Source organism: Diprion similis, chromosome 8 (genome assembly GCF_021155765.1).
Source record: "Diprion similis isolate iyDipSimi1 chromosome 8, iyDipSimi1.1, whole genome shotgun sequence".
NCBI lineage: Eukaryota > Metazoa > Arthropoda > Insecta > Hymenoptera > Diprionidae > Diprion > Diprion similis.
Genome location: NC_060112.1, coordinates 22306892 through 22595249, shown reverse-complemented (window position 1 = coordinate 22595249; position 288358 = coordinate 22306892). Strand labels below are relative to the sequence as shown.

General features: G+C 40.9%; 4 protein-coding genes across 10 annotated transcripts; 2 read left to right on the top strand and 2 right to left on the bottom strand.

Moving 5' to 3' along the window:
- Positions 1-66606: 66606 nt before the first annotated feature.
- Positions 66607-238556, top strand: LOC124409571 (agrin-like). Of its 2 annotated transcripts, XM_046887276.1 has the most exons (28): positions 66607-67116; positions 67150-68145; positions 80309-80344; positions 114018-114050; positions 161619-161828; positions 213899-214135; positions 220912-221127; positions 221236-221477; positions 222356-222542; positions 224965-225062; positions 227075-227189; positions 227869-228105; positions 228312-228605; positions 229043-229192; positions 229309-229569; positions 229726-229872; positions 230012-230248; positions 232635-232829; positions 232920-233093; positions 233874-234213; positions 234281-234508; positions 234568-235193; positions 235262-235673; positions 235751-236004; positions 236673-236769; positions 237015-237125; positions 237515-237689; positions 237781-238556. In XM_046887276.1, exons 1-28 carry the CDS (start codon positions 66984-66986, stop codon positions 238036-238038), a joined length of 6699 nt encoding a protein of 2232 aa, XP_046743232.1. In that variant the 5' UTR covers positions 66607-66983; the 3' UTR covers positions 238039-238556. The 2 variants fall into 2 exon arrangements, with proteins under 2 accessions (XP_046743232.1, XP_046743233.1); XM_046887277.1 differs by lacking the exons at positions 227869-228105; positions 228312-228605.
- Positions 238557-242689: 4133 nt separating this feature from the next.
- LOC124409583 (actin-binding Rho-activating protein) lies at positions 242690-246310 on the bottom strand. 2 transcript variants are annotated; one of them, XM_046887297.1, is made up of 4 exons: positions 246154-246310; positions 243888-244018; positions 243380-243629; positions 242690-243293 (listed from the first exon to the last, which is right to left on the bottom strand). In XM_046887297.1, the coding sequence occupies exons 1-4, from the start codon at positions 246169-246171 to the stop codon at positions 243171-243173; spliced, it is 522 nt and encodes a 173-aa protein (XP_046743253.1). In that variant the 5' UTR covers positions 246172-246310; the 3' UTR covers positions 242690-243170. The 2 variants fall into 2 exon arrangements, with proteins under 2 accessions (XP_046743253.1, XP_046743254.1); XM_046887298.1 differs by lacking the exon at positions 246154-246310 and adding an exon at positions 244504-244615.
- Positions 246311-257535: 11225 nt separating this feature from the next.
- LOC124409576 (elongation factor 1-alpha) lies at positions 257536-261218 on the top strand. Of its 2 annotated transcripts, none has more exons than XM_046887284.1 (3): positions 257536-257733; positions 258608-259971; positions 260662-261218. In XM_046887284.1, exons 2-3 carry the CDS (start codon positions 258655-258657, stop codon positions 260728-260730), a joined length of 1386 nt encoding a protein of 461 aa, XP_046743240.1. In that variant the 5' UTR covers positions 257536-257733; positions 258608-258654; the 3' UTR covers positions 260731-261218. The 2 variants fall into 2 exon arrangements, with proteins under 2 accessions (XP_046743240.1, XP_046743239.1); XM_046887283.1 differs by having other exon boundaries at positions 258602-259971.
- A 1737-nt stretch (positions 261219-262955) lies between these two features.
- LOC124409578 (hairy/enhancer-of-split related with YRPW motif protein 1) lies at positions 262956-286649 on the bottom strand. Of its 4 annotated transcripts, XM_046887288.1 has the most exons (5): positions 286524-286643; positions 273571-273700; positions 264590-264773; positions 263879-264115; positions 262956-263787 (listed from the first exon to the last, which is right to left on the bottom strand). In XM_046887288.1, exons 1-5 carry the CDS (start codon positions 286586-286588, stop codon positions 263237-263239), a joined length of 1167 nt encoding a protein of 388 aa, XP_046743244.1. In that variant the 5' UTR covers positions 286589-286643; the 3' UTR covers positions 262956-263236. The 4 variants fall into 4 exon arrangements, with proteins under 4 accessions (XP_046743244.1, XP_046743246.1, XP_046743245.1 ...); XM_046887290.1 differs by lacking the exon at positions 273571-273700 and having other exon boundaries at positions 286524-286649; XM_046887289.1 differs by lacking the exons at positions 273571-273700; positions 286524-286643 and adding an exon at positions 265408-265621.
- Between the last annotated feature and the right edge of the window lie 1709 nt (positions 286650-288358).

Here is a 288358-nt window from a genome sequence, read left to right as displayed (position 1 = left end):
CGATAAAATGTTTGTTCAGGTTTTAGTGAAACATTTGGTGGAACAGATGGACCGAGGACACACTGCAGCATGAAAAGAAAGTTTGAAATCAAACTAATCATTCCAATTCATCAACGTTTCAGTGATTATATATTTTTATTGATTTTTACCTTATCATACTTCGATTGATTCTTCGTTATTCCGAAGAATATTTCCGTCATGCAAGTTCGTAGGGATTACTAGCTTTCAAATTTATGATTTCTCGTTGAGTGAATGGTTCCTTTTGAAAAACGCTTGAAAATTTCTGTTATAATTGAAACATCCCATGCAGGAACCGATCCGTTCTTTGGCTCTTCGGTACGATCCTCTTTCTTCGTGACACAATAATTCGTCGGAGGTCGAGTTTCCGATAAAATTTACCTCGGGTCAACGTAATTCGAGCGGGAAGTTTTTGTAGCATATAAGTGCGCTCTCGAAAGCCTTAGTGTAGGTAAACATTATCCCAAACCGTGAAATATGGGCTGTCGGTAAAAAGCGTTAGCTGCTGGGGTGAGAAATAAGACAATAGAATTGGAATAAGTATAGAGAAGAAGAAAAGCCGGAATATCGTAGCTTCGCCCCACCTCAAGCACCTTGCAACATTATCTGACAATTTCCAAGACGTGTTTCTCCTCTGCCCATGGTGGTGGTGGGATTCAAGGGAAAGGCAAAGGAAAAGGGAAAGGGAAAGGGAAAGGGAAAGGGAAAGGGAAAGGGAAAGGGAAAGGGAAAGGGAAAGGGCCGCAGGGCAGAAGGCGAAGGTTCGCGAGACAGAGGAAACCGGGCGCGAAGTAACTTTCAACTGCGGAGGATATCCTCTACGATTATTAGTTGGACAAGTAGTTTTGGGGGCGTGCAGGGGCTCGTAGGTTAAAGTGAAGCTTGATTAGGCGTAACTTGTCCCCGTCCAAACGCGGCGAACTTATACCGTATTAAACTGTGCTTAAGTCAAGTGTATCTTGGGTGCCTCGTCGCTGCTTTTACCAAGTAGTTACCCCACAGGAATTAGCGCCGCTTAATTATTGCCCGGCAAAATACGCGCGACTGAATCTCATAAAGAAAAAAAGAAGATATATATACTCGTACTCATTTTCGCATCTTTGTCATTCTGACTATCTAGAAGCAGAATTTCACGTTAAATAACTCGTCTCAACGTTTTATGTTTCATTTCAATTGGCAGGGTGAAATACTGTAACCAAGCATCATGGATCGTTCGAAAATGGAGTATCTAAACGTAGTCGAGCTGTCCGAATCGTGACTCTCTGAAACCCGAGTGATTGGAGTATCAAATTTTCACCGTGGATGCGGATAGATAGCGATCGAAAATGTCCCGTGATATTTCGAAACCTGTCAATGCAAAAGCTCCGGTGCAGTGGCTCGAATATTTCGATTCCAAGTATCGACACAATCTCTGTTCGTGCATTATCAGCGGTACGGAATGTCTTCTTTGGTCTTCCCGCGATTTCTTTTCGTCTCATTCTCTAATCATACTATTTGAAAAATATTGTACGTATTCCGATTAGTCTGGACCAGAATATGAACCGATCCCACATAATACTCGTACACGCATATATATATATATCTATAATCGGATTGTGAAAAGCGTAAAAGGAGTAAGAAGACGGCACGAAGAAGTATGAGAATAGAAAGAAGAAGAAGAAGAAGAAGAAGAAGAAGAGCTTTGGAATTTGATATCGCGTGCAGGAAAATAGAGTAGAAAAATTCCATCTGCTCAGCCGACGAGGCAGCTGGACGGGTGTATTCGGTTAGAGTTGGGTTGGGTTAGGCTGGGTTTTACGCTGATCGAACACGCCCGACGCGACGGCCGGATCTCTACTCAATACGGTCAACCAGCTCTGGTCCAGCTACAAAAACACCTCAAAGAGATTTTCGCACTGCTCGAAACCGCGCGTGGAGAAAGAACGTGGGAAAATCTACGCTCGCGCAGATTTTCCTGATCTCGAAGACTGAAAATTAAGATTATATCACAATCGAATGTACGCGTCATCCGTCTGCCCGTTCCACGTGTCTAAACATGTCTCAGGCCTGCCCTGCAATCACAGGAGATTCCGACGACGGTAAAATCGAAAAGAAAATTTCATCCTTTTATGATCATACGTGTTGCCAAAACTTTTCATCCCACGTTCCGTGCGGTTTTTTTTTTTTGTTTTTTGTATACAAATTTTTTATTCCACTTTGAGTTTTACTTTGTCACGTGAATACGTATATATTTATTTCCTTTTTCTGCCGCAGGTGTCTTTTTTTTCTTTCTCTTTTGTTAGACGGAAAGTAACTAAGGATAGAAAAATGTACGACGAGTTTGGCAAGTGGATCGATTTCAACGCTTCGTGCATGCTTCGCGATATACATATTCGTCGATCGGTGTGGACAGGAGATGGGAAAAAAATAAATAAATAAAAAAATAAATAAAGGACGTGTATCTCGGTGCGAAATCAGCAGCTTTTGCGAGCAGCTGGTCACTGAAGCGTAACATGAAATTATCCCCGGATAACCGTGGCTGAATCGTCAATTTTATCGAGTGTAGTGTTACCACCAGTGAATTCTTCCCGCCATCTCAACCGTGCTGATCAATTTATACCCCCCTTTAATCCTGATCGCAATATTATCCCGTTAGGAAATCAGGATTCCCTCGCACACTTGACGTTCTATTTCGCACAATTGATGCGATTGCGAATTTTGTGGACTTCTAACGACGATATCTGAAAATCGTGAGAAAGCGATCGGCTTTCATTGGCAGTAAAATGTGGGCGTCGATATAACGAGGTGGGAAGAAGAAGACGAAGAGGAAGGAGGAGGAGAGCATGGCCTCCTTAATTGGCAGTGTATATACATGATACTGAATTACGTATTGCGCAAGGATCCGGTGCACGTCTGTAAGGATCGGGTAAAAATAGGAAATCGCCATGGTGGACGTACGTATAGTCGCAGAAATAAAATTAATGAGGCCATTAGATGCACTGGGTTGATTTTAATCACGGGTTGCCGGATCCCCGGTAATCGAGAATCGCGGTTCGTCCCTCCGACGTCGCTTAGGATATACCGGCTCGAAGACCGGCTGGGTTTCACTGATAACGGACTTAGGGTAAGCCTTCCTACAACCGCTAGCCGCTGTTCGAATTCAACCGTCATTATATATATCGGCGTTATCGGTACGCAGATACACGCGGTATAACTACCGGGTATAATTACATATATTGCATATAATATATATATAGTTATATATAGTGCGTACACGTCCAGGCGACTTATAGTCAATTAGGATCGTCTCTTCTTAATTGAAATTCCCAAGTATTACGAATTACACCTTCAATTATTACACGTAATATAATGGGTTGTCTTCTACGGTCGATCCGGAAACGCCTCGTTCCTTAGCTATACTCGAAATTTACTTGGCAATGAATAGAGAATGTTTTTCATAGGCCGAATAGAAAAATATTTTTTAAACTTCGCCTTAAAGTGGAGAATAGAATTCATTCGAATGGAAGAATTTTGATCGTAATAGTAAATAATTTCATCGAATTTAAGTACAGCAATTTTGTGCAGTGATATGCCAAGATAAAATGAAATCGCATATAGCATGGTATAAAATGATTTTCTGCAACTATAGATAAAATTTTGAAGTGTGAATAACTTTGCAGATTATTTAAGAATCTCGGTCAATTATGACTTCTTTAATATCTCAAAATCAGTGCTGACTAGTGAATTGTTCAATCTAGGTACATGGTATATATTATGAGTGAAAGGTTTTGCAGATCTACGAGAATGGAGAGAGCTGGAAGATCTGTCTCGACGATGCAGATGGAAGATAAGATGAATGAGGAGAGAAGGTTGTGCGTGAGATTCTCACTGTGATGGGATTTACGGGAGAAGTGATAAATATTAAAATAACAATTCCAATTCTACTTCCGCCTAACCTCGGGTCCATGGCATAAGGGTTGCGAAGGGGGTGGCAGGAAAAAGGGGAACGGAATTTACGCGGTAATCATCTTACGTACTTAATCTACTTCTTAGCATATTGCTACCCGAAGCAAGGAAGCGTTCTGCACAAGGCAGTTTTCGGGAAAAGGAGGGAAGGTGCAGAAGGGATTAAAGAGAATAGGTGAAGGTATCGAAGGGCCGACGAAGGGCGAATCTTAATACCGATCCTCGACCGATTCCTGCATCGACGCGACACGCGAGTCGACGAACCTATTCGACGATGATCCCGAAACCCTCCGTCGAAGGTTGAGTTTAAGGTGAAAATCTGCGTCGCAATCGAGTGCAGGAAAACCTCAAAGTTCTCTCCTCCGCGTCACCTGCAGACCGCATTTTGGTATCGGTTTGAATAAGTGAAAAGAAGCTACGGTGAGAGAGTCGCGTGTAAACGGGGAGGATCTAGCCGGTCCCAACGTCACCGGAAATTGGATATCGACATCCGGTTTCTCGCCGTCCGATGATCGGCTCGACTTAATCCTCGAATGCCATTCGCTCCTCCAGGTTTCCCGACTTCCCGAGATTTCACTCGGACGAACGATCGCCCCGTCGGTTTGAGGATATTGTAGAATATAGATGATATAGTACTTATAGATATGCGTGTGCTGATTGATCTCAATAAACCGGAGCCTATAGACCTTCAGAAATTGATTTTAGTTGAAATGGAAATTTCTACGCTCGTACGTTCCGACCGGGAAACTCGAGAACGCGTGTTGTAACAACGCCGCAACAACAACAAGAACAAGAACAAGGACCCAACTGGTAGATGCCGCCATGATGTATGTGTGCAAAACTAACTTATGTTGGCACGCGCTTCTAACAATGCGTCTCTTGAAGTTTCTACCAGGATTCGCTTGTTGTCTCGTCTCTCTCTTCCTCTCTTACTTGTTCTTTCTCTTCTTGTACACATCTTTATATCTGAATGTACTCTCGTTCGTCATACCGATGCAGATGGAAAATAAACTCGAGTCGGAATTCATTCACTGTGCATTGTAATGAGGTACTTGTATCGACGACGATATAATTATAGGTTGTCTGCACTGATCACAGATATTAGAAAGTGCCGAATTTTCTATTGTAACAGAAAAATTGGCAATATTTTTTCGAGCAATCGTATTGTCAGAATTTATCGAATATCTTGTAATTGTTGGTCGTGCATTGTTTGATCCATCACCAAAAGTTTTGGAAGCTTATTGATTTCTACTGAATAATTATTTGCGAATCGATGTTTTTTAGCAGTGTCGCAGAGTTCCTCTGCAGTCTCTGTGTTTCGATCTATTCCAACTGTATGGAGAATATCAATAAGCAATTAATTGTTGATGAGGAATGAATACTGAGTCATTGAATCAGGGACGTCTTCACATAAAATTTATATACTGCACGCTAATAGCTTCTCCTAGAAGTTTCATGTATTTGTACTATCATCGATAAATTTTCACTATATAGACTCTAAAATTGTAAAGGATGTATAATACTACATGAAAAAAATTAGACCGTTTGATTTGAAAATTTTTTATTCAACAAATTTGCAACAAAATACGGTGATACTCTAATTTCGTAACTACTTCACAACTTGAACCAAATAGTTTTCGAATTGTACAAAAGAAACACTCAAATCATACTCAACAAACTCAAAAGCGTTCAAAAAGTGTTTCTTCACTCAAATAAAGGCATTTTGAGTAAATATTTTCATTTTAAAGTAATCGGATTAATTGGTTCTTTCGGTATCGAATCATTTGCCGCACAATACTGTAAGAAAATTGAAAAAAACCATATCCAAAATAGAAAATGCGATTCACTTTCACCCCTGCAATGACAAGCCAAATTTCGTCGTCGGTTGCAGGGAAGGGAATGAAACCGACGGCGAGCCAAGCGGCGTCAAAGGCTAATTGCGACGCCCTGGCGACCCGCAACAAACGCTGCAGAGAAACAAGCCGATATTACACCGCGGGACATTCGCGTCGGCTTCAGATGAGAGGGACGGAGGCTGCGGCGGAGTTCGTCGCTGATGGACCTCCTGCAGCCGAACGGATTACGCGATTCTGTTTACCGACGCGTGGTCGAGGACCCAAAGGGTGGTTTTCGGCGCGTCGTGTTACATGCACCCCGATATTTTTGTCACTGGTTAATTTACGCTATCAATGCGGCGGCTCGAAATTCCTCTTGACGATTTTCATCGGCGTCCAGGTACTGAAAACCACGATGCTGAAGTTAGTGATGTTGCGGTAATGATTGGCGTTTCGGAAAATCGTTATTTTGCAATTACAGAAATGTCCGAAATTCATTAAATCGTCTTGATATCAATCATCCCACGATATTAACCACGTGACATTCTTTTCCCATGATCAAGAACTGTTTTGCGGGGTGCGAAGTTCTGTGAAGGGTTCGAGCCTAGGAAAAACGTCGGTAAGTGTCGGTAACAGGAATCTCTAAGTAGAACCGGTATTGTATTACTACTTGTATTCATATTTTGAAATCTTAGCTACTACAAAGTGTATATAAACTTGCAAAATAGTCATTTCTACCCAAAATATTTCGTTACGTTAAGGTTACTGGCTTCAGCCTCAGGAAAAATCAAGTATCGGATATAAATCCTACCTGAATCGTATTACAAGCATTTTCCCCGAGTGACGTCACCACTCGACAATCTCAAGGGGAAGTTTGAGGCAGTTTTTCACCTGCACTGTGAAACATCTGCATAACGCAGTTACGCGAAATATACTTTCTTTATATTCTTTATACTGCCTATTATACTTGCAACGTGTTTGTTACCCGGTTTACGTCTTCAGGCGGTAACGTGGCGAGCTTTTGTCACGAAAGTTACGCAGGGGCGGTTAATTTGGCTTCGTAAAGTGCAAGCGAGAGTACATACATAAGCGAGGACGTGTCGATTCTGTAGAAAAGTCAGTATTCACTGTTATGTAATTGCGAGGCGTGTGTGGAAATCTGTTTGTTCTTTTTCTTTCTATTGTCTCTTTTGGCTCTTTGGTCCTCATATACGACAAGCTAATTGGATTGAGAACGACGGAAAGAGTTTTGTCGTTTCAAAATGTCAGGTACATTGTCTCTTCACATGACGCCGTGATTTGACTTTTCCTGCCTGTGACGAGGATTATAATCAGCGAAAACATAAGCGAGCTCAAGAGTTGGGTTATACCCACTTAAACACAGGGAATAAAAAGAAAGTGTTTGCAATGCACGCCGGGTGAAAAGTCTCATGAAAATCTAATTACTTCTCGTGTGTAAACGTTTAGAATAGAGATCCTTCTCCCTTTGTAAACATGTCATGTAAACGTCACAGCGTTAGATACGATGAGAGTAGCGTGCACGCGATAGTCAGCCATTTTGGAATTCCACGGCATCGCAAATCGCAATATCGAGGGATACGATGTTGTGACACGCCGGTTGAATGGACAGATCGCCACTTTGCGAAGCGCCAATTTTTCCGCGAGGGTGTTTGAAACTTAAAAAAAAAAAAAAAAAAAAAAAAACAGGAAAAACAGGTTCGACGCGTCAACGTGCCTCTGTATCGTCATGCTGCACGCTCACGAGGATCGAATATTCCGCGGATAATCGATGTTTTCTTCCGCATTGTTGGCGCTCTTGTTGTCCTGTCGGCGTACGCCGTCGTCATTATTATCAGCGCATACGACCGTGAAATTAAAAATTCTTCGATCAGCACCTCGTCCCCCTCAGCCGTGACGTGTGTTGTAACTTGTACGCGTTTTTTTTTGGTATCGCCAATAAGCCGTGTGTGGCCGTCGATCAGCTGCTGACAGTAATTATTATAAACTTGTTGAAGAGAATTTTCCAAAATTTGTACCAGTGCGATATTGTCAAGTCATCGTTATCGAAATTTCCTTCTTTCTTCCATGATCGCTCTGTATTAAATCCTGAATAAGCGTTCTTTTTTCCTTCAATTTACGGCGTAACGTATGATAGAAAGATAGAACGCAATATATTTCCATGTTTTCTCAAATCACGAAATATTTTCAACACCCATAGTGTTGTGGGTTTTAGAACTTCATTCGGAAAAAAATTTGGACGTAGGTAATGACCGTAATTTGGTCCTGGTAACCATATTTCAGGATTAACATACATCCGGCTGAAAATTATTTTGACGCAACCAAAAAGTTTAGTAGATTATGTAGTGCGCAGAAAACAAAATTTTTTAGTTACTTTTTAGCAAAGGTTTTGGCATCACTATCTCATAGATTCTGTTGCGAAATTATTTTGTAAATGTCTAGATTTAGTACTGTGAGAAAATTAATATTTCCTTAAATTGATTAAATTAAAATCGAGATTTTGTATTTACAAGTATTTTTTATTCAATTTAATTCTTTTTTGTTCTTTTGCGATTTAAAAACGATGATTTCATTAATTTTGGTATGCACAACAAAATATCGCGTTCACGTGAGAAAATTTTCTACAAAGAAATGCGTCTGTGAAATTTTTTTTTCTTAAGAAGCAATAAATTTTCTCTGAAGGTATACTTTAGAATTCTAAGCCTGTTTACAATTTATCACACGTTCTCTACAGTTCGTTTCTTTTCAGAAATGAAAACCTAAAGGTTCCAGGTACATATAACTAAAAAGAGAAATTTCGCGGCTCCTGACCAGCGTATCGAGTCAACGTAATTCGACACCCTTCCAACAAATTTTGCGTGAATCGACGTGTGCGCATATGTGCCGTGCGAAAAGCGTCGCCGCCGAAGTTTCGCTCTTCGCCTCAGCTCAAAGGACGGGTATAAAAGTGGAAATTTCTACTCTACCTCAGAAAACCTACAGGAAGCGGGGAGACAATTCTACCGAATTCCGGGGGCGCGCTTGGGGCTTGGTAAAGTGGAGGTGGGGGGCTGAGACGGGATGGTATGTGGGGCAAATTGCATTGTCGCCAAGCCCCGAACTAACCGACACCTAATACGAGTCGCGTACTATATATATACACGTGTACAAGTACGTTTCGTTAAGGTGGAAGGGTGGCTTTGGGGTGGATTCCCACCGAGTTTCGTTCCTTAAAATTGCAAACACGTGTATACCTAGATGACGCCCGCTCCCTGTAGGTGGGTACCTACGATGAGGGGAAAAACGTCCTCCACCTACGCGAAAAGCGTCGGCAGAAACACGAGGGTGGAAAACTTCGTACACAAAGCGGGCGAATGCCGGTTTCGCAAAACTCTCCTTTGACGGTCCGACACACGTAGGTATATATAGGCATGTAGATATGTTCGCGGGAAATACTCACCCCCCCCCCCCCTCCCCCTCGCCGACATCCCTCGGATCAACCCCCGGATGCCGATGGCAGACACCGCGCATTTTCTTTTCGACGATGGAAAAGAGCGCGAGGCTCGCCAGCTTCGCCAAATGCGCAATCCATTTATATCCTCGCCCTCGGATCGTACGTGGATCCGAGTACCTTATACGCTCCTTTGAATTCACCCTGTACCTTGGATATGTTATGTGTGTACTAGGCGTCCTATACGAGACACTCGACGAACTTTGGGTTGAAAGCTCACGTGGCGGCTTCGTGGACGATGTCTGAAACGCGAGACTCAATCGTGTATACCCAAGTTGCCGAAGGTTTTCATCATTCATCATTCACACTTAGAGTCCTGCAGGATTCGTTTTATACTTCCAATTCCACGTATCGTTGAACCGTGTTTGAATTTTTATTACGTTCCGTTTTCCTGTATCGCGAAAGTAAGATCGTTCCGTAAATACTTTGATAATTCTTCAAGTTCTCATTTCTGGTGATACGTGTATAAACTAGGATTGAAAGTAAAAATTTGAAGAAATCTTTAGATGGTTGAAAAGTTTGACCGAATTTTATCCTCTACTTGTGTTTTATATGACATTATGATTGGATCGTCTAATTCTAACACCTCGAAATATCGTAGCGACAATGCGTTACTACCCCATATATCGGTCTTCCTTCTTCATCGATCCTAAAAGAGAGACATTTGACAGGTGTCAGTATCGGTTAACTCCATTCGCCGTTTGATATATCTATGCCAGCAGCCCTGCGTTCCTGAAACCCTGCCTTATCGCCGTATTCGGAAGGGTGTCACCGAGAGACGGCGAGATCGAAGCTGAGACGTTTCTTAGCGCAAAAGAGAAGGAAGAGGGAAAAAAAGGAATAAATAAAAATACCCCGCACGGCGTAAGGGAGACGCCCTAGTCAAGGATCGTCCTGGATCGATTTCGTATTCTCGTTGCCGCGAGAACGGGTTCTTACGAAGGTTCTCAAGCCCGACAGCATTGCGTGAATTTACCGAACCTCGATACGATTTCGCCATCGAAAGCGCGTATATCGTAAAAACCGAAAAATTTACCCCCCCAAGAGCTTCCCGGATTCAGAGTTCGTCCTCGATCATCGTCGTTGAAAATCAGACGAAACGACGATCCTCGATTCCCCAACCCGGGTGTAAATTGATCAGGCAAACCTGACGTCCCAGCAGGCTCTGATAAGATTGAAATCAGGTATTTCCGAGCAGGGCATGCCTGATCTGGCCCTGAGCAGGCTCAGCTCGGGCAAACTCCACTACGACGCACCTGATCCGACCAGGACTAAACAGGCCTCATGGAAGTCCTTGGCGTTCTCGTGACAAGCGTTTGTAATTACTTGTAATAAAGAGTGTTTATCTACCTGCTAAATCATCTGAAATATCAATTCGCAGTTTAATATTTTTGTAGATCCCTGCCAAGACAAACTCTCGATGAATCCCTGATCCAGTTTTGATGAACGTCCGATCAGGATTTAAACGTTACATTTCTGGTCAGGCCCTGATCAGGTAGCCCGATGTGTGTCTGATCATCGCCTTATCTGAGCCTGGTGAATATTTCTATTCGGGAAAGTAGGATCAGCTGGTAGTAGAAATCGAGGGGTTGATACTGGAACGTGCCCTAAGGGCAGCATCGCGGCTCTTCATCCTCGACACACTCCTTCGCTCAGGACATCTGCGGCCTCGGTGGCTGTTTCGACGCGATAATATGCTAACGAGTTACATCAGCGATGTTAATTAATGCCCGCGCACTGCCAATCGGCCGTCGATCACTCACGCGATGAAATTTCCAACCCGATGTGATTATGTGTACCTACAGAACCCTCGAACTTCCCAACTCTCGCGACTGTGGATCTTGGGGACTAACACACTTCCGGTATCGTTTTGTCGAAGAAGCGTGAATCGGGGGCTGGAAGGATGCATTATTTTATTACCGATTCTTGCTAAGCTTTGATGATCCAACGAATTCACGTATTCCTTAGATCTGTACGAAAAGTTGTCGCGATTTCAAGAGGGAAAAACGTGTTATAAAATTGTAAAATTTAACGATTTTTTCTTTCGAATCACTTAGAAATAATTAAAAAATCGATAGATTCGTTTGATTTTTGCTATTTTAAGATGGATCGTTAGGTCGAGACAACTTTTTTTTATTACGTTTTTATCGGTAAATATTCGATTTTTCAACGCCGCACTGACATTGATTCCGAATGAAAAACAGCAATGTCTACATAAGTTGACGGTTGAAAAGGAAAAACAATTTGTTTCCGTGAATTTGTGAAAAATAGTTTTCCCAACTAAAAAAAAACCATCGTGAAGTGGAGTACTAAATTTCAGTAAATACTTTTTTCCTTGGAATTTTTTTTCCAGAAAAATAGTCTTAATAAATTTCACAAATTACTGACTTCCTATAATATCGTAAACAAATTAACGGAAGTATTGAATTTCGACTTACCAACATCCTTACAACCAAAATCTTCAAAGTCAGACAGAAAATATCGTGCATAAATCCGTCCGGCTGTAATTCCGAACAACTTAAGAGCTAGGAGTGAAACCCCGCAAGCTGAGCAGTAAATTTCCGTTTTCTGAAAGGGATAAAAAAGCTCAAATAAGTACTAAAAATTGTCAAGAAGAAATTCCTCATATGGGGGAAAAGCTGCCACAGGGAGTATGTGACGCCGTCATGGTATTACGATCGTGTATACCATGAGACCGCATGCACGTACCTACATACGGGATGCAGATATGCATAATGCATGGGGAAAGATGAGGGACGCCGCGTCCTCGTTGAAACTCGAGACTTTCCCCAAGTTCGAATTTACCGTATGATTGGGGAGGAAGGATCCGCAGAATTCCTACCGGGGGCCGATACACACACGTCGAGCAGAGAGTCGAGGCAAACCCGAACAATTTGCTGTAATAATCCGGTAACTGATAGCATTAGCAATGGAGCGTGGCTGATCCGCAGCGAAGCGAGTGAAGAGCAGCGCGAGTTTGCGAATATATTCCATGGTTAATGCGCGATTCGGTTAATTCCCGTTCTATGCATCGGCATGCCTCGCCACCCCTTCCTTTCTTCTTCGTTCTTCGTTTCGTCGTTCCTCCAGATCCCTTCGATTCACCTTTGCGGGGAAACTTGGACAAGATTTTCCTTTTTTTTATCTTTGAATATTTAATAAAGTTAGTTTAGATCTCCTGTCATTTTTTATTGCCTTTCTCGTCCTATCTGTAATTGATCTATGATATTTGAATGATCGTGTAAATCTTGATTTATAATTTTATAATCTCATGTCTTTGACAATTTTTGTAATCTCTCACACACTTAAATTATTATAGTCCGCTATAGTATCTCTTGTGCACTAATTTCAAATCGTCTTAAGTTATTTTTTGAGTCTGTACCTTGCATCTTGCTCCTTTTATACTTTGGTGTGTCCATTCTGGTATAATAAAACAAGTTCTCTCTCTCTCTCTTTCTCTTGCTCTCTCTGTCCCTCTCTCATAGTTAGCTCATTTTCTTCACCCATCCCAAGCATTGCATTGGTTGTCAGATTTCACTTTCATTTTTAATTTTTTCTTACTTAATTTTACTCTATCTGTTTTTTTTTTTTTAACTTTAATTACCTCTCATTGTATACCCTCCACTGTAATCTACTTTAATTTCTTCTCCTTTTTTTTTTTCATTCTACGTATTTTATTCTATTTTTGATGAGTATATGTGGACATATAAACAAAATAAACTTCTATCTATCCATCTATCCATCTCTTTTTTATTTACTTTATACTCTAAAATAAAGGGGGTGAACATAACTGCGATCTTGAAAAATGTGGGAAAGCACTGCAGAAGTTTTTCTTTCAAACACTGAAATTTACAATATCTGTCTCAGCGATTTTCGCGTTAATGTTTGAGACGCAAAGTGTGCAGGGTACTTACTTACAATTAGAATCTTGCATTGGCCAAGAATTTCCTCAAAAAGTTCTACAACTTGCAAAGGGTATTTTGAAGCTGAAGTTCGAACAAATGCACGGCATGGATGAAATAAATTTGTCCGATTATATACAAAGAAATAGGATCATGGAGGAACCGATCACGCTTACGTCGCTTTTAGCGGAGCGGCATCAACGCTGACAACTTTATTTATAGTCGATTCTCGGTTGCATAAATGCGACGTTTGCGTGTCACATGGAATTTATATTGTTAAGGGGGGTGGGTGGTGGAGTCAGGCTGTCAAATTGTAACGTTTTTATACAGGAAACATATTAAAGAACAATCGTTGGACGAAAAATTTCCGGGTTATCTCTGCGTCTCGGCTGATCGCCGTCTGCTTTAACTTTGATGAATAGCATTAGACTGAACTCTGTTTGACAACGTCCAACTTTTCTGGGTGTTATCTTTACAGTCTCAACGTAGTAGCCATAATGCTATGCATCTGAAGTCGTTTTCGCATTTTTACTTCATCTTAAATTTCCTGGTTGAAAATTATGTTCCCGTTTTTCTGCAGATTGCATCGCGTGACACGATGGATCGTCGATAATTGTTTCGGTTTCGTATTTCCTCCATTCATGTGGTCGGAGTGATAATGGATTCGCGTTATCGGTCATCCATTTATCATAACTTATTACACGGAAAAAAGGAACAGTACGTTACAAGGAAATGATTTTATTTATGTGGGACAAAATTGCGAAATAATCGTCGATCCATTAGCTGACGGCAATATTATACTCTTATATATATATAGGTATATATAGGCTGTAGATAAACACTCACACTCACGGAGAGACGTCATTCGATAAATTCAACAATTTCCGCCTTTCACCTCTCGCCTCACCAATTTCGAGTTAATAATTCTGCGATAAAGTGTCCGACGCACTGAGACGGCAAATTACATTTCACATCGAATATCAAGATCATGCCTTTACGGAGAAATGCGAATCCCGCGAAAGATGATTTGTCCAAGATTTTTGGGGGTTGTGATTCTTGCAACGGGTCGATTATTTTATCAATCCAATTTTTAACTGCCTCAATAAAACGGCCAGAATAAACGCACTTCCTGACAGCCGACTCAGGATTATCCTAATTCATCTGCAGTAGGTCGAAATACTTGTCGTAATATCGAAATTGTTCCCTGGTTCGAATAAGCCTGTTTACTACTAATCGACTCAGCGAATGGATCAATAAATGAACGTGTACGATAAATAGTTATTTCAGATTACATCGTACAAAACAATTCGATCGTGAAAGCCCATAAGCTCTCCCAAATTTTTTTCCTTCTCACATACGTTTGACGATATAATCCTACTCTTATAATTATATATTAATGTACGTACTTGTTATAAATAATTACGATGTATCACCGCTTACACCCTGCAATAAAGAAGCCTCGAACTTAATGTATCTAATAGCGGTAAAATATTTTATTGGAAATCAGAATTAGAAGAATGAATGAATAATCCGATTGCGATTATCCAAAAACCTGAATACATTTTTTGTCGTTTTCTATATATCGCTTAATACTCACATAATGTATATCTACTTATAACTTACGATTCAGTGGACGGAAAACGACGAGTCGCGAGAGAAAAACGAAACCGTGAATCCTATTCAATTCTTGCTTGACAAGCTCTTTATTTCACGTACACTCGATTGTCCACGTATTCCGTCGAAGTTTGTTGAGCCTATTTTTTTCCCGCGTCATGTTTTTGTTGCGAGAGAAACGTCGATAACCAGCCGCAGTGTTGTGTAGATAAGAGAGACGTTGTAACGATTTTCGAGTATATCTAAGCGTTTCGGTTTCTCATTTGCGTGCGGCACACAGGTTTATGTATAACTATCTAAAAACTTTCCCTCGAAACGAGAAAAAAAACCACCAAATTCAGGCAAGACAAAATAGGTATAATAAGAGACAAATTTCTCTCATTTTCTTTTCTTATGCAGTGTAATTCTTCATTGAAATTGTTCTACGATTTCAGCTCAAAATTATTATTCTATAATTTTATAATGTTTAAAACGTTGAAGTGCGTTTTTCTCCTGCATTAAAAATTTGCAAGAGTGTCCTGTGAATCCCTAAATCCAGAATGCTCGATCGAGTTACGTGCGTTTTATAGGAAGAGACACATTCAGCTTCAATTCCCGTGGCGAAGTGTCGCCTATTTTGTGCAAAGGATCGGTGGTCGATCGATGTGTCGATTTCAACACAAGAAATTTTCACCCTGCAGGCAATCGGTATGTCATGATTATCTTTTTTCCAGAGATGTGACCTTTCGCATGTTTTCCGCTCGTTCGGATTTCTGTAGCCTCACAACTGGCGCTGAAAGGAAACTCTACAGTGAATATGATTCAGTCTGTGAGTTTCTTTTCGATGGGTTGAACATTTTTTTTACAATATCGTGACAAATTTTGACACTGATTTTTGTTTATTATGCACATTCCGTTTTGTCGAATGTTACGTAAGAATGACTTTTACCCCCTCTTCCCCCTGCCGAGATAAGGTCATGTATAGTTTTTTTAAACCCCTCCTCTCTCTTGTAACCCTTAAATAACTAAAAAAATATTGCCTGATATAAATAAATGTAAACGCAGGCGAATTAGTCATTCGTTAAATTGCACGTGTTGTACAATTTCCAGGATACGAAATCTGATAAGTTTCTGCGATACTTGTCACGTAGGAATCAAGCACTATTCATAAGATTAATACGAAAGAAATTATAGGAGAAAAAGAGAAAGAAAGAGGAAAGAAAAATCTGAGAATCTCGAACATCTCAAACATTCCAAGTCCGCGCCTCTAATTACCGCGGCGAACAAACGCTCGCATTCTCACTAGTCGTAAGCCGTGAGGGGATCATCGACTCACGCACGGTGCTTGCAAGCTCCTCTTTGCACAGGTAGGCATGCCACCGACGTAAGCGGGGCTAAAGAAACAGCACCTGACGCGTGCGCGAGAGCCGGCACCCCTCTGGGGCGACGAAGACGGACTATCGCATGTGGCGGGGGTGGAGGGGGTGGGGGACGCTCGACGGTTGAACCCCGACGACCGAGGTTCAGTTTGCCGGCTGTCCCGTCGCGAGCGAGCGAGCAGCTTCACTCGGTGCGACCGGCACGCGTCGCGTCCTTTGAATCGTAAATCGGTATCAGGATAAAAATTTTCCCGATTTCCCAAAAATTCGAGGGTGGAAAACGGGAGCGGATAGATCGGTGGGACTTCCTTTAGGGAAAGAGACTCCCCGGGAAGACGGAGTGACCGTCGCATTCGAAGGGTTAAACCGGACCGAACCACCCCTGATCGACGCAGTCATTCGCCGGGGGTGTAGATAGTGGAAACGGGGCGATAACGGCCCGGGGATCGAGTGGAAATGAGCGAATATAAGCACCCTCGAGACCCGTAAATTTCCCAATCCCGTTCCAAAGTGTCGTTCAGATCCGAAGCGTACTTTTTTCTCAGTTACCAGGATGGAAAATAGCCGGGGTCAAATCGGCGGATAGACGTCCACCCGATTTTCGGCAGAAAATTCACCCCGTCTTAACGAGGGTGGATGGTGAAGTTTGTGCGCGTGTCAGGAGCGTGCAGCTCGCCAAGTTGTAATTGTCGCGGTAATGTTGGTTTGTTGGTTCTAATCTGCGGGTGCTCTCCACCCCCGTCACCCCCTCCCGTCCTTTATCCCTTTCCCCCACCCCCACCTCGTTAGGGGAGTCGAATATTAGTAGAAAAGACGCCATGTGTGCGCCGGGAATAATAATTCACTCTATAATCGCGGTGGTGCGGATGAGAGTTGACGGAAAGTGTGATGTAATGAGAAACGAAATTCAGTGATAATAAAGGGAGGGAAGTCGTACGTATAATTGTAAAAACGTATATCGTATCATCGTTGTGGTGTGGCGAATTTATTTACGCCTTCTTTGCATGCGGTGATAATCAAGTGGTGATCATTGCCATTTCATTGTTCCACTCTTGTGACCCGGATTTAAGCAATTACCTGACGGATTGGCTTGGCAGGCTGAAAAAGGATGTTTACACTCGGGGGATACGACGACGCTTGGAGGTCGTTTCGCACGTTGAGCCGCTCTACTTCCTGCGTATGGATAGGTAAATATTGCACGTCACTCGTTCATCAAGTTTTACTGGGACATAATCGATCAACTGCAACGAGTCATGTGTAAATGTCATGCAATTTCATTCCACTACGTTGCAACGCTCGTAAAAGCACGGGTTACGACCGGTTTCTGACTCCGGTTTAACACGGTGTTACCCTGATCGCGAATATTCACACGCTCATGCATCACGGAGATCAGATCTTGCTAGCTAAACTCTCTCATCTCTGGTTACGCTGCGTTTTTCGTACCAAAACGTCTGGAGGGAGGTTCCGATCTGCGATGAGCTTGCGGGGTGAAAAGCGGTTCGTGGTCCCAAGATCAGAACTTGTGTTCACGACTTTTTCACCCCAATCGCTCACGGCGTTTGGCCGTTTCGTATATACCCTGCCGACCTCGGCTGGTTCTCGATGCAATATCGCGCCTCGGCACGCGATCCGCGATCGACGATTCTGATATCATTATAAAAGCCGAGATTGTGTGCCGACCGAGGGTCGGACGGTAAATTATCCATGAATTATTGCTCGGTGATGAATGGCGCCGAAAATCACCCGGAGATCGTAGGTTTCGTTCGGTGCAGTCGGCTTTGGTAACGACGAAACTTCGAATCGTAGGTCAAGACGTTGCGGTGGTTAGAATTTGTATTTGTATCGAAGAAAGCTGTAATCATAAGGTCCTGGGGAGTCAATAAAAACTTGGTAAATTATCCGGAAGCGAACTTGAGGCTACACGTCACATATTAAGTTGGTATCGATAAGGTGACGACGTATTTTTAGAAAAAATCGTTATTCTGCATTTTTATAAGAAGGTACGAAACCGTGTAATAAAGTAGAACAAAAATGAAAAATGAAAAACTCTACCATCTTTAGAATCATTGTCAAGTTAAAAATTAACGTTTCGTTTTCAATCGATCATCACATCAACGTTACCAACTTTAACCCCATTGAAAACTGTTCAGTTTCTATCGAAACTTGAGGAACATGTCGAGACTCGAAATTTGAAAAATTTCGCAATTCGCTGGAGAAACTTTTGTCGATTAAAGCCATTCGGATCTTACAATTAGATTCAACGGGCGGCACTCACTTCTACACAACCCCTGCATCGGGGTGAAAATCAGTTCTTGACTTGATTTCAGCTTCATCTCAGCAAATAAGGACAGACTAAATTTCCCTCAGCAATGGGGGTGGGTTAGAGTCTGGCGGAAGGAGATGAGGTTTCTCGAGAAACTTGGAAAAGGGACCGACTGGTCGGCTGCTGCACGGTGGCAGTCGAACCTGATCGTAGAATCCCGACGAAATTCTCCTCCGCGCTTTTCTACGTTTTCTTATCCGTTCCGACTTTCCTATTTTCCGTTTCGCGTGTAGCTATTACGTGTTTGTACACCAGCACATGTTGTTCGGGTAAATATTTGTACGGACAATTATTTGGCTATTCCTTGCGGCCGAGGGCTAACTTCACGCTGTTTAGTTTAGTGTGCGTTTATGCTGTACTTTGAGCAGATGCACGTGAACTGAGAAAAAATATCTACCTACTCAAAAAATAACCTCGCTAGAAACGTTTCTTTGAAAATTTCTTCGTCGAAAAATTGAATTTTGCATTTAAATTGCCATTGATTTCATGAAAGATACAACTCAATTCTTCCTAAACTCATTTAGTTTACTGTAAAATCTTTCGATATCTCGCTGTGAAGGTTTGTTTTAATATTTAAGGTACCCGGTTCTCGTTCGATACTTTCAAATTTAATAAACAAAAATATTTCAAGCCCTCGATGAAGAAGTTTGAGGAAAGTTTTCAAGAACAAAATAAAACTTACAGTAACGTTAGCGTAAGATAAAAAAAAAAAAAACACATGCATTTTTAAACGTTAGGCATATATGACATTGAAAAAGTTGAGTTTTCAAAATACAAGAACCTTAATTTCCTTTATTACGCTCAATTACCGAACTTCAGAGCCTCATTGTTAGTATTACCGAGTAATTTTTGATCGGCACATAGAGAATCGCAATCACTCGCACGGCTGATTGTGATTGAAATAGTTGTAATATTTCGCGGACTGATAAATAATTGTGCAGATGAATGCAGAGAAGCCTGGCAGGCTTATTTCCCGTGCAAAATTGCGGAACGAGACGCATTGTATTGTCAGTTGGACACAGCAGGTACCGTAATTGCACAGGCGAAACTGCACTCGGGACAATTAATTCTCTTTCGATTTCGCGTTACAGGCTATACAGGAAAGATAAGTGCAAAGAGGCTCTGTGACGTGAAGCTGCAGGCTTGCACTTGTCCTCATTATCGAGTCGTTATTTCAATCAGAGCTTTGAAATTGCTTAATATGCCACTTCGTCAGTAATTTTCAATACCTAGGTGAAATTCTGCGCAGGGCTGAAGTGCTGTAACCCAATTAATTTGAGTGCACTTTCACCTGATTATCCACACAATATTTCAACAAATTGCATCATATAGGTATGCACGTGAAAACAAAAGTTGAGCTTAACAGGATATTAAACGAAACGCGAAATTGGCGAGTGTCTTTATAAATGAATAATTTTAATATAAACAATTTTTTATAACTGAGACTTTTTTAGACTGATTTTTCGTTCACGATGTTGTAGCTATATAAAGACCAGAACCGTGATTGAATAACTTTTTTCAAACGTTCGGCGAAAGTTTTCTAGGATCCCAAAAACGGAACGAAGCTTTTGAAAATTGGATGAAAAGAATGAATATCCTTCGCGTGAACAATAAATTTCTCGAATATCATCGTTGGATACGAATCGTCTCCTTTGTCCAATTTAGTCGGCTTCCACGATTTGGAGAACGACGTTTTGAAGATTCTCGGAAAAAATAGCGGTTCTTTGGCGTGCGGGATGAACTAAAGAAGCAGCGCGTTCCGAAAGTATACCAATTTCCGTTTATCTCCGTCCTTTTCTCTCTTTTTGTCTCAGCTTTCTTGCCTTTTCTTCCAAGCCGCTATCAAATTTCGTTGTAGGTAAAATGATGGAAAACGAGGCGGGGCCGATTGAACTCGGGTGTAAAACTTTCGCGGGAACGAGGCATCGATAATTTTCGTTGAAGACGCGGTCTGCTACCCTGATAGATAATTAATTAACTCGAGTTTGAAGAAGAGAAGAACAGAAAGAAGCCGAGTTCAGCTGGCTGAAGCTGGAAGGATAAGGTTGCTGCTTGGTTGGTCGGATGGGTTGGCTGCAACAAAACTTGCTCGCGAATAACCAAAGTTAACATTTGCAAACCACCAGGTGGGTCCATCATTTTCGGTTCATGAATTTGAATCCACTATTCCGCTTTCATTGATGTACATTAGGGTGCTTGAGAAAAAAATTATTCGTTGAAAAAAGAGATCAGTTGATTTTTCACTTTTATTTCATACAGATTGAATTATTCAACGGCTGCGAAAGCAATTTTCTATGTAATAATTAATACTATTCGAGATCGAAATTCTGCAATTCTGCACTTTCTATTCGCGGTTATATAACAATCATTCGACTAATAAGAGTCGGTAAAACTTGGAGGATACTAGCGCGATCACTACTGTCAGCATGTCTTCCTCTCTCCATTGTCTGCCTCTCCATTCGATTCAACTGGATTCGAGTTTTCTCTTTTTGCTCTCCTGTTTTTCCCCGCTCATTCTGAGATTCGCGGATTCAACTGCACAACCTGCACATAGTTGAGAACGAGGACTCGAGGCGAGGAAATATTTTAATTATCGGAAGTACCTCGAGTCGTTGCGCGTCTTTTTTATTTCGTTAGAAACGGAACGCTGAAGGGGATGTTTCCACAAATAATTCTCACGCCTATATTTCCTCAGGCAAAAGGCTGCCGCACCCCATAAAATTGATCGGTGCAATTTGAAAAATCCAATCCCGTAGGAACAACGTGACCATCGCTCTTCCCTACTAAACGCATCCAACCGCATTTCGTGACTCCGGGTAAACGTGAATGAACATTGCTTAATGCGACTGGCTCTCAATTCTCGTTCCGGAAGAGAAACTCACCCCGAGATGGACTCGGGCGGACGAAAACCGGAGGCGACTATTCTGCGAGTTCGTGGCCTCTGCTGTTCGTTTTAATTAACTCGGATGATTCACTCCTCGAATTATACCTACGCGTTATACCTTATGATATTCCCCTGCCTCGAAACCATGTGTAGGTACGTATATTTGTATATGTATATACTTGAACCTTCGCGAACAAAACTTTCGCCCATTCGGCGAGCCGTGGGAGCGGCGTTAAATTATATAATCCCAGTCGCGATGTCGTCTATCGTCCGGAAATTGTATTCTTGTATTTATTATTTTATTTCTTTCTTTTTTCTCACGTTTTTTACATGCAACTATAAATGGTTTAATTTCTACGAAGGACTGAAATTCGATTAGATTGAATAACGTATGTAACGTTAATTTAACGAGCGAGTTAACGACGAGCTCTTCTCGCTTTTTGACGAAACGCGATTGTGCGATCTTATATGCTTTTGTAATACCTATTAGTTTTCATAATTACTTTATCTTGCTATATATTGTGGGATAAATCTTTCCACGGATCTTCTTTGAACGAAATTCACTCTCAATTTTGAGACATTGCATTATTTCGTATGAATATCGTCTCTTGACTACATAAATGTTAAATAGAGAAATGGTTTGAACAAATTTTGCTTTGAATTAGTACGTGGATTCTATTGTATTACATTTTTTTGACCGATTACTTTATGAGTGCGAATTGCGACGATGACAGAATTTGAAGAAAGAAGACTACTTTGCACGCGAAATTAACCGAATGACAATTTTTTCAAGCGAAGTGATCCTCTCGTTCTTCGTAAGTTTTTCGGATGGTTTTCCACATTCATTGTCTGATTTTAATTGTATGAACATATATATGTATATTAAAGCTTGGAATATATCAATAAAGTGGGGAATCCCAAAAAGTGTGTTCATGTATAACGAAAGAAATTTATCGACGTTGTTATTCGTAAAAAACAATTGTATAATACACATATCAAATTTTATTTGCTATCGTTTTTTCGTTTGTTCTTTTTTTTTTCTTTTCTTCCTTTCATTTCTTTCATATCTATATTTTTTATGGCACTTTACCTCACGTTGACGTTTACTTGGAGTTAAAAAGAAGTTCCGTATTTTTTATTTATTTTTTTTTGTTACAATCGTAATTCGCTTCGCTTTACATATTATTGATAATATATTTTGAAAGTTTTTCAATGTTCCTTTTTCTTTTTTTTTTATTATCAATTACCGTTTCAGTCGACGATAGCGGTTTCATTCCGTAACTGCTGTGTTTAAATCTCGTCTGTTTTGTTTCTTCTGTTTTATCCTTTTATCGTACAATATTTATATTCCGAATAAAACTCGTATTACTTGGGGCAAAATCGATTCGAAACTGAAAGTTGGAGCGGTGATAATTCGGGTTCTAATTTTAATTACAGGCGACCGGCCCTTGAGGTCCGCTTGATTCAATGTCCAGGGTCTACAAGTTTGAAATAACTGTGCGTAACGAGGAGAGAATGCCGAGACCTTCTACAGGAGTTGTTCGGCCCTTGAGACGACGGGGTATCTGTCCGATGCTAATTGCTCCACTCGGGGCGAAAAAGCCCCTCGTATAATTCCTGGCCGTTCCTGCGGCGGCGGCGAAGGTCAGACGATCCGCATCGAGGCGAGTAAAAGATTCATGAAATAAGTGCTGCTGGAGGGCTGGAGGGCTAGAGGGCCGAAGGGCGAAAGCGGGGCTTATAGGAGTCGGGAGGGCACCGAGACTCGCCACCGAGGAATCTTGAAAGCTTATTTACCCGCGAGCTTTTTTTTCATTTCTCTCTTTCTTTCTTTCTTTCTTTCTTTTACACCCCCTCTTCCGGCTTTTCCACCCCTCGCAACCAGCCGGGAAAAAAGCTTTTTCATTCCGCTGTACGGTGGAATTCTCGATTTTCAGAGGGGCGGGGGTGGAGGGGAATATGCCACACGCAGAGATAACCACTCGGGCAGCATGTCGACGATACGCTCGTGTGTCGGGTATATTATTCACACATACGTACCTACACACACGCGGTGTCGTCGATTAATTTTATTGACAATCGGCACGGAGTGACGAACTGTTGTTCGTACAGGCATGTGTATAGTCGGCTGCACGCGGCGCCGAGCCTTCTAGTGATGCTCGGAATCAAGGGCTGCCAATTTTCATTAGATATCTGACCAACGGGCGACTGCACTGCTGGATATTGAGCCAAATTGCTAATCGATTGACAAATATGTCGACGGGACTTCATCGTTAATCATTCCAAAAATGAAACTGAGCTTGCGGTATTTAAGGATGAATCGACTCCGGATAGTTTGTGAATCGAAATTTCAACGGAGGAGGGAAGAGAAACTTTTTGGAAAATTCTCCGTCGTCGAAATTTTCGTTTTTCTGACTATTATGGAGAGCTACATGTACTCACATGAATAAAACAACATTCTTACTGTCCGAAGAAAGGTAATTTGAGCAAACTCCAATTACACGAGCTACAAATACATCAATAATCTGAGTCAACGCTTTATTCAAGTTGAAATATTAAGTTTTTAATTCTAATGTTTTTCCAGATTAACTTTTCTCCCAGATAAAAATCCCACAGATTTTCTATACATATAAATAAATATACCTATGCAATTGCTAGAGAATTTTTTTTTTCTTCCAACAGTTTTCTCTCATCTTCGTACAGCTTGCGATGAATTTATGTTTCTCTTTATTCGAATCTGCGATTTTTTTCGTCTCCTTTTTTCTTTTCATTTAATTTTATCTTCTTTTACGTATATGAAAAAGGAAAAACCTTGCACATCAGTGTATACGAAACGGTGGCGTTTCTCTGCGACGCCGGCGCGCTTTTCAATTAGCAATTAAAATCTGCAGCCGTATTCAACCCCTAATTCATGGGTGGACACGTGCCGTCTAAAGCACCCTCGCCTCGCCCCTTTCCTTCTCTATACATGCATGTACGTATACACAGGATATTTTCTGCACATCGTGTATGTGGCGTGTCGGTGGGGATCTCTGTGTCAACACCGCAGAGTTTGTTGTTGGCTGACCCTACGGTATTTGCACTACTTAGACGGTGGCAAACAAGGGACTCCAGATCATATCTATACCGCTGAGAGAGTCTGCGCCGATCTTTCTCTTTCTCTTTCTCTCTCTCTCTCTCTCTCTCTCTCTTCATTCACTCCACTTTCGTTCTTTTCCTCATCCCTTAGCCCGTTCGTTTCCACCACTCTTATATGGCATGAGCTCTGCACTGAGGTTGCTTAGTTTTCTTCGGATAACCTCTCCTTGTTCAATCGACTGTCGTGTCTGTACATTTGGAATTTTATTGTAAGGATTATTTGAATTCTGCCGGTTATTTCCGGTCGGGTGGTATAAAACTCACCCTCCTCATATCGCGAATTTCGTTCATAAGGGTTGTGAATGAATATCGGACCGCGTGATGCAGGAATCGTGTTTGACGATGTACGAAAATATGGAAAGTGTCCATTTCATGCTGGGGAGAAATGAAAATGAAAACAAAAGAAAAGTTAAAACAAAAAAAAAAGAAATACGTTAAAATGGTGATATTGAAAAGTAAAAGAGAAAATTCTCTCGTATTTCAGGCAACGAGGTGCTTCGATTATTTTCAAAACGTTGAAACATTTCGCGTAACGTAACGAGCGTGTGTGCTATTTATATCACGGGGTGCATAAATTATATATTATACTTATATACCTATAGATATATTACATACTTTGTGTAACACACGCAAGTGCTTGCACGAATCTATCCATCTTGGCTCTTTTACGATTCCACGTCATTCTCTCTCCCCGCGGGCTTACTTTTACGATTATTGAAGTGGTCATATTGTTTTTTCCACCCCCCCCCCCCCCCCCCCCCTCCACTTCACCCCTCTATTCGCTTTGTTCCGCAGCGTTGAAACCTTTAATCATCCGTTCTCTTTTGCAACTTTGAAAGCAACGTCGTTGAATCGGGTCGCGCGTAAGAAAATAAAATTTGCGTAATTAGGCGGTCGTTGGTTTTCAATAACACGTCCACACGGGAATTCGAGAAATTCAAGATGTCCTGAGAAGGAAAGTATGAAAACAGACGTCACGGTTCGTTTAGAAAGTTAATTAACTCATCCAATTATCATTCTACGCGAAAGGCGGCTGGTACGACTTTACGGAATATATACATTGTCTTTGACGCTTATGGAACGAAGTTGAGAGAACAGCAGATTCGAAGGAAGACAATGTTTCGGGGACGAGTGACGGAGGTGCGTGTTGGAAGAATTTTGATGAGTAAATAAATAAAATGAATTAATTTTATCGTTCGTTATAGCTCTGGCTTGTCGTTGAAACAACGATATTTAATTATTTATTTATAAATAAAACAGCGGTCGATTTTCAACGGAAAGATCTAGTTAATTTTTTACTTTTTTAAAAACCACGGTGTATTAATTATTGCATAGAATGAAAATTGAAATCCTGCGGGATTTGGAAAAACGGATTTCAACTTTCCAAATTAAATAACGTCACCTTTAGTAATATATATATAGATCGCCCTGAGATCTCTCGGTTCCTCAGCCTAGCTCTGGGAACTGGAACCATTCCACTTTTTACCGCAGCAGCACGAGAGTCTGATTAAAGAACGGTGCGGATGCACGTGGCTCCGGGGCTCGCAGCGGCTGCAGAGACTCTGTGCAGTCTTCTGAAATATGGCGAAATCGTGATCAGGGTGCAATGCGGCTCGGCGACGAGGACAACGCGCTGCGGTAAACCTGCGGCGATCTTTGACTTTAGGGAAAATCGAATTTCTCGGGGAAATCCAGAGCGTATTTCAACCCCCATGCGATGGTAATTTCCCGCACGTGCGAGATGCGTGCAGTAGAGTCAGAATCGACCTTCTGCCAATGGGGGATGGCGGAAAAATCTGTGCACGGAAATTCACCTCTCGATTACCAACCAACCGATCCGCTCGACGAATTTGGTGCGTTCGAAATTATCCCTGATGCCGCCGCTGAATGTATTCAGAAACTCATTAGCCTTTGCAAGAGGGCTGGGTTTGTGTTTGTTTTATCCGTTTTTTCACCCTCGATACCGTATCGGCAAGCCTTTAATATTTATATTTTGAATACTTTGTTCAATATTTGAACAACGAATCAATTATGGTTTGATTAATCTTTGGAGAAATTAGTGTAGTGGGTTTGTTGATGTTTCAGAATAAACGGGGGTGTTTTTGCAGTAATGATTGTTGAGGACTTTATTTAAGTGATTTATACGATATTTCATGGTCGACGTTTCACGATAGGCAATTCTTCACCTCTGTATCGTTACCAAATTATTTATTATCGGCAGGATTATATGCTCGTACGATTTCTCAACTCAAGTCAAGGGCTATTTGTCTCCTGAGACGATGCGCCTTATTGTTGGTGATAATGGAGAACTAGGCTTGGCCCATTTGTCTTGAGAAATGAAATTAATGCGCGCCATTATAGGGCTGATGCCAAATTCGTTGTACGCCGGCTCAAGAATCGGCTTCGAATCTTGTTTCTGTATAATATGCGTAATTGCGTGTTCGTGCGACGGAAATGCCGAGTTTACGGTTTTACATCCGTTGCCTCAAGGTTGGAGATGGTTTGTTCAAAATTAACCTGAATGCAAGGGGGCAGTTTGAGCAGGCTTTATAATGAGTGTGGAACTAATCGAAACGGCTTCGCGACATTTGATCGATTAGTCAAGGCCCTTGGCGTTACTAAATTCGAATTCATTTCAAGTACCAGCCGTCACGATAATTGTAAAGAAAAATTGAACTGGAAGGAGGAAAATTTTTGATTTTAAATAATTAAAACCGATTTCTTAGTAGGGGATGGTGGGGCAAAGTGGATTCCTTAAGAAAATAATGCCTAAAATCAGAATAAAATGTTTAGTTTTTATATGAACAATTATGTTCAATTATTATCTAGCTTTCTTGGTAAAAAGTGATTTTTTTTTTACGTTGACCAGTTGAGAGTAAAGCACAACTTCAAACGCTTCGCGTTACGAGATGTAAAATTACTCGAGTAAATGATTTCCGAAAAATTTATATTTAATAAAAAGTTCAGGTGATTAATTTTATCCCTTGTTATTTGGAAAATTTAAGGAGACCCACTTTGCCTCCCAATTTTTTTTGAGATATCAAAAATTTTAAGATGTCCACTTTGCCCGCCCTGCCCTACCTGTAACACTCGGAATAAAAATGTTGAACTTGTGACTAAATATGTTTGAAACAAAAGTGTATCATTTGATAACACATTTGATTGTTATTCGTTGCATCGACGAATGATATTGGAAAGTACAAAAAGAAAAACTGCTCTCACCACGTATCCGAGAAAGTAAAGGAATCCCAATTTCCGTGATATTTGACTGGTGGGGTAAGATCATGGGGTGAATGCGGCAAATAAACCGCGTCTGTGGGATTGAAATATTTCAAAGTTTTGGCCCGATCAATCCCCCGCAGTCTTTCATCCCCTTCTTGTTTCTTCCGGGGCGTCATGCGTCAGTACGTCGTCTTCTCTTTCATTCTCTGTACCCGTTATCCGTCTGACGTCGTTTTCACCTCCACCATCGTTTGGCGGAGAGCCTCGTTGAGCAAACCATGACAAAGCAGTTAAGAAAGAAAGTTGACATTGATACCCGTCGTCGTCCCTGAGCTGCGAGAGACTCACTGTCACATCGGCTAGAAATTCACCCCCAACCCCCGGTTACAAATCCGCGCAAGGATCGTTGCTAGTAGATAATAAACTATTTACCTCAGTCCGACGGTTGTTATTTGATCTCAGGCCGCTGTCACCGAAGTGATAACAGCCTCGTTACCCCGCGCCTCGTCGATACGTCCGCCCCAATTGCCAACAACCCTCGTCGCCCAGGGTGGTTTTTTTTCTTCCTTTTTTTTTTCTTCTTTCTTCCTTCCTTCTTTTCCTGAAATCGCAACTGGCGAGAGAAATTATTCAAGCTTATCCTGCCGCATTTACTTTTGCTGAAAATAAGTGATTCGGTGTGAAGTATCTCTGATTTTTTTTTTTTTTTTTTTTTTCAAGGGTAAAGCAAAATCGACGCGGCAAATGAAATGCAGATGAAATTCTGGTTGCACGCGCACTCGTGTTTCGTGATTGAAACGAATCGGAAACTATTCGTGATCGAGGTTTCTTTTTTACCTTACATGCCTGTGACTTTATTTTATTGCAGTTGATACGGTCGAGGCTCTTTGAGTACCCGCTAAAAACGAAAAATAACCCTCCCCCCTCACCCCTTTCCTCCTGTATCAACCTCTTGATGTCCACACTCCACCGCTGAAACTCATCGTAATATCCTGTTTTGATATCAGGCTTACTATTTTTCGTAACAATTTTCCACGCACACATTTTCCATCGATTTCTTATCCTAATCACCTCACATCAAGCAAAGAATACGTTATGCGTTTTAGCTGACGGGAATCGGAAGAAAATAAGCAATAGAAGAATCCATGAGAGACGGGAAAATAAAACGTCACAATTTTGTACGACGAACCGTCGGTTTTTTCCTTTTTTACATATCTGTCTTCACCGTTCGGCAATGGCGTATGAATTTTCTACAGAGGCAGAATGTCAGATCAGTAAAGCTACAGCACCACTCAAATTAATCATCAAAGGTTAATTATACCGGGAAGAAGAAGCCTGAAATGGGAACTCGCAGGTCCAATGATCTCTCTTTCTATCTCTCTCTCTCGTACTGAAATCTCATACTCCAAGTGTGTAGTTTTAAAAAAATTTCATACCGAAGTCAATCCACGTTTTGACTTTCAACAGCAGAAATCTATTTCTTTACTATTACTCGTCTATCGAACTTTGAAGCAATAGAGTGGCGAAAGTATTTGTAAGTTTGTGGCTGAATTATTCTTTCACTTCGTGGCGAGATATCGATGCGTCGTCGAAAAATGTATTCCTTGAGTCGTATGCATACCATACCTATCTGTATATTTTAAACTGAGAACCTGAGTGAACGATTCAACTTTGGAAAAGGAAGCTGCGAGTATACGGCCTGCGAATTTTATAGCCAACGTTTTATTCACGCGGTCTTACTTCTCTTTGAAAAAACAAGAACAGACCGAACTCTTCGACAGGCTATCGAAGAGTTATACGCGAGTTTATCTCACGGTTTATTTTTACTGCTGCACACTGCAGCTTGGTTAACTGGAGAGATTTGAACGACCTTTCAAAAAGCATTTACGTTCCTTACAGCTCGAGTTAGATGACAAACATTGGCGTCAGTTTCCTGCGAAAAATCTTATAATCATTCAAAAATAAAATTCATTCTCAGGTTGACGTTGGGTACGTGGATCAATTTTTAACCGACGTGATTTAGAGGATGAATAAACAGATTCTAAGGATTTTGGTCTAGATCGATGCGATTGTTTCTAATTTAGAACTCAATGGATTTTTATTAAAATTTCTCGAGTCATTTCGCAGTCATTTGAGATAAAGGAAATTTTTTTTAGTTCGATAGTGAGTCGAAAAAGCTTAAACCGCGATTCAGAAAATATTTGGATATCATATTAAACCGTACAAGATGACGAAATTTTGAACGAATCTATGAGAATTACATTTTTTAAAAAGCGAAAACGATATTGTATAGAATTTAAAAATGTTAAAAGTCGAAGTAAAAGGTTAGAAATGTCAGACCATAGAATCCCAAATTACATAATCGTCAGAATTCCTCTCGATGACGTAGAATCGTATTCAGATCCTCAATTTTGCTGGTCCATCTTTCGACCCTTCTATACTTAGTCTTTCTATATTTCAACCTACTAGATTTTGAACTTTCCGTACTTGAACCTCCGACATTTCTGAAATTTACAAATAAAATTTTGGCGTCCATAAAAATTCGATATTTCGATCCATCCCCGAATCATCAATCCTAGTTTTTCCCCTACCCAAATATTGCTGCTAGTTTTTTTCCACACCTCCTCGTTCGTCCCTTCTTCTCGTCTGAAAACCCCTAATTTTTATCGCTACGCGAAACCGCGGGTCATTCGTGCTCGTACCGCGAGCCTCAAAATCCGGGGAGATTTTAGGGGCGTAAAATCAAGAGGGCATGTTGCCCGACTTCGCGTTTTTAGGGGAGGCTCGTAAAGCGGGCGAAAGGTGTCGTCGACCTTTCGGCCTTACAACGACTCCGACGCTTTCGGGCCCGCGTCAAACTCGCGTACATCCCTCCACCCTTCGGCCGGCTCTCGTCGGCTATTTCATGTCGAGATAGGCGGGCAGCCGCGGGTTCTTAGCCGGGCTGCACTCACCGAAAGACCCTTCGCCCTGTAGGGGTTGACCAGCCCTGCTCGGCCAGGCGTGTATCCATGGACCAAGGGTCGACACAGGGTGCGGGTATCCCTCGAGACTTCCACCCTTCGCCCCGCGCCGCTGAAGTAACGTTTTCTCTCCTCATGGCTGCGATGTTTTTTTTCTTTCTTCTTCTTCTTTATCTTTTTTTTTTTCGTTTTTACTATGTATATATATGTATATTTGTTTTTTTTATTCCCCTTTCTGTACTTCATACTTTTCGTTCTTTTCGATCTTTCCCTTTTTTCTTACCGCTCTTCGGTCAGTGTATATGTATAACGAGAGACTCCGCAGCGAATTCGAAATTTTTTTTACCGAGTTATTTTATTATGTTATGTAGACCCTGAAAGGGCAAGTTTTTTGGCTTTTCGTTGATTGTTTTCAGCTTTTTTGGATTTCCCTTTTTTTCTGCGTTATAGTTTGTATTTGCGCAGTTATATTCACAATTTTCGAAAGTGCGGAAAATCTCTTGTACCTACCAAATTTCATAATAAACAGAATAGAGGAAAGCGAGAATGCATCATAAATAAGGCAAAGAATTTAATTCTCACATTTATTCTGACTAATATATTTATCGACTTTCTATATTTTCAAATTGTTCAAGAAACAGATCCATCGCGTTTTTGACAATTCGGACATTGCGATCTTTCTATTTTCCGATCTTCATACGTTTTCACCCCCTTCCGACGAACATCCTGCGAGTAGTACAATGACGGAGCTTATACTCACTGCCTGTAAAACAAGTAGTAGAAGTCATCGTAAGGTCAGCCAAAACGAAGGACCCCCGTATTTCCTCCTCACATTCTCAATTAATTTCGTTCTACACATCGCCTTCTTATTTTCTTTTTCCCTTCTCTTTCTATATTCACCTAATCATCCATGAATCAGAGATATTACATGTATCCTCGGGGTGCGTGAAAACGAATCGTCAGGTATCAGGCGACTAATTTCTCATATTCTCTTAATTGGTGCGTATAATCCTGCCGGTTGTTTCTGTTGGCGTGTGTTTAACAGGGGGAGGGAGGGAGGAGGGGGGAGGGGGGGGGGGGAGGATCAACACCTCTCGAAGAAGAAATTTCGTCCGTTCAGAGGCAGTGAGAAGTTCATCTTTCCTAATTCTATTAGCGTCTTGTGGCGGCACGCAAGGGTCGGCCACACCCTCGGACTGCAATGGTGCGGCTGCCGGTCGGCGGCTTCTAATTTTCTATACAAGAGATAATAGAGGAGGAGGAGGAGCCGAGGAAGAAAGGGGATGGAGAGGATAAGGTATAAGGTATAAGGTAACGTTTTATCGCGTGGGGAGGGACGCCTGCCTTTCAGGTGTATCCAGGTTACGGACACGGGATCCGGGTTCTTTCCTCTCACACACATGCCTGCATCCACATTCTTCGACAATTCCCGTGTCGCGGACGGTGCCGCACGCAGACATCCGCGTTTCGAAGCGTTACGGGTGAGGTGGGTGGTGGAACGGAAAGCGAACGGAAGGCTCTGCCGCGTTATTATAGGAAAGCCGTTATTAAGACTTCACTTTACGACCGACCCTCTCTTCTTCCACCACATACATGTTATACCTGTAGGAGAACGTGCCTGTCTATCAAACGAATTATTGAACCCCACACCGAGAGTGCATCGCTCTCTCTCCCTCTCTCTCTCTCTCTCTCTCTCTCTCTCTCTATCTCTGTCTCTCGGTTGGGGTGTATTAACGATTCTGCGGCTAAAAATAGGCAGCCCCCTTGCCCGACTTCATTCAATTCTCGTAAAAAAATCTCGCTCCTGGACTACGTGTCACAGGGCGGTGACCTTAATATGATTAATTATTACGGCAAGTAGATTTCCAAAAGGTACTATGAGACACGGAGATGAAAGGAATCTCCTGCTCTCTGTTCTCGGGGCTCTTTCATTTTTATCTATATTCAACTATTCGGAGTATCTTCAAATCAATTTCTCCTCATTCGACATACGACAATCATTATTTCATAAGCTCTTGGCTGCAAGTGGCGTGTGTATATATATTAGACTGTATCAAAAAATTGACTATTTTTTTTTTTTAATGGTATACTGAATATATTATTCAAGATGACGAAAAAGAAATACCATAAAAATTTCAGATTTTAATATTGATATTTAGAGGTGCCTCATCGCGATTTTCTATTTTCCATAAGAATAACATGGCAAAAATGGTTCTTGCTCCTTGCGATTTTTATAACTAGACAACGACGCGTCGTACAGAAAATTCATAAATGTGTTTTTGTAGGAAATTGAACGTTCTACAAAAAAGGTCTGTTGTCATTTTACGATAAATCTACTCCTTCAAAAGTTATTTGAGGTCAAACATCAACAAAGGACCACAAATAACTTTTGAAGGAGTAGATTTATCGTAAAATGACAACAGACCTTTTTTGTAGAACGTTCAATTTCCTACAAAAACGCATTTATGAATTTTCTGTACGACGCGTCGTTATCTAGTTATAAAAATCGCAAGGAGCAAGAACCATTTTTGCCATGTTATTCTTATGGAAAATAGAAAATCGCGATGAGGCACCTCTAAATATCAATATTAAAATCTGAAATTTTTATGGTATTTCTTTTTCGTCATCTTGAATAATATTTTCAGTATACCATTAAAAACAAAATAGTCAATTTTTTGATACAGTCTAATATATATACATATATATACACATGTACTTATATTGATCCTTGGTTTGTAATTCCCAACTTTTGCCTCAAAAGTTGGGAAAAGTAAACCCCTGCATCTCTCTCTCTCTCTCTCTCTCTCTCTCTCTCTCTCTCTCTGTTCACCGTATCTCGTCAAGCTGTATAAGCCCAAGCTATACTTCCTTCCTGTAGGAGAGAAATTCAAGTACCCAGCCACGTGGCGCCCAACTTGTATATTAGTTAATATGAGTCCACCTTCTCTCTTTCACCTCTCGCTTTCTCTTTTTCCGTATTTCATTTCACCTTCTCGTTATTATTATACGCAGTGTTTTATACACGTCTGTAAATTGCCCGCCAAACTTCCAGGAAAACTCAGGTTTTTCCAACCGTCGATCGATCGTAACGTTTTTCTCTCAAACGCTTTGAAAATTTTTAATTATAGCTCTTAATTTTAACGTTCAATTTTTTTGCACCTCATTTAATCTACTTTTCAATCTAACGGCGGCGTGGCAACTTTTTTCGTAACATTTTCAGACAGATCGACGTCGCCTCCCTGAATCTTTGTGTGAAATCATTCAACTGCTACCGCTTCTGCTGCTGCTACAGTTATATTGCGAGAAGAAACCTTAATAATCCGCCATGTCCGCAGGGGTGATAATGTAAATTCTTTTTCATTATATTATAAATAAATAAAAAAAATAAATACATATTAATTTCAGTCTACTGCTCATCCCAGATGATTTTTGCTTCTTTGAATATTGATTGGACGATTTCACGCGGTTACGTGCTTTTCATGCATGTGCAATACATATACACATACATGTGTGTGTGTGTGTGTGTGTGTGTGTGTAAATCGTCGAAGCTGCTCGGCACATCCTCGAATATATTTGAAATTGTGTATAAGGGATATCTCGTATTTGGCCACGTTTATTTAATCAAACATTGATTTATGATTTGTAAGACAAGTATAAACAACCTGTGCAGCAAATAAATCTATACATGTATATACGGGCAATTTGAAACGGAACGAAACTCGCCGGCGGGTCGTTGGTTTGATTAAGGGAAATGATATTCATATACACTTGGTATACACATACATATATGATAATGAACTCGGTTACTGGCGGTTTGCCTAATTCCATGTTTTTCTTAACCCCTGCAGTCAGGGCAGTGCTTGTGTTCCATGATTAAAACCACGCGAACCGCAACCCCCCCCCCCCCTCCCAAGCAAGTATGCGATATTTCCGCTGCTTTGGGATTTAACATCACTCGACGTGGGTAGGCTTACACGCGCCTTCTGCGAACGTGTAGGTACGTCACACGTCGTGTTTGCATAGGTATATAAATTTTACACGAGTATGTGCATGTCCTGAATGTACGTGTAGGTATACCCAGGACACACGTATTATACCGGTTGAAGATATTTTCCATCTTGAACGAGAGGATTAAATTCCACGGCATTGCCTGCTAAACTTCTTAAGGTTCTCGAAAACCCCTCTTCGTTCGTCATACGAGTTTGTATCCCACCACTCCTGCTGCTTCACGTCCCGCAAATCTTTCGCGGATTGCTTACCGTTTCGAAAAAATTACTCCAATAGCGAACATACCGTTCACGAAAATATATTTGCATTTCCTCTTCGCATACGTTTCTCGTGTAATATCGCGTATCGGTTTAACGTTACACGATCGAATTTCTCATTTCAATATCGCAAGGTTGTACCTCGGATTTTCTTTCGGTCAATCGCACGATTTTGCTTGAGAAATTTGCACGAAATTTGCTTGAGAATTTTGTAACGATTGATCAGGCGTTAATTTATTTCGAAAAAGAGAAAAAAATTACGTTTAGTTTTTATCTGAAAAAAATTGATGCGGTTTAGCTGTAGCATGGATTAGAAGATTTAATGCTATCTCAACTCATCAGCTAAGATCAATTCTATCGCAATTTTTTTACCAAGTTTCAAGCATGAAGGCTATTACGAAGATTTTTAATCATACAGGTTTATACACTGAGCTGGAAAGAGAAAAAATAATGACCACGAATATGATGAAAGCAAAATACTATGAGCAACGGAATTCTTCTTCTCGACTTCTATTTCCCAGGCTCACATTGCGAAGTCTACAGTGAAAAATATATCGCTGTGTCACTCCATTTCGCTTCTAGTTTACCGTGGAAATTCTCGTGCATATTTTCGCCACACATTCATAAAGATACACGATGTTCTCATGGAACCGCGAGGGAATAAAAATAGATCAAGGATAACATATATTATGAGATTAGGTTGGGAAATATGTATCTGAGGAAAATATTCATTTGCTTGTAGTTTTCAGATAATTCTATTGAAATGGAATATATCGTTATATCTAACAACGGTTTTGTCATATTAATTCAGTATTAATTTATTACTACACAAACGTAGAATTATCGCAAGAGTTAAAGAAAAAAGAAATTCAGTACTAAAATGAAATTAATCGTAGAAGATATTAGAACTCGTTTGATATTTTCTTAATTTTCATTTACATTTTCTACCCCTTTGAATATTTTTTATTACATGATAAAAAATGATCGTCAAGTGAAATTTTACCTTTAAACGGGCTTAGAGACAGGCCTTATTCTTAGCAATCACCCGTCTGCAGGTGCGCGCCTTGAGGTAAGAGCCCGATAAACTTGTGGAAATATTACATATTCCCAGCGGGGAGGTTTCGGTCGGAAAATTGTATTCAAACTACAATTTCTCGCAACGTGGCTGCTCGACGTCTTGAGCGAATGTCCCGATGCCTGTGGCATCGACGCCGAAGCTCTTCGCCGACTTGCCCCGCTGCAGCATCGAGGAGGGGGATGAAAACGACGCCGCCACCACCGTCGCTGTTGCCGGAGGGGGTGAGATTTTTCTCCCTCGAAAGCATTGCGACGTGCTGTATGCATACATACTCGTTGTTATATGTGTAACCGGTTGACGTACGACAACAAAGTTGCCACAGCTTATCGAGCGATCACTCGCGTTATAAAACTAACTTTCGAAGTCGGTTGTTCAGCCCCGAATTTTTCCCTAACGGAAGAGTTCAGAGACGTCGTTCACAGTCTAAAGCTAGCACGTGTGACATCTTCAGGAGCAGTCATATCCACGTGGAATTCATGCCGCGATAAACTCGGTTGAAATTGCAGCCAAGTTTAGGGGATGATAATAATTTCAGCGAAGGTTTTTGAGTCTTGCTCGAGAAGCGTATGTTTTTAGGGTTTGGATTTTTATTCAGGGGTAGGATTCGTACAGCCTCGAGAGTTTATAAGCGTAGAACAACTCAAAGGAGTCTCATTGTCAGTCTGTGTCTATCTTAGATCTCTTCAAAGTTGAATCTGAGAGCGTTTCGCGACCTCGTAAAGCCGCCCTGACCGCCCTCCAGACGTTTTTTTTTCCCTTCTTTCTTTCTTTCTCTTACCCTATTTAATTCAAACGCCTACGCGATATTTTTACCCCTCAGTCTCTTCACTGCTTCCTGCACAAACGATCCTTCCATTTCCCGGCTTTATAACATCTCATCTTGTTTCGGGAAGTAAATGTCACGCGTATACACCTTAAGTAAAGGGAAGGGTAATACAAAACACTTTCGAGACACAGCGGTGTGTGCGTGTAGAATGAGTGCGAGAGAGAGAGAGAGAGAGAGAGAGAGAGAGAGAGAGAGGCGCGATGCGAGAATAAGGGTAGCTTACCGCTACCCAAGGTAAATAAAACCTGTGTTTACTATGAAGGGTGTTTACGACAGGCACTGCCTGGGTCCGCCCGGGTATGTAAAGTAATTTTTTTTCTATATTCCCGCATTCTTTTTTCATTCCCAACCACTCTTCTTTTTCCTTATTCTCCTCCTTTTTTCTCCAACCTTGCATACTCGTATAATTTAAGGCTCTTCAGATCTTTTCCCACTGATACACTACACGCAATTTTCTTCAACCGAGCTCGGTCTGGTGGCTCCGCCTGCAAGATACTTTTTTACTTTTACAACGCGCACCGGCGCAGTCTCATACCGGTTGTACCTTCTGGCTATAAACATATGATTGTGTGTTTGGGTGTGTGGGTGTAATTACGTTATATTTTTCTTATCTTCCAGGGAATGATGAAATATTTTTTACACATTTTATATAGATATAGGAGCGTTGTTATGGTGTACATGAAACGGTGGAACCATTTAAGGGTCGAATTTACCTATTTTGATGATTTACCCAAGTTTTAGCTCTCCGGTCGGGGCTTTAATGTGTGTGTGTATATATATATGTATAAATATGTAAATTGGTGAATGAAAGGAGGCAATTTTCTTTTTCTGCAAATAGAATTCTCAACGTGTCGAATCGAAGCGTCGATATCTCCGTTTGAATATCTTTTTACCGAGCTGAAAGTGGCTGGGAAATGCTTGGAGCGACGTCGTGACGAGAGGGTGTAAGAAATGCTGAATTTCACGTTTCAAATCGACGCTCGAAGACGCTGGGCGTGTCACCCTCTCTAGTCACAACATCTATCGACGATATAAATGTCAGAGAGCGCGCGACGCCACGCCACGCCGTATGGCCGAAGACGTCGCGACGCTTCGCGTTTTCCTAGTTTCGAAAAGGGGGATGGAAAAACGTAATCCTGTAGAAAATAGAAAAGGATGGAACGGCGAACGAGGAGACAAAGATCAAGCGACAGAGAATCTAAATGGAGATGTCTTGTATGCACTGAGTTTCTGTGCCAGTTGCAGCACTGAAGCCTTCGTCGTCTCTAGAATGCTGAGACGATCAACCCGAGCTAGCGACGACCAAAGCTAAGAGACAGAAGTCACTAAAAGGAAATTCTGTCCGATCTTTTTCCATCCGGGTGGAAAACACGAGACTATCTATCTATTTATCTATCTATCTATCTATCTATTCAGCCCCGTTTATTTATCTCGGCTTCCCTCCTTTTCACCTTTCCAGGGTGTCCAGTATTCATGGAAATTATGAAATCAGGAAATTCTCAGGGGGAATTTGATATCCCCTGGAAAAGACCTGGAAATTTCAGTGAAGTTCATGACGTATTTGGAACGTATTAATTCTCATCCTAGTTTCATAAAAATTTAGCCAGAAGACTCTTTGAGCCAGAAGCTGGGAAGAAAGGATTTTTCCACAAGATGATGTGATTCTCTACGCCTTTATTACTGTAATTTCAAAGGATCTTTCGCTTCCCTCAATCATCCTCAGATTTAACATCGTAGAAAAATAGATTTGCATAAAGTCGAGTGGTAACTCGGAGTAAAATATCTCCACTCGACTCCAGGTTACATCGATTTGATCATCCATCGACCCGATAATGGTTTCACTTCTCTTTGAATCCAAGTGGATGAAACTTAGCTAAGCACGTACTTAGATCCTAAATCAATCCGAGCAATATTGAGGGTATTGTTGTATACTCGAGTGCTGGTGAAGGTTGTGGCATATTCTTGCAGCTTGCAATTAGGAGGGACTTGGAGGTATGGAATCCCGGGGTAATACTCTTGAAGAGGAGGTCGTTAAGGTGACAAGATTCCTAGAGGCTGTAGCAGGAACACTGCGTCTTATCCTCTGTCTAAGTAAAGGAGAGGCCCGGTAAACACTAGACGCCGGAGACAATGCGCCTAGAGACGTTGACGTATTTGTTCCGCAACAGGGTCATTGTCTCGGTGCTACTGTGTTCATTGTTCCGGCCAAAAGGCAACGGCACCCAAGTTCTCCAGGAGGATCTGGGAAGGAGGAGAAAGAGGCAACGGTGGTGGAGGTTCTGTTACGAATTATCATAAAGTTCAATGATTCAGGGTTACTCAGTGTTTCGCGTAAAACTGCAGCCGTGCGGCATCGATTGCGTGACCGAGGATTGCATTATCGCGAAATCGCGGAAATTGATATGTCATGCGAGTATAAAATTGATCACCTCCCTCCCCTTCCCCTTCCTTCCATTTTCCCAACGGGCTCGTTTCCCTCCCTCGTTTATGCTGCTGGTTCTGCTATTGCTGTTGCTTTTGTTGCAATGTTGGCTTTCTATATTTAGATTTTCGCGAGCAAAGTGTCAGGTACAAATTGCTGTTTGTTCCTTGTACATTATACATACCGTGTGTGCACGTAATACGTGCCTATATAGATGAAGTATGTATACGTATATATGTATAAAACAAATTTGTTGACCAGTATGGCGTGAAAATGTCGATTATGCTTTCGAGTACCGTAACGTCTGGTGGAGGTTTTGACATATATATATACGGTACAAGTTTCATACCGTTTGACCATGAAAAACTACGTTTCCTTAAATGCATTTCCAATATCGTAATTCCATCTCGATGAATTTTCACGTGTCTGCAGTGAATATGTAAGTAATTCCGACGCATAAAATCAACGACCTTTGCACCAGCGAAAGTAGGCACCTTGTACTACTAGTATTTTTTTTCTCCAATCGCTTTCTCGTCTTCTCGGAGTACCTTCACGTACCACTAAAACACTACGAATAAGCGAGTTGCGGGTAGGCGAGCCAGAAAAGCCTTGTAAGATTGCCCCCCGAGTTCCACAACGCCAGGAAAACTCAACGTCGTCGTCAAACCCAGTGAGAGAGAGAGAGAGGAGCAGAACAAGGAGGGAAAACTAGGCCGCCCGGGTTAAAAGCCAAGACGCAGCTGCTGAGCCGCGTCACTCCGACTTGAACTTTGACGATGGCCAAGGGGCGAAAGCGGGGAAAACATTGTTGACACAATTTCTGAGACATATTGCATAAGTTCTGGAACTAGGGATGGAAGAAGGACGGCGGGGGGGGGGGGGGGTGTATTTTGTCTCTCCTCGCAGTGCATGGTCATTGCCGACGGTATAATCAATTCTCATTATATTGTTCTTGCCCTCACAATACGATCACATACATCAAGACATCCGCAAAGGGGATGGAGTAAAAAAAAAGAGAGATAATAAAGAACGCGGGGGTGTGAGACGGAGATAAAGACACACTGGAAGGGGCGTTGGGAGGTTGGGGAGGGGGAGGGGGTGGCTAGCTTAATGAGGCGCGAGCGGGTCGCGTGTCGGGTGAAGACGGGGGTGAGGAAGTGTATTTAAGTGGGGCTTGTCGGGGTTTCAGGTCGGTTGCAGTGTTCCGGAGGTTGATGTATACAGAGATAAATAGCACGAGAGAAGGACCGTGACTCGAATGGCGGGAAAGGTGCGAAAGGATAGCCGGATGGATGTGAGGCGTGACAAGGACGAGGAGGACGAGGAGGGGGTGGAGGGGGTGGAGGGGGTGGAGGGGGTGGAGGGGGTGGAGGGGGTGGAGGGGGTGGAGGTAGGCGCGAATTTGCTCGGCTAGGCAAACGGGGTTGACGGTTTCTCTCCATCCGTCGCAGTCGGTGAATTGAAGGAGCATCAAAATTTCGGAAGACTTCTCATCTCGTCGAGACTCGTCTTCTCCAAGAGGAAGGTGTTTGCCTCCGTCCCTAACTTCCGCCGTTTAATTGCAATTACGATAGGGTTTGTCGTCAGGTTACAGCAGCGTCTTTTCTCGAGTCTTCTACCTCGTCTTCCTTCCGATTTCATTCAAAGTCCGGAACCTTTCTGGTTATTAATAGAAACCGATTTCCGATTCCGCACGTGCCTTGAACCCCCGCTGCTGCGCTGCTGCTTCGAGTATTGTTATCGCGTTTTAACGGTCGCTGAATACCCGAAAACTACGTTGCGAAAACTGGTATCTGAATGCCGGGCAATAAGAAGACCCGGATGGGTAGGCAGGCCTATTTTCAACTCCGCGAAGAAAGAAAATCTTGAGTGATTCATCTCCAGTCGTAATTCAGTCGCCAGGTCAGGTACGCCTCCGGCTTCGTTTTCCGCTTTCGCGAACTGCTGAGGGACGGGTGGGGCGATGGGGGGAGGGGGGAGGGGGGAGAAGGCACGTGGTGCAATTGTACAAAGTAAGCAGGTGCCAGTACCAAATCCCACCATGCAATTTACATGTACAACACACCGATGGAGCTTGGGATTCTACGTGACGACGACGACGACGACGACGACGAAGTTCCGATAACGAACTCTCGATGTCTGTCTGCACCGAAAGATTTACTGCCTTTCAAAATTAGATTCCTGTAGTAAGATTGGATTTGCATCCTTACTGTCGTGAAGACGGAATCGAAGCATGACTGTTACGTGGTAGTAGGGATGGTTTTTTTCTCGCTCTTTGGTAAGGAAGAGTAACGGATCTTTTAATCGAACGTCGTTGGAGTTCAACGTAGTCTCTGTGCTGAAAAATTTACGATTCAACCTCGTGCATTTTTGGAATAGAGTAAAGCTTTAATTTTTTGAATTACCCAGGACCGAGACTAGTTTGTATAATCAAAAGTTCGGATAACCGGAAAGCAATTTTTATCTTACGGGATAATAATGTTGATAATAAAATCGATAAATCAGTCTAATTAAACATCTAAATACATATCAAACCTCTTTTCAAACATCGATCGCTTATTTTATTACTTTGATTTTATACACAGTCGTCAATTTTCAATTGACGAATCGCTGCAACACATTTTTTTGCGATCAAAACTGTATATGTTTCGTGATAACAAAATATCGTTGGAATCAACGTTCCTATAAATCAAATCATGCTTCGTATAATTGAGGTTTCGGATGACAAAGGTTCCACTGTACGTATATCGACGATTCGTTCAGCAATACTTGGCAGCTTTTTAGTCACCGGGGTTATACGTTATGCAACCAAAGTTTCAGCTCCACCGTGCGGTTATAACACGAACGAGTGAAGATTACGTGCGGATTGTTGCGTTCAACGCCCCTTTCGGTACGGATAAAAGTAAGAATAACAATGACAGCAAAGCTCAGCGTTGTAGAGCCGGGTTTTCATATTTCGGAATAAACAAACGCGAGGTAGAAAGAAACCAACACGCGAACACAGTGTGGCTCCAGCAGCCACAGAAGAGTCTGGGAATCGTTGAATCTTGGCACAGTTCCTGAATACAGCACTTGGCTCGGGTGAAACGCGTCGCTGCTGCTGTTGCTGCTGCTGCTTTAGTTCCTGCACCCCCTCCCCCTCCCCTAACCCCGCCACCAAATCTCTATATATGAACACCCTGCAACTTGGAAGAATACGAAAGTTACGTGCCCCCGCATCGGCACGACACTGACGCGGCGAGGGTGAATTTCTCGAGTCAAAAAGAAGAGAGGAGAGGAGAGAAGAGGAGAGAAGACGAAAGGTGAAGTGAGCCTGACCTTACGTTACACGGTTTGGCTCCCTGAAATCAACCCTCGGTGTCTAGACTCTCATCTCGGTAACGAACCGCCGAGGGTGGGTCGGGACTTGGAGGAAGGGGGGTGTTTCTGTTTCTTTTTTTTTTGTTTTTTTGTCAAAAAAGTTACGTCGCTGGAAAATGAATGCGAGGATTCACGCCCTTCCAATTTCCCCGTTTCACTTGACGTTCCTCTTGAGGCCAGGGTCCAGACTCGGACCGATCTGTCTGGAACGATTCGGAATGAGAAGTTTGCCGGTTCTTGCGACTGCGGGTAACGAGTTTTTATTTCCGTTTTTTATACCTTCGAGGAAGTAAAATTCAATAACTTTTAACTAGTGGAGAACTTGAAAACCTCGCAGATCATGAACTAACTGCACGGGCAGTTCCTCGGCTGAACGCAACGTGGGGGGGAAAAGAAGTGCGAGAAGGAACTAATAACGACGAGTTCTCTCTACTAGCCGTGAAGAACGTTTTTATTTCATTTTTCTGAGGAGTGAAAAAGGAGGGTGAATAGACAGAAAGAGAGAAGGAAGCTCCTGATCGCAAAGGGTGTCCATCTAACAATAAGTAATTGTTGTTTGGTGATTTGAACGAAAAGTTTCTGTTCGATCGTTCGTAATTCCGGAATAATAATACTTACTTGGGTATATATTTGAAAGCAATATAAGCAAGAGGCGAGATGAAGAAAGCGGTATGAATTCTGCACATTTCGCGTTACGCGTATCAATGATTATAGATTTTTTTTTTCCCTTCAGAGTGAAATTTCTCAACGTTTCGATTCGCATGCGAGCAGGTTTTGAGTATAAAGGATCTGGGGGGGAGGAGGAAAGCGGTGCAGCTAACGAACGAGACTCAAAGTGAATTGATACTTTTCCCTCCTCTCTATCGCTAGGGATTTTCCCGGCTTTTCCCGCCCTCGTCATCCCCCTGTGCGCTGGCGTTTCTTCGTGCGTACGTGGGAGTCCTTTCATTTTTATGTTTACTTTTATTTTTATTTCCACGCCCATGCCATGCTGGGGACTCGGCCGAATTTCGTAAACGCGGATATTCACGTCCACATCCACATCCACATCCACGTTCGCGGCCTACGTTCGAGAGTAGGTGGAAGGATTGCGCCCGAATGTCCTCCTAATATAATCCTCTAGATATGACATTCCTAATCCAATTCCAGAGACGGAAGCCGCCGCTTTTGCCAAGGGACGACGACGACTCCTATAGGCACTCGAGATTGAATGGAACCGATATGTGAGGAGCCGTGTGTGTAAGGCCAATCGTTGGGGAAAATCGGATCGATTCAATTCTATTCCGGCCTTGATTCGTTTGCTTCGTTACCGTCGACGTCCCGCCGCCTCTTTCTCCGTCATCTTCAGGGTGCCGTTTAGTCCGATCGGCGTGTCTCTGTGGCCTCACTTTCCGGCTCGATTTTCCGGGCCGAGCCCTTGATTCTCACAACCCCCGTGTGTAGAAATATCCATTCTTACAGCGTCGTGCCGAGGCTTGCGAGGAGAAAGAGAGACGACGAGGCTTAATGAAGTGCGGCATCCATCTTACTCCATGAGCTAGAACGTTTCGCCTCGACGAAAACTCATTGGCGTAGGGTAACTTGCGATCGTTCGATCACCCGGAGATTTTTCCCCGATATTACCATTTTCACCTTATAACCGAGCTTTCGAAAAAAATCATCGCGCTCGCCAAACCGACGATGAAAGCTTTGATGCAGCGGGTGAAAAAGCTCCGCTTTATTACTTACTTTCCGTCTATTTGCTGCTCTAGCCGTAACTGCGAATGTCACAAGACTGTCTGAAAGCCACGATTTTATTCTCAATCCTTTTTCACTTCTATTTTGTACGTAACTATATATTATATTGTTTTATCAACGGTTTAAAAACTTCTTTATCTCGGTTTTCTATAAGGGAAGATGAAAGCTCACCTCGTCCGGTAAAGTGAATCGGAGCGAGGAAATCCTTCCGACAATCGATTCCATCTTTGAAATCCTTTCTATATGCTGCACAGCCACAGAGCTAAATGGACCCGGATTGTATCTCGCCTGAGTGTTATTATTTTTCACTTTAATCCCGTCGAGTGGTTGTCTTCGAATCATAAATTTCGTGCAATTTATTTTTTGTCATTTGGATTCTTTTTTTTTTGTTTTTTCTATCTTTGCGAACCAAGCGAATTCCGTTCCTGTCGCTTAAAATTTTACGCACGCTTCGACGAAGGGATCGTTGATTTCTTCAATGAATATTCGGCGCTAGCGATGACGAGATATTTATTCATCCACTTTGAAGCCCGACATCAAAGCTCAAAGCCCTCGACTATGTCGCACATTCTGTGCGTTAACCACCCGTGGGGCGGTCGCATTATTATTCACAAACGAGTTTTTCGCACCAAACCATGAATCAAACTGCTAGTGTAATACCTTTATAATTTTTATTCCTCTCACTATCTTTGTTTTCTCTTTTTTCAATTTAACTTATTTTATTTTAAGTTATTTTTCTGCCTGCCTCAACCCACTATCACACTACATACTGTAATTTACTTGAATTTCTTCTCTTTAATTTTGTCTCCTGATTTCATTTACTTTACTTCAGTTATTTTCTGTGTACCTACTTGCTTTCTCTGTCTTTGTTTTTGTTCTTTCTGCATCCTGTATTAACTTGCTGTCTTCGTGAAATTGTCCTATATCGCTATGGACGTAATTAAAATCTCTCTCTCTCTCTCTCTCTCTCTCTCTTTCCTTTTCCGTGTCAAAGAAAACCGCTATCACCCTCACCCTTCGACCCCTTCTTTCCACCGTGGTGGAGCAACAAAATATTCAATAATTTGCCGCAGTGATAAGATCTACGCCAATGGTTTTCCCACCCTGGGTAGAATTGGGCGGGTAAAGGGGCGCCGGTTTGCCTGTAAGTGACAGCTGCGCTCGCTGGGTTATCGATGGTCTCGTCTTCACACGTCCTTAATTCGGAACTAAGCAGGCTCGCCCAGCTGGTTTTCATTTCATGCCAAAAATATTATCCTCTGTATCCTTTATTCTCTTGCCTATCTTTCATCATTCTTTCATTAATTTCTTCCTTATTTATTTATTCATTCATTCGCTTATATGTATATGTCAATTTATTTCTCGCAACCATTGGGATAGTTATGATTTAATCTCAGTCCCAAAATCCAGCCGGCATGACTCACGATCCTGTCAAATATCCTCAAGCCGTGCTAATTTATCGGATTTGGAGCGGCCTCGATAACGCAGCGCTAGTTTAATCCTTCGTAATGATTCGGTTCAACGGCTTTTGGAAAAGATCAGTTTGGTACATGGTGTATACATTTTCCTTTGAGGAAGTAGCAGCATTTCGGCTTCGCATAAATTTCGATGCCATCGATGGGACTTGCTTTCAATGTCATGATTCCAGCGTCAAAGCGACTAATATCGCGAAAATAAAATTCTCCACGTGATCTCGATTCGTTCAAAGATGGTCGGAGGGTAAATACGGAGGCAGAAATCTTCTTGGTACCAGCTTTAATCCTGGCTCTGGACTGGATAATAACCATCGCAGACACGTTTATTATACAAGGGTAAACGGAGAGCGGGAATCCTTGGAGGCGCATCCTTACTTGTCGCGAGGACCTTCGAGGGAAGAGAGTAAGAAGGGAAGTGGGAAGGGGAACTCTGGGTGTAAGATGAGGTAAATATAATTCTTGCGTAAACTAGAGAGGCGAGCAAGACCAAACAAACGAAAGTTTCCTCGGTGTTTCTCGACTGCTTCCTCGTCTCGTCCTCCCGCAGGTATTCCGTTCGGGAGTTTCTGGATCCTTCGCATTTCTGTCTATCTCCATCTTTCTTGGTCTGGCTTTCAAAGTATCACGCCTCAACTCACTATATCTCCGAGAGTTCTCGTCACGACAAGATTAACTTTCCTCTGCGGACGATATAAATGAAAGTACGAAGTTTTCGCAGAACGTCTTCGGAATAACACAGCATGGCTAAGGATAATCGAGGAATCCACCCAGATTCGATATCTCTTACGATTCTTTGTTACGCAATCGTGTTTGCATTGACAGTATTCGAAATGTGGCCTAATCGCTCAGTTTCACTGAAAATTCCCTGCACAGAGATGATTTATCTCAACAAATGATTCTCCGATCGAATATTAAGTCGAATACAATTTTTAGGGTACGAAGGGGGATGTAAAAAAAAATGTTATTTTTGGTCCAAAATTCTAAATCTTAGAATAAATCATAAATCTGCGTTAAGATGGCAGGCATGGTTTTTTTTAATGGAAACATAACTTCTTTTTCTACAAAAAAATTTATCATATCGAAACTAACAACTTTTTTATGAAATTTTTTCCGACAAAATCCGCATTTTTTAAGTTATGTATCCATTTAAAAAAATATGTCTGCAATCTTAACGCCGCCGTTTTGAATTTTGGATCAAAAACAATTTTTTTTTTATACATCCCTCTTCGAATCCTAAAAGTCTTATTAGAATGACCGAGATAAATCAGGTAAACTCTGATCATTTGAAATTTTCAATATTTATATCGAATCGTAATTTTAATTCTGATCAAATCGAACTTGTAATATTTATATTGAATCCTAATTTTAACTAGAAATTGTTAAAAACTCGTTTTTTCGGTACCACGTGAAATGGGCAGGTTTTTCCTCTTCGGTTCCTTTGAGAATCAAACGTGACAAAACGTCGCCTCGCTCCAACCCCTCCGACGATATGCAACCCTTCGCCGTCGCCAACTCGACGTCGAGCACGACGGGCTTCTCCGTCCTGCAACGGCGTCGCGGCGCTAACTAGCAAGGCCGTGAGTCGAGGCGAAGCTTCCAATTAAAATCGTGTCGACGTCAAGCCAGGGTTGCCTGTCTGAATTCACGGAGGCCTTCGTCAACGCTCTGAAGCTGCTGCTGCTGGGTGCGGGATCGCGGCTTCTTATAACAAGTCGAGCGTGATCCTTATAGAGCGCATCGCACCCTCGGCTAGGGTGGAAAAACCGAGTGGAAGAATTAGGAACAACCCTCGGTATTTTTTTGGCCCTACGTTCCAGCTTCCTTATTTTATTTTTCGCGTTTATTCGCTATGCATTCGTTGCTGAGTTTCCAACTTCTTTCAGAAATTTTTCAAGATCGAGTTTTTTAGTAACCGCAAAATTTCTAAACGCGAATTGAAGAGCTTCCCAAAGAGGAATGAATAAAAAATACAACCAACTTTCGCAAAACTTGTACGTAGGTAATGAATATGATGACCGGACAGGTTGAACGAGAAAGCCGGAGAAATCGTAAAGCGCTAGGAACCGTGAAGAATTTTAATTCAAATTACTTAGGTAATTAGCGTAAACCGGCGCAGGCTGGCCACCCTGCAGAACTGCACTCACACGTGGATATGATATACGTGCGGTACACAAACAGGACTTCGTGCCAACCACCGTTGACTTTAATCCGATTTTAGTTCATCTACGCAGCCATGCAGGCCAAGCTTTACAGTCACAGAGAGAAATAGAGAGACAGAGATAAAGATAAAGATAGAGATAGAACGGAGAGAGCCGAGGAAAGCCAAGTGCCATTTATCCCGTTTGACCAATCTCGTCACATCCTCGGTACGGAACACACTGCATATCACCTACTCGCCGTTTTAATTGCCAAGATTAAATTAGATTTTACTCATTGAAATTCAACGACGTACGACCGCTAATATACATATTATACAGAGAGAGGTGAGAGAGAGGTGAGAGAGAGAAATGAAAGCGTTTCTTGCCTCTCGGGATATATTCATGTCTGATTTTGAGTTGTCGTTCCGCAGAAGCTGCTGTGACTTTACCGAAATGTTATTAATTAACGTGAAACATCGACGGACTCGCGGGAATTGACAATATAAACGTTTTACCTACTTATTTATAATAAATTTATAGTTTTTCTGAGAAGGGCCCCCTTCAGGGCCGAAACGTCAATTTTCATTTGGCTTTTCTTGTGACCTTTGACACCAAGAATCTCACACACTGACAATATAATTGTTGTTTAGGGAGGAAAAGTAATAATCATTTCCTCATTTTTATTTCTCTCTTTCTTTTTTTCCCTTCATTTCCTTCCTTCCTTTTCTCCTTCCTTCCTCCTTCATCATTTATATCGTACAATAATTACTCATTTCGGCGACACGGTGCAACCGTTTCTTAATGGCTTTCCACCGAGGGTATTGTCCGCTGTATAAACGAGCTGCACAGAACCCCGTCAAAGATAGAGAACGAGAGATTGAAATGTCAATTTTTACCGCGGAATTAACGCCGCGTTTTATACGCAGACAAAATCAATTGTGTACCGTAAAACGATGACGTGACGGGTTTTTTCATAAATAAAATATCTCATGGAACCGGGTTTGGGGGGGGGGGGGGGGTGGTGGTTATATTATAGTCTATACAAACACATAGAGAGGGTTGGAAATTACGTTGTGTAGGTACTCGTGACGTCTCTCGGTCTGCCGGGAGTGAGAGATTGTTTGTTTATTCGTCAACCCTCTTACGTACCAGGAGACTTCCTTTGACGTTTTCAAATTCGTCAACCCCCTTACACCGCCATTGTCAGCCTCGACCGACCGGAAAATCTTTGTCAAAAAGAGGGACGATTTTATTGATCTCACGTGCGGATTTACTGGCAGACACTCTCGTTGTCAGTAAGTACCGGAAGACGAAGCAACGTTATTTTAATTGATGCGAATCTGCATCTCTTCTAATTATTTCATTGAAGGTTTAAGCTTAGAGTGAAATTAATCAATTCTGTGGGTAAGATTAAGAAACGATGAGGATTGCAGCGGGTTTGAATAATATGTATATACGTTAGGGTGGCGCAAAAAACCAACTTTTTTTTTTTTTTTCTTGAGTCTCGTTTGACAAAATGTTAGTTTTTGATGTTTTAAGATCCCACTTCAAAGGACAGTTCAAAAAAAATTTTTTAAGAGGTCACTCCACATTTTTTAAGACGTCAGAAATTGTCAAAAATCGATTTTTTTTTTTTTTTAATTTTTTCTTGTTACGGTGTAATTTTATAGACGATAAAAAAACAAGTTTCCGAAAGTTTCAGTTCAAAATTTGAAATTTGAAAGATCGCTCATAATTTTTTTTCAATTTTTTGGTGGATTTCACTAGATCTTTACGAGCGACCTTTGATTATTCATATTAAAATTTCATACATTTATTTTCTTCTATTCAGTAAGAAAGAATGGATAACAATACACCACGACATGAATTAAGAATCAAACAAAATACTGAAAATATAATTTTTTAATTTAATTTTTTGACGATTTTTGACATTTAAAAAAATTTTGAGCGACCTCTTAAAATTTTTTTTTGAGCTGTCCTTTGGAGTCGGCTCTTAAAACATCAAAAACTAGCATTTTGTCACACGAGACTCAAGAAAAAAAAAAAAAAAAAGGTCGGTTTTTTTGCGCCACCCTAATGTATATACGTATATGTATGTGCATGGATTTTCAAAGAATTTCAAGTCAACGAGAAGAGTATTTTGGAATTCCATTTTACAAAGTGATCGTTCGTTTTCCGAAGACAGAAAAAAAAGGCAAAAAAAGGTAAAAGGCATCCCTTGGGACAGCGTTTCCATTACACACGATCGTCGCGTCACGCGTATGTTCGTGTCTCTCTTTTCATTATTATTCGTACAGAATAAGTTTCGAATTTTGATAGCAAAAACATCGAATAAAAAAAAAAAAAAAAAAGATTCGTACAATTTTACGGGAATGCAGGAAGGACAACTTCCGCAGCTTTCACCTCTTCCCGCAAAGTGCCGCTGACGTAATTGCGGCGCGGTAGTCAGGTATTGTGCAAATTGTCGAATAACTGGGTATCGGCCGAGCCGTTAATTGTTGCGTAATGCGTATTCCATCATCGCGGTTATGCTGCGTGCTCTTAACGCAGGATTTATCCTTGAGGATAACGATTCAAGTTTCGTCCGCAGCGTTGCTTATGCTCTTCGAAATTACAATCGGAAAATCCGGTCTTCCAATCGCATCGCCACGCTCGAAGGGTCTCTTCGAATCCAGCCAGCCATTCGATAGCTTTAGTCAATTAGCGCGGGGCTAATCACGCTACCCTAATTGACTCATACGTTATAATTAGATGTTCAATCGGGCGTCGCCGCCGAGTGGACGAGTGTCAAACACACGTGTTGGATCCAAAGTCCATGGGAATGAGGGATCAGAATGAGAGGAGGAGGAGGCAGAGGATGGAGGATAACGTTTGCGCGAGAGGTCCTTTGTGGTTATAGCGAATGGCCGAAGAGGAACGATTCGAAATCCTCTTTAGAAGAGAATTTCGAGGCTCGTAGATTTTCGGTTGTCGTTTCTCGCTTTGATTTCATGGCTCCAGGGGTCGCTCTTTCAGAATATCAAAGAACCGCCCCTCGCACCCTCGTGTCGACTCGTTTTGTAATTTCACAAACCTGAAACGGATTGCGGGAGTTTCTGGAATTGCAAAAATGTCTCGACGTTGCAAAAAGATACAATTACTTTTTATCATCATACGTAGAGAAACAGGGAACTTCAAACGCTTTGTTATGTTTATTATGCAGCCCGTTTCTGTCCCTGGATCGAAAAAGGTCGGAACCAAATTTTTACTCAGAAGTAGGTATCCTTTTTTATCCTCAGGAATTGCATAAAATATTCATCGAGACGGAGAGACACGTCGCCTAGTATTTTAAAGGAGGGACTGAATCGACTTTGTGTCACAATTTCTAAACAGTATTTCAAAATATTTTTATCGAAATAGGTATTTCAAAAGTCACAATTGAAGCACGTAGAAATTCATATTGAATTGTCGTGTGTTAATTCGTTGAATTTCGGTACTTCGAAACAAAAGAAAAGCAAATTCCCTGGCTATACAATAATTTGAAAATTTCGAATGAAAGGAGAGCGAAAATCGCTTGCATCGACCATCATGGCTGTCGAGTAAAATGGAATTTGTCACCGTCCATCGACCTGCGCGAGAATTTAAGCGCTGACGATGAGCCGGAGAGAATGATCGTTGGAAACAATGCGAAGTACTACCGGGTATCCAAGGGTCGAAGAACTCGACGAAGCCGAACCCATTAGGAAAGCGAAAAGGAGAAAAAGAGAGAGAGAGAGAGTAGCTACGTCTTGGACGACGGGTGGTGAAAAATGTCCCTTTATCGCGTGCTCAAAAATCCGGTGTCGCTGTGTATCCGATAGCCCTTATCGGCATAAAACGAAAGTGATTAGCGCGGTCGGAGGGCGATTCGAGGAAAAATCGGAATGCCGAGTGACGCAGAGTTCTCTCCGCACGTGGCCTTTTCCTCCGAGGGTGCGTGTTTCGCCGAGCGGTTGTAGCTTCTTATCGCAAAACACCCGCCGCGAGATTCCGATCGGATCGGTGAATATTTAGCATCTTTGATGGGTTCGGGTTAATTCGACACGACGACGATGCCTTGTTCAACATCTCTCGTGTCGTGCGCGCCTCTCCATCCCTCGCCGATCCCGGCCGGCGCCGCGGCGCGGCGTCCCGACGCCCTTCTCCTTCAACCTCCAGGATCAACGGGGCGCCGCTTCCTTCCCGTATAATATACCGACCCCACCTATGAGTAATGCCCTCCGGGCAGGCGAGTCCCGAGTCCTGCTGGGCCAAGGGTGTGGCGCACAGAATCAGGCACCGACCCCTTCCACCCCCCTCCCCCCATCCCCCATCCCCCTTCCTCACGACGATCGATTTCGACTATTTCTACCCCGAAACGACGACCCTGTAGTCTTCAATTTTAACGACACCCGGTACACGATGTCGTACGTTACGCGTATGGCCGAGGTCTTCGAATAAAAATTGGCATCCTTTAAGGGGACCTGAAAGTGAAATTCTAGTCCTTTTTTTTTTTTTTTTTTCCCTTTTGATTATGGATTTTGATAAGAAATGATGTCCCAAATCGACAAATAATTCCGGCAAAATGCTCGCTATTTTCGAAATTGATGTTTTTGGACCAAGTGGAATGACGCTAAATCCATGCGTGAAGTTGTTTGAAAAAATCGACGAAAAACCAGTAAAAGGTCGTTTTTCGTAACAGGAAGCTTTTCAATTTCATGTTTTATGACTTCTATTGTCCTGAGATATAGATCTAGAATTATACACGAGTGAGACGAGAAAGTCAAACAAAATTTATTGTAATGGGATTTGTATTTTCATATAAATTTCCATTCTTCTTCTTTCAAAAATATCAATTTCAAAAATAGCGAAGTTTTTGACGGAATTATTTTTTGACATGGGACATCGTTTCTTATCAAAAATCATGCAGAACAAAAAAAAAAAGTTCAAGTTTTCCTACAAATGTATCGTTTTACAGTAACGCGGTACAAACTTTTAATCTTATAAATCCGTAAACAGCGGTCACCATATCTCCTACCGATTTCAGCATATTTCCGTTTGTATAAAGGCCGATATTTTATCCGAACATAACGCGAAACATGAGACGTTATGTTTGAAGTCACGTGTCGAATAATTTTCGTCCATTTATCATTTTCACCAGAATTCTATCAGTCGAAAAAGCGAACAACTGCAGTTGAAAGTGCAGTAAAGCCACCATAATAGCCAAGGATAGTCGTTCCCAATCATAATCATAAACGAAAGTTCTTGTACTTTTATCAGAAAAGATTCACCGATCATTCGCTGATAGTTAATTAACCCAATGAGATTGCCTCAGCTGTAGTAGCGTCATAGATTCTTTGTTGCGACGATTTGACAAAAGGCATTCGTTCCCGTATAACATAAAATATAAAGAATCCAGGCCGCCCTCTTTGAAACGAACCAACACGTGTGTTTGTCTGTATGTGTGTGACGCGAAGCTTGTAAACCAGAGTAAACGAGTCGCACGAACAGGTCGCATTGTCGGTTTACACGTACCGGTGGTGCCGAGGGGTTATCAAACGGACTTCCACCCTCCGAAATGCAAAGCCGGTGCTAGTGGTGGTGGTGGTAGTGGTGGTGGTGCAATGGAATGGCTAAAAAGTTTATTAAAGCCTAGGTGCACAGCGAACCGGGGTAAAAAAAAACCGACAATATATCAGCCAGATATGCGTGTCTGGTCGAATCACCGTTTCGCCACCCCCCCAGCCTCGGCACGTCCGACTTTCCACCCTCGGCTAAGCTTCGAACCCTCGAATTCTACCCGTTGCACCGGAGCAACTGATATAGTCTAATGTCCAGCCTTATCCTCACTGAGAGGAATTTCTGTGTTAGCAAGTACCTGTTACGGTACAGTCCTTAACTGTTTCCATTATTTACGTCATAACCGACAAAGTGTAAATTTATGGATGTATGGTTCTGGGTGCTAAATGAAAATTGGGTGTGTTAATGCGAGTAGAAAATTTAGCTCATGTACGGTTGGGAAAAAAAATGACCCAGCAGGTCCATTTAAGATTTTTGGGTTGATTTAACCATTTTTTAATGTTTTATTGGGTGAATGAAAAAACAGTAAACATGGCAGCAAATTAAATGTCGATATGATAACTTAAATGGTAAAAATGAAAATATTTGTGCCACATTCAGTGACAGAAATGTAACAAATAATACAAATATGTTTGGTTAGATTTCTGTAACAGTGTTTTAAACTATTTATTATGTTTATGCTTGTAACTATACTTGCAAATAATTTCATCTCATTTTCAGTGAAAGAATAAATTGACGTTAAGGTTTCAAGATTCGAGTCTACAATAACCGGAAAATTTATAGTATTGACAGTAATAATTATTATAACAGAGTAAAAACATTTACTTTTACCACATTTTCGTGTATTTAATCCCATATGATGTAATTTAAACCGTTACATATTGCAACGATAGATATATTTTATAAAAATTTTCTAGTAACTGTATAAAAAAATGAGATTTCACTGAGGGTATAATTAACCCCTTATGCGCTGCTACGATGAAAACTATCGGAAAAAGTACCGAAAGTTAATTATCTGCACAGTTCGAATTGTCGGTGCAGTAAATTTTCTCCCCGATATCGATATAACCAAGCGTTTTTCAACCGGGGGTTGGCGTTCTCCATTTGCGAAGGGATGTGCTGCCCCCTTATCAATTATATGTGCTCCTTCCCTCCCTCTCTCTCTCTCCATGGGAATCAGTTCGATCTATGGCGCAGACAAGAGAGGAGCAGAGTTTCATATGCAATTTATCGTTGGAAGGGGGATGGGTTCATGGTTTATAGGTATAATGTACATGGCCACCCATCATATATTCACCCTTCCACTCACACCAACGCTCACGCATGAATCGCTGGGACGGAGGGGGCGGAAAATGAGGTTGTATTGGGCGCGCGGGATCAGAGCGATCTTATCCTTTTCCCAACGTGACTTCCGGCTCGGGAGAGCCGCGTTTCCGGTCGCGGTTCCCTCGTTTCCGGTCCGTGTCTACAGAATCGGGCGCGCGGGTCGTCCGCAGATTGTAAGAACCTTGACAATCTACTGTCTACGTCAAATATCCTTTTGAGTGCTTTACTTCTTCGTTTTATCTTTCTTCTTCTTCTTCTTTGAGTCAATGCGTTTATACCTGCACTAATATAATATTCTCAAATATGAAGAGGAATGAAATATCGTTTCATCCAGCCTTTGAGATTTTTTTATTTTTTTTTTTTTTTACAGACATAATGATGACTCGCTTACGTGCGTGTATTCGAATTTCAGCTTTTGAAACGGTTCAAAGTTTTTATTTATTACCGCCTGACGCCTGATATTTTGCAAAGTTTTATACAACTGCCTGCGGATCCTGAGAGCCTGTCATTGGCAGGATAAAATTTGATCCTGCTGCCTGATACAACTTTTTCGAACAACTGTTTTTCTCCGGATACTTCTCAGCCGTTTTTCTGTCCCGCGCAATTTCCCCTCAAGTATGCAATAAGAACGAGTGTACAATTTACATATTTGTGTTTCTATATTTTCATCGGTACCTACGTTGCGGACTATATATTTCACGCTTATTTTTATTTTTATTCTTTCTAGTATACAAACTTTTCCATTTCAGGGTCGATTCTTTCTGCACGATAATTCCAAAGCGCACATTTCCCAATTCATACGAAATGTCACGCATTCCATTCCGCCGGTTTAAGGGGCATCAAAGAATTTTTCCCGCCGCGGGGCAAATATTGTGAATTTAAAGAATGCGATATTCTCCAACTTCCACGGGTTGAAATTCATCTGAGGTGCGATTCTTGGCAAGGGTTTAAGGAAGTTAAAAAATTGGTACAACTTTTATTCGAAACATTAAATCGATAAAATATCACGTCGGCAACACGTTCAGGTGCCGTGTAATGAGCAAAGGGAGAGTGAAATGGTACACCTACAGCGATTGTCGAGGCATTCTTTTCCCCCTTTTATTCGCATTCTGTCTCTCTCCCTCTCTCTCTCCCTCACTATTCCGCAACAATTATCGTTCCTTACTTGACTCTGGTGGAATGCCGAAGCCACCGCGGTCCTTCGAGTGACATGAAAGGTCTCTTCTCCAGCTCCCGGTGGAAAACGAGGCAAGGATCGAGCTGCAATGGGCTCGTTTTATGAATCAGCGTAAACGCAAGAAAATGACAATGAGACGCTTTGGACCCGTGCAATAACTCGGGCTTAAGTACTTTCTCGGGTTATTCGCGGTCCCTCTTTACTTTTCGCCTTTCTTTTTTTTCCTACTTTCCTCAACTCGTCGAGGACACCGTTTACCTCCTCGTCGTCTTCGGGGCGAAATTACATTCCCGATGTGACTCTCGGTGACTCGGAACGACGGGAAATCCGTTTTCATCTTCCCGCATTATCGTCTAAGACTTCCGTTAATTCGATACTAATTACGATACGCCGCACGTTTCTGTCACGCCCAATCCCTCCGTTTCGAACCGTTTCGCTTCTCCGGCTCCGGTTCTGTTTCGCTTTCACTCTCTCCTCTCCTCTCCTCTCATCGCATCTTTTCTACCCCCGACCCCGTCGCTTTGAAAGAGCCTTCCTCCCTCCCTCTCTCTCTCTCTCTCTCTCTTCGATCTAGCGCCGCGTAGTCGGCAGGCCTTGAAGCAAGAGAATTTGACGACTCAGCTTCGGAACTTATCTCGATCATGGTGTAACACCGCCTCGCTGAAGTGCGCTGATCTAACCGAGGCGAACTTCCCCTTATCTCATCCCCTGCTCCAGGCCTGGCACTCTTCAACCTCTGTACCTTATATTACCCAGACCATTTCTATCCAGCCTAGCTCGCTCTTTCATCAATAAAACATTCACCACTCGAGTGGGCGCTGGGACGAACCGTTCGCTAAATGCCTCAACACGAACGTCTCGGCTTCCCATGGCCTAACTGAGATAAGGGAAAAGACACCAGGCAATGCCATACCATGACGTCTCTCTGGCGATGAAACGATGTTGCAGACGCGACTAAAATCTCATACGAAACAGCTTATCTATTTCATAAACAGCTGAAGGTAATTTTTGAGTCCTTATACAGAAGTCCTTTGAGTCCATTAAGAATCAGCTCCGTTCTCTTATCCTCCAAGGGCGGTTGAAACGCAAATTTACTCAAAAGTACCCATTTTTGTTACACTTATATCGCGACGTATAATTACCCTGCCGGCGATAGGGGCAGAAACTAGTTTCAAGTTTTGCATTTAGATCTGAGGAAACCTGACAGTCACAGACGACTTCGCCTCCAGGAATGAGCAGAATGGCTGGTCCATGCACGGCAGAAGAGGGCGCGTCGCGACGCCACCTTCTCTAAGCGAAAAGGACTCCCAGCCTTCCCGGGACTCGGGACTCGGGACTCGGGACTCGGGACTCGGGAGTGGAAGGCAGCAAAGATAGCCTTATCCCGCTCGTGGAATACATTACGGTTATCTCGCGAATGGGACCATTTTACTTCGTGCGTCTCGCCCCGCCTCCCTCTCTCTCGCTCTCTCTCTCTCTTTCTCTTCCTTGCTTCCAAGAGGAGAGCTGCGAGGGCCTTTTACACTCGGCGATTACATTTTGTCTTTTATATTTTTCCGAGGGGTTGCTCGTGGCTTGAAAATTCTGCACCTAATAGCGCGTCTACGAGGAGAACGGAAGTGCTGCACCTCTTTAAGGTGTTCCGTGCACCCTTTTGTCCTTTTCTTAGCCGATATTTCTTTTTGTGTAAAGAGGGTAATTTAGGGAATAATCTCTTCATCCCCTCCCCGTCTTTCCACTCCTAGTCTACGTCTGATTCTACCGCTCCTTGTCGTTTCGCCGATTTCGCTTTTTCACTCCTTACCACCTCAATCGGCGAAACTGCAGGGAGCGAATCCTGCGGGCGAGAGAAAAATGCGACGTCGCCAGGCGAAATCCTCTCGCTGTATCTCTTCTAATCCCATCAAGACTTAGACAGCTTGGAATCAGGGCGAATTTCGTGGAATTAGGTGGAGGGGATCATCCGCCGTCCAAGCATAACGCTTCAGTTTTTTTCTTTCAACCACCCATTTTGCCTCACCAACTTTCTGTACGTAGTTATAATACATATATATACAGTTTGCACTCAGACCTGTCTATGTATCCTTTTAACACCATCCGAAAATCAAATTGGACAGGGCGATAAATCCAAGTTCGGAAAGAAGCTCAACAATTTGGTCATCATTTATTTTTTATTCTTCAAACTAGGCACAAAAAAAATTGTCCACAGTTTATTAAACGTTCTTCCAAATTACAAAAATCATCCAGTCTTCGCTCGAATCAAATTACGCAGCCAGCTCTCGACAAACCCTTTAAACAGCACGATGATGTCGATGAGCATCGAGCCGTTAAGAATCGAAGAAAGCGCAGGTCACCCTTCATCCTTAGGCTTTTGTGAAACTTGGAACAAGTTTAATTACAAGGACTGCTTTGTCTTTAGCCAAACCCAACACAGCATTTGATCAAGGGGGTAAATTTGTGCGAAGCTAATTAAAATCAGTTCACAAATACAGCTATATCTACTATAGGTATGTCTATACACATATATATGTATGTATATATACATTTTTGACGTACAGCAGTGACTGTAATTGTCCAGAATTAGCGTTTTTTTCTCAGTATACTCCGCAGTCAAGTCCTTATACAATTCGGCGTCCTCCCCACCTGCAGTGGAGTAAAAAGTAAGTCGCGATAGTTATTCTTCCGCCAGTATTTACCTTAATTTGACTGCAGAGTTAAAGTTAATTGTTTACCTTCGGTACCTATAATTATGGCGGTGTTTCAGGGGGATTTGATCGCCGTAAGAATCTGCCGTAGGTACTCCATTGCTCATGCATACGTATAACGTCATTTCGTATTATACACACATATTCAATCAACTTTACTACGGATTGTACACACAACCGTTCATTTATCTTCTTCAATTTTTCCTTTCGTTTTAATTTCGACTAAACCAACTTCGATTAGTGCCGGCCTGTCGCCTTGCTTACTCTGTTTGCCCTTCTTTCATCCCCGGGCGAAAACAAGGCTTGGAAAAAGGAAAGAACAAAAATAAATAAATAACTAACAGAAAAAAAAGAATAAAATAAAAAAACAAGAAATGAAAACAACCCGGGCAGGCAGTCACGCCGCAGCAGCGAAGGGCATAAACCATACCATAAACGTAACACATTCCTAGCGTGATTTTCGTATCGTCTTGTTAATCAATTTACACCATCACCCCCCTTTCGACCTACCCTAAAGCTTTGTTACAAATGATTCGGTTAGAAGGGCTACGAAGAAAGGGCGTAGCCCTTGTTTCTCTGCACTTTGATGCTCTGAAAGCCCTCGCACGCCTCCAACTTTTGGGGGAAGAAGCCACGCGGACTTTATAATAATTATACGTATAACGGTAGGTAACGAAATCGAAAAATTTTTACTACCATGAAATGAATAAAGCTCACTTGCACTCACTGTTTTTTGGATACGATACACTATGTGAGTTGGATTCTTGTTTTTTACATTTATTCATCCAAGTTTGGTTTTCCCTTTTTTCTTTTTTTCTTTGCCACCAAAGTATAGACCGTATGCTTACGGGGTAGGGCAAAGGATAAAACGAGGGCTGATATTGTAATCGCAGCGATTAATGCGCATGCACATACGTGCGAAAAGAGAGACAGAGAGAGAGAGAGAGTCTTTTGCCCGCATATGGCTCACGTGATTTTGCACAAACGATGTTGATGTTCAGTCAATTTCGCCCTGAACGATCTGTGGGCGGTTAAACGTTAAATTTAGCGTGGAAACGCGTTAAGGGGATGCTTTAATCGATATCAACGTAGACTGACAGATTTACGAATATCTAAGTGCACAGATTTCGAATGCGGAAAAAGGCGTAACGGTCGAATTCGAGATGCGGTTCGGAATAAAATCACACCAAAAAGTTCTTGTTTTACACGAAAATAAAGAAATGGCTTGAAAGCAGAAATTCTTGGCATGTTTTTGTGCGGGATTGCACGGCAAATTAGACTGTTATGCCCTTTTTTAATAACTTTATGATCTCAATTTTGCAACAAAATGTTTAAAATGTTCCATCCAGATCAACCTCAATTTCGTTTATCATATCTTTAAGGGGTTACATGGATTTTGAAGAGCAAAAAAAAAAAAAAAAAAAACCAAATATATTCTGTTAGGAGATGAATATAGCTTCGTGATTAAACGAAAGATTTGAAGAAAAAAAATTGAAATTAGAATTTTTGGCAGAATCGCATCAAAAAAAGAACAATTTTTGGTAAAATCTACACCATGTATTACCTCGAAAAGTAAGTTGTGTTCAAATAAAAAAAAAAATCCTTCGTTCGGTCAAGAGAAAATATGTTGTTTTCTTTTTTCAAAACCCGTGTAGCATCTTAAGGGGCGACGACGTGACCGTGCATGAATTCTCCTCACACGTGAAATTTGAAAAAGGGAAAATAGCAAACGATAATTGCGTTGTTAACGCGGCGTAAGCAGGAAGCCGAAAAATTTATGCAATCACGTGGACGAGGGGCGGGAGGATGCGGGGATTCGTTTTATACAGAGAGGCATATCACCCGAGCGTTTCTCCTGCATCCCTCGCCGACATTAGAAACCCCTTAACGTTTCCCAGCTGGCAAATAATTTCCCCTTAGGACCGACGAAGAGGGGATGAGGGTGAAACTGCACCTCGGTATTGTCCGTGTTTTTGGGTTTATTAGAAGAGAGGGGGCGGCGTGACGAAGCCTTGAAAAGTTTTCGGGACCTACGCCGAGTCGAATCACACCCTTGGGTGTCATGGGGGCGACGCTGGACACAGAAGCCCCATATCCGCAGGGTGGGACTAACTACTCGAGGCACAGAATCCTTTTTAGCTCGGAATTCTGCCCGCAGATATCGTACAACGACGTTTCGTCGACCGCATGAAGTTCCTCTCTTTTACGCACAGAACGATAATAGCAGGGCCAAAGTATCGAGAATTCAACGATTCGGAATTCCGAGGTGTAAAGGTTGAAAGTATTTTTGAAAAAAAAAAGTGATTTGCAGTAGAAAAGCCGAAATTAAGTAGATCTGTATTCTGGATTTTTATTTACTTTTTGAGTAAATGGAAAACGACTTTATTTCGAAAAAAAAATAAAATTTGTGAGACAAATTCAGTTAACGAAATATTTGCAACCGTTATGTAGATTCAGGGATGAAATAGGATGACAAGTTTCTTTGCTGCTCCTTATTCTGGCTTGCTGTATTACGTTAAGCTCGTTTTAAACCTGTTACTTTCAGCTGGCAGAGATTGATCCTCGCCATGTTCTCTCTCGGCGAAATTTGTGCGGAAAGAGAGTTTTCTCGATCAGTTTGTAAATATATTTTTTTCTTCCTTTCCACCACATCATTTCGATACTGATGCGCAGACGCGTCGATACGTCTCAAGGGAATTAACTGTTGCGGTGAGTTAACTTTGACAAATGGTGAGGAAATACGCGGGCTTCCTCAAAAGTGGATAGTGGGTGTAATAATTTTTTGGCAATGGGTACGAACATTCAAAAATCACCGGCGGTAACTACGCTGTAATACTATGAGAATTTTTCCGAACAAAAACCGAAAAAATTGTTCATTTTACTAAATATCGCGGTCAACGTCAAAAAAGGTTTGTTTGTTCTTTGGAATAGATTTGGTTTTACTTGATAATACAAAGTATTGTTCTGACCACCTTTTTCTCGAATAAAATAACATTTGAATTAAAAAAATCCTTTTTCTATATCCACTCTGCTGTTGTATAATATATGCATGGTAGGGTGGCGCAAAAAAACCGACTACTTTTTTTTTTTTGAGTCTCGTGTGACAAAATCTTAGTTTTTGATGTTTCAAGAGCCCACTCCAAAGGACATTTCAAACAAATTTTTTTAAGAGGTCACTCCACATTTTTAAAAACGTCAGATGTCGTAAAAAATCTATATTTATTTTTTTAAATTTGTTTTTTCGTTACGGTATAATTTTATAGACAAAAAAGAAAAAAAGTTTCCGAAAGTTTCAGTTGAAAATTTGAATTTTGAAAGGTCACTCGTGATTTTTTTTTCAATTTTTTGATGCATTTCTTTAGATCTTTTCGAGCGACCTTTTAATATTCATATTAAAATTTCATAAATTTTTTTTCTTTAATTTAATGAGAAAGAATCGATAACGATACACCACGAGATGAACTAAAAATCAAACAAAATACTGAAAATATAATTTTTTTAATTTAATTTTTTGACGAATTTTTATATTTTAAAAAATTTGGAGCGACCTCTTAAAATTTTTTTTTTGAGCTGTCCTTTGGAGTGGGCTCTTAAAATATCAAAAAATAACATTTGGTCACACGAGACTCAAAAAAAAAAAAAAAAAAAAAAAATTGTCGGTTTTTTTGCGCCACCCTAATGTATATAGATTTATATATAAAATCATTGAAAAAACTGGCGAATTTTTCGCTCCAACACGCATGATAAAATATTTCACGTGCACAGTGGCAACGGCGAAATTCCTTCGCCGAGATTTGCAGCGAAGCTGGAAAGTGAATTGACTGAGGTTCGTTACCGCGTCGCTGACAATCAGTCTAATGCAGACTCCGCCAGACCATCCCCTTCAATATATCGCTCCATCCCTCGGAGGGCCGTGATTCACGGGAGTTAAAAGCAGCGATTCGAGCTCCCTTTGCGGGTCGAGGGTTGGTGTATTCCAGCCATCGGTTTGCTCCGTTGACGCGTATGGGTGTACGTATGTGGGGCTTGATGGGCTAACCGGAAGCAGGCGAGATACTGATTTTTCCCGCGATCCGTTTCCGCGTTTGTAAATCCCTTGCAGTGGAATAATGTGCGTAGGTGTAATGTATACATGTATGCAGTTTCACCATGATTGCAAACAACGGTGTTGAAGCGTGCTGGGAAAGCTGGGAAAAGCGGCGCATAGAGATGACGTTGGACGTTTGCATTTGCCATTCAAAGGTGCGGTAAAAAATGGAAGAGACGCGGGGTGAGGCGGATAAAAGATAGAAAAAAATCCCGACCCGATGCATTTGCATACCGCCGCGTGGCACGGAAAAACATAAATAATTCAAAACTTTTTATGCAACTGAGCTTGCAGGTGCAGAGATATAAACGCCCGGTTTCGCGGTGCTTCGCCACGCGCCAAATCGTCAAATAAACGGGTTCAAATGGGAATATAAATACCAGTGAAAAAGACAAAGAGAACGCGATAAAATAAAACTGAGAAAACTTGCTGCTATGAAATTTTTATCGAGATGTGAGGTTCGTTTTTATCCACCTTTAATCCTATCCGTATTTATAATAAAGATGCATCTGATTTCAAGATCTTTATTTCGAAACGTTTGTTTGAAACCGTTTTTTTTTTTTTCTTTCATTTTTTTCAACTGTACTTGAAGAATCGGTTAAATTTACGAAACAGAAATAATTACGATAGAATTTAAATCGTAGAGTTTTTGGTAATATTTTAACAATAACATTTTTCTTTTCTTCCATGTTTCACATTCTCTATTCTCTAACATAAGTTGCGACATTGTTAATTTTGAGGGTGAAAAATTTAAGAGTGAAATAAATGTCCGGTGAATCTTCGACATTTTATACACTTGTTTACTTTCCTCGACCAAAGTACCTCAGACCTTTTCTACGCTGTGTTTATATATATATGTATTATATAACTATAAAGCGTACTTTACCATTAAATCAAAACTTCTGCGCTGTACGGGACGATATATACTTGATCTAAAAGAAAAACGAGGACCGTAATCCGTGGTAAGAAATTGAAAGAGGGAAGAAACAGCGGGAAAAAAAACCTGATACAAAAAATTAAAAGAAAGAAAAAATAAAAAAAAAACAAAAAAAAAAAAGAAACCACGCGAAAAGGAACGTGGAGACCTTATAGGAGAAGCGGGAAAAGGAGAAAATAAACTTTTACTCCCTCGGGGTGAGCGGTAGTATAGCAAGCAGATAACTTGAAATGGCCCGTCATTCCTGGTCTGCAGAGTATTTGTACATATATATGTATACATACATACATACATAAATATCTGTATCTATATCTATACGTTTGCATATCACTGTATTACGAGGCTTTACACAGGCATGTAATATTAATTAGAACGAGAAATTAATAGCTGGGTGGGTGGGGTGTTGCTGCAGAAATTTCTCGGTGAATCGCCCCGGACAAAGTAGAGCATTCTTGTGTATACATAAGCCGAGTACATAACTAAAACTACGTACACGGATAGCAGACGTAGGGATCTCAGTTCAGTTTGAGATCGCGGAGATCGAGGGGGGTCAGAAATTCAGCCCCCCACCCCCTCGCCCGTCGTTAATGTAGTACCATCCGCAAAACCCTCAAATAACTTCGAAAGTTTCGACAACGGTTCATTAAATGAAATAGTTACGCGATACTCGTCGAATATAACGGGGCTTCTTATTTCACCTTCGATTGTGTTGGAGAGAATGTTATTATACGAACGGGTTATACATTTATTATAATATTCCCGATAACAACAACCGCGTTTTGCATACGCGATAAGAAAGTCGCAACGCTAATTTGCTATTTAAAATCGGGAAATGACTGCGTCTTATAGTCTTATTTTTCACAGTTTTTGACGTTGATTTTTTTTGTAACAGGTGAACCACAGAATGAGAGAAAGAGAGAAAAAAAAGAGAGAAAAAAAAAACAGTATTGTACAACGAAATTAAAGCAGCATTTTCCATCTCTGGAAAATTTATTTCGTTTTTATTTTTCTCCTTCTTCTTCTTCTTCTTCTTCTTCTTCTTTTTCTTACTCGCCATAATTTTCCGTAAAAATGTAGAGTGCAGATTTTTCAGGAGGTGGTAGGTACGCTTTGCAATAACTCGTTCGGGCGTAAAGTCGTAAAACGAGTAAAGTTCAATGGCGCGTACATACGAGAGCGTATCTTATTGTGGATTTTCTTCCGTCGGTTCTTTTCACCGATTATTTTTCTTTATGCTTGACTTTTTTCTTTTTTTCTCTTTTTTTTTCTGCTTCCCTTTTTCACAATATTTCACCAGCCCTCATTCTTCGACCATTTCGTCTTGGATTATAGCGATAATCACCGATTTCGTGCGTTTCTCTTCTCTTTTTTCTCGGGGATTTTCAGTTTTCCTCTCTCCGCAAGCTCCCTCGTGATGCGTGCGTCGTTCTTCGATCCCTTTATAATTAACGCCAACTTCTCGCTATTCATATTTCAACTCTTGTATTTTTTTTTTTTCTCTGCCCTCTCTTCCTTCTTCTTCTACTCTCCTCTTCCCCAGACTGGTTTGCATAAAGCGCGCTATCCACCCCTTTAATATACGCAAATGAAGTTACACCCCGGAACTAATGATATTTGCATGCAGAACAACCTTCTCCTTCGATCTACCCCCGCCTTTAGGTGTTAAATTTATTACTTTGGTTAGCCCGTTGAAAATTTTAAAAGCCACCAACTTATACGACATTTATTGCATCCTCTTCAAATTTCTTAGCTTTTAATTTTTCTAATTTCACAGTTTTAGTTTTTTACTTTTTGAAACTTCAGTTTCGATAGTAATTTAACTTGCGGCTCAATTTCCATATACAATCCTTCTAATGTAATCCCGATAATTGTTACCTCGAGGACGAAACGCGAAGAGGATTTCGTCCCGATGGTTTCGATTGGCAGGATACCCGCTAGCCATCCACAAACTCCGTTTATACTAATGGTAATTAAGTATCTGGATCAGGTTAACCCCGTGGATCCCGAGGGATTGGAGATCTTGCTACACGTCGAAGGTGAATAGGAGCCGGGAATAATTACCTCCGTTCTTCGCGAGGAGCTGTGTTACACTCATGCAGATGTGCCGGTTGTCATATTCGTTAAATAATACCCACGCCAATGAGGACTTAGTCCAAAGCCTGCTCGAATGGTGCACGAAGGGTAATTGATCCTCATCCCAGTTCAAGCAGCTGGGACATTCGAAATCATTATACCGCCGGATCGCGTGTCGCGAATGTAATCGAGCTGAAGACGAGAGCGAAATCGTTATCCGATACATATGCGTTTTCACTTCATATCGGAGCTCACGAATGATCTTCTAGAATTTTATTTAATATTAGAATGTATCGGTTCTCGATTACTAAATTGACTAAATAATAAATATCGTTTAGTTGTCGATAAAACGAAAATAACTTATTCATCGATACGATGTAAGGTATCAGCTTCCGAAGATGGATGAATCCAAGACGGTGGTGTTGATGATCCATAAGGTGTAGATGGATTTCACGGTCAAGATTTGGAATCCCATGATCCTCGTGTGAGATGTCTGTCAAGTTTTTTTTCCAAATTGGCAGACTAGTGGGTATACGGTTAAAAAAACTTCGCTACTATTCTTGCGATTGACAATCCAGCCATCAATTTAAGTATAAATCGGTGACAAGTGGCGTTCGGTCGAATTTTGAAACGCGTGTCTTTTCTCACAAGCATGTGAGGTACGACATATTATTGTACTTAACGGCGTTTTTCTCTGTTTCTTTTTTCCAGACTGGTCTTGCCCGCGCTAATTGCGCCCTTCTAACAAACCTAACCTGCACGAAGCTCGCGCCGCTAACCTGCACAAGCTAACGACTAACAACTAACAACTAACCAACCAACAAACCAACAAACCAACCAACCCAAGGTGCGGGCCGGCAGTTTGTAATTCGTGAGTGTACAAAGGACGCCCGCATATGTTGGTCTCATCATTTCAAGTCTGTACACCAGAAGAAGAGAGCCAAGGGTGATAAAAACTGCCGCAGTGCAGGTGTAAGGAGAAGGGAAAGAAGAAGAGGAAGTAAGAACGTAAGAACTGCCTCGAAGAAGTGCAATTAACAAGAAAAAGAGACTAATCAATGATCAGCAACGATGCAAATCGTTAATAAAAATGAGACGAAACAACGGACTGAAATTGGACCTAACCGAAAACACGCCGGGTGGTGGTAGTAACAACCCCTTGTCGAGATTACCGAACCTCGTCGAGCATGCCGAGAGTTGCGGTGGTAGCAGCCACGTGAACGGTGGCGTAGGAGGAGGAGGAGGAGGAGGAGGAGGAGGAGGAGGTCTAGGTACCGGAGAAAACTTGAACAGCAAATTGCCGAACGTTGTCGAGGGCTCGATGGACTATGGAAGCGAGAGGCGGTCATCTCGTTACTTCGAGTACGAGGGGGTGGAGAGTGGCGGGGCCTACGGGTGCAGGACGCTGGACCGGAAGTCGGCGGCCCTTGAGCGAGAGGAGAACGGGCCCCGGTACGATCGGCGGGCCTATCAGGAGTCGGACCTAGACGCCCCCTACGAGGCGAAGTACCTTCAAGGACGACGGTACTCGCGAGAGCTCGGGGAACCCGAGTACGAGTACGAGGCCCGGTACGCCGAGGAGACGCTCAAGCTCGAGAAAAAGGAACGGGGCCCGGCGACCTCGAAGGGCTACGAGTCTGGTGTCCGGACCCACGACTCGTCCTACGAGCTCGGGACGGCTGGGGTCGACATCGACCCCAGGAAGTACGACCCGAAGTTCCACCCCTCCAACAAAGCCTATGGGACCCTTCCTCGGTACGAGACAGGACCCAAAGGATACGACCTGGCCGAGAAGGCTGGGTTCCAAGCCGCGGCCTACGACCCAAAATACGACATCGCGCAGCAGACCTACACCCAGAGGTTCGAGGGGCCCAAGGGATACGAGCAGACCCTTAAACTCGGTGAGGGAAGCGGCAGGGACGCGAGAGCTGGACACCGGGACTCCGATCAGGCCAATTTGGAGAAGGCGAACGGGTACAGGAAGAGCAATTTTGAGGCGTATGGGGTCTACTCGGACCCCGAAGACGATCACGGGTTTCTTGCCGATAAGAAATTGCCGCAGTACACGTATAAGGGTGTCGTTGTCAATGTCAGCGGCGAGTCTAGCGTCGTTGAGCAGAAGAGGACGCCCAAGAGCGGACAGACCGAGGCTCGACAGAGTGCCTGGTGCAGACCAACGATTCTTCTGCTTCTTCTCGTTCTCCTTGTTGTCGTTTTCGTCCTCGTTGCTGGAATTCTACTTTACTTTAACTGTGAGTAATACCTAGATGTATAGCCTGTGTTGTGTATTTTTTGCTGCTGCTATTCGTTGATAGAAGTTGATACAGTTTGAGACATACATCTTTTGAAGCACACGGTACCTCGAATTATCGCTGTATGACTGTTTGCATGAGCTTTAAGGTTTTTTCGTTTTTATCGTGTATATCTACTTACTTTCATCATCGTTTTACGACTTTGGCAAAAACTTTGTTTTCTCCCAATAGTTTTCTGTTGTGTTTTTTTTTTACATTCTTATTCCGTAATACCAAAATCGGTTAAAATTTTTGGCGAAAATTCTAAAAGGTGTGTTTCAACCGCTTAAGTACCTCTGCGATTTCTTGAGTCCGAAATTTTTTTTATCGTAAAATCTATTTTCATCACTCTTCATCCTACTTTAGACACCTCGCAGCGTCGAAACTGCGGCAATCGTACCATCGCGAATATTACTTTTATTTTTATTTGTTCCTGTTTTTGCTCCACATTTCTCTTCTCTTATTCTTTTTCTTTTGTTCCCTTCCTTTTTTCGACGCATTGAGATTTCTCCGCCAGAATTTTTCTTTCTCTCTCCCTGCGTATGTGTGTGTGTATGTACACATGGTTGTATATACATATAATATGTATACATATATACTGGGTTTACGCCTACGTGCCGAGACTGTCAATTCGGCGTATAAAACCACACACGGTAAAGTTATATCATCGCTAACGTATCTTCCCTACGTGTTTTCCCCGGGCACAGAGCGCGATTCGGGACGGTTAGCTGTCCGCTACGGTTAGACCCTAAAATAATTAATGGCAGTCCTGCGGCGCGGTTATGGCTTCCCGGTACCGGATCGCTAATAGTCTAACTCTCGTGCCTCCATATTTATGCATGTCCTTCATTGTCAGAAGTCGCAATTAAGTACAGATATCGGTCATCCCTTATATATATATAGAGAGAGAGAAAGAGAAAGAGAGATATGTTTAACACCGTGCAGCCATCCCTTCAACCCTGTAAGTAATCCCTACCTCCTTATTATTATGTTCCCTTTCCGCGTTTGAAAAAGCGTATTATAATATCTTGGTAACAAATTGGAAAAAAAGCAGAAGGAAAAGCAGGAGGTATTGTTTATCCTGGAAATAAATTTCCATCCGTAACCTACAGGTACTCGAATTTCACCCCCGCACACCCGAGTACCGACCAAAATAAATTCATCGCATTTTCATGACTTGAAACATGAAAGTAAGAAAACGTGGAGATTCCAAACGCCCGAGGGATGGCGTAAGCCTTGACCCTTTGAGAACCCGAGGGAACTTCTCGGTCAAATGTTGAAACCTTGATGTTCTTAGAATTGTTTGTCTTGTGTGTCTGATGCCTTTGAGAAACGAGAGAACGTCTCCTGTTTCCGAAACCGAACGGTCGATCTAGATTTACTCCATTTCTGGTGAAATTTTTTTACACCAATAATCTTTTTTAGACTTATGTTACAATGCGCTTATAGTTTTTTTAATATATAAAATAATGAGTTTTCAACCAAAAAATTCGTATAATCGACGAAACTTTATTTCCGCCTTATATTATCCTGGACGGGGCGGGGGGGGGGGGGGGGGGGGGAATTTATTGTAAAAGTTGTCGCGCGTGTGCAGGGTATAATGATAATAATAGTAATAATAATAACAATAATAATAAAGGTGCGTGTAACTTTTTCTATAAATTTTTCTACATTTTTCTGCAGAAACATTTTGAAAAGGGGTATTTTAAAGATTACGAATTTCCCCTAGGTCTTTGAAAATTTTCTTTCAAACTTGAACGTCGCGATTCTTTACTTTACTTGACTTTACTTGACTTTACGTTTCCCCCCGGGCGCGGAGCGTCTGGCGCATGTTAAAAAGCGCGTTCACGTCATTTCCCGGCTTATTCGAATGGAAAAACTATGAGGCAACCTGGAAGCCGGGTGGGTCGTAAAAAAATTTTACTGGGACCTGAATTTTGAGCGATTCAATCGCCCCGTTTCGCTTCGAAACAGATTTACAGGATGAAAAGTATATATTTATTATGTTTATACATGGGTATACATATGTGGGCAAGTAGAGAAAAAGCACCGAAAGTGTTATGCCAAAGTGAAAGAAGAAGTGTAATTCGAATTTGCTTTCATTTTTCTCAGTCATGTTAAGCATATTATTCCGAAATTTTGAAACACCGGATGTATGGGAGGGGGAGGGGGAGGGCAGAACGGGATACTTGAGGAAATATTTAGTTGTCTAGGAGTCAAATACGCTAAATATTATTTTTTTTTAAATTGTAATCAAAGAAAATAAAAATGATTTTCAGATATCAGGGAAAAGGAATTTCTTTGAAAATTTAAAAAAAAATCAAAATAATGCTCAATATTGTTTATGGAAATCATTCTTGGATATTTAAGAAACATTTTGAAGAATAAAATTTGTTTATAAAATTTTAAGGGTATCCCATTTTGCCCCCCTATCCTCGTTTTGCCAACCCCTCCTCTACTGATCGGGGAAATTGTGATGATTTATAACAGCGCATTACACTGAGTATCAGATCTCTGCTGCTGTATAATATTGCGTCGCATGTACGAAATTTTTATTGCACGGATAAAATCCTCATTTCAGGATCAATTTCATCTCGTGCATTTCGTTGGAGCGGAGGATAATCATAAGAAAAGAATAGGCGAACGATCGTAAGGCACACTCGGTATCCGAATACAAATGCTCGGCACGTGACACGCACTCACTCACTCACTCACTCACTCACTCACTCATTCACTCACTCTCGAAGCTTTTTCTTACACGGGTCGCGACTTGCGTGGCCCTGCGTCCCTTATGATCGTATATACATACGTACGTGTAGGATGGCTAGGAGATGAACGAGGAAAGAAATAAGATGAAAAGGAAAAGGGGGCAAGGACGAAGGAACGAACATACTGCCCGTACTTGTTCTTCATTTTATCGCTTACGAGAAACGAACAGGAGATTTAGAAGCGTCTTGGGCTTGTTAGTCCACCAGAGTCCCAAAGAATATAAAGTGTCTGATTTCAAGATCCCCGACGGCCGGTGCTCCGGTATAAACCACGTACATAAATACAAAGAGACTGAATTTTGATGAATGCCTTCAGTCCTGATTTGAAATTCGAACTTTGATTTTTTTTTTTGCCTAATTCTGTTTCTTGTTTTTTTTTTTTTTTCTCTTTCTTTTCCTTTCTCTTTTCTTCTTCTCCTCCATTATTACCCTTGCTTTGACGTTACATCGTATTGTCATTTCGTAGCTTTACTTTCTCTCGCTGCTCCTATTACGGTCGGTGGTTATTTATCGTCCGCCCGTTTGATCCCTTTTTCCCCATTCCGCCAAAAAACCTCCGACGTTTTGGGCACGTGTTGGTGTCGATCGAAATTTGATTAGAAATTATGTTTTCTGCCGCACAGAGTTTAGTTCAAAAGCCAATAATTCGCGCTAGGAAGCTTTTTAACTCTTTGCAGTAACAACGTTTGACGTAGGAAACGGTGGAAAAATTTGCAATCGTAAAAATTAAACATTATATAGATTGAATTTTTGTTTAAATTTAATATAAGAATATGTATAAGAGCTGACGTGAATTTGTTGGTATTTTTTATTTCAACGAGAACCCATCTATTGCCCAATTTGGAAAAAAAATTATTGTGATGCAAGAAATTCCGAATTTGTCGTGAAAAAAAGGAATAATAATAATATGAAATTGAGAGAAAAACGGAGTGCAAGCGATGAAAAACGACTTTTTGTACTGTAACACCAAATTCACACGGATTCTCGACCTGAAAATTACGGGAAAATTTTCAAAACTTTTATTTTTCACTAAGAATATATCTAGATCGGTTTCATTATGAAGTTGATAAAAAAAAATTGAATGTGCCAAAAAAATTGGACACAAATCGATCCATAATGGAACCGGTCTAGAAATGTTCTAAGCGAAACACAAAAGTCTTGACAATTTTTCGGGAATTTTCATACGAATGAAAAAATTTTTAAGTCGATCCGAAAATTTGTAAATGCTAAAAAAAAAAAAAAATGAAAAAAAAATCGACCCATCATGGGCCCGGTCTCGAAATATTTGGAATAGAAAAACGTTACGAGAAAATTTTTCGTAAATATTAAAAAAGTTCCTTTTCAAAATCGCTTTATACATTTACAAATAACTGATCAATTGAATAAAAAATCTGAAAAAATATCAGAGTTGGTAAAATCGCAAAAAAAATTTTGACTCAATCGAAAATAATGAAATTTTGAAAAAATCAAAAACAGCAAAGGCTAGACGTTGGTTGTGTTCGTTATCGTAAAGATGGTGGACGTCGAACGGGGGTTAGAAAACATCCGATGACAATGACTGCGGAACGACGTTGAAATGTCTGAAACGCGTCAATTGCGCGGCACTCGAAGGCTGCAGGCCGCAATTGCAGCATTCGGTAGTCACTAGTCAGCCAGGCAGGCGGTGGTTGAGCGAGCAGCGGAATGGGCTGCAGAGAAATACATGCAGATATTTCAGTGGCGATATAGAGTGGAGCACTTGATTCAACAATGGTGGAATATATAGAGGAAGGGTGCAGAGTGAGCACGAGTATATGTGAATGTATATACATATAGTATAGTATATATAGTATATACAGCTAGCGACCGCGAGGCTGGGGATGGAACGAGAGGCGAGGGGCTGGAACCTCGGAACCCTGTTGAGCATTCCGAGTGGCTGCATTTGCCGAGGGTGGACAGCATTTGAGCGATTCAGTTTATTTTCGGGTCAAGTTTTCGCCTGACCGCCCGCAATCAGCCCCGGCATTGTCCGACGACAATACATTTACCGTATCCTACCCTCTGCCTTCTCTTCACGTCACCGGGCTTAATGGCACAGGAATTTCCACCCTGATCTAGCAGCGCCAGGATTTTGCATCTGGATTTCCTGAAATTCGATTTCGTATCACAACCCGACGCGACGTCACCATCCCACCGCCTGGCTGTTATACGAACAAACTGCACATTTCACTCGATTATTTAACCAAACGCCAGAAACTAACCTTGTAGTAAATGATTATAGGTATATAACCTCTATGTCTCTATTTGTCTATGGGTAGAATTCAAATTCTTGTTTTTCTTTTGATTAGCTTACTCAATTCAAAAGCTCAGTCTTCTTCCGGAAAGATAATAAAATTTACTTTGTTGTTCACTGTCATATGGATTAAAATTTTCAAATTACGTAACACATATGTTCAGAGTAGGTAAAAGAAGAAAATGCAATTTGGTACATAAAACATGTTCTTTAAATTAGCACGGGCCACTCTATCATCCAAATTTAGAGGGGGAAACATCAGAACCACTTGCCAATATCCAAATTGGCATCCCTGCCCGAAATAGAAACAAACAAACAAACAAAAAAAATAAAATAAAATAAGCAATAACGATAAATAAATAAAGAATAAAAAATCTCCAACTTCGCGAGAGAAAAGGCGATAGAGGAAATAAATCGCGACGGCTAAAACGACGCAAGGGAGACTCGGCATCGGGACGTCACAGAGGCCATGGTTGTTTATGGTGTCTACGTGACGGGTTTATCGTTCCCAAACCGAAACTGAAATGCCTCGAGGGCCGGCGAAGCCGTTACTCGTTCGGTACAATAAGCCATCGGTATAACCCATGCATATGCACATATACATAATATACATACATATACATGCATGCACATGCGGAGTCAGTTTAGCGGGTGGTTACAACGGCTGGTAGCAAAACGTATTATGTCTTTACATAGCATCAAGTGAGAATCCGCGACTTACTTAGGCCATGCAGAGTATTAGTTTCGAGTGAGCGGTTTCACCGCGATCGTAAAATCCTTGTACAAGGTATTACTTTCAGCGATACGCTGACGCAATTGCTTGCGAATATTCCACATTAGACGCTTCGCGCTTTGTTGCTGGAATGCCAACCTCGAGTGGGTGTCGAAATCTAATTTTTTAAGAACTGCAATTAAAAAGAGCTTTGATAATTCGATATTTTCATCCTTCTACCGTTTGGATGTTCTACTTGTTCGAGCCAGAGAAAGGGGAGATACAGGGGAGTGAGAATGTCAATCTACAACCACCGCCACCCAGCAACCTCGTCCAAGATTAATGTTAACTCCACTCCGGAGTTAATAAGTCTAACATCGATAAATCCCGGTTACCTACCCGGTGCTCTATAGCTTTCGATGGGGCTTTTTCCTCCCTCGATTCTCGGCCAATTTCGCAGCTCGTCTTTCCTCTCGCTCTTCGCCGCTGTTTCTTTGCCGTAAAAGGAGAAAAAGACACGCGAGCGATAATGGCTAGTCGAAATAATTCAAAATTTGTAAAAAAAAGAAAAAGAAAAAAATAGTCTGATGAGTTTCCGCCCTTGGTGATGGGGAATTTTCTCTTCCTTTTGCTCGGGAGCAAATTTTTTATCGTTCAACTTTACACGTGTTATAGTTCGCCCATCAACCCAGGATTCCCTGGGTCCTAGGTGAAGATAGGAAGACGCTGTAACGAACTTTCCGCACTACGAGCAGGATCCCGTTTAATAATGTGATCTCGAGCATCCCTAATCCCTGATCTCTAATCCGGCAGATTTTTCCACAGAACCGGACAGCTTTCGGCTAAGTTTTCACATTTTTTTGACAAACTTTTAACAAGAAACCAAAGCCAATCGCGTTTTCGTATACGATACTTTTTCTCCTTGAGTATGCAGCTTTCAAAGCTCGATTGATCCGATCATTTCGCGTTAAAGAATGAAAAATGACGGAAAATATTTTGATCGAGGAAAATCTGGACGTTGCATAATTCCCGTGACAAACTATCGCTCATTTCAACCGCCCTCAGATCGCGTCATTCAAGTTTTCCCCAATTACACTCTTGTCCTTGGGCTTGAAATTTCCGCCCCTTTGACAATTCGATCTCTAATTTGCGAGCGCGAAAATTGAAGAGGGTCGGTACTGCGCAGAGTGGCGGTGAATATCCGCAGGCGTCACTTCCGCACGCAACGCAAAGACAGCGGGTGATCGGGGGTGGCGGATATTCGCGATCCCGCGTTTAATATGATCGGGGTAACCCTAATCCCAATGGATTCCGGCGAGTCTGCGGCCTTTGAACACGAGGACATGCCGCTCCGGTTTCTCCGGAGGCTGGAGGCAGGGCGCGCTCATAAAGGCAGAGACGCGGACGTGTCTTACATGCAAAGTCATCTTGTAGGCTTCGCCTTGCCGAGGCTGTGCCCCGTCCCAAGTTCCTCTCATTGCACCCCTTCTCACACCCCGCAACCCTTCCTATATCATCAATATGCCTGGTCCCGAAATTCGCGAGCTGCGTGGACCGATCCAAGGATTCAAATTTTTTTTAGGAAGGACGATCTTCCACGTAACCCGAAACGCTCATACATTTGCCCAGAATCTCTCTCCTGACGCAAACAAATTTTCCAGAGAATGCCACTTTGGATAAACGAAAATTATTTTTTTTTCATTTCAATTCATCTTAACGCATTTGCGGGAAATATGCGGCCATTTCGATTCTTTAATCGATTATTCCCTTGTGACATAATGTTCTAATAATCTAGTAGGATTTTCTTACGCACTTCAAATTTCTGTCAGATTTTTGCCCCGATATTTCTATTTGTCATGGTGTAACAGTAGGACTGTGATTTCATAATTTCTTCGTTATAAAACTCCAGTCGTAATTCGAAAGCTGCTTATTTTTACTCTCCATGAGACTTTTCCCTATTAACGGATAATGTATCGAGTCACCGATTCGACGCCATCGTTATATATATATATATATATATACTGTCACCGCGTACGTGTATACGTTTGAATACAATTCCTATATTATACGCATAATTATACGACGGTTAGAGAAAATTTCACAGGCAATTGCTTCCTCGGAATGCGAAACTCTGTTTACGCAACGGTTTTCGAATATCCCGCTTCGCTTCTCGACCTTTGAACACCCCTGGAGCACGAACGCGCGGTGAGCTTACAATTAGCGCGATAACGCCAACGGCACCCCTTCTCCTCCCCCTCCTTGTCTGCAATTGGTTTGGATGAATTATTATTACGCTAGGCTAATAACGCAGTTTCACCAGAATACGAAATTACTTGAGGATAAGTCGGTTCTGCTCTCTGCATGTATCTGTATACACTTGTGTGTCACGTATAGTGCATGCCATAGACGCCCTTTCAAATTAGCTGTGCACAGAGACAATAGTTGGACCGTTTTTCTCACTTTCTATCGTTTCTTTATTCTTTCCTCGAATAAGAATAGAACGTGCTGCAATATCGTCACTCCGTTTATGGCGGTACTACTCAGCAGTGGTGAGACTCCGCGTTTGGTCAGACGTAGCGGAATAAGTGGAGGGAGATTTTTTATATCACGAGGTTGTATTTGATTTTTATACCGCGTACAAATGATATCGATAATACTTGAAACAAAGATAATAAATGTAAGGGTTACTGATCGGATCGATCATTGAATGTTATCAATCAGTCAATTTGTCGATAACATTCCTCTCGTCGAAATAAATGAAACAAATCAAATCATTTTGAATTCTTAAACTTCAGGAGATAATTGTATTAATTTGTTTTCCTTAAATTAAAAAAAAATCGAATAAATCATGTTAATTGAGTCGTAGCCAGACATAAATCGATTGTATAAATACTCGAAGTGCGAGAATCTCGCGGTGAAATAATCGAGACATACCTATTGATTTCCAAAATACAAACCTCCTCAACGGTGAAAAAGGTTTTACGGATCACAAGGCGTCCTGACAGCGTGACAATAAAATTTTTTTCTCGATTCCGAGGGTTATTTGTTACCGATATCGGTCTATATTGTGTAATGCCGGGTGACATCGGGGACACGAACAGGCGAAAAGCGATCGTGCCGAATAGAAGAGAGGAAGAGGAGAGGAAACTGCCCCCAATCCGGAGGTTCGCCTTGCGTTCGCCCAAATTTATTATTTCTCCGGTGGGCTGCGTGCGCGGAAACTACCGGCGAAAGGTTGCGATTGATTCCGGTAATATTTCAGGGAAACTTTGCACCAGCCGTCGGAAAAATTGGGGAAACTTTGCCGCTCCGATTCGGTTCGATTCGGCTCGGCTCGCGCTTTTGACCCCAACTTCATTCCCTTCTTTCTTCCTCCTCCTTCCACGATGATCCTGCCGGCTAGGCTATCGGGATTCGGTGAAACGTGTTTCGGGACACCGGCTCGCCACACGGTTAAAGAACGGACAAAGTTTATTGCACGGACGCGCCGAGTGCCAGCTGATAAATATACGCTCTTCGCGGTCCGATAGAAACTGTATGGATTACACCTAATTCCCTTTATTGGCCGGGAGACCCGATCCATCCGTCCGGGGTGCCGAGAGACCGGAAACCTCGAAATAGTCCAGAGGCAGCTTAAAGAGTTTCCGCACTCTCGCTCAACAACGTCCTGAGATTCTCAAGAATAAAAAAAAAATCGTTGATCAGTTTTAATGAGAACAAGTCGACATTCATGTCTCATGAATTTTGGGGATTTTCTTGTGAGTGAATCCAATTTAAAACTCACTCTGCCGGAGTCGAAAGCTCCTCTCCCATGATAAGAACGAATCATACGCGCTGGATTTTTTTTTTTTTTCGTTTTCACAATAATTTTACAATTGTCGTTATACTTTCTGTGTGCGTGTGTGTGTTTTTTTTTCTGTTATCGCCATTTTTAGCACTTTTTATTTTCATTGTAAAGTTGCATTGATTTTGTTGATTAAAAAATACCATCAATATCCTGATATCAAAAAATAATGTACAGATGATTATTGGAAATGCTTCGACAAACGTTCAGATATCGTAATATAAAAATTGTTGCAGGATATTAATTTTTTCTTTCGAAACAAAATTCTAACCCTAGCTCAAAAATTTAGTCGAATTTTATTGATCGAACGACATTTTTGACGAGCGTTATTTTTTGTTCTCATCGTTTTCAAGGCAAGAAATTCACGCCCTATTGAACGAATTCTTTCGTTGGTCGTGAGTGTAAAAAAAGTAATTGAAAGCAGCTCGCAGCTGTCATTCGGATTTAATCACCGAGCGGCGGGTATTATGCGTTATTATAATTCTTGAGAAAATCCGATACATTCAAAACTCGTGCCACCAAAATCCTGGGCTCGCAGCCGCGTCGAAACTGGCATCACCTGTTCACCGCGTGTGTGTCAAACCGGCGATCCCGGCGGAAGTATTGGTGGGATATTGGAATGGTCGGTATAACTTGCGCGGGAGCAGGGCTGCATACATATCGTCAGATTCGGCGTTTCCGTCGAGCGAGTGGCCAGAATTACCCCCAGATTCCAGGTCGCGACCTTCTTCCTTCCGATTCCACCCCGGCGCACGCGTTTCCGCCACGTGTACAGGAATATTTCTCCCCAGCGCGTATCGGGCAAAGTTTTAATCACGTTCAGGGCGTCATTTCTCCCCCCCCCCCCCCCCCCCACTCCCCCGCTCAACGAAATATCAATCCGTAGGTACCCACATGAAACAACCCCTGGAGGTCCTGCCGAAATTCGAAGCAAGACAATTAATCCCCTCGAAGGCACGGGTCGCGTTTTAATTAGTAGCAATTTCCGGCGGGTGATCACGGCTCTCGAACTGCAGACTGCACCGCAGCCCAAATCTCAAAGTTTCAAGTTTCCGCAAGTTCTGACCGACGCGACGGCACGTAGGTATATACAAGAGTGCTGGATAGGCGTGTGCATGAATAATATATATGGACATGAACTTTGCGCCGTTTCGCCGAGCACCGCAGAGAGACGGAAATGTCCATTAACGAGGCCAGCAGAGGCCTCGGAGTTTTGCTCCGTGGGTCAAACAGCTGCCGGTAAGGCAGGGACTACTTTGTTCGGGGGAAATGACGGGCGAACACACCTGCGACCGGACGTGACGAAGAATTATTAACACCGACCGTCGTCGTGCCGAACTTTTTGCGAGTCGCAAGCTCGACTTTCGCCAAATCTGACGATTGCACCGCGATTATCCGGCCTCAAGACGATTGGCTTTTATATAAATAAGGACATTTTAGCAACATAAGAGCGCAAATTGGCTGAATATATAAATTTCAAGCCGTTGATTGGATGAATTCTCATTACACCTTGCACGCCGCACGTGCTTTTGCGATATTTCATTATACCCGCCCATGTTTCGCTGCTTATAACGGCTTATCTCGCGCAATTACAACGTCTGCAGACCGTTCATAATTCTGGTAGCTCGACATGCCCGACAGCTGGACTGAAAACACCGCGGAAAGAAGGTCGCAGCCTCAAATAACGATGGAAATCAAAGTAGTCACGCCAGTTTTCATCGTCAACGAAAGCCCGAGTCCTTGCTTTGCCTGCAGGCTACAGGCTACGCGAAATAAATACTCTCGCTACTGAGTACAGATTACAGTGATATAAGTTTAACCGATTATAACTGGATCGCAATGTTTCTTATACTTTAACACGAGGCAAAATGAACTTATATTACGTTATATATCTAACGATTGCATTTACTCAAGGGCTGCACACGCATGCAAATTTATATTTATTTTTATATGGTACGATTAGTTTCAGCTTGACTTAACAGCGACAGTTGCAATTCTACTCGCAAAGTATAAAACGATGTAATACAGATGCACCAAAATTGCCAGACATTATGCACGACGGTAATAACGATAATAACAATAACAATAAGAATAATAATAGTGTTCCTTTCAATAAAGATGAGCACAATTAAAGCTGATAAAACAGAAGCGAATGAAGTTAAACTCAAGTTAAAGTAGAAGGATGGAAATTGATTATCGGGTCGTGCGAGAGCTGATATTGTATATATATATAACTTTGGTGCTGGCCATGCTGCATTCATGCTACTGCAGATGCTTAAATACATGTTCATTGTTCATATGCAATGTAAATATATAATACGATGCGTACATGCAACTGCGCAATATTGTTCGCTAGGGTAATAATTTGGTGGTGAGAATCCTGCTACGTTACATTCTGCTCGCAAATGCATTATAATAATCCAGCCTTGTACATAATTCATTGTACTTATACGTATGCACATCTACATGTGCATATAATAACTGCAGTGGTAACTAATTTCACTAATACTAACAATTTTCTATTTCAGACATGTCATATAAGCCCCAGCATCCCGTTATCGAGGGTAAGTTTAAACAAATTAATTTTTTTTTTTTTAAATCCTGCTTGTTTACTTAATTTATTCGGATTTAGTAAAATAAAATTTAATATCGTATACGGTTTTATTCTCACTTGTACGTACAATTTTTAACCACGTGTATGTACATCGAAGCTGTAAAATTAACGATCCGCATGAATAATAACCATTATAACGAACACGTATCAATTTCTGATTGGGCCAGAATAATATTACATTCTCTGCATTCGTTTCTCACATTTCGCTTGTTAAATTATAAAACCTCTGAATCTCAATTTATCATATTAAATTTAACGATCGCATTGATTTCGTAGTTGTGTGCAGTGCTATGATAACTCTACTACATATATATATGTATATAATTACCGACTATAAGCGGAGTGGTAATTATTATCAATGGTGGAAAATGGAACGAGTGAACAAAAAGGGCGCGACACAACAATAATAATTACGATTGCGTATCGCAAATTTTATTACCCGCCATCTTTCGATTTTGGCGTGCAAGTAGTCCCATGCAAGTACTGATTGCCAATTTATTCCCAGTCATAAATCCGAAGATCGGGGGTTGGTGCAGGTTTATAGGTGGTGCGTATAAGGACCGGCGTAAAGCCTGTCCCTTCGCTGTATAACGTTGAGGAACGATCATCGACGATGGTAGAAAAAACTACCCCATGAAATTGGACAAATTTACATCGAACCAGTAAAGTATAATCAGCCCCGATAAATGGGGATTTTTTCTCCCACGGTGTAATGATTTGTAGAGGGTTGAAGCAGCTGGTCAACGAAACGCAGCGCGAAGTCTTATTTCAAGTTCCATTTTACTGATCAACGATTTTAAAAAGCACCCTGAACTTCGAACGAAATACCAATTGAAATCAGAAAATAAACGAGAGAAAAGTGGAAAAGGATTTAGGACAGAGTTTATAAGTAAGTACGTAGTATTTCAAGTCGCAAGCTACTCGGCGCTTTTGCAGCTTTAAAGTGCGAGCTTTGGTCAAATTTTCAACAACGCTTAAGCCGTGCTTTAGCGAGTTGATCTGCGTGAAATAATGTAGCTGGCGCAGAACCGCGAGTCGAATTGCCGCAAAGGTAGGTATTCGAAAGCTGGCTCGAACATTCGGCGCCCCTCATTCGCCACAGGCAAATATATTACATCTATATATACAATATACATACACTGTACGTAAGTTGTGTGAGTTTGGTTACATATTCTGTAGCAGCGCGATGCGAAAAAAGGTATGCCGAGAGTTTTGCCAAAAATATTTTACGCCGGTATTATACGAGATATAGGGGGTGGAAAGTAACTATAAATCGCGAAGTGGATATAATACGCATACGGACACCAACGGAACTCTCGATGGTGGAAGGTGGACGATATCGAGAAAAAAAAAGAAGACATCTGCACGTGAAAAAAATTGAATAATAAAAATTCGAGCATAAATTACAATAAAATAATTATCGCCTGTATAATATAAAGAGCTTTTTATTTTTGAAAGCGAAATGCAATAATTATGAAATGTTTAGTACGATTGAATGAATAGTTGTAATCGTAGAGGTTCGTTCGAGTTCTGTAAATAATAAGACGAAGGAAGAATCTGTTTGAAATTTTATAATTCAGTTTTTATTTTTCACCATCCCGTAAGACGGATCGAGAGTTTATAATCTGCACCCTTCACGAGGGACAAGCCAGAGACGCGCCGAGGGATTCCTACTGTCCGGAATAATACAATAATGCAAATTACTTGGCAATGTTAAGCTTCTAAAACCACGGAGTACCTGCCTGACTAATAATATAACCCACCTATACCTATAACACGGAAAACGGGGGATTCGCGAAGTTCGGTTCGTTGGGATGATAAAATCCCCGCCGTTAGTTGAAAAAATTAATTAAGCAAAGTAAGAAAATAATAATTGGCAGTCGGAAATACGGAGGGTTGAGAGATAGAGAGAAGGAGGGGGAAGAAAAAGAAAAAGGAAAAACGTGAACAAAACCACCCTCAACCCTTCGCTCACACAATTCGCGATACGTATCCACCTCGCGGTAGCGAAAAAAAAAAGAAACTGAGAAAAAAAATGGAGATGAAATAGAACCTTCGCGTGAAATAACGTTTTTTGAATCTAGCCTGTACTTCTGTACAAAATAAACGATTTTTTTTTCACCCCGGCAATTGTATAACGCTCGCTAGCTAGACGACTCTGCACAGCTTTCTATGTCGAGGGATCTACGTGGGTGTAGTGCCGAGATATTATATATATATTTGAAAACGTACGACGTGGCGGTTTGTGCAACACGCGCATGGAGAAAATTTTTCTTTTCAAATGCATATGCGGCAGCCGGAATATACGTTGGTACCATATAACGTAAGGTCGAAAGTATATTATTATACATTAAAATCATAATGAGTATGTTAGGGTGTTTCAAAACTAAATAATTTGTTGAAAAAAAAAAGTTTGTTTAGGTTAAAAGAAATGTTATGTTAAAATATGAGCGTTCCGCTTTACGTAGAATATCGGGTTTCCGTTGATTTTTCCCTCTTATACATTTTTTTTCAATTTATGAAGTATCGTAAGTAAAATTTTCTTTTCATTGCTTATACATACTTGTAACGTCAGGTCTCCAGTTGATGTTTGAGAAGTCTATCCGACGACTTTTTCATTATTAATTCAATCTCATAAAATAGTTATAATTCAATATTATATGAACTTTTAATTTAGAAAAGTATGATTCCCGGATTATATATTGTTGTGTTATGGATCTTGGTTTTTGGGTTGAATACGAATATCAGGAATCAAATAATAATCGAAAAATTGTGGAAAAAGTGAAGTTCGATAATTTTCAACCTTCTCTTCTAATTATAAAACCTTTTGTCAAATTTTTGATATCTCTCGATGTCTCGAGTTTCCGTTTGCACATATGTATAAAAATTATCACCACGTCGACGTATCGCTAACTATTTTGTGACGTTTGTACGAATAAGCTATAACTGGGGCTGCGGAAAAACGCGCGCAAACAATTCTTCTTCAACGAAGAAAAGTAAAAAAAGAAGAAGAAATTAATTACTTTCCGTCGCTTACTCTGGATGTTAGCTAGCGATGAACGCCGGCCGCAACGCGATCACGTGACTTGCATTTAACGTGCAGATCCGGCCGTTTTCCCCCGTGGGAGAATCGCGGAAATTACGGGTCAAAAAAACTATGAGATGCATAATCGGAGCGTGAGATGACTGTGCGGCTAATTCACGCTCCCCACTGGGGTTTCGTTGAGTGCTCGCCTCTTGTCGCCTGCACCCCAAATGCAGGGGTTGTTTCTCCTTGTCGTTCTCATCTTGAAACAGGCTCACCACCCCTCACTCTTTACTCTTAATATATGTACCTATATCCTAGATGGGCCAAGACAATTTGTCACGGGCTTTCTGCTCTCATTGTTCAAGGTATACGCAGAACCGGAGCGCCATAATGTCCCTTCTTACCCGGGAATATCCGTATTCTCACCCCCAAGCAAATACATTCTTGTCTATTTGTCGGCTCTCTGAACCCCGAGGGATAAAACACTCGGATACATGTAGAATCGGCATTGATGAAGATCGATATGTAACGGATCAGAGAGGCGATTCGTTCATCCACGGATCGGCATATAAATTCATCCTCGTCGGTACTTTAAGTATATAAGACTTTTGTGGCGAACAGATACGTTTTTCTTGTACCGTCGAAACTCGTTAATCGATTGATGTCTCGACCCAATTCTTATGCCACATTCTTGTTTTATAAAGATATCTTGCCGTTACCGCTGCTGCCGTATTAGGAATTCAAATTCAAGCTCTCACCGCACGAACACACTCGAACGCACCCGAATACACCCGAACACACCCGAATACATCCGAATACATCCGAATACACCCGAATATACCCGAATACACCCGAATACTTCCGAATATACCCGAATACATCCGAATACACCCGAATACATCCGAATACACTCGAGTACAACCAAACTCACACGAACACACCTGACACACACATACGCACACACTTGGGGTCAGGTCAATTCTAGGGAAAACCCATAGAATTCTGAGAGACTGATAAAATTCTTAGGACACCCCTGGAATTCCGGGTAAAACCTATAGAATTTTGAAAAAGACGATACATCCATACCTATATATATACATATGTATATATCTCAGTCGCGTTTCGAGAATGTGAAAACGTTAAACACGCGGGACGACTGCGAGGTAATAGTTCCGCGACCCGGGCTCAGAGCTAAGAAATTGCTTCGAAGGCGCTGAAGCCAAACCCCCGTATAAGGATGGGATCCCACCTCCCGTCTAGGAGGGAAAAAAGTACAAGAGAGGAGAAACGGGGTAAAACGAGGAACGGTAAACCACTACTTCCAGAATTTATGGGAAGTCAGGAACTCGCGACGGTATCCTGTAAGCAGGCTCCTTTGCCATGCGCTCTGCCAGTGAGGGAATCGGCAAGTCGGATTTCTGTGCAGTGAAAAGCCGAGAGAACTGGGAACTAAGAAAAGTGTGAATAAAGAATAAATATGAAGGCGGTTTTTTTTGTTTTTTTTTCAAACAAAACATCACTGCCTTTGAGCTTTGACTGCAGCAGCATGTTTCGCTTTCTTATTTTTCGCAATCTTGCAGTTTATCAAGCGCTAATTCAGACTGCAGTTGTGACAAGTATTTTTCAATTGTCGTTTTAGCTACGTCTTGGTTTCCAAGAAATTATAGGTAGAATTATAACCAAACAGAGATTAAGAATTGTGAGAATTTAATCCTTGAAGAGACTCCAGTAAGTCTTGACTCTCCGATTCTACGGAATAATTTTGTTTTATTTGACTTGTATAAGAAATACTGTCTTCAACTCGAAGAGACCACTTATTATTACTATTATCATTATTTCTACAAAGTAAAATATGTAATTTTATCAAATTGAAAAGAGTTTCACTATTGATTTGACTTACTAAAATATCTCGTGAAAACGATTCCAAAGTAATATATTTAGAGATTATAACATGTTAAACGAAATACTTATTATATTACAGAATCAGTAGAGCTCTAATCCTTTTAAAGATATAAGAGTTGACTATCGTTTTTTAGAAAGAAAATGTTATTTCTTCTCGTCAAATAAAGTTGAATTGTTAATTCTTAGATAATGAAAGAACCACGATCGATGAAGATTCACGACATTAATAATCCATGATATCAAAAATTCTAATCTGTAGTGATCTACCCTTGCTCGAAACAGGCCTTGACATAGTTTCAAAACACTCTGCACGAATACACGTTACACTCGAGTATTATATTCTACTCGCGTACAATATATACAGATATACATATACATACACAACCGACCAACAGAATGTCGCTACGAAGAATTTTTATGCTCGTCGCAAGAAAGCATCGAGAGAGAGAGTGATAGAGCGAGAGAGTCAGTGGACGGGGGTGGGGGAGGGGGTGAGAGGAGTTTTAGCCGGAGTTTCGAGGTTGGGGGTTTTAGGGTGGCCCGACCATCAGTCAACGTCCGTTTTCGCGTGAAGGTTGGGAGTCGCCTTGGCACGGGTTTTCCTCATTAAAGTCGTCCTCATCCCCTTGCGAAAGCTCTTCCAGCTGATAACCCGGCTTCGCTTCGCATTGCGTTGCGTTGCGTTGCGTTGCGTTGGTCCTGATTGTGAGACCGCGAATATACGCGACTTTGTCGAGTCTCTTGTATATACATATAGGTGTCATGTATGAGTGCAGCCATCGAGGTCGGTATCTACTTTTGTTCTGTTTGCGGCCCGGCTGGCAGACGCGCGACGTTGACGTCGTAAACTTGGCGAAGGGATGGGATTGCGGGGGATGGTGAGGATGGGGGTGGGGGTTGGCAGGGCGGGTGTGTGTATAACAATTCCGCCGCGCGTTATACGAGCACGATAAAGAGGAATAAATAACGTAATAAAAACGCCACGCCTAGAGGTAGATCAGAGACGGATAACCGGCGAAAATGAGATTGTCATCGGTTGCCCTCGGGGCAACGCACCGTCCTGAGCCGCCCCTGGATAATCGCGACTCACCTTTATAAGTGTGAATTTAACTCCGAACCTGACGCAAATAATATGCAGGGAAGACGGGGAGGGAAGCGGTAGAATGATAATGAATGCCCGTGCGGTGAAGGGTTGGAATGTCGAGTTTTCAGAGAGTCGAAAATCCGTTTCATTTATTACTTCGATCTGCAGAATGTCCGGATTTTCATAAGATCACTTTAAAATGCTGGGGAAAGACTTAGGAGGCGTAGAATTATGAGGATTCTGTGATTCGGCTTTTTGTTTACTTTATCTTTTACCTTAACTTCTGAATTTTTTTTATACTTTTAGACTCTCTACGAATTTCTGTGTTTTGCATTTCTCTATTATTATGTAGGTTCTGTATATTTTGACTTTTTACAGTACATACTTTGATATTTGTACATCATGACTTTTCTAAGCTACGTTTTTCTGTATGTATTTAAAAATTGGATCGATTTGATTTTCTTCTCTTTAAAAATTCGACATTTTCATCCCTTCACCGGGTGGCAATTTTTATTTTTGACGATTTTTTTTCTACAAGCGCATTTATACCCCGATGCAATATCAAAAAAAATCTCGTCGGTACTTCATATCTTCGGGTCAGGATATATCACGTCCAAATATCCAACGAATCCGCTCCCTCGAAGCGGCAAATTTTTTACCCCCACAGACCGATTGCAGCCTTCCCTCGTTGACACGAACCACGAATTCCTAGAGCTCTGAGGAAAATAAGGACACTACCGAAGAGGGAAATGACCGGCAGTTTCCTCGCGGGTGAAGAAGAATGGGACGAGCTTTCGCGTTGGCAAAAAACACGCCTCGGATTCCAGCTTCACACATCAGGCTTCTTTTTTGCCGGTGGTAGACGATGGGCGGTTCTCGAGGGCAGGAAACGCGGTTCACGACCGCACCGTGAGGGCGGCGGTCGGAGTAAAATTTTCCCCAAAATATCTGAAACTTCTATTTTCCGAGCCCCAAAGCGCCAAAAAAGCAAACCGACAATTAAAGCTCGAAGAGAGAAAAAGATTCTCGTAGCTGCTGCAAGCAGTCAATTATTCTCTGCAGTAAAGCCGTTTTGCTGACCGAAACCGGGCGACCGAAACGTCGCGGTTCCGGATTCGAAACGGTCAGCGATTCATTCCCAACGGTGTATAATTCGTCGAAGGGTTTCGGGACCGGCGGGTGAACAGGCGACACGACGAACCTTCGGGAGCAAAGACTCCAGGCAAATGGCAACGCCAGACGCCGCTCCTGCAGGGTCCGAGGGTGAATTGCTGGACCACCGCCTAAGTGGAACCTATCAAGCACTAAGTAGCGGAATAGCGTTTTGGTCAGCTCGAACCCGCGGTTCGATTCGCCATTACCATCCACCCGATTCCCTTCGGACTTCAAAAGCATTAACCGCAGAGCTTACACCCGGCGAAATTTCGCGGAGAAACTGCGGCTTTCGATTCTTCCTGGACGTATATATGTATATATGCATACATGTATGTCTACAGATTAGAGTGTTTCAGAAAAAAATGAGAAATCAACTGAGCGCGATCCTCCACGTAACGTAGAACGCTCATCTTATGACAGAACCTTTTTCTTTTTAACCTAAGCAAACTTTTTTTTAACATATTATTTTTTTCTGAAACACCTTTAAAAAAAAGAAGTTTTTTTTTGCTTTCATCCCCTAAAAAACTAGTGTTTGATAGAAAAAAGATCGTCTCAAAAGATAAGCTCTATAGCCCAAGTCTAACAAATCGCTATTTTAATTTTATTTCCCATTCGCTTGACATTAGAAAATTTCACTTCTCGTTAACAGTTGAAATATTCGTAAACTATTCAATATTTTTTAATTTCGTAATACGTTACGGTCATCTGCATGAATTTACAAAATATTGAATAATTAAAGAGTATTTAAAATTTTAACGAAAAGTCAAGTTTCCACGAGTTAAACGAATGGGAAATAAAAATTAAAATATCGACTCGATAGACTCGAGCTAGAGAGCCTGATCTTTCTGGGTAGATCTTTTTTCTATCAAACTCCAACATTTCAGGGCGTAAAACCGGAACAAAAGAACAATTTTATTTTGAACCACCCGTTATAAGTAAATTGTATATACTCCATATATTGGTCAAGAAATTATACTCAAAAACTCGCGTCGTTAATTATCCAAGTGTAAAATTGCGCAGTTGGTTAAAAAAATATTTTTCCAATTCTTCAGAGAACGATCCATCGGTTATGGGTGCAGAAATAAGCGGTAAATCTGCTTAGATTAAACTCGAAACGTCGAACGAAAACGCTGCTGCATTCGAGTTTTACAATAGAAAGCAGCATTGACCTGAAAATAAAAATAGAAGATGGGACATAAAATTCATTCGTTCGAAGGTAAAAATCACCTCTTCACGCGAAGTGCTTTAAGGAAATATAAAGGTTGGCATATAAATTTACCGTTTAACGCGTTCCTTAACAGTCAATCAACTTCGTCTCCAGCCAAGCAATTATCATTTTTCAAATTGAGGAAATTTTCATATCATTAAATTACTACGATTATTACCGAAGCAATGATTTTCTTACCATCGAAATATCTAAAATTGACTCCTTCTCAGGCTTCCTATTCTCTCGCAATTTGATCGATAATAGAAACGAATATGATCATATCAATTCTAACAAACCCAAATTAGGGAAAATAGCCATTCGTCAAAAATGAATTGAACAAGCACCAGGCAAAGTATTAATACGTCCGAAAACCGATTATTTTTGCAATGTCTACAATTAAATGACGTTAAAAAAATTGTCACGTGTGATTGCATGTGTGTAATAATACTTGACTCGTGGGCGGACTGGATTTTTACTTAATTCCATTTTAACCACCTACAGCAAAAGTGTGAACGTACCGTTTGTTCGATACGCTTACATACATATATTTTTCCATTCTTCACGCAAGCTGAGCTTAAACGCACTTACTTTCATGAATTGCGTCACACGCCAAGGGACCCCCGAGAGAATTTATTCACATTGCATTCGCAACCACGCAGCGGTTGTTGAAGTTTATTTTTAAAACTTTGTTTCCTTTCCTTCTGTATAATAACGCGCGTGGTTAGCCGAGTAGTCTTGTATATATATATATATATATATGTACGTATAATAGGTGAATAATTTCACACCTTTCGACCCGTGAGTCGCAGGTAATTCGTTCCTTCCTCAACCGGCACCTGTATACCAACCTTTCGCGCCCGAATAACTTTTTCACCCTGGCATTGAACGATGAGAAGAAAATTCGCAATGGCAGATACTCCGAGAGGAAGGAGGTGGCTGATAGTTTAAAAAAACTTGGCTTCTTAATTTAGTTTCGAATCTCTTTTACCACTCGCGTAAATTTTGATCGAATGATTTTCAATTTTTACACAAATTTTCCATTTTTTTTTTTTTTTTGCAAACCAAGATGGAAGTGGGCAAGCTTTTGGCTTTTTAGGTCGAAGTGAAATTTAAAGAAAAATCGGGGATTCGATAGAGAGCCAAGGTCTCTTCATAGAAAAGGTAGAAGGACGTGAACAGACTGGTGACCGACTATAATAGTCTTATTTCGACTTTACTCGAGTCGTTACAAACAAGGTTCTTCGAGTTCATTTCAACTGTACCGCCGAGTATATTACCACCTACGTATGTTTTGTCTTGTGGAACAGGAGTAACCGAATAAGGGAACAGAATTCTCTGGTTCGAATAACAGGGTACATATTTCGATTACGAGGATAAAACGGTGATGTACCAAAAACAAACAACAATTTGACCGGAAACTCGCAGGAAGGGACAGAAATTGGGGAATTGATAGGGCGCGGGTAGTTTGGCAGTCGAGTCGAGGAACTTTTCCCGAGTTACCTATACATATGTATACATATATATAAATATATATACACATACACACACCTATACATAAGCTACAACCCGTTCAGCGGGAAGAAAGCTCGCCGGTGAGGAATGGACTAATATAAGATACTTCGCTCTGAAATCTGTGCGAACATGTATGTATAAGAATTTACGACGGTTTTTGCGATTCGTGAATTTTAATACGAATTATAATAATAATAACAATACACCACGACATGAATTGAAAATCAAACAAAATACTGAAAACATAATTTTTTTAATTTAATTTTTTGCGATTTTCGACATTTTTTAAAATTTGGAGCGACCTTTGGAGTCAGCTATTAAGACATCAAAAACTAACATTTTGTCACACGAGACTCAAAAAAAAAAAAAAAAAAAAAAAAAATAGTCGGTTTTTTTTTTTTTTTGCGCCACCCTAATATACATATATGTATGAATAAATGTCTATATACATAACTAACTCTCCACACGCGTGGATGGATAAATGCCTATATTCAGGCGGGAGAGATTAGCCGGGTATAATTTTGGCATGACCGAGATTACGACCGGAAGAGAAGATCCCGATGTGCAGGATGACGGGCAGTGGGGTGGCGGGGTGGCGGTGAGGGATGAAGACGCGAGGCGAGCCGGCGAGGGGGAGGCGCCGAAGAAACAGTGACTAAGGTCGAACCCCCGTTCAAATAGCCCTTCGAATAAATCTCGGCCCGGGTCTCCGAGGGGCCATGTCTCAGTCACACTACTTGACTACCGGAGCCGGGTTCAGCCGCCCCTTTTCCGCCCCCTAACGCCCCTCTACATCCTACTTCTAACTCACCTTCCACATTTCTCGCCCAGCTCCGCCGACCCTGCCGCGTTAACTTAACGCGAGTTTAATCCACTAATTTAAACTTCAACTTGCGCCTGACAAAGCGGTTCGATGTTTCTTGCGATTTAGAAGATGAGAGAGAGAAAAATAAAGAGAGAGAGAGAGAGCGATAGGGTGAACGAGGAGGGGGAGGGGGTGCTACGGCCTCTTTCGTCTTTGTCGAAATGTCCGCTCTTCACACTTTTCACCGTATTATTGCTGTACACTTTTTACTCATGGTATTACGTGTTATGGTGTTTGAGATTAAGAATGACAAATGAAAAATAAACGTTTATTTTTTTTTTTTTTTTTTTGCCCCGATTAATCGAGTATAACCGATTATTTTTCTTCACGATCGGTATTTGTTCTTTAATGCCATGAACGATGCAATATTGTATTAATTTATGTGTTTAGAGGAGTAGTTATTATCATTGTTTTACTTACTAAGTACCTTTTTGATATAATTTTTGATAGATAAATGAATATTTTTATCAGAAATTGAAAAATATTTTTAATGAAACCGTAAATTTACAAAATTTTTGCTTCAAATGCACCGTTTCAAGAAAATAGAAGGAATTGATTGGTCGATTAATTTTTACCGATTCAATCGAGTCATGTTTGATTACTTTTTTAGACTGGATTAATCGATGTGTCGATTATTTTTAGCTTACTTAGTGGCCATCGGTTTAAGCCCTTTTAATCTTGCTAAAAACATTCTTCTTGATTTTCTTTTTAAACAATTTGATTTCATTTATGCATGTATTTGTTTAATAATTTATCTGACGCGTGAACGAGAAAATTTCCATCTACTTGATAAAAATCTATTTCAATCCAATAAATTTTTGTTTCAAGCGAGCAAATTTCCTCTAGCCTGTTTATATTCAAGTTATAAATTTTCCATCACGGTGTTAGGTTAAAAAGTTGGAATTTTGTACAAAATTATGACAAATTTTAGATTTTTTCTATATAATTAACGGTTTACAGATTCATCACTCATTAATTTCGACGGACTAAAATCAATATCTTCGAATATATGTATGTACGTGTAATAATACAAATTCCAAACTGAGCCTGCACCTAAACTTCTATCTATCAGAGTGTCTCGTAAGTCGCAGATAGCAAGTCTGCAGTTGTGCTGTGCATGCAGAATGAGGAAAGCGATGTAGAATAACCGAAACTACTCCAACACACATATTGACGAGACTATTCATGCGACAAAACAAGATATTTAACCTGCATTCAGGGTACATATTTTTCTTTTTCTCCGATCACCCGATAATTTAAAAATCGAGAGTTTCTAAGGTCGTTGATAAATCTGAATCTGAACTAAAAATCAGAAATTTTGAATCACCGGAAATTATTGGATCCTTTATTCTGAATATCTGAATTTCAAGTTAAAACGCATAATCAGTTGTTCTCAGAAACTTCTGGCCACAAATTTTCAACCAGATCAATATCACATTTTGAGTTTGCATTCCTGTTGAGATCCTACAACATTTAGGGTTTTGTACCCTAAAAATGGACGAAGAGTCAGCTTTGTTTGGTCGCAAGATAATCTTGGGAAAATTCACTTGCATACTTAATTAATTAGTATGCTAGGTTTGCATGCTCAAAACCGCTGCTATATATAAGACATCTCACCCTAAACCGACCTGTGACCCTCACCATCAACGATTTTTTCTTATTTTTAAGTATACCGTAGAGTGTAAAAAAGAAAACCGTAAACCCTTAACAGCGTTTTAGATTTTTTGAACTACGAGTTTGATTTTTACTGCTCCCGAAAATGCGGAAACCCAATTTTCGAATGAATAGCCGCAATCCATCGCCTCCAAATTTTTACTATCCACCCTTCACGGGGCACACGTCACACATTGGTAAACGTCAACTCGTAAAACATTATGACGACGATACCCTGAAATATAGTAGCCCGACATCATTCGCTTTTCATCCCTTATTACACGGGTCAATGCCAAGCTGAATGAAAATGCTTGCAGTCGGCAAGGTTTTCGGGGAAGATGTGAGAAGAGCATCCGCGAGTTTTCATCCCCCGCGCAGGATTTTACTCCCCCGGGGAAAGAAAACGGGGTTGACGGGTCATCGGGGGTCGAGACGTTAAGGTTGGCGAGGGGCTAAGGAGGGAAGGAGAGGGTCGCGGCTGACCACAGCCGACAAAAACAGGGTGTCGCGACAGAGTGCTCAACTCGGACAAAGGCGCCCCCGGAACGCTTCGTAGACAAAAGGTTAATCTTCGTTTTTTTCCCGGGATTTAGCGCGTCGCCCCTTCCGAATAAGGGGCGCTTTTGCTCCCCTCGGCTGCGCCTCCCTTGGCAATTCGGAATTCAAACAGCCGAGGAATTCCGAAGTTGCGAACTTCAAGAAAGTATGCAGCGACTTTTTTCAACCCCTCCAGGTACAACGAATTTATAGAGATCATTTGTTACTACTTTTTCTTTGATTTTCAGGAACGGGGTTAGTTTGCCAAATTCAGATTCTTATTCGATTGATTTCGTGTACGAGGCGGCCGGGTAACATTGAGTATTTAAAAATACGTACCTCAAAAAAATTAGAGCGTACTAGAATTTTATAAACAGGAGCTTAGATGTCGATAATCATCATTCATTTCAAGTCGCTTAGGAATTGCTGAAAGTTTCCACGCCGACTTAACCAGGGTTAAACCCCGACCATCTCAAAATCATTTCATGTTTTTTTTTAACATCCTACTTGGTAAAAAACGTGACCGGATTTTTTTTTTTAATTTTTTTATTAAACTATTTATTTTTTATAAATATTTGAAATCGATTGCGAATGCCCATTTTTAAAAAGCTGAAAAAATTCTCAAAAATCCAGTGAATGACACAAAACACCCCCCGTTAAGGAAAACGTGGGCCGAATTTTTTTTCTATTTCTTTTTATCACCCAATTCGGAATTTAGAAATTTTTAAACCCAAAATTATCTTTACTAACTAGAGTGGCGCATCGTCGAATTGGTGGAACTGAACATTTGCAAGTAAATTGGCCCTCTTTGACGCTTGCGATTTGATCGTGTGTTAATTTTGGGTTCAAAAATTTCAAAATTCCGAATTAGGTGATGACAAAAAAAAAAGAAAAAAATTCGCCCCACGTTTTCCTCAAGGAGAATTTTTTCAGATTTTCAAAAATGGGCATTCGAAATCGATTTCAAATACTTATAAAAAATAAAGGGTTTATTAAACAAAATTGAAAAAAAATCAAGTCAAGTTTTTTACCAAATAGAATCGTAGAAAAAAATATGAAATGTTTTTCAGGTGGTCCGGGTTTAACACTGGTCGAGTTGGCGTGGAATACCCCATGTGTAAGGTGTGGGTAGGTAGGCAGGTATACAAGAGCCAGAAAACTGGAAGCTGCAGGAAGCCCGGAACCTCCGGAACCTCCGGAGCCAGAAGCCGCTGCGTTCACTCTGGGGCTAAGACTTAACGCTCGGTTAAACTTAACTGACGGATTAAAAGCGGCGCGCTTCGATGCTGCCGCGGGAGGACTTTTATAACGCGATTAAATAGATTTTATATTATACCCTAAGTGGCCCGTGGATCCGCGCGCTTCCCGAAACGCCGGAAGTTAATTAATACGAAATTATAGCCACCCCCGATCGGCCTCTCGTTTCACAGTCAAATTCCACCCCTTCGAACGTCTGGAAAATCAACTATAATTGGAGGTTTACGAATGCCACCGTGAAGTTTGAATTGTTACTACCTTAAATCTCGAATTAGGCCAGGAAAAAATCGAAAGGTAATACGTTTAAGTAAATATTACGAGCGGTAAATAAGCCTGAAGGGTAGTATTTTTTTATACGAATCCGGAAACTGGATCTGAGGATAATTCGATGGCGCTAAATCGAATGGTGATAACAATTTTGCAATCAACCACCGATATTATTAAAAAAAAAGGATTTAACCGCTTAATTTAGAACTTGATAACTTAATCAAAAAATATGTCAAACAAAAGTTACTGGAGACAAAAAAAAAAAATTTAAGCAAATATCCTATTTTCATCTTCATATCTTCAAAAATAAGGGAGAAAAAGGTGAATGAAAATTTATTTTTGGTTGTTACGAAAGATATGTGTGTATCGTATGTAGACGAACTTAATGTTTTTTTGATTATTTAAAACTTTGAGATTTTCGACCTCCTTCTCCCCATTTGAAAGGTTTTTAGTTTTTTTCGTTTCTTATTTTTGAAGATACGAAGATGACTGTATGAACTTATTCACGTTTTTTTGGTCCCCAAGAACTTTTGTTTGATATAGTTTTTGATGAAGATACTAGTTTCCGAATTGAACGGTTTAACTCAGGGGTTGATTGCAAAATTGACATCATCATTCCATTCAGCGTCATCGAATTACACTTGCATCACAGTTTCCGGGTTCATACCAAAAAGTACCGCCTCTCAGGCTTATTTACTGTTTTAGAATATGCAGGATCAGAATTCGATAAACTTGTTTTCGGATTCTTGAACGAAAAGAGAATCTGTTTACTCCAGATCTGAAAAAAATACCGCAATGCTGCGATGTTTTTTCCTCTCGATATATAGTATCGAGTGGTTTCTTCTCTTCTTACTCTCGTTCATTCAGAATATACTATTTTTCACAGGCATAATTTATTACACAGGCGAATGCGAAGAATTTGTTTTGAAAATAATTTACCACGTGGATTAAAAAATTCTGTGTTTTCATAAAGCTACTGCAATTGTTCTTCCTAAATGACAAAGCGTGTTATAATAATCGATATCGTACCCGTTAGCAGTTTATTGTGTATTAAATTACCTCTGCTCGATATCGCGTAGTAATTGAGAAATTCTCAAGATTCTTGAAACTCTCAAGATTCCATTTTATCCACCCACAGTGCCGGCTTGGTGTCGTAATTCCTGTCCAAGAACACCTGTTTTCTCTAAACTTGTATTCTCTCTCTACATTTCATCCCGAACATCCTTCAAAAACACGACACCATCTAACGACATGTCGATACGAACACCATTTGGCCGAGAAGGTGGGCATGCAGTAGACGAGGGATGGAATTTTACAACATCCTTGTTCTCTTCCGGTTCTCCTCATCTTCTTCAACTTTGTATTATATGTGTGTATACCTACTCTGAGCGTTGAATGCATAATGTCTATTGTGCCGGGTATAAATTTCGTTCCACAATGCTGCACTGCACCGGGGTTTTAGTCCCCTGCACATATCAGGCTCAACGTATTATTAACATACGCAAGAAGCCCGGGTGCCATCTATTATAAAGTCTAATACAAGGTGCTTAAAGCTGGGTAAATAGCCCGACGGTCTCTGCGCTAGAGAGCGAACCTCTTCCTCCACGGTGTCGCCAAAACTATGCAATGTTAAGGGGATGCTGTAGTCAGTCCTTACCGACTGAGTTGAACGTCTTCTATTTTCACTGTTATCAAAAGAAATCGGTCGTGAAGTAAGAAAGGGTATAACAGCCGGATTCTACACGAGATTATGAACAAAAACGCATCAATGCATTTCCGTTTTAGGCGCTAAAGTGCAGAAACAGTGTGAAAAGTAAAGAACCGCGATCATAGTTTCGTATCTTTATTTTTCCTTAAACTCAAAATCTTATTTTGTTGAACCTTCTCCCGCGTGCAGCTGCGAGTATCTCGCACCGGTTAAAAATTCACCCTAAATTTCGAAGATGTGACCGTGAATAAAAAAGTTTTATCAAAAACGATATAAAGAAATTAAACAATCAAAATCCAGGCGTAAAACGTTACTTAATTAAACTTATCTCGGTTCCGTTTGCCACCTGCCTTCAATAACCTTTGATCACTCTGAGTGACGTACATAAAAAATAGCCTTTTCGAAGGATGTTTTATCACGGCGGAGGTGAGAAAAACGATTCGACCTACAGTAGCGAGCGACTGCATGCTGCGTGGACAAGAGAGTTTCGAAAGAGCAGCAATACGCGGTCCTTGAACTACTACGTTCTTCATTATCTTTTGTCAGAGGCACCGCCTTTGGTTTAGTTATACGATCCTGATGCCTCCTCGCTCGCGGCTTATCTGCCGCCGGACGACAATAAAGATACAGGAGCCAATTTGGCCGCCGGAATAAAGGAGGGGAAACCAATTCGAGGGGCCAATTAGTATAGGAAAAGTCTTTAGGTGTACTGCGGCCGTCCGTCTGGCCGTCGAGGGGGTTGGACACCCTGGTTTTTTCCACTTATTTCACGTCCCCGGGGAACTGAGACGGGATAGGAGGAAGAGGGGGGGGAATTTTTTCGGCTCCTTATACCCAACGTGGATCAGGAAGACCGCCTCGCCAGAGTAATGGCCAAAGTTGAAAACTACGTGTGTATAGTTATACCGCACGCGGGGTGTTGCAAAGCGTTTAAAAGATAAAACTCAACTTTTCCCATTAATACCCCGCACCCGGAGTGGTTAGCTACACTTACTCGACCGCATCTCCTTCCCTTCCCTTCCCTTTCCCTCCCTTCGATGCTTCCATCCTTCCATCCCCAGGCTGTGAGGATACAAACGAACTCGATTGCCACCCTACTCTCGAAACCTCGGATACCCCGACCTCTGTACTCTCACCTTTTTCTAACTAACAATCCACACTAATCTATTAAAAAGTTTTCAAACCGACGAATTCGACGCGCTCTCGCTGCAAATCTCCTGTCTTTAACACTCGTTAAAATCTTACGCTTGGATTCTTACCTTCCGCAAGAATCGTGGCTTTGAAAATAAACCGAAAGTTAAGGAAAGTAAAAAATTTTTAGGAGTTTTGTTCACGTTAGTGATGGTGATTACCGATTGAACGTTATCTTTGATATGATATATCAAAATCTTTCATTTTTTATCCGATATTAGGGTTTTTGGGGTTATTTATTAACGACAGAGATCTTCAGAAGTTATCGTAAAATATATTTCACGATTGATCGTTAAAAATACTATCATTTTTCAAATGATCCTCGTACAATTTGTGGGAATCTCGTTAGCGTGAAAAATTGTCTCCGCAGATATATTAAAATTTGATCAAAAACACCAAAGTTTAATCACCTTGAAAATTCTCATTAAGAAACCTTGTCTCAAATTATTTATATCTCATAGTTACATTCGATTCTGTGTACGGAAGTTACGTTAACGTTTAATCGACACATTGAAAAATCATCACCATTTCGAAACCTGAGACTGACTTTGAATCACCTGAGTTCCCAAAATATGAACACGTTTTCCTTAATTATATTCAACGGAAAATTCCAAACAGTTCGAAGGTTGTCAAACAACAATTTTCTCCAAAAATCAATCGTGCCATATATTTAACCCTCATACGAACTTGAACCTCGTTCCAAATTTCGATCCAAAAAAGTTGTTAACGTAAAATCCTAAAACTACTCAAATTTCCAGAGAAGCAAACATATAGACGAGTAAGAATTTTCTAAATTAATCTCCGTCAATTCCTCTCCTTTAATCGACGTTCGATTTTCCGAGGACAAGCTGTCAAAGAAAAAAATGAAAAACGTTGATATTTTATCGTATTTCCAAGTCAATATTTGTGTGCAGAAGAGTGTAGAATTGAGCTGAGAAAATTATGCATAATTTCTGAAACCTTTATGTTTGTCATTCGTCTGCTATTTGCTGACCGAGTACCTGCGTAATTTCTACCCTGAATAGGGAAGGCTCGGTGAACAGAGTTGGTCAATTTTCCGTTTACGAACACTGCGCAGTCTCGACTGGATGACTAGTCGTCACGCACTCGCACACACATTCGTTATAAGTACACTGCACGTTATACCTGCAAGTTAAAATTACCCGCGTCGTTCAAGCCTCGCCTGGAGTAGAAAAGCAGTAATTTTTTGTAAACGTAGCCTTATCGAAAGCCGGTCGAAATTACATGTAAGTATACTCGGCGAATCACGGCTCGCCAATTCTAGGGCTTTGAGGGAAAGAAAACTGGCGCGAATATCAGCGGCACAGAATCGTTGCGCCGTTACAGTTTCCGCTGATTTTTTATTTCTTTTCTTTTCTTTTTAAAAAATTTTTTTTTTCTTCTTCTTCTCTTCACCTTAAGTATTATTATACGTATAGTATCTATATCGTACGGTATGTGAAGTGGAGAAAAGAATTGCGCAAAACTCGGACGCGGTTATTACATTGCAAATAGTGCGAGGCAAGGCACTGCATGCAGGCGTATATTATTAATATGTCGTATTTTATTGTCATACCTGCATACGAGAGCGCACGTATAAAATATTGTGCGTGTATAATGTATAATATATATATATATATATATATATATATATATGGGACGCCTTATACCTACCCGTCACTTTTACACGGGCTATTTCAAGATCGTAAATTACAATTATACCCTGTGTATATAAATTTATTATGCAACGATATAAAAAGTTTATTGCTATCGGTTAAATACGCCCAGGATTATAGCCTGCGCGTTATATAACATAATGTATTTCGTCCACGGTGTTTTACTCCTCGTGTTATTGCACTATAGCCACTGCTAATTGCCATCGCCAGCTTCATACGTTGCAGTTTAATGGTATCCATATTATATATATCCTCATTAGCCTGCAACGTCTCGGTTTCTTTGATTCAGGACTTGAATATTGACTCATCGGTCGCGTTTGTGTCGAAAAATCGCTCTTCGACGATCGAGGAATTCTTTCGATAGAATAAAAAGAAAAACAACAAAAAAGTAGAAGATATTTGACGATAATTAAAACGGTAGTTCAGGAAAACGTCAGGTTCGCTAAAAAAAAATTTTACCATCGATGGTAAAGTTTTCTTTTTCATTAATAATAGTAAAGAAAAAAAAAGAAGAGTTAAAAAAAAGTTAACAATGGTCGAATGGTTTTGAATTTTTGTTTTGGGCTGAAGGATTATTTTTAGACCTATACTTATAGGATAATACGAAAGTGAATCAGAGAGGAATTTTTCCTTTTTTCCAGTATTTTCTCCGGTGCCTTTTCTCTCGCCCATTGTGCGGTCGGGATTCGTAAATTTTGTTTTTCGGGATCCTCGCCATTGATCGGAATTATAAAGTGCGGTATGCGCCCAGCAGCTGGTGGCCCTTGAATATCCACAGGCCATAAACTTTTCCACGGAAAAAGGGAAAAGCCACTTGAATATCGCTGCAGAGCAAGGGCCTCGTTCATTTACCGGAACGTTCAATTGTCCGCTCATTTGAAAACCATTAATTAGGCAGCGGGGGCTCGAGGCGCTGAGTTGGGCCAGAATCCAGAATCTCGACGTCGAAACGGCGAAGAATTCTTGGCCTTGTTTAATAATACATTATACCGCCTTTCGCGGTTTGGCGAGCGATGTGATTTACTCGAAAGTCGAATTTTATGTGGGTATGTATAAAAGTTGAAAAAAAAAAAGAAATTACACCAGACATCCGCGTCTAATTAATTAGTTCATCCAATATTCTGACGACTGGAAGTGGCGAGAATTTATTCACGATGATAAGAAAACCTGCAGATAGATTATGGTTTTCTATTGCATTTAATGCTTGAGCTTTCACACTATTTATAGCGTGTAAAGCTGGAAGTAAATTGGCCAGCAGATTCAATCGGGAATAAATTTCTACAGGAAATTCATTTCCTCGATATCGCGACCGAAGCCACGCTTGAAATTTACTCTTTATTCACGCCAATCAATTTCTGTATTTTTCAACGAATATATTCTTGGTTTTATCGATGCGCGAATCAATAGTTCCTATCTAACGGAGACGAACGTGCTCGGTTATAAATTTACACGAATTGAATAATTCGAGGTATTCGTAATACGTAGAACCTCACAAAACCGTCCCGATGTAAATGAAAATTCAATTGCATGTACGTCAGAAATATATTTCACGAAGTTAGTGAAAGTGCGATCAGACCTGTGACGATAAAAATACGTTGCAAAACTTTCAACAAAATAAAATTCGCCAATTCGAACAATTCGTTTATATTAATGCCGTGAAAAATAGACACGATTCGTAAAATCGCAGTGATTCCTCCAGGAATAAATCATCTCCAGCTAATTGAAATGCACGACGAACATTATCCAACTATCAATTTGTCAAGAGTCTATCATCTGACTCGCTACACGGTATCCGAGGAGAATGAATAATTTACTGTTCTCCAATATTACCAACACATGTGCAGCAGCGGCTGCAAAATGAATCGTGAATAAATTCATGGGGTTCTAAAAACACGCGTCTTTCACGTGACCCAGAATCGGATAGACATAAGGGAGTAAATTTGTTCTTACTTTTCGCCTCCCTACACCACACCCCCGCAATAACGAGCAATGCAAATCGGGATTTATAAGTAGGTGTGTTATATATATATAATCTTATTGGCATTTTCCTCATTTAATCTTCCTCTCGTAATTATAATACAATGCTAATGAAAGAGGAATAATCGGGGATATTTATAGCGAATTTAATACGTTTTCCCTCGCGAATTAAGAAAACCAGAATATATGACGGAAACTCGTTAAAGCTTACATAGAATGAAAAAATATCAATTTCTCTTCTCGAGTATTGTATGAGTTACGGCTGTTTTGAAAAATTCATGGCTGCGGATTTTTGCTGCTTACTCCTCGTCGAAAACTATATTTTACGTAACTAGTTAACAAGCGGTAGATAATTCAAACCAATTAGCTCTTGTAACATTTGAGGTAAAAAAAAATTCACTCTTACATTCTACGCAATAGTACTCAGTTTTCACTAAACAATAATCGAATAATAATCTCTGCAAAATAGTTTACGCATAATATAATAAAATTACTAGGTATATGCATAATGTAATATGTGGATTATTATACATGGTATACGCTCTTTCTAATCCTCTAAGATTATTTTTCTGCAAGAATATCGTCGATATTCCTCGACGGAGAACCTCTTCCGGATTCCGTCGGCATAATACCTTCACAGCGTCGACGCTCACTGTGCATGGCAGGCTTGCGACGAGCGTACTCGATCGTCCGCGATATTCAAATGAACCAATATCGCCTGTTTTCTTTTCTAAATTAATTTCATCTTATATTCCTCAACCCCCACCCCCTAACCCCTGCAGTCTAGTACGTCAGCTCGCTTTATTCGATCCCGCGAGGAGCGAAGAGCATCAGCTACTTTGCGGGCGATATTAAAAAAATAATCTTAAGCTTCTCATCTGCGTGGTCTTTACGTAGTTTAATATGTACATGTAAATGCATTATGTGTATATATAGGTACGAGTAATTTTATAGGGAAGCAAACACAGCAGTTGGCCTTTTCCGCGAATAATAATTACATACAAACGTTTGAAAAAATCTCCTCGTAATTCGATAGGATTGTTTGAGAAAAAAAAAAAAAAAAAACTTCGAGAATGTCAGATTACAACATACTAAAACCGAACACCGATTTATTTCATTAAATTCAAACTTCAAGCGCCGTGCTGGAGCACAAAAGTTGAAGTAAAAAAGTGCAGTTGGACATTTATTATGTACCTCTCGTATTAATAAGCTCTTGTTTGCTCTTCTTATTGAGCTTTTTGCGCCACGATTCTTCAGCGAGTAAATACCGCAGTCCATAAAACGTATCCGGAATCCTCATATAGACGAGGCGTAACAATTCCGTCGACGATCATTGGCCAGCTAATCTAGACTGCGGTGGGAAGGAAGACTGAGAACCACGGCCCTGCAAATATTTTGCGCGTATATCGCAATTTGGAAAGTGCAAACAACCCTTCCGGAATCGAGCTCGGTGCAATAGGTGCCTACGAATGTGTGTGTGTGTGTGTGTGTGTGTGTGCTCCTTGGTAAAACAGACTCTGTAATACACGGCAGAAACGACGACGACTGCTACTCCCCCGTAGGTATAATGTTAGTTCTCGAGTGACTCCATTATTGCGAATACGAGTGTGTCTTCCGCTCTATCTCTATATGCGCATTATCACGCCCTGTCTGGCAAAACGAAGCTTCAACATTCTATGGCGATGTCTGACGCAGTGACGCCGTGTTAAACCTGATAGAATTGCCAAGCAATTTTCTTTTCAAACGTGTCACTGATGTTAAGGGATCTTGTTAAGGGGTGTTTCACCCTTTCGCGATTCTTTTCTGAGATGACTGACGTCGGGGATAATTTGCAAAACCTGCAACGATTGTACGGCTGAATTAGGAGATACGTAACTTGAATCGTTTTATCTTCACTTCAAAGCTTTTGATATAGAATAGTTCGATGTATTGATAGATTGTAATCATTTTTCCTCAGCGTCTTAGCTCAAAAATTTTCATGTCCTTGCCTTGTCACAGTGTATTATTAATTCTGACTTTAGATTTGTGACTAGCGACTACAAGAACCCCTGAGTAACAAGTTTAGACCAGAATCATCAAATTTTTATCGAGTTTGTCGATTTTACACCCGTTATATTGGATCCGCCGCCTTGGATTTTGAAATTATCAAATTCTGACTTAAGATTCGTGATCAGCGACCCCCAAAACCTTAACTGGTTTATCGATATGACGTTTTTCGACACTTTTAACCGCACGATAACTTCGAAACCGTTTTTAAGATTTTTATGAAATTTGTTAGACTTATGCTGTTCTGATTACACGTCATTTTAGCCGGAATTAGAGCGATTCACCTCCGAGCAAAACTCTGCGAGCTGTGAATTAAGGAAGTGCTATAATTCGTTAAATTCCAGTCATGATTTTAAAGAATTTTCACACGTTTTTAAATTCCAAAGAAAAGTCTGTAATATTTTCCAGCCCTAAAATCGTTGCTTATTGCGAATCTCCGGTATCAATATATACCAGCTATTCCAATTGAATACAAAAATCGCTCGGGAGAGGGTGAACTTCACCTCCCTTAATAAATTTTTTCAGTTTTTCAGCAATTCTACCTCCCAAAATATAAATTATTTATATGGAATCGCGAGCGTTTCGCAAGCTAGTCGTATAATTATGCGGGGATTTAAGACGAGGACCTTTGGCGTCGTCTTTGAAGCTTTAGCACAGTTTACTACAGAAACCCCTCGCTCTTTCGCGGTGGCTGGGCGTTCCACATTCAAATGATAATTTCAACGTGGAGGACTTTATAATTTAGAGTTAGAGTACAGGGGCGGAAAGGAAAGGAAAGGAAAGGAAAGGAAAGGGGGGCGTGAGGTGAGGCAAGAATGAAGAGGGGGGGGGGGGGGGGGGGAGGTCTAAACTCACCGTTGCGATTAGGGGGCTGAATTACTGTTCTGATTTTTATTTCTTCTTCGTCTATATTATACACCACGCCTTTTCACTCCGAAACGAGCTTTCGCTCCGCTCCTTCGCCGCTCATTACCCTTCAACCCTCTCTAATAGTAAGAGAGGGAGGAGAGAGAGAGAGAGAGATAGAGAGAGAGATAGAGAAAGAAAAAGAGAATTTTTCTTTTCTTCTCTTTACCTTTTCATTTCTCTCATCAACCCTTCGAACTCGACCCTAATTCACTGCTCGATTAGACGCGTGATCAAACTGTTGACAGCTTTATAGAAATCAGCAAAGAAATTATGAAATCGTGCGTAGGTCGTTTCAAATTATCTACAGCGATATACGTAATAGTAATAATTTTCACAGTGAAAATGTGCATTTTCTTTTTTATCTAATCCACCACCACCACCACACATTAAATTCTCCTCCTGTACAATATGGGTGAATCAGTACATTTCTGTACCCTCAAACCATCACACCAGTAAATCCACCCATTTCTTTCTCATACATCATGCATGCAGGTACGTCGGGACCAATTTTTTTAATTGTCGACTCGCAGCGATCAACGCCCCTTAAATTATGCACGAAATTTTACTGCGACGATCGCGTTTTCACGTCAATCAAACCCCGGACGATATCCATTGTGCTTATAACTCTGCATGCGCGTATGAATTTCTACGTTCGTCGCATTGTTTTACCCTTCGAGGCGTGTCGGAATGCAGGGCATCAAAGTACACCCTCTGCATGATGCACCCGGACAAACAATATCACCCACACACTTACCCTGTAATTCCGATCCACTCAAACGGCAACGCTCCGATCACTCTTGCCAATTACGTAGTGCCACGAATACTGCTGTAACAAACCGACGAATAATCCCTGTGTAATTGCAATCCTGTGTTTTTGCTTGTCAAGTATTTCCGGTAAAGCCAAAATCCATTGTAAAGTGAAGAAACGAACTTCACGTTGGGTTGAAATGTTTGTTTTGTTTTTTCGGAATAAGTTGCATAATTTTTTTGCGTGCCTGTCAATTTTTGATACTGTAGTGGTTTCGGGTTATATTTGTATATATTTATACGTATGAGAGGTTTTCGAAACTCGGATTTCGTGGGTTTTGATAATGTTATTATCGCTAAATTGGAATGTAAAGAGATGTGAAAATTCATTATGATTGAAAAATAAATAAATAAATAAGTAAACTCCTCGCTATACACCATTGGCGAATTCGGTTTGGCAAAGTACCTTTATGCCGATAGTAACATCCGCAAGGTTGAAGTTAGTCAGGTTAAAGTGACGAAGCCGTGAAAGAAGAATCATTATTTCGCACTTTTTGAACATCTTTTAAGAAGTTTAAGTTATCTAAACATAATTGTGTTTCACATCTTAAAATCCCAAACTTACAAAATGACTATGTATTTCGAAAAATGCATCGTTAGTTTTGACCTGATAATTAAAATCCGATCACGAAAGTTTAACATGTAACAGTAGACATGTAACGCATATACAGATTATAGATACATAAAAATTTTCATCAACATTCCAATTCCCGGAAACCCTGAAATACGTGCAATTTATTTTCATGAAATTAATTTACATACGTCGCAAAACTTTTTATCAAAACGATATCACACATACGGTGTTAAACCGACGTGTGTGGTGAAATTTGTAAAATTTTCCGGGTCACGTTTTCCCAACTTGTGTCAACCAACACACACGTTTCTGGTTAAATATGCCCAGTATATCTATATCTATAGGTATATTATACAATTTGAAAAATACGTGCCACAAATACAACCGTCTGAATAGAGAAATTTAAATGTGCATAATCGAAGAACCGGAGAGAAAAAAAATACAGAAAAAATCGATCACAGACTCAGGCAGTTGATAAATATTGTTTCAAAAAGTAAACTCGCCCATTTTGCCCCCCTTTTTCTGACCCAGTAGTCATCATAGATAAAAGATGTAATATCAGAGCTTTCGTATGTCACAAAATAAATAATCAGCTGCCTGTTTATTTGCTTCACAAGCTGATGTGCTTATTCTATTTATTCTGTAATACCCAGTTATTTCCAATATTAATTCCCGGTTAATTATCATCGCCGATCGGATAATAATTGGAGAATGAACTATAAAGCGAAATGGAACGCGGCCAGTGAAATCGAGGCTGCAGGCCATCGACTCTCCTTCTTCTTCGTCGACGATTATACGATCGGATGCGGCAGTTGCAGCCTATGCAGATGTCCTCCACGCTCGGGAAATCGAACTGCAGGGGTCTAATGTTCCCCAACCGCGTCATTACCGTTATACTCGACGTGCATGAATATTGGAAAAGTTGCATCTCTCGACTCCGCAACAGCGCAAAATGCAACGGCCTGGCTTTCCACCCAGCCTGCAGTCTGCACACTCGTTTGTCGACTCAATTCATTTGGTTTCAATGCACCATCCACCTTTCAATTCTACATTTCCATAGATTGTTTCACATACCCGCCAGTTTTCCAGAAACATTTACTATCTACCTACGTGGTGTAGATGCATGGATATTCTGCTCTATCAAACTTTTAACAGAGTTTAAGTAGGGCGACAACTAGGTAAATCGTAATAAGAAAAGTAGTCAAGTACAACAAGTAGCAAGACACCGAAGACACATTTTCAATCTATTTGGCCATTTAAATGTATCCAATTTTACAATCTGCATTTTTATTTTTTCACTTTAATTCAACAAAGTCTAGTCAGATTTTTTCTAAAACTATAAATAAAAATACAACAATTTAAAAAAGTTTACAACAGTTAAAAGTGAAAAGCTATCTAAGAAAATGTAATCTATACATTGAAAACGTGGCACGACAGCTTGATAAAATCCGTCGTTAAAAATATTTACCTCTTTTTTTACCTACAATCTATGAAACCTGCTTCGACTACAATAAAGAAAAGTAAAAAACTGTTATTGTTTAAAGAAAAGACTAGTCACTAAAAAATTTTCAAATTAAATTCCAAACTCAATATTTATGCATACAAAAGGCGTGTTTCATTAATGCTACGGAATAAACGGATGAATAAACATTTAAAATTTTCAGGTATTCAATTTTTCTATACATAGAAAATAATTTTCTAAAAAAAAAAAAAAAAACATCAACAGTTATTAGGACCAAATTCGTCTATTAATTTTAAACCCAGTTTCGTTATTTTTTTATTTTCAACATATTTTTCGCTGAACTGTACACCTAAGACTGATTAGTTGAAGCAAAAATAGAATTTGAAAAGAAAAACAAAAAAAAAAAAAAAAAAGAACAGTTTCAGCTTATTCAAGTTTTTAGTTGCAGAAACTTGTAATCTTTTTTAATTCTCGTCTTAAATTATTATTATCGATCCGCGAGACAAGATTTAACTTGATTTATCCCAGACTTAACCAGGGTAATTTTCTTACTTGTATGTAAGGGGTGGGTATAAGAAATCGGGCCTTAGACAGGAAAATAAGAAAGGTTTGAATAGCCGACATCGAGAGCGTTAAATCACAGCGAGTCGAACGCAGGATTTCTGTTCTTTCGGTTGCGTGCTCCGCAATTCGGGTCGTGCCGAAGGTTTGTATATATGGATGAATGTTTCTCTGTGTGTCATTGTGTGTGTGTATATTGGAAATGGCGGTGAACCTCGGGGGTTGGGGTGAGTCGATAAAAGAATTACTAACGTCATTCCGAGTGGAAACCCCGCCGTTTCTGGACCCGGGACAATAGCCTAAGGAGAATAATCGTACTAGAGATAATAATCATGATGCCAAGCCTGCAAGGTATGAATATATGTATATCATCGTCGAGGGGGTGGAGGAGGGGTACAAATTCTCTTTCTCGACAGGTGAGAATTACGTTGGAATAAAAGCCGCCGTCCTTCAACCAACCCCTTCACTTCTCTCTGCACCCTCTTAAAATCCCTTACACGCCAAGCCACGTGATATGCAGGCTGCAATGGCTGCACAGTAACGAGAATTTTTAATGTATGACCGGCTTTCGCGCAATCCTTACTTAGTTTTCTTTTCCACCACCCTTATCCGAAATACGATTTTTATTCAAACTGCATATCTATAACGCCCCGCCCCGAATGACGAACGAAAGATCTTCCATATTATTCTCCCGATGCAGATGCTGCAACGACTTCCAGATTCATCCGCACATCTCGTCACCTCCGCAGCGCTCGTTTCCGTCTCCTAAGGGGGTCGTAAAGCAGCAACCCGCTTCCGGAATATTTCAGTCGATCTCGATACAAAGGATTTCTCGACTTTTACCGATTTTCATATAATCATCATCTGTATTCAGACTGCATCTATACACCTTCGAATATGAAATACTCGCTCGATTTCGCACGGAATTGAACGAATATCTTGTTTCTCGGTGTGTGTATGTGTGTGTGTGTGTGTGTTCGTGTGATACATATATATGCATACTTACATCTCAGTGAACTGTTAAATTCGTTTGAAAATCAGAAGAAGAAAAAGAGAAATAAAAAATTCTACCTCAGGAATTTTCGCAACGGATAAAATAAATGAATTTTTATACCTTGTGAACTCGAAACTCGCCCCCCCCCCCCCTATCCCCCCCCCTCCCCCCCCGAAAGTCTTCGAAAAGTCTTAAAGTCACGTAGGTATATCAATTTTCGGTGAAACCCGTTTTCCTTCTTATACCTATAGACTTTGTTTTCTTTCTTCTTGCTTTTTCCCTCTCTTTACTTTATTACGCAAGGCAATTTCACGAGGTATTCTCTTCTGCGATATCTTGTACCTACCAACGTGAAATACCTACGCAATACGTACGTATAAAGATAATGTACATAATATACACGTGCACATTATATTATATATATATATATGTGTGTATAACGGTATAAAACGCATGAGTGCCTAAAAGTATTTTATTTCAAATGAATATTGTAAGACTGTGAAATTTCCTTTTTATACAATACACAGCCTGCAGGATATAGAGAGACGCGGGTGGCTGGCGTTGCTCATAAATTTCTGTTTCATCTCAACTCCATGTATACATATATATATATATATATATATATACACACACACACTGTTATTATATATAAGGCAGAAAATCTTTAATCGCATATTTTCCAACTTCTCAGGGAAAAGTTGCGCGTGTTGTGTTTCTTTTTTTTTTCTTTCTTTTTTTAAATAAACGGAAAGGATTAAATAAAAAAAAAAAAAAATAGAAAAAAAGAAGGAAAATTCACGGGAGGTATAAGGAAAGCAGTCGCGACGTCCATCAAAGCGCCAATAACTTTGTCGGGTTGAGCTGCGAGTCCCGCAATGAAACGCGTGTATCGCCGCGCGATGAAATCGTCCGAATCGCAAGCTACAGGGCTATAAAGCGTTTGAATGCTTATAGCTTTTCATGCCGTTCGCAAGGCCGTTTAGTTCGGTCAGCCATCGTAAACTGAACACTTTTCTACACGGTCTCGCACGGAAGGCGTTCATCTTCTGTACATGTATCCACGTACATCTCTACGACAACCTTGCGATCTGAGTCCTCGTCCCTTTAGATTTTCATACCCTTCTAGTCGAGCTGACTAAAAAAAGCGCCGGTAGTTCAGCCGCGAACTGTTTTCCCGTTTTCTTTTTCTTCTTCTTCTTTTTTTTTTTTTTCATAAACCATTTTTAAAACGGACGAAGTAAATTCAAAACATTAGAATCAGGTCAAAGAAACAAATAGATTTTATTATTTTGACCGTTGTACAATCGTAAAAACTCTTTTTAAGTTTTTGATATTTTTGCTAATTTCGTATGATTTGAATTTGTGCAGAATCACTTTTGTTTGTTTCATACACGATTTCAAGAACATTTGCAGATATTTTTAATGATTTCTTGAACTATTCAGTTTTTTTTTTCATAAGTTTTTATTCAGATTATGCGTCCTATTCATCATCCTCGGTCTGCATTATAACTATTAATTATAAAGTTTCAATAACCGAAGTATCTCAAGCGTCTCTTCAGCGTCTCAAAGAAGATTAGAAAAGAGACTGATTTTCAAAAGCTATGAGGGTACGAAGGCAACTTGGTATGAGAAGGCGTTCATTCGTTTCGAGACATTTATAAGGGAGGGAGAAAAAAATCATTCAGGCATCTGTTCGAGTAGATAGACGTGACGTTTTTCGTTCGTTCGTTCGGTGTAGGTTCGCGGTCTCGAATAAAATCATACCTACAGTTGGAAAAAGCGTATTCGATGCCGATTCTTTCTCTACCTCGGCGTATAAAATTTCACCTCATACCGCCACGCAGGAAGACCGCGAACAAAAGAGCTCGCAAAGCTCGGAATAAAATTTATTCTCCGCATGGATCGCGTATATGTATAGTATAGTATATAGGCAGGGGGTGAAGTGACTCGAACCCCTTTTGGCTTTGGAAACCCGCGGCGATCTTCGAGCTGGACAAGTCACCGTCCCTTTGTCCGATAAAAATTTAATCTCGCGATCGCGGACTTTCGGTCATATCCGTTATGCCAAAACCCTCGCAAATTACGGAACGTAGAACGGCATTCGCCTTTTCCATTCTGCCGCATGCGAGCGGCTTGCTGCATTATAGGTGCCGTGTAAAATAAAAGAGCGCATAAAATCCGGAGATATTTCGACGCCCCGATATTTCAGCCTCTGTAACAAACTTCAACGGTTTGCTGGTAATGACGGGGAAAATTTCAAAAAATTTCCACCGCACGTAGGTACCTTTGACGAATTATATTTTTTTTTCTTTTCAACTCGTTCTTCACCCTCCTCCAGGTTTTCCCGAAAGCACAGTGGCCAGCTTCTTCTTCTTCTTCTTCTTCTTCTTCTTTTCCAAAGTGCATTAGAGCCGCTGCTGCTGCTGTTCTTCAACGGCAAGTGTTTGGAAAAAGGAGGAAGAGAAGGAGGAGAAAGAATTCACGCGAGACTTGGAATTTCCGGCTTTTAACACTTTAACCGCAACACACGGTGGTCCGCCATTTAATATCTTGTCCTTACGACAGCTAGCCACGATGTTCTTTTTCCACCGTTTCAACTCTTTGCGCTTAGAGCGCTCTTTGACCTAGTCTCTATATCTGTTTTAAAGAACAAAGTTACGGAATCGCCATTTCCTTTTTTTTTCTCTTTCTCAAAAGATCTCTACAAGAAGAAAAATCGTGGATTTCAGGTAATAGAGATAATTGAAATGATTACTAGAATATTTTTTCCAACTGCGTATTATATTCGTATTTTTCATCCTCCGATCAACACGTTTCGAAAAAAGTAATTATTGTTGTGATAAAACATACTACGAATCGAAACACGATCACCCTGTAAATCCTGGTTTTCTCTCTAAATTGCAAAATTGAAATCGAAACAATTGCTGAACAGGTATAAAAAAATCCGCGTGCAATGGGGGCAAAGAAATATTGCAGTGATCCGATTTTTTTTTTCGCTTTTTTCCGCACCCCGCGTCTTCCGGAAAGATAAATTACCGGAGAACAGCAGCATCCGTTGAAATTGACTGGCGATAAGACGGCGCGCGGTCCTCGCGATAAATGAAGGGAAAGAGTTTAGTCGGACATGGATATGCGTGCGAGTTGGAATAAAACATGGCCGAAAGCTCTCGGCGATCACGCGGCCTTATCTCGAGCTGAAAACCGTCGCGAGGACCAGGCACCTTCGTATTTTATAGCTCGCCTCGCCTCACATCCCCGCTTGCGAATTTAGCGAGAGTGGCAGCCGGGGACGATGTGTCTCTTCTTGACGCCCCCGAACCCCTTGGGTCGAACCCTTTCCACAAAGGATGTGAGCTAAATCCCCCCATTTATCCTACCTTCCCGCGACTCGCACCGTTTTGGGACTCCTTGCGCCTCTCGTCTGGACCCCCATAAACGCGATGCCGCTCATCAACTTCCGGTGGAACTGCCGGTTCGGTTCAATCGAGGGCCGAGGAAAAGAGGCTGGAATCGGCAATGAAAATTATGAAACAAAAAGTGGACTTGGAACGGTTGATTGGATGGAATTAATCGTTCGACTCGATGCTTTGTAAAAAAATATTCCTTTCGTGTGGATTGAAAAATTCGAAACCTACGAATGTCGATGAAATAATCGTCCCGACTAGATCGTGCGATATATTATTTTACACAGGATTATATTCACCCATACATTTGTCTGATTTTACTACATTTTTGACTCTGTGTTTGCGGGTAAATTAATGTTAATTTGTATAAAAGAATTGATATTTTTCAAAAGCTTGTGAAATTAAACTCAACGAATGAAAAATCTCTCGAGACCGTCCAGTCATAATTACGGATGATTGAAATTGAAAATTGTGAAAAAAAACGATATTACTGGGAAAAAAGATTTGAATAGCTATGTCAGTCGTGAAAAATTTGCTCGGGGAAAATCCTGAAATACGAATCTCTTTCAATGTGTCAATGAATCGAACATTTCATTTCCATTTGCAGATTCGCCGCGTTCGGTCCGATGCAGCTCATGGATTTTATATGGATTTTATAAATTATTAACTCTGCATGCAACTTCCCATATAAAAATTTTGGTTTACTCTTACATGGTTTCATCGAACGATTATAAACTCTGCAACCAACAACCATATTGCAAAAGCCCAAAAATCATACTCGTTTGTACACACGTGACACGTTTATTTCACGTTTCAAATTTCACTAGATCAACAAATTACTTGATTACGAAGAGGCGAGATAGGATCGAGGGAAGAAAGCGATAAACTTTTGAGCCGGAATTGAGTGTATTATGAGAAACGGCGATACGCTAACGAGGACAGTGATCAAAGCCTCGGGACCAGATGCTTCGCAGCAGTCTAATCTGCAAGTCGGCGTCAAGTATCGCGACTACGAGGTGCGAAAATCCGGGTGAATAGAGTGGAAATTCTAATCAATCATTGAGCAAAACTCACCCCCGCATCTGCTGTTTGCGTATCTATGTATACCTATATTTACGCTTTACTTTGAGGAACGCAGGCCAACTTTTGAATTCAGTGTGATCAAAGTTTTGACGCTGCGGCGATCCGAGATAAACTTGAGCCACGGGTATGGATTATAAGTATATGTATACATTATACGGGGTGGTCTTTTTTTAATCGCTTTAAGCGAATACCTCGAAAACTAAAAGAGATACGAGAAAGAGTTTGATACAAAAGCTGGAGAATTTCGAAGTGGGTTTATTTGTGAATTGCGCTATTTTCGAAGTTTTTTTTATTACTTCGTGATATTAAAATAAAAACACATATTTTGAATATGATTGCCGTTATTCTCGCATGATATAAATGAAGTTGTGGATATTTTTCCTCGGCATTGAGTGTAGAATGACGCTATTCGTAGTTTTTTTTTTTTTTACGTGAGTAATGCGTAAGTGTGATTATTAGTAGAGTTATGTGAAATTTTACTGGGTCGGTAAAGACTGACTTTAGTATCCCCTTAGACTGCGTGAAACTGAAATGCATCCCGCATAACGTTCAATGAATACGTCTAATACTATTCGGTGCATTGCAAAGACTCGAGGGGTAACATTTTACCCCTTCGATGATAGAACCTTGCCGATAATTTCTATTTCCTACATACATATATACAACCAAATTCAGAAATTTTTGTCGATGTGGCGAACGAATTTCGTGAATATAGGTATATGCTATCTATTCTAATAAAAATTCTTTTCTCTTGCTTGTTCTAGGTAAGGATCTAAATTTCGCCAGTAACAGCGTGGGTGAGTTGAAAACTTCTAACACATTTCTAACGATACAAAATCGCAGCCTCTCGTTGAACGCGGAATATCTCAACCCCTGTGTGTAATCTGCAGAAGAATTGAGAATACAAAAAACTGCTTGAAATCTGTCGTTGCCAAATTCGCGGTCTAAAATTGAAGAATCCTTTATCACTAGTTCCGAATACACGCGTTCAACGATGCGCTGCACATTCCTCTGCTTGAGGTCCATGTTTTTACTGCATGTATTATAACTCCTTGTTCGAACTAATTCCGCGAGTGGAAAAATCTGGCATACCAATTCCGAGTAGTTCGGGGGGTAGTTTCGGTGCCCTTTTGGAGATTCAAAATGGAGCCCGAAGGGGGATGTTCGGGTGGGCAAAGGGGGAGATAAGGGCGGCAAATTGCCGGCAATCTGGTTGATTAGCTTCCTCGGGAGTAATCCGACGTGATCCGATGCGACTCCAAAAGACAACGACCTGGCACGAAGGCGGGGCGGGGATGAGGGTGAGGGTGAGGATGAGGAGGAGGTCGAAGTCTGCAGGGTCGGCGGTTTCGGGCCCAGGGAAAACCAAAGTATCACGGAAAATGACTGGACGGGACTTTCTTTCTTGAGCTGGTTATTGTTGTACTTTGGTTCGTAAGACTCGGAGAGATTAACTCAGCTCGTTGAGAAATGAGAGTGGGAGAAAATTCTTTGCTTGCTTGTTAGGAAGAGAGAAAAATCCGGTTGAAATATATCGAGTAATAACGTTATTTGCGGTACTGTCGCAAACTTACGTAAGATATCGAAAATTTGAGAAAAGCTTTTATGATTAGAATATTCAAAATAATTGAACTTTGGTGTTTATTAATTTACTCCGATTAATACTGTTTCAGAACTCATTCGTATATCAAATTATATTTTCGCTCGTGATTTATCCACTGATTTTCCGATTTTAGAATGGTTACGAACCGTCAGTTCATCTGTTAATTAGCATCAGCTAACGACATTCACTGCATAGAAAATACTACCGGGAATAGTTTAGTCGTGGCAGAATCGATTATATGACTTTCGGAGTTCGAAGCGACAGTCAGGATGAATCCTAGAGCAGACTTAAGGAACGAATCGGAAAATTTCGACTCTCGTTTTAATTTCCCTTAAAAAAAACCGACGGGAGGTGAAATTTCAGCGTGGGCTGCGAGGAAATATAATAAATTCGGCAATACTGTAGATTAATAAACCGCGACCCCGTGATTTGAATGAAAAATATTCTCCCCTTGCGTATAAATTATATCGTATATGTACAACGGAGAAGGGAATAATCGACGGAGAAAAGAGGGGGAGTGAGAAAGAAAAAGGAAAACGAAAAAACACAGACAAGCAACTTGGGGAAGCTAATTGCAATATAAAATGAGCATTTTTTTTACCGCCACGAATTATTAGGTGAACAGCAGGAGAGCAGGAGAAGGATAACTTGGTAATACGAAGTGAAAGAGCATATATATATATATAACATTATACGTGTTAACGCGGTTATATTGCTTTTTGAAAAAAATTACAGATCGCGTTATATTGTTTTTCTTTATTTTTTATTAATAAACGCTAACAAGTTCGAAGCCTAATTTTAATATCCTCAAAAGGGTGCAAATATTTTTCATTTCATTCGTTTTTTTTACCTCCTCGGTTAAAGTCTCGGGTTGTCGGGAATTCGGCGGCAAATTGCTTCCGAGAGGAAACAAAGCCGCGTTGTCGCTTATATGTGTGTACTTGGGGAAGTTGAGAACACCTGCTTGCCAAGTCTAACGTTTCCTCTAACTCCGAGAATGCTACAGTCATCTCGGCTTACGCAGTATACCGAGAAGGTATCCGGTGACTATTACAGAGCTAAACTAGCCTGCAGGATAAAACGAGAAATTCTCTTGCAAAATGCAGACAATTCGCAGACAGAAGAAATGTAATCCGTTCGTTACTGACTCAACGACGAGGAAACGATCCACGGAGGAGAAATTTAGAATAAGCTAAAGACTCACGGTTCGTCTGTAATACCCGCAATGTTTCCAAAGATAACTATCGCGTACACTATATGTATATTATGTAACAAGCGAACAACGGTACGCAAAAGCTTTAAGTTCGCTTGCGCTATTCTCGCAGCAAGTATCTGCTGTTTACATTATTTTCCACTCTACTCGCACATACACAACTCCTTGGGAAAAAGCAATGCATTTAAATGATTTCATGATAATAGGGGCTGCTTTTCCAATTTACATTGGAGAAAAGCGAAGACCTCCCCCGAGGAGGAGGCGTGCAGCCAGCTCGTCAGCTCGCTAAAAGCTCGTTGTCCGGGATCAACGCTGCCTCGATTCATAAGTTGAATAACAAACCACCCCTCCCAGCTTCCCACCCCCTTTAAAGCCGGTCCATCCGTCCATTTAAACGGCGAACGTAAGCGACCCTTGTTTCGAATGCAAGCGCGCATCCTTTCTTTGTATTCGTACTGCCGTGTCGCGTCGAGCGTGTGCAGGGAGGGTGTTTTCTTCTCGCTGAAGAGAGCTTTAGAAAGCGAGGGATGAGTTTTACTTTTACTTTTTACCCAGCGCCGAGCGTAGCGACGAGTTGCAGTTTTCCAAATTTTTTATCTCCCCTTGCTATTCTACTTTTCGATTTTTTTTTCTCGTACCTACACACGAGCCCGTGCTTTTCTTCTATCGGTTACTTCTCTTCCTCATTCTCTCACGTCGAGCTATTTTTCGAATTCGTCTTTTTCGCTGCAGGGGAGGAGAAAAAAGGGGGAGAGAATGGAGGACGCGAAAATTGTAACAAGCCATTTCTCTCACCCTACACGACGAACTTATCGCGCCCTGGGGTGCAACAAAACTATTGCATCGATGCGTTCATCAACCAGAGTCGCGATCAATCGAATTTCGGCATTGACTCGAGATCCTCGTTTTTCTGCAGGATAAAATACCGGGTTGAATTTCACATTTTTCAACGCTGCAATAGCTTCGTAAAACAAAATCGCCTGTTTTTCATAATCGATAGATTTCTATTCTTGCAAATGCGCATCTAAAATTGCGGTTTTAAGTATACAGGCGTTACCATCAATTGTAGAAAAGTTATTCACCCCCCAAATTTCAAATTTTTCAATGTGACACTAAAGGCTGAGAGAAAGATATGATAATTCGTTTTCATTGTTGAATAAAACGGCCTAACAAAAGGGGTCTTCTATACACATAAGTGCCACCGATCTCTACTTCATTGTCAAAGGTCGAATTCACCGAGATTCCCACACGCTGTTCACTGCCTCGCTTTTCAGCCTTGCCTTTTTCCACAAGCTTTTATCCGTTCTATCGGTCGCTTCATACAGTCGTCAATGACGGCGGAAACCCGGTTGATAGGTCGAGTTGTCGCAGGTTTCCTCCTATTTATACTCGCAAAATTGCAAATTTATTTTTCGCTTCAATTGGATTTATTGAAGGCTTTCTTTATTTTATTATTATTACTATCATTATTATTATTTTGTTTGCGTGTGTCTTTTCTTTCAAATTAGTTATACATTCTACTAGAAACATGACTACACACACACACACACACACACACACATATTCTATAAAATACTCTGTTCATTATTCAATTTGACCGATTTGAAAAATTGAAAATCGAGTAAAAGAGGGAAACTCGAAAGGCGAACTCCTCACCTCGAAAAGGAACTGAAACACCCCTTAAGAAAAGGATAAACGGGAAATAGGTGAAGAGATGAAAGGGTCCAAAAAGGCGTATAATAAAGTATTTTTCGGATCGCATATAAGCCTCTCCGAGCTTCGGACTCCCCGGGTTGTTTAAATTGATTCGTGTCTTGTAAGCCGGATACATACCTACGTATATATGACGACCGTTCCGGTGGTCCCCTAAAATTTTCACTTATCTTCTTCCTCTCGGTAAGAAATCGAACTGTACTCCGGGCGACATCATTCCGAGGCAGTCTTATCAAAATAGGTAAGTATGTGATATCGGTTGGCCAGATTTAGGACCTCTTCAGATAAGGCTCTGGTCCCCTAAGTCCTGGATTTCATCCTCGTATATCCCTCATGGCCAGCTCACGCGAACAAACCGGGTGACCACAAGTATTACGGGTCTGGACTGTAGCTCGAATGCTCCATTTTATTCCTCTTGAAATTTCACCCATATTGGTTGAGAGGAACAAGATAATTTAATCCTTCGCAGACTCTTTCAGAGTAGATCGACAATTTATTTATTTATTTATTTATTTATTTACTTATTTTTGCTAAAGCTTAGTCTCACTTGAGCTGAAAGTCTTGTACTTTGGAAGGATTACTTGTTCCTTGTTCTAGGAAGAAGAATAATAATATCGCCCAAACTTGAAACAGTCTAATAATAATCCAACTCTAGAGAAATTCCATGGCTATACGCTTATAATAGTATATTTGCCTCGTCCGGGCGTATTTTTTCTTATATTGTTATTAATGACAGCGCGTATAGTAGGTGATAATAAATTGTCCGGGTTTAGGAAGCGGCGATGATATATCAGTATAGTAAAACCGCGTCAACCATCAACGCCCAGAAGACCGTGTTCGGCGTGTGCTTATATGTAGGATACACTATATACGGATAGATGTGACGCCGCTGAGCCCTTCTCAATCTTCTCATTTCTCTGACGGACCAGCCGCCGAGGACGAAGCTGCCCTTTTTATTGCAGTGGAAAAGCTCCACCCTTGAAGCCTATAAAGAAACTTCTCGCTAAAATTAAGGCGCGTCATCTCTTTTCGTCCCTTTTTTTCCGCAGGTACCTCCCTATTATCGTGCAAACAAAATGGTCAACGTCACGTCACGTCACGTCCTACGAATTGACGGAATTTAGGTAGAAAATTCTCGGATCCATTTACCCGAAGTGAGCAGGGTTGCTTATACGCGGGATTTACGACGCCCAAAGGACACGCGTTTTATTGGCCAATACTTCACATCGAGGTCCTCGAAGGATGCGGTCTACTGGCTTTTAAGGTCCTTTAAAACGCGCGTTGGTACCAATAAAATTAAAGCACACTTCACGGCGGTGTTTTCGACGTCCTTTTTCTTCGGAGGAGCAGCTGCGGAATCAAATCGAAAATAAAGCTTCTTACACGCGACTTTTCTTCTCACCACAAAAAGTGGCCTACAGCTTACCTCGGTGGAAATTTTCCGTAATTTTCATTCTCGACTCATCGGTCACCTTGGTTCGAAAAGCGGGAAAAATTCCGCGGAATGAAAGAATGAAAGCGGCGATGTAGCCGACCATCGGCCTGCTACGTCCTGGGAATTTTAGGGGTTTTCAATCCTGTCACCCACCCCTTTAAGACCCAGCTCTGTTCCCGGATTTCGTGCAGACCCAGGAATCCTTCGTTCGAGTCATGAATAAGGTAGTAAATATATTTCACCGATCCCGCCAGCGATGCTGGATGGACCTCGGTCAAATTCCTGGAACATCCGTTTACGGGGGTGCATGAAACGCCCTTTTATAGTCGCACTTCTTCCCGTTGTCGGGCTCCTCGGAAATGTTTCGATTATTCGCCCGCAGATTTATACCCGCAACTGATCCAGCTCCGGCTTTAAATTGAACGGAGACTCGAGGCCATTCGGTTTGACATCTGCAATGTGGTGGCTCATTTGGTAGGTACTTGGCAAAAGCCGCTTTCGAGCCAGCGATTACGGGATATCAATCTCACCGGATCCCGGATCTCCCGAGAGTCCTGTTCTCCGATGTTACCGCAGGAGGAGAATCATCTTCCGCAGCACATGTAACCCTGTTGAGGACTTAACTCGTGCAATTCCGTGGCCTCAAGAGCTTCCGCTGCACTCGGTTTATCCGTTTTCTCCGAACCCATGCAGCTACCTCCGTATCACCTACTCGGTTTCCTTTTACCTCCTCGATTCCATGCACCGATGCCCCTTCGTTTCTCAAACTCATCGTCAGTCTTTTCTTCGCTCCTTTATCCCCTTGCTTTTATAACTCCGATTCCAGAAACCGTATATCAACGCTGCAGAATGACTGAATCAAGCTTCCGTTGATGAAAAATACCGAAAGACAACATTCTACCGAGTGAGGAGATTTTATAACCGAAAATATCATGAATCGAAAGGGGCTGATCCGGTTTTTGCAACCCCATAAGTTAAAACCAGATAATAATTCAGATCTTAATTAATCTCTAATCATTTTCCAGCTCTCCAGGTGATCCCTGAGGTATTTCTTTCAATTTTCTGTGATTCCATTCAATCCGGAAACCACTGGAAACCGCCTTTTACACTCGGAAATCATTTACCTCAAATCATCAGAGTTAACATTATAAATTGATGAAAATCACTGAGAATCAATACACGAATGAATTGGAATTCCACCGTCAGTTTATCCCATTTCTAAATTTTTCTGCATCCAGCACATGAATTTCTGCATTTGAGGCATAATGGCAGTAACTACGTGTCAATTTTTGCCCACATTGTCTACACTCTCCCGTCTTTATATCGCGGCTGTACTGCACCCTTTTGCCGCTAAGTACAGTGACAAAGGGCAAACTTTCCATTGTTGTGCATACCTATATATATATATATATATATATATATATATATATATCCACATTTATATACTATACATAAGCCACCGAGTTGCAGAAGGTTGTATACAATAGTTTTTGCCCGACTGGAAAGATGCCGCTGATGTCGGCGCATTGTCTGTTGATTGATGAGCCTCACGCCAACCCCTATAAGGGGGTAAAAAGCTGAAAAACAAAAAGAAAAAAAAGAATAAGAATACCAAAAAAAACTCAAACTTTAGACACTAATGAGGAAGTTTGAAATTCATCCGCGCGACTATAATGCTGTACGAGACTAAATTAGTCGCGATAAATCTCGATCCGAAATCGCTGATCGCTGCAATGTGCACTGAATTCAACCGATATAGGTATATCATTCGCGTGGTTTGCGGAGCGATCGATCAATTACACCAAGTGATCTCACCGATACCGAACTGCTATATCTATCCTGCACGATAGGATGTAGCAGCCACATCGATATTGCATATTGCCACGAAATAACGGCATCGCAGCTTAAAATTGAACCGTGTAAAAATAGAGAGAAAGAGAAAGAGAGAGAGAGTGAGGAGGAGACGAGCTTTCGCCCAACTCTGTGACTCTGCAGGTGTTCATATATATACCCATCGAACTATTCTTCCTGTATCTCGTTCCAGCTGCGTCACGAGTACATTATTAATACTTGAAAGTTGAAGAGCTCGTAAAAGTTTACCGATCAATCCGATGATCAGGTAAAGGTCGACGCCATCGCACGTCAGTCGGATCACAGGAACTTTTCGTAATTACGAAACCGCGTACAATAACGGCGAACGCCCCAAGGCATTCAAGTTTTGGCGATAAAAATTTCCACGAAACTTCAGGAAGTATGTACTCTCATATTATATACATATATTTATATATATATATATTAGGGTGGCGCAAAAAAGTCAACTATTTTTTTTTTTAGTCTCGTGTGATAAAATGTTAGTTTTTGATGTTTTAATAGCCCACCCCAAAGTACAGCTCAAAAAAAAAATTTTTAAGAGGTCACTCCAAATTTTTTTAAATGTCAAATAAATTTCATGTCGTGGTGTATTGTTATAAATTCTTTCTCACTAAATTAAAAAAAAAATTTTATGAAATTTTAACATGAATATCAAAAGGTCGCTCGAAAAAATCTAAAGAAATCCACCAAAAAATTGAAAAAAAATTATGAGCAACCTTTCAAAATTCAAATTTTGAACCGAAACTTTCAGGATTTTTTTTTTTTTTTTTTTTTTTTCCCATAAAATTATACCGTAACGAGAAAAAAAATTGAAGAAAAATCGATTTTTGACGTTTTAAAAAATGTGGAGCGACTTCTTAAAATTTCTTTTTTTTGAACTGTCCTTTGGAGTGGGATCTTAAAAAATCAAAAACAAATATTTTGTCACACGAGACTAAAAAAAAAAAAAAAAAATAGTCGGTTTTTTTGCGCCACCCTAATATTGTATATAATATTTAATGTAATATAATATAATATGCAAGTGCATAGTGGTGGGTTTTTCGCTAGTACCTGAACAAAGAAACGATAGCGAGATTATTATTTAAAAAAAAAGAGAGAATAAAACACGTATTATATATACCCTGTGCATATATTTATGTTCACCTTTTGCAACACGGGCGATATTTTTCGCCGACGGAGCAGCAGCAGCAACAGCAGCAGCAGCAGCAGGTTCGTTCCCGTGATCAGTCAAAACCTGGGAGGGGATGGGAAGGGATGTAATTTCTGGAGCACGGCTTTATGAAACCACAAAAACCGCGGAAACCATGAAACCAGCCATCGCATCGTCAGTCCGTCGGTTCGTGGCGCCGTGTGAACCTTGCCCGTAGTAAAATGGCTATATATATAGGGACCGATGTGATCCGATGTCTATAACCACGGTGAAATTTTAGTGGGCAAGTTTTAACTGTCCTTTTATGACCCTTCGACGATCAACGTTCACTCCCGGCTTGCCGACAGCTTCCCGCATGCTTTTGGCTGGTTGACTTAATTGAAAAGGGCTCGAACTTCGTCTTCTTCTTCTTCTTCTTCTTCATCTTCTTCTTCGTCTTTTTCCTGCGCTTTGTTGATCCCTTTTCATCGAGAGGTTCGGCGAAATTTCATCCTCATACATCTCTCGATATACTAGAAAAACCACGAACGAAACAACTTTCGTAGTTGGCAACTTTCGAGCTTCTCAACCTCTCGCTTGCCGTTTACCAACGACGATCAGTCACCCCGGTTTTTTACTCTCTCGTTTCACCCTTCCTGCAGATGTGAATAACGATCGCGGTAAACTTTCCGACTCTATTGTCGCCTAGACACAGCATCGGTGACGGTAAAAGCGGAGGAAAAAGTTACGCTCAAGTCTTGACTCTTCAAGATGGACTGAAAAATCGACTTGGATTTCGACCGAGTTCTCAGACATTATACCTACACGATAACGAACCACCGGCCTCGAAATCCGACGGCGAAATGCAAAGCTCCTTCCTCTTGTGTTTCGTGTTTATGTTAAGCGTTGGCAGCAGTAAACTGCAACGATAGTTTGCCTTACAAGTTCGTATCAGTTTCCACAGCAGCGTGCAGATCTCGTGCCAAGTTGACGCTCTATTACACCTCCAGCTTCCACACATATGGAGTACCTAGTACTACTTGACTCTCGAGACGCTATTAACAATTTGCCAAATCTAATATGGGCACAGAATCATCTGCCTCAGTCACTTCGCTCGACGAAGTCACTTGCCATTCGCACTCAAGGAGTACAGATCTGTTAATTAGAGATCGAGTTGCACTGATTTTCTTCAGCGACTGCCGGCGATTGTCACTCGTTTATTTGATTTGATTTTGGGATTTGTAAATTGAGACGTAAATATCTCATTCACACGGATCTCGATCCCGATTTCTGCCCTTCATACAATGTATTGTATTGTATTCAAAAAACTTGCTGTTTAAAACGTGTTATTTAAGAATAAAACAAATGCAACAACTATAAGAACTATGAAACCTTAAAGTAGAATCAATGGAGGGTATTCCAGAATTTATTCAGATTTTTTTCTTTTCAAATACGTGAGATTTAAACGGTAGGATCAAAAGGACCCATATGAGCCAGGATGCTATAGAAAAACATATGATCCGTGCATGCATGGTTAACCCTTAGAGGACCGGCATACGCCATTGGTCGTGAGGTCATTGACCTGCCAACATTTGACTTTAATTTGGTCCAATGTTTCCGCTACTTTAGAGATCACTTTTCTATAGAAAAAAAGGTCTCTATGAGAGGTCCTCACGGTTATATGAATACACTTCGACCGCCGCAAAAAAAATTGTCTCTCTTCGTTCAAGTCGCTAAAAAATTTCCCAACGAGTTGTTCAATTCGCGCGGTAGTTCGGAGAGAAAATTCGAAGCCCTGCACTTCGACTCTATTACAGAGAGAGGAACAAGCTATCTGCGAATGGTAGGCTGGTACTCGTCGTCGTCGTCGTCGTCGTCGTCGTCGTTGCTGTTAATTAAGGGCTCTGTTCGTAATTGGCCTCACATTTGACGACCGGGTGTTGAAGCGTCGCCGGCGCTACTGCAACCTGCAACCTGCAACCTGCAAGCTGCAAGCTGCAAGCTGCAAGCTGCATTCGGCTGGATCGGGGCGCAAAGGGTACTAGACATACAGCGCTGAATACGAACAATGAGCAATCATATGTAGCTGGTATATTCCTGCAGGATTTCGCTCAACGTTGTTGCTACACTCTCTGCATCAAAATTTAATTACCTACCTCGGGTGCATTTCGGTTGCGTTGTTGCAGCCTGTAAGCAGAATGGCGCAGACACGTTTCTACAACGACTTTCACCTACGGAGTCTGCACCGTCGTTGTTTCAACCGATTTTCAGAATCCCCAGGACAACGAAAGTGTTGCAACCCTTTTGAATGCAAAACCTCAATAACCCGTATCTCGTACTAAAACCAAAAACTCTTCAAAATTCCTCGTGTCGACCGAGCTCGACCCGCTCCGACTGTACAGTGACTTATTAAACACGTGCACTGGATCTGGTCGCGTTAACTTTGACGGTTAAACTTTTCTTATCCAGGGTAAGAATCTCCTCGCGGCAGGCCTGCAGGATGCCGCGGTATACGTATGTACGTATCCGGTTTATCCGTAGCTACAGCTACTCCGGGATAAAATTTAGTTTTCAATTTAGCAGTTCACCCTCCTCTCGGTGTCCGGAATCTGGGTGGGGGGGGGGGGGGGGAGGAACGGGGGTTGAATTTAAAGTAGTTACTGGCCAGGTACATCGTACACTCTCACCCTAGAGTGCATGTGGAATAATGCCCGCGAATGTGTGGAGTCTGTGCGAATTCTCGTCCGTGTATCCACGTTCCGCCCTGCTATACATACAATGCGGATACGGCTCGGCTGCATCAAAGTTCCGCCGCCGCGCGATCGGATTTGCATGAAACAAGTACCGCGGCTGAATAAAAGCAAAATCCGACCGACAAAAGTTTCCCTATATAGAAGGGACCATACATGCACCCCGCAGCCTTCTTCCCCCGGAGAACAAGAGACCGGCTATATGTCGGTATAATATGCATATTTCGGGACACATCCACGCAACTGGTCGAGAACCATTTTTCTCACGGGAAATAAATTCCTCCTGTACAATTGACGAACAGTCGGTGGTGGGAGATGAATTTTCTACGCCAAAATTCGACCAGCGTTAAGCCTTGAGTATCTCAAAATCATTTCACGTTTTTTTATAACATTCTACTCGGTAACAAAACGCGACCTGAATTTTTTTCAAATTTTTTTTACTAAGACCGTTTATTTTTTATAAATATTTGAAGTCGAAAATTTGAAAAAAATTCAGGTCACGTTTTTTACCGAGTAGGATGTTACAAAAAAAATAACGTGAAATGATTTTGAGATGGTCGGGGTTTAACACTGGTCGAGTTGGCGTGGAATACTCTATATGTATTTATAATAATAGAGTGAATTATTTTCCTCCAAATTAATGGGTAATTAATGGTTACTCAATTATTTGTATTAACTAAATTAAATAATTTATAATTCATCCATCTCTACGTTTTCTGCAATTCATTCAATAAGTATTAGTCCCATGCATAAATAATTTCAATTAAATAACACAAAGCAAAATTAGACGACGCTGTAATTCCTTGACTCAAAATCGTATCTTCTTCGTTTGCGTTATCTCGAGGTGTATTATTTCCACGATTTCACTTCGACACTTCAAGTCTCCGATGCGTCAGCGATCAGGGACGATGGAAAAGAAATCATAACAACTACACAGGGAGCGAAATAACGAGAGGAATGAATAATAAGAAATACGTACCTACGAAGTGATCGTTCAAGGGGTTCGGAGGAGGGCAGATATCGCTTCCACCCTTTGGGGGAATTATAGGGCGGCTCGAGTCCGCGTTCAAGCCGGGAATTTCGATGACGCAGTGTCATCGAGAATCAGCTCCGCGAAGTCCTCCATCGGGATATATCCCGGGTGGAAATGATTATCTTCTGCAACGCCATCACAAAACGCTACAGCGAGGCAACCCGTTGAGAGGGTGCATATTATAATTGCAGTCTGCAGACATCGGGGGGATGCTGTACAGGAGGGACGCGCGGAGAAGAGATCATCGTCAGGGTTCTTGTCTTCTACCGTCGAAGAGGCCCACTCGACCGACTCCCGGGTCGCCGCCGCGACGCGATGCGGCATGCAAATATTTACAGAGCTTCCCTAGCTTTTCCCCTGCAACTTGCAACGGAGACAAAAAGCCCAGCCTGCCCCTATTCAGAGACCCGATTGCAGCTAGTCATGTTCGTTCGTTGCGATCCGGGGAAATTTTAGCAATTTTTTTTAAAAAAAGGGGGGGGAGATTGAAAAGCCGCGATTTTCAACGGTGGAATTACGTGCTCGAATTATACGTTACAATGTTCATTGAAATATAATAAGATGAAAAAATCAGGTGTATTATTGATTATATTTTTCATTGATTTATATACGACGTTAGTAGTTTGAAAGCCAAATAATTACGATTTACCTTTATTAAAATTAAAAACTTACAATTAGATTAAGTGGTGATAAAATCGAGGCGCCGACAACCGGGCTCTGACGTTATGAGAACATTTTCCAATTGCCGCATGCAGCTCGATTATTTTCATGGGCTGACAAATTCATCCCCATTTCTCGACTCGTGCATCCACCGAAAGCCTCGAGCGACGCAGAGCTGGATAAATGTATTTTATATACACAGTTACGTGTAGATGGATGGGATAGGAAATTGTGGAGGGAATTAAACAAGCCACTGTGGCAGTTGGACAAAGCGGAATTAACGTGTGGAAACGATCCGGACAAACCTTTGAACTGTAGATCTCTCCCGCCATGCTTATATTGCATTGTGTTTGCAGTGGGGGAAGGTGTTTTTTTTTTTTTTTTATTTATTTGCTTTCTTTTTTTGTTTTCATCGTTACGATACCCGTGCGATTAACTTGGAAAAGTGTTTTCACGGCGATTTTGAATTTTTTACTCAGAGGACAAATTGTCATTTTCTATTCACCGTTCCTTCCATTTACATTAGACAAAATGATAGGTAATCGTGAATAAATACTTGAAGTAATTAAGGTAAAGATAAAACTGACGTTGTAAAGAATAAAAGTAAGTTTAACTGAAATATAAAATGAAATAGATGAAGAAGAATAAGACTAAAGGGACAGAGGGAGAGAGAGAGGAAGAGAAAGAGGGAGAATAAAAAGAAGAAACGAAGGCAAAAGTTTGCCCCCGCTTAATTCGCAAGGGACAAAGGGACTCGGGGGTTGAAGTGGGAAGTTCGCGCTTGTAACACGTACTCGTACCGTGTATGTACAATGTACATACGTACATACGTACATACGTGCGCGCGTGAATAGTCTGATACTAAAATTTAATTTAATTTTGCGAAATTTGCTCTGTAGCATAATAAAATTCGCATTAGCTGGCGAGTCTGCTGCGAGTCGTATAACGCCACAAAGGTTAAGTAGATTATGTCCACTAACGGTCGAACGCTCTGTGAACTATATTACGTACATACTTCTCTGAAAAATGAATCTACTTACGTCCAGGGGTTGCATCAGCATCGCCCCTTTCGCAACAATGTCGCATAGAATATAACGAATAACGGTGGAAATCAAACCCGTAGAAGCACCTAGAAAATCAAAAACGATCGTCTCACACTTGTTCAAAATATCAAAGTAGTTTTTTTTCGTAACGATATCCGTGCAAAGCGGGGGTGAAAATGGTTTCTGACTTTGTCGGAGAATTGCTGATAATTGAGAATGAAGTGATCGACGTGAAACAATGAATATAGTTAAAACCGCAAAGTTTTTTTATTCATAAAACTAAGAAGAAACGAATGAAATCATTGTATTTTGTCAGCAGTTTATTCCGCGATATGTTCTGCAAAATTTTATTTAAAAATCCTGCTGTGGATTATTCACAGCCGGTTTTTCATTCGGATTATCATTACCGGAAATAATCTGTAACGTGATATATTATCGGCATGGGAGCTACGATTATTTATTTACAGGATATCGGAGTTACCGGGGTGAAAAAAGGATGAGTCTCCTCGTGAGTAGGTATTGGAACATGAAAAATGGATTCTTACCGAGGGGTGGGTGGGTGGCAGTTGGGTTTCGAGTCAATAAACGGGTGGCAATTAAATGTGAGAATCGCGGGTAATTCGATATACCCTTCGTATTACAAGATCTATACAACTCTTGCATAAAACATAATACAGCTATAATGTAGACCGTATTCATGAAACCCCCTCGGGGAGATACCGGGGTTATTGAACTGTCCCGGTATCACCGACAGTTTGTTCGCCATAAATGACGCTTTATGTACTCGGTTCTCTCGCAGGGAATACACTGAAATGATATATATAGGTGCAGGGTGGGTAGGCAGGAAGATACACTTCCGTTAAATAATTCTCTGCATAAACGATGAGACTCGATAAATAATATTTTCGTGGTCAATTCGTTGGGCGAATAACGATCCTTCGAGGCTTGTTGCTAATGAATGGAGAAAATCAGCGAGGAGGGAGCTGGAGGATAATAAACGACGACGAGAGGGAAAGTTGTATTAGACTGTGAAAAGTTGCGCAGGATTTCAATTTATTATTCGACGTTGACGGGTGATTAAAACCATTTCGATGTCAGTTTTATCTGCACGTTCCAATTTCACAGGACGAAGTCTGCAAGCAAACCCTGGCGAGATCAGCCTCCCGAGGAATTTCTTTTTTTATTATTATTATTATTATTATTATTTTCTCTTTTTTTCATCTCCCTTCGTTTTCTCTCTCTTTATCCAAGTACTCCGGGGGCGTCACTCGAATAATCCAGTCTCTCTGATTCCCCGACGAATTGAGGAGTACAAAGGACCTGTCAAATAAATCCTCGAATTAACATCGCGTTCTGATGAGGAAGGAAAACATCCCCGGAGGATATTATGTGCCGCGTAGGTTGAACCTCGGCGACGAGTGAATCCTGGATCCGAGCGCGGACATTCGTCGTAATGACATCCGCATACATTTCTTCTTTTTCGGTTTTTTTCTTTGTACTTTATAATTGAGGCCCCGCAGAACGGATCCTACTGGAAAACCCCTGTTCCCACAGGATCCCGGATTCAACGAGCGAGGAGATTGCGCGGGAATATGTTTCTCGGTAAGGGGTAGAGGAAGGACCTTACCTTCGGGGTATTCAAAGCTGACTGGCTCGCTTTAATGAGGATAATTTCGGGCGCGAGCTCGTAAAATGGTAATAACAAAAGTGTTAGCCAAGGACCCCGAGCTTTTTCCCTCTTCCCTCTTCCCTTACCTACTTGCTTCTTGATCCTTTATTTTTTCCTGCATAACAACGTCGTGCAGAGTTAGACGTTAAATTTTACCGTCTCGACTTTATAAGTCATCCTCGTCGCTCCTCGTCCTTCCTGCGCTATTTTATATACAGCAAATAGACACGGCAGGTGGTAAATGCACGCTCGCCGTTCGGTTATTACATTTAAGCTGACCCATTTCCTTCCCTAAGTTATTAGCCAACGGCCCCGGTGTTTATATCCGGGTATACGTATGACGCTGGGGCTAACTTATTATATCTATACTTGCATTCACCTCGGCTCTATCTCGAGCGGTGCTGCTGCAATGCACAGCAACTTCTCGTCGGCGTATTGCACAAAGGAAGGCGTCGGCTTTATACGTTAATGGAAAATAAAAGCAGCCAAACTGCAAAGGACACATTCTACGGAGCTCTCAAAGAACGTTACACTACCCTAGCTTCGAAGGCCTTTGAGACTTTACCTCGCTTCTGTTGAAATTTTCACGCTATAGGCCGCAACTTTTCACGGTGGCTGGAATATTCGCGGCTGGTACCTAAGCGAAAAGTTGTTCCGTTGACCGATTTTTTTTTCTTTTACTTCTTCTTCTTTTCTATCCTTATCGCTCTGGGAGAATCATCGCTACGTTTGTTTCCACTTTTGTTAAAGAATTTTTGCGGTGGATTTACCTGTCTGTGAAATTTAATAGAGAAAAAAAAAAAAAAAAAATCATAGACAAAATCGTACGTCATTCAGGATTTGTGTACAAGGACGTTTTGGTACGTACATAAAATGGAAAATGGTTGACATCTTTTTTAGCGGACTGCAGCAAAATATCGTTATTATATGGCGTTTCAATTTTGGTCGAACAATAGCCAAGGTACGGCAAAGAATGTTTCTGTACACTTTCATCCGTCTTCATTTCGGTTTCCCGTTTTCTTCAATCTCTCCTCCTTCTCCCTCCGTCTCACTTTCTTTGATATTCTTTTATTCCACTCCTTATCAACTGCTCAGGGGCCGTCGGGCGAGGCGTAAGCTGTTCCCTGCCAAGAAAGATTAGAAGCCAGCCCTCGGCGCGTTTAACAATTGAAGAGAAATTGTAAAGCACGCAGTCCGCGTCGTCGTCGTCGCCGTCGTCGCCGTCGCTCGTTCTTCTCCTTCTAAAGTCTTGAAATCACAAGTTTACGATAATTCCGTGAAATGGGAAAATTCGCGCCTTATCGCCTCCGCGCTGCTGCTGCTGCAGCCTTGTTCCCCAATCCAGACGTATAATCTGCATCACCCTTCAACCCCCCGCCACACCCCTTATCGGGGATAAAGAAGTCGTCGCGTCATCGCTTATAATCCACCCCCTCCTCGCGAAACCGATCACTCTATGCCGAGTCCGATTAAATATCGCTACCATAAAGCAATTAATATTCTCACGAGCAATAAAAATGTCCGCCTTACGTACCCGTGTACCTACCAATAAGCAATCGCTTTCCAAACCTCAGATTATTACGAGCGTCTACCAACGGCTGCATTTCCAGCAACCCCGATACAAAGTCGGCCAATTAATATCACTTAAAACTCGCCCCACTCCTCCGCCCACTTATTACAATTTAGTAGCCCCGCACCCTCGCTTATAAATACGAAACCAGACGGGGCAGCTTCTGCGAATTGGCCCTGCTACAAACGAGCTTTTGGCTCGCACGGTTCTGCACAATGACACACCGGCCATTACCCACCCGCATTGCCACTTACCTCTCGACCTGATCGTAACCGCGAAGTTTCCCACCTGCAGTTTAAGCCACGCTCTGATAATTATGACGCACGAGGCCCAACAGCGGTCTTACAACAGGCAGCCCCTTTGTTCCCGTCAAAATTAACCCCGCTTCACTCGGGGATGTTGGGGATTTTCATCAATCGACAAACAACCCCGTATAAACAGACTCCATTTTGGCAAAAATTTCCGCTGAATAACGATGCTTAAAACAAATCATTATTAATCGTTTCTGTATAGACGAAGTTGGGCTCCTTCGATTCCAAGAACAAAAATTTCTCCCTGCATTTTTTACTTGGGAAAGTGCACAGCCCAAACCAAAGTCTAGGCTAGACCGAGTCGTCGAGTTTCGAAGGTGAAAGCGGAAGGGTGTCTTTCACCCTAGGGTTTTAATATCTTAGCTTCTGCGTATGATAATTGTAAACGCCTCGGGGCTGCTGATGATGCTCAGGAGCGGCGTGCCGACAGTGGATGAGTAGAATAAAATGTAGAGAAACTTGTGAGCCTCGGTATGCATTCCGCAACTCCTTCCGTCGGCTGCTGTTTGCGAAAAGGAGGCGATGGTGGATGTACTAAGGTGAGGTAAAGGCGGGCGGGGGTCGAGGAGGCACACTCTCCTGGAATTACTACGAATGAAGTCCTCAATCTTAATAAACTTCAACCACCCCCTCTCCCCCGTCACCCTGGTTGGTGCACCCTTTCCTTCCCAGTTTAACCTACCCCTTGGTGGCTTGCCTTAGCCGGGTGATCCGGAAACCCGACGGCAGACGACGACGACGACGACGACGACGTTAAACGTCAGAAGAGAAGGGGTGAGGGTGAGCGTCCTCCTTCGGCCCTTGAAAGACCCCACAAAATCGCACGTCGACTCCTCACGACTTGGCGAGACTTCGTTTATAGTATACGTATATCTTGTGGTGGATCTATCGATGTTGATGAAGGCAGCCGAGCGTCGAGAACCAATTCACAGGGACGTAATCCGGTGCATGAGTACCGAGGCACATTCGGCCGGACATCGCACCTCGTCAGATTAGTAATCCTCTCTTCGAGTTACTGGAATAGAGATAGCGATGCAGTTAATTCCATGTTCCGTAAATCGATTTGTATATGGTGGCAAGTTTGTACGAGGAAAGATGTAGCGAACATCTCCTTAGAAACTGTAAAATAGTAATTAAGATATCTACTTTTATTATCACAAACTGTAAGTTTTTTGTTGTTATTTGTTTGATTACTTTCTTCGTTTTTTTTGTGTTCACTCTGTCATCCAAAGGATTTGTAGTTACATTATAGTCCTGTAACGTTTTGAGATAACAAATCTTTCTACGGCAGATCTCTGTTTCAGAATCTGAAAACAATTAATCGATCGGTGAAATTTTCAAAATAATTATGAATCCAAAGTCTGTAAATTTCAACGTATCTGCGATCCCCAAAAAAACCGCATCTGCGTATCAAACATGAAAAAACACGTGATTGGCCACGAACAAAGCGATAAGATTTTTGCTCAGAGACGAAAAAATAAACATAAAAACCGTGCTGCTCGATTATAAAAAGAAAAAAAAATTTCGATAACGGCCTATTCCACGAGCATCACTGATATTGGAATTTCAAGTTCTCATCCTTAAAGCTTGATAACTTTTGTCTCGAAAACTTTTTGATGAGATCGTTAGTCTTCAAGATACTCAAATGACTCGTTTGAAATGGGACGGCCTTTAATACAAGCACTTTTTGAACGTGTTCAACCTCGAAGGGCACATAATATCAGGTTCGAAGACGCGTTTAGAAGCGCGGGGTGCTTCGACGAATTCGAAATGCCTCTTTACCCCGCCACAAAGTTCGTATAATTTGCGGCAAGGGCTGCTCCTTACCACCCCCCCCCCCCCCCTTCCTGATCTCACTCCCCCGTCTATCGCAGATGAGCCGGTATAAGGAAGGAAAAGAGGGGGGGGGGGGGGGGGAGCCGAGTCTCGGATTGCAGTTGGGCTCCTGCGCCCAGTTCGTCCATCATTTGAATTGAGTAATAAACCCGAGAGCCTCGGGCGGTTCTTAAAGCACTTTAAAAGTTAATCTTACTAGGCCGCCGCGTACAGAGTGGTAAGATGCAGGAGAGCTCATTCTCCGCCGCTTTCCGCTCCTTGGAGGATCCTCGCGGCCAGGAGGAGACGAGGAGGCGCGGCACATATTTCCTCAGGGGCGGGAACGGCGGGGGCGGTGGGCTCGGAGGCTCATAAGGGCGGAATGTGACCTTCCGTCGGAATATTCGCTCTCTTAGAGAAATATCTCTCGCCAGACACCGTCGGCCACGCAATTACGGAACCTGGTTAACATCGTCATTGCAGTTTCTTGTTTACTCGGGACGTAGCTCGACTACGACAGCCGAGAAAGTAACGGGTTAGACGAATGGAATATTGCCGCTACACTGCGTATTACGCCCTGCAGGACGAACTCCCTCGGAACAATCTGAACATTTTATGTCACCCTCTTACCTGGGTTATACGTACTAGGCGTTACCACCTCCCGCCCTAAGAATATACCGGAATAACGCTGATGTACTCCGCCTACTTGCCGGAGTAACTTCGTCGTCCCCGTCTCGGATTACGACCTGCTTGAATGGAGGATTCGAGGCCTAAGGAATCGCCTGACAGCTGACTGTCTTGTGTCTGGAAACTAGAAACTTCGGGAAACTTCTTTTTTTCGCATTTGGTTGAGTCGAAAATTTTTTTGTTAGGGAAATCCGATCAATACCTGATCTGGCCCGGACCAGGCGGAGGCAGGGAAACATTGTTGGGAAAGCCAAAATAAGATCCGATTACTTTTCGAACCAGTTTCGAATCGAACGCTCGGTGCAAAATTAGATACATTTTTTCCGACTAACTCGAGCTGAGAAGTTTGTAGTCAGGGAAATCTGATCGATACCTGATTTTGTTCCAATTAGGGAAAGACGGAGAACCACTATCGGGGAATCCACAACAAAACCCCGTTACTTCCAGGAGAAATTCCGGATCAAAAGCCCGGCATCAAAGAGCAAGTTCTGCATGAATTGATATTCCGTACTCCAAGAGCACCCACCACCACCACCCACCCCTTTAATTTACCCCAATTACAGTTAGTTGGGTTAGAGACACGACCCTCTTCGCAGTGCCGCAACACGTTTCCCCGGTTATCGGGTGATGGAAAATTCCGTCTCCTTCAACCTCGAGACTCTAGTTTTCACAAAGCGTATCTTCCTCTTCGGTAAAGGAGTCTATCCGCAATTTCTCCGTCCAAAGTATGCATGTCTGTCACTCTAAAGTGTAGCCAGAGTTTCGGCTGCGTTTGCATCGAGGCTGACGGGGATCGGGAAACCCAACCTTATTCGAGGCCACCTGCCTCTCAGACTCACGTGTATCGATAAGAGAGACCAAAGCAACGGTTCCAAGATGCGGCGGCACAAAGGTAGAAGCTATTAACGGGGTTAAGTGGGCTGCTCAGCGCCACTGAGTGCCTCCACGGGCTCCGAGTCGAAACTCCCTCTTTCTCCCTCCCTCCCTCCCGCCACCCCTCTTTGCAGTAGCGCGGAACTTCTCCAACCCCTCACTAGATACACCATTTCTCTCAATTAATTGGAAATTAACGCGAATCACCGCCGTTAGTGTACGACGAGACGAAGATCCGGTTCAGATTCCGCCTTCCGGCATCGGTTACCCGGTAAGCTTTTATCGGTTTTACGTTAGCAGAAATAACATCACCAGACCAGGAAGCAGCTGCTTGTTATTAGTAATCAAGGTTACTTCTACTGGCATCGATACCTCGGACTGGATCTGGATCAAAATCGGGACGCTTTTGATTCCAGATTAACAACGACACTGAATTTATAAAATGAGACATTGACGTACATATACTTAATTTTCAGTTATACATATTTTTGATCAAATATTTTGTCGAATCGTAACGATGACCTGGTGAGGTATTGAAACAGGATGATATTTTCACTACAATTCTTCGATTGATGACAATGACACCAGGATAAATTAGCAGAAACGTGTGATATAGATCCAGATCTCCAATTCGAATTAGGCTTAGTATTTTAGATAAAAAATCGAGAACACTATCGACGCTTTTTGATGCTTTGACGTGCTATAAATTTTCGGAATCACGCAACAACATGAAAAAGTGCTTAAGTTGATGAGCAATCTGCCTTAATTGCATCGCGTCCAATTCGTAATTCGCGTTAACCCGGTAATCGCTCAGAAGCGAAGTGATTTTCACTTTGGGAAAAAATCAAGTTTATCCGGTTTCACGTAGCTTGTAAATCGCACCGCTGATTTTGCGCAGTGACAGAGAGAGAGAGAGAGAGAGAGAGAAAGGAAGAGATTCAGACAAGCCCGGAGGATCTTGCCATTTGGTAAAAGATTCCGCGAGGAAGGAATCTCCTGGCGGGTAAAGGCGACGGGAGGAAGGATGGAAATAAAGGGACGTAGCGGTTCCCTTGGGATGAACACGGAGTAGGGGAGGAATCCTGTGCGGTGAGAGGAGGAAGTCCTCTTATATCTTGTCCCGACAGGGTGTCCTCTCCCCGTTTCGCGCCATATTGCAGACAGGACCTTGGACGATGCTCTCCTCTCCTCTTCTCTCCTCTCCAGCTCCTTGGCAAGCTCGCGGTCCGAAGAAGATAGGAGAGTTTAGTTAAGCGACGACAGAAGGTGGATGGCTGCTTGGTATTCGCCGTGCAGGACTTTCACAAATTTAATTTCTAAACTTCGTCTTCGGAAATTTGCTCCGCGGGGAAAATGGCGACTGAATAATATCACCCATCGCGATGGGATTCGACTCCTCGCTCTACGATCTTAGAATCATCCTCACCGCGAATTCCTCCTAAGCACGATTCTCATATTGTTTGAACGTGGTGGAGAAATTGTACGAGGAAGATTCCCTCGGGCCAGATAATAACCGAGTCTTCATCCTTCGGAGACGCGCGAAAAAACTTGCTCTGCGCGAATATACCTTGAAGATCCGTGACAAATTTTCACTCTCTCAATAGAAACGGAAGACCCGAATTAAACCAAAATAATTCTTACTCATGCGAATATCGTTTTCGAGGCTTGTGTGTTCATTCCGCAGAACCGCAAACGACGATTAGCGCTCCTGAGTAATCTGGCGAGCTCGTTAAACTTCTCGATTTATCTCAAGTCTGCTTTGTACGTGTTGTGTAATGGTTTTAGCGAGAAGCCAAGTCGATTACTTACCGCCCAGCTTTTCCTCCAAGCTTTCCGTTCGCCCCGCTTATACATTTATATATATACACACACACACAGCGTATCTGTATATATATATTGTACCAAAGATGCGGTGTCTCTCACTTCGATCACGTATTTAATTATAAAGCTGCAGCCCTGCCGCCGGTTAATAAATCCTCACCTTCTTCTCCCAGCAACAGCAGCAGCAGCAGCAGCGATTAATGCGGAATAAACGTGTCTGGCAACGGGATGGCTGATAAATAATAACCCAATGCGTAGGGAAATTCGAGGGAGAAATGTCGAAATGTGAAAGGCAATGGAAAAAATTATAACGTCAATTTCAGCTGTACAGTCCTCTCGTGCATGGTCGCAAACTCCTCGACACCTGTATCGGCAGGTACTTGACTAAAATGGATTCGATTGTCCCGAGGACGAAGAAGAAGCCAGCCAGACACTGATATTATACTCGGAAAAAACGGCCCTGCGTAGCTCCGATTATCATCACTCGAATGTCAACCGCAACGTCCCAATGACTGATCGAGTACCAGAGTGAATTGAATTCCTGCTCAAGGATCGATTCGACCGAGAGTTCCAGTTTATTTTCGCAATGGCGCTCCCCCGCAACCACTTGACAAATCCCCCGAAGCCCACTGCACGTCTAATTGCTGTCAACACGAGTGTCCCGGGGACTGTCAGGACCTGCGGATTGCCTCTCCGGAGGTCCACTTCACGTCAAATGTACAGAGTTCTCTCTCATGCTGTCCAGAACGGTTTACCAACGTCTGTGAACCTAGCCGCTGCATGCGGGACCCTTGACGTCAATTATCAAATAGAGTATGTATATAACCAGACCCGAATCCCATTCCCGGGGACATCATTTCACAAAATTATTGGCCGACCCTCTCAGCCTCGAAAATTTTAACCGGACATCGAGGAGATATTTTTTTTTTTATTTGTGATTTCGTCAACGCACGAATTTTTTACGCGTGAACGTAAAGAGGAGTACGATTCAAGTAAACATTTCACGTCCCACATTTACGCGCTTATTTCTCAATCGGTGAATAAATCAGCAGCGGAGATTCATAATTCCACGTCAAGCCTGACGTGACCCTCCGGAATATATTCCCTTGGGAAGATGCCTCGCAATGCACGACCTGACAGCCTGGAATGAGCCCGGAAATCGGGGAATATCCTGTCTCCATAAATACGGATTGTCCCGCTTGGCATGGAATAACTGAAACTCATTCTCACGTGTCATTTCTGCCAGCGAACGTCCGACTTTAAAGTCATTTTTTCGAAAAAAAGACTCGAAATGATCGAAAATAATCGTCGTTTTCTATCGTTAATCAGCGCGGTTCGGTTATACAGGGAAAAACGGATACGATGTGAATTTTTTTTTTCTTATTCACGAATTTTTCGAAACAGTGGGAATTCAAGAAACTATAGTAAACACTCGACATTTTCATCTCACTTTAATCAGCTTTCCGATGATACTGCGGTTCCCTTAATTTACGCAAAACAAAAAGTTGTCCAGACTACTCAAACCTCAACATCGAACTGCGCGACGAGAATGCTGATTTCTTGATGTAAACAGCATCTTGGGGTGAAATTAATTAGTCACAACGAACTTGGCTTCTGTCGTATATATTTAACACCGAGAAGGCGGCCAGACTAGACGACTTGAGAAAAGTTGTGAAGCCTCGCGGTTCGGTGAGAATAAATTGGCCCCCGTTAGGGGCTGACCTTCATTTGTTTTCAGAGGGGTCAGTTTCCCTGAAGGGGATCTAACTATTGGGGACAATTCTCCCCCGGTAAGCGCACGTGATACAGCTCTTCGGGATTTCAGGCTCCGGAAGATTTCTTTTCTTTCCTTTCGCTTCCAAGCTGTGGACATTCTTTTCCGATCCTTTTCCGAGTCCCTCCTCTCTCTTGTTCGCGAATAAAGTCGACCAACGAATCCCTGCATCGTCGTTGACAATGATAGATGCCGAATTTAATAGTTTTCTGACCTCAAATGCGCCTCTCGCTCACGGATTTGCCCCGCTCGATCTTCGTCTTAGTCTTCATTTATCTGTGAGCTGTTTTAACACACTTGCATCGCAAATCATCGTTCGGTATGCGGAAAAAGTTGACAGAGTCATCGTCAACGCCTACGAGAATATTCACGAGGGTTGCGTTAACGCGAATCGAGACCCGACGAAGGGCGCTGATTTTGTCAAACGGTAAATGTATGGTACTAATGGGATTTTGCGTCAATGGTCATTCATCGTTAATAAAAACTAGTCACACGGCGTGCAGGAGCCAAGAATGAAAATTGAAACAGTCAATCCACCGATCTTTCCACAACCGAGTGATTAGTTTTTAAAGAAAATGAAAACACTCGGAGTAATTTGAGTTTCAGAGCTTTATTATTTATGGCTTGAAGAATATTTTAGAATTTTTTCTTTAAAATTAATAACAAAATGGCGGTACAGCGCATATAAGTAGCAAACGACTACGTTTTCAATCCGATGGCCAAGATGCCTCGGTAACAGTTTATCCGATCGGCTTAAAAATTTTTACACAATCTTTCAAACTCGTTTATCGATTCGAGCTCGTAGCTAGATTTTTGAATTTTGGTCCAAGAATTTTTTTACATCAATTTTTAGTTAAGAAATAAAAAAAATTTGTTCATAATCGTATACATTTGAAGAAAATTTTTCTGAGATTAGAGCTACAAACCCGAATCCGAAAAGGTGTTTTTAACTCAAAAGATTGTTTCTAACTGTTACAAGATGGACATTAATGTCAGGAGATGCGTCACCGCAAAAGCCCTCGAGTTCAGAGTGGTTCGTTACTTATATACGCCATGCCGCCATTTTTTTATTAATTTCAACGAAAAGATTCTAAAATATTCTTCGAGCTATAAATATAATAAATCCTTCAAAGTAAAATCATTTCTTTCCGAGAAAAAAAAAATCTTAGAAATAGGTACAATCTCAGACCGTCCTAATGATTCATTCTTACAGGGTGTCAGGACCTCCACCTCTTACCGCTTTGCCTTATTGTCCAGGAATCCTTATCATGGTGTATAAAACGCGTATTCGGGATTATAGCTGCCGGCTAGCACATCCGTAATATTCCTACACCAATTCTCACAGATGCAGAATGTACGTGTCCTTTGTTCATTTCATTATTGATTTCTTTTCGCAGCGTAGAGCCATTCTTCGGCTTACTCGTGACCAGTTATCGTAGGTATATATATACAATATACATATATATATAATCCCTGGATGTGTCGTATTTCTCTGTATAATACCTATTCATTGTTCACTTGTCGGGTGCGAGACCGTCGCGTTGGATGCGGAATGCGAAGTTCCGGGTGCGAACTTTGGCGAGTAAGGGAGGGAGGGAGGGAGGGAGGGAGTTTTCGCCGGACGTTGAAGCCGCTGACCCTCCTCTGAGAATCGACAATGGGTTTTCATCTTCCACTCTCAATACGTCTCTATCTTGGCCCTCAATGGGTGACGAATGCCCACCATTTTCCAGCCGCCCTTTCCGGCTCTCTCACCCCTGACGAAGTCTCTACCGTGACATTTTTCACCGACTGGTTTTCTACTCTCCTTTATTAATATCCTCCTCCACGGCCGGCATGTGTCCCTATCCCGACCTCCGCCGCCACCCGCAGGACTCGCAGGACTTTCAGAGTCTGTCAAGGGGCTGCGCGGTGCGAATTGAGTCGTATAAATGGTAATGGAGGACGCAGAAACGCGGAGACGGACGAGACACGGGATGAAGGGACATCTGAAACGTGGAGGTTGTCGTGCATCTAGACACTCGTTCAAGCATAAAAACGAAAACTCATCTTGCTGTCGTATCGATGTATTTTTTTTTCTCCCTCTCTTTAAATCATTTCTTGCGATCATACCGGTCAAGTTTTGTCTTGCCCTCGTTCGTTTTTTTCTTAGAAGAACTTCGCATTGAAGCGGGAAGATATAATAATAATAATTGGAAAACCGAATGCATTGCATAATTGTTACAAGTTAACTCGATAATTTCGCATTACGCTCAGGTGGCTGTGAGATTAGATTAGAATCTTCTTATATTGATTATCGTGTTTTACCATCGAACAAACTTATCAGCTCCGTTATGGTGTTCCAATCGATGGTCATGCATCGGGATTAATCACGAATGGATCAATTTTTGCAAACCATTGTTTATGGTAGAGGGCCTGTTTGCGTGTAGCTTGAATTCCTTTTGGTTTGGAGGAACGGTTGTAGGGCGTTTTTATCGCCCTTGGAATACCGTCTCGAAGTGGCTTTCAGAGGGTGAGCTAGTGATGCGAAATTGGCAAATCAAGTGCAGCGTTTGTATTTCTGCTGGGCGCTTCGGAGGTGGGAAAACGACGTTCGGCAGCTAAATTCAAGCGAGGTAAGAAAAGTAAAGCCTGAGGGTAAAAGGGGAGGTGGAGTGAAAAGCGGGGTGAAACCGAGAAAGGAAGGAAGGAAGGAAGGAAGGAAGGAAGGAAGGAATGAAGCGAGGGCCAACGAAACGGATGTTTATCGAAATTGACATTCTTCTCTTTTTACATTTCTCTCTTTTCCTCGGCACATTTTTTTCTCCCCTCACCCTTATCCCCCCTTATCATTCGCTCTCAGAAATCGATGAATACAAATGGGGAATTCCTCTGGGCCAGGTTGCGGAGTCGTGGCGAAGATAGCGCGCGTTTCCTTAAAATAATAAAGGATCTTACTCTTCCCGTCCGTCGGTCTCCAGGATAGGGGGTCTGCCGCACCCCGTTGTCGACGTATTGAAAGCTCTTTCGAGAATTAATTCCGGTGAAACAGTCCGTTGGCTTGGACGTTCGCCTTCCCGTGCTTAATTTCCACCGATTTTCACCCAAGGGTAAGGGCTAATCCCCGAATTATCCTGGCAGGCGAAATTTCGTCCTCTTGTCAGGCGTAGTGGCTGTCGGATAACCGATCCGACGCTCGATTAATTGGATCGAAAAGATCAAACGCCATCACCGAGATTCACATATACGAGCTATTGCTAAAGAACCATTCCTGGATTAACCCAGCTTAAAATACCTGCTTTGATTTATCGATTATCCTCCGTACGTGAAACCATCGCGTTTTCGTCCCGACACCTCTTGCATATTTCAATCCAGAATTCCGGAATAAGTATGCAAACACCTGAAGCCGTAGCTTCTGACCTTTCCTTTTTTTATAACGCCCATAAAGCGGGAGATTGCATTAGTTCATTACAATTAGCCGTAGGTGGCTACCTCGGGAAACAGCCACGTCGTCAACTCCCACAGGATCAGAGGACGAAAAAGTTTACTGCTTAAAATTAATCGCTATTTTCTCGAACTTTCTTTCGTGTTGGAACTTTTGGAACCATATTTAATTTCAATTAACTATCTACATAGGTTTTACGTTACAAGGGTTGGTTGTTAAGAGGGTTGGACGTTTCTTTCTACATATTTTGGTAATTTTTTTATACAAAAAAAACCGACTGATGGAGTCCAGGAGACACGATTTCAATTCGAGTATTTTCAGTTTTCAGTACAACTGACCGATTTGTCAAACTGTAAATCGTTGTTGCAATGCGCTCGCCATAATTCTTCCGCGACTCTCAATCGACCCTGTTCAACAAGTAAACAGCCCTAAGCTGTCATAGATAAAAAAAATTCATTTGTCAATGAACGATAAAGGCCGAAGAGAAATGATTCTCTCGAGCAATTGTAGCAAGAAAATCGATCTCCCACAGGCTTGGCTACTGCCGTTGCACCGTATAACGTTTTTAAAATGATTTTGAACGTGGAGTAAAAACGAACTGTTTATAAATTAGACATCGTTGGCGCAGAAAATGGTTGCGAGTCTTTTTATTCCTTGGGTCGATAACGAATTTCGAAACTATAGCCGATAACTGAATAAGCAAACATGGTGCTAAAGACGCGTGCGTGAATATTGGACAATTTGGACCTTTTTATGGGCGGTGATTCGACGCGGCAATTAGACGGCTCGTATCGTTGCGCCGTGGGAAATATCTGGAAAATAAATTGGGATTCGCAATGTGGTTAAAAGAGGGCTTCGGGCAATGCCGCAGTTCGCGAATCGGAGCGAGAAATGCGGATGCGGATGCGGATGCTGGGCTGGCTGGTGCCTCGGGAAGAAATCGTATATACGCAATCGTACGTAATAACGTCACACGCCTTGAGCCATTGTCGTTTTAGCGTGAGCCCAATTTACGATAATACCTGGTTATTTCACGAAAATTTCACTGAGCCCCTCCCCCACCCGTCTCCCGCCCCCAGGGACCGCGTATACGCGATTCCGGATGTAAGGGGGGAATTGTCTCCCGGTGCAGAGCCCGAAATGAAACGTAATATCAGTTACATTAGGCTTTTCTTCGGCTGGTCTGGAGCCATTGATAGGCACACACGCGGAGGAGGAAAGAGAGGAGAGAGATTCGAGATATCTTCCTCGCTGCACATCAGATCCGGAACAGCCGAATATCCCTTTTTTATTTACATCAACTGGCAATCGATTTGAGCGTCGACTTTTATCCGGCCCGATGGATTCAATTCGACGAATCGATTGCTCTTCGCCATTCTCCGATTGCCCTCTGACTCTCATCCGACCTCGTTGTCCTCGCCAATTCCACCTTTAAACGGCTCCTCTTCGACTTACGACACACACACACGTGTTATACTCGATGTATGCCAGGTTTTCAATCACCTAAACTACACATGTGAGAAAAACTTTCGTCTGGATTTATATATGTAGACTATAATAATTAACTGTCATTCAATTTTGCACAATTTGATGCTGCATTTATAACGTTCTGCCACAAATCATTTTTCGATAACAGGCCACGATAACTGTCCAAATTTTTACCACTAAAAAATTTCATTCTAATTATTCAATCGATAGAAAATTAAGTGTAGATAAACCGTCTTTCGAGTCAAAGATGAAAATCTCTTCGTCGCTCTTAAACCGTCTGTAACTTCGAACACTTACTGAAAAGAAGGGAAAAACTAAGACCGAAAGTGTCAGAAGTGCAGAGGACTAGCAGCAGCTGCCCTCCGGTGGGGCAAACGCTTTTTAATAATCCTCGCAATCCTCGTCGACGGTTAATCTGCCGGAGGCACGGGGCGTGACCAGTCGTACCCTGGAGACTCTTTGGGTCTGACGAGGCCAAAGGACTACAGCAGGAACTTAAGGCGGAGCGGACAACTGCTACCTGAAACGCGTCATAACCCCGGGTGGACAATAATCGTAACCTTTATACCGAGGGGGTCAGTTTATTCCTTAATATCGCGGGCTATGACTCTTACGACGATTGGCCCCGCTGCTCCCCCCCGGCATCCTGCTTCAGGATAAACGGGAGTGCGCTACACGTTTAGGTACTGGCCCCATGCTGACCCTTGATTTGGTCCGCGATGTTGCCCGCCGGTAATTTTTTATGCCCCGCGTTTTGCCCTCCGAGCTTTTTTCACCGTCACGGTTCTAACTGTAATACGGAAGAGAAACTTGCGGGCAGTGCTTGCATCGATTTACTCACGTATTTATACCCCCAGAGTATAAGCTACGTGTCTGTAAGCTCTTACACTCCGCATCTTTGACCCGCGAGCTCGCCCGCCTTCACAGAGATCCAGAGATTGCGAACTAATTTTCGTTAATGAGATTTTGCAGATTGAAATTTAGCACGCTTCAGGCTGCCGCGAACTCCCCGTCGGTTAATCGCCGGGGTGGAGGAATTCTCCAGGTTCTGTTGAGGTGGGTCAGGTCGAGAGTCGGATCAGGTTGGTTCGGGGTAGTTCGACTAAGTTGGGGTAGGTGCAGCTGGATTTCATTCGGCTGGCCTGGATCAGCACGCCCAATTCGATTCGACGAATAATTCCCATCTCGTTTTACTCCCCCCCGCGTAATCTTCCCGCGACTTTAACCCCCGGGGGCCCAGCACCACTCTTCGCTGAAATTCAAGCCTCTTATAAACACTCGACAGGAATTCGTATAAGGTACAATTGGTAAGTACTTTGCAGGAACAACGGGTCGGGTTCACTACGTTCTCAGAGATTCTCAAGCGAGCCTTAGCTCGGATTTTGGTCCATTCGTGGGAGCGAGAATTCGGGGAAGAATAGAAAATAGAGAGCATAGTAGAGGGGAGCTTTTTTAATCTAGTCACTCTCGTCGCTTTCACCTTCAAAGCGCTCCAACGGCGCCCAGAAATTGAACATTCTTGTTGTTTAGCCCTGCAATTGGCTCGACTTAACTAAGGGTTCCAAGTCCTACCTCTTACTTTGAGTAAATTAATTTCTTACGCCTTACGCTGGTTCCTTTTCTCTCAGCTCTCGCGACTTCGGTTTACAAATATATGTGTATGTATATCTAGCGAGTAAACTAGCGAAATAAATCAGATTCTGAGTCAGGGTTCATAATCGTGATTAACACGCTAAAACCTTATTCGTTTAAGTTGAAGTTAAGTATCAGTCGTGCGCTGATAACTTCTCCCGCTTACTTAATCCGTCCGTCCGTCTATTTCTCGCTCTGATTAACTGCCGACTTTTATCACTTCCTTTGTCTTTTCCGCCCCGCTTTTCCTTGACATACCTTATATACCTTTATACATATATACCTGTGCAACCGAGGAACGGATGTCTTCCCTGCTTTTTACGACCTCTTTATTCTTCCTCCTTCTCCTCTTCTCCTTCTTCTTCTTCTTCTTCTTCTTCTTCAATTTTTAAACAAGGTTTCTACAGGGTGGGAATTTTGAACGTGGTCGAAATCTGGCACGATTCGTACCGTGTGTGAAAAGGTCGTGCGCGTTTTATCGTCAGTTAGTTGTAATAATATACTCGGGTCCCTAAGCCAAGCAGGAACTCGGTTTATCCCCTGTCCAGTTCTGTTGCATTCTATCTAAATCCCTGAAACTATTTGCTGCTTCTCCCCCGTTTCTCTATCCAAATATATTCAATAATGCCTGTTTCTCTCCGAGGATCTACCTCTGCGGCTACACAATGAACCTTTATTCTATTCAGTTCTATTCTCGCACTCTCTTCTCTATATTCTATTCCATTTGTACCCATTCTCCGTTCCCTCTTCCTGTCGTACCTCACAAACACTGTGATTTCGAATCGAAATTAAATTTTCCCGAGAGAGTCACTTTCCGGAAACAATTTCATTAAAAAAAATTTCGCCGAAGTTTGTTCACCACCGGCTTTTCACACCCTGGATTCAAGGACCTTGACAAGTACAACCGGTTATCACTTTTCGCAGATCTTTATTCAAACTGATGTCAATGTATCAAACGAGTTTTGACACGAATACCGAGTAACACCGACTGCTCTGGAAGTGAGAGGGAATATTTGCGTTACTCACGTCGATTCGTGTATAAGTAATATATGTGAATATATACATATAACCTTTGACAATATCACCGATAATAACTTCCCCGCGCTTCACTCGGCCTCAAAGCACTGTCTGAGTGCCATAAACGGTACAAGCGGTTCTCTTAAGCCTCCCCAGAGAGCCGGATATGTCCGTTATTGTATCCCGATAGATATTTTACGCCGCTTATCCTCCCGGCAATCTTACAAGGCGAAACACATCCTACAGAATCGAACCTGAAGAGCCTCTCGAACCCGACTTTGACTGGCACCCTTTTCCATCTCCATTCTCAATGTTGGTATACAAAATACCACGCGAAGTAGCTTATGACGTTACATGGATAATCGCTGAACGTGTTTCATGATCCTTGTATCAGGATTAATAAGCGTTGCATCGATGTTTCGAAGATGCATGATTTTTTCTTTGAATACAGGTACTTTACACGTCCCAAGAACGAAAACTTCATGAGACTCGTTCATTATGTCACTCATGATTTCTACTTTGGAATGATATTCGGTCATTAATTCAACGATCGGTGACCCGATTCGACTGTCATATATAAAAGACTCTTATCTTGGCGAAGAGTGGGCTTCTGTGAAGACGTTGATGTCGGATCGTTTTTCATTTGACAATGAGTCGATAAACCTCTGGCAGAGATATAGAACAGGGAAGAATCGAACACCGGAAAGACGATCCCATCGGCCAATACGTCAACCTCAAGATATCCGAACCAGAAACCGAAGGCACGCTGAACTCGAGGTTGCAGCGACGGATCTCGACCCGGACCTGTCAGTGAAGTCAGTCAAGTGAAGGAGGAATAGCGTCTACTGGCAGAAGATGGTCTCCCTGTGTCTCCCCATCACGAGGAAGGCAGCCTCATAACGAATGTATTTATGAATTTATGCCCGAGCCTTATCTCGCTGATCTTAAGATGCCGAGTAGGTGGCGTGATAATTGAATGATTATTTGGAGGCATTACTCCTGATGTTCTGCCACGGCCAGACCGATTCCAAAATCCTGTACCCGCACTGCGTCGTTACTTCAACGACCTAGCAGGAGAAGCTTCCGGAGTTTCTTACCTCGTCTTCGTTTTTCCTCATCGCTCTCTGCCACCTTAAGCTGCCCTTTCTTGTTCCCTCTGAAACGCTAATAGCTCCCAATGCTTCATAAGCGTCCTCTCCCAAGTCCGAAAACGAATTTTTTTTCCACCGAACCGATAAAGGTAACGTAGATATATGTTATACCATATATGAGGGGGGTGGAGGGGATCAGTCGATGGAATCGACGGGGTAAAAGAGGAATCCGGTAGGACGTGTGCTTTTTCATCCTTCTGTTCTCCGCCTCTTCTGTTCGAACCAGCTGTCGTGTGGATGTTGGAATCGTTCGTTCTTAGTTCTCTTGACTAAACATGACGATGAGATTTATCCGAGAACTTACCGAAGTCGAAAGACGTCGGGGATCGTTGGCGGTATCGTTTTACGGGGGGAATGGCACCGCATCATCTGGTGCGTATCACGGAGGATACGCGGCCGAATAATAGTCCTCGAAACAGGCCAAGGAAGTGGTGGGGAGGTGGAGAAGGGAAAAACCGCCCTCCATACAAGCGGGAGGAAGGAATACGAACTAGAGTCGAAGTGGTGGAACAGCTCGTTGCCGGCGTCATTTGTTACTGGGCAGGGATAGATAAGAAGAAAAGAATTGACTTCCAGGCCGGAGAAGAGGGACGGCAGGAGGGGCAGGGAGGGGGGAGAGGAAAACCCATTTCGGAACGGTTATCAGCCATCTTCTCGCGAGCCCCCCAAAGACGACGAGAGACGTAAGCGTAAGATGAGTGTCTCTCGGTGTAACGCGTGCGCGTGTTTTTCCTCCTCTTTCTCCTTATCCTTCTCTCCCCTAGACGAGGAGTAGGACGTATTTGTCCGTTTGACAAGTCCAGTCTTTCTCTGAAGCCTCCGAAAGTGGGCGAACCCTTTTTCACCCCCTCTCCAACCCCGTTCATCCCTTCTTCTGATCTTTCGACCGGATCGAATTGGACCAGAATGGAACAAGCCAAACATGACTTTTTTCACCGGTCAGTTTCATTTGCTTCAAGGCCGTGCCCCGTGTCTCACCACCCAGCCTTCAACCATCCGACCTTTTCGACCTTCTCCTCGCACTCCTATTCCTCCCTTCGTCTCACGCCCCGGCGAACAATGAAAGCCCACATCAACCCTTTGACAGTACAACTCCGTGCACCACTGTCCTGCAGGGTCGACACCTGCTCCCTCTTTTTTAACCCTGGAATTCGATGAAAGGAATACTCGACGTCGTTCAGGAATTTATTTGCAAGTAAAAAATTTCGAATATCTTCAGAGAAGTTTGCTATATATTGATCTAATAGAGGAAAAAAATAAAAAATAACGTTTCTGTATCCCGACACTTCACGCAGTGATCTGGAAGGGTGAGAAACGGGCGTCACGATTAGACGCCGATCGTTAAGAGGAGTGAAAAAGAGACTGCGAAGATTTGGGTCTTTATTTTACACTTTCGGCTGCGAGCCTCCCTGTGGTCCAGCAGCTGCCCTAAAGGGCAGATAAGAACCGAGTGAAAAGATAGTTTAGAACGGCATCGACCTTCGGTCCATAGTTGAGACGATATTGACGTTCGATGTTCCGCGATTTCTGCTTTTGTATTTTTTTTTTTCAGGTCCTCTTTTTATTGCAATTGAGATGAAAATTTACTCGCTACAAATAAAAGATCGTTACTTGGACAGGTTGATTTTATATTCGGATAGATAGGTTTTTTCGATATATATGGTATATTTTTGGTTGCTGTGTTTGTTAGTTCTCTTCTATTTTCCCCCCGCATGATTGTTGTTATTTATTGGTTTATTGATGCTGGCCCGCTGTGGCACGTTGGTCGAAACGGAATCAGATTTTTCAATATTGCACAACACACATGCACGCGTATGCACCTGCAGCAAACCGTGAGAATCGTCAGCGTGATTTCATCAATTATTGACAAGTCAATACTGTACGATGCCGCGATTAGCATATGGACTCGGTTTAAAATACAATATTTTGAAAATATTATTCAACGATATGTAAATTGGATCGATTTTGATGTTAAATTTTGCCCTGGGATCCAGAAATAAATTGCGCAATGTAGCGTAGCTTCCGTTAAAAATTTATCGCTCACAAAAATTCAAATCCTCTGATTTCCGAATACCCAGTTTCTAATCGCTCCTGAAACTCGGTATATATACAAAAATTCAAATTTGAAAAGCTCTCAGTGTTCTCCCAGCTGCGAACTCAGTCCAAAATAACATCCGTAAAATCGTAGGCAGAAGGTGTCGGCTTTCAGGCTACCGTAATCACCATCAACCAATATTTCTTGGGAGAATATTTCACCGTGAATGATATATTCGGATTCCGAGCTAAGTTTTGCCCCATTCAGCGCATATCTACACATCTCGCACAAATGGAACATTGGATTGAACTAAGTGGCATGAAAATCACAAGAAGAGTAGCGTAAATCATAAGAAACTGCGCACTTGGGATTCGATTCTCCTGTAAGGGGAAAGAATAATCTGAAAAATTTCGTGTTTCCTCGGCTGAAGGGAACAAGGTTTCTAGAAAAAATTGGAGGTAAAATCGTCCTTTACGAGTAGCCACCATATTCCGCTGAAAATCCACGCAAGACGAGAAAATTTATATTTGACGTGTGTGACCGGCACAATACACAAAAGAAACTGCATGCGGAATACGTCACGTATTTCATTTGCCGTAAGACTGACGTGAGATGCGTTCCCTCGTCATAGACACCTCACGTAATGTTATGGTGTCTCATTGGATAAAAATTCAGACTACTTTCTAGGTCGAGGAGATTCAATGAGAAGCAGAAACGACGACGATCTATCTGCTCGGCTTTTAATTACCGAGGAGTTGGAAACAGTAAAACGTTTCCTCTTTGGCTGACATGAAGGTGAGAACGAAGGAAGAAATTGAGATCGTGTCATTGTACAAGTACGCGTCAAATTTCACGGACCTGAGATCTAATCAGAACTGAGGAAATGGGACTTGGAACAGAGTTCGTGTTTACCTACGTGATATAAAACGAACAGCGAACCCGAGAGTCGAGTTCGCGAGCTAAGAAATTGGAATTTCTAGGCAAACAACAGTGTTGGTAATTATATACTCAGCGATCAGCGTTACGCTAACGAGCAGCCAAGTCGAGGACTAATTATTTATGAAACAATGAAACTTGGCCGAGGCGAGTGCCGTTGGAAGAGGTGCAGTGGCAGGATCTTTCGCAAGTGGAATGCAGCTTCTGTATCTGCATCCAAGCTCACCTTCTTACAATGAAAATTTATCCTCTGACGATAATTGTTTTTTGACGGCTGCGGTTTTCACTTCCGTTGCAAATTCCACTTTGCCAATCTGTTATGAAAGCTAATTACCATCCGTTCGTCATTCTGTCGTCATCGGAGGTCGAGTCAATTTGTCGATTACGCAGAGTGACAGACGCGACTCTCGTGTCTTCGGTTGTTAAAACTTTGCCCAGTCTTCGGCTGGCCCTGCGCTTTATCAACGCTGACAGTGAAGAGCTTTCATGGAATTTGTCGGACAGGCATGGCAGCCTGGAAGATAGAGAGCGATGGAAGTTTACCACAACGCGATGTGCATATGCCTTCGACGAAAGTCTCCGAAGGAAACTTCTGCAGCTGCACAAAGTCACTCTAGGAATTCCACGCGCTGGAAACAGACGAGATCAAGTTTCGAATACATGAATTTCATTGTGTGGACCAAGTTGCGTAATTGATTTTTACCTTCTTTTCGAGGCTTTGGATTGCTGTGAGACGAGATGAAACAAACAAAGGTGTAATAAACGAAACGTATACAAAAGTAACGAGTATCGTCGAAACTTAAATGGAGAACTTTTTACCGAGGATATTTGTTCCACCAACTTTTCAAAATCATAATTCAATTTGCATTCAATCTCGGAACCTGGAAAAACCAGTACTTACTCTCTTTCCAATTCTCCGTTTCAATTATCGAGTCCTGCAGAGATGCGACGAAACATTTCCACGCAATATCGTCACGGCCGCCACGCTAATCGAGTTTTCTTTTTGGCAAACCACTCGAGCCCAACTCATCTGCACTCAAGATTTCACCGTCGGACGGCCTTTTTTCTGCCCGTGTATTATATCATACCTACCGGTGAATGGGGAAAAAATGGGATCAAAGAAACCAATCGTCGTATCCATGGCTCTCAGAATCCGAGAGGTATAGACTCGGAATTGAACGTACATACCAATCTCAATCCTAATTATTATTGTCAACCTCCTTCTCGTTAAAATATTCAATCAACCACTAATGGTGATTCATCAACTTGACTCTTAAAATATGTATTGGCAAGGATAAGTTTTTCGTAAGGTACCTCGACGCAAGTAAAGCCTGAATGAAGTATAAATCTCAGATCGACGCTCCTGACATAAAAACTACTATTTTTCCTGGGCGTGAATTCTCAGCTATTGCATAATTGCAGGATCAGAGTAAGGAACGGCAGCAGCTCGTAATTAGTATCGAAGTATCTCGAGCGCGTTTCAACCCCCGACGAGTGTCCTCATCACTTTCCAATGTCGATATTCCATTGTCACAGCGTGACAGCCTGCTCGATCTAGGCACTGTATGCCTACACCTCTTCTCGTCTATAATCGATCACTGTGAAACTGATCTATCAACCGCTCTCAGTTCAGCGCAACACAGAGGACGAAATTTTCCCAGATAAAAGTGTCACCTGAAAATCACGATGTAGACTTAAACTATTCGCATTACCGTTCGCCTAACTAATTCTCCACTACCACTTGTTTCATGTATAACATATGATACCATTCACAGAGTAAAAAAGGCCAAACATTTCAATTCCATACCGTCTCAGGATGTGAAATCGATTTCAACCGACAAAATATTAACCGACACTCTAATTGACCGATTTCAAACACTTCCAGTATAATCGACCATCAAAGTTCTACGATCCGTAGCAATTTCGAGGTGGGGTGTAAGATGTGTTTGGACACGTGGATGGGATGATAGTAGCCAAGTGCCTAGGCTCAGCACCCGGACTCTCCTAGGAAGGAATCTATGCGGGTCTACAGGCTGGTCGCACAATGGTTCTGTCTACACCAAAGCCGCGAGCTTCCAGTCTCTGCGTGCATTATAGAGTGCGGTTCCAGCTTTGGAATGGTTTAGATACAGACTAGCCAAGTGAGACGGTTAATTACCCAGGCAAATTAAGTGGAAACGGCCTGATTAGTAGTGGATTCCCGTACCTACCCACGCGAGATGGTATTCATGTCGAGTGGAAAAGGGAGGGAAGGGGGGAGTGCGATCGCGTTCTCTGTACCCACCTGGTTGCTCGACCCCATCACGCACACCTCCGCAATAGTTCTGCGCTATTTCACCCATCATTCACTTCTCGCTCGAGTTAACTTAGTGTCGGTCAGAGGCACCCGTATAGCTTGTCGACAATAGTTTCGATGCCTTCGTCACTGTCCCAGAAACCCGCCTCTCGTTTCTTGTTCTCTTCGATTCAGTTCAGATTCCAAAGAGCCGATGGGCACCACTTGATCACGGGCTTTCGTCCAATGGTCTCGATTCCTCGTCCATGAATTTCTGTCGCGGTATTAGGTATCACGAAGTACACACAACGCGAATAAATAATCGTCTTCATCCAGGTGGCGTTGTGGTACAAATTAACACGGTATAGACGACGTCCATCGATCGCCCTCCTGGGTACTAATTGGCTTAAGCGCGCAAAGTATACGTCGATTATTATTACTTATTGGAACGATTGCGACGATGTCCAAAGGCGCTTTGCGCGTCTCCCTGTTAGCCGAATTTTGTGGTTATGCGCTCTTGAATATCTTTCTCGAAAAAGCAGAGCTCCCACGTTATATTCTGAGAATATAGTCTGCGGTTAGTTGACATTGATTAAACCGCAATTCTCATTTATTGGAAGCGTTTCAACCGAAAAGGGAACTTTGCCTGATTAGTTATGCATTCGGACTTACTGATGTGCCAATCGAGTCCCAGAATAGAGAACACTCACCTGGATCAATTCTCTCGTTCGCGAGGTGCAGGTGTCGCATATTCGAAACATTCGACAGATGGATTGTTTCTAATTGAGTTTTAGCCGAGCGTCCTTGTAGCCTCCGATTTCTCACCCCATCAAACTCCGTTCGACTTCTCGATGTCCTCTTTCTATTTCTCTTCCTCTCGTTTCCCTCTCGGTTCAGATTTAGCTGCTACCCTCCGGTTCCCACCAGCTCAAATACGGCCAGTTCGGTGTACGTAAGCCAGTGTTGAAGCCGAGGTCTATAGGCGGACGGGACGCGGTCAGGTGGTGACTAACACAAATAAGTCGCCGACAAATCGGATTACAACAATTTCAATCGGCGATGTTGTCGTCCGACGAGTCAACCCTCCTCTTTATTTTGTCGCTTTCACCATGCGGCGGCAGCTTATAGATATATCTGAAAGATCTTTCTCCCCGGAAGGAGTGTATCGATCGTGAAGACCGATTTTGATCGAGAGCATGGGATACCGTAACGCACGTATATATAATAGGTACACGAAAAAAGCCCGCAGATTTCATCATAACCGAACTGTTATATATAATTGTTTGAAAAACCGATTCGTTCTGCGATCAGAATTTTATTAAATGTCCCCTTTGTCGAAGGGTTTAGGATCGAATAGCGACCCATCAAAAAGAGGTAGATGGTGGAAAAATGTTTAATATTATGCGCCGAGATTTGGGGAAACATTTCAACGTTTATTTATCTGATGGTTTCCCCGATAGCGCCACACCCGAGAAACAGATACCAGTCGATTATTAATTCCGGTACTTAATGCCGTAGTCAAACTTGAAGCCAACAGATAAAGGGGCGGAGAGGATCGAGGAGATAGAGAGTAAGATACTCCATTCGCCCACGACATCGGCCGGCTCATCAACTCCTGGTTCACTTCTTGCTCAATTTGATGAATGAGGTACCTCGGTAGAACCGTGGCCAGACAGACAGTCCACGGTGAATGTTTGATACAATTTTCTCACGGTCAACTACAAACGAGCTACACTCCTGTATCCCCCCATTAGGGTGGCGCAAAAAAACCGACTATTTTTTTTTTTTTTTTGAGTCTCGTGTGACAAAATGTTAGTTTTTGATGTTTTAAGAGCCCACTCCCAAGGACAGCTCAAAAAAAAAATTCAAGAGGTTGCTGCAAATTTTTTAAAATGTCAAAAAATTTAATCACAAAAATTGTATTTTTAGTATTTTGATTGATTTTTAATTCATGTCGTGGTGTATTGTTATCCATTCTTTCTTACAAAATTAAAGAAAAAAAATTTATGAAATTTTAATATGAATATTAAAAGATCGCTCGAAAAGATCTAAAGAAATGCACCAAAAAATTGAAAAAAAATTATGAACGATCTTTCAAAATTCAAATTTTGAACTGAAACTTTGGAAACTTATTTTTTTTTTTGTCTGTAAAATTATACCGTAACGAGACAAAAAATTAAAAAAAAAACGAATTTTAACGATTTCTGACGTTTTAAAAAATGTGCAGCGACCTCTTAAAATTTTTTTTTGATCTGTCCTTTGGAGTGGGCTATTAAAACATCAAAAACTAACATTTTGTCACACGAGACTCAAAAAAGAAAAAAATAGTCGGTTTTTTTGCGGCACCCTACCCCCCATACTTGCCCAACATTGCGATTCCAGTTTGTTTCTTATACCTTTGTAGTGAACGTCTAGGAGTTTCCAACCTTTACAACGATCCATGGTAGTCTGAATTCGAGCCATGTTGATTTGCTCTTTAATATTACGCGTACCTAGTGAGAGAAGAAACTGACGCCAACGTGACTCGGTTATTGCTCTGCGGAATGATTCCAACTTATGGTTTCCACAACAGCAATACAGTCTTCTCTGCTGCCTCTAAGAAGCGACCTTGCAATTCGGACTTTGGGCATAAACACAAAGCACTAGTTTTAACCGTCAGAAAGCCACTGTCCAGCCTCCAGCCTGGATGGAAATTACGGTTTCAAAGGACACGCGTAGCGATAAGACAAGGTGAAGACAGTAATCTTTCCGAGGCTACATCTACATGTAGATGTTCCGGTTTCAGGGAACTGCGGAGCTTTGAGTGAACGTAATTATTTCACATAGCACTTAATTAGACCCTCAGTCACTCACCGGGGTCGCCAAAGACCGAGAGAGTGAGAGAACGACCATGGCACACGGGTAATGCTTCTAACGTACGCATCTCCAGCCTTGTTGGACTCGTTATGTTCTACGTTTACAGTTGAGACGCTCATATACAGCCCTGTACGTTGGCACTCGGTGCGAATACGTTGTAAGTTCATCTTCCAACGCTCAAAGTGAGTCTAGAGTTTCTCCGGCGAGTAACGTGCACTTGGAAGGTATGTACCTACATTGTAACCACATAGATACCTTGCAACAGTGCCGCGCAGCCATCCCCTCCAGAAATTAATTTCACTCCTGCATCAGTCAGTAACCTAAGAAGCCAGATTCCGCAAGAGTAATTGCGTAGAAGGTTATACGCTCGGATCGATCATTCACTGTCGGGTAATTGTATTTATATAGTTACATGTACCGTCTCTCTGCTTGAAATATCGGTTAGTTGTTTCAACTCGTCCATGGAACTGATGAGCAGTCCCACAGTTGCGATGTCGATCCCACTATCAGTTGTTACGAAGCAGGTTATTATGGTCTCCGTAAATTAGTTGCATCGGTATTTTGGAAGTGGAATTTGATTTCGAACTTCGGAAAGCTCGAATCGATCTTGCTAATCGAGTATAATTCGTCGTGACGTGGTTGAGCGGGTTAACCGTCCGTGAAACCGCTGTGTCTCGTCTATCCTAGAAGTAGTCAGGTGTTGAAATTTGACGAGGTCACCAGGGCGAAAAAGTGCCGCCCTGATACTCCTTCCCGTCTATTTGATTTTATTTTCTCATTCACCCTACTTCTCCGAACAATGAGTAGCCGTGGCCCGTTACTGTCAGACAAGACGGATCATGACGGATGGCTGATAGATCCGAGGCTACGAGGGTGTCGGACGTAAGAAGGGTGAACGGGAATTTGACGCAACGAACGAGAGCGACGCGCCTCCTCCGGGCTGCCCAACCCCCTATAACAACCTCGTTAACATAATCATAAGCCCGGATCGTCCGCTGCTGTCTGCCTCATCTCTCACCGTCCCAACACTCCACCTTTTCGTCTATCCTTCTCGGTCCTCTTCCAGCAACGGACTTTGCTGCGGAGTAAACATTTCTTAACCCATACCAGAGAAGAAGATGGGCCCAACTAATGCGCCGACCATCATTGAGCTGTTCCTCAAATAGAGTGCATCGTCCGGATGAATGGTGGAGAGGGACGAGCTGGTATTCGAATATACGAAATCGACAAAAAGTTGTACCTACATCTTGTCCGTTACGTGGCACAGACGGACTAACGTTATTTTGGCACTGTTTTTGGCGAAAGCGAAAAACGCGACAGCAGCGCTTAAAATTAACGCTGGACGCCGTGCGGATAGACACAGTCCCTAGTGACACCCTGGGCTTTGTCTGCTCTGACCCACGTCATTTGGCCCCAAGGCTAGCGGCGGCATAAGTTTAATAAAAAGTTGATCCAATCCGGGAGAATTAATCCATCCAAGACTTCGCGCGTGCGCGTAATCGGAGAGAAACAATTTCTCAGATATTAATGTCATTAAAGCAGAGAGGACGAAGTGGTTGACCGAAAATATATCGAAAGAGCGCTCTTTTCTTTCTGGATAAAAACACATCGGAAGAAATTCTTCATCATCCCTTATAATTTTAACGATTGGTTAAATTTGCTTGCTTCGGTCGTTGAAATATGTTTTTTAAATGTTTATTGGGAAATCGATTCATTACTTGAGAATGGCAGAAGATGCAATACCATTTATAGTCGCATCCTGATCAATTTATTTTTACTTCATTAAATATTCATCATTATTATAATTATTAATATACATTAACTTCTTCAGTAAAACGTGAATTCATTAGTCATTGATTGTGAGTATTAATTACATTACATTAGATTGTTTTTCTTCTTAAATACATGCAATAAACATTATATTTGCTAATTGTAAGATATTAATATTGAGCAATTCATGCATCATTATCACTTCTTGTAACATTCGATAACGTTTCTCTGAATGATTACCCCATTTTTAGCGTTAGCTAGTACTTAAATGGCCCCTCGATGCACATTGGCAATGCACTTTGGGTGTCGGTTATCAACGCTCCCTTCTTCGTTTATAACAATTATACCAAGATTCGACAACAACATGCCACCGCTTTTAAACCGAGGATAACTATATATGTTTTTTAATCAAATCTTGACGTGGGTACGCGATCCTGCTTCCCACCTCGTAAAATACCGTGGAAAGCGTCTCTTTAATAGACGCGAAAAGTGATTCGACCTCTCTTTTCCCTGAAAGTCGCCCCAACCTTCCCCTCATCATTTTTCTCTCTCTCCCTCCCTAACTCTCTTTTTCCATCGAAGAGGAGTGGGAAGAATAGCTTGAGTGGTTGTGTTCACGTCAGGTGCTTAATTTTGTATGATTTTGGACCTTTCTTTTCGCTTTTTCATCTGCGAGAAGATATCTACCGAGTGTCGTTCTACCTGTCGCTGAGTATTGATTTATTTTTTGTTTTCTGTTTTTTTTTTCACACTCACATATAATATCTACAGTTTATCTTAGTTTTTACATTATTTTCTCTTTGTTTCTTGCTTGTTTCTGTTCTCTTGCTCTATTAAGTTAGTATTCGTTTTTGAATTTGAGTAGATTTTTATACCAATCCTTTTGTCATTTTGATTTTATTTTATCTTCTTATCTCTCCTCTTTTTTTACTGTAGTTTTATTCTATTTCTAATTTTGTTGGTTGGTTTCATTGCATCTATATATCTATATATATATAGTATTTGTATACCTATTTATATTTATTTTCTTTCGTACCACTTAAGAGGACTTATCCTAGGGCAAATAAAGGCTGCTTCTCCTTTTCCTTTTCCTGCTCCTTTTCCTTTCCTTTTTCCATCTCTTCCTAGCGTTGAGGCCTCTCAGCGAAAATTGTTGCTACCCTCTTGACGTGGGGAAATTTTGCACTTACCAAGCGTTAAATGGCACCTTGTCGATACCGGCTTGAGGTCACGCCACAGGCATATTAAGACCCGGGAAGTGAATGCGCCTGCAACCAGCCAGGATTTCAGCTCCGATAAGAACGTTGACCCGTGCAACTCGATGCGGACTTTTATTAGTACGAAATAAAAAAGTACCAGAAGAATCTCAGTTTTTCAAATTTATAAACAAAGTCTTTGGCTGTATAAAAAAGCTTGACGGCAGAATATAACTACTGTACACACAGTGATAATAATTTCGAAGTATATAGCGCGCTTCTGCATTCCTTCAGGGTCCTTAAATTTTAATTGAAGAGCCAATATTCAAGCAATATGCAGTCCCGAAAATTTTCGCGACGTGCCTTATCACGGAAATCACTAAAATTATTCACATTCCGACGTGGATATTTTCCTGAAAAGAATTTTAATGTATAATAATTTAATACAGTTATACAGATGATAATTGACGGATAAAAGCAAATATTTGGATACGCGTGTAATTCAATTTTCGAAAGTCTGTTGACAATTTTTTCAACGTGGATTAACGACTCGCAGATACATTATACAATATTGTGTACCTGCGAATTTGCGAGGTGACCCGCGTGTCTGCGTCTACAACAAGCATTTCATCCCCACACGTCAATATTTCTCAACAACAAACCGCCTGCAATTTGCCCTTGCCCGCTAATTATCAGTCTAGTCTGTACTTAACCCCTTAACCTGCAAGAATGCCTCCAACTATAAGACAGTTAGTCGGATATTCCGGGTAAAGTGTATTATCCTGACAGTGAATAATTCATGTGTCTGCATTGATAAGTAAGGGGTTGATAATTGACTGCCGTATCGAATATACATATAATATCTGAGGGTATAATTTTTCGACGCTCATGTTATAAGCCTCAATTGAAATTCAAGGTTCTTTATTTATAGTTCTGAATATTCGTTGTCCTACAATCTCGATGTACGATCGAATCGAAAAATTTTCATAGGCCAAAGTTGAAAGAGAAATTCGAACTCATCCCATCGTATATACGAAGAATCATTATCGTCCCTGAATTCAGACTCGTGAATAAATTGCAAATGAGTCGAGTTCGATTGGCAAAATAATGTTACGCGTCTGGATAATATCACTCGACTTGGCACGAAGCGTGCGTTATCTTTCCACCCCCGTAACATCCGTTTCTCCCCCGTCTCGATGCGAGCGCGATATATTTTTTTACACAGAAAAACAAGAAACAGAGAGAGAACTAATGTTTCTCGTATCAAAGGCTTCCATAACTTACGTTTACCTATACCGATCGATTTTCATTTACATTCGTCCTGCGGGGGCATCACGTCTATAATAATATATACCTACGCGGTTCAAACAACCCCATATAAGTGAATTCCTTCAGTCAACAAGAATAAAATTACGTGTACCTACGCAATATAATTTTTACAGAACTAAAAAGATATGTATGTGATATATCACATTGTTACTTACCATTTATTTTTTACAAGGCAATTATTATTCGACGAACAACGACGAAAGTTGTAACACGAAACGCGGGGTTGATTTATGAAAGCCTGCTGATTAGATCGGCCAAATAGATTGCGAGGTAACCAGTCGATGATTAGAACGGAGCGAAGGATCCAGCCCGGGTAAATTACGGATCGATATCCTGCCACTGCGGCCTGATTTTCTTTTACAATTTTTCAATGTTGTTGTTTTTTTTTATTTTTTTATTTTTTTTTTATTTTTTCTCGCCTGCTTCTTCCAGGCCACGCGACTTGCCGACAAAACTGTGACTTTTTCACGGGCGTTAACACACCCTCTAATCAACCCTGCAGATTAGGCGCAAAAAGCTCGTCGACTTTCACGATTTCTGATTCACTACAGTGGCTTGTTGTTAATATATATATATATATGCTTGTCTAAGTTGCCGTTATAACTTGCGAGACGTGACTTGCAGGCATTTCCTTTGTTGCGAACCGCTCGATTGAACCAAAGGTGACTCGAAAGATGGCGGAGCCGGCCGGTTCGCGATTGGCTAAACCTGAGACAGGAGATTTTTTGCGGGATCAACTCGTCGGCTATATTAATGACTGCTCGCGAAAGGATTAGCGGCGACTCTCGAACGAACGTGGCGCGGCCTTTTTTAGCCGCCGCTTTAGCCACCCCTGGTGCACCCTTCGCGGGAAAATCGATCGATCCAGGCTTCGACACGGAAGGTATGAGCGAAATCACCGCTGCAAGCTTTTCGCGGCGTTATTTTCGTCGAGGAAGAAAAAGGTGGTAAATTCGATGAACCGGTGAAGGAATTAGACTCGGAAATTCAGGCGAAAGAATTAACCAGTTTTTCCGACTCTCGAGCCGTTTGACCGGAAAAGGGGAAATCGTTTTTCGACGAGGTCGAATCTCCGATTCGCATCTTTGCTCTCGCACCGACCATCGGTGTGTACGGACAACGGCGACTAATCAGGGGAAAAGATCCTCTCTCGGCCCTTTCTAACACCAGTAAGAACCCCGCTCTCACCGAGTTTTCCCAAACCCAACCCTCGAGGAAGGGAGCCCGGCAAAATCGTTTCGTTGAAGCGGTCAGAAGCCCTTTCCGTTCTCTGACCTTTGATGGAATTAGCCAGGCCTCGGGTGACGCCGCGGTGATTAAATTAACACGGTCACGCGGAAAGTAGGCTCGTATGGGGAAATTCAAAAGGTGGGATTTCCAAGCGAATTCGACATTTTCTCGGACCCGCGATCGAGGCAATATTTGCCAAGCCCTGCGTCCGACAATTAGCCCCAATGGTAGCGAAAATTTAATTCATATATCTACCCGCGTCTTTATCTTATCGGAATCCGTTTACACGGATATACATATATGTGTAAGTCTGAATTCGATTCGGCACTGCTTCACCTCAAGATGTGTATCTTGGCCTGAAATAACAGAGGGGGAATAGATTTCCGAAAGATTTGAAACACGAGCCTCGGTCATCCCCTTCGACTTTTGATCGCGGGAAGGGCGGCGAGAAGGAGGAGGGAGGGGGAGCGTTTCGCAAAAAGGCGTGCCGACAAAACGAAGTAATAATTGTCCCTCGAGTTGTTGTTAAGTTGTATTTTGTGCTTCATTAAAATTCCCGGAAGCTTCGGGATTCTCTGGAAAGCTTGGTCGAAAAGTCTAAGCCGGCGTAGCATCTCCTCGAAAGTTTGGCTCCCTTGCCGGGCAGATGAAGAAGCCTACACTTGAAAAAGAGAATCACGCGACTTCCGCCGTAGCAGGAATTAGCCTCGGCGCACGGAGATATAGGTACAGAGAGGGAAACTGAAAAGCTCCCGGTGCCTAAATATACGTGGAGGGGGGGGGGGGGGAGGGGGGGACAAAAGCTCCTTAAAGTTGAAGCCCGGCCGTTACAAACAGCGCCTTCTAAACCCAGAAGCGGACATTCGTTGCATAAAGTACCTACCGAGTCCGGATACAAGGTGTAGATTTACCGTAAAGATAAACAATGCCGAACATCCTGCCGCGACAAATCCACTTCCGGTCGTGAATCAAGTCGCTAAAAATATCGCTTTGAACTCTCTCTCTCGCGTTATAAACATTCCTTTAAACATTTTCTCTCCATTTTTTGATTTCAGAACCCTGTGAAAAGACCTATTGCGCCTGGGGAGCTTCGTGCGTTGTTTCCGAGAACGGAAGAGCGATTTGCCAATGTCCAGTCGACTGTCCATCAACCCAGCAACCGGTTTGCGGATCGGACAACGTCACCTACTCGAATCACTGCCACCTTCGACAGGAAAGCTGCCATCGAAGGAAAAACACGAGAGTCAAATACCAAGGAGCATGCGGTGAGTTCCTGATTCGTAATGTCGTCATTGTCATAAAATTTTTCTTTTTACCGATAGTGATGTTGAGTACAGCAAAATTTGATAGTAATTTAAAAAAATGGAATACGTTCTACACTCGTCTGATCGCGAGCGACGAACAAGTGATTAAGAAATTCAATTTGCATCCAAATTGAGAATTTTGAGTCTACGACATCGATATTCGGCTTCTGTTACACCGCGTAGCTAACAATTGCATTGACTCGGTATTCCGGAGTCGTTGAAAAATCGAATTTTTTCGTAACACAGAGTCGTTTGTGCGTAACGTCGTACGTACTGGGAATATAGGATGCGAATACACGGTACGTAATGCGATGAAATTTGAGTCGAAGCTGCTGTCGTGAAACGAGAAGTGAAACATCTGTGGGGCGGTAATAAAGCAATGTGGAAAATTCGTGCTCGTAAAGTATGAACATGGCAGCAACAAACGGTGGATAGTAGACAAGTAAACGTGAACCATCTCTCGACCGTGTAGGTATACGTACGTTTTTACGCATGTGTACGTGCGTACCTCTACATACATAAAGACGAGCCGGTTATACAGGTAGAAACGTAAAAGAAGCTCGATCAAAAATATGGTCCAATTTTTTTTGCTCGGGAGAAAAAACTGCGGGATACGCGCACAGAGGTGAGTCTATATTGTTATTATCATATGCCGGCGAAGATAAAATGTTTAGTAGTACGACCGTTACATCATGCCGGCAAGTATAAGGCTGCGCAGCGGGGGGTGACAACCTTGTATATAATATGTATGGAATATTTTTCACATTTGCGATAGACGGTGAAAAATTCTTACCTGTCAAATATGGGGTCTTGAAAAACTGTTATTTTTTTGTTTCTCGCTTTTCGAACTATAGGTAGAGACGTCTCCTCTCCGAGTGAGTTTATCTGGCAAAATTCAGGCACAGCCTTACGATCAGAGAGAGAGAGAGAGAGAGTTTGGGGGCTTTTGTCAAGGGAATAGGTACAAATGATGCGTGATGCAAGCAGCTGGGAAAACACGAGACTCTAATCTGATCTGCAGCCTCTTGCAGGTTTATAAAACACCGATCGAATCGCGCTTCTTGATACGCTTACAAGAAAAAGCTCTTTTTTCTCAAGCTCTCCACTTGTACAAATTGCAGTAAGCACATTAAGCCTACAATTTGCTGCAGAGTTAGAAGTCGGACAGTTTCGGAAACATTGCCTCGACAAATCTGATTCGTTTCTTTTAACCACCGTAGCGAAGCACGTCGCGTAACGTTGAGAATCAGATATACTTGAAGAGAAAAAGAAAAAAAACTAAAGGATGGAAAAGAACGAAGGGAGGAAATCGAATGAACCAAATTAACGCGCTGCGAGAGAACCGAAGGAATTTTAGGAGCGGATTTATAAAGAAATGCAAATTTCCGGTGGATTCTGAGTCGGAATCGTCCAGTACCTGCAGCCAAAACGAGATGGTCTGTAAAACGTGATTCGAAATTAACGATATCTTTCCTTTCGTCGTTACGAATTCGTGGTTTGAAAATAACAATTTTCTTCCCGCAGCGCGACATACTGACTGCAAATTTCTGCGAATGCTTCTTTTATCGTCGGTTACATCGCCGCTGGCTTATTCTATCCAAAATTTATTATCGTTATTATTACGCATGTTCATTATTTACACAGTAAAAGCTGATTGCGTTGATATGAGCCAAATATCCGGAGGAAATCAATCGATCTTTTTCCATAACGAAAAAAAAAAATAAAATTCCATCGCGGCGTACGCGGTGATTGCAAATTATCTACCTGCAGGCAAACGATTTTTACACTTTTTGATTTCAAAACAACTCTGTACATGCGTACGTACGTTTGTCTCTTCTTGTTATATTTACCCGTCAATTATTATTTTTATCTCCTCGGTACAATATTCAATATATTCATATAACACGTGTTACTGATATCTGCGCGCAAAAAAAAAGAAAAAAAAAGAAGAAAAACCTCCGAATTTCAACGAAGGATCACGGGCGACGTTCGTGAGGAAAAAAGGCTGAGAAAACACAACTCAATCACTCATCAAGGTCCCCTGATTCTCTCCGGAATCGCCAAACCCTTGTTTAAACGCTGTCATATATTATTTTACACGAAACGCGCGCCCTGCTACAGCTTTTAAATTATTAATTCAGGGACCATTAAAATTGTGGACAGCGATTAATCGATGCCAAACAAAATTTATTATTAATTGCCAAGTTAATTTATCCCCTCTCTCTCTCTCTCTCTCTCTCTCTTATCACGCGTGTGCGTGGGCAGATGGGTAAAACATCGATCTCTCTTTCGAGGGTATTAAAAATAGACGCTTCCGTAGCTTATTTTATTATATATTTACAGTAAACGTTGATCGTCGATTTGACGGGTGAAATTTTTCTCTCATATTTACGTGAGGTGTGTTTATATATATATATATGAATATATATATATAATAATAATAGTATTTCTCTCTCTTCAACTAGAACACGGACAAGGAACAATTATTCTTCCTTATCTTCGTTCGTCGTTATGCCGTCCACTTTTTGTTGCATCAGTATATATATACGTATACAGTATAATAACGTCGAAATCTTGTTACTGAACACAATAATCTAGGTAGATATACGTGTTTAAACGACAAATGGTTGCACAATAGAATAGCCCCAGTGTGCACCTGTCCTTAACGAGATTTGTTATTACGTCCTGTTCCTTACTTCGCCATTATCCGCGCATTATATTATAGAGACGTACATAAACCATTCGAGTTACGACTTGCCTATACTTTGCATCGCGATTTCACGCGAGATTGTAATTTCTGAAGTGTGTCTATTGAGGAAAAGGCTTTCTCAAGTTTTATTCCTGACAATCGATGATGCCAATAATATACCTACTACCAAAAAATATGCAAAAAATCTATCCGGGCTACGTTTTTCTCGGCTTCTTTCTTTTTTACATTCTTTTATTTTTCACACTATCCCTACTCGCCTCAGTCTCTCCCTTTTCTTCTGGTCTTGCTTATGGCACGGAGGGGGAAAGTGGGCCCATGAATTAACCAATACGCACGATACACTCCGGAAGATTTGCTCGAAGCATCTCGTAATCTAGCCTCCATACCCGTGAATTCAAAACGGGATCTTTTATTCAGCCCAAGTTCCTGACGCTGCACGCTGAGCGTGCGCTCTCTGTATGCTTTATTAAAAATTGTGTTATTTTATTCAGAGGTGAAGGGTCAGCCAGCATTTTCTCTGATGATCGCGTGCCGCCGATTCTATTGCATGCGAACACCTCTCGGGGCTGTAATAATTCTCTCACGCTTGTATCGTAATTCGATTTGACAAATCGCAGGCCAACGAATTGGGGCGAGAAAATATAAGGAAAGGATAAATTTTCCGAGGAATTTTGCTATCTAGGTACCCGATGAAGAGGTTTCCTCGCTTTTCTACCGATAGATTTTCCAAAGGAAGAAAAACATTTTTCACAAAGTTGGCAGGAGGAAAAAGCCACACATAGCTTCCCTGTCCTCGAAACCTGCGAGGGAAAAACGAATGGATGATAAAATCCGAAATCTTGTCCTGAAATATCCTCCCTGCACCATCCTCGCGTCTCAAGGAACGATTCTTTCCTCGTTTTTCTGCAGTCCACGCGATGCGCTCTCAAATATTAAGATTTCACTTTTGCAGCTCCCTCGAAGCTTCAATATTCACGCGATCTAAATACGTGATGTGTTCGAGGGTCAGAGTTCACGCAGAGGAATACTGTCGGCTGAAATTTCTCCCTAACTTGAAAATCAAACTTTCAATCCTCGCTTCGCTTTTCTTTAACTGCAGCTCCGCTTTTTCTTACTCGCTCCTTTAAACTTGTCACCAACGAACGAAACGCGATATTCGCCTTCTGCCTTTAATATAATATCAGCGATAACTCCCGCGATATCCAGCGAGGCTAAGGACTGTATAGAACCGAGAAGTTATGGTTGAACCGAGTACACGTTTGGCCCAAGGGAGGCCAAGATGGCGGCCGATAGCGTGTCGAAAACAATTGAAACTCGCCCTCCAGAGCTTAGCCCATGCTTTCAATTAGGGAAGCCCCCTGCAAGCTTCCAGGCTCTGTTCTCCCTGATGGCTAAACAAAAACGTTAGAAACAAAAATTGAATTAATTTTATTGGCTTAAGTGGAGATTCACCGCCTGTCTCGCACGGCTCTCCTCGTTATTTACAATCCTGATCAATTTCACTAGTCCGATTAATATCGCCTCACCGTCCACTTGATGCAAATTGTTCTCATCACGCCTTCGATTCGTATCTAAGTTTTCTTTTTTAGGATTAAATAATAATAACGGTAATTGAGAATGTAACGAGCAATCGAACGTCTCTTATTTTGCAATATTGGTTTATTGTTGGAGGCAAACTTTGGCATGAGTGACGTTATATTATCGTACTTTTCGATTCAATCTTTGTTTAATCCTTGCTCGTTTCTCTGTACTTTATGTTAATATAGGTACACACGTTATTCCTAGGCGTGTAAATTTTTTTTTAGTTTCGCGAAGTGTCGATGCGCGCTGTTTTCATCCGCACAAAGAATACACCTGACACTTGGACGATTTCTAAGACTCGTAGTATGAGGGGCGGCGAAAGGGCACAAAGGGCAGGCGAGAAGCCGCGGTAATTGGATAAAGTTGGAAAAATAAAAGTGTAAGATAATTATTTTTCGTGAGTACAAGCCGCGAGGTTTTCGGGCGAAAGCTCGAGCTCACGTAACGGTGGCTAAGGAGGAAATATAATCTGTAAAATCGATACATCGGCATAATCCTACGCTGTAACCTTACAATGTGACCTGTATTCCCGTCTCTTATCTAGCACAGTAAATATCCGCAATGCATTTTCTAGGTAAATCTTTGTTTCCGCGTTATCGCGTTTCACCCCTCCGTCCCAAGAGACGCGTTTCAGAAAACATACGTTTCGCATACTGCGACACAGCGTCTAGAGAGCTGCTCGGCGAAGCCCTCGGGGCAGTTCTCCCCGATCAGAAAATAGTCTGTCTATCATATGCATCGGCAGACTTGTTAAAGTGGAAAGGAAATATGTTGGTAAATTGAAAAATCGTATGACAATTTCATAATAGTTCAATTGAAATGATTTTTTTTATTTTCAAACCAGTTTGATGTGCTAAAAATTTATACTTTTTACTAATTTCATGTAAATATTTGTCAAATTCATCCATATTTATAAGCGATACGATGTTTTCTCTGAAAGTACAAAAATGAGAAACATCGATATTCAATTTATTTTACAAGCGCTTAAATATTATCCCAAATCCAGTGGATTTTTTTTATTTCACTCAAAAATTGAGTTTTCTATAATCCCACTACTGCACCTTCTCTTCTCTCTCTCTCTCTCTCTGTCTCTCTACACCATATTCGTATCGTTGAATATTTAATCGTACAATACATAATTAATGTCAGTACGTAAAATTTTTTTTTTCTTCAGAAATAATTTGTAAAAAATAATCTTCCAAATAGAACGAACGAACCTATCATGATCGAAACTTTTGTTTATAATTTTCAGTATACATTCTACTCTCAAAATTTCTTTACAAATCATCCTAGCTATTACAACTGTCTATATTAATTTGATAAATTCCTGCAAAAACACGCCACCATATCGTAAAAATACATTTAAAAAAATTATCGATTTCCTGCCCACCAACCTCACCTTTTAAATGTGTAAGCACAAGGGTTTCCAATTAAAGTGCAAAAGACAGCTTCTCTCGCAGAGCGAAGCGATGGCACTAAAAGGCCGGCAAAGAGCTTACAGCGAAGCAGAAATGACGGGTGTCGTCGCTTCGTCAGAGGGGGCGGCGGCGGGGGCGGGGGCGGGAGAGGCGGAGGGATTGAAGCTCTCAAACGTCCTTGGAAATAATTACTTATTACCCTCGCGTAATAATTCTGTCTTCGTATATTTAAACGGATCTTGCTTCCAGACGCTCAGCGTTTAACGCTCAGCTGAACGTCGTCGCGTCAAACGAGATCCACGAGAGGAATGGAGGGAGGTGGGAGGGAGGGGGGGAGGAAAAAATTAGCAAAAAGGTTGAAACTTATCCTTACCTCCACCCACAGACACTCTCGACACTCGAGATTGAAAATTATCCTGATTTAATGTCGCGAGAAGTCAAGAGTTTTATATGTTATTATTATATAGTACATATATATATATATATACCTGCCTGTGCACTCTCTGGTATTACAACATATCTAAGAAGGAGAGAGGGGGGGGGGAGAGGGGGATGGCAGCCAACTCGGCGAAAGGAAAGATACACGTCATCGTACGTATAGAATCCTCGGTGGTATTTTTTGGTCCTGCAGGATCTCCCTGACGTGAGGTAGAGGGTGAGCAGGGGGTAGAGGGGTGGAATTGGGAGGCGCGGAACATTTCAGCGGATATGAAATTGCGTGTCGACGCCGCGTGAACGAAATGCTCGCTGTGTTTCCTTCACGTGACATACATACTTGCAGGATCCAACGAAAGTGACGCAAAGGATATACGTATTAGGGTGTTTCAGAAAAAAATAATTTGCGATTTTCCACCAAGGCACTCCCTGAACAGTTTTTTTTTTTTTTTTTTTAGGTTAAAAGAAATATTCTGTCAAAAGACAAACGTCTTACGTTTTATGGAAGATCGCGCTCAGTTGACTTTTTTCTTTCGTATATTTTTTTTTTTTTTTTTTCTTAAATTTATTTTTTAAATATCCTATGCAAATTTTTTTTATTATTGCCTGCATCAATCGTAATATCAATTTACGTCGCAAAGAAGACCAACACTTGTAATATCAAGTCTCTGGTTGATGGTTGAGAAGTGTGTCTGACGACTTTTTCATTCTCGATTCGAATCCCATAAAATAGTTATAATTTAATGTCAAGTTTTAATTTAGGAGACTAAGATGCCCGTTGATACATTGCTGTATTATAGATCGTGATCTTTGGGTTGAATATAAATGTTAGGAAAAAAATAATAATTGAAGTGTTACAACGTGTTTCTTCAAAAAAAAAAAAAAAAAAAAAAAAAAAATCGAATGAGCGTGACGGTCCTGGATAAGGTAAAACGCTGGTTTTTTTGCAGAATCTTTCTTTTAACCTGAACAAACTTTTTAGGAAGTGCCAGGGTGGAAAATCGTAAATTATTTTTATCTGAAACACCCTGATATTATAATTATATACAATAACCAAAAGTCTCGCCTGAGTCCAGCGATTTCTTTTTATATGTATTCTCGCACTTTTTCCCGCATCATCGTGCGTCGTGAGTTCGCAAAGTTGCAAAAAAAAAAACAAAATAATTTAAGAAAAAAAAAAAAAAACAGAAAACACACAATATCCCTCGTGTTTTCCATCTGCGGATAAGAAATTCCTGATTATGCGAAAACCAAAGGAAAACAACAAGTTTCGAGGTAAATCTGTAGGAGCCTTTTTCTTCCTTCACAGACCGCGACTCGACGTCTAGGTACAGATTGTTACTTTGAATCCGGTGAAAAATGTTCCCGGCTATTATTCAGGATTAGCTCGTGCGCCCCTCGACTCGATCCCTGGCTGACTGGGATAGAGAGAAGAGAATAGTGAATATAAGAGAGAGAGAGAGAGAGAGAGATGCAGCAGGCGGCGCAAAAATAGAAGGGAAAAAGGTGGAGGACTTTATGGCGAAGCATAACTCAGCCTTCCTTATTGAAACTTCCGCCGGCGTTTCGTTACTCCCGGATTAAGACATTCGTTTTAAATTTGTCGAAATTTCGGTACTCGCCGGAAACTTTTCACTAATTTAACCTTCCACGTTCGTGGGAGGTCGGTTTTACGTTTTATTTTAATTTTTTTTTTTCTACTTTTTCTTTTATTTTTTTCGTCTCTACACGACGTTTGTCGATCTAGCCTAGAAACTCGGTATAAGATATTAAAGGCTGGTGCTTCTCAGCTTTGTAAGCTCGAAATTCCACTGCTGAAAAGAGAGGAAGTCAGGAATTAACGAAAGTATCGACAACTACTGTTGGTATGCAAATAATCAAACTTTGCTCATTTTCAACAAGTATAATAAATAATACATCGGCCACAGATGGCTTGAACAGTACACTAATTAAGCGAATAGAGTCGAATTTGATTTATGAAAATATGTGAAAGATTAAAAAATTCTGATTTCGAATGAAAAAAAATACACACAAACAATTTATTTATGTAGGTATGTTAAAATGATCATTTTATTCTAGATTTATACCAGATTTTGTATAATCGTTACAGTCCATGTCAATCTTGAATGAATTCTATACAAATCACCAAGCACATTCAATTTTTTATTTGAATAAATAAACACTGTACTCAAAAACGAGTTGATTAATACTTTTCATTAATGATAAAACTTCATGTAGCTACTATTAATAATGAGGAAAAATCGTTTATTCAGAAGCAGATAGAGTTGAGCTTTCAGTGGATAACAGCTGCGGATGCTTGAAAATGAGTTTATCGGTACACAAGCTTATAATGAGATATGCATCAACGATGCAAAAACGAATAATAATAAACTAACCTGTACCAGTGAGAAAATTTTAGAGTGAAATCTGGATTGGGATGAAGTTAGTAACATTAACGTAACGATACATCAGGATATATAATTTTATAATGACTTTCGAGAAGTTGGCTTTGCAAAATATGAATATATCTTATTTTTAACTATTTTTCCCAAACATGCACATAAGACACATAAATCTGTTCAGGAGCTGCACAAAATAATAACAGCTTCTGATTTCAGTCTGGCTTCAAAATGATGCATAGAACATTTATTTGGATCGGAGAAATGGAACCAACGACAACGAGAATAAAAATTCAACGAAATAACTTAGATAATCTCATGACTACAGCGATGCCATAGCTAGAAAATGCGACTCACGTTTTTGAGCAATCGCAGGACCCTGCAGTTAGTAGACGAAATCGGGTCATCCGGGATCCTTTTGCCTGCCCAGCAGATCCTGATGCTTACAATTTAATCCTGAATTCAGCCGCTTGGAAAAATGCTGATCGATTTTGCACCTTTGGTGTCAGTGTCGCAAGCTTAGTAATTTCATGCCCTTTCAAGTAGCCATAAATCCATTTTACGGGTGCATCATTTCATTCAATTACTGTCTCGATCAGTGATTTTTTCAAACATTTCACAGCTAATAACATTATATGATCGCTTGGCGTTCTCTCGCACATCGTGTCGACGTTGTTCGATTCCGGAATCAAATCTTTCTTGCAATATCCAACGAAAGCGTCGTTAATCTGTCGTAACTCAACTTAACCTCGAGACGACCCTTGTGAGTTAGAAAAGTTAGCTAATCCTAGCTTCCATCGAGTTACCCGAAGCCTGACGGGCAGGCGAAAAACCAGGAGAATGAAATTGTTCGACGTGTTTCGTATACAGAAAATTCATTTACTACAGTAGAAATAAAATGAGCCGCAGTGATTCCTTGGAATTGTTAGATAAAAATAAAAGCGTGTTTTCCAATTGAATAATTAAGCTCATCGACATCGATTTCAACTCGTCAATCTTATAAGTAATATTTTTCCTCCGTTTTTTCTTGCACGTTTGTTACACAGCATAGATTCCACCATTATACCTGCATACAAAGGCGCGATGTACCGATCATACGGTGATACGGCTAATTGAGGTGCAGGTGTTAAATTTCAAACGACGAGAGAACCGATAGACGTGAAAATTGCAGCTCACGCTTGCGATCGGCAGCAGAAGTTTGCTCCAGCTTTGAATCCAGATACCCGTTTATACGCGGAATCAACACCGCGTTAAAGTGCAATTGATATTATAAAGGTGGAAATAGATTTAGGAGGATGCGACATGAAGTGCCGAAAACAAAGTAAACCAGAAATGTAAATAAAATTAATATAAAATTAAATTAAATCACTGGTAGATCGGGTGACAAGCGATTGCAATGATTTCACTCGATTTCGAGCAATCTTAAAGGATTTCATACGATTTCAAGCTAGTTTAAAATTATTGCTTTCCAAAGTGGTTCGCGATTTCAACCGGTGAATATTGCTCGGTTATAGCAACAAAGTAATAGTAAGTTGAAGCAAGGATGAGAAGAGTTCGACATACGTATAGCAACCATAGGTAAGAGAGAAATAAATAAATAAACAAAATAAGGAAATAAGAAAACGTGATCTAAATGCAACTTGTCGGAGTGCGAAATGTTAAGCAAGTAACACCCGATACTATAAAGTATAAAGCCTCCTGTTACGTTGGGTAAGCCAGTTCAGGTCGAGGCTGTATATAAGGCTTAATATTCTCATCTCTGGCTAAGCCTAAAATAAACCAAGCGTAGAAATTGACAACACGATGTAGCCTAATAACCTGCGTGTATGGGGAGTCAAGGTGAGAGAATATCAATTCAGTCATTTGAATTTTATTTAATACCATCCAATTCGTAAACCACTTGCAGTAAATGCCAAAAATGGCAAAATGCCGTCAGAAAGTAATTCAATGTTTCCGAGTGTCTCGGGTGAATATTTACTTTTGAGAGCATGTGTTTTAAGTTTTTTCCCAGATCACGGAATAACAAATAACGGTTCAACAATAAGTCACCAGATAACGCTAATATAAGCTAAATAATCAATGTTCAATTCGATTGGCGCCTTGTGGAACTTTTGCTACTGCGAAGCCATCTTAATTGTACTCTATTTTATGGACACTTACTTATATACACAGAGATAGTCCTCCTTACCTCCAGCATCCATAACCAGATATTAGAGGAAATTGTTACAAATAAAGTTAATCCCATACACATTTGTAGAATCGGGTAAACGCGACACAAGCAACGAAGCAGTATTGCCACAAAACGCCTTAAGAGTTGATAAAAAGTATGAAATATCGACTTGTTGTGCACCGCGTAAATATATATATATAACATACAACACATATAATTCATGTGAAAAACGGGTGTAATTGGAAAAGTGGCTAATTTGTGTAAACTCCGCGAAGCCGTGAATTTTTCGCATTGATCTGGCGAATAATAAAACGAGGAAAGGAAACGGCAATAGGTATATAGATATATCAGAGAGAAAATATGGTCGATGGCAGGTATTAAGGCATTTGTCAGTCCTCGGGGACGGTGTATTAGCTCTCCGACTGTACGGTACACTTATTAGCAAACGCCTCTATATGCATGGCTCCGAGCCAACTAGTTTGAAACCAGGGTTCAAGTCTGCGGAACGCGTGCTTTCGCGTCTCGGGTCAGGGCGCGGTTCGAGGAGGGGTCAGGGGGTCAAGGGGTGGCCCAACGAACCGTCGGGTTTAACCAGCCCCCGAGACCTCATCCCTGGTGCCTACCGACTCCTCTCCTTTACATGCCTACGTTATAACAGCTATACAGATGCATACGTGTAAGCTTATGTTATACACGTTGCTGCACCTCAATACTGGTTCTACGTTGTTATAATCCTTTTATGAATACGTTTCCCCCGAAATTGATCGCCGATACGCGCCCCTAGTCGACCCTCGTAAGCCCCAAACTTCTCAAACGATCATCGACTATGCAACGAGTGTGTTGTATCACTTTAGGGGGGTTTCCGCTAATTACTTGAGGTGTTTTTGTTTTTTTGTTTTAACTTGGATCCCTCCCTCGATCACCCTCTCGTGAAATTTAGCCTATAATTTTGCTTCGTACCACTAAATAAATAATATTCAAAATTTTTAATGTCCAGGATTGATTTTGTAGTACAAAATGTTGTCTCTTATTATAATGGATATTCTTTGAATCAAAAAGTTGACGTGTGATTTTCTTTGACCCCGCCATTGAGCTCATGTAATTAATGGACACCCCCATAGCCTATAGAATTCAGAATTTATGCATACCTCTGTACTTCGACCTTGTTGAAATATGCGTTAATGTTATTTGCGCAAATGACAGTGAACGTGAATTAAACAACATTCGAAATATCTATTAGAAATTATGTTGAACAAATTCGAACAACGCGAGTTGAGACATTGATAATTTAAGAAAAGGTTTTACGATATTAACATTGATAATTATTCAACTTTAATGTTTTTCATCCAATTTTATAAACGGTTTTGCAGAGCTCATTCTTGCCGCTGAGCAGATCTCGATAAATTGTATGAAAAACACTCGAAGAATTAAAATCCCTTCGGGTAATCTCCAGTGATTTTTATGGTGAAAAAAGTAAGCTCAAAAACAACATAAAAATGAAATCAATAATAATATCACCGGATCAAAACAACAGAGTTAATTAATAACTTGTAACGTTTTATTATAAAACGACTCATCAGGGAGTTAATATCTTATTTTGCGTTACTCGAATACAATTCAGATTCATTTCTGTAACACATTTAATATCGATATTTTTCATTCGTATTTTCCGTCATTGGCTCATATAACACGAGTTGAAAATTGATGAACAATAGTTTTCCCTCTTCTCGACTTTAGATTTCTTGAGGAATAATATTCCACCAGCATATCTCTGTAATTGCTTCACCAAAACTCGGAGTTTTTTAACCTTTAAAAATCCAAAATTGAAAAACTTGTGTCGAACGGAGCAAATATTACGGAAACAATTAACGCTTAACGTACGAAACGTAAAATCACTTTCAAAAACGTGTTAATTACCAGAAAAAGGACAGATTTTCCAATCCTACATTTACTTACGCTTATCCTCGGCATACTTCTCTCGTATAATCACATAAATTACCTCGAGTTCGTGATTCGGATAAGCAATTCGGACAATGCGGCGTCGAGTGATGGTCGCCGGTGACCCTTGAAGCGCCGTTGATAATTTGAAGGCAATTCAACCCTCATCGTTAAAAATTCCGAGCCATCTCACCCCTCGACATTTTCTCCCACAGCTGTACTGTTCCGTATAGCTTGAAGGCATTCGGAATGGTTTGTGGTTTCTCTTGGCTGTTTCCTTTTTTGCGCCCTTCTTTTATTTCCCATTTCTCCCTTTCTCTCTCTCTGTCTTTCTCGCACTCTGTTTCTTTTCCTCTCCATCTGCCGCGGTCCTTTGAACCCTGGCATTGCTCTCTGTACAGGTGTTTTATGATAGTGTGTTTTTTTTTCTTTTCTTCTTCTTTATTATTATCGTCATATCGTCTTTCTTCTCCTCGCAGACGTTCCTCTACTGCAGAAAACTTTTGATCGTGCATGATAGTCAATTAGCGTCGAACTACGAGTGTGCAATAAAAAGTAGGCTTTAACGTAGGAAAAAAACAAACTATTTCCCCTATTTTCTGCGTTGGTAAATTTTTCAACACCCCCGGGGTTTTATTTATTCGCACATTTTTACATTCCTTCTTTCTCCCGTCTTGTTAACTCGTCCGTACCCTTTCAGTACGTGCGGTCTTTTCATCTATCTCCAAAATCCAGGGACCAGCCGACCAGATGTATACAGCTACTATTTTCCAAAGGATCAAAGGATCGGGATACCTAATTGCTATTTACCTTAGCCCTCAGCCATCCTCGGGCATCGGAATTGCCGCCGTATCTCTTGTTTATTCATTTATTTATTCATTTATTTATTCATTTATTTATTTACCTTATTCGTCGGTGGTGATGTCAGTCCTCGACTTTTGGAATCGCTGGTTACGCGACTATGAATCTCTGTTTCTGATAACCACGACGACGATGTCGTAAAAATTCATAAACAAATAAAAACCGATGATGAAAGGAATACATTACAAACGGAGTCATTAATATCGCTACAGGATTAATCACACCTGGATTTGAACGAAAATTGTCATCCCTAGATTATATTTGCACGCGAATTTCATAAATACATAAATGCAATTTTCCTTTGCGGTAGTGAGTAATCAGCAAGCAAGGAATTACGTTTTTCGTTTGCTTTGCTGTTAGGTATTCATTTCTGCGCCCAGAAAAGTTTTCTGCCGAAATTAAAAGCTCACCGAGAATTCTTGTAGCCTGCTTTTATATTCCTGCATGACGTTACGCACCTTAATTGTTAAGGGATATTTTTATTCGCATATTTGCAAGCGTTTGCTACACGCAGCCTTAAACAGAAATAAGAAGACATAGGAGGGGGAAGAAAAATTAAAGGCGTTGACCGAATTTATCAAATTTTTCTACACCAAATGAAACTTTTCAACGCCGCTGCTCTTCCTCGCTTACTAACGAATTTTTTACCCGTGAATTTTTTGTACGTTCAACATATTCCCAAATTTGATCTGCCCATTTTCTGTCCCGGCTTAACCGGCCCGACGACGGCAGTCCCTCGATCTTCGTAAAAGTTTACAACCTTTGAAAAATTCGAGCCAACCCACCGCGGGACCAAATATGTCTAGTTTTAAAAGTATACGAGTTTCCCGAATCGCGGTTACCCTAAAGAGAGAGAGAGAAAAGAAGGAGGAGAGAAAGATAATGGAAATTTTTTTTACCCCGCTTAACAGCTTCACAGTTTTTAATTCAATCCAAGCTCAAGTTTAATAACCCTTCTTGAAATAAAATCCTGCATCCACACACTTCTTCAGATTGAAGATTTTCAAATTCATTGACAATCCGCGCAGTCGTGAGACGAATCAATCCACCCTATAAACGGTGTGAAATAGTCTTGCATAAACTTTTGCATATAGCTATAGCGGCAGGATCTTACCGAATTCGAACCACAATCAGAGTGTTTAAATCCGAGTTTTGGGACCACACGCTGTTAACCCCTGGTGGTTAAACCACCCCGTCTTGAAAGTTTGAGGGGATATTTTGTTAAATGGTGATGACTTTGCGGGGGTGGCAAGACGACGAAAATTCATCGGGGTGAACGAACGACGCGATTTTATACGGTGGTGGGTCTGGCGCAGTGAAAAGTGCCAAACTCTTCTTCATAGAACTTTTTTTTCTCCCCCCCTCTCTCTCTCTCTCCCTCTGTCGCTCTCCTATCATAGATTATCCTTACACTAGCCCATCCCCCATGCGCATACCTTCATCTTCGTAAAAGTTTACAACCTTGGAAAATCCTGCAGGCATGGCGCGTCGGCTTCCCTCGACTCTGTAAGTGTATAACGTGCCCTAAAGGTATATGCACAATGTACATATATACCCACGGTGATCACATTTCGTAAATTAAAAATTCAGATTCAGCTCAGCTGACGTTTTCTCCCCCCCTCACCCGTGTTCCAATATACCTAACCATACGAGAGTCGAGGGTGTTTATCCTGTAGCCGACTTCACATCGCGTGATTGGATCGGTGATTGATTTTTTTCTTTTACTTTTTTAATCCTATTCCTTGTTCCCTTATTTTTCTTTTTACATTGAAATATGAGTGGAGGTATTCGAACGGGTTAATTTTATAAATTAATTTCAATTAGCCGATCAACGAAGATAGTATGGAAGTATAACCGATCGTCATTGCGAGAGAATAGATAGATTTTATGAATTCTCGTTTTGTTTTCTCCCCTTTTTCTTTCTCTCCTATACTTTTTTTCACGTCCGTCGAAAGATTTCTCCGTGTGAAAGCAAGTTTTGTCAAAAGTTACCAAATAGAAATCATTCCACTCCCCATATTCCCACCGCTCAAACTTTTTCCCCAAGGAAAGTTCGAGCACCTCTTCCTCTCCTCCCTTACCCCTGCAACCTTTTCCTGACCTCGAACCCAACCGAAACCTCAGACCCCGCTGGTTCCCACTTTGAACTTTTACTTAGCACACGGCAAGCTGCAGCCTGCCGGGCAAGCATCGAGAAAAAAGCCCCATTTCGCATGACCCGAATTTTTTTTTTCTTCAAGCTTTCATCCCCTGCAGCAGCAGCAGCAGCAGCAGCAGTAGCAGCGGCAACATTTCTCTCCCCATCATTTATCCTCAGCCCCCATGCGGATAGTTTTTCGGGGGATGGAGAGCTTATAACGGCGCAGGGTGGCGTCTAAGCTTATCACCACCGCGCAAAGTGAAGCTCACTTTTGTGATTGGATAATATAAGCTTCTAGTCGATCGATTCGCTGCCGGGAAAAGTGGATAGGCAAATGGATGAATTGGATATAACCCAGGCGAGCTGATGCATGCGAGAAATTACCCGGTTAAACGCAAATATTATTTAAACTTATACATTATAGAGTTCGGAATTATATTCCTATATTATACGGAAAGTCTTTGAGCTCTTTGTTCTTTCTCAAACAAGGGTTGAAAGAGATTTTCATAGGTAATTTAAAACTATCATAGTAACGTCATTCAATCTGCGAAATATTTATTTTTCCATTCACTGTAATAATCTGAGTTTGAAGATAAAAAATAATTCGTTGTTAATAACGATTACAGAAATATTGCTTTTGTTTCTTTTTTTTTTTTTATCAAAAAGCACAACTCGCTTCAAATCAGCTGCGGAATGATCGCAAGAATATAATTTCGAACAAGTTTGGACAGTCCAGAACACCGACTAAAACGCTAATATGTAGGTATTGTAACACATTCTAACATCGAGGAGAAGGGAAAGCCGGTAAAACTATTGATCAGTACCAACTCCTCACCCTCTCGTCCTTCCCCCCGTACTTTCCTGCCCGCCCCAAATCCACCCGACTTTCCCCCTTTTTTCTCCACCCCTCTTCCGCACCTGAAAACACGGAAGCGCGCGAAGTATGAACAAACGAACGTCGAACAAAGGAGTCGTTAAGGTATATCGAGTAGAATTAATTCCCGGATGAACTAATATATATATATATATATATATATATATATATATATATATATATATATATATATATATATATATATATATATATATATACGTACTTTTATCTAAGTACTTTATGCTTCCGTATTTAACTGTGGTTTTCAAACCATTCGGCTGATTTTGTGTTTGTGTAGTCGGAGCCGAAACGAATATTATGTTTATTTTATTTTGCATTTGTTTGTACCTAATTGACCGAGTTTTCAAGAAAAAATTTTGATATAATTTATGTAAATATTATAACAAAATATTCAAACGTCGGGCAGATGAACAAGGTGCCAAGATTAGCAATAATTTCGTCGGAAATCCTAAGCCGTGATATGCGTTTGATAAAAATACGTTATAATAATAACAATAACAACAATAATAATAATGGTAACAATAATACGGAAAATTTTCTCTCGTCGATGTTCGAGAAAATAATTGTGATTTCCGTTTCTTTTCACTTCGAAGGTTGGGTGAGGATTTATTGTATGCGACCAATAAACCATCGCGTATAATATATTCGATTCGTTCGAAACTTATCGAGAATGAGAAATCGCGAGGTACCTAATAATAAATTCATTCAGTATAGGTTTAAGAGATCACTCGATTTCGATGGGCGAAAGTTTAATTTGTCGATCGAATAAATTCGATAATGAAATTCTATTGAAAATTATTATTCTATATATATATATATATATATATATATATATATATATAGAATAGGTATGATTGAAAGCTAATCGTATTATCGACGGGATTTGCAGAAAGTCAAGAATAATGATCGGTCCACGAATGAATTGAAAGCAAAGATGAAATGCGAATCGTGCAGAAAAAGTGAACTCCAACGACGAGATGCAGGCGTATGAATTCGGGATTCTCCCGATTGAACCCAGCAGCTTTGCCGAATTAAGCCAATCTCGAAGGGATTTGAATAATTGAAATAAATTATAACGTACCAGACGACGCGACCTTTCCTTCAGACTCTGTCGAGATATCACGCATTCACCTCGTCATTATTCTGACCCGCCCTTCAAATTTGCATTTCATTTCACGTCGCTGCATGAAATGGATACGTTATATCCAATACGAGTATAATAATCACAGCTGCAATCTCACCAAATATTTCAAAGGCGAATTAAAATACGCAAGAAATTATCCACGACTTATCGATATTGAAATGATTGGCGATATAAGATTCTGAATAGCTGTAGATTGAATTTCACTAATTATTCGTGGCATTGATAAAATGGTGTATAATTTAATGCGAGTGATTGAAGCGAAATGTAGAAATTAATTCGAAGGACCCAATTCGTACGAAGAGTAGGTATACTAATATCTATGAATTTATGTAGAAAAAGTCAACGACAAAAGGACTGATTCGCCATTTCCGAGGATGAAGATGGTGAATATGAGGATAATAATATTGTGACAATATTCTCTGTCTAAATCCTTTATCAACTCTGGGATAGTCCGTTTTGTGATCAAAGTTTCTTACGGAAATAACATGGGAAAAACTAGTTTCCTCGGTATTTATTTTGTTGCAAGAGTAATAATATTTAAAAAAATCTGTAACTGCGAGGTTTTGGTGGGCACTAGTGCTGCTATCTGTAAAAAAATTTACATCACGATACCAGCAAACCTAAACGAATTGCACTTCCTCTGAATAAAAGGAAAGGTCAGATTTCGAGGATGTGCAATTCATCGAGATTACGTGAGATGATTATGTGAATTTTTTTCCAGACAGTAACACTATTGCTGACTAAAGCCTCACAGTTACAATTTTTTTTTAACATTATTACTTTTACAATAAAATATATACAGAGAAAAAAAAGTTTATCCCATGTTATTTCCATAAGAAACTTCGACCACAAAGCTGAACATCTTAAATTTGAGGTAAAAATCTGAAAAAATTAGTTAATTGTTTTCTAATTAATTGAAGTTGATTTGGGGGATGGGGTGGCAAAAATTTGTCTAAATCCTAAATAAAGACACCCTAATGTACATACCTACGTACATACATACCTACGTAACACATTAGAGGTATATAAGAGGGAGAAAGTGCCAAGAAGAAGAAGAAGAAGAAGAAGAAGACAAAACCTCTGCAGGAACAAAGGATGTAATTTGAAACATGAGGAGAGGAGGGAAAAAAGTAAAGAAACAAACGCGAGAACACGTGGAGAAAAAAAAGCAGAAAGAAAAAGGAAAAAAGGAAAAAAGGAAAAAAGGATGAAGGAAAGTTGGAAAAATAACGGTGTGGTTGCTGCCGCGCGGGGAGCGGCTGACATGTAATTATTCTACCACTTAATTCTGCCAAGGCGCAAGACACCCGCAAGCCCAACTGCGCTCTGCGTTATAAGTACTGTCACTTCTCGACAATGCGTGAAAAAGTTATTACAAGCGCGAGCTTCGCCGGAGCTTTCTTTTTCTCTCCTTTGGCACCCTCTTCTTGATCGCTTCTTGTTGTTATTATTTTTATCCTTGCTGTTATCATCACGATACAACAACGCCGAGACTGTGTTACGATATGATCCGCGTCCAGTTGTAAGTAGTAGGAGAGGATAATCCGAGGGCTTTGACACAACTTGAAAACGAGGAATAAGCGCATCCACCACCCTTCAAATGTACACTGTTTCAAACTTTCAAAATCAAAAAAATATTTGACAAAACTGTCGGTATGGAAACCTTGATTGTTTCATTAAAAACGAAACAATTTACAAGTTTCCTTTTTTTTTTTTTTTTGTTGGAATTGAAAACATTTCACTCCACCCACAGAATTTGAATCTTGATATTTGTTTCACAGATTGATTAATCGTATCGATGAATTGAAAAGATTTTCGTAGAATTATTTCGTGTCTAGGATAGAATCAATAGATTCACTTTCTCAGCCTGCAAGTTTGCAGATGTCACTAAACGTCGTCTGCATCCGCTGCTGCAGGTGCTTGTGTATAACCAACGAGCTTTACCCTGTCAACCTCGTCTCTGTTTGACAGCGGCACCGAATCTTGAAACACAAAATGCGCCGGATAGGCGAACTTGTCAAGAGAAACGAGAGGGGAGAAGAGGGGCTAAAATATGGACCTGGACCAGCCCCCCGGAGATCAACTTGTCCGACTCCAGGCTTCCTAATTCCGGCTGATACGGATCGCGTCTTGAAGGGTGAAGGTGACTCCAGCCATCGCTTCTCGCCCTCTCAAGGAGACATTCGTCCTTCAGGGGGGGGAGAGGGGCAGCGGGAGCAGATTCTTTGAGTCGAGTTTTGTTCTTCCTGTAAAAAACCTCGAGGCTTTCGTCTTCTTTCGATTGTTAGCAACACTGTGATTTAATTTTCGTGTAAATTCTTTTCCAGCTGAAATATACGTGCGTCATACGAGTAAAGCTCTGCAGCAGCATGCGACGGAATAACGTATTTATATTATAAATATATTAGTCCAGGAACAAATTGTTGCACGCTGCACGTACGTTCGCCCGAGTTTAATCTATTCCTAGTCAATTATTGCCTGATTGTATTTCATTCGCTTTCCATCATCAATTATACATCCGTATCCTGTTATGGATGTACGTATGTGTGTACCTACATAGGATCTATATTATAGACACCTGTGTTCATCTACCTAGGAAAACTGGGTGAGATCACCTCCTGATCCTGTCACATTTTATAAATCCTGTACACATCATGCATTTTAAACACACGTTATATTGATTGTTTGAATGTAAACTGAAACGATATCATTTTCGTATGAAACCTATACCTGTACACTAGGGTGGCGCAAAAAAACCGACTATTTTTTTTGTTTTTTTTTAGTCTCGTGTGACAAAATATTGGTTTTTGATGTGTTAAGAGCCCACTCCAAAGGACAGCTCAAAATAAAAATTTTAAGAGGTCGTTCCAAATGTTTTAAAATGTAAAAAATCGTCAAAAAATTAAATTAAAAATATTATATTTTCAGTATTTTGTTTGATTTTTAATTCATGTCGTGGTGTATTGTTATCGATTCTTTCTTACTAAATTGAAGAAAAAAAATTTATGACATTTTAATATGAATATTAAAAGGTCGCTCGAAAAGATCTAAAGAAATGCACCAAAAAATTGAAAAAAAAAAAATTATGAGCGACCTTTCAAAATTCAAATTTTGAACTGAAACTTTCGGAAACTTATTTCTTTTTTGTCTATAAAATTATACCGTAACGAGAAAAAAAATTCAAAAAAAAAGAAAAAAAAATCTATTTTCGACGATTTCTGACGTTTTAAAAAATGTGGAGCGACCACATAAAAATTTTTTTTGAACTGTCCTTTGGAGTGGGCTCTTGAAACATCTAAAACTAACATTTTGTCACACGAGACTCAAAAAAAAAAAATATGCAGTTTATTTGCGCCACCCTACTGTACACGTGCCTCAATGAAATAGAAACAACCGTTATTTGTCGTCCCTATCTGCGTGCAGAAACCATTTGTTAATAACTTGCGGCAAACGGAAAATAAATTGTTTTATCGTACATCGTATGTATATGTATGTATAATGTATAAATATATATTCATTTGAATAATAACATGGCGATGTATGTGCATAATTTGTTTATATACATATATAATGTATCTACGTGCTTATCTATAGTCAGGATATTACGTATGCGTATATATCGTCGATTCCAAACGTATGCAAACAAAATATCCGTACATGTATACAATGGATTAGCAGTAAATTCTGATCTGCAAATGAAACTGCGTGAACGCATATAATGTACAGACGATTTTCAAAACGAAAGATAAATTGTCACGCGGTGCTAATGCTGATATAAAATTTCTGTTCAACTTCTTTCCCTGCAAAAGAGCCTCGGCTTAATTCGTTTTACTTCATCCGATAAAACGAATTTTGTCCTATAAGCCTCGTAAAGTCTCGCGCCTATGCGTATAAAATATAATACCCAACACTCAGCTACGGTCTAATACGAAAATGATGAAAGAAAAAGTAGAGAGAGCTAACAGAAACGAGCCTCTTAAACTTTTGCCGGTAAGACTCGAGGGCCGAGAGATTTTTTCCTACATAATAACGCTCCGTTGAATTCAGTGTTTTGGGGCTGACGGGTAGCGATGTGATCTTTTTAATTAAATCGTCGAAAAGTCCGTCGGGAAAACGGTGTCAGTGCGAGGCGACGACGAAAATGTTAAGGGACGAGCAAGGACGGAGAAAAGGGAGAAAAAAAATTGTAAAAGAAATGAAAAAAGTCGAAAAGAAAAAGAAAAAGAATAGGAAAGGAAAAACAGGGGTAAGAAAAAGAAAAGAAATTGAATTAACCACCGCCGTCTGCATCTGCGAGTTGCAAGCGGAGAAACTTTTTCCTTGAAAATGAGACCTAGGTTTAACCAGCCGCCCTGCACCTTCAACCTCTCGGAAACTCAACAACCCCCTTACCCCCACCCCTTGCGAGTTTCAACCGCCGAACTGAATATTAATCGTAAATTATACCAGCCTGTAAAGTCGCGGCTCGTCATTCGAAACGTTTTTTTTTAATTCTATGTAAAAGGCTTGAGTCGATGTCCTCACGCCGAATTTGGCGAAGCGTCGCTTTTACGCCCCTGCAGATATAATACAATGACATTTAATTCGCTAAAAGGCACATAAAAGGCGCGATACACGCCACTCGATTCCTAATGTCTCATCCACTCGTTCCTCGCTTTGTGCACGATTCGGAAAAGTATCGCTTAATGTCTCGTCTGAGGGTGTAACGCGCCTTTGCCTTTGGTCTGAAGAAAAACCTCCGGAAACAAAAAGACGCTCCGGATGTTGCATTTGTTACAGAAAACTAACTTGAGCCAATTTACTGACTGAGTTCAATTCACACGTTCGAGGAATCTTTTTTGGTCACGTGAAAATTTCTGAAACTCGTGAATCTCGAATGAAATTTTTTTAACAAACATCATTTTTAGATTCGGAGCAATTCAATGAGCGTATCTGTTTTTTACCAAAACGCACTGTGCTGCTGATATTGTTGAATTATAAAGCTTGTTAGATTGGGATTATTTATTGAAAAATAAAGTTACAGCGTTATTCGAATTCTGTTGACGAGTAAAATGAGCATTAATTTATCAAAATTGTACAGATATAAGGATGACTTTTGGGTTTGGAATAACAGAATATTCATATAACGGGGTTGTTTAATTTTTGAATAGCACTAAAGATTTTTTGTGTAACTTGAATTAGCTGGCGCGGTTTTATTTTCTCTTCCGCACATTTTTTAATAAAATTCTACTCACCACCCTCTGCAGCTTCACATTTCAAAGCCTTATCACAGAATCATTTTTTCTCTGTTATCAATTTTCAAACCTTATGTATAACAAACTCGTAACAGTTTTCAAAGTTGTTTTAGCGGTTTTTTATCCCGTTTTTGCGTCACATATAGGTATACAACATACATAAAACTACGAATAGAAGATATCAATAAAAAAATTCGGCTTCGCGAGATAGTGTCGAGTGTTTTTAAATAATTTTTTTTTTCTCCACGAGACCGAGATTCGAGGCTCGATTTCACGCCATTAATAATCCAGCTGGGCCCCACACGAAATTGGTTATTATTCACCTCGCATAGTTACTTACGATTCCTCAACGCCCAAAGCTGCAAGGTGCGAGGCGCAAAGCTCCCGTTCCAACGTGATTTGATTTTATAGCCGGTGGCAAATTAATTCAATCCTGCAACCCAGATCTTCCATCTTCTTCGTACCTTCGCCCGCCCTGCAGGGCCAGGAAGGGACAGAGTTATCCGCCGAAGGGCGAATTCGCCACCCTTCAACCCCTTCGCTCGCCACTTTCTCAAGCCCCAACGCATTTCCGAATTTCGGTCTAACGATCATTCGGCAATTCGCTCCTCTGCGATCGCAGAATACCGTTTTTACTCGAATACGGAAAAATCGATAGAAGGCTCGACTTATTGATACAAAAAATGTAAATTCTGGGTAACCAGCAAGTCTAGTATTCGTTACTCTTGGTTTTTGTGAACATGACTTGTTCTGTATTTTCTTGTAACTATTTCGATAATTTGCCGTAACTGGTAAAAGAATAAAATGAAAATATGTAGTAAGCCGAACGAACAGAAGTCCTTTTGTAAAAATCATGCAAATGCAAAAGACGCGTGTGATTAAGTTAAGATGGTTGAAGTGTAAAAAAAGATAAAGCAGAATTAATTTTCTTTTTGTTGTTTTTTTTTTTTACCGAGTCGTCTCTGCCGCGAGATTTCAACAACAAGTCAGCTATGCTAAGCGAACATTGCCTTTTCAGGTTAGTTTTTTTTTCTTTTTTTCCAATCATTCCTCCGTAAGTTTGACTGATTAGAAACAAGTTGATGTTGGAGAATCGGAATGAAAATATTGCCGATCCTTATATTGTTGAATTAATTCTTACTTGGTTTTTTTTTTTTTTTTTTTTTTTTTTTTTTCTCTTCTCCTTGTGTGCTTATAATGAAGAGTATTTTTATACGCGAATTCAATCTCGCCGTTTTGCGCAGACACGTTGCAAACTAACGGAGTTCCGACTCACACTGCATTTATCTCGACTCTCGCGTGACATGAAATTCTCAATCTATTGTTAAACTACACCTAGAAGTCGTCAACTAGCGGTAGTACCTTCCTTCCTTCCTTCCTTCCTACCTTCCTACCTTCCTACCTTCCTACCTGCCAGCCTTCTACAAAGTTAATGGCATGCCAAGGGTGGTAGGTGATTATTATAGCCACCCACCCAACTCCGTTCACCATCATATATGCATGCATATACCTACCAAAGATTTTCAACAGCCATTAGTTGACGAAGTTCTGGTGACATTGCGCTGCAGATATATTGTGTAATATACCGACATACTGACACGCGGTGTGATCACTGTGTAAGAATGACTGAATTCATTCATGCGTTTTCATACTCACGGGGTGAGGTTGAAATTCCGAATTTGAGGAGTTCCGAAAACGCCACATTCCCAGTTTTTTTTTGGTCGTGAAACTTGAAGTGAAGAATCAAACTTGGACGAAACATCGAAGTTTCGATAGTGCAAAGTTCCGAGAGGACGAAATTCCGAAAGGGCGTAACTCCGATAAGTCAAAGTTCCGAAAGTGCGAAAATGAGAAAATTTTCAAATCTGGAACATCGGAATTTTAATTGATCGAAGAGTTTCGGTTCTCGGAATTTCTGGGTGGGTAAGATTTCACCACTTTGGTCGGTCTTTGTTTCAGGTTTTCCATATGTTTGCTCTCGGAATCCTGGTCATTCTGATTTTCGCTTTTTCTGATTTTTTACACCCACTCGAAGTATATATGTTCTTTGCTCCATCGTAATTTGAATTTTCAGAATCTTGACCGTTCAAAACTGTTGTTTCGTCAAAGTCTGATTTCTTTGCTTCACTAGGCACTTTCAAAACGCTCCAAATTCGGAACTTCAACCGTATACTTCATGTCAATTTCTACGAAAATCGGTTCTCAGGTTATCCCCAGCAAGATTTTTTTTATTTACGTCTACCCGCTCTCGTAAAGCATAAAAATAGCTTTTACCGTCAGTTCCGTTGTCGTCACGACGGGCCCGGTTCTCTTTTCTTTTCACCTTTGTTTTTTCTTCTTCCCTCCTTCCGTTTCCTCCCTTTTCAACCATATCCCTGTTTCCCTGTTGGCAACAGATTTTGATCTAAACGTCCATTGCACAATTTATAAACAAAATGAACGCTTCCCTCGACAGCGAATATACAGCAATAAACAGCACCAGATAGGCAATAATTCTTAATCAATTTTTTCAGTAATTGACTATTTGAAGTTAAAGTAAATAGTTACAGGTTCGAAATAAGAGGCAATAAAGAACGAATCCTCTATTTCCAAATTCGTAACGATACATTTTCATCGTGCACTTGTTTTGGCGACATTTAACCCACCCACGTTTTCAAAGCAAACTGGATTACACAACTTTCTGCCTAAAGGGTGAATCGCAGGCATTTCCAAACATATTTGCGGTGGCGATAAATCGGAATTGTTTCACGGCAATTTAATAGGTCAAACTTTTAATTTTAGAGTGGTAGGATAATCGAGGCGAAGGGGTTGGCGGCTCGATTTAACCCAAGCTACAGGATAACTTTTTAGCTAATAATAACGTGTGAATATTTACCAAGCGGCTTTCGTTTCGCGACAATACTTATAAAACCGCCAACGTTTTGCGATCATTTTGCAGGTCACGGTTCGTTTATTCTCCTCGAAACGGAAGAGTTTGTTTACTGTGTATTAAATTAATTTGCCTAAAGGTTGCTTAATTTCTTGCTCTTGACAGCGTGTAGGTATATATATATATATATTATATATATATATATAATAAACCTCGTCGCTCTCTTTTACAGCGACGTTTTACGCGATCGTTTCAGGGTATCGCAGAACCGCTTTTATTACACAGATAATATATTTGTAGAAGACATGTGCATTGAGGAGTCGATTGATGACGCAGGATTGCCAAAGAGAAAGGGGAAGGAAACAGGAAACGAAGTAGGAAACAGGAAACGTGATTAAACCTCATCGAGGTCGTCAATAATTGGCCAGGCATTCAATTTTCTCCTTTCTGCGGCTGGGATATAACGTCTAGAAGTGAAATCCTCACCCCAGTTTCAAATTATTCCACTCTGCACGTTGCTTCCGGTTGATGATGACAAAGGAGATTTTCGCGCCTCCGATTCGTTTCATCTTATATAGATGAGAAGTAGAAGAATAAAAGGGACGGAATAAAAAGGATAACAATAATAATACGTCATGGAAAATAGTGAAAACGAAAATGGTTGAAAAGATGGAAAAGTAAAATCGTCCACCTGTGTTGCGGAGGTTTCCCAGGTCAGACTAGCAGAAAATGATCATTTTATTCTTTTATTGCAGCTAGACGAACCGACGGAATAGAATAAAACAAAATTAAGAAAAAAAAAATTTTGCAATTATTTTAAAATTTAGCTCCTGTGCGCCGCGTTGGATTGAGTGCAGCTCTGCAGAAAACGATTGGCAAAACGGAATATCCGAAGTACAAAAACCAAGACTTTTCAGATTCGTTACTATATCCTCTATGGAAAGGAATTTTGAGTCAACTTTCTGCTGTCGAGAAATTGATAAATACGTTTCCGAAAATCTAACAAAAGTAATTTGCTGAAAAACGTCACAGCTAAGCCAAATTCATTCAATCCATCAAAAATCCGTTCTACGCAAGGCTAGATGATGTATTGACGATTCTAGAAAGTCTACGTTTTTGTATTTTGGATATTTCGTTCGCCTACAAACATGATTAACGTTTTGCCAATCGTTTTCTGCAAAGCTCCACTTAAACGGACTTACAGGGGACCATATTTTAGATAATTTGATACTTTTTTTTTGCCTCTCTAAGCCAAAATACACAGCTTTCAAATGCGATGTCACAATAAAACATTGAATAAAATAATCATTTTCATACAAACAATAGTGAATTAAAACTCGCTGCGGAGTGGCGATGGTTTTTTTTTTTTTTTTTTAATTTATTTTACTTATTACATTTTATGCCAATTCCCTGCTCACGACAATCAGCGACGAGTAAATAAATGTTATATAACTCGTTACTGTACAAAGCGACGAGTAGAAGCTCGTTTACTAATTTTATAAAATTGAACCAATCCGCCAAATTGAAAGCATGCAAAAGGAAAAAAAATACACTCAAACGGATAACAAAAATTAAAAGAAAGAGATGCGACGTAGTTGCAGTTCGTTGAAACGAACACACGAAAAAATTATCCCGATTGTTTGTTCCTCTTCTTCGTACCTTCGTACCTACCTTGGTACAGTATTTTTCAGTAAACTTTGTTATTTTTTTTTTATCTTTGTTTTCTTTTCTTTTCATTCTTCTTCTTCTCGTCCATTTTCTCTTTTGATTTGTACTTTTTCCCTCTATTTTATCCCTGAAAACAAATCGGCTCTTCCGAGTCTCGTTCAATTAGTCGAGTCAATTACGTTAATAAATTGAATAGAACCTCGCGCAGCCTGTTCGCAGGATGAAATTGAATTACAATTGTTGCGAAAAAAAGAGGTAGTTTTCACTGGATTGGCGCATCTCGCTTCTGTGTTCAATGTATCACCAAACTACTGACGAACAGGTCACACGTGACGTCATTATACGGACGTATTGTAATCAATTCCCAAAGCCCATAATAATATACATACATATATATATATACGTCTAATAAAATTGTAATTGTGCCTTTAAATTGCCGATTGTATATTATATATTAGGGTGGCGCAAAAAAACCGACTATTTTTTTTTTTTTTTGAGTCTCGTGTGACAAAATGTTAGTTTTTGATGTTTTAAGAGCCCACTCCAAAGGACAGTTTAAAAAAAAAATTTTAAGAGGTCGCTCCACATTTTTTAAAACGTCAGAAAACGTCCAAAATCGATTTTCTTTTTAAATTTTTTTTCTCGTTACGGTATAATTTTATAGACAAACAAAAAATAAGTTTCCCAAAGTTTCAGTTCAAAATTTGAATTTTGAAAGGTAGGTCATAATTTTTTTTCAATTTTTTGGTGCATTTCTTCAGATCTTTTCGAGCGACTTTTAATATTCATATTAAAATTTCATAAATTTTTTTTCTTCAATTTAGTAAGAAAGAATCGATAACAATACACCACAACATGAATTAAAAATCAAACAAAATACCAAAAATACAATTTTTTTAATTTAATTTTTTGACGATTTTTGAAATTTTTTAAAATTTCGAGCGACCTCTTGAAATTTTTTTTTGAGCTGTCCTTTGGAGTGGGCTCTTAAAACATCAAAAACTAACATTTTGTCATACGAAACGCAAAAAAAAAAAAATAGTCGTTTTTTTGCGCCACCCTAGTGTATACATATAATTATTATCACACGTACGTATTTCCTCAATTACGTGTCTGCGGTGAGGCGAGAGAGTGGATCACTATAGTTACCCGCATACCGGCATTCCATCTACGGCCTCCAAGTCCGAAGTATTAACTCGAGATTAACTCAACCGTTGAGTTGGAATACCTACCGGCATTAAGGATTAGGATATCGATTTACCTGCGGCTGAGCCTGCAGGAGCAAGTTAGAACAGAGGAAGTTAAATTACCGGGGAAAAACGAAGGAGTGTACAAATTCACAATGTTGGACCTCGTCAAGTGCCTGCAGCTAAGCTGGATAATCAAAAGTTTGCGAAACTTCCGAGTTTTGACCCTCAAAACAATATGAAGGAATAATATAATATCTAAATCATTTTTTGCACGACAATTTTTCTAACACACACGTCATCCACTTTTATTCGACGATAAAAATTTAATTGAATTATGTAATCGACTATAAAATCATCACGTCATTTAAATCCTGTCATAAGTTGTAGACTATAATCCTGGATAAACGTTATATCCACTATCAAGTATTAATTTTTTATCTTTTCCGAAACGGTCGACTTTAGCCACTTGCTTATTTTCCATAACAGAAGGGTTCATTCTCTCCCAAAATGGTGATTTACGAGTATGTATTGAGGAAACTGAATAATCAAAAACCGCGACGATTCAACATATACGAAACACTAAATGAGGCTGGCAAGGGTTACGGATGTGACTGTTGAGCGTGCCATGGAACGAGGGGGTGAGTTTATATGGGGAAACCGAATTATCTGGTTACGACGAAGCCGAATTCTCTGCGTAAATTACAGTGCAAGGTGGCATAAAACCACCAGGTCTACAAGCAGGCAGGAAACTAGTCGGCTGTTTGGCGGGGCGGAGGAACATCCAGCAGAATCCCCGCAGATATATTTTATTAAATTTTAATGCAGCCGTAACGAAGCTCCTTTGTCTGGTTTCCCGGTATATCATTTATGCAAATTTGCGTTTTCCCCGTTTTACCGTTTCCTGGGCAATGCGGGTGTCCATTAGACGGATAAAGCTCGGGGGTTTTCCATTTGTGGTCCTGCGAATTACGAATTAGACCTCAGGGTCTTGAGGCCCCTTTTTTCCACCCTCATTCTCCCCTCGTTCGGGGCAAAACACGTATCTTTTTATTCTCCTCCGCAAAGGCCAGCGAATTACGAATTATGCAATACATAGCACGATTTCTTCTTGTGTTATTTTTCTTCTAGTTTTTGTTGTTGCTTTCACAGCAACGTAAGATATCGTTGCACGTACACATCTCCTTTCATTTGTAAACCGTAGAAACTTTCAGGGTAAACGAGTAAATTAAAAACTTTCTCGCCAGGTTCTTGCAGGTTATATAATATAACGTCTCTCCACGAAGATGTTTAGCAGGACTTATGACGTCTTTCAGCTTCGTAACTCGCGTATAACATCACCGCGGATCTTGGGTATACCCAACCAGCTACTCCCCCCAGTCTGAATACCTCCTAGCCCCACTATATATAAGATTATATCATGTATTTTCGGTATATATGCGTAATCCATTGGGAGTTATTGAATTTTACCAACTATGAAGTTTACCTGCAGAAATTGTAGATTGACTGCCATGAAAATTCATTCCGAAAACCACCTGTTGACGTTGTTATACGTGTACGTGTAAATAGGAATTTCTTACGTCTGCATATTACGCCAATATTATCCAGGAGGAAAATTCTTAAAAAGTTACAAAAATTTTCGTTTTACAATAAACATTATTCTGATTATAAAACGAGAATCATTCGCTGTTCGCCAGAGTTTGTATAAACGTATGTAACGCCCTTTTACCTTAATTGCGTTGAAAAATTGGTGCGATTTCCATTTGAAAAACGAAAAAAAAAAAAAAAGAAACGTCGGCGATAAATATGATGGAACGTATTTCACGATGTTGAAACATGATCCGGAAAACGTCGGATCGGGATTAAACCGTTTGAAACAAAACGCGGAGTGACGTGGTGAAACGGGAAAAAATTCCAAGTGAAAATATGCCGTTTCACGTTGTATACAAGCTGACTCCTCTAATTGTTTGCATCGTCTATTGCCCATATAGCGAATGTGGTTTAACCGAGGCGCAATAAATGCTATCAGCGAACCATCCACAGGTATATATGAGTTTGTATACGTATATTTCGCATACTACATACAACTAGGTATAACACATGAAGGTAGTCCAATGCACGACGTGTACAATTACGTCCACACCACTTACGGACGCGTAGAGAATGCATCCTATGTGGGTGGGTGGAGCGACGTCTACGCACCAACAACGGCACCATCACCGAGCGAATGGATATTTGCAAGCTAAACCACTAAATTTCCCATCCAATTTACGCGTACATGGACTCGAGTAGTGTTGTACCGTGGCTTTCGGGTTGTGACTTTCTCTCTCTCTCCCTCTCTCTCTCTCTCTCTCTCTCTGCCTTCTCTCGGCTGCAGGTAGCACATGCTGCTGCTGCTGCTGGTGCTGCAGCCGCACTGGAGCCTCCAGTTTACTCCAGTTTACCGAAATAGCTCGCTATCTGCAATACTGCCGGTACTGAGATGCAGGTTGAACGAAGCTCTGCCTCTGCACAGAGTGCATACCGCCTCCAAATGCGACCCTTGCCGACCATTCCCAGATGCCATGGTGTACCATGTGGGCGATATTCTCCACACGGATGAACGCCCTCAGCCACCAACTGCACCGGCTGTATTGCACCGATTCACATTCAGTTGGGCATAACGGTATGGTTTCACTGAAGACACTCAGTATCTTCCAGGGTGTCGGAAGAAGAGTGAAATCTTACACCTCGAACTAAAGATGAGCTCGGAAATTTGGGATCAATCGGTTGGTGGGTTGGAAGTTGGCGGAACAAAAGCAAATTTTGAGAAAATCTTCACTTCGTACAGTTAGGGTGAACGTGAATTATACAGCAATGGCACACTTTGGAAAAGACATGATTCTGAGGAAATTTGAACAATACAGGCTGATAATAAAACACCATAGATTTGAGATAAGGTTTTGCTATTCGGACTCCGAAATAAACTCGAAAACACTGGAATCAGGTTGCAAAAAACACAGTGTTTAATTATTTTGAACGTTGCGTTGTAGAAAATCTTTTCTTCGATCGATGATCAATCTTAATTAATAGTGTTTTACCAAATTTATTCAGAATTTACACATAGTAGAGAAATTTTTTTTAATTTCATTTTCTTCAAATCGTTGGTAACAATAGAACCCCCGGATATATTTTGTCTGCTCCTATCTTCCAACTCATACTGCTAAATCCATTCATCCTTAAAATGGTGAAAACATGCCCTCTGTAAAAAAAAAATAACTGTTGCAATAAAAAAGCTTAACGAATCGACGAGCACAAAATTTTCAGTAAGTGTTTCTTATAAGAAGAACATATCAAGAGTCGATGGTCGTTAGACCGTTAATGCATCGCAGAGTGATACACGAATCGGGAAATCCCATATCCTATGCAGGAGAGCTTGCGGTTGGAATCCTGCGGGAGCAGGAGCTTGCGTCAAATCGAAATACAGAGCATGTGGACTGCTGCTGGGTTGTAGAGGAAGCATTCGACGTCACGTGTCAAAGCTGGATACGCCATGGGAACATGACCGGGACTCGAACCCCGCCATGGTGAAACAGCGCCAAAGGCTATGACGAATGGTCCTGCGATTTCAAGCATTGTTTTGCGTCGATATACAGAGCGAATGGATCCACGATCCTTGGATCTGAGCATCCAATGGCAGACTGCAAAAGCCGGATTATCCTCACCAGGAAGAATTAGTACAGGTGCTATGCAGAAGTCGTCAGCCATGGTTAACTCTCTCGTCTTTCCGCTTATACACATTGTGCGTTCTTACACATGGCCATGGAATTTATGCACGCATATGCGCGGCGTTTAAGGTTACTTTGGTCAAATTCCAAGCGAATTTCTGGCATTACGGACCCTGGCCTACTTCATGCTTCATTGAAACTGCGCCCTGTGACTCCGGAAATTATGTTGATGTTACGACCGCATTTGAGAGGTGTACGTACGTGTATGTATATATATATATATATATATATATATATATGTATACCTACGTACGTACTTCGAGAGGCAACTGCGGTCGTCACTGCGATATGATTATTGTTATTATAGTTCTTCAGAGTTTACGTTGTACACAGGTATACCTACCTGGACATCCGGTTTATAGTTCGGTTGACCATAGTCGGAAATGGGTGCATGGTGGTTCCCATTGGGATGAGAAATTTGACTTCCGTTTCTTCATATTCATCCCGATTTTGTTTCTTATATGGCTAATTGTGCTCTTTTAACATAATATCAACCGTGAGCTATTTCTGATAGCGTACAGACCTAGACTAAGTTATGGGGAATTCTCTTGAGGTCCTTCAAGAGTTCTAACGACGACGCAGGACTCGTGTGAACGTAGTGGTCATGGGAAAATAATTCTCAGTCACTCCCTGCAAGAAGGGATTAACCAACTCCCACCAATCACGAAAATGCAATAGTTTAAAAACAAGAAACAGTATCTGAATCAGTATCTAAGAAAATACTAGCCCGTTACAGCGGAAATACAAAACAATGAGAAACAACTTCACCTTCGCAAAGCCATAAAAATATATCCGAATATCCATACAAGTATCATCTTTTACGATCATTGATCTACCCGTCTAAAAACGGTATCGACGGGCATGAAGGAAGAATTTCTAATCCAAACTAGACGTCCCAAAAAATAACAAAACTTCCTTCCAATCTAAAGGTCCTCCAAGTCATCCACCATACCAGTCCGCGATGTGTCCACGGTTTTCCCCATAGTTTCTATTGTTGACCGGTGACTTTCAGCCGTCGTTTTCAGGCGGAATCCGACGAGGATATCCTGCAGAAACTGGTAACGGCCAGGGGGAGGCAATTTGGCGCGGATGCTCGTATACATCGAGAAGAGATTATTGGAGGGTGCTCATGGCACGGCGATCTTATCGTTGTGTAACGTGAAGCGGGTATCCTGCAGCAGGTACCGAGGCGGTATAACGCGTTCTATACATAAATTTGATGTACTAGCCGAGCGAGGTCACCCCGGGTCCACAGGACGTACAGGACGTGAAAGGAGAGCCTCCAACGGGAGCCGCGTACTCTCTGCGCCATACAGGCTATCGTAAATCAAAGTTTTAACGCGGAATCAATATGATTTACCGGGAGATTCGGTCGCGATATGCCGACCCGTTCGATCGGCTGCTAGAGCTCCGGGTTGGCTGCAAGGGATGCAGGAACACCGGCAGGAGTGCCGGAAGGACTCGCGACGAGAGGACCAACGGCCGACCGATTCCCGACCCTACCTGCAACACGGCTATTTCGCATTTCCTGAATGATGCATGTCACGTGACGCGCGCCGGATGCTGGACAGATTTGCATTCCACTTTTAACCCGAATGGAAGAGAACAGAAATCGATTTCTTACACCCATACTAGTCTACGCGATTTTCGTGCTTGGGATTTAAGTGCGTTTATTTTAGCTCGTAAGTCAAGGACATCGAAACTACTGTGAGGAGAATAATTTATTTTTGCAACCGGAAGAGCAATTCTTTTCAATTCAGTGAGAGGTTACACGCGTATTTGACGGAGCTGATGGATCTTTGGAAATTGTACAAAATTGATCGTTTGCATTGTATATAAATTTAGTTGTCAATTCACAAATTTGACACCATATATTCGTGCACTTAAATTTCTATGTTACATGTTTGGCAAAATTATTAAATGAAATAACGTCTTTTTCGCATATTAGCGTAATATCTAGATATTCTGATCGAATTAACAAAATTTAGGGAAAGTGTTGGAGCACCTTTTTCAATCCTTCTAGACGTAAACGTGAAGAAAAAATCAGTCGTAACCCAGAGACAAAAAAAATATCTTCTACTTGCTAACCGGTTGAATTACGCATAGTTTATCGTACTTAAATGTAGTTATAATTTCTAAGCACGCATCGTTGTTGTATTGCAGATTTTAAATTCACGTCCATTTTTTCATTCCGATATTGTTTTTTAGGTTTCCTCTTGAAAATATATTACGCTCGTATTATATATATATATATATATATATATATATATATATAATGCAACTGAATATAAGCGTATTTTTCAACAAGATTGACCCGAGCCTTTGCTTGCTGCACGTGCGCGGCTCCCATGGCAGCAATCCGTGAAAAAGTTTGTTTTTTCCACCTACCCTTCGGTGGAGGAAAAGGGGAGGAGGGCAGAAAAACTGAATAAAACTGAAGAAATCATAAGTCGGAAGTTTTGTTTACCGAAATTGTCTGAACTAGCAGATGGTTCGGTATAATACGCAGTGTATATATGCGTACCATGCCCCATATACCCATACATACACACATCGGGAATCTGAACCGTTCCAAGTTCCCGCAGAGATTTATTTCAAGCTGTGACGGTTCGGGGCATTTTTTTTTATTTTAACTCCTCAATTTTCTATGCATTCACGCAATAAGAATCAATTTCTGTTTTTTTTTTTTATCGTAGACGGAACGAGAAGAAATAATGCCTAACGAAAAAAAAAGAAACAGAGAGATTTCCATGCTTCATTTCTCCCCCCCTATTCGCTCGAGAGTTTTGCAAAATTTTCGTGAATCATGAACCGTCCCGAAATCTGAGGGTTGCTTGGTATAGCCGCAATGTTTACGGGCAGCCATTCAGCGGCTTGGGATTCAAAGGGAAACTGCAGAAGGAAAACTGTTACGACCATGGTTTATGGGGCCTCTAAACGAGCGGAAGATTCTCTCTGGCTGTCTGAAGTGGTGCTGAAATGTTGGCATATACCGTTCAAAATTAGGCTTCTATATCCGCGTCTTCAGACACCATTACCTTATACGTATTATACCTGTAATACATTTCTACGCGATGTTAAATTCCGTTATGTTGAAGGGTGAATGAAATTTCTCTCGAGTCTCTCGCGGCTTCGTTTCATCATCATCGTCATTCGAAGCACGCCTCGGTAGAATTCTGAATAAAAACGAATCGAAGGTAAAAAATAATGCAAAACCGGTGAAAAATCTGTAATTGAAGTCGATTCAACGGAAAAATTTAACGGGAAAGTTTCGTATGAAAAAAAAACATACTTTTCGTACGTGCGTATAAAGCAGAGTGTTTTAAAATGATCGGGGCAATTTTTTTTTTTTCGCTCTATTTCCAGCCTGCTAATAATTTCATTCGACTTTGTTTCTAATTAAAAATGAGAACAAAGAACCAAATTATTATTGTTAGAGATACTATAATATAAAATATCAAAAATTCACGCCACGTTGTTCTTTTTTTTTGTGTTTCTTTGACAGGATTTACGATCAACAAATTTCAATCAGTCGGTCCGATTAATCACAATTTTCTAAAAAAATATCATCGTGTGTCATTTTTCCAATTTAATTGTTCCAATTTCAACGTATGAGTAAGTGCTCAATCACGTTCCGAGAAATTGAAAAAAACTACCAGAGTATAAATTTTGAAAAATAAAAGCTAACCTGCATAATTGGTATAATTCCAATATCAAAAGATAGTTGAAAAATTTCGGCTGAAAAGTGTAAAATTGGTAAAAGCAACAACCCATGTTTGGCGAGTGAAAAAAAAATCTTGGTGTAATAAATCAAAGTTTTTCGATTTCGTTGGCGTGTTTATACACGCACTCTTTGGGGGTGGTAAAAATTGCGGGACAATTTTTCAGGAAAGGGAAAACGGGGGATTTCCAAGGCTTAATGATCAGGGTAGGTATGTCTGACGAATATTTGGAGTATAACAACAATGGTAACGGTAACAGTAATAATAATGTCAATAATTTGCGCGTGTTTCAAAGTGAAAATATTATCATCCGGGGGTGAAGGTAGCTTTATGTACGGCAAAACGAAACGGATATCTACCCTATACCGTCAAACCCGAGCTCGGAAAATTGGCCAAACCGTGGAACCGTGAGTCGCTAATTACTTATTTACCCAACGCATTAATTATGTCTCGTGTGTTCCGCTTCGGGTTGTAGGATTTGGCGCTGCGGTCTGATCGAGCGATAAACGTCAGGTGAGGGTCGTGGTAAATTTGTATTGCGTAGCGCTACTGTGGGTCTTGGAAATGGAGCGTGTGCCGAAAATCCCGGCGGAAATACTTGCACGCGTGTGCCTTCATTTTTCGTCCTTCCTTTCTTGCGGAATTCCTGAATTTGTAATACCTGCTCAGGTGAAGTTTCGCCTGCAGATTTCGCCCGACAGACAATCGCGTCGCTTCCTTGACGTGCAGCTATATCACTTAATACAGATTGACAAGCCGTAACTCCATTACCAGTAAATCTCCCATTACCAACGTTATGGCTAACCGCGCCGATGGATTTCCGGCATCCAGGACGTATCGACGCGCCACTACCATGAGTAAATCCTGCGGGATGCTTGATTCAGGACGCATCAGAATTGCACTATTCTCTGCGTTATGCTATAGTTTAGACACTGAGCCGATTAGGCTTCGTATACCCATGGGGTGAACAAAATTTATAACGCATTGTTCAAGCTGACGTCGCCTCATTCGGAATAACTCTGCACGTCAATGACGAGGGGGTGAACACGCCGTGATATTTTGTGAAATCTCTGAAAAATAAATAAATTTTGTATGTACAATATTATAAATTTATTCGAAATCCCATGGAAAACGCTGAAATTATTTGGAGTCTTTGAAATCCTTTGACAACTTTGAAATTTCTGAGATCCTCGAAGTTGCGCAAAATCCCTGAAATACTGTGGGATCTTGCAAGTACTTTGAAATAGTGCAATCTCGAAATTTAGAGCACGTTCAGAAGCTGCTGATTGTGAGTGATTGATTAAAATTTTAACGCCAAGAATCTTTCGATTCTTTGATTGTTATAACTGATTTGGAGAAAAAGCTTGATTCTCCTAGCTGAAGATAAAGTTTGATAATTCTGAACAAAATTTTTTTCGATTACTGAATAATTCAGCTTTCTGAATTTATTGATTTTCGAGTCTCGATCATGGTGATTTACCGTTTTGAGGGTAGGATTTTCGTCGATAAATCCTTACGTAGCTTCGTTAAATCGGAAAATTGCTTTCGATCCTAGTACATCCGAATCTGTTTGTGTTTTCCGGCTATTCGTCGAGGCTCGGTTGTTGGGATTTTTAATAATGTGAGAACAGGCAAAAACACGTTTCAATAGGTTTGGTCGGATGATCATTTATCACATCCACGCCAGCCGGCTTTCTTGCAACCACGGAGCAGGCTGCCCAAGGCGAGCTATAAGTCGGTGTAAAAATCGTTTGTCAGAACGCGATGACAGATGAAGAAAAATGGACCTTTGATACATCCCTCGTATTATACTTACGAGGAGGATACTAAACGGTCGTTCAGTATCCTTGATATAACAGACGTATATTGTACATACACAGCGATAAACTGCGTGCGAAATTATTCTCGTATTTCACCAACATATTTGATGTATTATTCTTGTACTGTGAATTGTTATTTTAACGATGAAAATATCAGCAATGATATTATCAACTAAATGGGTGAACTTTTCAGCTTGATAGCATCGCGAAGCGAAATGAAATATCGCCGTGTGTAACGGCTGAAATTTATTTTCCTCCACAGTGTATCGGATTGTACATGTATATTGTTTATATACCATATATGTTTATTTATATACTCAGTTCTGGAACGGAATTTTGCCGCGAATATGGCTCTCTAACAAGACGAGAAAAATAGTAAAAAACGATAATCTGAAAGGTGCTCGTTGGACAAATCCCGGCTTTCTCTACCTCGGATCGGAGACTTTTCATCGTGTACAAGGAGAGAATAAAAAGAGCAAATTTTATATACATCCAAAGGTCTTTTATACAAAATACTCATGTCAACTATATTTTTTATTATAAATGTAGCAGATTTTAGTCTCTAGACAGTGGTTTTTACTATTTCTAGATTAAATTCTGCATTTTACAAAGTATACTTCCCAAAAAAAAACTGTCGAGTCCCTCTTTCACTGCATTTTCGAATGAAATGCGCGTTTGATTCATCGAAAAATTTTTGCAAAATGTAGGGAAGCCTAATTGCGATAAATTAATTGGATCCCTCGAAACTGTCAGCATCGGCATCAGCATCAACGTTAAGGACGATATTTTACAAGGTGATTCGCGGGCTCGAATTCATTTGGAAATCAGATTAGTTTTTTCAATTCATTAACCTCGATTTTGGGTGATTTCCGTCGATTTTTAGTGTATCAAATCATTTCCACCGATTTCCAACACTACTCTTGATTTTTACAGTGATTTCCGTACCTTTCTGTTGATTTCCAGTGATCACCGGATACGATGGAATCGCAAAAAAATCATCTCAAATTAGCTAGAATTCCGGCAAATCATTGGAAATCAACGTATTAACGTTCGCTTGATAGACCAAAGATAGTCGAAGGCACACGGTAAGTTGGAAATCAATGGAATGTTAATGAATTGAAAAAACGTTTCGCGTTTACCGCAACTAAACTTTCAACGATTTCCATGATCTCCAACCCTCACAGTTCGATCTCTTCAGCGCTATCGTGCGATTTCAAGTGATTCCCAATGACTCCCAATGACTTCGGTTATCTCGACTGATTTCCTCGATATCTCATCAGATATTTCCGTCATTCAAGTTCCCTCGATTTTCAATTTACATTTTCAACTGCTTTATCTATAACTCCCTTGACCGAATCATCTCTCAAAGCTCGGGGTGCGGGTCAAAACTTGGAAGGGTCAATATTACAAATGACCGATACACCGAAGTTTCAAATATTCGAAAATGAAATAAGGAGAGTTGAAATCTTGATTTTCGAACAACTCAACTTTCGTTGGTTTATTTCCGCATGTTTGGAATATTTTTACCCCCACCCAAAACTTAGCGATTAGGCGAAAAAATGAAACTTGGGAGGCTTTGAGACTTAGACTTAGAGGCTTGAAGACTTAGACTTGGAGGCTTGGAGACTTAGACTTGGAGACTTGGAGACTTGAACTTGGAGGCTTAAGGACTTGAACCCTTGGAGACTTAAACTTGGAGGCTTGAAGACTTGGAGACTTGGAGACTTAGACTTGGAGGCTTGGAGACTTGAACTTGGAGGCTTAAGGACTTGAACCCTTGGAGACTTGGACTTGGAGGCTTGAAGACTTAAACTTGGAGGCTTGAAGACTTGGAGACTTAGACTTGGAGGCTTGGAGACTTAAACTTGGAAGCTTGAAGACTTGGAGACTTGGACTTGGAGGCTTGAAGACTTGGAGACTTAGACTTGGAGGTTTGGAGACTTAAACTTGGAGGCTTGAAGACTTGGAGACTTGGAGACTTAGACTTGGAGGCTTGGAGACTTGAACTTGGAGGCTTAAGGACTTGAACCCTTGGAGACTTGGACTTGGAGGCTTGAAGACTTAAACTTGGAGGCTTGAAGACTTGGAGACTTAGACTTGGAGGTTTGGAGACTTAAACTTGGAGGCTTGAAGACTTGGAGACTTAGACTTGGAGACTTAGACTTGGAGGCTTGGAGACTTAAACTTGGAGACTTGAAGACTTGGAGACTTAGACTTGGAGGCTTGGAGACTTAAACTTGGAGACTTGAAGACTTGGAGACTTAGACTTGGAGGCTTGAAGACTTGGACACTTAGACGTGGACACTTAGAGACTTTGAGACTTCGAGGGTGGCCCCAGCATCCGATGGACCAGGTTTCGGACTCGAGCAATGCACTCCGGCGTGTCGTAGGCACCTACTTAGAACGCGTGTGTGTTTTCTCTGTGAAAATCAATATCGGAGTCCGCAGCGCCTCGCGTCGGAGGCCGAGGGAGGCGAATCTCAGTGTCTCGATATCCAGGCGGCGGTGTCCTTGCGGCGCAAAAAAACGGCTCAAATTCTTCCTCCAAAGTGCCAAATCAGTGAAAACGTTTTTACCTAACGCCGGGGAAAAAAGTGTTTCCAACGATTAATCGGACCGCAGAGGTCTCAGGCCTGCTCATACGGAGGTCGCCATATTGAATCACGACACATTTTCGCGCAGCCTCGTGTGACCTCGTGTGACCTCGCGGAGTCACGTGTTACTCAAGGTTTCAATTTTTTCCCCCCCATTTCTTTTTTCACCAAGTCATTTTTTCTTTTCGTTATTTTTTCCTTTTCTTTTTCATCCCTCATCAATCTTTATTCACCTCGGTTCGGATTTCAAAAAACGAGATTTTCTTTTTCTTTTTCCTATCACTTCTGTGTTTCTTGATCCCTTCTGTCCCTAATTTTCACGGTCAAACCCATTTTCCTGAACTTTCTCTTCCCGCTTGAATAAAAGAACGTAAAACCAGTAAAAAATTACAATAATATTTAAAACATGGTTAAGCCTTGAATCTTAGGTATACGTAGGTAAAGATCGTCCTTCGCTTATAAAGAATTTTTTCAAATTTTTGCTGCAGCAAGGGTTGAAATAATTTGCAAAAATTTTTATCTGTGAAGCGTTGCTTTAACGGAATTTGAGTAAAAAATAAAAGTCCTACAGTACAGGAACAGCAGCAACTCGTTAACCCGAGAATAACAAGTTATAATATTGACTGTACCTATATATGCGGAGGGTAGAAAGTTTGAACAAAATGTTATTACACTGATATATACCCACAAAACGGTTATAATATACGTATATAAAATAAATACACGTAGAGACACGTGGGACTCGTACACATATACGTATAAAAATAAATACGTGGAAGTTTTCGACAACCGCATTTGTCAAACATTTTATTTACCTTGCTTCATCGTCGACCGTTTCGCGTCGACGAGGGATGAGCGTTCACCAATTCACACAGTATATATCTGTGTATAAATTATAATACCAACCCGGGGTTATTAATTTGTCCTTTTAAACGGATGGAATAAAAAATTGATAGTAAAATTCGGCAAACTAAAACGTAACCGGGTACGTTGTGTAAAATATACGCTGCCGCTTCAAACACACGTATAACAGAGCAATTAAAACGACAAATTACAAAGTGGTTACAGTGCCGTGGTGCAGTTTTGCGTGGTAAACGAGAGAGAATGTTTTTCGCTACACGCCTGCCGTCTGTAATAATATCATTCGGAAAAGGAGAAACGAAAAACAAAAAACAGCAAAGAAAAAAAAAAAAAAAACCAAACGAAACGAAAGAGAACCGAGAGAGAGAGAAAAAGTACGTGAGGAATAAAAACGCATTTCTCAACGCGTTACCAGCCACTACTTCAGCCATAAATAAATACCTTCAAATCCAGTCACAGTTAAAGCTTTAAATTTGTCGCATAAACGTCACGACGGGGGTTACGAAAAAAACAAAGTAGAGAAAAAAAAAGGGCAACACAAAAAATTAAAGCCAGACGCTCGGCTAAAATAACATCACGATATCTGCAGCCGAGTGCGACGTGTATAATGAAAAAAAAAATGTCCACAAAAAAATGAAAGTGCAGCGATGCTCTCATTTATACTTAAGGGGTTTTTGGTTTTTTCTTTTCTTTTTCATAAAACCATCATAAGAATACAGAGAACACTATCATAACTAATTATATATGCTCTTTACTCCAGTTCGGAGTGCGAGAAATCAATTTTTGCGCCGTAACTCTTTAGTCTGAATCAGTATAACTCGTGTGAGTGTAATGAAAATGAGTAGGTTAAAAAAGAAAGAAAAAAAAGGCAAAAGCAATCGAATCGCACACGTATGTTTATAGAAATGTGTATACGAATATCAACCGGTTGCACGAATGCCACTTTCCTAGGAGTAAAAATCACTTCTCTTATACATTCACGATATACTACAATGTATGTATATAGCGAGAGTGATAATCGTCTGGTGAAATGAACGAATCAAAATCATCTGGCGTCAACTTCTTCTGATCATGATTCCAAACTCAATCGTCACATTCTCGAATTCCAGGTTAAAGTTAAACAGCACAATCCTCTGTACACTGCTAGAAAAATTTAACTTAACACAATGTCCGAGCAGTTTCACCTTACGTTTGTGTTATTTGTTAAATTTCGGTTACTTAATATGACAGAAGTTATTGTAATTTTAACATTTAAATTTTCATACCCACATTTAATTTGTACTTCGTACTTTCTTTTTTACTTATTGTTAGTAGTACTTTAAAAATCGTTAAATCAACCCAAAAATTTTGGTCGACCTGCCGGGACATTCTTTTTTCAACCGTGCAGGTACACTGACAATAAGTCTAATAACTCAGAGCGCGTGTCCTGTACACACTTGCCAATTATTTGATGTAGATACCTTGCAGTGTAAACTGCAATGCTGGCTATACTCACAACCTTATGTACTCAAGACTGCAGCGAACGATCCACGATGGTGGGGTGAGATAAACCATAAATAAAACAGGGCGTCTGCTGCATACATTTATATTTATATTTATATTTATATTTATATTTATTCTATACGTAGGTGTAATACATATTTAAATTCAGGCATACAGACGACTTCGGACATGCGCAGCACGTGCAGTAATATCCGGTATGTAACGTCCCGTGCACCCGGCGCGTGTTCCTACGGGGGATGAAACTACGAGCGTTGAATCGGCTTGTTTATTCCAGACATGGGAGCTTGTCCCAGCGATTATATTGTCTCGGTATCTGCCCAACGTCTTAAATCGAGGTACACTTGCGTTAATTTTAATTAAACGATCGTAAAAATCAGACTTTGCACTGAATTGTCGATTATACATATACGTATCAATTTTTCACTAATCGTTCTCGAAATGAAAAAAGAAATGGGAAAATCGATTTCAAGGATCAGTGATTCCTAATCCAATCTAAAGAAAGAAATCGGAATAAGAGAATAGTATTGAAAATTAAATTTATTCTTTGCCCTTAGCCATCTTGTATCTGACATTTCGAATTTTGCAATCAGCAAAGTGTGTGGAAAAATTTTATCCCCGATATATCGAATCTCTTTTCTCCGAAAATTCGTCGTTCAATTTCACCCGGGTGTTTTACGAAAATTAGAAAGAAAGATTGTTTACGCAGGATTAAGGGAGGGAGAATTGTTGCGGAGCGACGAAGGGAGATTAAAAGAAGAGGAGGAACGAGCGGGGGATGATCAAGCCCCGGCAGGCAAAGAACCATATTTTAATCGGTCGCAGTTTATCAACGGTTTCACGGTAAATCACTCGTTCCTTTCCACTTCATAACTCAAGCCAGGGATCCCGGATCGGGTGTCCCTTGATCCCAGACCCGACGGGGTCTCGACCCCCTTTTTTCTCCCCCGGCCCCGTTTCGCCGTCAGTTTCTTTCTTATTTATGGTCCGTGGGGTAATTCTCAAAGTTTTGCGTGATTCTGCATACCCGACTCACCGAGCTTTCCTCTTATTCTTATATCCTTTTATTCTTATATTTTCGTGCTTTATTTTTTCTCCGTCTCACCCTTGTTTATACGTGCCTACTCTTCTTCTTCTCGCCGCACAAGCTCCGTGTGGAAATAAATTCAGTATAAAAATACGACGAGAAAATCGAGAGCGGCTTAAAGCCTTTGAAACTCGGAAAACCTCAACGGAAAAAAAAAACTACCCCGAATAACGGATAATTTCATATCAATTTCACGGCTGTCGAGCGAAAAATCTTGACCGCGTAAAGAAGCGTAACAGGGTCGAGAAGAGAAGAGAAGAGAAGAGAAGAGAAGAGAAGAGAGGAGAGAGAGTAAAGAGCTCGGGTCGAGGCGGAGAGAAATAATGGGGCTCCTCCAAGACTCTGGGGAAATGCGAACTGGTAGAAATGTAGCAGGGGTCTCGTTTCTTGCGTCAGACAGTGATTCGTCTAGGTTCCCGGAGTTGGAAAGCGTCGGCGAACCAACGGTACAACGAAAAAAAAAAAAAAAAAACTCCGTCCTCCCTTTTTCATCCGCGGTGCATGAGGCACATACCTACTTTGGCATACGAGGAATATAAAAAAGCATATGTATATAGCCACCATGAAACGGAATTGGCGAGATAATTGCCCCTAATTTTGAAGACTGTGTTAAAAAAAAAAATTATCGAACAATTTCATTCACGCCATAAATCTTGCTCGAAAAAACTCTCCACACATCCTCAATTTCGTCATAATTTTTCTTTCCACCCACCTATCTCGTCCTTCCGTCAAAGCGCAAAGATCGACGAAAAGAGCATCCCGAGTCTCAGACTGTTCATTTCACCCCCTCGATGGGACCGTCGCAGAAGACTGAAGGGTCCTAAATATTCATACGTCCGAGAGCACGGCCGAGATGAGGAATAAGTGACCACGAATCGGAGAGACGTGGGATCGAGAAGCCCTCTTTGGACGATCAGTGGGGACCAAAGCGAGAGGCCGAAGGACGCGATCGTCGCTTAAACTTTAATCGCGACTCTCTCAGACGACATGCAATCCGGGTCAAAGATTCCCCCCCTCCACCCTATGATCTGTCAATATTAAAGTGACTCGTCACCCACTTGCGGGCCAGGCGTCGCGACGCCTGAGCGTCACGGCTAGGCTGTCAGTGCGGCAATTCGATAATCATCGCTGATCATCGGGCCTCTAATCAATTCCAACGAGACAACAGACTTTTGTCCTGACTCTGCGTCGTTGCGTTATTTTTCTTCTTCTTCTTTCTTCTTCGTCCTTTTTTCAAAAACTCGATCCTCGAGTCACCCACTCAATTAAACGACGACTTCTTTTCAACAACGCGATCACGCGCCGCCCTCCGAAGCCTGGGCCTATATACAGTGTCATATATATGTATATATATATGGGTATACTTCGATCGAGAATTATTATCTCACGATATTAAATTCCCCCTCCAGCTTTCGTAATCGTCTACTCTCAACTTTTATTAATATTAAGCCTAATCTACCCACGCGATCTTCCCACTGTCTGATCTGCGAAAAACACACCGTCGCGTAGCCTTTGGAATATGTGATTGAAAATTATCCCTCCCCTCCCATTATGCATATCTCAATCCCGAATCCGAAAGTGGCCAATTTAAATCGAACACTCGAATCTCACGATTTTTAACTCTCGCGACATGCTTTTTTCACGCTTTTCAACATTTTTAATTACTCATTTTCATACACTCTATCAACCTCGAACGAAGGTTGATAAAAAGTATTCTTTTAGTTAAATAAATTCTTTTTCTTTGAATAAACGAGAAAAATCGAATACGCAAAGGAAAATTAAAAAAAAATCAGATCTGTGTAATCGAAAAATAAAAATAAAAACGGGGAACCTCGAGGCGTGGTTAACGGGAATACTCTTAAATTAGCATAGAGATAACTGTAAGTTCTGGGGTGTTTGTGGACATGCGAGCGGGTTTTTTCGCGGTTTAGATATTCGAGTGGAAAGGAGGGGGGGAGCAGATAAGAGGTGAACAGCGTCCGTCGTCGACACGATAGCCTTCGTCCCGGTACGGAGACAAGCAAGTTGGACAATCCGGCCCTTGACGAGAACAAGATAAGTCCACGAGCTGGGCGCAGCAAAACAAGTATTTAAGTACGACAACTTGTTGAGGTCAGACACGACATCGCCGAATGGACATTTGTTATACGAACTTGATGCATGCGTGGCTTCGTGTCGAGGCGTCGTTTATACAACGACGAACTTAAAATTGTTCCTTCGGGGGGCGGGGGGGGGGGGGGGGGGGGGGGAACAGTTGAAATCGTTATCCTTGTACCGATGATAATTTGAAAGACAAGACTCCTAGGAGGAATTGACCATTGCCTCCGGTTATATTAGAGACCACGTGACGCTCTAAAGTCCGAGCAAGTTTCGTTGAAACGAGGCGGCATTGAGTGGAAAGTTTATCTGTGGTGCAGGGTTGAGGGTCTGTCTTTGGATAAGACTTGACGAGGGTTTGGCGTAACAGTTTGACCAGAATTCGAACAGCGGGAAGATTTGGTGGGGCTGCGAGCCATTCCCTTGCTATCGAAAGTCATAAATTTAACGCCTATAGAGTAAATTGTAAATTAACAGGAAGTTGAATGATTGAGATGTTCGATGGATTAACGAGGAATCAATCGAGATGAATGACGTCAGTGAAAATCATTTGTAAGTAGTTGAAATTACACGATAGCACTATGGAGAAATCGTATAAATCTTTGCAAGTCTTGCGGTAAACGTCAAATATAAGTCTCGATTAATTGATGTCAAGTGATTTCCATTGATTTCCGATCATTTCACAACATTCTAATCGATTTTCGATTACTTGTTGTGATTTTCTCTGATTTCGGATTTTGTTCAATCTGTAGATCACCTAAAATCGCCTGAAATGCTCGGATATAATTGAAAATCAGGGGTAGCACGGGAAATCGTAATATCGTAATCGAATGAATCGTAATCATTCACGTAATGATTCCCGAATGAACGACACAACGATCAGTGTGAATATTCGCTAGTGTTTTTGCGACGTTTTAAAATTTTTGGCTGGAAAATCGACGCCGGGTTAAGAAGCCGCAGAATGAATAATAATAATAATAATAATAATATCTCTCGCATTCATATGGATTGCTTTTTACCCACCTCCGCGTAAACGACGTTGAAATAATAACATAAAGAGGTGCGGAGCACGTCTTCCTGTACCGACTTGGCTGCCTCGTGGAATTGTGTAAATCTCGCAGGTTCGTTGCTGGGTCTATTCTATTCTAGGTTATAAATGAAAAATTTAAGGGTTGTACTGCTCCGGTAGCTTCGCTATCTTTCATCTCGCGGTTATTATTTTTCACTAATTATTCGTGCATCGTTCCGGTGAACGTTCGTCGACGCGAAGGCAAGATCGATTAGAAAAATTTGAAACTAAAACCTTGATACTGATTCCGGTACTTTTCAATACAAAATAAATCGAGAAATTCAGTCCAATTTGAAAGCGAACACAAGTGAATTGTGATTTTAAATCGATTTTACAACTCGTGTACCCGAAGTGATCGAGTTTCTCTGGGAGAATTTACTCAATTCCGTTAGGTCTTATTGCGAGACTGGAGAAACTTGGGGTGGTGACAGGTGAAGGAAGACGACAGGAGAAAGAGGAGAAATGGGGAAGGACAGGCGTAGCTGTTTCCATGGCGCTTTGCCAAATTGGGTCAGACCTAAGCAGCGCCAGACTAACCTCACCTGACCCAACGCTAATTCAACTCAACGCAATCCCACCCTCGGCTTAAACTAGCCTTCCGATCGCATACATCGTTCAGCTACACACCAAGGACCAAATCCGACCACATCGTTCGCCCTGCGTGACTCCGATTGACGCAGAAAATAGAGAGGCGAATATTGACGGACCAAAACCATCCCTCGTGATTGTCGATGCTGATTTTTTTTTTCACAAATTTTTCAACCAGTTGTAAAAACCTGTCAGTCAGAATTGACGCCGAATTAATTAAACGTCGAAATTTCACCTGAAATTGAGCCTGTGTAATAACGTGAAATGTCCAAATTGTTCAATTTTCGAGTTTCCATATATTTCGATTTTGCCAAATTTCGAGAATACTCTACCTCGTGTTATGAATTCGACATGTTAATTGAAACGCCACCGTTAAAATTTCATTGAAAACTGGTGAGGGATGTAACATATATACCTAATCAGATCCTATACAGGATTAAAAAAAAAAAAAAAAAATGTAAACAACAAATACCGGAACTGAAATATGTTATAAAATAAAACAACAGAACGTTTAAACTCGCTCGGCTTTCTACCGTGTGAAAATTTACGACCAAAACAAGAGCGTTAACCACGCCTAGAATTCGTTGGTGAATTTTTGTAAAATGATTCTTCACCCGTCTGCATTATTTCACCGTTTCGAATTATTGCTAGAGAAATAGGACGACGGAACGCGAGGTTTTTGAACTGTTTATCGTACGAACGCACATGCAGAGGGAAGGGGTGTGGAACTCCGGACGAGCTTTGAACCCGTTTGTGTCGGTCCTCTGTGCTTTTAATGCCTGCACTACCTCACGACATAATTGTCAGTGCAGCCTGCTTTTAACGGCGCGTATATGCAGGGTTCGTTTGGTCGGTGCACATCCTGAGGGGTGGGAAAGGGAGGGAGGGAGAGAGACGAAAAAGGGCCGAGTGCATAGGTGCTCGTCCTCTGCGGCTTGTATGCACATTCATTGTATGCACCTACGTGGATGTGCGACGAAGTTCACGCCTCCAACTGCAGTTGGTCGACGAATCGCGACCGAAAAACCGGCGCAAATACCGAGCGATATACGCGTGCGGTGCTCGACGTGCTTTTCTCATAATATATTATCTCGAACAACGTTCACCGGACAGTACGAAGAGAACAGACAAAGCTCGACCGCGGGACTCTTCTTGCGACAGAAGTTGTTACCGAAAAACTTAGGACCCTGGTAGGAAGTTTCTTGGAATCAAAGCTTGCGTCAAAAACTGTTCGAATTTTTATTTGAAGCAGTCTAGTTTGATGTGTAGATGTGAATATAATGTTTTGCTTCACGATGGTTTACTGGATTTTCGACAATCTTGAAATACCGAAACGACTAAATTTCGTGAGCGATGCAGTTTTTATACGTCAACGTAACGAACTCCAGCATCATGTGATTGAGTATTCTTTCGAGTGAATAGTAAATGACATTACGACAAAGCGATGTGTAAATAGCTTTTCAAATGAAGTGAATTTTCAGAGTCAATTCTTCCTTTAATAAGTCAAGATTGTTTGAAACTATTTCAGTCAAAAGAACGATTGGTTTAAATTGAACTATAATTGATTGAAATGGCGTCGAATAGTGTCTCAATACGGAACTAACTAAATCAATTCAAATTGATTATACAAACTGCTACAAGTTGTAGTAACGTCTAACTCAAATTGCGAATCTATTCGTCATTCAATGTCCTACCCGAATAGTCTTTTTCCGTAACATCGGTCGTTACACTTTTGTACAGAGACAAGACAAGACGATCGTATAATTTTGTCTTCAACAGGCGTCTTCGGCCTTTAGAGGCAGCCGAAGAAATTAATTGCGGTGGTTAATTGCAGTACGGATGAATAAGGAACAAAGAAACAGGGCATAAAAAAGCTTGGCAAAAAGGTAAAGGGAGAGAAAAAAATCAGAACGAAGCTTATACAGAGAGTGAATCTCTTGAATTCCATCCTATTAATTACCGATCTTAACCGCTAATTACATCCCTCATTGTCATTCCTCTATAACGCGAGGTTGGCGTGCCCTGACAAAGGAAGATAATGGTATAATAAAAGTAGGCAAAAGTTTCTTATTTCCTTTCATACTAAACTTTCCTCCGCCGCCCTCCCCCCATCCACCCCTCTTCTTTGTTCCCTTGCCAATGGCGGACTCTGTAGGAGCTTTCCAGCCTTCGCCTGCAGGGTGGTCAATTAACTTTCAGGTCCTAGGACAGCCCGCGGTACCCAACAACTGCCACTTGGCGTTTCAGTAGTAAAACCGAGCTGCAGTCAGCCGCCATGCCCGATAACCAGGCGCCACTTAACGCTTAACGTCTGACCACTAATCCGCCCGACTCCCTGACCGCTGCCTCTGATCTCTGGAGGCCTTTCCCTTCTACCCTTAGCTAATTATTCTTTTACCCAGGCGACCGCCCTCTCTCAAGGACTAGGGTGTCATTTTCATGTTCAGTAGAGCCGAGCGCAGCTCCAGCCAAGCTTCATTTTGCATGTTTAAGCTCATCTCGAGGGATTGTAAGAGTGATTTTTGGCATTTTTGTCACTCCTTGTTAAGGACAATCGATTTAGACTTCAGGAAATAGGTTCGTTAGGGTGTAGATTGCTTTGATAAATTCCTGCAGTGGAAATATTTTTAAGCAATAAAATCTAAGTCTGCATTTACTGGATTATAGATATACGGGAATAGTGAATTCCCAGAAAATCACACGAAGTGTTATATTCGTATAATAATCGAGATGTACGAAAAATTTGAAAATCTTTTGATACAATTTATATTCTTATTTTATTGACGCGGAGCTCGACCTGCAATTCACAAAATTTCTTTCACAACGTCTCATACTGTAAAACAAAAGGTGAACATTTGTATCGGGTGACGCGCCGAACGTGTGTTTAACGATATATCTAACCGAGAAATGCGTACTGTAATACGATGATATAATTAAATTAACCAGTTTAAATTACACCTTCATCCGCTTGCCGTAATCCCTCCATGTAAAGGCTTGATGTTGAACGAAGCTTTATTTCAGTTTAATGCAATAGCCTCGAGTAACCGTTCATCCGTTGCGACGTTAAAAAAATATCGCATATAGATAGACACAGACCTCAGAAATGAACACGTTTATCCTGATCTGTACTTCGATAGCCGTCGCAAGCTGTTGCTACATTTATCCAAAAGGTATAACATCTGAGACACCTGACGACATAATTCGCACCATCATATTTTCCATTCGAAAGAAATTACATTACCGGCTGAGCCGAGTCGCATAACTGCATAAAATCTACTTTGCCAATTTTATATAAGCCGCTTTACTCCGTGAAACCCTCGATATTGGATTGAGCTGTAATAATAATAATTACCTAATTAATCAAACTCACGATGGCGTTTCGAGCTCTATATGTATACCTTATACAATTGAATTTACGAAGTCAGAATATGCCCAGGCATATGTCTATCCACCAATTTAAATATAGAACCTCGGGCTAATGGCTTTCTTAGTAATTAAAAATGTGCCAGTGTTTCCAATCTTCCCTGATATTTTTACGCCGACTATATGAATGCAGCAGAGACTCCGAAAGTCTGCAGTAAACTCTTCGCTGATTAATGTCCCTGGACTGATGCTTCTAACTGTTTACTTTTCGAAAGAGAATAAAGAAAATATTACAAAATTCGATTAGTCAAGCGTTTCTATCGCGACGTATTGGATAAAAACCACACATCCGGTAGGATTTTTTTTGTTTTTTTTAGTTATTTTCCCTTCATCAATGCGGTTTTCAAACAGCTATTGATATTCCAATTATTACGTTAGTTGATTATTCTGGTCAATTGTTTCCAACAGAATAACTTTAGTTCCGACAGTGAATAATGATGTGTCAAAATTTGTGTCACCTTGAAAATGAGAAACACGAGGAAGTCGTTGGGTATTTTGACTAAACCAAATCGTTGAATCGGTGTCAGAAGTGGGATTTTCGTATTATCGCATAAAGCAATGGGGGAACAACGAAGGACGGGATGATCGAGATCACCGTTAATATGACTGATTAATTACCGAAACCGGAGGTATGTTTCGAATAAATCGAGAAAGCTCTTGGGCACAGTCAGTCTCAATTAATTGGAAAACAAATCCGACCTCTTTGGCGCTGAACTCGGATTCTATAAACTCGACTCTCTCAGTCTCTGCTTCTCTCCTAATTAGAGATTCAATCCGATTTCCCCTAACATCAACGATTGTACTTTAAAGTGGAAATTTCGCCTAATGTGTTTCCGATGAATTTCTGTTTCCAGAACTGAAGGATCCCTGCACGAAACTCAACTGTTCGCAAGGAGCTCAATGCGTTCGAACTCGCAATGGTTCCGATGCGAAATGCGAGTGCGCAACCTCTTGTCCGAACCTTGGTGACCACGAGGGCGCTTCTCCCGTCTGCGGAAGCGACGGGGTCGACTACCCTAATCTCTGCGAGCTGAACCGTTCCGCCTGCACCAAAGGGCTGAATGTCACCGTCGCTTTCCGGGGCAAATGCGGTGAGTCCAGATGAGCTTTATCGGGCGAATCTCTCGCCCCGACGCCATTGACGATTAATGCTCGCACCTCTGTATTCTCATCCTCATCCTCATCCTGATCCTGACCCCGTATTACGAGCCCACAATGCAGCGCAAATAACTGTATCGGCCGTTCGTTTGCAAAGTTTAATATCCCCAGGAGTGCCTTGTGACATTGGCAATTAGAAACCGACCCAACGTTTCGGGTCTAGGGTCATTCACGAGGGCTTGATTACGATCTCTAAATCCACCAATATGATTCGGAGTAACTGCGTATGGACAATATATATGGGCTGGTCCACCAAATTTTGGCGAGATTATTAGGGTTGAAATTTCAATCTGAATTAAATGGATATATATGTATGCTTATTGCAGTGTATGCTAAGAAGTAAAAATCCTGCAATATCTAGACCCTTAGACATTGTTATTTACGATAAAGACGTTCATCAATTTTATCACGTTTTCGAATCGGACCTCCGTCCTCATATTTTTATAACACTTCCTATCATCGGTGAAAAAAATATAATAACCTGAAGTGTTTTTTGTGTAAAAAAGCTCGATATTTCGGAACATGGAGCCAATTTTAAAATAAACCCTGATAAATTGCTATGAAAAAATGTATCATTCTTTTAACAACGAATTATCGAGTATATTGTAAAATTTCTAGAACGTCACAAAAATGGAATCATAACTAAACCAACGATAGAGTGAATATCCCAGGGATATAAAACGCGTTGATAGAATTTGAAAACTGAAAAAAACGACGAAAAAAAATTATATCCAGAATTTGGATATTCTGATGGAAAATTTATGGCCGTAGGCAGAAAGCACAAAGCGTTAAAAACAAAAGCGCCCGTATCGAGACTCGACAAACGAATAAACTAATAACACACGTCAGCGGTTCCGGTGGCGAACAGCTGGACTCTCTACCCGCGGGTTTTCTGGTCACCCCCAAAAACGCGGTTGGTTAGCTAGCTCGTCGAGTGAAGGGTAGAACACGCGTGCATAACGCGATATCTCCGCGTCACGCGCGTATAACCAACCATCCAACCAACCCCAAACATAGAGAGACAATGATAAATTAGCGGCACGAGCCAGTGACGTTAGTCCGAGTGCAGTCAGCCGGAAACCGTGATGTATAGACGATTCACGGTCTCTCTTTCTACCCCCCCCCCCCCCCCCCCCGCCCTGATTCTCTCCGCACGTCAATGCACCGGTGCATCCGCGTCGTTTCGCTCCGATGCAACAGCAGCAGCACCGACGAACTTAGCACTAGACTACAGCCTGGCGTTTAATCAGGCAAGTAGTGGGGACAAATGTTTGATCAGGCTGCAGGTTGTAGGAAAGTGCTGTTTACTCAGGATTAAGTAAGTCGTCCTTCCTACCCCTATCCTCTCCTCTCTCTTTCTCCCTCTCTCACCCCTTTCCCTTCCGGTTCCGGAAAGCGTCCGAGCTCGTGTACCAGACTTGGGTGAAACTAGCTGTTAATGAGTTGGTTAAATATTCCCCGACAGTCCCTCTGCGAGGCAGAAACATAAGGCTTGTAGCTAACAACCCTTTCGACATCTGCATTCGGGATTCGTCCGGGTCAAAGCGGATTGGCACTAGGGATAGGAATTGTTTGATGAGCGGTCGTTTATCGCATGTGCCAGGTAATTATAACGAACAGCAGCAGATATAACATCATGGAGGGGTTGAAATTGTACTTTTTTCAATTTACCAACGCAGTTGATCATTTATTCATTCGCTTGCTCGCGGACTCTCATTTATCTTTCTCACCTCACCGCAAAATCTTCGTATCTAGATAGGTAGAAAGTATCTGTAGATATAGCTATGTGGTATATGTACACAAAATACCGTAGAAATATAACTTTCTTTCTGCAGAGTTTGGATGTATATGACACATTATGACATGACGTAATATTGACGCGTTAATATTTTATTATATCCAGCAAAGTTTCTTTACCCGGCCATTTTCTGGCCGAATTTTCGAACCACGTAAGTTTGCTTCAACGAAAAAGACACCGTGACTTGGAATAAAAAATAAAAAATAGAACGACTAATTCCCATCGACGTTGCTCCGAAGTTACGGCTTCTTTGCATTTTTTAAACCATCTGCAAGCATGTTCAAGAGAATTATGATACCTTATGTAAACCTTATTTCTTGCGCTGACACACACATTTGACAAATCGTTCCAAGTTCACTTGATATAGAAATTTCTCGAGGTGTTTTTTTTTTTTTTTTTTTTTTTTTTTTTTTTTTTTTTTTCTTTCGAAAACTCTAAATAAAACATTACGAATCTAGAATTCAACAGGACGTATAATCAATCACTAATTCCGAGTAAAGCAGAGTCATATTCGCGTACATGACATTACAGACATATATCTATATATAGTATATACACGTTATATACCTAAGAATTATTCAACGCGGTATTCCGCCGCTTTGCGGCAGGAAAAGGAGAGGCGGCGAAGCATTTATTCGAAACCGGGGGAATTGAAAGACGATCCAACAATGCCGTTCATCAATCAGGAGCCGGTATAACGCGGGATCGTTTCACCGTCGCTAAAAGAGAGTCGATAATAAATTTCTCGCGATAAGATATCGTCGCAAAGATGGAAGCGGGTGGCAGGTTTCCCTTGATATTCGCGCCGTGACGTTTTTCCGTACCCGATAAATCAAATTAGCCAAAAGTTTTCAAAGTTTTAGCATTCCTCGATGGTTCCGCAGCTAGCAGATATAATATATAGAATACTTTGGATACCTTACATACGGAAGAGGAAACGAATCCTTTCGCCTTTCTGTATGTCTCCCTTTATTTCTCCTCAAGAAAGCGGATGAAGAGAGAACTGAGAGACTCTGAATACAGAGTAACTTTTTCGCAAGAGATTTAAGACGGTTTCCTCTCACGCCTGAACGTTCCAAAATAAGGACAAAGCGCTTATATATGCATCGGGTAAAATGGTATCAACTAAATTCTCCCACCTCTACGAGTTCGCGCCCCGTTCCTTGAAATTTGTTCAAGTTTTTCCCGCGCCGCTCTGAAACCGGAAACAAGACGGAAATGTGTCGCCGCAATTTTGTTCGTCTCATTCCATCTTTTTACGGGGTACGGCAATAATCAACTCGGCATTGTCAAGGGCTCCGGCAATCTACGTTACACAAGCACCGTGGAATAGTCGAACAGCTAAGTAGCAAGTGCCGAAGTGCTGTTAAAGGCGGTTCTGTCATTACTTAGAAGATCCAGTTTATTATGGAAAAACGAGTGGAAATACGCGAGCAAAAACGAGTCTTGGATTGTATCAACGATTCTTTTAACCAACTGCAGTGCAATCTTACTCTTCTTCCAACTGTTGTGACAGAAAAACGTTCCTCCGCTGTACCCACTTTCTATGGCGCAAGTTTCTTCACGACGAAACGCCATGTCTTTATACGCCCTCCGTTTACAGTCGTTAAATTCGGGTTTTACGATACGACCGACTTGGGTCTTGTTGCAGCGGTTCCCTGTGTAATAAAGGAACGAATTCAAGGGCTAACTTCTGCGGTGCATCATTTTTTCGTATAGAACTGGCAAAGACTTAGTTTATTTCAATCGAATTTATTTCATCGATGTATACCTAAAGTGAAATTATAAATCGGAATATCAAATCCGACAAACTTTTTAACTGTGAAAATGTACAAGAATTTTTTTTCTTCTTTAAAACTAGTGAAAATTTCTACAAGTAATACCAATATCTTTTCGATTTTTGTTCGTTCAATTTTCGTGTAAAGATAAACGGTTTTGGTAATAACAAAAAATGGAACAAGGTAACGATCTCAGATTTTTTTCTAATTATAATTACCCCTGAACTTTCTTTGCTTAAGTCGATGATCCATCTTTTAGTTTTTGATGATATAATTTCTCTATACGGTAATTACAAATTCTCTTTTCCGAACTGTTATAATCCTGCGATACATGGTTAACAATAACATGGCATTTAGGCATAAAGTGCCAGAGAATTATTATCCAAGGCTTGTCCCGTAATTCCGGAGAAGAACGTGAACTCTTGACGAATATCTCGCACAGGCTGAATAGCTGCTGAACTAGGATTACTTATTAATCGTACCAAGTTTATGCTGTTTTACGCGACGGTAGCGAAAGGCGTGTCTTCGCTAAGGGAACATCAAAGGCGGTAGAATTTCCGTATAATAATATAACATCAGAGTCTGGCGTGAATCTGTCCGACGAAAACGTTGGAAGTTCTGCATGAAGTGTGCTTCGAATAATCTACTTCTCTTACCGCACTGTCTCCGTATATCCTACATTTATAGCCACGAGGTTAAACAATTTTCTAGTACACGAAAGACTTTGAAATAAGACTAGAAAGAAAAATTAAACTTTAGCAAAATCGACGCTCTTGATGAAAATATTTATTAGGAATGCTACAAGAAACTGCAGGGATAAAGGATGAAAAAAAAAACTTGCAAACTTTAAAGATTATGCGGGAATAACTGTATAAGCTCGGATGCCGGGAGATCCTGCAGGGGATGGAAAAAGCTCGGCAATCGCGTCTTGCTTCGTCGAACTTTAAAACAATCGCCTTCAGCGTCGATCGAAGAATTTTAAACAGAAAAAGACAACTCGAAAGCCTCGGATCATTCTGAATGCGAAGGACAAAATCAGTTACTCGGATACTTTCGCGTATACATATAGGTATAGTATACTATAATATATGTGGAAGAGAGTATGTATCTATGAAAATTTGTTGACAAAGTTAGGTATAATTTTTTTCCGATTCCCTAACCTGGAGTTATTTTTTCTTTTTCATCGTTCTCTGCAGTCCAATGCACATTCATTGAGCTGACGGAATTTTTTTTTGGTTCAAATATCCCGTGAAAATTCTTCTCTTTGCTCAATTTAGGTACTTTCTCGTTTTCCTTACCGCTTACATACTATATATGAGGTATTCCATCCCAAGTGTGTAAACCGTGACTCTCACCCTCTCGGATTTTTTTTTATATGATCGCATTGAGTCTGAAATACACCCTCATATTTTTTTTAGATTTTTTCAAACATCCCTTATTAAAAAAAAAAAATTTCAAATGAACGCCATTTTTTTTAAATCTGAAAAAATTCTCAAAAAACTGTGATAACATATAAAAATTTTCAAGCTGTCACCCGTAGTGGGCAGATTTTTTTGAATGTGTTTTACGAGCTATTAACCTTCACAAAATTCCAAAAAAATTCTCAAATAACTCACCTTGAGCAGATATTAAATTATTTCGGTACTCAAAATGAATATAAAATTCATAATTGATAGTATAAAATTCATTTTGAGTACCGAAATAATTTAATATCTGCTCAAGGTGAGTTATTTGAGAATTTTTTGGAATTTTGTGAACGTTAATAGCTTGTAAAACACATTAAAAAAAATCTGCCCACTACGGATGATAGCTTGAAAATTTTCATATGTTATTACAGTTTTTTGAGAATTTTTTCAGATTTAAAAAAAATAGCGTTTTGTTTTTGAAAAAAAATTTTTTTTCTAAATAAGGGATGTTTGAAAAAATCTAAAAAAAATATGAGGGTGTCTTTTAGACTCAATGCGATCACATAAAAAAAAATAAAAAAAATCCGAGAGGGTGAGGGTCACGGGTTTACACATTTGGGATGGAATACCTCATATACATCATACTTATACATACGTATTACGTATACATACACCGCTTGAAAGGACTGTACGCGCGATTTTTCTTTCGTCTCGCGTAACTTCGGGGCGACAAAAGATTGTATAAAAGCGTCCAAAGGCGAGGGACCGAAAAGCTCGAGATCTCGCCGCTTTGAAACGCCATTTTCTTTCTTCGTTTTCCTCTTCGCGTAATGCACCCCCCCGGCGAAAAGAGGCGGAGACGTACGAAGGAGAAATAATTCATCGAGTGCATTTCTAATTCTTCTGAGGTTCGATGGTCGAAATTCTGAACCAACCGAGCCCGGATCCAGGAAGGAAGTTTGGTTCCGTTTCCGGTTTCCGCATACCCGGTTAGCCGACGAGGCAAATTTCGCTAGAAGAGGAGTTGTGTTCCCGGGGGTTAGCTTAAGTTGCAGTCCACCGAAGCGGGTAAACTCTCCCCTCACCCGACGTCGCGACGCCCCATGATCCGCATCGAAATCGGGGAGAAAACGCCGGATTTTCCCGCTCTGGCCAAGATCACACGGATAATGGAATTCCGCTGCTGGAGGGTTCATTTGTTTCGAAAATTTCCTTCCCCTACAACGAGTTTCGGAATAAAACCACCCCCTGCACGCGCTCTTCGCGGCACGTTTTACTGCACGCAACATTACCCTAAGCGTGTCTCACTCCCCTTGTATTGTATACCTCTTCGAATGTTTGTTCTTCTTTATTTTTTCCTCGTATCCTGTTGCCTGCATTTCCTTCCTTCAATCGTGTAATTACAGATTAAACACAGAGGAAACGAAATTCCGCGTTGAAATGCGGGACGTTTCTCTCTCTTTCTCTCTCCTTGCGTGTTAATTTCATGCAAGTAGAGTATCAAGGTGAGTTCCGAATACAGATTCCCTTACCGACATCTTACCGACGCTACTAGAACATTCGATAGTTACGGGATATCCCCACTCTGGCCCACTTCGAGAACGTTCTAGTAGCGTCGGTAAAACGTCAGTACAGGAATCTGCATCCAGAACAATCTTTGCTGCTCTACTCATGCGTCGCTAAAAATGTTGAGAAACTTGAGATGAAAAAAAATGAGATCTTTTCAGACCCCTGTGCTGGCGTCGAGTGCGTCGAACCGGAAGTTTGTCAGCTGGACAGTTCGAGGCAGCCGGTTTGCCGGTGCGGAGAGCAATGCGGCCTCGAGTTTTCCCCGGTTTGCGGAAGCGACGGAAAAACTTATTCGAACGAGTGCAGCCTTCGTCAGGAAGCCTGTCGCTCCAGGTTACCGCTGAGGAAGATTTACCTCGGTGCTTGCAGCTCCGGTGAGTCCATACATTATACATGTACATTATACCGCGGTGATCGACTGATTTCCTACCGCAAAGGAAAAGGTCTTTTCATACGGGAAATTTATTTTGTCTTTTGAGCAGGAAGCAATCCGTGCGACGATGCGAAATGCGGGTCTTACCAGCAGTGCGCCATCAACCGTTACGGAATCGCGACGTGCGAATGCGGCCCGGAATGCCAGCCGGTAATGAGGCCCGTCTGTGCCAGGGGCGGATCTACTTACACGTCCTTGTGCGAGATGAAACGTCAGGCGTGCATCACCAAGACTAGCATCGAGCTGGCCTACACTGGCGCCTGTGGCTCTAGGGGACCTTGTTCGGAGAAGGTAAGGGAGGTCTTGCAGCATCTCGGCGTTGCTGGTGGTGCAGCATCCGGTAACATGAAAACTCTCTTTATTATTCCACTGATGAATACCTGCTGCGGTTTACGGAAGCTTCCTTTGCGCCACTTTCGAGGGTGAATAACCTTCGGACCGTCCGAATCGGAAGTTTGAAAACGCGGAGAATCTCCAGCAACTGAGGTTATTTGAGTGGATTAAAATGAACACGGATTAAAAAACATCTCTCCGGAAAGCTAGATAAAAGTGAATCTAAAGCAAAGTGGATATAACAGGAGGTGTAATTAGTTATCAATAATTTGAGGAAAGGCTTCGGTAGTTAGTTAGAACCTTAAAAATTGATAGACTCTGGTACTTGTTTATCCAATTCTAATGTTCCTCGACGAATAACATTGCTCGAGATTTTTCAAACTGTTACCGCTTTCTTCTTAACTTTTCATTCGGACTGTCCCACCGATTCATCCTGAGTCGCTTTGAACCCGTCTTTAAAATATCCTCTCAAACGCTTTCTGAGAGCTTCCTCCGGCGGATAGTCGGTTCTCTGTTTTTCCTCATTCCGCGTCATCGTGCAGCATCATATCCTCGAAAGTCGAAGTAACAAGAAGACAAGGATGAAACTCAGGAAATTGTCCGTTCAAGAGTCAGTCATAATCTTTCTTGTCTTGAAAACTTTCCCGACGGCGTGTCGACTTAACGATCAATGTCTTTCGCCGTATTCGAGTTGACGATGCAGCGGCGTTTGCCGATTGGTTGGCCCTGAGAGCAAAGTTGACTTTCCCGATTTCGGAATGGAGTTCTTAATCGAAGCGCAAGTTCCTCTGGTGAGATTCTAACTAACGTCGGTGCATGTGTCTTGATATTCCCAGGTTTGTCAATGGGGTGCTGTTTGCGCTGAAAACGGAGATAGCGCCGTTTGCGAGTGTCCCACTTGCTCAGCCGAGTTTCACCCTGTCTGCGGCGATGACGGTATCAGTTATGGCAACGAGTGCAAACTTCGCCTCGAGGCGTGTCAGCATCGAAGAGAAATCCGAGTTCTCTATACAGGATTGTGCAGTAAGTATTATACATATATCTACGTATGTATACACACGCAAAGTAACAGATATAATAACGCTCGCGGACCCGCGAAACTATTTCGTCGTTTTACGATTTAACAGGAACTTCCAATACAGATAAAACCCTTAAAAAAAAAAAAATGAAACCCGTAAATTCGTCCATTATTTCGTCCCCATTTTTCGCTTTCCTTTCAAGGTTCGCCGGTAGATCACATTTTTTTCTCTTTTCTTTTTTTGTAACAAATGTACGTTGTATTATACGGTTTCCTGAAAATCTCCTCCGTCTCTCCTTAATTAATTCGAAACCCGGCAGGGCGAGCATTGTAGGCACCGCATGCAGAAGGACAGATCGTGAAGCGTAATGAGTGAAAGAGAGAGGATGTCGGTATTGTAAATACGGCACCGTGGGTTCTTCTGCATGGCGGGGATCCCATTCCTCAGTGAGGAAAATAATAAAGCAAAATTCTATTGTTGAATCAGGATGGCGGCGGGCGCAGAGAGAGAGAGAGAGAGCTTTTCGCCGTTCGCGTGTATCCACAGCAAAGCTGCTATCTTGTACATAATATCTTGTACCTTTCACGTCTCTTCGCTCTCCTCTTTTCCGTCCCAAAGCAAAATGAAATCCGAACATTTATTAAACCCCCAAAGCAAAAAATCAACCCCGATTATTACACCCGTCGTCGACCCGCCGCCTGTCTCGGGAAATCCCACCTACCTACTACGGGGTGACCGATTTAACTCTGGCACATGTTCACCCTGCGGCTCTTTCGGTGAAAGGATGCCGAGCATCTGCAGCCACGATTCATTTGCAACGCAAATTACACGCGCACGCGTTTTAACATTCTCTGTCTTTCTCTCTCTTTCACCCTTTAGGTGACACTCCTGCAGGGATTTTTTAAATATTTCTTTAATCCGTCACATGTTTCATCCAGTTGATTCGACGATTTTACTGTGTCGAAAAAAGCCAAAATAAAAATAAAAAAACGAACCATAAGCCTCTTGTAACGATAAATCATTTTTATTTTATTATTTGTTTTTGTTTTTTTTCTACCCTCTTTTTACTAAAATTCACTTTGGGGGATGAATTTTGAACGCCTTTAACCCAGTACTCGAGCCGCGAAAATCCGATGTTCTGCACGTTCGCATCCACGTTATTCGCGACCTTTTTCCCCCTGTTTTTCCAAGACATCGCTGCAAAAGACCTGGATGAAAACGTACTGCGTCTCATCCATATCACGAGACACCCTCTCCGTGCACCCTGTGCAATGCAGTCTGTATGCACCCCCGAGGCGTCGAACCCGCGGCTGCATATATGCATCTGTTTGAACTGTCGCGTGCTGTGCAAGTATATCACCGACCAACTTGCGAGATTCGCACCGGATTTCGATGAATTCTAAAGACAACTTCGATCACGCGAAGCGACGGTGCAATTTCAATTCGTTCTGATATTATCTCCGCCTGCAAGGATCTCTGATAAATAAATGCTTAACATTTCACATGCTTTGGTCGAAGACACGGATAAATAATCGATCTCAAAAGTGTAATTGAACAATACGTGAAGCAACAATTTTTCTACGGTACATACGTTATACAAGCGCTTGTACATCGATTTTGCGAAACGTTGCCCCGAGTGCTCTCCTTTATTCTCCCCTCTCCATTAAAGTCTCCCATTTTAAAAAAAGTTTTTTTCACCCAACATCGAGCCGTGCCTGCTGTCCATTAGTTTTCCGGCAAAACCCTTTAAGCGGAGCAGCCTTCGCGTCCGAAACTCTGTGCAGCAGCTTCAGGATGGGATCATCACCTGCCAACCCGACACGTGGAACATTTCCTCATTCTTTAGAGGGGTATTGTGCCTTCGGTAGGACGGAAACGGGTGCGTTTCCCGTCTGCGGATCATACCTGCCAGTCGGAATCGCGGACGATTATTTACCCTGTCTGTGTACCTGTACCCATATTTGCATACGCCGGTCGTAAGGCTCGATCGGTTTTAGATAAGGGATGGAAACCGTGTACATAGAGCTAATAACAAAGCCGATGGAAAGCTAGCCAGGATCCCGATAACGCAAAACAGGATGTATCCAATCAAGCGGCGCGTTGTGCGGAGACAGATTTCGACGTTTTATAGCAAAAAGCCGATCATCGTGATCGTGTATCTCGCGTAAACTGTACTACAAGCGAAATGCAACGGCGTGACATGATCGTTTTAGGTACCGCAGTTATGTAAAGGGATAATTTTGCACCCTCTGTCCCGCCTTCCCGTCGGCTTAATCCTCGAGTTGGAATCGATATCGCCGTCTTGCCCCTTCAAACAGCCGCCGTCCTGCCCACTTGTGCTCCTCGTTGTTTGTTCGCTCACTCGATTAATCAAACCGCCCTTCCACTCGACTCATTCTCTCTCTCTCTTTCATACTCTGTTCCAGATGGCTGCGAGAATAAGAAATGTGACCATTACGCCGAATGCGACAGCGACAGCAGCGGTGAGGCCAGATGTGTCTGCCCGTGGAATTGCGACAATGCGGTAAGAATTTATTTCAACTTGAACTTTGAGCCTTTTTCACGCAGATGAAATCTTTTTTCATTCACAATTTTAGGTACGTCCCTTTTTAAGGTGCTTTTTTAAATTACTCCAAGCGATGTTCGAGATGATATGAAAATGTCGTACTTTTGTTTTTCAAATCTGTTCACAGTGAAAAAAAAAAAAGCTTTTGCATTGTCTTCCATTTTTTATACTATCGAATCGGTTTGGATTTGAAAGTACGCTTTTGGATGTAAAAAAAATCAGAAAATTCCACACGATCGAACGAAAGTCCAAAATATTCTAATCACGACCCCTGACTCTAGTCTCAAAACCGATCATTGCATACTGAAATAAAGTCGCTAAAATTGTGGAGTGAACTTGAAAAGGGTTAAGGGTGTCAACCTTGGCAGTTCTGAACCGTCTTTGCGTACAATTTGAGTCGCATGCATTGGGGTTCGAAAAGAATTCCCGCGCGAATTTCCTTCGGCGTTGAAAGAAGAGAAAGTAGCGTTCGTCGCCGCAATTCATCGATGCGAGATACGGTACAGGATCGAGAAACATAAAAATTCCTTTGGTGAATTTTTCGCCTCTACGAAAAACGGTCGATTTGTTCGTGATGCAGGAGCGCACGCGAGAGTTGGCGAACGAGCCTGGGGGTTGACAAAGCCCCTGTAAAACTCTGAGTAAATCATCTCGTATTCCCGTCGAGTATCGCCGCCCCAGTCCTGCAGGCGCGGAGTCGTGAACGCTCGAACGTCGCGGAAACGATTCCCTAAGCGCCTCGTACTCGTACCCGCGTCCGATTTCGCTGTACACCGCTATTTGTCCGGTCTATAGACGGCTACGTGGTTTCACCGTAATGCCAATCGATGGGGCGGGGGACTAAAGAGCGGCGGAAAAGGTACGTCGGGAACCATGGCAGGAGCTGAAAGGGGAGGAGAGAGATCTGGCGAGTCAGCATCCAGCCGAAGCGACGCGGTGCTAGCCGCAGGAGCAAAACAAGCCGCAGGGCGCCAGACTCCCCCCCCCCCCCCTCCTTTTTTTCCCTCCTTTTTTCCTTTATTTTTGTTTTTTCTCTTACCGCAGAAACCGCGCTTCTACTTTCGCCTTTTATCCCCTCTGTTCCCTGTTTTGAGCCCCATTGTCACGCGGCTTCACTATCGACTCCATCCACGGTGCATCCCGCAAATTGCAACGTTTGAAACTGTGCTGATATTCCCCCGTTCGAACATCGACAGCTTTATTCAACTACGAACTCCGCACATGTGACGCTGCTGCGCTTTCGTACCGTTTCACTGGAAGTATAGCTGCAGTATGCAATTCTCAAAGCACTTGAAACGTCAGAAGTAGGTAAATTTCTCTCGCCGAGTTTCCGCATCGTTTCAAACATTTTTCAAATACGTATGTATTGCTCTTTTTTTCAATCCTACCGCGCAAACCGTTTCAGTTTACTATGGTTCTTTCTATGATTGAAACGTCGCGTTGTATTCGCGTATATACGTGACACGTTGAGCTCGGTTGTTTAACGTTTATTATATACTCTCGTTGACGCGGAAGCTCGAGACATTTCACTGGAATAATTACTATGATCTATGAATTATCCAGTAAATAATTCAACGCCTAAAAGGCGAGTTTGATGCAAAAAAGAGTCCGTTTGTCGTCAATTTTCAGCACCAACTTCGCCATTCTTCTACCACATTCATTTAACGAAATAAATTGATTTCAAACAATGCCACAAATTAGCAGTTTAAAATTTCTTTCATGCAACTGCTCATTTTTTAGTTTCTATTTTTTACTTCTTGCATAAATACCACAAATAACGAAGTCAAGGAAGAAAAATTTCCTGTGTACGATTTTTGAATGCAATATTATAAACTGCTTCTTCTTTGTACATCTGTAAGTTTTTTCCACCGTCAAACATCCGTCAAAATTGACTCAAGTTTTCAGGAGAAACTCCACATTCCCGTGAGATCTCCTCTGACCCTTAAAGCGGATTGTTTCTGTAATTCCAGGTGGAGACGCCGGTTTGCGGTACCGACGGAGTGACGTATTTCAGTGAGTGCGCCTTGAAGAAGGCATCTTGCGCTTCGCAGACGCTGATTGTAGTCAGCTACAAAGGAGACTGCGGTAAGAGAAACAGATGCAAGCTGTCTGAAACTTGTTGAGAATTGCTAAGCTTTAAGCCTTAACCAAGCCCAAGGCCACAATTTAACTCCGTCGTCACTCGTTGCGTGATATTTTTTTTTTATTTCCTAACTTTCTCTCACGAAATAATTAACCTATTCGGAGTAAAATTGGAAACGAACGTAATTATGCAGAGGCACGTCTCTGAAACAATATGACACCTAGTACCGATTGTGAGTTCTGGTCAGCAAATGGTTTCAGATAAATTGTACCCGTACAAAAGTAGAAACAACTTGGTGCAAGCTGTGAGGCGTTAGTCCTTTCACACGGAATCGATATAGTTCAAAGAAAATGATGAAAGAACACTTTTAAAATTAAATATGGTCTGTAGGTTAGAAGGCTGCATTAATTACCACGCAATACCACGTCAGATCCATAATGAAAAATTTTTATTCGTAACGAAAATATCATTCTACCAACACGCAACAAGTGTCGAATGTATGTATATACTCGTACATACATAGATGGTATAGACCTTGTAGCATAATGACATCCGGTGGTTGCAGTCCTCGTCTCTAACTTATGTATAACATAAACGCATTAATACAACTGGGGTAAAAATGAATAAGGAATGAACGAAGAAGGAAAGACAGGGTGGTGACACGATTACTAATTCATCCAGCACTTTGCGCCGGGATTCACTGCGAGAACGGGGCTCGATGCGTCGGGGGCGCCTGCATCTGCCCGGAATTCTGCCCCCACGACGGCGTCGGGGAACCGGTTTGCGGCAGCGACGCCAAGACCTACCCCTCGGAGTGCGAACTCCAGAAATCGGCCTGCGATCGGGACCCGCTGCTGCCGGCCCTTCACGTTACCTTCTACGGTGATTGCGGGGAAAAGTCACCGGTGGCGGCTCTCAGTAAGTTGAAATTGATTCTCCCATCCCTCGAGGGTGAACTACGCGAAAGAGAGAGCACCCCGTGACCCCGATATTACCAATCAAGCGGCAGCTGACGCTCGCGATTAACCCCGCCTCACTAATCGCCTAACATTCCTCTCTCTTCTCTCTTTCTCTTTCTCTCTCTGTCTATATTACCGTTTTCTACACCCCCGTATCGCAATTAGCAACGATATCAACGGCACCCGTCACGCGACTGAGCACCAACCTCGACGGAGGAAACAGCCAGGAACGCGAGGCCTGCCGCGACATCCACTGCGACTTTGAGGCGACCTGCGAACTGGGTCCGGACAGGTTTCCAAGGTGCAGTTGCCGCTTCGACTGCGCCGCTATATCCGCCGAGAATATGAGGCCCATATGCGGCAGCGATCTGAGGACCTACTCGTCACTTTGTGCAATGAAAATGGAGGCCTGTCAAAGACAACAGGAACTCAGGCTTCGACCCCTCGATCTTTGCCAAGGTCCGATTAACCCGCTTATAAATTCTCGCTTGTATTTAATCCCCTTTTCCTTAACGTAGACAAGCATGCCGCAAACGCATTTATCGCATGATCCTTAACTAACTTATACGTATATAACTTTTGCTCCTTTACACGGTATATTGGACAATCTCATGCAGTATATTCTGTGAAATGTAGACGCATGAATATTGTATACACATATATGCGAGGCACTAGCGCACATAGAGGTCAAATTTATTTAACACTGAGTACATTTAATGAAATTTCAATGCCGTGGTTGATGAATGAATTTTCGAAAGGTAATTCATTCAAGACCTCGATGATCGTGTTTCCTCTTGCTCTGCACACTTTAAAGTGCAAGTACCTCAGCTTCTCCATTACACCGAGCCGAGAAAATGGTTATCCATCAATTAAAAATTCATCCCTTCGAAAATCAGGCATGGAGGTTCGCCCCTGCAACGGAGATGCTCCACTGGTCGATTCCGAGGGTCGTGAATACGACTGTGGCAGTGGTCCTCAGCGCAGAGACTGTCCAAGCATGAGTTACTGTCATCAGACCACGCGTTTCGCACGCTGCTGCAAGAAAGGTAACGAAGGGGGTTGATGGTAAATTTTTTTATCTCGAGGAAACTAGCATCGAGACGCAACTACCCAGACCTGGCCAAAACCCGAGACGAACCGTTTTCTTTTCCCTGTCCCCCAGGTCCCGGTGTCCAGGTACAAAAATGCTCCGACTCCTGGCACGGCTGCTGTCCCGACGGAAAAACCGCCGCTCTTGGTCCAGACGGGGCCGGATGTCCCAGCCTCTGTGGGTGCAACAGACTCGGAAGCGTCGCCGACACCTGCAGCCCCGAGACTGGACAGTGCGAGTGCAAACCTGGCGTCGGGGGCGTAAAGTGTGACCGATGCATGCCCGGCTACTGGGGGTTGCCCAAAATCAGCGAGGGACACCCCGGGTGCATTCGTAAGGAATCTACTTTTGGACTGTCTGTTCTCCAAGCCCTGATCTCGAGACTTGACCTTGGAATTTTTGAGCTCGGGTTGTACCTGAGGATAACTCTGAGGAGCTCGGAAAAATTTCATTAAAAAATGAGATTGCATTTCTTATTTCTCATTCCAGCCTGCGGCTGCTCGCTCTTCGGCTCCGTGAGAGAAGACTGTGAACAGATGACGGGTCGTTGTGTCTGCAAGCCCGAAATTCAAGGTCAAAAATGCACCATATGCACGGATCACAACAAGGTCTTAACGCCTACCGGGTGTTATTCGGGTATTGAAATTTGCTAATAGTTATGTAATAATAATTATTAAAATCCGGCGAGAGATTCGCGCGGTTCCGATTTTGCGAATCCAAATTCACCTCAACCTACTTGACTAATGCCTAAACACAACTAATTCGTATACCTTAGCCGACACGATTCCACCGCTGCCTCAATCTTGCGAGGAACTGGAGTGTTACTCGGGCGGCCATTGCTCGGAGATCGGTGGACCGCATTGCGTCTGTCCATCTTCTTGTCCCACGGACGTCCCGACGGTTCCGGTTTGCGGGAGCGACGGTCAGACCTACGACAACGAGTGCGAACTCCGTCTCTACGCCTGTCGGCATCAGGCCGACGTCGTTACCCAGGCCTTCGGCCACTGTCGAGGTGTGTTCACGGAAAGAAATCCGTACCGATCCGGTCCCTATATCCTCCACTACTAAAAACAAAAAATGCGACCTCTTCGGCGTTTTTTTTTTCCCATATCTTGAACTAGAAAAGAAAAAAATATATACTCTATGTGTTAGGAAAGAAAATTTCATCAAAATTGTCATGTTTACTGTGTGTGTATATCTATAGAATAGTAGGGGATTCGATATCATTTGGGCGCGATGTGATAGTATATAATATATACCTATATATTATTAATATCGTGAGAGAAGCACTCGAGTGATCCACGTTTAAGCGTACGTTTGTATAATCATATCCAGACCAATAAACGCACGCTAATTTTTAACACAAAATAATCTATGAATTTACCTCGATCCTCGACCTGCCGAACCGAGATTCATTATTATTATTATTGTTGTTGTTGTTGTTGTTGTTATTACTATACGTGAACCGAATTGGTTTCTGTAAAAGAGAGGAAAATTCTAACAAAACGAATGGAGGGGAAATTACAGAATACATTCGTTGAAAGGAAGAAATACAACGACTAGCAACGTGAAAAGTTTCTCGGACAAAAAGTCGTTACCTAATAATAAACTCCGTTGTATAAATAAATAACGAGTAAAATTTGCCGATACAAAGCGACGGGATCTTCTGACCCGAGAGGAAGTGAAAAAGAAATAAACGAAAAGTAAAGGAAGAAATCCTCAAAGTAGGTATATATGTATTTATAAGAGAAATCTGCAGTTCGGATTGCGAGGAGATTCTTTGCCTTGCTTATTTTCTATTGCCACTGTCTCGTTCCCGTTCGCTTCCCGCAGCCCAGGGGTTGGGGACCATCTGCAATTCCAGAGTGCCGGGTCTCTTTCTAAAGTCAATCTTTTGAAAAGTTAGCCAGCTTTACTTCCTGCACATGCCCGGTGGAAAGTTGAACATAAATTAGATTAGGAAAAGCATTTACTACCGCTCTGCAACGTGCTTCTTCCAAGTTCTTCATCGTGCCTATAAGAGTTTTTCCTATTTTTTCCATCATTGGTTTTCGATACTTCTTCTTCTAGCTCCGCGGAAGATATTTATTATCGCATAAGGAACGCGCCCGAAGTTCTTTCAGCAATTATCGTATAACCGATGGGAATAAATCATTCAAAGTATAACGAAGGCCATGCGGTCTTGCGTCCCGATCGTTTATAGGTTCAATTTTTTACTTCTTACCCTTCGAAAATTTCGTCCTAAACGTAAGCTCCGCGGCTTGACACGATTATTGATTTAACCGAACAATCCGTCCTCCCGGGCTTCTGAAATAAGTAATTAAGTCAGGGTAGCCTGAGGTAAGGGAGACTCCAGGCTCTTGGCTGGGACGCTTAATTATCTCGAGGCTGAACGAACGGTTTTTTTTTATTCTTAAAGATGCAGGCATAGACTGAATATTTTCTTCCAAGCGCCTGTAGAATCGCGAAATTTGTATTATCTGGTGAAAATTTCTGCCTGATTTTCTTTTCCGTAAACCAGTATGCAAAAGTTTGTTTCCTTTTTTTCCCGGGTTCGTTTACTCCTTTATATAGGTGTACGACTTCGTCTTTTGTGCGGACAAATTCCCGGAGCGTAGCGAAGCGAGGAAATGAATACCATAAATGCCCGCCTGAGGGAGGAAAAGGAAAGAGAGAGGGAGAGTGAGAGTGAGAGAGAAAAAGAATTGAATAAAGTAAAATAAATATGAAGCGAAGGAACAACGAGCTCGGCAAATAATCAACAGAGAATTACTTCAAATTGAAATGTAATTAAAACTACATTAAACCCCTCGGCCTATCACCATCCTGCAGATCGTTGCAAAGTCCCGCTTCGACTCGTTTAAATTATACAAGCCTGATCCTTAGAGCGTTTATCTCGAAGAAGGAGCGATTCTTTCTGTCACCGTATTTTCCATAGAGTAAAAATCCTGCAGGATCACGCTCGATGTGCGTCCGTGCAAAGCGGAAGATTCGACCCAGCTTTGGAAATAAAATATTTACACTGCACTTTGCAAAACAGGGATTCCGAGACAAGATATTACGTATTCGCGAAAGACTTTCCATCAGAGTCAAACCGAATTGCAAGTATATTTATCCGCCGAGCAATTACCCAGCAAAGCTCTTTACAGCGCGGAAGAAACACGAATGAAAATGATCTCGGAAGTGGAAAGCTTCACTGAAAGCTTCGTTAATCTGTCCCGCGTTTTTATCGCTATTACGTCACGATATTCGCTTCTTAATCCAATAACCTTACCACGCGCAGAAGATGTCGCAATATGTATCTATATATATCGTTTCCGCAAACCTTTTCCAACCCTCTCTGTTCCAAAAGTCACACCTCACCACCGGGACGCGACTAATTTTCCCAAAATTTTCAGACGACCCAATGGTGAACACCGATTTTCCGGTAAAACGCTTCACCGCCGTTCAGTACACACAACCAGCAGCCGCGATTTCGCCGCTGTCGAAATCCACTCGGCATCTTCTCGTCCCCGAGCCGGACTCCAGGTACTACTACACCCACAGAGCCCACCAGGAGACGATCTCCATAGACAGGGAGAACCTGAAGCAAGGTGAGTGCAAGAAATTTCCGTAAGATAGTTACGATTTTCCGGCCATCCGGCTCACGGCCACTTCGTATTATCTACCGATTCATCTTCAAGGGGTGGCAGCTTCCTATCGGCCGACTCCAGCCACCATCCGCGTGGTGACCGCTCTTCTTGGTGATTTGTGCAGCGACGACAAGGACTGCACGATACCGAACAGCGAGTGCATGAGTGGAGGCTGCGTCTGCTCCAAGGGATATGCCGAGACCAGCGACAGGCAGGAGTGTTTCGGTGAGTGGGAATTCCTGGATCTTATGAAGAAGGTATCCCAGGTCGATCTCTCAGATTTGATTTCTGTTGCAACATGTTATGGTAAACTAAAAACTAAGCGACACGCATTTTTTTTCTTTCTTTTTTTTTATTTGTCATTAAACACTTTAAGAGGGTAAAAACATTCTCTGAAGTAAGGAATGTCAAGGGGTGATTTGGCAGTTTCACCCACAAGAACGTGACATTTTTAAAACAATCGAAATGGAAACGTTTTCTCATAACGAGAAATGAAAAATCTAATTCTCTCAATTGATAAAAAGAAAAACTGCCAAATCACCCCGTGACATGCCTTACTTAGGAGTGGGGTTTCACCCCCTTAGAGCATTAATAGCAGATAAAAAAAATTGCGTGTCGTTTAGTTTTTAGCCTACTATAACGTATTAGAAAATAAATCAAATCGGATACCTTCGTTATTAGTGTCGGTGAAGTAGAAAACAAGAATCGTGCGATTGACTCGACGAAGTAGAAACTTCATCGCGACATATTTCTTTGCACCTTGCCTGACCGAAGGATTCATACGTTCCATCAGTCTCTGAAGGATTTCTTCTATTCATCTCGGTTCATCCATGCTCCAAATGGGTCTTAGATACTATAAGTCTTTCTTCACTTGAATTCCGTGTCAAAATGATGGAGAATAATTGAATTTGGCAGAGATGCCTTGCAGATATTCTTACACCTTACACGCACGTGTCGTTTGATACTTGATCTCTTGATATTGGAAACTTCTTAAAACTTCACTAGCAAACTACGTTCCCGTATCACCTACGGAGGAGTTTCGCGCCTGTCTGTCTTACCCCTGTCACATGTCGTCCACCTGCGTCGATCTTCCAAGCGCAACCTTCGTCTGCCTGTGCCGACCAAACTTCACTGGCCTTCTATGCGACGAGGAGATTGACAAGAGGGACTACGACTTGCCGTCTTTCGACGGCAAGAGCTTCGTCAGGATGAATCGTCTCAAGGCTTACCACACCTTGAGCATCGAAGTGGAGTTCAAGACCTACGCCGAGAACGGGATCATCCTTTATAATCAGCAGAAGAATGATGGATCGGGGGATTTCGTGTCGCTGGCGATAGTCGACGGGTAAATAGACGTCGACGTTGTTTACCGGTGCGCGTTATATTGACGTTTTTTGCGTCTCTTTCTCCAGGTACATTCAGTTCAGGTATAACCTCGGCAACGGACCGGTCGTCCTGACCTCCCCACAAAAGGCGACGATGAAGACGTTCCACAAGGTGACGGCTAAGCGGTACCGCAAGGACGGCGTCCTGATCTTCAACGACGGCGATGACGTCACTGGCCAGAGCGAGGGGATGCTGGAATCCCTGGACCTGAACCAGGACACCTTCGTCGGCAGCATGCCGACGAATTACACAAAGTAAGCCTCGGTTCTCGGATCGATTTTATCAACCTTGCTAAAATCTCCGGTATTTACAGAGTCCGTGAGAACGTTGGAACCAGTCACGGTCTCCTTGGTTGCATTCGAAAGCTCGAGATAAACCGTCGGGTCGTCGACCTTCACGTTGGTCACGACAAGGACGTTCTTGAGACGCACAGGGTGAAAGAGTGCGGGGAAAATCCTTGCGCGAATTTGCCGTGTCAGAACGGAGCAACTTGTCAACCGATCTTCGACGAAGATCTGTGCGACGGTCACGAGTGCAAGAAAAAAGTCACCACCAAGAGATGCAGGGGTAAAAACTGCGGAAAGAAAATCGGCAAGGGCTTTGTCTGCAAGGGGACCCATTGCGCTCCCATGAAGCAGAAACGGTCGAGGAAAAACTCCCGGAAACGGTGCGCTGGACTCAACTGCGACTTCGACTACGACCTGGAGTACGACGATGGATTCACTAACGGCTACGGACCCAGTTACGCGGTCGAGAAGTACGAGGTCCGCGACTACAAGTGCGTATGCACCCCGGAATTCACCGGTCAGCACTGCGAAGAGTCCCTCGACCCCTGCATCAGCGAACCCTGCCAGCACGGAGCCACCTGTGATATCCTGCCGCAGGGTGGCTACGTCTGCAAATGTCCACCAGGCAGGACTGGACGACACTGCGAGACTCGTGAGTTGACCTTTATCCCTTAGTACTTGGATCCTTTCCTTCTTCGTCACGACCTCGACTTTCTCCAGTTGACGCTGACCTCAACGAGTTGCTGGTACCCGAGCTCTCTGGCGATGGTTTCCTGGAGCTACCGTGCCTCGAGGGAGTGTCGAAGGTCTTCTCCATCGAGCTGTGGTTCCTATCGCGAGCCAGCGATGGTCTCCTTCTCTACAATGGTCAGCTGAGCAACGGCCGAGGTGACTTCATCAGTCTGAACCTGGTCCACGGAAGGCTGGAGTTCAGGTTCAACCTGGGTAGCGGCATCGCGAATATCACCTCGCCGGATCCGGTTAGTCTCGACACTTGGCACTGTGTCCGAATCAGCAGACTCGGTCGCGAGGGTCTTCTGCAATTGAACGACGGTACCGTCGCCAGGGGATTGTCCGGAAGTCCGTTGACGGAGTTGAACCTCGAGATGCCCTTGTACATAGGGGGTGTGAGGTGAGGAGAGGAGGGGTTGTCTTGTAGAGACGTCGACAGGATCTCGATCAAACTTCTTGTATTAATTCGTTCTGCAGGCACTGGCACGAGGTGCACAAATTGGCTGGAGCTTGGACGGGACTTGTTGGGGCCGTTCAGAGGCTGATGGTGAACGGAAGGACGTACCAGAACCTCGCCGTTAATGTGACGCAGCACAAGGCTGTGCTCTACGACGGTCTCCCATGTCCCAGCAACGAGAATCCATGTCACAACGGCGGCGTTTGTCTGCCCCTGCTCAACAGTTATCTATGCAAATGCGTCACCGGGTACAACGGTCTTCATTGCGAATTTTGTGAGTAGCAAGGAAATATGGCGAGACATTGGGGGTTAGGAAGTGTTAAGGGGTGGATTTTGGGAACTTGTATCTCGACGACCCATCGTTCGATTCGATTGGACTTGGTTTTATTCAAAAATATGTATATATCGAGCTCCGAATACGAATTCGATTTGTTTTTCATTAGAATCAGTAATGAAGAAGCATTGTTATTGACAATAAAATCCATTCTTTCGCGGGATGATATGTTTTGCTGTTCCCACGATGTCTCGAAAATTGCTCTACCAACTTATCTCAAATTTAGAGACAGTGTTGTTGGATAGTTTACCCTCTTCAACATAATCTAAATTTCTCTTTTCAATAAAATGACCTGAAATTGAATTGGACTATTCGTTCAAAATTTTTACAACTTTATTATTTAATCAAGGGGAAAATTTGAATGGTTGAAAAAGAAGTGGATTACTGGCGAAGAGGTCAAAATGTCCAAGCTTTGTTTTTTTTCTTAGATATCACGAGCGCCGCAAGCATATCATCGAACGAAATTTTGAACAAAACTTAATTGGTTTGAATAAAAAAAAAGGAAAATAAATTAATTAATCGGTTTTCGAGTTACAAATTCCTCACCTTTATAAATCCACGTACAGAAACTGTCTGAATAGTGTTTTATTTATATCGTTTTGTTCCAGTCACGGGATACGACATCTCGAGTAGCGAGATATCCGAGAAACCCGTCAGATTCAGAGGCGACAACTTTTTGCAATTTAAACACCGTTACGGCAGGAGGTAAGCGATCTTGAGAAAGCAGCGGTGGCCGCCGGCTCCCTCCATCCGGTTTTCACTTTAAATTTCTCACTACAAGTTGGATCTGCAGTAACTAACTAATGATAAAAGTTGGATCAAACTCGGCTCCGGTTCAAGAGTCTGCGAATTTTAAAGTGGAAACGGTTCGGGGTGGGGGGTGGCAGTTGAATTAATTTTGTGTAACAAAACCCGGCTAACTTTTACTAACCAATTTGAACACGCCCCAGTCCTAACGTCACTAACATCACAACTTTTGCCGAGTATTTCGACGAGTCATACTCGGAGTACGATCCTGAAGATGACGACGACTACGAGTACGAAAGTTACGATTACACTGAGTGAGTTTACACCGATATCTGTATTCGCTGTTAGCTCGTTTCGCGGAGTCCGCAGGCCTTCCTTAGCCTTAGAACTTAGGTGCAAATCTCGTTTGTTCATTGGTATGGTCATTGATTAACGATTATTTTTTATCGGTGGTATTTTAGTAAAAAAAATTCACGACAATTGCGAAATGGAAGAGTGAATTGATTTGTTTTTTTCTTACTTTATGGTGGTCATGGCAAAAGACTTGTATAACGCTTGTAATGCTGAGTATAATGAAGTATGTCTGCTCTGTGATCTTGGAACTGCATTTTACGCTGGCAAATTCATCGATTGACGCTGACAAAATCTCTTTCTCTTTCTACAACTCGAATAATCCTAGAATAAATAAATGAAATTTTTTCAGACGAAGAGGCCAACAGTCGAATAAATTTGAGCTGAGACTGAGGACGACTCATCCTGAAGGACTGATTGCCTGGATAGGAAGAGGCAAGGCTGAACATTTGGCGCTGTCCTTGCAGGGAGGACACGTGGTGCTTTCGTACAAGAGCAAAACCGAGGAGATGACGTTGAGGAGTCGAGTAAGTCATTGGAGGAATATCCCTCTGCGTCGGAGGATCGACGAGGCAAATTTTTATCAACTTTGCATTTTCTGGTTCGTTAAAATTTCAGGCGAGAATCGACGACGGCGTTTTCCATCACGTTAGAGCGTCGCGACGTCGGAGGGCGACGATAATACAGATCGACGAATTGCCACCGGTGAAAATATCCACCGATTCGACGCTCTTGACGACCAACGGGAAGCTCTTCATCGGCGGTAAACCGGGGCACGAGGGAATCAAGGCATGTGTCACGGACTTCGTCATAGACAAGAGAAGACTTCAGCTGGCGCGAAGGAAGATCGGTTTTTGCCACGACAACGACGTATGATAATAAAGTGCGCATCAACGAATGAATCTAAATAAATAAATAATTAAATGAATAAATAAATGGAGTAAGCTCTTGGCTCTCTTCCTAAAGTGCTATAGATTTATTTGGAGAAAGAAAAAAAAGGAAAGAAGTATTATAAATAGACCAAATCAAATCTCTTTTTCCGATTTTAAGATCGTTATTGCCACCGCGCTCTTTGCCAAACAAATACGACAATATTTCGCAAAACTATTATACGAGACATCGGATGGACGCGAAATCGACGTTGTGGAAATTTTTTTTAAAGCGGTTTTATAATCCGGCAAAAGTACTTTTGTATACGTGCATATACGCCAATTGCGCGATTGATCAAAGTAATAATTATATACATATACGTCGTGTATAAAAGTTTAAATTGTGTGGAATGATTGGTGGGTCAAAATTTCCATCAAAAGACAATAATATATTTTTAAGAATTGAACACATAATAATAACTATATATGCATATAAATAAAAATACACACGTAAATGAATTTAATATCGAGGTATAATTATCAAAGGAATAAATAAATGGAATAAATATAAACATTTTAATTTATATTCAAGATATATATATCGTATATGTGTATATATACATATAATATACATATTATTGATGCCAAGACTGACTAATAAAGAAATAAAAATCAGTGTTACGTTTGAGTGTCGGTAGAGAGATTTAACGTTGTGAACTTTGAATGTAATAAAAAAAAAAAAAAAGAAAAAAAGAAAAATATAACAAAACGAAGAAATGTATTTTAAAAAATGTTGATTTATCATGCTAGAAGGTTATACATACATAAATAAATATATACATATATATACACATGTATATGTTTTACGTAGGAAAAAGGTTTTTTATATATTGTAAACAAATATATATATTATATGCAATACATATAATAAATATAAAGTTACATTCCATTTGACGGACGATTTACGGAAAACAAATCTATCGAGTCTTACGCCTATAATTAATTGTCTATACGATACAATATAATAATACTCGACGTTCAACAAACGAGCAGGAACACTTATATAAATATTTATACAATCTCTGCGTTACTTTCTCAACGATTCGATAATACTTTGCAAAACCCATAGTTTAACCCTTTGCAGATAAAATCCAATTCTCACATAACAATTTATTGTTAATCTAGCCGAAATCGTATAACTTATCGTTTCTCCATGCTTCGTTCAGAAATTGAAACAAAGAGATTTAATTTATATCGATTGTTAAAAATAAATCATTCGCAACGCTATAATAGGCTCTAGAGAAATGTAAAATACGCTCTTCCTTTGAACGAAGATTAACGTGTCCCTGAATTTCAAATTAAATCTGTATGACATTATTAACAACCCTGTGACCTCGGCGAAGGCAGTTTGATTTTGAGAAAGAAGCGACACTTCTCTATCAAAACAATATTTATCTCTGAACACGAACTCGGTGAGATAAATTTTATAATTAATTTCCGACGTACTGACTTCGCTGATCGCACTGGATTTGCATTTGCATTTAAATGAACGTAAATCGTCTAAGCTCCTAAAATGACTGTTCAAAATGAAGTAAAACAAACCTGCCGGAACCCCAGCCGTGTATACACGTTAAATTCTAATGTCGATGAAATATTTTATTGGGGTAATAATACTATATATTGTATACGTGGATGAATGAAAAAAATTAATCCTCCTGGCCCAACGTTACCAAACTTTTAAAAAATCATATAAAATAGATACCCTATCTCACAAGAGCTGCCCAGAGTAACGTGACGCTGGGCCTTGAGCCGTGTTTTAGGCTTAGAAGATAGAAAAAAGTCCCCGAAACCCCGCATATGAATAACTAAATTACCATACAATGAATATATATATATATATATATATATATATATATATATATATATATATATATACATAAATACGTTGTATTTAGTATAATGGTACAATAATTGTACATTATTTGTGTTGGGGATCACTGTTGAAAAAAAATAAATAGTAAAAAACGATAGATTAGGTCAGCTGCTAAATGACCGGTATTCTCGAGCTTTTTCATGAAACATATCGCGAGCTTTCTTTCATATCAATATGGTTCGAAGAAAACTGCATTTTTATCAATAATCTTAATAAAACTTACGAGAATCAAGTGCGCGTTAGGTATACTAATTGTGTGTACTATGTATATAAATAAATATATAAATATTGAGAAATAGTATGATTGTTCTGAAACGATTTCCATAATTTTACATGATTAATTCATTATCAAAAAACAATTCGTTCATCCTCTCGCGAACTCGCACGATTTTCATTACACACTTGTAATAGAAACAGTAATAATCTATCTAATTTTACGAAGGTGAGCAAAGAAAAGCAAATAAATAAATAAACGAGTAGAGGAATTAGAGGTTTGTGAAAACGAAAAGAAGAGTAGCAACCGAACCGCGCTCGCTCTTTTCATAATACGTCTAAAACTAATACATGTTATTATAGGTATATGACCCTTACCATCGGTATAAGAAAATCATCTTTCACAGAATTTTATATTTTTCGGACCACGGGTTTGATTTTTACTGCTCCCAAAACACAAAAACACAATTTTCAAATGAAGAGCTCTAATCGATTGGCTTTAAATTATTTTCATACGTAGATCGGTTTCGTGTGGAATGGCTCATATACCTATATACCTAAATGCAATGAATTATGAAAAAGCTATAAAACGTCAAGTAGTGGCCGACCTTGCAATTGAATTAAATAGTACATATGCATATAATCGATTAGTAAGTACTGTATAATAAATAATGAAATAACGAATTATGAATAATAATTATCCATAGGTATATATACGCCGATGCCAGATACGCATGGATTGTACATACGTACATAAATACATATATGAAATACATAGTGTATTAAGGATACGACCCACGTAGAGGAAACTGGCTTCTACCCCCCCTCCCGAAAAAGGATCTATACTATGATCCTTTAAAGATGTATAGTGTTTGATTTAATAACGAATATTGAATGGTAAGAATAATAATAATAATAATAATAATAATAATAATAATAATAATAATAATAATAATAATAACAACAACAACAATAATATTAATAATAATGAATTGGACATAGATGGATGTCATTTACGTGTACCTACATACCAATACATATAACGTGATTGTAGTGGTCAGTAAGCGGCCTCGAGTGTGCGTGTATAGCGATTATACATGCATAAATATAACTATGTGTTGCGTGGAGAAAACAATAACAAAAAATTAATAAATAAATTAATGAAAATTCTAACCTTTCAACGGTTAACGGTTAACGACCATGCGTCGATTTATACACTAACATACCATTGCATACTCGAAAATATAAACATTGTGCAGTCGCGAGCAATTCTACATATCCGTACACCTATACATATATATATGTATATATATATATATATATATATATATATATGTGTGTGTGTTGTGTGTGTGTGTGTGTGTATACACACAATATGTATATCTATACATGTTTTTGTATCGAAGCTCGAGGAGTGGTGTATTAAACGTATATTCCTTGAAAACATTTCAATCATCGGAAACATATCGCCGCATATGTATAAATATGATGATGGCCAGTATAATGATATCGTTATACATACCACGAAATAGACATTATATATATATATATATACGTATATGTATAAATAATGATTATCAAACTTAAATTAAATGAATTATGCGTTATGATGATAATAATATTATGTTATGTATATTAAATTATATTATAAATTAAAAACCTCTCCCATATCGCTTGCAAGGCTGAATATTAATAATAATAATAATAATAATAATAATAATAGTAGTAGTAATAATGATGATGTTGATAATAATAATAGTGAAAACTATATCTTTCAAACAAGTGCAGATTATTGATTTTCATTTTAAATAATTTTTGTAACTTTCATAATTCTCGACTTTTCTCGAATCACCGTTGCAGGCGAAATGTGCAGTTGTAACAGTGTATATATTTATATATGATATATGTATATATATGATATATATATATATATATATATATAATACTGTATGTATCGATTAGTCGGAGCGTTTTTAATTTTAACGAAAGAATTGAAATTATGTTGAAAATAGTAGCAAAATTTACAACTTTGACGATGGCTGATTAATTTCGGATCGGTCACAGGGTTCGGAGATTGAACCGATAACAATACTTAGCGATCGTCACAGTTTCGTCAAAGCTATACACATATGCATAAGTACCTTGCATAGTTTTACGATTCTTCCGGTACATGATGATTTCAACCTTTGATGGAAGGCCTAGAGGAACCGCTAAGCACTGCAGTTATAATACTTAACGAATTTTTTACTTTAATACCATGATCATCTTACCCTGTCCATTGCAATGTCCGAGACCTAATGAATTAGTTAGATATATATACATATACGTAAAACAATAAATAACGTTTGAACAAAGAAGAAAAGAAGAAGAAAAAGAAAAAAAACACAAAAAAGAAAAGATAAACAAAATGATGCGCGTTGTAAAGTGACTGTATATACAAATATAAATTATGCGATTACCTTGAAATATTGTCTACCGATTTCATTTTTTAGTCTATAATAAGTTTCTCTCGTTCTGTGATATTTTTTTTATTTTTTTTTCAAATTTCAGGTCTGCCATTCGGCAGAGGATAGTGGAAACGAAGCACGATCAGGAAAGAAATGAGCTAGCTTTTCATACAATTTCTTTGTTGTTGTTGCTGTTGTTGTTTGTCTTGTTTTTTTTTTGTTTTTTTTGTTTGTTTGTTTGTTTTTTTTACAAATTCATTTATTACACTATAACCTAGAGCCTTATACATGCCTTATACAATTTCTCGTAGGTATACAATATTTACATCGGTCCACGTTATCCAGTCACGCTCACGAGTTACAAACTATAATCAGTTGATTACAAATAATGGTCGGTTTTTTGTTGGTTAGTAATAAGAAAGAGAAAAAAAAAAATTAAGGAAAATCATCGAACATAATAACATATGACATCGTAACGGATATAAATAATTATAATAAATTATTTCTCGTCCAAATAATGGGGTGGATGGATTCGTTATACGAGGGTTATAAATGTTGGGCTTGTATCTGTTGGGCTTCTATCCGCTGCTGTTCGAGCTTCTGTTTGAAGATCTGCCTGATCTCGGCGATCGGTTTTGTGAGGAAAATCGGAACGTTGTCATCCCGTCTCTGAAAATAAAACTCGGTGTTAATAAGAGCTTGATAAGTTTGGAAAAGTGATTGAATCGCCGGAAAAAACGCGAGGATCTGCTCACCTGGAACAGACATTCGCCCTCAAAGTGCAGAAAGTTCTGTTTTCTGGCCCTCAGAAGAAGGCCGACGCATTTGTCGTTTATGTGGACGTAAATGTTGAACAAATCGCCAAAGGTGATCCCAATTATATCTGGCTCATCCTTGCAGGGCGTGCCGTTCTGGTAAATCATCTCGCACAACTCAAGAATCTCCTTGTAAATGTGAGCCGACGCTTTTCGCCCCCGAATATCGGACAGCGATCCAGCCGCTGGTCTAAAGTGGCCAAAGAATAAAAGAAAAACGTTGTAAAAAACTTTGGAAGGAAAAAAAATCAAGCGGAGAACTATAAGTGCTGTGCGATTAATCGATCGATCGCAAGCTTCGATTCACAGCTTTTGTAATTCTCAATTAACAGTTTCATCGATCCAATCCATCGCAATAAAAAAAATCGATCAACCGAAAGGGCTGATTGATCGATCGATCGATCGCACGGTCCTAGGGCAAAAAAGCTGTGACAGAGCTCTGACTTACCGGCCGTATTCTTCCTTGGAGAACTTTGGCCTGGGCAGATTCAACCCTGAGGTGAAGGGGTTCTTCGCCTGCGTGTCCTGATGCCTGGTCGCCTGCTGATTGAACATGGCTACCTTGTCGCCGAGCGATTCCTGCAACAGCGAAAAGCAGTCTGCTAATGAAAATATTACCATCTGGAGCGCGAAGAAGAAGACCAACAACGGAGCCGAATGGCGCCGTGATGAATAATTAAAAATACACTGATGCGTATACGGAGCTTGAATCCACTTGGATAGTAACGAAAATAACTCGGTCGTTGACTCAAGTGTTCTATTTAACATTTACGCGCTAAGCTTTTGAGCTTAAATAGCGGCTTAATCGAATTCCCGCCGTATAAGCGTGTCTTTTTCTCACTCTTTCAACCGCTCTCTTCCTCCTTATTCTCACTTTCCTCTTCATCTGAGGATAATAACTGGGTAAAAAGATTCGAAATCGAGTTCTATAACAACGATTTCGATTTCCAAAAAAATAGGAAGACAAAAAGTAAGCTGTTTTTACCCCATCGAAGATAAAATGTCTAGTTCAACCAAATCTACAATTAACAATATACACGTGTCACTTCAGTTCAATGACGCACCTGTTACAGTTTTTTTTTCGGATTCGTTGTTCAAATATGCAACTGCACTCTTCCACTTGCAGTAGCGGAGTGACTGCCGCAAGCTGCAGAAGCCAGCCGCTTATGCCCGCTCTTAAAGGGGCTTCTAATCTTAGTCTGACATTGACCTTCAGCGACTATTCGTTACTCGTTTAGCAGAACCGATATAATCAATCGTCGTTGACAAGGGGTTTGAATCGATCGAATCGCGATCATTTTCCAAAAGTTTCACGCACCAATGATTAACAAATAGGCAATATCGATCAGACTTTTCAACGTTCATCGAGTTTAAGACAATATATATTTTTGATTTATGAAATGTATAAGTAAAAATCTGTCAACCGAACTTTGATCTTAATATCTCTTCGACCTGGTTCTCGAGATAAAAAGTTTCTCGCCTAGATGTTATTGTTATTATGATTATTTTTCTTTGCAAGTATGCAGTTGCAGAAAGAACCGATGCAAGGTTGTCTATGCGAAGCTATTTTCTATGATGAACGTTGATAGGTGAAAAACGAAATAAAAAAATAAATAAATAAAAAAATTCGACGTTTCACGCTGATTTCTGTATCTGTACGGATCTAAATATATCCACGAGGGGCTTTGAGTGCCAGTGCTAGGTGCTGATTCAATCGGCGTTGGTCAAGTCGCGTACAAAACAGCAAACTAAGTGAGTTATTTAAAACGACCTTACGTAAATCGACTAGACGGCGACGATGATGGGCTGGTTAAAGTAAAATATAACGGATGAAGTGAAATAAAAGTGGCAAAATCGGGAGAAACAAACAGAGGCGAGAAGAGTGAGTCGCAGGTTGTCGCGATCGATGCTGATCACCTAATGAACGAGGAATGTTGTTGGCCTGACTCCAATCAACCGGGCTTCGCGATGTCCCTGACCATAAAAGCCATCTCCGTGGCACCTTGACAACAGTCTGCAGGTTCAACCTATCTATCTACGCCTCTTCTTCTAGCTTATGAACTTCGGATTCATACGCTAAGCACGTGATATTCGAGAATCACGAGATTGAAAATTTGCGGCGCGGCTGGATCGAAATTGGCGGGAAAATTTCTGGAGAAATTTATAAAATCAATTTACGACAAAGAGAAAAGAGCTTTCATTGTATCCTGATGTCAGCGTCATTTTTTCTATATATATATATATATATATATATATACACGTTGCATTTGATTTATCTTGAATGAAATACTTGCACGTGCAGTTTGGCGAACGATTCATTGCATCAGCGATACGTGTGTGATAAATAATTGGACACGTGTCTCTGTGTACCCTGGGGGCAAAAGCTCGTGGAAATCTCGACGGCGTTACCACAGTGGTTTATCGTTTGCGTTTATACATCCAACAGACTCACGAATAACATTCGCGTGCCAATCATTGCGATAACTGAACCGAATCCGCACGAACCTACATTGTGTGGATGTCGTTTGCACAAGTCATTGGCAGCTAGAACTGGCGCGTTCCTTTCTCACATACGATATATTTCTGAACCAGTTTCGTTTCTCGAATTTTGAAAAATAAAATAAAATTCCGCGGGATTTCTAAATAAGAAAAAAAAGGGGAAAATGATTATCGGATAAGGAGAGAGAGAGATAATATAATTAGTCAATACTCACAAACATTACTGAAGACATCGTTGAGTTTCACTGATCCTTCACAACACAAAAAATTACTGTCTATATACTGTTCGGTAATTGAGTATAACAATTTAACCGCGAAACAGAAAGAAAGAAAATCGAATAATTCTTTAAAAACGATGTTTCAAATTTAAAATTTAATTATATTTAGTACAATATGTTATGTCAATAATTTTTGCCTCTCTTGGTTTTTTTGTTCACAGACAGTCTCTAGCTCTGCCGGAGCAGCGTGTGCTTAGTGAGTAAAGACGTCGGGATGCTGAGCGTCCTTTTATAAGAAGCACGTCGATGCCTAAAATCTCCCCCCAAAAAACTTATACTTACGCGAGCTCTCCTAAGCTTCGCGTGTGCCGACGGCGGGGGAATAATTTCGGCCTCTATAGGTGTATTTATAAATCTATGTGTACCTACCATAGCCGCATACCGGCGTAGAAGTCTGCCGATTATTGTCCGCGCGTACCGAGCCAATTTCAGAACATCGGTATTAACCGTCCGCATGAATGACGGGAGAGTCGGAATTCACTCAGTCATTTTTTCAGATCTTGATTTAATATTTTTTCTCTAACTCGGCTAGACAAATTATCAAAGAAGATCGTAAAGTCAAATTATACTGTCTGATATCTATATAGAAAGAAATTTTTTTTCGGGGGATTGACTCTTTGGATTTCGAAAATACCGAGAGAGCGATAACCTCATCCTTCATGCGTCTGCCGAGCATATATTTTCTCTTGTTGTTTTATGTCAACGGAAAAAATTAGGGTCCCACCCATCCTACGATCACAAATGTAGAAACTCGTAAGTCACTTATATTTTACAAAGGAACTCCTCTTCGCTTAGCAGTGTTCTCATTTAGAAACTCGTGAATAACGTTGTCGGATAATTTTCGAAATAGATAATTAACGCAATTAATCTCGTTCAAATTTCAGTTCTGATGCATGCGAAATTACGTAAGTTACGTTCATGGAACTTCAATTCGCCAGGGAAATGCGAAATTTTAAAATCAAGAAGCCACAATTCTAACTCTAGAAGTAAATTTTTTCGATCATAAATCGTCGAATGAAAGAACTAAAATCTATCCAATTCGTTTCTACATTTATTTTCATCAGACAAAATGTGACATGTCTGACGTAAAGAGTGTAAAAAGTATTGAAATTAGCGATTAGTCATTTCAAAAGCGTGGTTGAAACGCGTGGCAATGAAAAGGTCTAAATTAAATTCGAATTCCTTTTCAGACTTGGTAACAAAGTTTGACTGCAGTCAATTTTTTTACGATTCTCCGTTTCAACGACATCTTAACGCGGCTTCCGGTTCTTGAAATAATTTCAAGTTTACACGAGCAAAGCCTAAAGTTTAACCTGCGGTAAATTTTCTCTCTTGACATTTATTACGAGCAGCGAAGAAGTGTAGCGTATGTGGGATTACTCGGTAGTAAAAATCGTTGGATATAATAACAAAAATGTTTTCTCAAAATCCCAAACTAAAAGAAAGTTCCAACCACCCTGCAGTTAAAAAAGAGGGATGAGTCGGCGCATCGCATCGGCGCCGAGTTATTCAAGGCTCGCTTGTGAAGTATTCGTGGCTAATTTTAAGCGTCAAATCTTTTTTAGGCCTCTCGTTGCACGCCTCGAGATGTAGATTCTGGAATTCGAAAACATTCCGGCCCCTCCAAGGCCGTATTTTGTGTAGAATCAGCCGGCCATGAGCGTCAAGAATCGCTCGAGATCGCTGTATAAAAGATTTTATTCCCGCTGAGCTTACGGCGGCGCGAGTTCGAAAATTTCCGATAAAGGCCAATCCCTGTGCGAGTTCCCTCGAATAAACAAATTCCTAGAGCCAAACGGGCGGCGGAAGTTCAAAATTAAATCCGGCACGCCAAGCCAAAGCCTCAATGAATCGCTCCGTGACGTACGAAGCCGGAGACTCATCTTCACGATGCAGAAACACATATTCGCAGAAACGGTCTGTCGCAAGCTCCGCTCTTATTGCCGACCCCTTTCGGTTACCATTCGGCCAAGCATAAACTCGATCCAATTTTCAAAATCTCATCCAGATTTACGCCTCGCTGCGTATTAGATATTTCCTGCAGGTATTACGACGCCGATGCCAAGAATCTAAATCGCCTCACGTGATCTGGGGACACCCTGCAAGCTTCTGAATGAAGTTCCGAGTCCGTCGCGGAAGAGAAAGTTGTCTTCTACTCGAATAACGCGAATTCTCAACTTTTTTTTAATTAATTGCGGTGTTTAGAACGAGTTCAAGTTCTCGTAACTTTGAATTATCTTCTATTCTTCGCGATGGAAATAATCATGTTGACTTCAAAACGGTTGTTCGACGATAGAGGATACTTGTTAGTAATTTTATTACAAGACAGTTTCATAACATCGAGTATTCGTCAAGTCATTCTATATACTCGGAAGCAACAAAGACGGTCTATTTGAAAATATAAAAATATAAAATACTTGAATTTTATGAAACAATTCAGATTTCAAATGATTCAATTTTCACTCTATAACGTTGACTCCTATTGTTCCAAAGATTAATTTCTAAAATTTCATTGAAACAGATTTTCTTTTATTAAAGTAGTCGATTATAATCACTGTATCAGTGAAATTTTTATAAAATTGAACATTTTAAACGATGCAATGACGTGCAAAAAAATACTAAAAAAATTCCTGTAAGTATCATTTTCCAAATTACAACCAATCATGCCAACTTACAGGAAAATCAAAGCGCCTCATTACGTATTTCGATATTGCCATTGAGGCGGCTAAAAGCGATGATAAAAAATGTGTGAAAAAAATTGCCTCGCACGTGTTTTCGAAGCGATAAAAGAGCGCGGAGTCTAACGACGAGGTAATTCGGTTCTCTCGCTCGTTGTGATCTCGAAGCATCAAAAGCGAGAGGATATGTCGAGAAGAAATTATCGATGAGAGGTTGACGGGCTATAATTGAGGCGCGCGGGTGCGAAGGTTCCGTCCAAAAACAACACGACGACCCTGAATCCTGTTTTGCGTCTCGAGAGGCCGGATTAAAGCTCCGCGCGAATAAACATTGGCAAAAGCGTTGTACCAAAGCTTGGAAAAATATTGAAAAATCGATTTGTTTCGAGTAGATAGGCGCAAGCGTGTGCTTAACATCGTATCCGAGAAAACAAAGTACTTAACACGACTTGTCCGCATGTGTTATACCTGCTCGCATGATACAAATCGTATTTTTCCAAGTTCGAGCTTTTTTCTAAGTCGAACGCAATACATGTGGAACAAATCTACGAGCTATCCCTCAAACATCGCAGCTGATTGCTCGACCAGCTTTCATGAAATTCTACACAAATCCAGACATTCAACTGCAAGCTCAAAGAGGTGGAAAAAACCTGACGATCCCCACTCCGGGAGAGCTTTATTGAAAAGCTTGAATTGGCACATATTTCAGAGAATACTTTTGTCTGATGATAACGCGGCGCATTTTAGTGCCAAATACAATTTTCATGCCGTGATTCGGATTTCTGAAAAGATCTTGAATCGTGGTTTAAGAAAAAAAAAATAAGTTGCTCGTCCGATCAACGCAGAATTATTATGTGGAATATCGAATGGAATTAGCGATTACGTAATGCAATGATCATAGTTTTTAAGTAAAAATATACCGTCATTATTATTATTGTTATGTATAATGTTGCAGATATATTATTTGGCAAAAAGTTTGGCTGCAATACCTTTGGCATTCCGAATTCTTAACTTATATGTGTATTATAGTGATAAATTCGCGCACCGTTATAAAAATTTTCCCTGTCGTCGCGGGCGACGATCAGACGTGAGCGGTCATCCGGGGGGTAAAAAAAGCTCTGGATCACGATCCGCATCGCGTTCCGCCAAGCCGTTTAGTGTCGCGTAATAAAACAATTCAAAAATCCGTGTAGATATCACTGTGTTTCAATAATTCACCGGGCAACATGAATTTTGAGTCTGGCTTCTAAATGGCAAATTTTTATTTCTCCCACGTGACTAATAAAATAAAAAATACTTTGATTAGATAAATTTTGCTTTTTATTTCAACGCACTACATACAAACTGCTGCTTATACTATCAAAAAAAAAACTTTCAAGACTTATTTATCAACCTAATAAAGATAACAGTAAATTTCGTAAGTAGGTAATAAATGAAGATTTTAGCTATTATTCGATGTATATGTAGAATCAAAATTCATTCATTCAAATATAAACTCAAGGGAAAAAACCAGTTTCTAGTCAACCCTGTGAATAAATGAAAAATAATTTCTCAAGTTTTTTTTTCTGAATATTTATTAGTTTTATATATATTCATCAATGTAAAAAAGATAAAATCAAACTTCTTAAGTAATAAATGAAGATGTTGGTTATTATTCGATGTATAGAATCGAAATTTATTAATTGAAGTGTATTATTGTTATTATTATTATATTAAATTGATTTTTATTTTTCACTTCGTATATATTTTTAATGGCAAACTTCACAGACCTTGAGAGATATATAAAATCTGTGCTTTTGAGGAGATTTCTATTTATTCATTTGGAACCAATTTGGCGGACGTCCTAGTCAAATTTCGAAAAAGTCCAAAATAAGGACGACCCTATCATATGTACATGTGGATATAGATATATGTATAATATTCGTATATGTATAGGTAAAGTTTTCACGGCGTCACCGACGGCAGATATCCCGACGATGACGCAAAACGCGACAAACGTAGCTGCCGTGCTAAGCGTTGGCAAAAAGAAATTAGAGAAACAAAATTCCGCAGAGTGAAATTTGCGCGGGTGTGCGACGAGAAACATTACCTAACACAACAATATTTATATACATACTTATACACGTATAATTATATGTCTGTATATTATCGTGGCTGTAAATTTCCACGTGTTTTGTATAAATAATTCCAGGTTCTCTCGAGGTTCGCCAAGACGAAGAGGGGATCCATTGATCGTCGATACGGAGCGTGAAAATCCGCGAGCGTCGACCGGATCCCCGCGACCCACGCGAATCAGACGTCGCCGTCGGTTGTCAACGACGTCGATGTAAGATGAGAAAGAAAAAGGAAAAATAGAAGGCAGAAAAAAATATTCTTCCGACACCTTAACGACCACGGATAATCTAATTTTGAAGAATTATTTATTTTTTTTTTTTTTTTTCGTTTTCCCGTCTTCTTCCTCCCTCTTTTTATTTTTTTCTCCCTGTGCTTTTGTTTTCTCATTAGATCGTTGACGCGTAACAACCTGGCAGATATGGATGTTCCACGTCACGTCATGTAATAACACCGAAATTAAATCTGCGGTGATACACGATGAGTTGGTTACTTGACTTTTTTTGTAAAATGATTGTTTTACTTTTATTAGAAAATTTAGTGCAAGTAAGATGTTCAGTGTCATTTTAATTGTCAATATTTTCTGATTAATTTACTACACCCTTTCGTGACAAGAAAGGTTACAAAATAACTTGATTTTCTCATTAATTTTCTTCGCTTATTGTAGCAGACAAAAATACTCGAGAACCGTATATTAGAAAGAATATCTTTCAAATGAATCGTTGTTCCCTATCTGACCTTAAAAGGTAACGCGATATAATTAAATTTTTTAATTTCTGTGAAAAATTTTGATGATAATTAAATTGAAATTTAAAAAAATTTCTGCACTATTTTGCAAATACGTAGGTGCTGATGTAACTGTTTGTGTCCGCGTGGATGAGTCCACGGGACAATGAAACAGGTGCGGCGAAGTTGGCAGGCTCGGTTGCTGGGTTGGCTGGTTAGAATTTTGAAGTAATTAGGCGAGACCGAAAATCTAGTCAGCGGGGTGGATTTCGCAAGGCGGAATTCTACACTGACTCATCATAAACCACGGAGATGACATCCTGGCGTGCATGAGTGTTGCCTGCACGATTTTAGACGTTATCTCGATCTTCAAAGCGGCAGGAAAACCACGTGCCACGTACACATCCGCGATTTTACCTACTTATGTAAAGATTTCGCTCACACGCAAGTACATAGTGTGCAGTTTATTCAAGTCTGGTGCAAACTTCACGCGCATGGAGTAACCGCAGTGCGTAGAAAGGAATATCACAGGATTTTATTGAATCAGTTATCGTCAATTAAAGACGAACGAATTTTGATAGTAGATTTTTTACTATTTTCAAGCGATTTGAAATGAACTGTCGATATCTCAGCTTTTTTTTACAATTAATTAAGTATTTTCAGTTTTCTTATCGTCGTAGAGATCTTCAGCGCCTGCGAATCCAACGATTCGTCAAATACTCGTTGCTCGATGATCTCGTTAGAAAATGACCAAAAAGTAGCAAATTTTGGCCGACCAACCTCCTGATTCATCGTCAGCCAAATTAAGCTCCGTGCACACGGTTCATTTTTTCATGCTGTCGTTTCAACGACTCGAAATATCCGTTGCTGCGCACTTCGCTTCTTCGTAGCTTCCTTATCGGTTGACGCAGTTTCTATTCTTACAGGCCGATGCTGCATCTATAACAGCACCAAAAAACTGTGAAGAAATAGCGCAGAACGTACGTTCGAGAATTACGAATCTCGCAAGCTTTAGATCCAAATTTCATTGACAATAAAATTTTTCACCCCAGTATGTAACAGATTTTAATCATCTGGTATACATATTATGAGATGAAAAAATGCACGCAACGTTAATTTTTTAACCCTTTTAATCACGCAATTCGGTTTTCTTTCGCATGGATTTTGCATAGAATATAACAAAAAAGTGACAAAATAAAAAGAAAAAAAAAAAGGTTTCCACTATGGTGGCTTCTATGACTAAAAGGGTTGATCTCCGTATATTCATTGAGGATTGATTTATAAACTGGAAATCGCAAGATTCCATTTGTAACGAGACGTAGGTAATGAAAAAAGATAAAGAGCAGATGAAAAATGTTGAGCAAAGCTAACTGATCAGACGAAGAAGAACACGAGGTTGGAATGGCTGTGATCTCGAAGGTGAACAACGCGATATTTTTGGGGCACTAGGTTCGACATCGAAACACATTTGTCGAGGAGCAAACTCGTGTACATACTTTCCTGTGATCTCGTGTTATACGACAGGATCAATCTTAATTCTCTTCAGCATCGTACTTGCAGTTAAAAAAAAGCTGCAAATCTTCTCAGTTATGACCTCGTGCAGTTTCTTTCAAGCATATATACATATGCGTTATTTAATCCTTACGCTGCACACCGGGGCCAAAATTTCGTATGAAAAATATCCAAAATAACCTGATTTCATCCAAGATGAATAATGAAATGTCTTAAAAATCGTGAATTACTTGTGTTTCCAAAAATTCAACCTCACTCACTCAAATAAATACCTTCTTTTTTTTTCTCACGTACAATCTGTCTCTTTAGAGTTATTCGATCAATTTTTCGCTCATAAGATTGAAAATCCAGTGAGTTATGATTTTTTGATTAAAATGATCAATTTTCCAGTTAAATGTTTCACAATCAGTCGTGAATTCTTTTTTTTTTTACATTAAAAATTTTATTTTCTTAAAAATAACTGGTTTCCTTTGAAATACAATATACTCAAAAAAACATCCCGGAATTGTCTACCCTATAATTTTTGTGGCATAACGCCAGGGTTAAATTTCCGTAAACATGCAGCCCTCGGCCTCGTATGAAAATTTCCATTATCGAACGACGACCGGTTAATTGATCGATCATCCTTCTCTGATTTTTTATACTCGACGCCGCGGCACGTGCCCGAAATATTCTCGGGTTGACAGACCCGAAGACCCAAAATGAAGGAGACGGGCATGTCGAGGTCGAAGACTGGCGCCTGAGCAAGGCCTTGCGGCTCTGACCCCCGCCGATATTTCTCGGTTTCACAATTTTGATTGCTTGTCCGATTCTAGGACAGAAGCCGAAATCCCGGTCGACCCATCGTGCTTTCTCAAGATTTATCGCTGGCCGGATGCCAAGCGAATGCGAATCCCGTATGATCTCGAGACACCGGATGTAATCTCCGGCCGAATTCCCCTCGGACTTGATCAATCCTCGGTAATTACACTCTTGCGTTCGTAGAAATTCCAACCGATCGATAAACAAGGATATAAATTTTCCCGATGCAGGCAGCGTGTGGCAAAAATTAGTTTTACTCTCATTCAGGGTGAACAATCGTCGACAAATTAGCGATATAGCACGTGCTTAATGCTCAAGGGATATAATTTGCGGAGGTTCGAGACGAGAAGAATATTCGGTAAGTGAATGTCAAGAACTCGAGTCAATCAATATACATATATATATATATAAATGTATCCACGTCTTCTCGTCAGCTGCACGTTTATATTCTACTTTGGTAAACTGAACTTGCGTTGGAAAATCAATGCCAAACATCCGAGACCCGGACGCAGGTCGCTATTCAATCGCCATCCCGTGGGATGTAAGCCCTATTTTTCAACAACTGGGAGGAGGGAAACCCTCGGAGATGATTTATCCGGAGCCTCCATGTATTCGAATGAATTTTATCCTTCTTTTTCATAAAAACCATTCCTTTTTGTGAATTATTTTCGTAAATACATACGATCGAAAATTTCTTTAGTAAATTTTTATGTACTTTTTTTTTTTTTTTTTTATTGAAGATAAGTTCACCATTGAGAGATAAAATTCGTGAAAGGATTTTTAGATCGGACTTCCTTTTTTGTGAAAATAATAATAATAATAATATTGAAATGTAACAGAGATCGATACTTTCTCTGAAATCTTTTCTGCGAAATCACGAATTGAAAGTGTGATCGCGACATCTCGGAATATGTTTACCAATGTTTGGTAAAATATACGTAAATTGGCTCATGCAATAATACTCCGAAAGTGATCTTTCAGAAGCAATGTTTATTGCTCGATACATTACATTCGTTTAACATTCTACGTAATATCAAAGAATCGTTGTAATTTTTTTCACGGTCAAGATATCGGTGGAAATCGGCGTAAAAATCGATTCTTTATAAATTATTTATAAAATGAAAGCCGGTAATTTTGGATTTCTGGTGATCTCGTCGTTTAGAAATATAAAATTCTGTGAAATAATCGAATCGTTCGTCTTTTGGGACCTCTGAAATTTTTTTTTTTTTTTTTTTTTCTTCTATTATGCTCAAGGCTTTCGGCGGAATTCGAAACGATGTAAAACAAACGGGAGAAAAAGAGGTTCGATTTGTCTTTAAAGATTAGTATAGCCGTCGGCGTCGAAGAACAAAGAATCAAGTTGCCTCTATTTCTCTCTTTCTTCAGTTTCTTTTTCAGCTTTTGCGCAAACCGGATGAACCCCGATGCCCCGACGCTCGGGACTAATGACAAAGGAATTTACGGGGGTGTGTATTATTTTCGCGAATCCTAAGCGTCACAGCTCGTCAAAGACGAGCCGTTTTAAGGCATGAGGCGCACGTGCCTCCCACCCGAATTTCCGACAAACGAAAATACGACATATCGCGATCGGATCCGCGAAAAGTGACGTCCGCGAGGGTCTCTAACTCTGGCATCGGCCCAATTCGAATGCTGTCAATAACTGCCGACGCTTATGTAAACGAAAACAAGCTCCTCTCGAAAATTTTTACCTCACAATCATCCACCAACGATACTCCCACGTCTATATGTCCTACAGACCACAGCCTGCCTCAAGAATTTTCTATTTTTCGTTTTTCCATTGCAGCTTTTTTTCCTCGCGTGCATTTCACCCCATATTTCCACATCTCTGACGTCACGTTGCTGCTGAAACTACGCGAAGTTTGGAATAATAATATACATGTATAAACAAGCTTATATATATATATATATATATATATATAGGTATACTGCATTTTGGCACGCGGATTTAAAACATTGAACTTAAAAGCGCGAAAACGTTTTAATGGAGTCTCGAACTGCATCGCGGGATGAGTTGCCAGCGAGATTCTGCAACCGTGTCGGAATTATATGACTCTGTGGATCATTCCTTGCAGTTTGTTATGATCAATATGTTGTTTTCCGTCTTTTTCCCTTCCTTTTCGTCTGTGCCTTGTAGTTTTTTTTTCTCTTTCTTCTTCTTTCCCGCTTTCTTTTGACCATGTTCCGTTTCTCTTGCACGTTTAAAGCGTACATCCATATTTTATATAGTGCATGTAAACACGTTTGCACCACCCGCTGATCTATATCTTGACGAATTACCCCAGAAATAGAGCAGCAGCTCCTTTAATAGACGCGCTCCGACGTCAAAGGCTGCAGAATGCGCAGATGCAATAAGACGCGGGTAAATTCCGTTGGGTGAGGATGGATTATTTGCGCTGCGTAGATTCAACCGCCGAAGGATCGATGACATCCTTCAGGCTTGAGATGATCCTCAAAAATATGACGAAAAGCATCGATCACTCTCTCTTTCTACATTCCCTGAATTCCCTGAATTCCGTCATTCGCAGCTCGGTAAAACGCAAACGCCAGACGTCTCCGGTGTATTTATGGATTTTTCCAACTCCGTTCAGTTCAGAACCGTTTGGCAATAAATTTGCGACTACCTTGTGTCTGGTGAGCGTTACCCTCGCATCAATATCTCTCGAGTGCCATAATAAACGGAAAAATTTTCATCTTCAAACTGCGGTATTAATTCACTCACTCACATAGGTACACACCAACGTACATCCGTCTTTCGAATAGATATATCGTAAATAATTATCGCGAAATTGCTGCAAGTTATCGTCGGATCCAAGCCACGACAGCGAGATTTTTTTACGATCTGCATTCGCGAAGATCAACCGCGCCGAAGACGAAACTAATAAAAAAGAGGGACAAAGAGTTGAATTGGAGAATCGCTAATATCGCTTTTCGATTTTACTCGGACGGTTTCTTTGTTCTTTTTCACATCTGTCCGCTCGTGATCGTTACGGTCTTTTTAACTTTATGGTAATCTAAATAAATGCGGAATGAATATAATCGAGATTTAACGAGCGATCGTTAAAGCTGTCTGAGTACCGAGATTGGCACGCGTGATTGCTCGTAACTAACGGGAATAACTTGTACATTGCAACTTGCAAGTTCATTTTCAATTCAAAGGTGTGTTCGGGATGAATTATAGCATCCGCGAAGGTTTCTCTCATTAATCAGATATGAACGGAAAATGTAACTCGCAAATAATTGTCATCTGGATCCAATTACTGTATATTATAAATTAACAAAGGCTCCGCGTACTAGCCTTTGTCGATACATATATGTATATGCACAATATATTCAACAGCCAAATAATAAATCACCGTAAATAACGGTAATAACGGTTAATAATCGCGAAGCGCTGAACCGATAATCATCGAGAGAAAAGCACTTCCTCGATGTTTTAATTAATTAATTCGTAAATAAAAATGAACCTTCCCAAGGAAATATCCGTCTGCATTTGGTGTGCGCAAAACCGTCGGCCATGTTTGTTACGCCGTCGCAATAGAGTCTGAGTTCTTGTCGATGCGAATGGCAGAGGATATTTGCGAGGTATTTCACGTCTCCAGATATTCGCAAATTTAGTAACGAAAATAAGTAAATCAACGTCGTTTTTCAACCGGTAAACACAAGCTCGGTAAGTAAAGAACCTCATCGATTATTCGTAGATCGTAATTACACCGTATCTTCTGTGAAAATTTCACAACTATAGCCAGCCTAAGGGAAGTAGCCGGCAGACCCCGATCAGCCCGAGACGTATTGATTTCTGGGGTTGTCAGACGAAAAAATTAGCAAACTGCGTAACCCCGGCTGGTGATGCCTCATTTGGTGTGAACGATCTCGCGATAAAGTAAACGTCTTCAACCTTATCGTGGACCCTGATCGAGTATTGCCAAAAATTCTTATCCAATATCTCTAGAGCAGTTTAATTTTTCTTCTCGCGAATCTCGAGGCAATCTGCCAACGAAATTTCGACCCAAAACCCGACCGATATTTAGGCTTTCTTTTTATTAGATAACAATTATTTTATTACGTATTCTATAAATATGCGGAATGGCCCCAGCAACAAGTAACGTATATATAGTGTGACGTTTGTCATCGTCAATTGGCTTCTGTTGATGTTTAGTCTGTGACTATTAAGATGCCGGTGAAGATTGAACGAAATAGGATTCTCGCATGCTTGAGGAATTACGTGCCTTCGGGTTGCGAATTGACGGCAGAATAAATGAGGGAATTTCGGGAATTTGTGTCTTGGCAATCGATTATCCCATGCGATTGTGCTTCGTTTTTTTTATTTGCTTTAGAAACTCGGAGGTTTCAAATTCGAAGCGACTTAGTTCAGCCGTTTTTAAATACAAGCGATATAATTGACATTATATTTATAATCATGCTGAGTAATTATTTAATTAATAAATCCGAAAAATGGAGAAATTTTTTTATCCATATCGTAGGAATACCTTCCAATTAAGACAGGCATCGAAGGCAGTCTAACGATTGTTTAAAAGTTTTAGATCCAGGATCGAAGTGAAGTTGGCAGAGCGACGCGTGAGGGTTGAAAATGGGGAAGGAGAAGATCCACATAAACATCGTGGTGATCGGCCACGTGGACTCCGGTAAATCGACGACGACGGGTCACCTGATATACAAATGCGGGGGTATCGACAAGCGGACGATCGAGAAGTTCGAGAAGGAGGCCCAGGAGATGGGCAAGGGTTCCTTCAAGTACGCCTGGGTGCTGGACAAGCTGAAGGCGGAACGGGAGCGGGGAATAACGATCGACATAGCCCTCTGGAAGTTCGAGACGGCCAAGTACTACGTGACGATAATAGACGCCCCGGGTCACCGTGACTTCATAAAGAACATGATAACCGGGACGAGCCAGGCGGATTGCGCTGTGCTGATAGTGGCTGCCGGGACGGGGGAATTCGAAGCCGGGATATCGAAGAACGGACAGACGCGAGAACACGCCCTGCTGGCCTTCACCCTGGGGGTGAAGCAGCTGATCGTTGGTGTGAACAAGATGGACTCAACGGAGCCGCCGTACTCGGAGAGTCGCTTCGAGGAGATCAAGAAGGAGGTTTCCTCCTACATAAAGAAGATCGGTTACTACCCGGCCTCCGTCGCCTTTGTACCGATCTCCGGATGGCACGGTGACAACATGCTCGAACCCTCGCCGAAGATGCCCTGGTACAAGGGGTGGAAGGTCGAACGTAAGGACGGCAACGCCGACGGCAAGTGTCTGATCGAGGCCCTCGACGCCATCTTGCCGCCGTCGAGACCGACGGACAAGGCGCTTCGACTTCCGCTCCAGGACGTCTACAAGATCGGCGGAATCGGCACCGTCCCGGTCGGGAGGGTCGAGACGGGTATCCTGAAGCCGGGGATGCTGGTCACCTTCGCCCCCGCGGCTCTTACGACGGAGGTCAAGTCCGTCGAGATGCATCACGAGGCTCTGACCGAGGCTTTGCCCGGTGACAACGTCGGATTCAACGTCAAGAACATCTCCGTCAAGGAGCTTCGCCGAGGATACGTCGCCGGCGATTCGAAAAACTCCCCGCCACGTGGAGCGGCCGATTTTACCGCCCAGGTAATCGTCCTCAATCATCCGGGACAGATCAGTAATGGCTACACCCCCGTTCTCGATTGCCACACTGCTCATATTGCCTGCAAGTTTGCCGAGATCAAGGAGAAGTGCGACCGCAGAACCGGCAAGACTACCGAGGAAAATCCGAAGAGCATCAAAAGCGGCGACGCCGCTATCGTCATGCTGCAACCCAGCAAGCCGATGTGCGTCGAAGCTTTCCAGGAGTTTCCACCCCTCGGACGATTCGCCGTTCGCGACATGCGCCAGACCGTCGCCGTCGGAGTGATCAAGGTCATTTTCTTATCTCACTGCGTAACGTATAATTTAACCCTTAGCGGCACACATTTTTCCTTACTTACTATCGACTTGAAATTTTGTACTCGAGGGTTTTTGGGGTCGCTGATTACGAATCTGCACTCAAAATTTGAAAATTCAAGATGGTGGATCCAATATGGCGGACCAAAACGCAAAGTCGTTTGACCTTCGCAAATCATAAAACCCAAGATCTTTTCCATACTTTCAAATCAATTGCAATCGTTTTGCGGTCATAAAATCCATCATTTGAAGTATACGGCCACCATATTGTGACCGCCATTTTGAATTTTGCAAATCTGAAAACGGATTCGTAATCAGCGACCCTACAAAGTCCCGCATATCAAAAATCGTAAGGGTACTCTTAAAACTATCTTCAATAATACATTTTTTCTAAAAAAAAAAAAGTGCTATTTTTCAGAATTTGTTAATTTATATAAGCAAATTAACGAAACATAAAAACAATTTGAACATGAACTTTGATCCTCTAGCATATCAAGATCATAAAATTACAAAAAAAAACCCGGTTAAATCGAATAAAACTACTCTAAAATCGTAAAAACGTGTTTTAAAATAGGTGGCATTCTGGAATGCCACTTATGCCGCTAAGGGTTAAATGAAAAAATAATATGATTGAGTTAATAATTCCCTCGTGGTTTCTTTCGACAGAGCGTCAACTTCAAGGACACTCAGGGGAAGGTAACAAAGGCCGCGGAGAAGGCCCAGAAGAAAAAGTAACCATCAGACTTCCTCGGAAGCTCGCAGTTCGTCGGTCGGCGTCCGTCGAGAGTCCCAATCAGGCGAACCGACTGCAGGGCTCAATTTTCTACGTCAGCAATCCCTTCGAATTCTTGCTTAACAATGAACACCTGCACGAGCAGAATTGGAAACATGTGCTTATACCTACCCCCATTGCACTACCCGGTAGTATTGAATCCCCGTATATATCCCAACCTCCACATTCAGTTCACCCATGCTCCTCGCACGCCCCACATATGCTAGGATTGTTCACCGGATCGTCGATTATACGCGCAATCGCTTAATCGTTCTTACAACGTTGTACTGAATTTAAAACGTATTATATATACATTACGATATATACTCAGTTTTCGAACTCCGTAGTTAGGTTTTTAATCTTGGAGAATATCTCGAGATGTGTTTGATATATAGTTATTCCGCATGTTCAACATTCTTCGGCGTATTACAACAATTTTACAAATTTATGCGATTTGTTTTTCCATTTCATTCTCACTTTCGGGATAACGAATTCAACTTTTTATTTTTTAATTCGTTTCTTCCCTTGTTTTTTTTTTTTTTTTTTTTTTTTTTCTTTAACGTTGAAAGAAAGATATTATATTTCTGTACCTGCAGTACAAGAACACGATCTTTACGTCAAACACGACAGAAACGGCCGTCACATGCAACGTCCCCAGTTTTTAATCGATTATATATATTATTATCGTTGTAAGGAATTTTTTATAATAAGGTTTTTAACAATTGTTTATATTATTAACGAGGTAACAGATGATGTTCGGTTGTAAATTCGTACGATTAATTTCACCGTTTAATATACCTATATTTATCTATATATCCTTAGAGATCGCTGGACTTACTATAACAATATTTTTAATAACCGTATTTTAAATCCTTCAATTCAACTTTGTACGATCATTGTATACAAAAAAGGTCTTTCTAATATCCCCCGTCTCCTCGGTGCACAATATGCACTGTCCCTCGTTTAGACCCTTGAACCAATACCAAGTTGATGTAATAAAAAAAAAAAAAAAAAGTTAATTTAAAAAAACTAGAAATCTGTCTTATTCGCCCTAAAAAAAAATCTATCTTATATCAGCGTAAGTATATTACATTAATAACATAAATGTAACATAAAGAAAACTCATTAACACTCGCCTATTTAAGTAATTTGTAAAAAATTATTTTTGACACGTACAACAGAATTTGAGAAAAAACTATATGCGTAATGAATAAAATCGCACGACACGATTATCGTTTTTATGGTAAATATAATTTATTAACACAATAATATTTATTTTTTTTTATCTTCTCTTAACCTTATAACATGTAAGTATATAACAGCTAAATACAATATGATATTATATACTATACAACGATAATATACCATATATATATATATATATATATAATATGTATATACAATTATCAACACGACGATTTTATATAATAATAATGATTATTATTATTATTATTGTTGTTGTTGTTGTTATTAATATTATTATAACAATGTAATGCAGGTCTCGGTCAGTCTTTAGTTCCTGAGGCCAACCGAGGTTCTCCAAGCAGACCCAGTCCTTCGTTATCAAGTCTATATATTAATCATCAGTACGCGCGCTTATACAATATACATATATGTATACGTATAATTAATTCCAGAGAGATCGTGGCAGGTTAATTTTTGCATATTTATATACACGTGAGAGTTGGTGTATGATAGAAAATTATATAATTCTCACTTAGGATAATTAATACATCGATAATACCGCAAGCTTGGGTCAACATTGAGTAACCCTCTAAATAGCATATAGGTATACATTTTCATATTCTCTCGATCGATCAGGTTTCACTTTTATCACATAATGTAACATCGTGTATTTTTTTTTTTTTTTTTTTATGTACAAACTGTATATAACGTATACCGCAGACTTGGTCCGTGATTGAATTTTTATACAGGATTTTGTAACAATTATACAGAGAAAATAGAATTACTGCGAAGGGATAAGAAGACTGCTGAAATACAGATTTCTAGCGATAACGATTAATGTAATTTTGTTAACTTGATCAATTTCATCATATTTTTATTTCTTCCTTCGTTTTTGCTTTATTATCACCTTTTTTTCCTTATCATCATATTTTATATATATATATATGTATATAAGACTCGATGATGAATTTTTTTTTTTTTTTTTCTTGTTGTTTTACTTTCTTATTTTACTGAGGCGAATATAGTTCACGCACTACAGAATATAAGCTATAAAATTTTCACAGCTGTAATTCACGTATAACAATTATATACAACATACATTACAATATTCTTTTTCGCAAGTATCGCGCAACGAGGGTGGCTGCGGGGAGGGGGATGGCGGAGAGGGGAAAAAAAAGAAGAAGGAAAAATAAGAAACAGCCAATCAAGTATTCTCGTCTCGGAGTCACTACTGCGAATATTTTCAATATTGCGAGAGAATGTAAATGAGGAAAAGTAACCTCTTCAAGTTTGCTGATGCGTCGGACTGTGATGCGACCACGCCGGAGGAGCTGAGTGGTTGAAGTTTACCGATATCGTCACCGGATGCAGAACCATTTCGGGCCCGGTGTCCGGAGTAAATGTCAGGTGGGGCCTGAGGAGCTCGGCCTCGACCGTCAGGGGAATATAAAAAGCCCCGGCTTCGTGGAGGGCGAAAATCGGCACCCCGTGGGGCTTCTCCGGGGTAGGTGGGGTGTGGGACTTGACCCTCTCCGCGGAGAATCGCTGCTTTATCGAACTCTTGAACTTGTAATTCGTCGGCCTCGATACCGCCGGTAACGCGTTGCTGTGAGAATGGGTGCTGTGGTTACTGTCGTCGCTGACGATCGTCGGGCCCGGAATTATCGGCCGCAACGGACGCTCCGGATCCCCGAGGGAACTCACCCCCGAACTTGAACCCTGATCCGAGTGGCTGTTGGGAGGACAGCTTGCCGGGATGCTCGTGTGAAGGAAAACACCGTTTCCGGTGCCGTTTGAGGCCGGCATTTCCGGGTGCGGAAGGCCCAGTCTGTCACCTAAGGGGCGCAGGATAAACGTTCGGGTTTATATAAATTTATTATATTTATATCATTGTTATAAAACGAAACTCGATTCGTGGACACTCACTTGCTGCCAACATTTTGTCGCAATGCTGTTGCAGGTGGCTTATCAGCTGAACGCAGAGGGAATCTCTCGCGAAGAAACCCTCGACGTCCACCAGGAAGTGCATCGTTTCGCTCAGACACTCCTGGAAGCCCAGTCTGTAGTGGTCCGCTGCCGAGGAAGTCGACGCCGAGTGCGAAACGCTGTCGACGCTGTCGTCGGTGTGCGAATGGACCGTGGCTACAGCCGGATGTCTGACGTCTGGAAAGGATATAAGAATTTCGTCATCTTCTCAAGTATTGACAATGAGCCACGCGCGCTATCCCTGGTGAAAATTTCCCACTACTACAAATTTTGATAGAAATTGAAAAATTTTGCATTCTTTCGTACAAAATTGTATATGTGAATAGTTTTTTATGTAAAGAAATACGTTAATTTACATTGAAAATAGTACTAGCTTGCAAATTTCTTATTGAAAAATTACAAATTTTCATTAAAATCTACTACAAGTTTTTACGATAAACACTATTGCATATTACGTTAGATATTAAAAGTATTTCAATTTATCGAAAAATTCGTAGAAGATACTAGAAATCATTTTCACCAGAGATAGCTGAGATTTTGATCCCGTTTTTATGTACGATAAAATTATTCACCAATTTACGTATATATCACAGTGTATACACTAGAGTCTCTAGAAGTCGAGTCATAGAAGTATAAAAGACGTATAATTACCTTGTCTTACGCCCTGCAGATATTTCATGTGTCTGATGGCCATCTCGATGATTTCAGTTTTCTCAACTCTGCCTCGTCCCTTTTTAAGGTACTCTGCAGGTATGAGACGACTGAGATCGGCTAAACAATTGTTCATACGATCCCTTCTACGCTTCTCGATGATCCTGTGAGACATTGGATCTTGCTAAAGAACGGAAGAAAATAAATAAAACATCGTGTTTTCGTCTCTTCTCTTCATCCAAGAAAATGAAAATTAAAGTAAAAATAATAAAAATAGCAATAATAATAATAATAATGATAATAATAACAAAGACAATAACTCGATCAATCTCCACCAATTATATACTTTCATGCTTGTTCCATCGGAATGTGAAAAAAGTAAAAATTGTAAAAACGATGTAAAGAATATGTAATCGCGTGCGTAATAATAAGATACAGATCCGAAAAAAGAAAACTGGAACTTGATTCGTGGAAAGTTTAAGTTTCGATTGAAATTAAAGAAACGGAAATAAATAAATGAATAAAATGAAATGCGATGTAATAAGATTTACTGTCAGTCTCGTGAGCACTGTTCGAGAATTATATTGAGCATCCTTTACCTAAATTTAGGTCATATAGGATATACTTTTACGCCAGTTACATGTATAATGAGTTTACTCGGTTTGCGCCAAGCACGTGAAACGTGTTATATACGAGCTTAACGAGTTCGCACACATGTATATAGATACATATCCATATTTACAACGCGATACATGTTGGCACGATTTTTCCATCGTTTTCGTCGTTAGTTTCTTTCTTTTTTTTCCCCATCAAATCACCTCTTTGTTTATGCACCGTCTTTTCCTTGGCGGTGATTGAGATAGTCCGTCACTCGATGTCGGAGACGCGTAGAACTGCACGTTCGAAATATTGTCAACACTGTAATCATCGACGACGTAATAATTATCACTTATGTCCCTGCAGTTGACTGAATTACTTTTTGTCAACATTGTACACAACTCGACGAACTTTAATATAAACCTTATTGTTAGCTTTATCTACGATCAGTTGCAATATATTATGAATCTGAATATAAATTGTCGATATTTTACACACCGTTTTTACTTTATTATTTATAATATAACTTATTGTTAAGGGTAATGAGAAATATTAAATTCGCGACACACTTGGAAAATTGTTCGTTACTAGAACGGAATGTCGAGAACGAGGATTAGAGCCAGACGAGCAGTAAGAACCGGCTCGAGATGCTGCTAAAACTTGAATGACCCGCGGAGCGTCAGTCGCCGTCAAGTAGTCTCGTTCGACGAGCTTGCGGAGCTTGCTGAGCTTGCGCCGCCTCCGTTTCAATAACAACGCAAAATTTCCGACCCCCGTCACGTGGCGCTCGCCGTTCGACACGTGAGTTCTATCTCGACGCGATCACGCGAACCGAGAATACCCATCTTTATGTTAAATATAAACGCCCCTCTTCCATTATCCTCGATATAATCAGCCCTGTTCGTGGTTAATATTAACATCTCACTTTATGACAAATACAAATTTTCAACGAAGTGTCCTTATACACCCTGAATACAGGACATTGTCACGCAAGAAAAGTTTAGAGTGGAACGTGACGAACTTTATATAGATTTACAATTCGGGAGACTCGTTGAATGATGCAGATAGATGTTCTACTTTTGGTCGAATCGTAATCCACCACGTGGATTAATGTCTCACGATCGGTCCAGTTGTGGCAGAATTCCTCCGGACCGAGGAATGCGTATTTATAATTATACAGAGATCAGAATTTGAGGGATATTTTTTTCTCAGGTGCAGGAGGTCAAAGAGCAGATAACAGCGATATAACGGGGAACAATTTTATATGTACAATTCAACTTTCTACAGTTTACAATTCGATTAAGAAACAGATTTTCCTGTCACGAGATATTAATTCGTTCATTTTTTCCTCGGTATAATTACAGTCGACAATTAGTCGTACTGCAACAGTGTGAGCTTGGGAATCGCATTCAATCTCTGAGTTTAAGAAAAGCCAAAAGCCCGCTCTTCGTTCCTCAGCAAGTATTTTGCACCGCGTTAAAAAACAAACTGCGACGAACTTAGTCGATGCTAATTCTCACCTCAAAACGCAGGAAACACGTTGAGAAACACAGCCACGTAAGCGTCGACGTCACCTTGCAGGTGAAAACGCATTGCACATGCGTATAATGTAGATCTGCGTATATATGTGCAGGTGCATATGCACGTGTATAAACGATTCGATCGCCTGTAACGGTTTCCCGTGGAAAGTTCCCTCGAAGCGCATGCAGAGTCTAAAATTAGAACGACTGTAATAAGTATAATTGGCCCATCGGCACTAAACGGAATTTCGGCAAATTTCGCACGCGTGAGAAAATAGAGCCGGAAAATAGGTATAATGGTGATCGTTAAATCGAAGATCATCTTGGATAATCATAGATCGGTTCAGAGTGTGGAAAAAATTGCTTTCTAATTTTTTCACATTTTTATTCTCAGCCCTTAGTCTCCATAAAGATCGTATATTCCATACGAGTCGTGAGTGTTTGACTTTAGTTTATCATTTTTCAATCATTTTTCAACCTATATAAGGTCGGGATTTATACTTTTTTTTTTAAATCTTGATTGAATTTCATTCTTGTGCTCTAGAATTAAGTACAGAAAAAAGGCCAGCATAAAGACTAAGGGCTGGAAATAAAAATCTGAAAAAATTAGAGGAATGTTGTTTTTATGTTTAAAGCCGATCTACGAAGATCCAACACCGAAATTCCGTAAAAAAATCATTCGACGACCACCCTAATGTATATATTTATAAGTCCGGCTGCAGGCTTGGTAGAGTTTGAAAGGGGTCGTCAGCTTTCGGCAACCCTTACCGCGTGCTTGCGGAAAGTTTACCATCACGCGTACCAGCCTATAGAATTCAACTTCCATGGAAGTATAAAATGATAACAATGTATTTAGTCGGCACGCACAGTGCCCGCGATCACGTTCTCATTTCTATTCCCATTTTCAGCTTGCAATTTCTATATATAATTCCATCATTGTTCGCTTCATTATTATTCGTATAATTACAGATTTTCATTACCACCGATTTATATTCTCGGATTGAATTCCGAATTGATAAATATATGCTATATTACACTCGTAATAATTATACCCCAAAACTTTTAATTATATTTGAGATAATAAAGTAACGCGTGCTTCGTAACAAGTGATTCGTGGAAATGTTTGTTTCGTATCTTTTATTCTCTTTTAATACATATTTACACGTACAGACCGCCTCGAGCGTATAAATTCTCGTCAGCAATACACTTATTACGCAACGCGTATTTAGTAATATGATTATGAAGAATCGCAATTAAATCAAGGGCGAAATGTTGAATTAATATAGTATCAACATACATTATTGTACAAAATATCGTGTATATAGATCATAAAATTCTTTTCCACTCGTAAAATTATAAATATCTCGAAGTCGCGACTTGTGATATACATATATATAATAATCGAACGTTTTGTATACCTTATTACACAAAATATCCCTCGATATACATGTTATATGATAAAATTTTGGTTGTTTTTTTTTTCTTTCATTTTTCATCACATACCCACGCACGTGATTATAATTTATATTTCGCCTGCAATCTGTTGTACTGAAAATTACAACGACGATGATGAACACTGTAATTAAAGTATGAAGTGATATGATTAAGTGGCGGGGGGTGAAAGGCGCTTGAATAAAAAGTAATAAAAAAATCGCGAACAGTGTTATCAAGTATCCAGATTCGACCGGTTCACGTTCGCTTCTTCTTCTCCTGCAGACACCTCGAGTGTCGCCGTGTTTGCTCTACAAACGTCATCATCTCGCCTCCGCTGTAGGAAATCTCGAGCGATCTGACCGCGTTGCCCGGCCGGTCGAATGCCTCCGCGTTTTATAACGATAAATCCAGATATAGCTGGATCTCGGCTGTCTCTTATCTTCGAAACGAGACTCTGAACGAAGCAAGATCTTCCTGTGCTCCATCCAGCCGTGCGAGGCGGAACGCGGTCGAGTCGAATAATCACGTGCCGAGTCGTTGATTCCTCATGTTTACCTCGAGTCGGTCTCTTTCTTACATCTATATCTATCTGTATGCATGTATATATATATATATATATATTAAATATATGTCTCTATAACGTGAATGTATGCGAATGTGCCATAATTGGAATTTTTAGCACGTTTAAAAATTCAACAACATTCTACGATAGCGTATTTTTGATTGTGTTTTTTTTTTTCTGCATTCTTCTCTTCTTCTTCTTCTTCTTCTTCTTGTAGTAATGTTGAAAATAATTATATTCCCCAGGATCGAATCTCCGTCGCAATTGTATTATCTCGACATATTGTAATGTAATATGTATGTACGTATGCGATGCAGCGACGAAATATATGCATTATACATACGTATATACATATACACATATATATACATATATATATATATATATGCATGGAAGATAGCCGGTAGAGTTTTATAACACGCGTCATCTGTTTACACGCTCGCCGGTGATCGTTAAAAAGCTGGTCGAACTTATCATCAACAGATTATTGTATACCTAATGTATGTACCTAAGAAGGAAATGTGGTATTTTATACCCGTAATATCTGCGACCTTTCCGATTTGAATAATTTCATTCTATTGTTGCCAAAGCTGAGTTAAACATTAGATTATTCAAACCAAGGCGATGTATGTAATAATAATAATATATTATAGTATTGTCAAATTTATGGGCAAATAGCAAGAAAAAAATTCACGGCTTAATACATACGTATCCAGCTGGCATAGGTGTGACAGAAACGTCTTGTCAATTGGTCAAAAATATATATTAGCGAGATTCTTCGATCGGTAATCATTATTTATTTACCGTTGCTTTTGCCTTTTTGTACACACGCGAATGATCGTTAATCATGTATGCGATTTAAACGAAATGAAATAATACGATTTCATTATTCATTAATATGATGCCTTCCGGTGTCGTCACCGATATTGCCGTTGGCGAGCAATGGGAAACCGATAATAACGGAAGTTGGATTCAGACGCTAATCCGAGTCGTTATTATGATGTATTATAGTGCTCAGCATTACATTGTATTACTCGAGGAATTGTTTAATTCTGTAGGGAAGTGAAGGGAAGTCGATCAGTCGTTTTGTTAACTCTGCGTGGAGATGAACGGATTGAAAACAGCCGCAGAGTATACACCGATGGTCTCGAGAATTCTGCCAATTCAATTAGAACCAAGCAGGTGTATAAATTACATCCAGACGGATCTCGATGCTTATTCTTCGCGGTTATAAATACCGCAATTCGAGATTCACAGACGCAGCGAAATCGAGAAGCAAATCAATCTATACCTAATCAACTCCAATTTTCACATAATTATGTATACGGTTGACTGATTTTACAGCGACAGAATCCTCTCGTCGTACGATCAGAAGCCCATCGTCGCTGATCATTGGGAGTGACCGTGGAAGTTTATTAGCTCGTGCGAAATGAGATGAAGGAGAAAATTCCAGGTGCCAACACGAAGTCAATGTCGTCTTGGATATAATACATGGATATACAAAGAATTACGTCGACTCGTCATTGAGTCTCGCGAATTTCTAAATTCCATCACTGACCATGGGTGTAATATGGCAAATAAAGATGATAAGTGTAATTCTGCGGTGCCGCAACTCTATTCATTCGTTTGGTTTTCTTAATACAAGAAGAAAAAGGATGAGTTTGCTCGGTCGGTAAGGGTAGGAGTACTACGAGACCTTAAGCCGCGTGCAAAAGCAATATAATACCCAATATATAGCACGTATAGCTTTTGACTTTCGTCCACAAGAAAAACGAATCAAGCGAAATCTTCTTCGCGATAATTGAATCCGGAGGAAAGACAATTCTGTCTTATAATCCCGCCTCACGGCCTCGATTAGCTTTCGTTCTTAGCAAAACCACAATGACCTTTCGAAACGCCGAAGGTTACGCCAATTAGGCCCCCTTTTGCCCTCGAGATCATCCGAGGCCTTCGACTCTAGGATCCCCGGATTCGCCGACGAAGATCACGCGGACCTTGTGATTGATCAAATATTGCCATTACGGTGAAAATTTCTATCCTTTGCAGGTATGTGCCAATCAGGTACGAGGGCTCCGTTTCTACGACGCAGGGCTGTAATATGTGACGTAACTTTTCGAGGTACGAATCTTGGTGCCCACAATGTTGCGAGAGCTGCGACTAGACGCTCGATCTACGTGTCCGCGTGTTAATTATACACGCCCTTCTCGAAGACCGAATTCCCCGTTCTCTTTTTCGTCGTGCAGAAGCCACTCGTCAGCCTGAGCTCCCCTCTAATTTAATCCTCTGCAATTTATAAGTCACAGGTCTGAGACTAGGATTGAGATTCTTGCAGGACTGGGCGGCTAGACAGAGGACCAGGATTAGAATGAAAATGAAATTGAAAGTCGACTTCCTTCGACTTCATTCATTATTTAAAAGTAATTATGATGTGCCGGTTCTGTTCACCTTAGAGATACTACAGCTAATTATGGGCATCGTTGGATCTAGTTCTGGCTGTATTATTCGTTTACACGGTGTAACAAATGGTGCATAAAGCGCCTGCAGAGAACACCAAAGATGGCTTGACCTGTAACGTTGGTGGGTCAACTAAGTTTAATGCAAGTATTAAAAACTAGTGCTCAAAACTAGTTCGAAGACAGCATTAAAAGTAAAGTTGATAACTTGCAGTCATAGTTGGAAATTTTCTCGCCGCAAAAAGGTGACTGATAATACGAAGAGTTTTTGAAAAATGGCGAGAAACGATGGTATGATCTGTTATGTACCCAGCTGCTCGAATAACGACGAATGAGAATGAGGTTGAAGTTGGTAACGTTATACTTGGATGTTCAGGAAAGTCTTTATTTCACAGCCTTAAGATTGTCTAAAGCTGATCTGGTCGATCATAATAAATAAAACATGATAATTTGAAAAGCCAAGTCCTTTTCGAAGTCGTTCGAAAATTTGAAAACGATTTATTCCATGCTCAGTTTCGTTACGTTAACGTTACTAACTTCAACATGATAAATGGAACGAGACATAAGATGAGTTTACGAATTGCTGGGAAGAGATGGTGGACATTTTCCCGAGCGACGAACTTCCTTTATGAGGCGTACGTGTCGGTGAACACGAAAACGGACTTTCGTTCGTCGATTACATGTTCGAAGAACGAAGCAACGATCAGGGGAATGATTCACCGCGGTGGCGACGGCCGCTCGCTGACTTGGTGCACACAACACGTACGGATTGAAATTCTTGTGAGTTTCGAAACTCGTTTGACCTACGGTTTTCACGTGTGTGCGTTTTGTGCGTGTGTACGTACAGCCTTGGTGCCGATGTACCGTCGCGTCGCGTCGCACGCGATCCGGTTCGACTCTTGCGATAGAGAGCCGGGATTACCAGTGACGAAATTTTCGGGTAGCTGCTACACGTGTGACGTGAGTAATTGCAGCTTGATTCGATATGTACCCCGATATTTCGTCAGGGATGAAATTGCCGAGGGAGGTTTTGTCGCGACGAATGAATCGACGTTTAGAAAGAGATGAACGTTGAAACGTGTGTAGCTGAACATGCGAGACGAATTTTTGTGATTCGATACATATTTTGCATCGCTTAACATGTTCTCTTGAAGGCAAACTTACTTTTTTCAAAATGTTTATCAGAAATGAATTTCATTGATTTGGAACCGTCAATTATTAAGTGATACGAAATATGTATTGAATCACAGAAATTTACACGTTTATACAAGCTACTCACGTTTCAATTTTCATTATTTTCTAACCGTCAATTCATTTTGCGGTAGAACTCTCTTAAACGATTCGTTACACCGAATTCGAATAATTGCCACATTCCGATCGGACAATGCATCATCGATGTAATTCACTGGCCGTCAACTGCTGCAATTTTCTCTTTTACACAGTGAATTCTTAAAGACTGCACGGTCCGCAGTCTTCTAAAATTTAATGCGCAGCGCAACAATCCGAGAGTAACTGTTTACCTGCAGGGTGACCAACCATCGTAAATTCAGGCGCAGCGTACGTAACCTCAAAAATTTTGACAATCGTCGATGGAAGTACTGTTTAATTTACAACTGTAAAAATTTTTGAGGTTAGAGACAGTTGGTGGGCCTGGCAATCAACCGGTCTTCAACTGTGGCGCGTGCGCTTTAAATTTCAGCAAACGACGGGCATGCAGTCGTTAGGAATTCACTCTGTAGGTATATTTAAATTGAGAGAGCATATATCGACAGAGCAACTGCAGAGCTGCACTACGTCTCGTATACCTATTGCGAATGTTGAAAGTAAAAAAAGATTAAAAGAACGGTCGCGGTTCCGTACAAGAAGCGATGCTACACGTTGCTTACTCATTAATCTTTAGCGGGATGATTTTTTTCCATCTAAACGTGACCGCCTTCGATTCAGCTCGGCTGTTGCGTATATTGCATCACCGTTGATTCGACAACACGGAAAAGCTTTCTATCATGACCCAAATTCCGTAGGTAATTGATTGACGCTCAGCGGCGAATTGTTGGTTTTAATGTTTCCTGGTATTGTTCAAGGGAAGTCGCAAAATGTATACTCCGAATTGCACTTGTGGTTTTTTTTTTTTCTTTTTCTTTTTGCTGTCCTTTATCATCGTCGGTGAGCAATTAAGACGATTAAATCATGCAGCGACTTCGAGACGATCTCTTGATGATAAAAGAAAGAAAGGAAAATAACTGTAAAATCTTGTTTTTTTTTTTTTTTGTTTTCTAAATCCTCGACACCTGTCAACGAATAGTGCTCACGAATCGGTTACTGCAGTAAATTTCTTATCGCAATAATACGCGTTGAGATGCAGGAAAATGCAATAGCAGGAAATATACATGCATATGCCTATATAGTAATACTTACTCTGGAGACCTTTTTCTTTGTGTAAACTTCATCGTCCTCGGAGGCGGTGGCAAAGTTCAAGTTTCCTTCGCAGTAACCGTTCCCAAGGCCCATTCTATAAATCTCGTCCTTACACGATCTTCCATCGAGACTGAAATCAACACGTTGCGTTGTATAAATAAATCTAGTTATATCTAATCAGGCTAACGAAAAATTCCGCTCGTTTGAAAAGCAGCTGCATCGTCATACCTCCTTGAGAATTAAATGCGGAAATCTTGTGTCTTCACACAAATGTTCGTATATATACATGTTTACTTTTATTTACCAAACTTTATGTTATACGGATCCCTGATTAAATTGACTATAATCAGTAAATTAAATGTTTGCAGTACGTCGATCGTTATACGATCTTGAGGAAAGTTTCGGTGTGATAGAAAATCGTTAGAATATAATTAACTTGAAAAGAAAACTATTAATATCCGCACAACTGCGGGATCATCCAGTTTTATTCCGGGATGCGACACGTGAATCGAATTTACCGAAGTTCACGATTGCAATTGCCATGCGCGGAGATGACAACTGGTATATAGGTAAGTATATAAAATTGTCCGAATCATCATCCGCATCATCATCGTCATCGAAGAGCTGGTCGTAAACAAAAGAGTTTAATTTAAAATTCGAACGATATATACCATATGTATATATAAATAATATAAAATTTCTTTGTTACAGTTTAAACTTGGCGACAATGTTAAAATAATTGTATAAATAATAATACAGGGAGTGAAATTGAGATAAAATCAAATGTCGAGCTTACAGGTACCTGCTTAACCGGTTTTCGCCGACGGCGAATCGTTCATAGTCTATAATCGAGAATCTGCGAGTGTGGTGGACGCAAAACCCGCGACCAGGGCGTGTTTCCTTTTTCTTATTCATCAAGTTCTTGGTCTTTTTTCCCTCGCCACGCTTCCTTTCGCACGCGGGCCAGCCAAGTCCTTGCGCCGACGGCGACGACCTTGCCGCGACCTTGTTAGATGCGAATCTCGCGACTCGGCACGTGACTCCGCTATAAGCAAGCACTCGAGAGCGAAGTTGAGCCATGCGCGAGTCCTCGATTATGATTGCCTTTTGCACTTTGTCTCCCCCCCTCACCTCGGTCCGGCCATTCCGAGGTGAGTTTGGTATTTACATGCCTATAACTATACGCGGCGGCTAATTTCGTCGCGAAATCCACGTGCCTGCCGCTTTCTCTGCAGATTATGTATGGATATTGTTCATTCTGCAGTTCGCGAGGCGCGTTTGCACGTTTGCACCTCAAGTTGCAAAACGATAAACAAATAAACCGGCAAAATTAAACTCGTGGATTCAAGGGTTTCTTCTTATTATGCAATTTTCATGTTGTATTTAAACAAATCGTCTGCAATTTGAGACACACGTGTATTATCGTGAAACCAAGGCGGCTTCTGTTATTTGCATTACGCGTGTAAGAGGGAAAAATACAGATTCAATCACCTTGCCGGTATTGTTATTATAGGCATATTCCGAGGAAACTATAGTTTCTTCGACATCCAGTGATAAAAATCACCGATACGAACGCGATTGTTCTAGCTTTTAAACTGTCGTATATATTTCGTCACTTATTGATGTTCAAAGTATATGTATATTGTATACGTATGCTATACATATATACAGTTATAATGTACGGTTATATATACCGAAATCGGGAAGTTATCAATTTCCTGCAAGCCGATCTTGATCTCAAGTCAATTACGACTGTCATTTGATCTCGAACTGATCTTCAGAAAATAAGCCTTAGATTTTGAAAAAATTCATTTTGACAGAATCATTCGGTTACTGTCGCGATAAAATCAAACTCCCCATAAATTAACAAAAACGGGTTTTAAAAAGCCCTGAAACCGGAGCAACATTCACTTCGATATCAAATTAATAACTCCATTCCGTTGAAATTGATTTCTATCTTATCACGTAATTTTTAATCATTTACAATTATTTCCGAGTGTCTCGCCGCTTTTTTTCACTGATTTTCTCATATGATGTGGCAAAAAAAAATCACTGAAACGCTAGAAAGTCATTGAAAAATCCATGAAAATCGACGTGAGCAGGTGATAAGATAAAAATCAGTGTAGAATATCAGTGCACTGCTTTACCTACTGCTAAACTTGCAACAAAAAATTCCAAAATTTTCAAAAATGATTTCAGATAACTTGATCTTATTCCTCGTGATTTCAAATAAAATTTCAGTCGCCCAAGTTCCTCATTTCGTTGCCAACATCTAAATTTATGATTTCCTTCACAGGTGAAAGCTTCTTAACGATTTTCAATCCAAAAAACTAGTCCACCTCAAAAAAAAGGAAAAAGATTAAAAGCAATGAAAAAACGCATAGCTCGAAACGCACATTTCTGATTCTGAGACTCGTCAGATCCGGCAACTCACACCGTGGCCATCGCTTTAATAGATTCGAGTTTGGTATCGTTTGACCGAAGTTCGGCGACAGTGTCGGCGTAACAGTCAACAACCCGGGACGGCCGAGAATTGAGCTACGTGAATATAGATTTTGTTCTATACATAGAGTTACGGAGGTATGTACCGTAAATAGCCGCGGGAGTCCCACAGAGGTGGAGTGGACAAAAAACGACGAAAACTTTCGCCGCTGCATCTCAACGAGTGGTCAAACAGCACGAGAAACTTTTCCGAATGTGGGTGGAAGTATCGAGCGATAAAAGATATGAGAATTTGAATGGTGTGACGAATTGCGTGAAAACCTCGTGAAAAATCCATGGAATTGGGGATAACGGTGTTGAGTAAGCGCCAAAGGAATGATCAATGTAAGCAGCTGGCAGCATATTGCACAATTCACAGATTGTTCAACACAGAAGCGAAAAGTAGTTTTACCACCTTTTCACAAATTGATTTTAAAGTATGAAAAATCTGGAATTTTGTTCGGAACTTTTTTTTCCCATAGATTGATTTTTCCCATAGATATATTCTCGCAAAATTGAAAGGCGATACGTGCACGGAAACCTAGAGGAAAAGTCGATAACGAATGGTAGTTGAAAACGGCATGTGTACCACGGTGTGTACTTCCTGTAATCACGTGGATTTAACGCAATTGAAACACTGATGGGAATCTAGATTATTTATAATACCGTAAACTAGTTACGGGGAATAAATACGCGAATAGGTTTTTTGTGTGTTTCTAGGATTATATACGGAAGCTTCCATCAGCCTGTGTCACAACCGTAATAAAGTAGGTATATACAAGTTATAGCAGAAAACGGCGCGTACAGAGACACGTGGATGACATTTTCTCTCGAGTAACTGTATATTACATGCGAAGTTATACGGTACTGCGAGCCACACGAATTGTCGCTTAACTCTACAGACTGTGTAAGTGAGAAATTCGGAGCATCGAATCGTTAGCGAAGAATTTGGCACGACAAAGATGGTATCGGAGAAAATTTTAAGAAAAAATGGAATTGAAATATGGCCGTCGGGTCAACGTATATCTTGAGAAATTATAAACAGTTATTTGTAAACTGATATAGCTCAAGGTTTTTCACTTGAGGATGCGTCAAATTCACGTATTCGTAAGCTTGTAGAATGATTTTTACAAAAAATGGAAGAAAAAATTACTAAAATTTTTAACTAGAGCGACGAATGCATCGAATTTTCGTTTCAAATCATTAAATAGAACGGATACACAAAGAACAGATTTGTTCTATTTCAATCCATGCACGATCGCTTCTCTCGAGAGATAAATATTCAATTTGCCAAGGTCATAATGATACTGATTATACTCAACAAACATCAAGATTAAACTCACTATGTGACGAAAACAAAAACATTCTTTATCGTGAATATTTGCAAAATAGTTTTCCCAGCGAAATAAGCAATCGTCGAGTGAAATCTAACGCGTTTGCTAGTTTCTAAAAAATTTTAAACACCTGAAAAATGAAAAAATCGGTATATAACTAACGATAATTTCTTGTTTGCAACTCTGTAAGTATCTATAATATGTTTTGAATTTTTATGAAAATCATCGAAGCCTGCTAATACGTGAATCGTCTAAATTCTAAATATCCATCTATGTCATAATCAAAATAACGAAAAGGTTTCAAATTTCGCCTGAACACCATTCTCAATACAATGCGTACTAAGTCAAAAACGAACGCGGAATACACTCAAGTATTTATATTAGATATATATATATATATATATATATATATATACGTATATTATAATTATATCCGGGAATAATATTAACTGTCCCGTTACTGTTTCCCAGGTCATTCGGTACCCTAATTTTCCCTCCATTTCGTAGCTCTACGAACGACTAGCGGTTGTCATAAATCCGATCTGAATTAATTTATTGCAAATGAGTTGTGAAACGCCTGTAGCATGTGCTCCAAGGGCACTGATGGATGGAAGCTGTTCTCCCGCCGTTCGGTTCTTTTCTCCTTCGCTGAAACGACGCGTGGGTATAGGTATTGAATAATTGTTCCACATATCGTCGATGAGAATCGTTCGTCTCCTTCGTTCACCGATTTACCTGCACAGCGGATAATTACGAGAGGTAAAACTCCGCCGAGATAAGCGGATATATAGCTACTTCACGTTATAACCCACTCGAGTTTAAACCGATCGGAATCTCGCTCGTTGAAATATCTCCGCAGCGTCCTTCGCCGACCTTACATCCCACTCGACGACGACGACGTCGCGACGTCGGCCATTCACTTTTGCACGATCACGCGTGCTGCCACGCCTCGCGTTTCCCCCCGCCGAGGAGGAGTTGGTCGCCGATCTTGTGCAGGCACCTCGCGCTTTAGCGATTCCTATCGACTCTTCCATTTTTGCTACTCCGGCATGACGCAAAGTGTTCGTTCGCGGCGGTTTTCCCGCTTTGCAAGAATATTAATTCTACTCAACGGCTTACTCGACCTCAAATCACGTGGCGAATTACACTTCGGAGAATTAAGGTTTCACGCTTCGCATTGCGCCATTTTGAATCCCACGTTTTCGCTAGTAAACAGCTTTTAGACGGACTTTTTCCAAGAACGGATAATCGCAAATAAGTCTATCCGTCGGCGAGCTGGTGACTCGATTGAAAAAACGGGATTTTTTACTCAGGAAGAGGCTGAAACTAGGGTCGCAAGATCCGAGGTGGGGGGATTTTTTAACCTCTGCAACTGCAGGCCTTGCAGCGGCTCGTAACAACTGGGGTATGAAATCCGCGCTACTTTCAAGCAGCGATAGATGAGCAATCTTCTTTAATTCATCTTTAGCCAAACGCGCGATCGTTTGTTTTGAAATTATAGTTTCCTCGTTATTTTGACCAATGACATTGACCTGGCGTCGACCCAATCCTAAAATATCTCGCTATGGCGAGGCCGGAGCAGTTTGTCAGTGCGGTGGAGCTGGAATTATCTCCGAGAGATTTCCCCGTGTATATATTTTAATCTCGAGATAGTCCGCGTTACATACGCGTAACGGTATCAGATAGTAGCTCCCAAATTTATAACAACGTTTATTACCGTCAAAAGTAACGCGTGACCAGTGCGTCATACGCGATGATTACATTCAAATAATCATAACCCATATTTAATACCCATGTCTGTCGCAATTTGACGCCGCAAATATATTCTAAACATCGCAAACTTCAAACATACAAGAATTGTAAAACGCGATTTCAATTCTCGCCGCTAGAAGGCTCGCTTCTTTCGCGAGTCGTCGGTCGTCTAAAGAGCGGGAAAATTAAAAAGTAGTTCAAGCTCCAAAAGCCCGTCATCGTCGTCGTCGTCGTCGTTTGACTTCTGAATGTCTTATAATATGTTCGCAGTTTTCGCTTGTAAATAAAATGTAACACACAAGTGTTCGAAAATTACCGTACAAATTTATTTAACATAGATAAAAACATACGTCTTTATTTGCCTTCCAAAGTCGTACGTGCGATTTCAAGTCTGTGACGTTATACACACACGCGTTGCTATAGGGTAAAAAAAATTCTAAGGCCATCACAGTAAAGTAGGAAGTAATTGCAAATCTTGTCCTGCACCGTTGGAGGTAGGATATAGATTGGCTGCAGTCGTAATACAGTGAAAACAACGCCTATGTTTGTTCTTTGTATGTACATACATACAAGTCATGGGGGCAAACAGAGAGGAGCAGAATCACACATCACGGTATCGAATATACAAACATCAGTGACTCGGCTAAAAGCACATAACAATTCTCGGCTGGTGGCAGCCAATCACGAATAGGTAGGTACTTACAATCGCATTACACAAGTGTTACTTGAAGTGCGTTCAACATACGACTCCAAATACGATCCGACTTTCGCATTTCGTGCGTGAATTCCATGCTTTGGCGAATCTCCGTGCAAAACTCTACCTATATGGTACATATATATATAATTACGCGAACTAAGCAGAATAATTTCGTTATATATATTATATATATATATACTATATCCGATGCACACAATAATAATGCAAAATAATATCGCAAGATATTTATCGCCGAATAAATTGTAAGTAGATCATGTTACACCTGTAACATGCGAGTAGAATAAATGATTTTTATGCAGTTACGTGTTCGGTTTCAAACGTTTCGACACGTGAAGCCAGCGTTTCCGAGAATCCCATATTCTTTTTTGCAATACTTGTCGTATCACAATTATACGCACAAGCCTGCAGTGACACGATTAACGTGGCATGTGGTTTTTTTTTTTTTTTTTTTTTTTCTTTTTGTCTTGTTAACACGTTACACAATTGCCTGCAGTGCCCCTAATCGATCCTGCAGGCAGGCGACAAATCGAGCGTTCACACACACACGCACACACACACACACACACAAATATGTGTTAATACGCATTATATTTAACACGTTATAATAACATGTGCGGAAAATACTCGAGGGTTTTTTAGACGAATCAGCAACGTCGAGTCACGTTGCACGGCACGCGCTCAGCTCGCACTTGCGACGATATGTAGGTTAATATTTTTACACCGCGTTCACGACCAGCCGACGAATAAACACACGCCTTTTAAGAAAATTCATGCTGAATATGTTACATACGTCTTAAAATTACAAAATCCACCACTTAAAATCCCTTCGCAGTACAATCTTAGTGAAATAATTGAATTTTGGACGGGAAGCTGCGTACAATATAATTTGCAAAGGAAAATAATTAATCTAGAATTCTTTTACCCCTTACAGGAACGTTTACTTTTTGCACATTTCGCCGAACCTTAGTTCGCAACGGTTCAAAACCAACTGACCAAAGTCTGTACATAGAAAACCGAGTCTTTAGAATTGTCTTTTTTTTTTTTTGAAAGGATAAAAAAATTAATTTCTTTCTTGACGAAGAACTCTTTCGAGATAGAATTTGAAACGATTTAACATATTTAATATATACTCGATCGTCTTGATATTTCTTCAGCATTCAACACAGTGAAAGTACAGCTATATATAATACACTTAATAGCTGACTGACATTTTGCCTGTAGAGTGAATGTGTAACGTCCGTATAAAATGTAATGGTCTATTTAACGCACCTCGAGTGTGTATCTCTTCGCACATATATACATATATATATATATATATATATATATATATATATATATGTAGTGTGTCAGCGATCACGTAGACGGGTGACAATATCTTATCGTAACGAACGTCTTGTCTGAAAAATTTTCCATCGTGTTATTTCTACGACAATTTGTATAATTATCTTTTTCTATAAACACATATAAGTTACATTAACTCGTGAGTGTGGGTGTGTGGGTGTGTGTGGGTCTGTTTGCTCGTGACGAACTGCTGCAGCGGCAATATAAGCGGTATATAATCTCAGTACCTACGTACCTACTATATAAATTACGTCAAAGATAAAATCGCGCTTTGGTTTGAGATCTTCGTTATCGCGCACTCTCTCTCTCTCTCTCTTACCAATTTTGTTCTCTCTATACTCTTTAACCATCCATTATTTTCTCGATTAAAAATTGTAGAGATAGGTGTTATTTTTCACAGTCGTTACACTGTAAGTATATGTATAACGTACAGAGTGATACATGGAGAAAATTATTTAATATACGCTTGTTGTTCCAAAAAAAGGAGAAAAAATCGTAATCATGTAGTCTTAAAAGAAAAGTTCATAGTTTCGTTTGAGAACAAAATTAATATCGTGTGAAAAAAAACATGATGAAATATTTCCATTAAACTCTCCTTTGTAACGTAATATTATATACAGATACGTAAATTAGTAGAACTGTGAATATGCGTGCACCGCGTTTTTCCTTAACTTAAAAATGATGAAAATTCTTGAAAAATGTCGAGAAACCTTGTAAAATTTCTTGGAATTCCCCAATATTTTATTGTGTAATATCTCTCTCTCTCTCTCTCTCTCTCATTATCTTCAAACGTCTCATATGATATAACCTGCCCGTTACGAAATGAATTTCATTTGTGAATCACTCCACGATATTTGTACGTAATACTTTTTACTGTAGTTTCTGTGATAAATTTCACTCCGCGTATACAGTTTGCGCGCGACTTTATAAACCTACTGTAAAATACTGTTCTCTTATCCAACGCAATAATAGTACACATTCGAAACTTTTTAATCTCTACAACGTTCAGCTAAAATAGCGATTCAAGAATTGTAATATTAACAAATGTATCTTGTACTTTTCACAACTACATCCCTGTACAGGGTATATAATTGTTCTAAGCCTACCAATTTTGTATTTCTTATTTTTGTTGCCCTGTGTAAATCACCGGCGTCAAGATTACACGGAGTAAATTTTATTCGTCATTTTTTCAATTTAATCAGTGAAGATACGCGGCCGTGTACAAATTCACACACAATATAAAAGAATATCAAATAATGATTAGAACATAAGTAGTTAACCTGATATATATCTGTAATGAAAATCTGCACCTGCTATACTTTGATCAAATCATTATCTCGTGTGTTTTACGGTCGGTATATAGATATATCTGTATACAACTGGATAAAAGAAGAAAATAAATAATTAAAAATACAAAGACTTTTTTTTTTATTCCTTTCTTTGTACATGTATTTTTTTTTTTTTTTTTTTTTTTCTAATATGCGTTGTGATGTATTTATATGCACCTATACATACAGCTGATAATTATTGAGATAACAATTTACAACTGTATATATATATAGCCCGAAACATTATTTTATGAATAATTATACAGCGTCTAGAAATGCAGACAAATAAATAGAATAAAAAATAATGTAGATATCGATAAGTCACATTCCGCAGATATTTTTATACCTGAAGTAGCTATCCAGCCGAGTGTGTTCAATAATTCACAGGAGTCCGCGATTATATCATTGTATACGTTTCGATGATAAAACTGTAAGCTTAATTGGACGAAACTCATCTCCGTGGGGCACTTTGTACCTGGATTTTCCGATCGGGTGATCAGGTGACTCGAGTTTTAGATAAGAGGCACGTGATACCGTGAGAGAAGATAACTGCAGCACCGACATCACATTCACAACTTCTATATCACTTGTGTAATATTGTTACTAACAATTTCTCTCGGGTCAAATCGTAACTGTCATTTTTCTTAGCTCAATTAAATTGTGCCAGTCTTTCAATCACTGTATAAAATTCCATTATTAGGAGCGGTGAAAAAAAAGGCAATATAAATTAAACCGACGTTACTATTTCTGAATCACTGATTCGAAAAACCCGTGACGCGAGTTGTTTACTATCGTGTTGGTATAATATTATAAAACACGACGCGAAAATGTTGTCACGACCCAGTTTGTGTCACATCCACGCCTTGTAATATTGGGTTATTACTATCTGTCGTTCATTCAATTTCATTCTTTTCATTACTAAGAATATATATTTTAAACGCCGGTCTTCGCGTCGAAGCGAGCAAACAAAAGTTTGGTCATTTTTTACAAGAAATTTCACTCAACCTGCAAAAGACGATCAGCAAGGACAAGATGAGCAAAATCTATAACAACAATTCTTGCTCGATTCGAGTTCAGAGGAATTTTAACATACTTGTATAACGACGGTTCAAAAAGGTGGAAACATCGAAAGAATTATGATCGTAAACGAGGAAATTTCTCTCATCTGTGAAACTATAAGAGTTAAGCGATGTTATAAGATTGTTATCCTCTGACGGATGATCGCAGATGACGATATCGGTCGCCGAGGAATTTCACCGGCACATCGTGGCAGCAGCTGCAAGCTCTCAACGGCCAGATAACGGTAACATGTGATTTTCAGGTGCTATTTTATGCTTCTTCACGGAATGCCTTCGGTGCTTATTACAATACCTAACACACTTCGGACATCGCCTGTTCAAAGCGAGATAAGCCCACTCCGTGAATCAGGGATTTTCCGTGAGTGCCGCGAATGTTTTTAAAAGAATCTTGGAGCAAAGAACATTTTTATAGATTTCATCGACCACAATTGCTCTCTACCTCTAAGAGTTTAGCCAGCGTTGGCACAAGTGTGTGATCCGGTCCCGAATTGGCTTACTCTATTGGTTATATATTCAAAAGTATTAACCGAGTTGAAACAAAAAATAGTCTAAAACCTGCCCAGAAGTTACAGCCACCAATATATAAAAAAAAAATTAAAATCGGTTCTGTAGTTCTGGAGTAATTATTGAACCTACGGAGAAACAGAAAGAGAGACTGAGAAGTTAAGTTTTACGATTTAGACTTTAGAGTGATAAAAATAGTTCCATATACGTAGATGTAAGTCGTCGCAGAAATGCGCCTACGTGACCCAAGGCAGGCCAAAGAAATTCGTTAAATAATAATCCATCGATTTTCCCCATAATTTTCTTCTGCGTTTGTATATCGCAAAAGGAAGTTCACGCGCGATACGATATTCTACATATATGACATTTATATCACGTAACCAGCGATTCCTCATACGTGAGACACTTTAAGTGTGACTCGAGCCTGGCTGTTGACCGTATGACAATATATATACATGCACGCTATCCTATATTACACTAGCCGTTAGTCGATATTCCATGACGTCAGAAAGATCTCTTTCGGGTGGCGAATAATTTCCTGCCCGCATAGCAAACGGAAACGGAAACAGGAGTCAATCCCCCCTCATTATACGCCAATTTCTCTCCCATTGTATTTGCTTACAGGTAAGCTGCATGTCTTTATAATTCGCCAAAGCATTAAGCGATTCGTCATCGCATTCGTTCGCGGTGTGTACTCAGCCTGTCGCCAACATTCGCAAACCCACAATCTTGTCGCCACCTATACGTACATACATATGCATATTTACATATATATAGATACTTAATCGGTAAATTTTTTGAGATCAAGAATTTGCAAACGTTTTTTTTTAAAAGGTGCCCGTTTTTCTACTTCAGTTCCAAAACGCGCTCGGTTTCATAAATTACTCGGCGTACGTATATATATGCATGTATAATGTAATGTACATTTGGTTACGCGTATTATTAACACGTAAAGTTTTCCGTCTTTGCACGGCTCGTTGACCCGACGGGGAGCAAAGTTTAACGATCCGAGTGTCGCGTTGTAATACAGTTTCAATTGGAGCTGGCGTTTTTCATTACGTAACACGTGTAATTTACTCCGCATCAATTACCCTCGAGATTCATTATGTTGCAAATATTTGGCGTTGCAATGACATTTTTTTCGCGAGTAGATTTGTTTATTTATCAGTTTTCGCTCTTATTTATCCGTCACGTTACTTTATTTCGTCGACAAGTATTGCACACGCAGATACGGAATGTATTTTATATCGCGGTGCGAAACGGCGAGGAGATCTTTATCGATCTCGCTTCGTTGAGGCATGAAAGGTGTGAGGTTGAGATTTATTTTTAGACGGGCTACCCGTTTCGTATTATTCGAATAAATATCGGATGCAGCGAAGGACACGGAATCTTAAAATGATTCAACTTGAGGAGCTAATCCTCGAGGGCGCGGGAGATTTGAATCGTTTTATCCGACATCGCGAAGAACTCGAATTATTTACATTCTCGTGAAAAATTTACGCTATTATACAGCCGTAGAGATACGTTGGTTGTATGCGATACGTGTTATTACACAGATAATGCAGATATAACGCCTGCTAATTAGATTAGATTACCCTTCTATCAGAGTGAATTTGCCGATTTTGAGAAAAACATTCGGTCAAAAATATTTATAATATATACTGTATACATTGCACACAAAATATGTATAATTACAGCATATCACGGTGTGAAGCGGGGACGAAGAAGACGGATTTGCATAGTTACGCTGTATAAAACGTATATAAAAGTCTATAAATAAACGATGCAATTCCAATCACTATACGCTCAATTTGCTCAGGGGGAAATCCCGAGCGCTGAATAATGATCAACACAAGATACGTTTATTATACTCTCGAGTAAAATGAACAACAAGAAAAAACCGGAATATCATCTGTTCTCCGTTGCAAGAATGTAGACGGAAAAAAATTCCATCCAGATTTCAGAAAATCTGTTGTGATGACTGTATGGGCGGAACTTTTTTGGAGTCAAATCTAAGTACGTATCAATTGTGATAGACCTATTTAAGCCTGTTGTAATTTGTTTTGTGAATCTTGCCAGAATTGATGCAGACTTAACGAGATGTAAGTAACATCAATTTTTAAAATTTTTTTTTCCAAAGTTTCAATTTCTCCGTTGAATATCGAACGGCCCTAAGTACGCGGCTTTCGGGCACGTTTGACCGATTTCATCACTTGAGTCAACTTTCTTCGAAGCGTGTGTCATCGCGTGACAAGAATGCGCAAGCCACTGCCACCATTTTTACTTGCAATCCTTTCCATTGCGGGTATCGATGGTGAAAACCTATTCGTCTAATCTATTACCTACGTGTCGCCTCTTGTAATTATACAATGCGAGAAGCGGTTTGATTTTACAAAAATCCAACCATCGTACTCACTTTTCATATTTGACTTGCATAGAATGCGCAGAATTCTCTTCCCAATAATGCTGAGTCTCCATCATCTTGAAGCATAGAATATTTTCACCACGCTTGTTTGCAGCGCACTTCACAAATATATATATATATATATATTTATATGTATATACGTATACTTATACACACACTTTACTAACGACTGAACAGCAACTGCAAAATGTATTTAATGTAATAAAATTATCACCGCACTCTCACGCAGCACACTTATTTGTATAATTGTTGATATTTATTTATTTATTTATTTTTTACAACGAATGATAGACAATTAAAACGATATAGTAACTATGCAATTAGCAAAGAAAACGCTTTTCTTTCCCGACCGAAATTTTCCACCATTCGAAAAGTATTATATGTATGTAGATACCGATTGTACCAATCGATGAATCAATTTCACTTCACGGATCACAAACAAATCGACTATCAATGAAACCCTCGCAGGTATAATAAAAGGTAGCTTTTCACTCCCGTCCCCGAAGAATACCCGAATACGTTCGCAAGAATGAAATTTTTCTCAACTTCGCGTATTCAAATTTATCTTCAAATTCGCACGCACCTGGGCACCGTAATTTTTTTCAAAATTTTTGATTTTTCCCTCTCTCTCTCTCTCTCTCTCTCTCCTTTTATGACGCAAGTAAATCTGGCTCAATGCGATTGCGTCGAGAGAAGCACGATGCACACACCACGCGTGTCGAATGCTGGCAAGCAGGCTACGGTATAACACGCGCGCCTGCTTCGTACTTCGATTCTCATGACGGAGCCAGAGAGCCTCGGGTTGGCATGCAGTCGATCTGGTGGGAGCAGCCGCGACAGGTGCGACCCTAGCTTATCTGAAGCCACGCGTTGCTTTGGACTTAGAAAAAGAAGGCAGGCTTTCAGGTCTCCTTCGGAGAAACTGCGGAAGCAAATTTCCAAAATTTTTTCCCATCTTGCGGAACGCACTCAGCGTCCATGCATTTCAAGCATGCCTGATATTGCTCAGTATTTTGAGAATTATTTACATCTTCTTCTGCATCTGCGTAAACGGTTTAGAGATAATTCGCTGGATAGTCGATTTCATATCGAGAATTAGAAATACCTGGTGTACCTCTTCTTCGGAAGGTTCCAACTGGTCGATAAAATGAAAATTTCGTGCTTTGATCCACCAGTGATTAGCCCGAAACGAGAGCTTTTCTAATTATATCAGACCGAATAATTGCATCATCTAAATATGAAATAAAATTCGCATACCTGTAATATTTAATTTTTATTTGTAGGGAAACAAATATGCAGCTGAAAGCATATTTTTACCTCTCAGTTACCTCTCAGATTCATCGTATTTCGTATTGTCTACGAGAGAAATTTATCCTCGCACATAAAACAGGTTTTATAGGTATTATGGTTTGAGTATATGCACGCCTGTTGCTAAGCCCCTAATCTATTCCTATGTTCTAGTTACAGTATACGTTTGTAAGAAGCCAAATAAGAGAAAAAAAAAAAAAAGTGGAGAACAAAAGGCGGTGAAATTTTATTTTCGCGTATAGTTAGCATAAAAATGATAATTTATGCAAAAAAAAAAAAAAAAAAAACATCAGGAAATCAAGGCACTGACCCTGGATGTGCTCTTGTAATATAAAACCAATATAAATGCAACGTAATGCATGCCGCTGAAATTTGTGTAACCTGTTCAAAGTAATTGAATTAATTTGAACGCTATCCGTGGCGATAAGATGCGTCGATTCCAACGTGTTTCTCTATTTTTATGCTGTTTTTTGTCCTTTTGCTCTGATACTTATTTTCTCCCTGCACTTACATGTATT

Bases quoted from the DNA above. Each gene is read 5' to 3' on its own strand.
- LOC124409571 (XM_046887276.1), top strand. From the start codon at position 66,984: ATGAGACGAAACAACGGACTGAAATTGGACCTAACCGAAAACACGCCG. The intron at 234,214-234,280 runs GTAAATAGACGT...CTCTTTCTCCAG, and splicing joins TCGCTGGCGATAGTCGACGG to GTACATTCAGTTCAGGTATA. The intron at 236,005-236,672 runs GTGAGTAGCAAG...GTTTTGTTCCAG, and splicing joins CGGTCTTCATTGCGAATTTT to TCACGGGATACGACATCTCG.
- LOC124409583 (XM_046887297.1), bottom strand. The intron at 243,630-243,887 runs GTAAGTCAGAGC...TGGCCACTTTAG, and splicing joins TCCAAGGAAGAATACGGCCG to ACCAGCGGCTGGATCGCTGT. The intron at 243,294-243,379 runs GTGAGCAGATCC...TTTTATTTTCAG, and splicing joins AGGGCGAATGTCTGTTCCAG to AGACGGGATGACAACGTTCC.
- LOC124409576 (XM_046887284.1), top strand. From the start codon at position 258,655: ATGGGGAAGGAGAAGATCCACATAAACATCGTGGTGATCGGCCACGTG. The intron at 259,972-260,661 runs GTCATTTTCTTA...TTCTTTCGACAG, and splicing joins TCGCCGTCGGAGTGATCAAG to AGCGTCAACTTCAAGGACAC.
- LOC124409578 (XM_046887288.1), bottom strand. From the start codon at position 286,588: ATGATGGAGACTCAGCATTATTGGGAAGAGAATTCTGCGCATTCTATG. The intron at 264,774-273,570 runs GTAAGTATTACT...TCCGTTCTTTAG, and splicing joins CAAAGAAAAAGGTCTCCAGA to CAAGATCCAATGTCTCACAG. The intron at 263,788-263,878 runs GTGAGTGTCCAC...TGCGCCCCTTAG, and splicing joins CGACAAAATGTTGGCAGCAA to GTGACAGACTGGGCCTTCCG.